The 236,098-nt window shown below is 46.9% G+C and overlaps 2 protein-coding genes across 5 annotated transcripts; one reads left to right on the top strand and one right to left on the bottom strand.

Annotated features, from left to right (window-relative positions):
* The first annotated feature begins 44,396 nt into the window (after nucleotides 1–44,396).
* LOC134983203 (zinc finger protein 850-like) lies at nucleotides 44,397–191,472 on the top strand. Its single transcript, XM_063948944.1, has 4 exons — nucleotides 44,397–46,156; nucleotides 187,778–188,026; nucleotides 188,195–188,362; nucleotides 188,447–191,472. The coding sequence occupies exons 1-4, from the start codon at nucleotides 44,476–44,478 to the stop codon at nucleotides 189,049–189,051; spliced, it is 2,703 nt and encodes a 900-aa protein (XP_063805014.1). The 5' UTR covers nucleotides 44,397–44,475; the 3' UTR covers nucleotides 189,052–191,472.
* LOC134983201 (oocyte zinc finger protein XlCOF7.1-like) lies at nucleotides 83,095–139,081 on the bottom strand. Of its 4 annotated transcripts, none has more exons than XM_063948941.1 (7): nucleotides 139,003–139,081; nucleotides 136,839–136,987; nucleotides 135,047–135,238; nucleotides 130,507–130,585; nucleotides 130,291–130,388; nucleotides 129,881–130,139; nucleotides 83,095–85,420 (listed from the first exon to the last, which is right to left on the bottom strand). In XM_063948941.1, the coding sequence occupies exons 2-7, from the start codon at nucleotides 136,914–136,916 to the stop codon at nucleotides 84,453–84,455; spliced, it is 1,674 nt and encodes a 557-aa protein (XP_063805011.1). In that variant the 5' UTR covers nucleotides 136,917–136,987; nucleotides 139,003–139,081; the 3' UTR covers nucleotides 83,095–84,452. The 4 variants fall into 4 exon arrangements, with proteins under 4 accessions (XP_063805011.1, XP_063805012.1, XP_063805013.1 ...); XM_063948942.1 differs by lacking the exon at nucleotides 139,003–139,081 and adding an exon at nucleotides 138,131–138,994 and having other exon boundaries at nucleotides 136,839–136,978; XM_063948943.1 differs by lacking the exon at nucleotides 139,003–139,081 and adding an exon at nucleotides 138,131–138,994 and having other exon boundaries at nucleotides 83,095–85,417.
* Nucleotides 191,473–236,098: the final 44,626 nt, after the last annotated feature.

Raw genomic sequence — 236,098 nt, forward strand, 5'->3', positions numbered from 1 at the left:
CCTTTGCAAAGTTTTACAAGTTTGATACCCTGGCTGATGAGGACCTCTTGTTGGGCCAATCAGTGCTGCAGAGTCATCCGCACTCTACCGCCCGTTCTAGAGCTTTGGTATAAACCCCATGGTTCTTGAAGCGTCCCCAGCATCCTCTAGGACGTATGAGAAAATAGAATTTAAATACCGACTGGTAAATGTTTTCTCTTAGTCCGTAGAGGATGCTGGGCGCCCGTCCCAGTGCGTACTGTATCTGCAGTTATTGGGTATGGTTACACACATGGTGTGTTGCGTTTAAGTCAGCCTGTTGCTGACGTTATTCATGCTGTGGCATGCGTTATGCTGTAATTGGTTGTGTTTACCCACAGGTTGTGTTATGCTTTATGTCAGCATATTGCTTCATATTCTTCATGCCGTCGGCTGGTGTTCTATTGAATGGAACGTTCTGCGCCATACTGGAGGTGTGAGCTGGTAAGATGCTCACCGTGGTTTAACAATAAATTATTTCCTCGTAATGGCCGTCTTCCTGGGCACAGTTACTTAAACTGGAGTCTGGAGGAGGGGCATAGAGGGAGGAGCCAGTTCACACCCATTCAAAGTCTTAAAGTGCCCATGTCTCCTGCAGATCCTGTCTATACCCCATGGTTCTTGAAGCATCCCCAGCATCCTCTACGGACTAAGAGAAAAGGAATTACCGGTAGGTATTAAAATCCTATCATCTATAATAATAATAAAGGGACATGACTGGGGAGGTGAGGAGATCTGGGAGTATTTACAGTGATATTGATGTCTCCCCCATTTAGCAGGACTGCACCATAGTGAAGAAGACATCCGGTAAGCGTGAGACCCCCAGCAACCATCCTCGTGTTGCAGGTGGACTAAGCCAGACCTAAAGCCCCATCACGGTGCCTCTACCTCACTCACTGACACACTAATACATAAGAGACACAATGACCAGAAGATACTAGAACTCCCCAACAAGATCATTCAGCTGCTGACTGGAGAGGTGACTGCTGGGAATGGGGCATTATACAGTCACATCAGGGGATGTGTCCGGGTGATGACTGGAGAGATGACTGCTGGGAATGGGGCATTATAGAGTAACACCGGGGATGTGTCTGGATGATGACTGGAGAGGTGACTGTTGGGAATGGAACATTGTACAGTAACACCGGGTGACGTGTTGGGCTATGTCTGGAGAGGTGACTGCTGGGAATGGGGTGTTATACAGTAACGCCGGGTGATGTGTCTGGGTGATGACTGGAGAGGTGACTGCTGGGAATTGGACATTATACAGTAACACCATGGTACGTCTCTGGATGATGACTGGAGAGGTGACTGCTGGGAATGGGGCATTATACAGTAACACCAGGGGATGTGCCTGGGTGATGACTGGAGAGGTGACTGCCGAGAATGGGACATTATACAGTAACACCAGGGGATGTGTCTGGGTGATGACTGGAGAGGTGACTGCTGAGAATGGGGCATTATACAGTAACACCAGGGGACATGTCTGGGTGATGACTGGAGAGGTGACTGCTGGGAATGGGACATTATACAGTAACACCAGGGGATGTGTCTGGGTGATGACTGGATAGGTGACTGCTGGGAATGGGGCATTATACAGTAACACCAGGGGATGTGTCTGGGTGATGACTGGAGAGGTGACTGTTGGGAATGGGACATTATACAGTAACACCATGGTACGTCTCTGGGTGATGACTGGAGATGTGACTGCTGGGAATTGGACATTATACAGTAACACCATGGTACGTCTCTGGGTGATGACTGGTGAGGTGACTGCTGGGAATGGGGCATTATACAGTAACACCAGGGGATGTGCCTGGGTGATGACTGGAGAGGTGACTGCCGAGAATGGGACATTATACAGTAACACCAGGGGATGTGTCTGGGTGATGACTGGAGAGGTGACTGCTGAGAATGGGGCATTATACAGTAACACCAGGGGACATGTCTGGGTGATGACTGGAGAGGTGACTGCTGGGAATGGGACATTATACAGTAACACCAGGGGATGTGTCTGGGTGATGACTGGATAGGTGACTGCTGGGAATGGGGCATTATACAGTAACACCAGGGGATGTGTCTGGGTGATGACTGGAGAGGTGACTGTTGGGAATGGGACATTATACAGTAACACCAGGGGATGTGTCTGGGTGATGAATGTATCACTGTGGGTGTTAGGTTCCTATAAGGTGTCAGGATGTCACTGTCTATGTCTCCATGCAGGAGGGGGAGTATATAGAGGAACACAGGGGTCTGTACAAGGACGTGATGATGGAGAATCACCGGCCCCTCACATCACTGGGTAAGAGGAGACTGTCATGTATTGTACAGGGGAGAGCAGGTATGGGGGCCCTATATACACACATCATCTGATAATCAAATATATACACTGTACTCAGTCACTGTGTGTCTCCTACTGTTAGGCGCAGAGGGTCCGCTCGTCAGTGCGGCCCGGCGCCTAGCAACCAGGGACGCCGTATGCGGATAGCCGCCGGCTCCCTAGCAACGCCGGGCGCACGGAGCCGCACGGACCTTAGCAACGGGGACGCCACTTGCGGAATGCGTTCCCCGTTGCTAGGTTCAATTGTAATTATCACTGATCTGTTTCCCTGGCCATGCAGCTTGGCAGCTGCATGGCATTTAATCCAATCAGCCTCCAAACAGCTGATTGGAGGACTCTCTGTTAAGAACACTTCCTGGGCTTCTCACAGACGCTGGTTATAGCTTCCTGTTTGCTGTATCAGTTGCTGAGAGTGTTCCAGTCCTGCTCTATCCGGTCGTTCCTGTCCTCAGTGGTCCAGTACTCGGAAGTTGTCATCTGTTCCTGGAGTCCTTTAAACATCCTGTGGTGTTCGTGAGTCGCGGCGTAGCCGTGTGTTGCGGCTTGACCGCTTACTATTTTATTACTTGTTATATTGTGTTTCGGAGCTTTTGCGGAGGATTCCGCTCCCACAAATCCACTCTGGTATCCAGCGGTGCTGGGTAGGAGTAACGGACTAGTGGGTTTTTGGTTGTCCTTTTCCATGGCGGTTTGTCCGCACATACTTCTGGTTTAAGTTAGTTAGCTTGTAGCCCCTGGCCTGGTTGTTTAGTCAGAGGGCCCCTTGTTATCACCCTGTCTCGGATTTCCCTTTGTCTCCCATTAAGACCTGAGGGGGCATCGGAGTTGGGCAGACATAATCCGCCCTTCAAACGCGGCTGCCATGGGCTCAAGCAACCATAGTCACGCAGGGGATTTCTGATAACACGGGCGAGACAACGGAGTTAGGGCGCATGGGGTTACTAGGCTTTCCTGCTCCCGTTACCAGCATTCCCTTCCAGTACTCCGGCCTTTGTCAAAAGATCTCCCCTGGTCGGAAGTACTGGAATCATAACATTATAACCGGCCACACCAAAACTTAAAATTAAACAGGGTTTGATTTTTTCCCTTATTCAGTTTGGAAGATTTGTCGGCTTCATGAATCCCACTGGTTTAGGGCCAAATCCTGGCCAGCTTCTAGTTAGCCAGATTCAAGAACTTACTCAGATGGTTCAGGATCTTTCCCTTCGGGTGAAGTCGCAGGAAGATCTTTTACGGACTTCCCCGAGGGTCGTCCCTGAACCAAAAATGCATTTGCCTGACCGTTTTTCTGGTGATAGGAAGCAGTTTTTTAATTTTAAAGAGTCTTGTAAACTTTATTTTCGTTTAAGACCAATCTCCTCTGGTACTGAAGCTCAGCGGGTCGGAATTATTATTTCTTTACTTCAGGGGGATCCCCAGACCTGGGCTTTTGGTTTAAGAATAGAGGATCCGGCATTGTTGTCGGTAGACGCCTTTCTGGGGTCGTTAGGGCTTTTGTATGATGACCCTGATAGAGAGGCATCCGCCGAGAGTCAGTTACGTGCTCTCAGACAGGGTAGGAATCCCGCAGAGATTTATTATACGGAGTTTCGCCGTTGGTCGAACGACTGTGGCTGGAATGACCCAGCCCTGCGCAGTCAGTTTCGCCTCGGCTTATCTGAGTCTATAAAAGACAGTCTCCTTCAGTATCCCGCTCCTGAGACTCTCGATAAACTCATGGAGCTTTCTATTAAGATTGATCGTCGCCTCAGAGAGCGGAGGGCTGAAAAAGGAGCACCTGTCGGGTCTACTCCTTGTGTTTTTTCCATTCCTGTGGACATAGAGGAACCCATGCAGATGGGTCTCTCCAAGCTGTCTCCTGAAGAAAGAACCAGAAGGCAAAATTCTGGTCTTTGTTTGTACTGTGGGGGTAAGGGACATATTGCCCGTAACTGTCCGAACAAGTCGGGAAACGCCTCGACCAAGTGAATTGTGAGGGGGTTCACTTTGGTCTGCAGCTTATCTCCTCGAATAATTCCCTGTTAGTCCCAGCTAAAGTTTCCTTTGGCAGCCTCTGTTCTTCGGTGTCGGCGTTTGTTGACAGTGGAGCTGCAGGGAACTTTATGGACTTAACGTGGGCCAAGGCCTTAGGTATTCCTCAGTTAACCTTGGGTAGGCGTATCACCATGCATGGTTTAGATGGGAGTCCCTTGTCCAATGGGGTTATTTCCCTCTGTACACCCCCTGTTCTACTTTCGGTAGGAGCTCTTCACTCCGAAAAGATTTAATTTTTCCTTACCCATTGCCCAGCAGTTCCAGTGGTTCTAGGTCACCCTTGGCTGGCCTTTCATAATCCCATCATTGATTGGCAGTCGGGGGAGATCTCACAATGGGGTACCATCTGTAATAAGGAATGTATTACGTTTCCCATCAGAATAGCAGCTGCCATTCCCGAACCCATTCCCGTGGAATACCAGGATTTTGTTGATGTATTTTCCAAGGGCAATGCGGACATTCTGCCTCCCCATCGGCCTTATGATTGTGCTATTGAGCTAATTCCTGGTGCCACATTGCCAAAGGGAAGGTTATATGCATTGTCCGGACCAGAAACTGTGGCCATGAATGAGTATGTTAAGGAGAGCCTAGGAAAAGGATTTATCAGGCCATCTAAATCCCCTTTAAGTGCAGGCTTCTTCTTTGTGGAGAAGAAAGACGGATCACTTAGACCTTGCATTGACTTTAGAGCCTTGAATAAGATCTCAGTAAAAAATACTTACCCTTTGCCGCTGATTTCTGTCCTCTTTGATCAGCTACGTTCGGCTGTGATTTTTTTCTAAGATTGACTTGAGAGGAGCGTATAACCTCATCCGAATCAAATCAGGAGATGAGTGGAAAACGGCATTCAGTACTCAGTCGGGTCACTACGAGTATCTGGTTATGCCATTCGGCCTGTCTAACGCTCCGGCAGTTTTCCAGGATCTCATTAACGATGTGCTCCGTGATTTTCATGGAAGATTCGTGGTCGTTTACTTAGACGATATCTTGATCTATTCTGACTCTATTGAACAACATGTTACCCAGGTGCGTCAGGTTCTTCAAAAATTACGTGAAAATCACCTATATGCCAAGCTGGAGAAGTGTGAATTTCATGTCACGGAGGTATCCTTTTTAGGGTACATTATTTCCCCTCGGGGATTCTGTATGGAACCAAAGAAGCTCCAAGCCATCCTTACTTGGGCGCAACCCACCAACTTAAAAGCAATTCAGCGCTTTTTAGGGTTTGCGAATTATTATCGAAGATTTATTCATTCTTTTTCCGACCTGGTTGCTCCCAATGTGGCCCTGACTAAGAAGGGAGCGGATCCAACCAACTGGTCACGTGAAGCTGAGTTATCTTTTCAGTCCTTGAAACAAGCCTTCGTCTCAGCCCCAGTCCTCAGACATCCCAACCCAGAATTGCCTTTCATTGTTGAGGTTGATGCTTCGGAGGTTGGAGTAGGGGCTATCCTGTCTCAGAAGGATCCGGACTCTCTAGAATTACATCCTTGTGCCTTTATGTCCAGGAAATTCTCATCTGCTGAATCCAACTACGATGTTGGTAACCGGGAATTACTGGCTATTAAATGGGCTTTCGAGGAGTGGAGGCATTGGCTTGAGGGAGCAACACATACCATTTCAGTTTTGACTGATCACAAAAATCTTCAGTACATCGAATCAGCTAAACGGCTGAATGCCCGGCAGGCTCGTTGGGCTTTATTTTTTACTCGTTTCAAGTTTTTTATCACCTTCAGGCCAGGTTCCAAGAATACCAAGGCGGATGCCCTGTCACGCAGTTTTCTTCCAGTTCATGATAACAGTCCTGTTACTCCCATACTTCCGTCTTCAGTCATTCGGGCAGGCCTCACACAAGATTTATTTACCCAGTTAAAGCAGCTTCAACATCAAGCTCCTGGAAATACTCCTGCTGGTCGTCTTTATGTCCCTGAATTTTTGAGAGCAACTGTTTTGACTGAGTTTCATGATAGCAAAGTTGCCGGGCATCCGGGGATCTCTAAAACTTTGGAATTAGTCTCCCGCTCAGTATGGTGGCCTGGTCTTTCTAAAGACATTAAGGAGTTTGTTTTTTCTTGTCAAGTCTGTGCACAGCATAAAGTTCCCCGTTCCTTGCCTATCGGGCAACTTATGCCCTTAAAAGTTCCTCTCAGGCCATGGTCTCATATTTCCATGGATTTTGTGGTAGACCTCCCTCTGTCAGCCGGATGCCGAGTCATATGGGTAGTAGTGGACCGTTTTAGCAAGATGGCCCATTTCATTGCTCTTCCTCGACTGCCATCTGCCCAGGGATTGGCAGTTTTGTTCCTCCGCCATGTTTTCAGACTCAATGGGTTACCCACTGATATTGTTTCTGATCGGGGTCCACAATTCATTGCACAGTTTTGGAAGTCTTTTTGTGCCTCATTAAAGATGAAATTGTCTTTAACGTCTGGCTACCATCCCCAATCCAACGGGCAGACCGAGCGAGTTAATCAATCATTAAAACAGTATTTGCGTTTGTACTCAGCCAAACTCCAAAATGATTGGTCCGAGTTTCTTCCTTTGGCGGAGTTTGCTTACAACAATTCCTGTCATTCCTCCACCAATGTGTCTCCATTCTTTACAGTTTTTGGTTTTCACCCCAGAGCTAATTCCTTTTTTCAACATTCCTCTGTCTCCTCGCTAACCTTAACCTCTCATCTCAGACTCATTTGGAGAAAAGTGCACCTTGCTCTCAGAAAAGCGGCATTTCGGGAGAAATTTTTTTCTGACAGGCTCCGGCGGCCTTGCACTTTTAAAGTAGGAGATAGGGTATGGTTGTCGACTCGCAACATTAAACTTCGACAAACATCAGCCAGATTGGGCCCCAAATTTATTGGACCATTTCATATTATAAAAAAAATAAATCCAGTTGCTTTCCGGTTACGTTTACCAAGAGCTCTCCGGATCGGAAATACGTTCCATTGCTCCTTGTTGAAACCATACGTTTCTTCCAGTAGATTTCCTCGAAAGATCTCTCAGGGGAAATCACCAGTAGATGTACAGGGTCATCAGGAGTTCTTGGTGGAGAAGGTTCTCGATTCCAAATTGTCCCGGGGTCGGCTTTATTTTCTGGTACACTGGAGAGGTTATGGTCCAGAAGAAAGGTCTTGGGTCCTGGATAAGGATCTCCATGCCCCGAGGCTCAAGAGGGCATTTTTTCGAGAATTTCCTCGGAAACCTGGCTTTAGGGGTTCCTTGACCCCTCCTCAAGGGGGGGGGGGTACTGTTAGGCGCCGAGGGTCCGCTCGTCAGTGCGGCCCGGCGCCTAGCAACCAGGGACGCCGTATGCGGATAGCCGCCGGCTCCCTAGCAACGCTAGACGCCGGGCGCACGGAGCCGCACGGACCTTAGCAACGGGGACGCCACTTGCGGACTGCGTTCCCCGTTGCTAGGTTCAATTGTAATTATCACTGATCTGTTTCCCTGGCCATGCATCTTGGCAGCTGCATGGCATTTAATCCAATCAGCCTCCAAACATCTGATTGGAGGACTCTCTGTTAAGAACACTTCCTGGGCTTCTCACAGACGCCGGTTATAGCTTCCTGTTTGCTGTATCAGTTGCTGAGAGTGTTCCAGTCCTGCTCTATCCGGTCGTTCCTGTCCTCAGTGGTCCAGTACTCGGAAGTTGTCATCTGTTCCTGGAGTCCTGACCGAGCACCCTTAAACATCCTGTGGTGTTCGTGAGTCGCGGCGTAGCCGTGTGTTGCGGCTTGACCGCTTACTATTTTATTATTTGTTATATTGTGTTTCGGAGCTTTTGCGGAGGATTCCGCTCCCACAAATCCACTCTGGTATCCAGCGGTGCTGGGTAGGAGTAACGGACTAGTGGGTTTTTGGTTGTCCTTTTCCATGGCGGTTTGTCCGCACATACTTCTGGTTTAAGTTAGTTAGCTTGTAGCCCCTGGCCTGGTTGTTTAGTCAGAGGGCCCCTTGTTATCACCCTGTCTCGGATTTCCCTTTGTCTCCCATTAAGACCTGAGGGGGCATCGGAGTTGGGCAGACATAATCCGCCCTTCAAACGCGGCTGCCATGGGCTCAAGCAACCATAGTCACGCAGGGGATTTCTGATAACACGGGCGAGACAACGGAGTTAGGGCGCCAGGGGTTACTAGGCTTTCCTGCTCCCGTTACCAGCATTCCCTTCCAGTACTCCGGCCTTTGTCAAAAGATCTCCCCTGGTCGGAAGTACTGGAATCATAACACCTACAGATGGGCCCAGTAACAGAGATACCCCAAAGAGATGTCCCCGTCCTCTGTATTCCCAGGATTGTACAGAGGAGAATCACAGGATCCCACAGGAGGATCAGGTAGGTGGGATTTAGTGTCTCCCCAATATACCAAAGTGACTGTCACTATATAATGTGTAGAGGAGCTGTGTGTCTTATACACTGATATTATACTGCTTCACCTCAGTTTAGTCTGACTGTATGCAAATGTCTTTATAGTTTTTTTTTTATAGGTAGAAAGTCTGTCTGATATTAAAACAGAAGATACAGAGGGAGAAGAAGAGACACATGTGACTGATATAAAGGAAGAAGATATAGGCGGAGAAGAAGAGACGTATGTGACTGATATGAAGGCAGAAGATATAGAGGGAGAAGAAGAGACGTATGTGACTGATATAAAGGCAGAAGATATAGAGGGAGAAGAAGAGACGTATGTGACTGATATAAAGGCAGAAGATATAGAGGGAGAAGAAGAGACGTATGTGACTGATATAAAGGCAGAAGATATAGAGGGAGAAGAAGAGACGTATGTGACTGATATAAAGGTAGAAGATATAGAGGGAGAAGAAGAGACGTATGTGACTGATATAAAGGCAGAAGATATAGAGGGAGAAGAAGAGACGTATGTGACTGATATAAAGGCAGAAGATATAGAGGGAGAAGAAGAGACGTATGTGACTGATATGAAGGCAGAACATATTGCGGGAGAAGAAGAGACGTATGTGACTGATATAAAGGCAGAAGATATAGAGGGAGAAGAAGAGACGTATGTGACTGATATGAAGGCAGAAGATATAGAGGGAGAAGAAAAGACGTATGTGACTGATATAAAGGCAGAAGATGCAGAGGGAGAAGAAGAGACGTATGTGAGGGGTGATCAGCAGTGTAAGGAGGAGGAGATCCCTACAGATATCAGCACGGGTGAGTAATAAACACTTATTACAGAAGTCACATTTTGTCATTGCTCAGTCACTACAGCAATCTCTTATCCTACACCCTCCTCCGCCATCAGCCCTGTTCTCAGTTGGGTGTTTATAACACAAGGCTATCCATGACAAATATCACATGTAGAGAGTTATTACACACAACACTATAATGTTATTAAAAGTAACAAGCAGAAGTTTATTATTAGTGATTATATATAAATGTGTATATATTGTCCAAAAAGTAGGCACTCTCCAGGCTTATACAAGCTTTAACAAGGGATTTTATTTGGTACTCACAACATAGAAGTGCAAGGTATAATCACTTGCATGGCAATAAAGTAGCAGCAGCGACGTTTCGGTCCATCCGGACCATTTTCAAGCTTTACAGCAGAGTATGCCCATTTAGAATCCACAACAGCAGAGTTATTCACAGCGGAAGTCTCATACCCCATTGCTGGCTGTCTTTTATATGCCCGGAATGCCGCCAAAATCATTCACAGACGCGGCGTGCGTTTCAATCACCAAGTGGAACGCATCCGCGTCTAGTTCCGGTTCCGGTCACGTGGTCTATGCGTTTCAGCCATCGGCGTGACACGCATGCCGATACCGGACTTCTGTGTACACATCTCACAGTATCACGTGACCAACTATCCCATATACCATCAGCGAATCATTACAGCACCTCTAGGTGCATATAACACAAACATATTAGAGAAAATTAGTAACAGCGCCGCCAGTATACCAAAGCGATATGGCAGACATTAATTAAACATATATGGGCATTCCAAGGCTAATCAATGACGGCCAGCAAAGCTTAATATTTCATATTTTAAAAAAATCATATAAAGCACAAACATAACAAATAATTAAAAATATATGCACTCCTACGCATATGTATACCCAATATTAGGCGCACACATACATATGTAAGTGCATACATAAAGAATGTGGTGGAGCTGTAACCAAAATTAAATAACAAACAAAAAAAGTATATAGATATCTCACTATAGGGACGCCAGTCTCTCTAACCTAAGAAAATTTTTAAATTCATTTGCTCATTCAAGCCCCTAGGAGCCAGTGTATCAAGACGGAAAATCCATTCAGATTCACGTTTGTGTAATTCCAAGATCCTATTCCCTCCCCTAATCGATAGGGGGATCCAATCAATAATACGACAGCGTAGCATAGGAATCTGATGTCCCATCTCCAGCCAATGTTTTGCCACTGGTTTGTCCGACTGTCCCGTCATGATTGCCTGTCTTATCGAATATCGGTGGTTCGCCATTCGTTCTCTAAAGCACCGTTGTGTCAAGCCAACATATACTAGCCCACATGGGCATATAATCAGGTAGATCACATGATCCATAAGGCAATGTAGCCGATGTTTGATGTATATTGGACGCCCACTATGCGGGTGGGGGAAGGAAGCACCTGGAATCAGGGATCTACATGTCGTGCAGTCGGAGCACTTGAAGCAACCTTTGCGTGCAGATTTCAGCCATGTATCCCTTTTAGCTTTTTCGGGATTTAACAGGGGGCGCATAAGGAGCTGTTTCAGGTTCGCACCACGGCGATATGCCATCATTGGCTGTTGTTGTAGATCCCGCCCCAGCTTGGGGTCCGAGGCCACAATCCTCCAATTTCGTCTAAAGGCTCGTTTCACACAGCTGGCTTTGTCATCGTACTTACTGCAGTATATCATTCGATTATTTATACACTTTTCAGATGAACCAGAATGCTGTGTAATATTTCTACGTGCCTTGTGAAGACAATCTTCAATCATCTTATGGGCATACCCGCGTTCCTTGAAACGTATTTTCATTTCATTAATTTGCTGCTCCGCAAGTGTAACATCAGTATTGATCCGTAGTATTCTCATAAATTGTGAAATAGGTAAGCTTGCCTTCAGGCTCGGTGCATGGTGGCTTGTGGCGTAAAGTATGCTATTCCTATCAGTCTTTTTTCGGAAAAGTGTAGTGCACAACCCACTGACATCCTTATAGACAGTGACATCAAGAAAGTCAATTTTAGCATCCTCTATCCTGGCTGAAAACTTAACGGGCGTCCCTAGACTATTTAGAGTGGTCACCATCTGCCAAAACTCATCTAGTCCACCGGACCAAAGCAAAAATATATCATCAATAAATCTGTAATAACATTTAATATAATCACAGAATGTAGGCAGTATGTATGTGGTTTCGAAATCATGCATATAAATGTTAGCATAGGCAGGTGCCAGGTTAGAACCCATCGCGGTCCCTGACACCTGCCTATAATATGCGCCAGCATATAGGAAATGATTTTCCTTTAATACCAACCCCAAGTACGATGACAAAGCCAGCTGTGTGAAACGAGCCTTTAGACGAAATTGGAGGATTGTGGCCTCGGACCCCAAGCTGGGGCGGGATCTACAACAACAGCCAATGATGGCATATCGCCGTGGTGCGAACCTGAAACAGCTCCTTATGCGCCCCCTGTTAAATCCCGAAAAAGCTAAAAGGGATACATGGCTGAAATCTGCACGCAAAGGTTGCTTCAAGTGCTCCGACTGCACGACATGTAGATCCCTGATTCCAGGTGCTTCCTTCCCCCACCCGCATAGTGGGCGTCCAATATACATCAAACATCGGCTACATTGCCTTATGGATCATGTGATCTACCTGATTATATGCCCATGTGGGCTAGTATATGTTGGCTTGACACAACGGTGCTTTAGAGAACGAATGGCGAACCACCGATATTCGATAAGACAGGCAATCATGACGGGACAGTCGGACAAACCAGTGGCAAAACATTGGCTGGAGATGGGACATCAGATTCCTATGCTACGCTGTCGTATTATTGATTGGATCCCCCTATCGATTAGGGGAGGGAATAGGATCTTGGAATTACACAAACGTGAATCTGAATGGATTTTCCGTCTTGATACACTGGCTCCTAGGGGCTTGAATGAGCAAATTAATTTAAAAATTTTCTTAGGTTAGAGAGACTGGCGTCCCTATAGTGAGATATCTATATACTTTTTTTGTTTGTTATTTAATTTTGGTTACAGCTCCACCACATTCTTTATGTATGCACTTACATATGTATGTGTGCGCCTAATATTGGGTATACATATGCGTAGGAGTGCATATATTTTTAATTATTTGTTATGTTTGTGCTTTATATGATTTTTTTAAAATATGAAATATTAAGCTTTGCTGGCCGTCATTGATTAGCCTTGGAATGCCCATATATGTTTAATTAATGTCTGCCATATCGCTTTGGTATACTGGCGGCGCTGTTACTAATTTTCTCTAATATGTTTGTGTTATATGCACCTAGAGGTGCTGTAATGATTCGCTGATGGTATATGGGATAGTTGGTCACGTGATACTGTGAGATGTGTACACAGAAGTCCGGTATCGGCATGCGTGTCACGCCGATGGCTGAAACGCATAGACCACGTGACCGGAACCGGAACTAGACGCGGATGCGTTCCACTTGGTGATTGAAACGCACGCCGCGTCTGTGAATGATTTTGGCGGCATTCCGGGCATATAAAAGACAGCCAGCAATGGGGTATGAGACTTCCGCTGTGAATAACTCTGCTGTTGTGGATTCTAAATGGGCATACTCTGCTGTAAAGCTTGAAAATGGTCCGGATGGACCGAAACGTCGCTGCTGCTACTTTATTGCCATGCAAGTGATTATACCTTGCACTTCTATGTTGTGAGTACCAAATAAAATCCCTTGTTAAAGCTTGTATAAGCCTGGAGAGTGCCTACTTTTTGGACAATATTTATCGGAATTTCTCGCTGAAAAAAAGTGGCTCTTCTATGTAGTGCACCCCACTGTTGATTTCGTCATGATGAGAGTGCTGGACTTCTTTCCCTAAATGTGTATATATGTATAAAATATAATTAGTAAAGTTTTTTGTGGAGTGCCTAATTTATATGCATTTTGTTAGATGATGCAGGTAAGAAATATTTCCTGCTATACAGTAGACCTGAGCTCACCAAATACAGTTCGTATGAGATTCAGAAATAAAATGAAATTTGAATCTAGAACTACAAGTAAAACAGATTAAAAGCTTATCACAAGTACATATCTGTATAATCATAAGACAAGCATTTTTCAATTGTTGTCACCCTTACATGGGTGGGCTTGTTCTTATCCACTCCAATTCACTCTAAATCCAAATTGTGTGTCACCCAACGTGTTTCGTCAATAGTGACTTCTTCAGGGGTGTTTTCTGTTAAAGGCTTTATCCTCAAATATCAGTTGTGTAGACTTGAAATAATTGTGTAACCTTCAGACGGTAATTGTGGACTTGTTCATGATGAACACATTCCTAATTACTTGTGAATAATAGTTCCTGCTCTGTGCAGTTCTGAGGTTATGACTTTAGGGAATGTAATGGTCAGATCCAATATTGCTCAATCTAAGTAGCCTTACTACATACATAAATGTGTCTTGCATTACTATTTTAACTAACAATAATAAACAGTAGCGTTTTAGTTCATGTATTACTCAATGCATTTAAGCCTGCAGCCCCCGTCAAGGAACCTTACTATACTGCAGGTCCTACTCTATTGCTCAAAATAATTACAATAAAAACAGCTATCACATTAGTGTTAAACTTTAGGTTTGCTCTCAGCGGCAGAACAGTGGCCGAAAGGCTTGGATAGGTTTTCAGAGCACCAGTCTGACGTGCCACCACATCTCACGTGGCCCTCCAATTCACCAGATCTGGGACTGTGGGACTGCTTGGCTGGGTCTGGCATAGCACTGTTTGTGCAGTTCCTGATGCGTTTGGAACGATTGGTGGTTGCTAGGCGCCCTAAATGCCTGTGGTCCCGATTTGTCATGATCTACTTTCGCCCACTGTTCTGCCGCTGATATTCTTGGTGTCCATACTACTCACTGTCTACAAGGGATCACCAACAAACAAATGCCGGTCTCGGACAAAACCAGTGGCTCCCTTTTGCCAGTTGCATCACGTGCACGACCCATGGTTCCATCTGAAAAAGAAACAATATCTCAACAAATTTGCATTTTATCAATACCTCCATAGGTGTGCGCAGGGGTGGGGGGGTCCTTGTTGCGCACAGGCACCCCCTAATATTTGGCATCCCGATCTCACATGCCTGATGCAGCGATCGCCGAACAGGCTGATTACTGTCCCCTCTGCGCTGCACCCTGTCAGGACTGCATTACTGACCGGATGCTTGGGTTAATCAAGGGTGCCACTGCCACGGCTTTCAAACTCCCGGCTCCACCTCCATGTACAAAAACAGCGTGATGTGACGTGATTACATCATGCTGCTCGCACGCCCACCCGCCACATGCCCACCTCTCTCCTTCTATGCTATGCCAACGCCAGCCACTGATGAGGATCAGCATGCAGCCAGCGTTCCTCTTAGGAAGACAAATTCAATACTGGCAGGCGGTCGGCGGCAACATTGACACATCATTAGTTTCTCTAACGTCCTAGTGGATGCTGGGGACTCCGTCAGGACCATGGGGAATAGCGGGCTCCGCAGGAGACAGGGCACATCTAAAAAGCTTTTTAGGTCACATGGTGTGTACTGGCTCCTCCCCCTATGACCCTCCTCCAAGCCTCAGTTAGGTTTTTGTGCCCGTCCGAGAAGGGTGCAAACTGGATGGCTCTCTTAAGGAGCTGTTTAGTAAAGTTTTTTTTAGGTTAAATAATCAGTGATTCCTGCTGGCGACAGGATCACTGCAACGTGGGACTTAGGGGAGAGACTTGCAACTCACCTGCGTGCAGGAGGATTGAAGTCTTAGGCTACTGGACACGGAGCTCCAGAGGGAGTCGGAACACAGGTCAGCCTGGGGTTCGTCCCGGAGCCGCGCCGCCGATCCCCCTTACAGACGCTGAAGACGGCGGAGACGGAGGTCCGGTGAAAGGCGGCAGAAGACTTCAGTCTTCAGAGAGGTAGCGCACAGCACTGCAGCTGTGCGCCATTGCTGTCACACAGATCACTGACACAGTCACGGAGGGTGCAGGGCGCTGCTGGGGGCGCCCTGGGCAGCAATATATATACTTCTTTGGCAAAATAAATACACCACATATAGCCATTAAGGTTATATGTGTGTATTTTAACCCAGGCCAGTATTAAAAAAACGGGAGGAAAAGCCAGCCGAAAAGGGGGCGGAGCTTATTCTCCTCAGCACACAGGCGCCATTTTCCTACAGCTCCGCTGGTGAGGAAGGCTCCCAGGACTCTCCCCTGCACTGCACTACAGAAACAGGGTAAAACAGAGAGAAGGGGGGCATAAATTGGCTTTGTGATATATATAACAGCGCATATGTACTAGACAACACCTTTTAGGGTTGTTTGTATATATTTACAACGCTGTTTGGTGTGTGCTGGCAAACTCTCCCTCTGTCTCCCCAAAGGGCTAGGGGGTCCTGTCTTCAAAAGAGCATTCCCTGTGTGGCTGCTGTGTGTCGGTACGTGTGTGTCGACATGTTTGAGGACGATGTTGGTGTGGAGGCGGAGCAATTGCCGATGATGTCACCCCCTAGGGAGTCGACACCTGAATGGGTGGCTTTAATAATGGAATTACGTGATAATGTCAGCACTTTACAAAAGTCAGTGGACGAGATAAGACAGCCGGCAAACCAGTTAGTACCGGTTCAGGCGTCTCAGACACCGTCAGGGGCTGTAAAACGCCCTTTACCTCAGTCTGTCGACACGGGTACCGACACAGATGATTCTAGTGTCGACGGTGAAGAAATAAACGTATTTTCCAAGAGGGCCACACGTTATATGATTACGGCAATGAAGGAGGCTTTGCAGATCTCTGATGCTGCTGGTACCTCAAAAAGGGGTATTATGTGGGGTGTGAAAAAACTGCCTGTATTTTTCCCAGAATCAGAGGAATTGAATGATGTGTGTGATGAAGCGTGGGTTACGCCCGATAGAAAAATGCCAATTTCAAAGAAGTTATTGGCATTATACCCTTTCCCGCCTGAGGTTAGGGCGCGCTGGGAAACACCCCCTAGGGTGGATAAGGCGCTCACACGTTTATCAAAGCAAGTGGCGTTACCGTCTCCTGATACGGCCGCCCTCAAGGATCCAGCAGATAGGAGGCTGGAAACTACACTGAAAAGTATATACACCCATACTGGTGTTATACTGCGACCGGCAATAGCCTCAGCCTGGATGTGCAGTGCTGGGGTAGTGTGGTTGGATTCTCTGACTGAAAATATTGATACCCTGGATAGGGACAGTATTTTATTGACTCTAGAGCAATTAAAGGATGCTTTTCTTTATATGCGAGATGCTCAGAGAGATATTTGTACTCTAGCATCAAGAGTAAGCGCTATGTCCATTTCTGCTAGAAGAAGTTTATGGACGCGACAGTGGTCAGGTGATGCGGATTCCAAGAGGCATATGGAAGTATTGCCATACAAAGGAGAGGAATTGTTTGGGGTCGGTCTTTCGGACCTGGTGGCCACGGCAACTGCCGGAAAATCCACTTTTTTACCTCAGACCCCCTCCCAACAGAAAAAGACCCCGTCTTTTCAGCCGCAGTCCTTTCGCTCTTATAAAAAGCGACCAAAAGGACAATCTTATCTGCCGCGAGGCAGAGGTAAGGGTAAGAAGGGACAGCAAGCAGCCCCTGCCCAGGAACAGAAGCCCGCCCCGGCTTCTACTAAGCCATCAGCATGACGCTGGGGCTTTACAAGTGGACTTAGGAACGGTGGGGGGTCGGCTCAAGAATTTCAGCAATCAATGGGCTCAATCACAAGTAGACCCGTGGGTCCTGCAGATAATATCTCAGGGGTACATGCTGGAGTTCGAAAGGTCTCCTCCGCGCCGGTTCCTAAAGTCTGCTTTACCAACGTCTCCCTCAGAAAGGACGTTGGTTTTGGAAGCCATTCACAAGCTGTATTCTCAGCAGGTGATAGTCAAGGTACCCCTCCTACAACAGGGAAGGGGGTATTATTCCACACTATTTGTGGTACCGAAACCGGACGGTTCGGTAAGACCGATTCTAAATCTGAAATCCTTGAACCTGTACATACAGAAATTCAAGTTCAAGATGGAGTCACTCAGAGCAGTGATAGCGAATCTGGAAGAAGGGGACTTCATGGTGTCCTTGGACATAAAAGATGCTTATCTACATGTCCCAATTTACCCTTCACACCAAGGGTATCTCAGGTTCGTGATACAAGACTGTCATTATCAGTTTCAAACGCTGCCGTTTGGTTTGTCCACGGCTCCTCGGGTCTTTACCAAGGTAATGACCGAAATGATGGTTCTTCTACGAAGAAAAGGCGTATTAATTATCCCGTACTTGGACGATCTCCTGATAAGGGCAAAGTCCAGAGAACAGCTGGAAGCCAGTGTGGCACTTTCACAGGTAGTGCTTCGGCAACACGGGTGGATTCTAAATCTTCCAAAATCTCAATTGACTCCGACAACACATCTGTTGTTTTTGGGCATGATTCTGGACACGGTTCAGAAAAAGGTATTTCTCCCGGAGGAGAAAGCAAAGGAGTTATCCGAACTTGTCAGGAACCTCCTAAAACCAGGAACTGTGTCAGTACATCAATGCACGAGAGTCCTGGGAAAGATGGTGGCTTCGTACGAAGCGATTCCTTTCGGCAGATTCCATGCACGGACATTCCAGTGGGATCTACTGGACAAATGGTCCGGATCGCATCTGCACATGCATCAGAAGATAACATTGTCACCAAGAACAAGATTGTCTCTCCTGTGGTGGTTACAGACGGCCCATCTGTTAGTGGGCCGCAGGTTCGGCATACAGGACTGGGTCCTGGTGACTACGGATGCCAGCCTACGAGGTTGGGGAGCAGTCACAAAAGGAAGAAACTTCCAGGGCGTGTGGTCAACCCTGGAAAAGTCTCTTCACATAAATATACTGGAGCTAAGAGCGATATACAATGCCCTAAGCCAAGCAAGACCTCTGCTTCAGGATCAGCCGGTGCTGATCCAGTCCGACAACATCACGGCAGTCGCCCACGTCAACCGACAAGGCGGCACGAGAAGCAGAAGTGCAATGACAGAAACTGCACGGATTCTGCGCTGGGCGGAGAATCATGTCGTAGCACTGTCAGCAGTGTTCATCCCGGGAGTGGACAACTGGGAAGCAGACTTCCTCAGCAGACACGACCTTCACCCGGGAGAGTGGGGACTTCATCCAGAAGTCTTCAACATGATGGTGAACCGTTGGGAAAAACCAAAGGTGGACATGATGGCGTCTCGCCTCAACAAAAAGTTGGACAGGTATTGCGCCAGGTCAAGAGACCCACAGGCGATAGCTGTGGACGCTCTGGTAACACCATGGGTGTACCAGTCAGTATATGTGTTCCCTCCTCTGCCTCTCATACCAAAGGTACTGAGAATTATACGGAAAAGAGGAGTAAGAACAATACTGGTAGCTCCGGACTGGCCAAGAAGAACTTGGTACCCGGAACTTCAAGAGATGCTCACGGAGGATCCGTGGCCTCTACCTCTAAGAAGGGACCTGCTTCAACAGGGACCTTGTATGTTCCAAGACTTACCGCGACTGCGTTTGACGGCATGGCGGTTGAACGCCGGATTCTAAAAGAAAAGGGCATTCCTGAGGAAGTTATTCCTACTTTAATTAAAGCCAGGAAAGATGTGACCGCACAACATTATCACCGTATTTGGAGAAAATATGTTGCGTGGTGTGAGGCCAAGAAGGCTCCAACGGAAGAATTTCAATTGGGTCGATTCTTACATTTCCTGCAAGCAGGATTGTCTATGGGCCTAAAATTGGGATCCATTAAAGTTCAAATTTCGGCCTTATCAATTTTCTTCCAGAAAGAATTGGCGTCAGTGCCTGAAGTACAAACTTTTGTCAAAGGTGTACTACATATACAACCCCCAATAGTGCCTCCAGTGGCACCGTGGGATTTGAACGTGGTTCTAAATTTTCTCAAATCTCATTGGTTTGAGCCTTTAAAATCAGTAGATTTAAAATACCTTACATGGAAGGTAACCATGCTATTGGCCCTGGCTTCAGCCAGGAGAGTTTCAGAATTGGCGGCTTTGTCATACAAAAGCCCATATCTGATTTTCCATTCGGACAGGGCAGAATTGCGGACACGTCCGCAATTTCTCCCTAAGGTGGTTTCGGCTTTTCACTTGAACCAGCCTATTGTGGTGCCTGCGGCGACTAGCGACTTGGAGGACTCCAAGTTACTGGACGTTGTCAGAGCATTAAAAATATATATTTCAAGGACAGCTGGAGTCAGAAAATCTGACTCGTTGTTTATATTATATGCACCCAACAAGATGGGTGCTCCTGCGTCTAAACAGACGATTGCACGTTGGATCTGTAGCACAATTCAACTTGCACATTCTGTGGCAGGCCTGCCACAGCCTAAATCTGTAAAGGCCCACTCCACAAGGAAAGTGGGCTCATCTTGGGCGGCTGCCCGAGGGGTCTCGGCATTACAACTTTGCCGAGCAGCTACGTGGTCAGGGGAGAACACGTTTGTAAAATTTTACAAATTTGATACTCTGGCTAAGGAGGACCTGGAGTTCTCTCATTCGGTGTTGCAGAGTCATCCGCACTCTCCCGCCCGTTTGGGAGCTTTGGTATAATCCCCATGGTCCTGACGGAGTCCCCAGCATCCACTAGGACGTTAGAGAAAATAAGAATTTACTTACCGATAATTCTATTTCTCGTAGTCCGTAGTGGATGCTGGGCGCCCATCCCAAGTGCGGATTGTCTGCAATGCTTGTACATAGTTATTGTTACAAAAATCGGGTTATTACTATTGTTGTGAGCCATCTTTTCAGAGGCTACTTCGTTTTGTTATCATACTGTTAACTGGGTTCAGATCACAAGTTGTACGGTGTGATTGGTGTGGCTGGTATGAGTCTTACCCGGGATTCAAGATCCTTCCTTATTGTGTACGCTCGTCCGGGCACAGTACCTAACTGAGGCTTGGAGGAGGGTCATAGGGGGAGGAGCCAGTACGCACCATGTGACCTAAAAGGCTTTTTGGATGTGCCCTGTCTCCTGCGGAGCCCGCTATTCCCCATGGTCCTGACGGAGTCCCCAGCATCCACTACGGACTACGAGAAATAGAATTATCGGTAAGTAAATTCTTATTATATACACTGTACTCAGTCACTGTGTGTCTCCTACAGATGGACCAAGTAACAGAGATTCCCCAGAGAGATGTCCCCGTCCTCTGTATTCCCAGGACTGTACAGAGGAGAATCACAGGATCCCACAGGAGGATCAGGTAGGTGGGATCTAGGGTCTCCCCAATATACTAAAGTGACTGTCACTATATGATCTGTAGAGAAGCTGTGTATTTTATACACTGATATTACACTATCTGAAATCAGATATTATTAATGTATATTGTTTTGTGGGCTATTTAGGATGACTGTCTGACTGATATAAAGGCAGAAGATATAGAGGGAGAAGAAGAGACGTATGTGACTGATATAAAGGCAGAAGATACAGAGGGAGAAGAAGAGATGTATGTGACTGATATAAAGGCAGAAGATATAGAGGGAGAAGAAGAGACGTATGTGACTGATATGAAGGCAGAAGATATAGAGGGAGAAGAAGAGACGTATGTGACTGATATAAAGGCAGAAGATATAGAGGGAGAAGAAGAGACGTATGTGACTGATATGAAGGCAGAAGATATAGAGGGAGAAGAAGAGACGTATGTGACTGATATGAAGGCAGAAGATATAGAGGGAGAAGAAGAGACGTATGTGAGGGGTGATCAGCAGTGTAAGGAGGAGGAGATCCCTACAGATATCAGCACAGGTGAGTAATAAACACTTTTCTCTGACGTCCTAGTGGATGCTGGGACTCCGTAAGGACCATGGGGAATAGCGGCTCCGCAGGAGACAGGGCACAATAATAAAAGCTTTAGGATCAGGTGGTGTGCACTGGCTCCTCCCCCTATGACCCTCCTCCAAGCCTCAGTTAGATTTTTGTGCCCGGCCGAGAAGGGTGCAAGCTAGGTGGCTCTCCTGAGCTGCTTAGAATAAAAGTTTAATTTAGGTTTTTTATTTTCAGTGAGTCCTGCTGGCAACAGGCTCACTGCTACGAGGGACTTAGGGGAGAAGAAGTGAACTCACCTGCGTGCAGGATGGATTTGCTTCTTAGGCTACTGGACACCATTAGCTCCAGAGGGATCGAACACAGGCCAGCCATGGAGTCCGGTCCCGGAGCCGCGCCGCCGGCCCCCTTGCAGATGCCGAAGAAAGAAGGTCCAGAGGTCCAGAAATCGGCGGCAGAAGACTTTTCAGTCTTCATGAGGTAGCGCACAGCACTGCAGCTGTGCACCATTGTTGTCAGCACACTTCACACCAGCGGTCACTGAGGGTGCAGGGCGCTGGGGGGGGGGGCGCCCTGGGCAGCAATGAAAGTACCTTTACTGGCTAAAATACATCACATATAGTCTCTGGGGCTATATGGATGTATTTAACCCCTGCCAGGATGTCAGAAAAACGGGAGAAGAAGCCTGCCGAAAAGGGGGCGGGGCCTATTCTCCTCAGCACACAGCGCCATTTTCCCTCACAGAAATGCTGGTGGGAAGGCTCCCAGGCTCTCCCCTGCACTGCACTACAGAAACAGGGTTAAAACAGAGAGGGGGGGCACTTATTTGGCGATATAATTACATATGTGAAAATGCTATAAGGGAAAACACTTGTATAAGGGGTTGTCCCTGTATAATTATAGCGTTTTTGGTGTGTGCTGGCAAACTCTCCCTCTGTCTCCCCAAAGGGCTAGTGGGGTCCTGTCCTCTATCAGAGCATTCCCTGTGTGTGTGCTGTGTGTCGGTACGTGTGTGTCGGCATGTAGGAGGACGATGTTGGTGAAGAGGCGGAGCAATTGCCTGTATTGGTGATGTCACTCTCTAGGGACTCGACACCGGAATGGATGGCTTATTTAGGAATTACGTGATAATGTCAACACGCTGCAAGGTCGGTTGACGACATGAGACGGCCGGCAAACAGATTAGTACCTGTCCAGGCGTCTCAGACACCGTCAGTGGCTTGTAAAAACGCCCATTTACCTCAGTCGGTCGACACAGACACGGACACTGACTCCAGTGTCGACGGTGAAGAAACAAACGTATTTTCCTTTAGGGCCACACGTTACATGTTAAGGGCAATGAAGGAGGTGTTACATATTTCTGATACTACACGTACCACAAATAAGGGTATTATGTAGGGTGTGAAGAAACTACTTGTAGTTTTTCCTGAATCAGATAAATTAAATGAAGTGTGTGATGATACGTGGGTTTCCTCCGATAGAAAATTATTGGCGGTATACCCTTTCCCGCCAGAAGTTAGGGCGAGTTGGGAAACACACCTTAGGGTGGATAAGGCGCTCACACGCTTATCAAAACAAGTGGCGTTACCGTCTCCAGATACGGCCGCCCAAAAGGAGCCAGCTGATAGGAGGCTGAAAAATATCCTTAAACGTATATATACACATACTGGTGTTATACTGCGACCAGCAATCGCCTCAGCCTGGATGTGCAGCGCTGGGGGGGCTTGGTCGGATTCCCTGACTGAAAATATTGATACCCTTGACAGGGACAGTATTTTATTGACTATAGAGAATTTAAAGGATGCATTTCTATATATGCGAGATGCGCAGAGGGATATTTGCATTCTGGCATCAAGAGTAAGTGTGATGTCCATATCTGCCAGACGATGTTTATAGACACGACAGTGGTCAGGTGATGCAGATTCCAGACGGCACATGGAAGTATTGCCGTATAAAGGGGCGGTCCATCGGACCTGGTGGCCATGGCAACAGCTGAAAAATCCACCTTTGTTACCCCAAGTCACATCTCAGCAGAAAAGGACACAGTCGTTTCAGTCTCAGTCCTTTCGTCCCCATAAGGGCAGGCGGGCAAAAGGCCAGTCATATCTGCCCAGGGGTAGAGGAAAGGGAAGAAGACTGCAGCAGGCAGCCCATTCCCAGGAACAGAAGCCCTCCACAGCTTCTGCCAAGTCCGCAGCATGACGCTGGGGCCGTACAAGCGGACTCAGGTGCGGTGGGGGGTCATCTCAAGAGTTTCAGCACGCAGTGGGCTCACTCGCAAGTGGACTCCTGGATCCTACACGTAGTATCCCAGGTGTACATTGGAAATTCGTGACGTCTCCCCCTCACAAGTTCCTGAGGTCTGCTTTACCAACGTCTCCCTCCGACAGGGAGGCAGTATTGGAAACAATTCACAGGCTGTATTCCCAGCAGGTGATAATCAAAGTACCCCTCCTACAACAAGGGAAGGGGTATTATTCCACACTATATTGTGGTACTGAAGCCAGATGGCTCGGTGAGATCTGAAATATTTGAACACTTACATACAAGGGTTCAAATCAAGATGGAGTCACTCAGAGCAGTGATAGCGAACCAGAATGGTGTCACTGGATATCAGGGAGGCTTACCTACATGTCCAAATTTGCACTTCTCACCAAGGGTACCTCAGGTTCGTGGTACAGAACTGTCACTATCAGTTAAGACGCTGCCGTTTGGATTGTCCACTGCACCCCGGGTCTTTACCAAGGTAATGGCCGAAATGATGATTCTTCTTAAAAGAAATATGGACGATTTCCTGATAAGGGCAAGGTCCAGAGAACAGTTGGAGGTCGGAGTAGCACTATCTCAAGTAGTTCTACGACAGCACGAGTGGATTCTAAATATTCCAAAATCGCAGCTTTTTCCGACGACACGTCTACTGTTCCTAGGGATGACTCTGGACACAGTCCAGAAAAGGATGTTTCTCCCGGAGAAGAAAGCCAGGGAGTTATCCGAGCTAGTCAGGAACCTCCTAAAACCAGGAAAAGTGTCAGTGCATCATTGCACAAGGGTCCTGTGAAAAATGGTGGTTTCTTACAAAGCGATCCCATTCGGTAAATTTCACGCAAAAACCTTTCAGTGGGATCTGCTGGAAAAATGGTCCGGATCGCATCTTCAGATGCATCAGCGGATAACCCTGTCTCCAAGGACAAGGGTGTTTTCTTCTGCGGTGGCTGCAGAGTGCTCATCTATGAAAGGGCCGCAGAGTCGGCATTCAGGACTGGGTCCTGGTGACCACGGATGCCAGCCTGAGTGGCTGGGGAGCAGTCACACAAGGAAAAAATTTCCAGGAAGTGTGATCAAGTCTGGAGACTTCTCTCCACATAAATATACTGGAGCTAAGGGCAATTTACAATGCTCTAAGCTTAGCAAGACCTCTGCTTCAAGGTCAGCCGGTATTGATCCAGTGGGACAACATCACGGCAGTCGCCCACGTAAACAGACAGGGCGGCACAAGAAGCAGGAGGGCAATGGCAGAAACTGCAAGGATTCTTCGCTGGGCGGAAAATCATGTGATAACACTCTCAGCAGTGTTCATTCCGGGAGTGGAAAACTGGGAAGCAGACTTCCTCAGCAGGCATGACCTCCACCCGGGAGAGTGGGGACTTCATCGGGAAGTCTTCCACATGATTGTAAACCGTTGGGAAAAACCAAAGGTGGACATGATGGCGTCCCGCCTGAACAAAAAACTAGACAGATATTGCGCCAGGTCAAGGGACCCTCAGGCAATAGCGGTGGACGCTCTGGTAACACCGTGGGTGTACCAGTCAGGGTATGTGTTCCCTCCTATGCCTCTCATACCAAAAGTACTGAGAATCATAAGAAGGAGAGGAGTAAGAACGATACTCGTGGTTCCGGATTGGCCAAGAAGGACTTGGTACCCGGAACTTCAAGAGATGCTCACGGAAGACCCGTGGCCTCTACCTCTAAGAAAGGACCTGCTCCAGCAGGGGCCTTGTCTGTTCCAAGACTTACCGCGGCTGCGTTTGACGGCATGGCGGTTGAACGCCGGATCCTGAAGGAAAAAGGCATTCCAGATGAAGTCATCCCTACCCTGGTCGAAGCCAGGAAGGATGTAACCGCAAAACATTTTCACCGCATTTGGCGAAAATATGTTGCGTGGTGCGAGGCCAAGAAGGCCCCTACAGAGGAATTCCAACTGGGTCGTTTCCTACATTTCCTGAAAACAGGACTGTCTATGGGCCTAAAATTAGGGTCCATTAAGGTTCAAATTTCGGCCCTGTCGAATTTCTTCCAGAAAGAACTGGCTTTAGTGCCTGAAGTTCAGACGTTTTGTAAAAGGGGTACTGCATATACAGCCTCCTTTTGTGCCTCCAGTGGCACCTTGGGATCTCAATGTTGTTTTGAGTTTCCTAAAGTCACATTGGTTTGAACCAATCACCACTGTGGACTTAAAATATCTCACATGGAAGGTGACGATGCTGTTAGCCCTGGCTTCAGCCAGGCGTGTGTCAGAATTGGCGGCTTTATCATATAAAAGCCCTTACTTAATTTTTTCATTCTGACAGGGCAGAATTGAGGACTCGTCCTCAATTTCTCCTTAAGGTGGTTTCAGCGTTTCACGTGAATCAGCCTATTGTGGTGCCTGCGGCTACTAGGGACTTGGAGGACTCCAAGTTACTTGACGTTGTCAGGGCCCTGAAAATATATGTTTCCAGGACGGCTGGAGTCAGAAAATCTGACTCGCTGTTTAGCCTGTATGCACCCAACAAGATGGGTGCTCCTGCTTCTAAGCAGACGATTGCTCGCTGGATTTGTAATACAATTCAGCTTACACATTCTGTGGCAGGCCTGCCACAGCCAAAATCTGTAAAAGCCCATTCCACAAGGAAGTGGGCTCATCTTGGGCGGCTGCCCGAGGGGTCTCGGCTTTGCAACTTTGCCGAGCAGTTACTTGGTCAGGGGCAAACACGTTTGCTAAATTCTACAAATTTGATACCCTGGCTGAGGAGGACCTGGAATTCTCTCATTCGGTGCTGCAGAGTCATTCGCACTCTCCCGCCCGTTTGGGAGCTTTGGTATAATCCCCATGGTCCTTACGGAGTCCCAGCATCCACTAGGACGTCAGAGAAAATAAGATTTTACTTACCGATAAATCTATTTCTCGTAGTCCGTAGTGGATGCTGGGCGCCCATCCCAAGTGCGGATTGTCTGCAATACTTGTACATAGTTATTGTTACAAAAATCGGGTTATTCTTGTTGTGAGCCATCTTTTCAGAGGCTCCTTCGTTGTTATCATACTGTTAACTGGGTTCAGATCACAGGTTGTACGGTGTGATTGGTGTGGCTGGTATGAGTCTTAACCGGGATTCAATATCCTTCCTTATTATGCACGCTCGTCCGGGCACAGTATCCTAACTGAGGCTTGGAGGAGGGTCATGGGGGGAGGAGCCAGTGCACACCACCTGATCCTAAAGCTTTTATTATTGTGCCCTGTCTCCTGCGGAGCCGCTATTTCCCCATGGTCCTTACGGAGTCCCAGCATCCACTACGGACTACGAGAAATAGATTTATCGGTAAGTAAAATCTTATTTTCGACAAAAAAACGGCCGTTTCAGATTCAACTTTTTGCAATTCGACATTTGTCAAATTCGACATGTCTGCAATGGTTAAAATGCAGCTTTTCGACAAAAGTATATTCAATTGAAGAATGTCGATTCGACAACAGTGCTTTTCGACAGTCATTTCGTCAGTTTCAGTCCGCCTCATTTTGTTGGCGTGATCTAATAAAAAAAAATTAAAACGTGTTTTTTTGGTGGTTTTTTTTTTTTTTTTATTGGTAGTAGCATATCTATTTATATTAGAAGGGATTATCTACTTGGTTTGTCTATTTAGGAGCCACAAGTATTATTTAATATAATTTTTTTATATATATATTTTTTTTTACTGACTAAAATAATAAGGAGAGATCAGAGCATGTTTTTCTGTGGGAATGGGTCTAAAAATCCTGAAAGATAATGCGTGGGGTCCCCCCTCCTAAGCATAACCAGACCCGGGCTCTTTGAGCCGGTCCTGGTTGTAAAAATACGGGCGGGGGGGGGGATGACAGGGGATTCCCCGTATTTTAACAACCAGCATCGGGCTCTGTGTCCAGTCCTGGTGCCAAAAATATGGGGGACAAAAGACGTAGGTCCCCCGTATTTCTCTAACGTCCTAGTGGATGCTGGGGACTCCGTAAGGACCATGGGGAATAGACGGGCTCCGCAGGAGACAGGGCACTTTAAGAAAGAATTTGGATACTAGTGTGCTCTGGCTCCTCCCTCTATGTCCCTCCTCCAGACCTCAGTTTGAATCTGTGCCCAGACGAGCTGGGTGCTGTTTAGTGAGTTCTCCTGAGCTTGCTATAAGAAAGTATTTTGTTAGGTTTTTTTTATTTTCAGGGAGATCTGCTGGCAACAGACTCTCTGCATCGTGGGACTGAGAGGAGAGAAGCAGCCCTACTCTCTGCAGATAGGTCCTGCTTCTTAGGCTACTGGACACCATTAGCTCCAGAGGGATCGTACACAGGATCTCACCCTTTGTCGTCCGATCCCGGAGCCGCGCCGACGTCCCCTTCGCAGAGCCGGAAGACAGAAGCCGGGTGAAAGAAGCAAGAAGACTTCAAAATCGGCAGCAGAAGACTCCAGTCTTCATACTGAGGTAGCGCACAGCACTGCAGCTGTGCGCCATTGCTCCCACACTACACCCACCTACTCCGGTCATTGTAGGGTGAAGGGGAGGGGCGCCCTGGGTAGCAATTAGGACCTCTTGGCAAAAGTTGGGCATATATACAGTTGGGCACTGTGTATATGCATGAGCCCCCGCCATAATTGTATACAGAAACGCGGGACAGAAGCCCGCCACTGAGGGGGCGGGGCTTCTTCCTCAGCACTCACCAGCGCCATTTTCTCTCCACAGCTCCGCTGAGAGGAAGCTCCCCAGGCTCTCCCCTGCAGATTCACGGTAGAAGAGGGTAAAAAGAGAGGGGGGGGGGGCACATAAATTAGGCGCAAAAACATATTTATACAGCAGCTACTGGGTTAACACTAAGTTACTGTGTGATTCCTGGGACATATAGCGCTGGGGTGTGTGCTGGCATACTCTCTCTCTGTCTCTCCAAAGGGCCTTGTGGGGGAACTGTCTTCAAAAAGAGCATCCCCTGTGTATGTGGTGTCGGTACGCTTGTGTCGACATGTTTGACGAGGAAGGCTATGTGGAAGCAGAGCGGGAGCAAATGAATGTGGGGTTGCCGCCGACGGTGCCGACACCTGATTGGATGGATATGTGGAAGGTTTTAAATGATAATGTTAATTCCTTGCATAAAAGGTTGGATAAAGCTGAAACCTTAGGACAGTTGGGGTCTCAGCCCATGCCTGATCCTATGTCGCAGAGGCCGTCAGGGTCTCAGAAGCGCCCACTATCCAAAATTGTTGACACAGATACCGACATGGATTATGACTCCAGTGTTGATTGCGATGATGCAAAGTTACAGCCTAAATTGGCTAAAGTCATCCGTTATATGATTATAGCAATGAAGGAGGTGTTGCACATCACAGAGGAAACCCCAGTCCCTGACAAGAGGGTTCATATGTATGGGGAAAAAAGGCAGGTGGTGACCTTTCCCCCTTCACATGAGCTAAATGAGTTATGTGAAAAGGCTTTGGAATTTCCAGATAAAAAACTGCAGATTTCCAAACGGATGGTTATGGCGTATCCTTTCCCGCCAACGGACAGGTTACGCTGGGAATCCTCCCCTAGGGTGGACAAAGCTCTAACACGCTTATCCAAGAGGGTAGCCCTGCCGTCACAGGATACGGCCACCCTAAAAGATGCTGGGTATAGAAAACAAGAGGATACCCTGAAGTCCATTTATACACATTCAGGTACCTTACTAAGGCCGGCAATTGCGTCGGCCTGTGTGTAGTGCTGTAGCAGCATGGACGGATAACTTATCTGAGTAACTTGATACCTTGGACAAGGATACTATATTAATGACCCTGGGGCATATAAAAGACGCTGTCCTATATACGAGAGATGCTCAAAGAGACATTAGCCTTCTGGGCACTAGAATAAATGCAATGTCGATTTCTGCCAGAAGGGTCCTGTGGACTCGGCAATGGACAGGCGATGCTGACTCAAAAAGGCACATGGAGGTTTTACCTTACAAGGGTGAGGAGTTGTTTGGGGAGGGTCCCTCAGACCTGGTCTCCACAGCTACTGCTGGAAAGTCAAACTTTTTGCCATATGTTCCCTCACAACCTAAGAAAGCACCGTATTACCAAATGCAGTCCTTTCGATCACAAAAACACAAGAAAGTCCGAGGTGCGTCCTTTCTTGCCAGAGGCAAGGGCAGAGGAAAGAAGCTGCACAACACAGCTAGTTCCCAGGAACAGAAGTCCTCCCCGGCTTCCACTAAATCCACCGCATGACGCTGGGTTTACTCCCAGGTGGATCCATGGGCAATAGAGATTGTGTCTCAGGGATACAAGCTGGAATTCGAAGAGATGCCCCCTCACCGATACCTCAAATCGGCCCTGCCAGCTTCCCCCTTAGAGAGGGAAATAGTGTTAGCTGCAATTCACAAATTGTATCTTCAGCAGGTGGTGGTCAAGGTTCCCCTCCTTCAACAAGGGAAGGGTTATTATTCGACCATGTTTGTGGTACCGAAACCGGACGGTTCGGTCAGACCCATATTGAATTTAAAATCCCTGAACATATACCTGAAAAGGTTCAAGTTCAAAATGGAATCGCTCAGAGCGGTCATCGCAAGCCTGGAAGGGGGGGATTTTATGGTGTCTCTGGACATAAAGGATGCATACCTTCATGTCCCCATTTATCCACCTCATCAGGCGTACCTCAGATTTTGGGTACAGGATTGTCATTACCAATTCCAGACGTTGCCGTTTGGTCTCTCCACGGCACCGAGAATATTTACCAAGGTGATGGCGGAAATGGTGGTGCTCCTGCGAAAGCAAGGGGTCACAATTATCCCATACTTGGACGATCTCCTTATAAAGGCGAGGTCCAGAGAGCAGTTGCTGATCAGCGTAGCATGCTCTCGGGAAGTGTTACAACAGCACGGCTGGATTCTAAATATTCCAAAGTCGCAGTTGATTCCTACGACTCGTCTGCCCTTCCTGGGCATGATTCTGGACACAGACCAGAAGAGGGTTTATCTCCCGATGGAGAAGGCTCAGGAGCTCATGACACTGGTCAGAGACCTATTAAAACCAAAACAGGTGTCGGTGCATCACTGCACGCGAGTCCTGGGAAAGGTGGTGGCATCATATGAGGCCATTCCCTTTGGCAGGTTCCATGCGAGGACCTTTCAATGGGATCTGTTGGACAAGTGGTCCGGATCACATCTACAGATGCATCGGCTGATCACCCTATCCCCCAGGGCCAGGGTGTCTCTCCTGTGGTGGCTGCAGAGTGCTCCACCTTCTCGAGGGCCGCAGATTCGGCATTCAGGACTGGGTCCTGGTGACCATCGATGCAAGCCTCCGAGGGTGGGGGCCAGTCACACAGGGAAGAAATTTCCAAGGTCTGTGGTCAAGTCAGGAGACTTGCCTTCACATCAATATCCTGGAACTAAGGGCCATATACAACGCCCTACGTCAAGCGGAGACTCTGCTTCGCGACCAATCGTGCTGATTCAGTCGGACAACATCACCGCAGTGGCTCATGTAAACCGCCACGGTGGCACAAGGCGCAGGGTGGCAATGGCGGAAGCCACCAGAATCCTTCGCTGGGCAGAGAATCACGTAAGAGCACTGTCAGCAGTGTTCATTCCGGGGGTGGACAACTGGGAAGCAGACTTCCTCAGCAGGCACGACCTCCACCCGGGAGAGTGGGGACTTCATCAAGAAGTCTTCACGCAGATTGCAAGTCGGTGGGAACTGCCACAGGTGGACATGATGGCATTCCGCCTCAACAAAAAGCTACAAAGGTATTGCGCCAGGTCAAGAGACCCTCAGGCAATAGCTGTAGACGCACTAGTGACACCGTGGGTGTTCCAGTTTGTTTATGTATTCCCTCCTCTTCCTCTCATACCCAAGGTGCTGAGAATCATAAGAAAAAGAGGAGTGAGAACAATACTCATTGTTCCGGATTGGCCAAGATGGACTTGGTATCCAGACCTGCAAGAAATGCTCTCAGAGGACCCATGGCCTCTGCCTCTAAGACAGGACTTGTTGCAACAGGGGCCCTGTCTGTTCCAAGACTTACCGCGGCTGCGTTTGACGGCATGGCGGTTGAACGCTGGATCCTAGCAGAAAAAGGCATTCCGGATGAGGTCATTCCTACGCTGATAAAGGCTAGGAAGGACGTGACGGCTAAACATTATCACCGTATATGGCGAAAATATGTTGCTTGGTGTGAGGCCAGGAATGCCCCCACGGAGGAATTCCAGCTGGGCCGTTTCCTTCACTTCCTACAGGAGGGAGTGACTTTTAGGACTAAAATTGGGTTCCATTAAGGTCCAGATTTCGGCCCTGTCTATTTTCTTTCAAAAAGAACTGGCTTCTCTGCCTGAAGTTCAGACGTTTGTAAAGGGAGTGCTGCATATTCAGCCCCCTTTTGTGCCTCCATTGGCACCTTGGGATCTTAACGTGGTGTTGAGTTTCCTGAAGTCACACTGGTTTGAGCCACTTAAAACCGTGGAGTAAAAATTTCTCACGTGGAAGGTGGTCATGCTATTAGCCTTAGCTTTAGCTAGGCGTGTGTCAGAATTAGCGGCCTTGTCATAAAAGCCCCTATCTGGTTTTCCATATGGACAAGGCAGAATTGCGGACCCGTCCACAATTTCTGCCTAAAGTGGTGTCATCTTTCCATATAAACCAACCTATTGTGGTGCCTGTGGCTACTCGTGACTTGGAGGATTCCGAGTTACTAGGTGTGGTCAGGGCTTTGAAGATTTGGGCACTGCTTCTAAGGCTACTGGACACCATTAGCTCCAGAGGGAGTCGGAACACAGGTCTCACCTGGGGTTCGTCCCGGAGCCGCGCCGCCGCCGTCCTCACAGATGCCGGAAGACAGAAGACATCAGATCTTCATGAGGTAAGAGCGCAGCGGTAAGCTGCGTGCCATTGCTCCCAGTCACACACACACACAAGAGGCACTGTAGGGTGCAGGGGGGGGGGGGGGGGCGCCCTGGGCAGCAATAAACCTCAATTTGGGCATAAATATGTTGGATTAGGCTGTGGGACAGTAAATCCACAGACCCCCTCCATTTTCTTACAATATCATGAGGGTACCGAAGCCCGCCGCCGGCACTAATCAGCGCCATTTTCTCCGCAGAGGCTGCATGAGAAACCGCTGGCTCCCTGTTCTCTCCCCTGCTGAGCTTCACAGGCTGGAAAAAAGAGGAGGGGGCACATTGGCGACGCAGTGAGTGGAGATTAACATTATAAATATATAAAAGCGCTGTCTGGTCATATATTCCAGTGTTTGGGCGCTGGGTGTGTGCTGGCATTCTCTCTCTCTGTCTCCCCTAAGGGCCTGGTTGGGGTTTTGTCCCCTTATAGGTAACCCCCTGTGTGTGTGGGGTGTCGGTAAGTGTGTCGACATGTCTGAAGCGGTAGGCTTCTCCAAGGAGGAGGTGGAGCAAATGAGTGGTGTGTCCCCATCGCTGGTGCCGACTCAGGATTGGATGAGCATGTGGCATAGGTTAAATGCAAGTGTGACATCTTTACATGAAAGGCTTGATAAGGCTGAATTAAGGGGAACATCAGGGGGTCAATCCTCGGATTTCACATGAATTCTTTATAAAAGCTTGGGAGACTCCAGAGAAGTGGCTGCAGATCCCCAAAAGAATTTATATGGCATACCCCTTCCCTAAACAGGACAGGGAGATTTGGGAATCACCTCCCAATGTGGACAAGGCCCTGACGTGCTTGTCCAAGAAGGTGGCGCTACCATCTCCTGACACAGCTGCCCTTAAGGACCCTGCAGATCGCAGGCAAGAAACTACCTTTAAAGTGTATTTATTCTCATATGGGTGCTGTACTACGACCGACGATTGCGTCGGCATGGGTGTGTAGCGCAATTGCAGCTTGGACAGATGAGCTGACAGATCACTTTGATAATATGGATAAGGATACTATATTCTTAACTCTAGCCCATATAAAAGACGCAGTCTTATTTATGAGGGATGCTCAAAGGGACATTGGATTGCTGTCTTCTAAGGCCAATGCCATGTCGATCTCAGCGAGACGATCCTTATGGACTCGCCAATGGACGGGTGATGCGGATTCCAAAAAGCATATGGAAGTACTACCCTATAAGGGTGATATATTGTTTGGGGGTGGGCTGGCTGACCTGGTTTCCACAGCTACAGCAGGTAAATCAAATTTTTTACCATATATTCCCCAACAGCAAAAGAAAGTAACACCCTATCAGATGCAGTCCTTTCGGTCGCACAAGTCCAGAAGAGGTCGGGGATCCTCCTTCCTTGCCAGAGGTAAGGGCAGAGGCAAAAGAGCACCTGCTTCGGCAGGGGCCCAGGAACAAAAGTCCTCCCCGGCTACTCCAAAACCCACAGCATGACGCCGGGACTCCCCTGAGGGAGTCCGCGCCGGTGGGCGCATGTCTTCAACTTTTCAGCCAGGTCTGGGTCAGCTCAGGCCTGAATACCTGGGTGTTAGAAATAGTTTCCCAGAGTTACAAACTGGAATTCAAAGAGGTGCCCCCGCGCCGATTTTTCAAGTCGGTTCTACCAGTTTCCACGTCGGAACGGGATGTAGTGTTAGCTGCAATTCAAACGCTGTGTATACAGCAAGTGATAATCAGGGTTCCCATGAACCAGCAGGGAAGAGGTTACTACTCAACCCTCTTTGTGGTCTCGAAACCAGAAGGTTCGATCAGACCTATATTGAATCTGAAATCCCTAAACCTGTACATAAAAAGATTAAAATTCAAAATGGAATCGCTCAGAGCGATAATAGCCAATATGGAGGAGGGGGAGTTTATGGTGTCTCTGGACATAAAGGATGCGTACCTTCATGTCCCCATATATGCCCCCCATCAAGAATTCCTGAGATTTGCTGTACAGGATTGTCATTATCAGTTTCAGACGTTGCCGTTTGGACATTTCCACGGCCCCGAGGATTTTCACCAAGATAATGGCGGAAATGATGGTGGTCCTGCGCAAGCATGGAGTCACAATTATCCCATACTTGGACGATCTCCTGATAAAAGCGAGATCAAGGGACAAATTGCTGAGCAGTGTGGCGCTCTCTCTGAGAGTGCTCCCAGCAACACGGTTGGATTCTAAATCTACCGAAGTCACAGTTGATTCCGACAACTCGACTACCGTTCCTAGGTGTGATACTGGATACGGAACAAATGAAGGTCTTCCTTCCAATGGAGAAAGCCCAGGACATCCAGAACATGGTCAGAGACCTGCTGAAACCGAAAAGGGTATCTGTTCACCAGTGCACTCGAGTTCTGGGGAAAATGGTGGCGGCCAACGAGGCCATTCCATTCGGAAGGTTCCATGCAAGGACTTTTCAATGGGACCTTCTGGACAAGTGGTCCGGGTCTCATCTACACTTGCATAGAAAAATTATTCTGTCACCAGGGGCCAGGGTGTCTCTCCTGTGGTGGTTGCAAAGTGCTCACCTACTGGAGGGTCGCAGATTCGGAATTCAGGATTGGATCCTGGTTACCACGGACGCGAGCCTCCGAGGATGGGGAGCAGTCACACAAGGAAGACATTTTCAGGGACTTTGGTCAGACCAGGAGTCATGTCTACACATCAGTGTGTTGGAACTCAGGGCCATACACAACGGCCTTCGACAAGCGGAGAGTCTTCTTCAAAACCTACCAGTTCTGATTCCGTCAGGCAATGCCACAGCAGTGGCTCATGTGAACTGCCAAGGCGGGACAAGAAGCAGAGTCGCGATGGCGGAAGCCACCAGGATTCTTCGCTGGGCGGAAAATCACGTGAGCGCTCTGTCGGCTGTCTTCATTCCGGGAGTGGACAACTGGGAAGCAGACTTCCTCAGCAGACACGATCTCCATCCAGGAGAGTGGGGACTTCATCAAGAAGTCTTTGCAGACATAATACGTCTTTGGGGAACTCCTCAAATAGACATGATGGCGTCACGCCTCAACAAAAAACTTCGGAGGTATTGTGCCAGGTCTCGGGACCCTCAGGCAGTAGCAGTAGACGCTCTGATAACACAGTGGGTGTTCAAATTGGTCTACGTGTTTCCTCCTTTTCCTCTCATCACAAAAGTGTTGAGGATCATAAGACAAAGAAGAGTACAGACGATACTCGTCCCAGACTGGCCACGAAGGGCCTGGTACTCAGATCTACAAGAGATGCTCACAGGAGATCCCTGGCCTCTTCCACTGAGGGAAGACCTGTTGCAACAGGGGCCCTGTCTATTTCAAGACTCACCGCTGTTACGTTTGACGGCATGGCGGTTGAACGCCGAATCCTAGCAAAAAGGGTGATTCCGGAAGAGGTCATCCTTACTTTAATAAAGGCTAGGAAGGAGGTGACGGTAAAACATTATCACCGTATCTGGCGAAAGTATGTGTCTTGGTGTGAGACCAAGAATGCACCTACGGAAGATTTTCATCTGGGTCATTTTCTCCACATTCTACAAACAGGAGTGGATATGGGCCTGAAATTAGGCTCTGTTAAGGTTCAGACGTTTGTAAAGGGAGTGCTGCACATCCAGCCCCCTTTTGTGCCTCCACCATGGGACCTCAACGTAGTGTTGCAGTTCCTAAAATCACACTGGTTTGAACCGCTAAAGAAGGTTGAGTTGAAATTTCTTACTTGGAAGGTGGTCATGTTGTTGGCCTTGGCATCAGCAAGGCGAGTATCAGAATTGGCGGCTTTGTCACACAAAAGCCCCTACTTGATTTTTCATGTGGATCGAGCTGAATTGAGGACACGACCGCAATTTTTGCCTAAGGTGGTTTTTTCATTCCATGTGAATCAACCTATTGTGGTGCCTGTGGCTACAAGTGACCTGGAGGATTCCAGATCCCTGGACGTAGTCAGGGCCTTAAAGATTTATGTAGCCAGGGCGGTTAGTATTAGGAAAACAGAGGCCCTGTTTGTCCTGTATGTAGCCAATAAGATTGGCGCACCTGCTCCGAAGCAGACTATTGCTTGCTGGATCTGTGACACGATTCAGCAGGCTCATTCTACGGCTGGATTGCCGGTACCAAATTCGGTTAAGGCCCATTCCACTAGGAAGGTGGGCTCTTCTTGGGCGGCTGCCCGAGGCGTCTCGGCATTACAACTTTGCCGAGCGGCGACTTGGTCGGGGTCAAACACTTTTGCTAAATTCTACAAGTTTGATACCCTGGCAGATGAGGACCTAGCGTTTGCTCAGTCGGTGCTGCAGAGTCATACGCACTCTCCCGCCCGATTGGATGCTTTGGTATAAACCCCATGGTCCTTACGGAGTCCCTCTAGGATGTAAGAGAAAATAAGATTTTAAATCTACCGGTTAATCTATTTCTTGTCAAAGTCGAAAAATATTTGTGATTCACAATGCCTTGTACTAACCCCAATGCACATGCCCGCTGCTCGTGCACCCACTCCCCCGTGCGTACGCATCCCCTCAGGTTGCGTAGGGGACGCTCCTACGTCTCCTGCGCATTGAGATGTGTATTTACGGCGGAGTTTGTGAGCGTCTAGCGAGCGACTCGATCACTACATATTTAACCAATATAGTGTGTTTTGTAGATAATATTCCCCTTAATAATGTCTGTGAGTATGTATAGTGTAAATGGTTCGTGGACATGGGGATTCCTCTTTGCATGATACGAAGGGTCAGACAAAGGTTGAACGATGGTGTTTAGTATCAATCTGCAGAGTATTTTATTAGAAACATTCCAGTGTTGGTTAGGAAGAGATTGTTCGCTGCTGCGTATAGTTATGTATAAAAGTAGTTTACAGACATTTACTGTATTTGCAGTTCATTATCCATGCGGCGGGAAGCCTGAGGATACCTCCCACCTGAGCAGTTTGAAATAGTCACAGCCCACCTGTTCGAATCCACCTATGACCTTTTGTTATAATGCAGAGACACATTCCTGTGTCCAATGGACAATGAGATTGTAGGGACCATTGTATTGTACTGTAGGGTGTGTATATAAAGGCCACAGTTCCCTGACCGGCCAGTACTCTCTCTCATCAACGATCATCTGCTTGATATCGGAGGTCTGGGTCCGGGTTGCGCATGCGAGTATTCCCACGTATGGTATGTTCTCTGTAGCCACTTTGTTACCTTTTGTGTATGCCATTCATTCTCACTCTGTGTACTTGTGTTTACGATCGTTCGCTATTGTTTATATTTGTTTCATGTTATTCTGTTTAGTTATTAATGTTAGGTCTGTAGTGTATAAGCTGTAACTGTTTTTCTCTGACGTCCTAGTGGATGCTGGGAACTCCGAAAGGACCATGGGGAATAGCAGCTCCGCAGGAGACTGGGCACAACTAAAAGAAAGCTTTTAGACTACCTGGTGTGCACTGGCTCCTCCCACTATGACCCTCCTCCAAGCCTCAGTTAGATTTTTGTGCCCGGCCGAGCTGGATGCACACTAGGGGCTCTCCTGAGCTCCTAGAAAGAAAGTATATTTTAGGTTTTTTATTTTACAGTGAAACCTGCTGGCAACAGGCTCACTGCAACGAGGGACTAAGGGGAGAAGAAGCGAACCTACCTGCTTGCAGCTAGCTTGGGCTTCTTAGGCTACTGGACACCATTAGCTCCAGAGGGATCGACCGCAGGACCCGTCCTTGATGTTCGGTCCAGGAACCGCGCCGCCATCCCCCTTACAGAGCCAGAAGCAAGAAGAGGTCCGGAAAATCGGCGGCAGAAGACTTCAGTCTTCACCAAGGTAGCCAAAGTAGCCATTGCTCCTCATGCACACCTCACACTCCGGTCACTGGTGGGTGCAGGGCGCTGGGGGGGGGCGCCCTGAGCAGCAATAAAAACACCTTGGCTGGCTAAATAATCACAATATATAGCCCCAGAGGCTATATATGTGATAATTACCCCTGCCAGAATCCATAAAAAAGCGGGAGAAAAGTCTGCCGAAAAAGGGGCGGAGCTATCTCCCTCAGCACACTGGCGCCATTTCTCCCTCACAGCTCCGCTGGAAGGAAGCTCCCTGGCTCTCCCCTGCAGTCTGCACTACAGAAGGGTAAAAAAGAGAGGGAGGGCACTAAATTTAGGCGCAGTATAAAGATTATAGCAGCTATAGGGGATATAATTCAGTTAGTCCCTGTATTATATAGCGCTCTGGTGTGTGCTGGCATACTCTCTCTCTGTCTCCCCAAAGGGCTTTGTGGGGTCCTGTCCTCTGTTAGAGCATTCCCTATGTGTGTACGGTGTGTCGGTACGGCTGTGTCGACATGTTTGATGAGGAACATTATGTGGAGGCGGAGCAGTTGCCGATAAATGTGATGTCACCCCCTGCGGGGCAGACACCTGAGTGGATGGACTTATGGAAGGAATTACGTGCAAGTGTAGCCTCCTTACATAAAAAATTTGACGACATGCCAAATGCAGGACAGCCAGCTTCTCAGCTTGTGCCTGCCCAGGCGTCTCAAAGGTCATCAGGGGCTCTAAAACGCCCGCTACCTCAGATGGCAGACGCGGATGTCGACACGGATACTGATACCAGTGTCGACGATGAAGAGTCAAATTTAATGTCCACTATGGCCATTCACTGCATGATTGAGGCAATGAAAGAGGTATTACACATTTCTGATATAAACCCAGGTACCACAAAAAAGGGTATTATGTTTGGGGAGAAAAAACTACCAATAGTTTTTCTCCCATCTGAAGAATTAAATGAAGTGTAAAGAAGCGTGGGCTTCCCCCGATAAAAAATTGGTAATTTCTAAAAAGTTACTAATGGCGTACCCTTTCCCGCCAGAGGATAGGTCACGTTGGGAAACACCCCCTAGGGTGGATAAAGCGCTCACACGTTTGTCAAAAAAGGTGGCACTACCATCTCCGGATACGGCCACCCTGAAGGAGCTTGCTGATAGAAAGCAGGAGGCGATCCTGAAGTCTGTATATACACACTCAGGCATTATACTTAGACCAGCTATTGCTTCGGCATGGATGTGCAGCGCTGCAGCTGCGTGGTCAGATTCCCTGTCGGAAAATATTGACACCCTAGACAGGGACACTATTCTGCTAACCATAGAGCATATAGTCTTATACATGAGAGATGCACAGAGGGAGATCTGCCGGCTGGCATCTAAGATAAGTGCATTGTCCATTTCTTCTAGGAGAGGCTTATGGTCTCGGCAGTGGACAGGGGATGCAGATTCGAAAAGGCACATGGAAGTTTTTCCTTATAAGGGTGAGGAGTTATTCGGGGATGGTCTCTCAGACCTAGTTTCCACAGCAACAGCTGGGAAGTCAGCTTTTTTGCCCCATGTTCCCTCACAGCCTAAGAAAGCGCCGTTTTATCAGGTACAGTCCTTTCGACCCCAGAAAAACTGGCGGGGAAAAGGCGGGTAGGGGAAAAAGGCTGCAACAAACAGCAGGTTCCCAGGAACAAAAGTCCTCCCCCGCTTCTACCAAGTCCGCCGCATGACGGTGGGGCTTCACAGGCGGAGCCAGGTACGGTGGGGGGCCGCCTCAAAAATTTCAGCGATCAGTGGGCTCGCTCACAGGTGGATCCCTGGATCCTCCAAGTAGTATCTCAGGGGTACAAGCTGGAATTCGAGGCGTCTCCCCCCTGCCGTTTCCACAAATCTGCCTTGCCGATTACTCCCTCAGGCAGGGAGGCTGTGCTAGCGGCAATTCACAAGCTGTATTCCCAGCAGGTGATAGTCAAGGTGCCCCTACTTCAACAAGGACGGGGTTACTATTCCACACTGTTTGTGGTACCGAAACTGGACGGTTCAGTGAGACCCATTTTAAATTTAAAATCCTTGAACACATATATAATAAAATTCAAGTTCAAGATGGAATCGCTCAGGGCGGTTATTGCAAGCCTGGACGAGGGGGATCACATGGTATCTCTGGACATCAAGGATGCTTGCCTGCATGTCCCCATTTACCATCCTCCACCAGGAGTACCTCAGATTTGTGGTACAGGATTGCCATTACCAATTCCAGACGCTGCCGTTTGGACTGTCCACGGCACCGAGGGTGTTTACCAAGGTAATGGCAGAAATGATGATACTCCTTCGAAAAAAGGGAGTTTTAATTATCCCGTACTTGGACGATCTCCTTATAAAGGCGAGGTCCAAGGAGCAGTTGTTGGTCAGGGTAGCACTACCTCGGGAAGTGCTATAACAGCACGGCTGGATTCTAAACATTCCAAAGTCACAGCTGGTTCCTACCACACGCCTACTGTTCCTGGGGATGGTTCTGGACACAGAACAGAAAAAAGTGTTTCTCCCGATGGAGAAGGCCAAGGAGCTGTCATCTCTAGTCAAAGACCTCCTGAAACCAAAACAGGTATCGGTGCATTACTGCACACGAGTCCTGGGAAAAATGGTAGCTTCCTACGAAGCAATTCCATTCGGCAGGTTCCATGCAAGAACCTTTCAGTGGGAGCCCTTGGACAAGTGATCAGGATCGCATCTTCAGATGCATCGGCTGATACCCTAGTCCTTGGAGACAGGGTTATCTCTGCTGTGGTGGCTGCAGACGGCTCATCTTATAGAGGGCCGCAGATTCGGCATACAGGACTGGGTCCTGGTGACCACGGATGCCAGCCTACGAGGCTGGGGGCCAGTCACACAGGGAAGAAGTTTCCAAGGACTTTGGTCAAGTCAGGAGTCGTCCCTACACATAAATGTTCTGGAACTGAGGGCCATTTATAATGCCCTAAGTCAGGCAAGGCCCCTGCTTCAAAACCAGCCGGTTCTGTTCCAATCAGACAACATCACGGCAGTCGCCCATGTAAACCGACAGGGCGGCACAAGAAGCAGGATGGCGATGGCAGAAGCCACTAAGATTCTCAGATGGGCGGAAAATCACGTCTTAGCACTGTCAGCAGTGTTCATTCTGGGAGTGGACAACTGGGAAGCAGACTTTCTCAGCAGACACGACCTACACCCGGGAGAGTGGGGACTTCATCCAGAAGTCTACCAACTGATGGTAAACCGTTGGGAAAGGCCACAGGTGGACATGATGGCGTCTCGCCTAAACAAAAAACTAGAGAGATATTGCGCAAGGTCAAGGAACCCTCAGGCGATAGCTGTGGACGCCCTAGTGACACCGTGGGTGTACCAGTCGGTTTATGTGTTCTCTCCTCTGCCTCTCATACCAAAGGTACTGAGAATAATAAGAAGATGAGGAGTAAGAACGATACTCGTGGTTCCGGATTGGCCAAGAAGAGCTTGGTACCCAGAACTTCAAGAAATTATATCAGAGGACCCATGGCCTCTACCGCTCAGACAGGATCTGCTACAGCAGGGACCCTGTCTGTTCCAAGACTTACCGCGGCTGCGTTTGATGGCATGGCGGTTGAACACCGGATCCTAAAAGAAAAGTGCATTCCGGAGGAAGTCATTCCTACGCTGATTAAAGCCAGGAAAGATGTCACTGCAAAACATTATCACCGCATATGGCGGAAATATGTTGCTTGGTGTGAGGCCAGGAAGGCCCCAACAGAGGAATTTCAGCTGGGTCGATTTCTGCACTTTCTACAGTAAGGAGTGACTATGGGCCTAAAATTGGGTTCCATTAAGGTCCAGATCTCGGCTCTGTCGATTTTCTTTCAGAAAGAACTGGCTTCACTGCCTGAAGTTCAGACATTTGTTAAGGGAGTGCTGCGTATTCAGCCCCCTTTTGTGCCTCCAGTGGCACCTTGGGATCTCAACGTGGTGTTGGGTTTCCTAAAGTCACATTGGTTTGAGCCACTAAAAACCGTGGATTTGAAATATCTCACGTGGAAAGTGGTCATGCTGTTGGCCTTGGCTTCGGCCAGGCGTGTGTCAGAATTGGCGGCTTTGTCATGTAAAAGCCCTTATCTGATTTTCCATATGGATAGGGCGGAATTGAGGACTCGTCCTCCGTTTCTCCCTAAGGTGGTATCTGCTTTTCATTTGAACCAACCTATTGTGGTGCCTGCGGCTACTAGGGACTTGGAGGATTCCAAGTTACTGGACGTAATCAGGGCCTTGAAAATCTATGTTTCCAGGACGGCTGGAGTCAGGAAAACTGACTCGCTGTTTATTCTGTATGCACCCAACAAGCTGGGTGCTCCTGCTTCAAAGCAGACTATTGCTCGCTGGATCTGTAGCACAATTCAGCTTGCACATTCTGCGGCTGGACTGCCGCATCCTAAATCTGTAAAAGCCCATTCCACGAGGAAGGTGGGCTCTTCTTGGGCAGCTGCCCGAGGGGTCTCGGCTTTGCAACTTTGCCGAGCTGCTACTTGGTCAGGGGCAAACACGTTTGCTAAATTCTACAAATGTGATACCCTGGCTGAGGAGGACCTTGAGTTCTCTCATTCGGTGCTGCAGAGTCATCCGCACTCTCCCGCCCGTTTGGGAGCTTTGGTATAATCCCCATGGTCCTTACGAAGTCCCAGCATCCACTTAGGACGTCAGAGAAAATAAGATTTTACTCACCGGTAAATCTATTTTTCGTAGTCCGTAGTGGATGCTGGGCGCCCATCCCAAGTGCGGATTGTCTGCAATACTTGTATATAGTTATTGTTAACTAAAGGGTTATTGTTGAGCCATCTGTTACGAGGCTCCGTTAATATTTCATACTGTTAACTGGGTATAATATCACGAGTTATACGGTGTGATTGGTGTGGTTGGTATGAGACTTACCCGGGATTCAAAATCCTTCCTTATTGTGTCAGCTCTTCAGGGCACAGTATCCTAACTGAGGTCTGGAGGAGGGTCATAGTGGGAGGAGTCAGTGCACACCAGGTAGTTCTAAAGCTTTCTTTAGATGTGCCCAGTCTCCTGCGGAGCCGCTATTCCCCACGGTCCTTAAGGAGTCCCAGCATCCACTACGGACTACGAGAAATAGATTTACCGGTGAGTAAAATCTTATTTTTATTACTTTATTCAGCTCTTTATACACTTAACTTTGTGTTTAATATTTCAACGATTTATCTTACATACTTTACTGTACTTAATAAAGGTTATATATTATTTATTAGTGCGCAAACAGGACAGTACTTTCTCTTCTATGGTGTTTTATTATAGCAATGTCCATGTCACCTCTAGTAATCCCACATGAGCGCCTACGTCACCTCTAGTAATCCCACATAAGCATCCATGTCACCTCCTAGTAATCCCAGATGAGCGTCCATGTCACCTCTAGCAATCCCACATGAGCGCCCACGTCACCTCTAGCAATCCCACATGAGCGTCCGTGTCACCTCTAGTAATCCCACATGAGCGCCCGTGTCACCTCTAGTAATCCCAAATCAGCGTCCATGTCACCTCTAATAATCCCCCATGTCACCTCCTAGTAATCCCCCAAAAGCATCCATGTCACCTCTAGTAATCCCACATGAGCGTCCATGTCCCCTCTAGTAATCCCACATGAGCGCCAATGTCCCCTCTAGTAATCCCACATGAGCGTCCATGTCACCTCTAATAATCCCACATGAGCGTCCGTGTCACCTCTAGTAATCCCACATGAGCGCCCACGTCACCTCTAGTAATCCCATATGAGCATCCGTGTCACCTCTAGTAATCCCATATGAGTGTCCGTGTCACCTCTAGTAATCCCATATGAGCGTCCGTGTCACCTCTAGTAATCCCATATGAGCGTCCGTGTCACCTCTAGTAATCCCACTTGAGCGTCCGTGTCACCTCTAGTAATCCCACTTGAGCGTCCATGTCACCTCTAGTAATCCCACTTGAGCCTTCAGTGTTGATCAAGCTCCAGTCTAAGCATCCTAGTTTTTTGTTTTTTAATAAACATAAAAGCACTGATTACAGGTTAAAAAAAAAGTGTCAATTATAGAATTATATATTGTATCCTGTTACATCCTGGGTCTTGTCTGCTCGTTTTATATATTAATGTATTTTATTTCCAGCAGATGGACCCACAAGCAGGAATATCTCAGAAGGACATCTAATGTTATCCCTGGATTGTGAAATAACAGATAACGACAGTAGACAGGATTCTCCAGGAGATAACCCCATTACCCCAATTATTCATCCAGCTCTATCAACTGATCCCCCTGATCCTGGGAAATCTTCTCCTGATCACTCTGATATTGGTGCATCTATTACAGCTCTGAGATTAGATACAGAGTTTCCCTGTTCTACAGATGCCAAATGTTTTACACAGAACACAAACCGTATTACTCATCAGCCAGCTAAGGCAGGTGAGAGGCTATTTCCATGTTCTGAGTGTGGGAAATGTTTTACATATAAATCAGATCTTGTTACACATCAGAGACGTCACACTGGTGAGAAGCCATTTCCATGTTCTGAGTGTGGGAAATTTTTTACAAGTAAATCAAATCTTGTTGCACATCAGAGACGTCACACAGGTGAGAAGCCGTATTCCTGTTCTGAGTGTGGGAAATGTTTTGCACAGAAATCTGATCTTTTTAAACATCAGAGAAGTCACACAGGTGAGAAGCCGTATTCCTGTTCTGAGTGTGGGAAATGTTTTGCATCGAAATCATATCTTGTTACACATCAGAGAAGTCACACAGGTGAGAAGCCGTATTCCTGTTCTGAGTGTATGAAATGTTTTCCACAGAAATCAGATCTTATTACACATCAGAGAAGTCACACTGGTGAGAAGCCATTTCCATGTTCTGAGTGTGGGAAATTTTTTGCATCGAAATCAAATCTTGTTACACATCAGAGAAGTCACACAGGTGAGAAGCCGTATTCCTGTTCTGAGTGCGGGAAATGTTTTACATCGAAATCGGATCTTTTTAAACATCAGAGAAGGCACACAGATGAGAAGCCGTATTCCTGTTCTGAGTGTATGAAATGTTTTACACAGAAATCAGGTCTTGTTACACATCAGAGAAGGCACACAGGTGAGAAGCCGTATTCCTGTTCTGAGTGTATGAAATGTTTTCCACAGAAATCAGGTCTTGTTACACATCAGAGAAGTCACACTGGTGAGGAGCCATTTCCATATTCTGAGTGTGGGAAATTTTTTACAAATAAATCAAATCTTGTTACACAACAGAGAAGTCACACAGGTGAGAAGCCGTATTCCTGTTCTGAGTGTGGGAAATGTTTTGCATCGAAATCAAATCTTGTTACACATCAGAGAAGTCACACAGGTGAGAAGCCGTATTCCTGTTCTGAGTGTGGGAAATGTTTTGCATCAAAATCAAATCTTGCTGCACATCAGAAAAGTCACACAGATGACAAGCCGTATTCCTGTTCTGAGTGTGGGAAATGTTTTGTATCGAAACCAAATCTTGTTACACATCAGAGAAGTCACACAGGTGAGCAGCCATATTCCTGTTCTGAGTGTGGGAAATGTTTTGCACACAAATCATCTTTTGTTAGTCATCAGAGAAGTCACACAGGTGAGAAGCCGTATTCCTGTTCTGTGTGTGGGAAATGTTTTCCACAGAAATCGGCTCTTGTTACACATCAGAGAAGTCACACAGGTGAGAAGCCGTATTCCTGTTCTGAGTGTGGGAAATTTTTTGCAACAAAATCAAATCTTGTTACACATCAGAGAAGTCACACAGGTGAGAAGCCGTATTCCTGTTCTAAGTGTGGGAAATGTTTTAGACAGAAATCACATCTTGTTACACATCAGAGAAGTCACACAGGTGAGAAGCCATTTTCATGCTGTGAGAGAAATATATATGTTGAACATATTAGACATTACCCAAGCACGGAACCATTTAAATCTTCTGGAGTATAATTATCACTGTCATGCAATGTTCCTCAAGGGTCAATCCTATCTCCTATCTTCATGCAATATACAGTCTGGTCCATATATATTGGGACATCGACACAATTCTCATATTTTGAGCTCTATACACCACCACAATGGATTTGAAATTAAACAAACAAGATGTGCTTTAACTGCAGACTTTCCGCTTTAATTTGAGGGTATATACATCAAAATCAGGTGAACGGTGTAGGAATTAAAATGGTTTTTATATGTGCCTCCCACTTTTTAAGGGACCAAAAGTAATGGTACAAACTAAACAATCCTAAATCAAATATTGTAAATCAGATCAGTGCGCTCGTCCAGTTCAACAAAAAGTACTTTACTACTTAATGTGGTCGCAGCCCGGATCAGTGTTTCGTGAATTGAGCTTTCACATATTTTCCAAGGGCGATCTGATTACCATCTCCTAGATGAAGACCTGGATACAATATCCATACTGATATGCAAATATTTATCTGGTACGCATATAAATTTTGTGTGATAACTGAATTTAATCCCACATACGGAAATATACTACGCTATATAGTGATTCTTTGTGTCTCCTAGCAGCATTTAGATCCCAGTAGTAACCTGGACTAAAGAATGGGGGACTGATACGCCATGTGTCAAGCCGTAATCCGTACGCTATAATATTCTTGCGTGTGACAAAACTAGTGATAAGCGGATTCGGTTTTACTCTGTTCTCAAAACGGCATCTTATTGGCTTACAGATGTCATGTGTTTTTTATAGCCAATAAGATTCTGTTTTGAGATCCGAGTAAAACCGAATCCGCTCATCACTAGACAAAACTGATTGAAAAATACTACACCATAGTCGCTCTCTTGTTTCTTCCTTTGATTCCAAAATCCTAAATCAAACTTTTACTTTTTAATATTTTGTTGCAAATCCTTTTGTCAGTTACAGCCTGAAGTCTGGAACGCATAGACATCACCAGACGCTGGGTTTCATCCCTGGTGATGCTATGCCAGGCCTCTACTGCAACTGTCTTCAGTTCTTGCTTGTTCTTGGGGCATTTTCTCTTCCGTTTTGTCTTCATCAAGTGAAATGCATGCTCAATCGGATTCAGGTCAGGTGATTGACTTGGCCATTGCATAACATTCCACTTATTTGCCTTAAACGCTTTGGTTGCTTTCGCAGTATGCGTCGGGTCATTGTCCATCTGCACTGTGAAGCGCCTTCCAGTGAGTTCTGAAGCATTAGACTGAATATGAGCAGATAAAATTGCCCAAAACACTTCAGCATTCATCCTGCTGCTTTTATCAGCAGTCACATTATCAATAAATACAAGGGAACCAGTTCCATTGGCATCCATACATGCCCACGCCATGACACTTCCACCACCATGCTTCACTGATGAGCTGGTAGGTTTTGGATCATGAGCAGTTCCTTTCCTTCTCCATACTCTTCTCTTCCCATCACTCTGATACAAGTTGATATTTGTCTCATCTGTCCATAGGATGTTCCAGAACTGTAAAGGCTTTTTTAGATGTTGTTTGCAAACTCTAATCTGGTCTTCCTGTTTTATTGCTCACCAATGGGTTACATCTTGTGGTGAACCCTCTATATTCACTCTTGTGAAGTCTTCTCTTGATTGTTGACTTTGACACATATACACCTATCTCCTGGAGAGTGTTATTGATCTGGGCAACTGTTGTGATGGGGTTCGTGCTATTTAGTACACTAGTAGTGTACTAAATAGCATGAACAGCTTGTAACGTAGAGTGGCAAGTTTAATCTTTCTATGTATAATGGAGAGAAATAAAAGCTCCTCCCTAAGTTCCTGGATGCCAAATCACTGTCCTTAGTATCTCTGTACAGTTTTTTCTATTAGAGTACTAATTAGCAGGAACAGCTTATAATGTACAACACAGATTCTCTAACGCCGATGATCTACAGTACTGTGTTGCTCGAACAGTTAGTTGCGTCAGAATACACTAATTTATATCTACTGTTATGTCTATACGTGCTCATTACCTGCAGATTTACCCCGATTTGTGTGAAACCTGTGTGCACCCTTCTGTTGAATGTTTTACAATGGATTACACAAAAAAAATAATAAAGTGAATGTCACTGGAACACAAAAAAAATTGACACTTTGGGAATCGAACCCGGTACTCAGCGTGGCAGACCGGAGCCTTCATCGCTAGCCCACAGCACTGCATGGAAGATTGTCCAGTTCATGTGTAAAAGTACTGCAAAAAGCGATTCCTCCCCATTGGTGTTTGTTTATGCCATTAGGGGACTCGGACACTCATTTTGTGCACTGTACATACTGTAAAGTCAATGAGCTACATTATTCCTTTCACACATTAGTTGTGTCTGCATACACAAGTGTTTTAACACGTTCATTTGCGTCTGTATAAACTATACACACAGGGATTTGGCATCCAGAAACTTAGGGAGGAGTTTTTATCTCTCCCCATTATACTTAATATTACGGGATTTGTACACTCGCATATCCCTAACATCAATAGACCATACTGTATCTGTAACACGTTCATTTGCATCTGTATATGCTGTACTATTTGCACCTTTACTGTATATACTGTTATATACTTTATGACATACTGTAGCATAATGTAGCGTAATGAGATGCACCAGTAAAGTAGTTCTTACGCTGTAGTTCAGTATTGTATTTTAATGGAGACCACACGCTTGGGCATTAGTGATTTAAAAAAGCGACATCTGGTGTATGATCTTATGTATTACACTCGAAGGTAACGCCAAATGCTCTGTGTGCCTTCCTACGACTAGGCGCGCCTCCTTGCGCCCAGGTACGCTGTGTATGCCTAATCGCGACTAATGCCTCAGCCAGCCAAGATAACGGAGGACCCGTCTGTATATTTAGTTCCTAAATAATACATCCCAAATGCTTAGGTCTTTTTTCTGCTGTTTATTTTGTATCTTGTGCTTTGTGTAAATGTGAATGTCTAATACCAGTTTGCACAATCTGTATTGCTACACGACAATATGGCGCCCATTGGAACGTGTTTTCACTTCTAGTTTGCCTAACTTGTTGCAGACACTCATCTTGATAAGGAGTGCCGAGTGTTTTCAGATACAAGATCCTATCCATATATACCCTGTACATTATCGTGTGCATTAGAGTCACCCGGGTTCCATCTGCGCTGGTTTGTTATATGTTACATCTATATGGTACGGATACTTCCCTGTATGATTACATAATAAAAGCTTTTGATTGCATCTAATTATTGCATTAAAGCTTTTATTTTTATTCTGTTTTATATTCCCGTCTGAGTAATTACGCCATAATGTCTAATCTCGGAGTGGACCCCAGAAGATGTAAAGAAACCGTGTAAGTGTTCCATCATTCTGTTTCGTGTAAGCATACAGGTAAGTGATGGCACGGTGGTCACTGTCCGTCACATTCAGGTGGTATAATGGAAGTGGGACTGTCTGGGCTTATTCTAGTCTGCTGCAGAAATAAAAAAAATCAGCCTTTATCCTGCTTAAAAAAATGACAAAGCCCATAAATCAAGCTTGGTCGCACAAGACAGTCTCCACATTAATGGTGGCACATCATATAGGCTGAGGACCCATGCTTCTGCTATATATGGCATAACCCTCTTTGTCGACAAAAACCTTCCCTACACCATTCACAATGTCCACCATTGCCCTTTCAGAAGGGACACAACTTTGCTTGTTCCACCTACTTCACAGAGCCCAGGACCATCTCCATGACCATGTCATGTTTATCTGGGAGGTTCATTGCCTGAGATGACCACAGAACCACCAGGTAGCTGCCAAGGAGAGAGAGGGGGAGCGCTATCAATAGCAGGTGGTAAATCCCCTGGTGGATAAATATACAGCAAAAGAAAAGAATTACCAGCGCTGGCTGATCATGTATGATTAATACATCCGAAAGGCTTAGTGAATTAAAAACCACAGTTATTCCACATGTAAAAACACACACAAAAAATAAATAAAAATAAATAACATTGAGAAATAAATTATTAAAAATTAGAATATGCCACAATATGCCTGTGTTGATGATTTAGATGTCCACATGAACTGCTAGTGATGGACATTTCCAGTGACATTGGTCCTCTCTGAGTGTAATTAGCCGTTGATGTGGACATCTAAATCATCAACTCAGGCATATTGTGGCATATTCTAACTTTTAATTTATTTCTCAATTTTTTATTTTTTTTTATGTGTTTTTACGTGTGGAATAAATGTGGTTTTTAATTCACTAATCCTTTCGGATGTATAGTACCTATTAATCATACATGATCAGCCAGCGCTGGTAATTCTTTTCTTTTGCAGTGGCCAAGAAGAACCCAGATTCCCCAGGAACTGGAGAGTCCAAAGATCCACCCCGCATGAGGTAAAGAAGGGACAACCACAGGGTCTGGCTCACCTCTTTCCTTCCTAAAAGCTGCTCTTTACCCAGTTTGGTACCTGTGGGATCCCACTCCAATTTCCCTTGAGAGTCCTTACCCTCATTAATCCCTTCTGAACCTACCAGTTCCTTCCCCTTCCAACCACTCCTCCTTTTTAAGCTTTTCACCACCTGCTGTGTGAGTCCCATCCAACTACTCCATTCCTTGACTCATTGGTGTAGCAACCCCCTCCCCCCCCCACCACCACACTGCTACACTGCAGTTAAGCTGTGAGGCTTGCTGCTAGCAGTACTCACTACCCAGCACACACACTCACATCATGATTACACCGCTGTGCCAGAGACACTGTCTCACTGACAACCAGGACGAGACACTCCCAGAAAGGCATGTATGTATGAGTACGGAGAGAGTGGGTGCAGTGGGGCTGCATCACTGACCAGGACGAGACACTCCCAGAAAGGCATGTATGTATGAGTACGGAGAGAGTGGGTGCAGTGGGGCTGCATGACTGACATCTGAGCCTGTCACATCAGTGAGGTGGATGGGGCATCCCATTCCCAGCCGGTACAGCACAGTATTTGTAAGAGCCGGAGCGGTGCTGGGCTACTGGCTGACAGCCTAGCATCTCGGTGCAGCGGCAGAAGTCTGTAAATGATGGGAAATAACATCTGGCCCATGGCTACTGTGAGGAAATGAGAGGTCTGTTACAATATAGCTATGCCTCATTTCTCTGACGTCCTAGTGGATGCTGGGAACTCCGAAAGGACCATGGGGAATAGCGGCTCCGCAGGAGACTCGGCACAACTAAAGAAAGCTTTTAGACTACCTGGTGTGCACTGGCTCCTCCCACTATGACCCTCCTCCAGACCTCAGTTAGATTTTTGTGCCCGGCCGAGCTGGATGCACACTAGGGGCTCTCCTGAGCTCCTAGAAAAGAAAGTATATTTTAGGTTTTTTATTTTACAGTAAGACCTGCTGGCAGCAGGCTCACTGCACCGAGGGACTAAGGGGAGAAGAAGCGAACCTACCTGCTTGCAGCTAGCTTGGGCTTCTTAGGCTACTGGACACCATTAGCTCCACAGGGATCGACCGCAGGACCCATCCTTGATGTTCGGTCCCGAGGCCGCGCCGCCGCCCCCCTTACAGAACCAGAAGCCAGAAGAGGTCCGGAAAATCGGCGGCAGAAGACTTCAGTCTTCACCAAGGTAGCGCACAGCACTGCAGCTGTGCATCATTGCTCCTCATGCACACCTCACACTCCGGTCACTGGTGGGTGCAGGGCGCTGGGGGGGGCACCCTGAGCAGCAATAAAAACACGCTGTCGTTTGGACTCTCCACGGCACCGAGGGTGTTTACCAAGGTAATGGCAGAAATGATGATACTCCTTCGAAAAAAGGGAGTTTTAACTATCCCGTACTTGGACGATCTCCTTATAAAGGCGAGGTCCAAGGAGCAGTTGTTGGTCGGGGTAGCACTATCTCGGGAAGTGCTACAACAGCACGGATGGATTCTAAACATTCCAAAGTCACAGCTGGTTCCTACCACAAGCCTACTGTTCCTGGGGATGGTTCTGGACACAGAACAGAAAAAAGTGTTTCTCCCGATGGAGAAGGCCGAGGAGCTGTCATCTCTAGTCAGAGACCTCCTGAAACCAAAACAGGTATCGGTGCATCACTGCACACGAGTCCTGGGAAAAATGGTAGCTTCCTACGAAGCAATTCCATTCGGCAGGTTTCATGCAAGAATTTTTCAGTGGGACCTCTTGGACAGGTGGTCAGGATCGCATCTTCAGATGCATCGGCTGATAACCCTGTCTCCAAGGACCAGGGTATCTCTGTTGTGGTGGCTGCAGACGGCTCATCTTCTGGAGGGCTGCAGATTTGGCATACAGGACTGGGTCCTGGTGACCACGGATGCCAGCCTTCGAGGCTGGGGGGCAGTCACACAGGGAAGAAATTTCCAAGGACTTTGGTCAAGTCAGGAGTCGTCCCTACACATCAATATTCTGGAACTGAGGGCCATTTACAATGCCCTAAGTCAGGCAAGGCCCCTGCTTCAAAACCAGCCGGTTCTGATCCAATCAGACAACATCACGGCAGTCGCCCATGTACATAGTTATAGTTATTGCCTAACTAAAGGGTTATTGTTATGAGCCATCTGTTGAGAGGCTCAGTTATGTTTCATACTGTTAACTGGGTATAGTATCACCGGTTATACGGTGTGATTGGTGTGGCTGGTATGAGTCTTACCCGGGATTCAAAATCCTTCCTTATTGTGTACGCTCTTCCGGGCACAGTATCCTAACTGAGGCTTGGAGGAGGGTCATAGTGGGAGGAGCCAGTGCACACCAGGTAGTCTAAAAGCTTTCTTTTAGTTGTGCCCGTTCTCCTGCGGAGCCCCTATTCCCCATGGTCCTTTCGGAGTTCCCAGCATCCACTACGGACTACGAGAAAAAGATTTACCGGTGAGTAAAATCTTATTTTCTTATGTCAAATATGTACTTTTATCCCTATACATTCAATTCATCTATTTCCTCATTCTACATAACATGTCCATTACTGCTCACCCAATATTGTTTAAATCAACCTTAATATTGTTAATATATGCAATTGTGTTACGTTATCTGTTACCCTTTAGATAATGTATTCAAGTTAGACCTAGTTTTCTATTGTTTACTACCACCACAGTGGACACTCAAAGGGTGAGTCATATAAGGTACCATTGTCCCTTTTTGTTTACTCCCTATTGTCCGACAGTGAGCTGACCAGACATGGTTGCTCTCTGGCTGATGTAATCACCTTGATTAGAATATGTATTGTATTCCAATGCTGTAAGATCCTTAGACAAAGAAGTCACACACACTCCATGTAATATGAAGCTTCTGGGGCTATAAGTAGAGCTAACCAGAGAGCTGAAAGAGATTCTATGCTCCTTGACTAAGAAGTGATGTTCTGTCAGGAGTTTGTGGTGGGAATTGTCACGTGGAATTGGATTACAGAGGTGTGCTGAGCTGTTTATAGCCCATACTGTTCAATAAACCACTGTTGGTTTTTCATTTACCACTGTGCCTGAGTGATTTGGAACCCAGTATCTTCACAGCTACTATCGATGGCGGGTAACTACCTGGCTCTCTGCCTTTGATGGTAAAACTAGTTATCATCAGGTATAAACCATCAATGATTCATGATCATCAATAGTTGATGGCCAATCCTAGACCAGACCGAGAGACCACAGCCACCACCAGATCCACAATGTGTACCTAGAAGCTTCCACATCTGGCACTTGGTCACCCACCATCAGATCTACCTTCTCCTAGAGAGCCACCTTCACAGCTTTCCACATCTAAGCTGGAACTCTGCAGGTTTCCTTCACCACCAGCTTGGATCTCCTTTGCATCAGCATCCTGGCCAGCCTCACACAGGTCCATGGAATCAGCATTATGATAACTTTTGACTCTCTATTTGCTGCAGCTGCTGTATAGTTCCTGTGATTTCCTCCAGCTTATTAACCAGCTGCACCAGCTCCTCATTTCATGTAACTCTCCCAGCTGCTGTAACAGTTTTTTCTCTGACGTCCTAGTGGATGCTGGGGACTCCGTAAGGACCATGGGGAATAGACGGGCTCCGCAGGAGACTGGGCACTCTAAAGAAATATTTAGGACTACCTGGTGTGCACTGGCTCCTCCCCCTATGGCCCTCCTCCAAGCCTCAGTTAGATTTCTGTGCCCGGCTGAGCTGGATGCACACTAGGGGCTCTCCTGAGCTCCTAGAAAGAAAGTATATTTTAGGTTTTTTATTTTCAGTGAGACCTGCTGGCAACAGGCTCACTGCACCGAGGGACTAAGGGGAGAAGAAGCAAACCTACCTAAGTGGTGGTAGCTTGGGCTTCTTAGGCTACTAGACACCATTAGCTCCAGAGGGATCACACACAGGACCCGACCTCGTCGTCCGTTCCCGGAGCCGCGCCGCCGTCCCCCTTACAGAGCCAGAAGCAAGAAGGTCCGGAAAAGCGGCGGCTGAAGACTTCTGTCTTCTCCAAGGTAGCGCACAGCACTGCAGCTGTGCGCCATTGCTCCTCATGCACACCACACACTGCGGTCACTGATGGGTGCAGGGCGCTGGGGGGGGGGCGCCCTGAGCAGCAATATTAACACCTTGGCTGGCAAACTGGCACCATATATAGCCCCAGGGGCTATATGGGTGTATATTAACCCCTGCCAGATATATTAAAATAGCGGGAGAAAGCCTGCCGAAAAAGGGGCGGGGCCATCTCCCTCAGCACACTGGCGCCATTTTCCCTCACAGCTCCGCTGGAAGGATCACTCCCTGGCTCTCCCCTGCAGTCCTGCACTACAGAAAAGGGTAAAAAAGAGAGGGGGGGCAGTATAAATATATTATGCGCAGTATAAATATATTATGCAGCTATAAGGGGAAAACACGTTTTATAGGTGATATCCCTGTGATATATAGCGCTCTGGTGTGTGCTGGCATACTCTCCCTCTGTCTCCCCAAAGGGCTTTGTGGGGTCCTGTCCACTGTAAGAGCATTCCCTGTGTGTCTGCTGTGTGTCGGTACTGCTGGGTCGACATGTATGAGGAGGACAATGATGTGGAGGCGGAGCAAATGCCTGTGAATGTGATGTCACCCCCTGCGGGGTCGACACCTGTGTGGTTGGACTTATGGAAGGAATTATGTGAAAGTGTCAACTCCTTACACAAAAGGTTTGACGACATAGAACAGCCGGCTACTCAGCTTGTGCCTGTTCCAGCGTCTCAAATGTCATCAGGGGCTTCAAAATGCCCGCTACCTCAGGTGACAGATACAGACGTCGACACGGATACCAACTCCAGTGTCGACGACGATGAGACTAGTGTACCCTCCAATAGGTCCACCCGTTACATGATTGAGGCAATGAAAAATGTTTTACACATTTCTGATAATACCCCAGGTACCACAAAAAAGGGTATTATGTTTGGTGAGAAAAAGCTACCTGTAGTTTTTCCTGCATCTGAGGAATTAAATGAGGTGTGTGAGGAAGCGTAGACTTCCCCCGATAAGAAATTGATAATTTCTAAATGGTTATTGGCAGCGTACCCTTTCCCGCCAGAGGATAGGTCACGTTGGGAAACACCCCCTAGGGTAGATAAGGTGCTGACACGCATATCAAAGAAGGTGGCACTACCGTCTCCGGATACGGCCGCCCTGAAGGCGCCTGCTGATAGGAAGCAGGAAACTACCCTAAAAGCTATCTACACACACACAGGCATTATATTGCGACCAGCGATTGCATCAGCTTGGATGTGCAGTGCTGCTGCTGCGTGGTCAGATTCCCTGTCGCATAATATTGATACCATGGATAGGGACAATATTATGCTGACGATTGAGCATATAAAAGATGCAGTCTTATACATGCGTGATGCACAGAGGGATATTTGCCGGCTGGCATCAAAAATAAGCGCTATGTCAATTGCCGCCAGAAGGGGGTTATGGACTCGGCAATGGTCTGGTGATGCCGACTCAAAACGGCACATGGAAGTTTTGCCCTATAAGGGGGTGGAACTGTTTGGGGAGGGTCTTTCGGACCTCATGTCCACAGCTACTGCTGAGAAATCGACCTTTTTGCCACAGGCTACCCCACAGCAAAAGAAAGCACCGTATTATCAGGTACAGTCCTTTCGGCCCCAGAAAAGCAAGAGGGCTAGAGGCTCATCCTTTCTGCCGAGAGGCAAAGGTAGAGGAAAAAAGCTGCAACACACAGCTAGTTCCCAAGAGCAGAAGTCCTCCCTCGCGTCCGGTAAGTCCACAGCATGACGCTGGGGCTGCTCAGGCGGACCCGGGTACGGTGGGGGCCCGTCTCAGGAATTTCAGCGCTCAGTGGGATCTCTCACAAGTGGATCCCTGGCTTTTTCAAGTAATATCTCAGGGGTACAGGCTGGAATTCGAGACGTCTCCCCCCCCCCGCCGTTTCCTAAAATCTGCCTTACCGGCAACTCCCTCTGCCAGGGAGGCGGAGTTGGTGGCTGTTTAAAAAGTGTATTCACAGCAAGTGATTGTCAAGGTACCCCTCCTCAAGCAAGGAAAGGGTTACTATTCCACAATGTTTGTGGTACCGAAACCGGATGGTTCGGTGAGACCCATCTTAAATCTAAAATCCTTGAACACTTATATCAAAAGGTTCAAGTTCAAGATGGAATCGCTTAGGGCGGTTATTGCGAGCCTGGTCGAGGGGGATTACATGGTCTCCCTGGACATCAAGGATGCGTACCTGCATGTCCCCATTTACCCTCCTCACCAGGAGTACCTCAGATTTGTGGTACAGGACTGTCACTATCAGTTCCATACGCTGCCATTTGGGTTGTCCACGGCACCGAAAGTCTTTACCAAGGTAATGGCCGAAATGATGATACTCCTTCGCAAGAAAGGAGTTTTAATTATCCCGTACTTGGACGATCTCCTGATAAAGGCGAGGTCCAAGGAACAGTTGGTAGTGGGAGTAGCACTTTCTCGGGAAGTGCTACAACAGCACGGCTGGATTCTCAATATTCCAAAGTCACAGCTGGTCCCGACGACACGTCTTCTGTTCCTGGGAATGATTCTGGACACAGACCAGAAAAGAGTGTTTCTTCCAGTGGAAAAAGCCGAGGAGTTGTCATCTCTAGTCAGAGACCTCCTAAAACTGGGACAGGTGTTAGTACATCAATGCATACGAGTCCTGGGAAAAATGGTGGCTTCGTACGAGGCAATTCCATTCGGAAGGTTCCACGCAAGGACTTTCCAGTGGGACCTGTTGGACAAATGGTCCGGGTCCCATCTCCAGATGCAACAGCGGATAACCCTGTCGGCAAGAACCAGGGTGTCGCTGCTGTGGTGGCTGCAGAGTGCTCATCTACTAGAGGGCCGCAGATTCGGAATACAGGACTGGGTCCTGGTGACCACGGATGCCAGCCTTCAGGGCTGGGGTGCAGTCACACAGGGAAGAAATTTCCAAGGACTGTTGTCAAATCAGGAGATTTCGCTTCACATAAATATTCTGGAGCTAAGGGCCATTTACAATGCCCTAAGCCAAGCAAGACCACTGCTTCAGAACCGGCCGGTGCTGATCCAATCAGACAACATCATGGCGGTCGCCCATGTAAACAGACAGGGCAGCACAAGAAGCAGGAGGGCAATGGCAGAAGCCACAAGGATTCTCCGATGGGCAGAGAATCATGTGTTAGCACTGACAGCAGTGTTCATTCCGGGAGTGGATAACTGAGAAGCAGACTTCCTGAGCAGGCACGACCTCCACCCGGGAGAATGAGGACATCATCCAGAAGTCTTCCAAATGCTGATACACCGCTGGGAAAGACTACAGGTGGACATGATGGCGTCCCGCCTCAACAAAAAGCTAAAAAGATATTGCGCCAGGTCAATGGACCGTCAGGCGATCGCTGTGGACGCTCAAGTGACTCCGTGGGTGTACCAGTCGGTTTATGTGTTTCCTCCTCTGCCTCTCATACCCAAGGTACTGAGAATAATAAGAAGGCGAGGAGTGAAAACTATTCTCGTGGTTCTGGATTGGCCAAGAAGAGCTTGGTACCCGAAACTTCAAGAGATGCTTGCAGAGGACCCTTGGCCTCTGCCGCTCAGACAAGACCTGCTGCAGCAGGGACCCTGTCTGTTCCAAGACTTACCGCGGCTACGTTTGACGGCATGGCTGTTGAACGCCGGATCCTAAAGGAAAAGGGCATTCTGGAGTCATCCCTACCCTGATCAAGGCCAGGAAGGATGTCACCGCAAAACATTATCACCGCATTTGGCGGAAATATGTTGCTTGGTGTGAGGCCAAGAAGGCCCCAACGGAGGAATTTCAACTGGGTCAATTCCTGCATTTCCTGCAAGCAGCTGTGACATTGGGCCTCAGATTGGGGTCCATTAAGGTCCAGATCTCGGCTCTGTCGACTTTCTTCCAGAAAGAACTGGCTTCACTGCCTGAAGTACAGACATTTGTTAAGGGAGTTCTGCATATTCAGCCTCCTTTTGTGCCCCCAGTGGCACCTTGGGATCTCAATGTGGTTTTGGAGTTCCTAAATTCGCATTGGTTTGAGTCACTTAAGACTGTGGATTTGAAATATCTCACGTGGAAAGTGGTTATGCTGTTGGCTCTGGCTTCGGCCAGGCGTGTGTCAGAATTGGCGGCTTTGTCCTGTAAAAGCCCTTATCTGATTTTCCATATGGATAGGGCAGAATTGAGGACTTGTCCTCAGTTCCTCCCGAAGGTGGTATTAGCTTTTCACTTGAACCAACCTATTGTGGTGCCTGCGGCTACTTGGAGTTTCAAGTTACTGGATGTAGTCGGGGCCCTGAAAATGTATGTTTCCAGGACGGCTGGAGTCAGGAAAACTGACTCGCAGTTTATTCTATATGCACCCAACAAGCTGGGTGCACCTGCTTCTAAGCAAACTATCGCGCGCTGGATTTGTAGCACTATTCAGCTGGCGCATTCTGCGGTGGAACTACCGCAGCCTAAATCTGTAAAAGCCCATTCCACAAGGAAGGTGGGCTCTTCTTGGGCGGCTGCCCGAGGGGTCTCGGCTTTACAACTTTGCCGAGCTGCTACTTGGTCAGGGGCAAACACGTTTGCAAAATTCTATAAATTTGATACCCTGGCTGAGGAGGACCTGGAGTTCTCTCATTCGGTGCTGCAGAGTCATCCGCACTCTCCCGCCCGTTTGGGAGCTTTGGTATAATCCCCATGGTCCTTACGGAGTCCCCAGCATCCACTAGGACGTTAGAGAAAATAAGATTTTACTCACCGGTAACTAACATTACATCTGCACTAACATTTTTTGAGACAGGAGCCATTAGAAGAAAACAGACACAGGATGGAAAAAAGAAAATAACAGAGAAAAAGGTGACCGAGCCGAGAATGCAAAGAAGAGAAGGAAAGGATGTGTGAAAAGAACAGATATATTCAAATATGCAAACCCGAGACAAATGACAAATAGATTCTCATCTCATTTTGCAGAAGAAATATGGGTCTTGTACACCTCAGAGGTCTTCTATTCTATCCAAGGCAGCCATATAGCAATAAACTCAGACCGTCTATCCGCAGCACTCAGTAATATATCTTCCATATTCATATAATAATCCAGTCTGGAGAACCAGGTATGCCACGTAGGAGGATTGGAGGACATCCACAGAGTGGGAATTACTGCCCGGGCGGCATTGCCAAGGTGTCGTAGTAGAGATGACTTATAGGTAGAGAGTGGGGTAGTGGAATGGATCAACAACCAAATGGCCGGGTCACATGGGACAGGAGCATGAAGGATAATACTGGAAATGGAAATTACATCACCCCAAAAAGTTTTAATAAGGGGACAGGTCCACCAGATGTGTAACAAAGAGCCTAAATCTTTATGACATCTCCAACAGGCAGGTGAGATAGATGGAGAAATGGCGTGTAGGAGGATAGGGTGTCTGTACCATCTCATCAGAATCTTATATTGCGTTTCTCTGACCTGTATGCATATGGAACTCCCATGGGCTTTAAGAAAAATAGAGTCCCATTCCCTGTCTGAGAGTGAGATGTTCAGATCTCTTTCCCATTTCTGGGTGAAAGGAGGAGGGGCCAAGGAGTCAGATGCATACAGGAGTCTATACAAGGTGGACACCGTGTGTACGGGGTTCTGGGGCGCAACACACATCCTTTCAAATGGAGTCAGCTCCCGGGATGCTTGCCGGTATATATTATCCATATATAGGAAGTGTCGAACCTGTAAGAACTTCCAGAAATCAGCCTGCGGGATCTCCCATTTTGCTGGAATATCTGAAAATTGCTTAACCCCGGATGGTTGAACTAGCTGACCTACTCTGAAAAGTCCCTCCAGCGCCCAGTTTTGGTAATAGACAAGGGAGAGGCCAGGTGGGAAAGCCGGGTTACTCAAAAAGGAAGTTAGGGGGCCAAAGACCGAGGAGAGGGACGGTCGACGTCTTATCCCTCTCCAAAAGGAGAGCGTAGGAGAAATAGTAGGGTGGGGTTGCGGAAGTTTGGGTAAGGTCGGGAGCCAAGGAAAAATTTCAGGGTATAGATTAACATATAGGCCTTCCAAGACCACCCATTGTTTAACCTCCCGACTCCTGGTCCAGTCCAAGACCCTATTCAAGAGGATTGCATTGTAAAAGTTTTTAATATCTGGGAGTTGAAATCCACCTTTTTTAGGCGGGCGAGTCAGGACTGATCTATCAATTCTGGGCCTCTTACGGCGCCAAATAAATTGTTGGATCAAGGATCTTACGGTCTGGAACCAGGAATCTGGGATTCGGATTGGTAAAGTCTGGAGGAGATAGAGCAATTTGGGTAATGTGTTCATCTTTACAACATTAATTCTGGCTAGCCATGAAAGATTATGGTGTTGCCATCTGCAGTAGTCATTTCTAATGGCTTGGAGAATAGGGTAGAAGTTCAGGGACAGCAGATGCAATAAATCGCTGGGAAGCTGGACTCCTAGGTACGTGATGTGGGAATCTCTCCATATAAATGGGAAAGTGGATTTCAAAAAAGTTAAAATCGTATGAGGTGTTGAAATATGAAGGGCATAGGATTTGGATGTGTTGACTTTAAAACCGGAAAGTGAACGAAAGATGTCCAATTCACACATGAGGTGAGGGAGTGAGTGGGTGGGTTGTGTGACGACTGTCAGCAGATCGTCTGCAAACATAGCAAGTTTGTATTCCATGTCACCTACTTGAAGCCCTTTAATGCAATCATTCGCTCTAATAGCCCTAGCCAAGGCTTCGATACAAAGAACGAAAATCAGGGGGGACAAGGGACAGCCCTGTCTCGTTCCATTACTTAAAGTAAAGTTGTCAGAAAGAATCCCATTAACCCGCACTCGAGCCAATGGCCGTGTATAGAGGGATAATATCCTGTGGAGGGCTTGTGGACCCAACCCAATGTGCTCCAGTACCGCCCTCATAAAGTCCCAATTGACTCTGTCAAAGGCCTTTTCGGCGTCTGTAGACAGCAACACAGTAGGTGTCCTACTGTTAGAGGCCTGATGTATAAGGTTGAGGATCTTTGTCGTATTATCTTTTGCTTCACGGCCCGGGACAAAGCCCACCTGATCACTGTGAATAAGTGAGAAACTTGTTCAAGCTTAAGGGCCCTACACACTTAAAGATTATCTGTCCAATCTGGCTGATTGGAAAGAAAATCTGGCAATGGCTGGGAGCAAATGACAATCAACAATTTGCTCCCAAAATCAAGAAAATGAACAAAAACAGTTCAGATAAATTGGTCTAATGAAACAAACTTAACCAATTTGTCTTAAAGTCCATTTTTGTCTGTTTTCCAATGTTTGAGAGCAAATAGTCAATTGCCATTTGCTCCCAGACATTGCCAGATTGTCTTTCCAATCAGACAGATAATCTTTTAGTGTGTAGGGCCCTTAAGAGCCATCAATTTCGCAAAAAGTTTGAGATCCACATTAAGCAAAGAAATGGGCCTGTAACTGGAACACACTGAGGGGTCCGTCCCTTGTTTAGGAATCACAGTAATTTGAGCCTCCAGGGACTGACGTGAGAAATGTGTATCAGCTGAGATGAAGTTAAAGGCCTGTAATTATCTAGGGGCGAGAGTCTCTTTAAACGTCTTATAATAAATGGCGGTAAAACCGCCCAGGCCCGGACTTTTACGTAAGGGCGTGGAGGAGATAACTTGTTCAACCTCAGTTAAGGTAAAGGGTGCTTCCAGGGAGTCACAGTCAGAGAGTGACAACTGAGGGAGCGCCACTTTAGCTAAGTATTTCCTGGATCTCAACATATTAGAAAGGGAATCGTGGGTCGGAGAGGGATCACCTAGATTATATAAGGTGTTATAATAATTTTTAAAGCACGCTGCTATCTCCGGTGTCTTAAAGCATACGGAGCCCGCGCTATTTTTCATAGAGGGGATAAGAGGCCATTCTCTGGGATCTAAGTGCCTGTGCTAACAAGCGTCCTGGCTCATTTCCCCACTTATAGTATTTGCTGTTACATTTATGCAGGGAGGCCTGGGTTTTGTTATTGAGGATTTTCCGGAGGTGCGTCCGGGCTTCGAACAGATCCACCAAATCGGAGGGAGACAGGGAGGATTTATGGCGGGCCTCCAAAGAATGGATTTTATGCAACAATGCGGTGGTTAAGGCCAGTCTATTTTTCTTCACAAAAGAGCCTAATTGGATCAATTTACCCCGTATAACACATATGTGGGCCTCCCAGACCGTAATTTTGGATAATTCCCCTGTATCGTTACAGATAATGCCTTATCTAGTTCAGATTTGCAATACTCATCATATAGGAGGGATTCATTAAAGCGCCAGGTCCAAGGGCCGGGGGATCGGGAGGGGACTGAGAGAGACAAGAATACCGAGGCATGGTCTGACCAAGTAATGGAGCCAATGGAGGCGTCCACTATTAAGGGGAGGAGTTTATGGCTCAGAAACAAGTAGTCTAGATGTGAGTAAACCTGATGTGGGTGCGAGAAGAATGAGAAGTCTCTGTCAGCGGTGTGTGTGACCCTCCAAGAGTCAGCAAGTTGAAATTCGTGGAAGACCTTCCTAACCTGTCTATGTTTTCGTTCAGAGAATTTAGGGGCTGGCGGGGAGGTGTCAATGGAGGGGTCCATGGATCAGTTTAAGTCGCCTCCCAAAACAACAATACCTGTCATGAGGGCTTCAAGCCGGGGAAGTTGGGAACGGAAAAAGGACAGTTGGCCCTGATTTGGAGCATAGAGTGTACGCCTGAGAAAATATATTGCATTGGACAATCTCCCAGGAACTAATTTATGGACTGAGACATCAGTCACTTGTAGGGCTTTAGAAAAAAGTATAGCGACCCCCTTGGATTTACTTTCGGGGTTGTTGGAGTAGTAAACGAGCGGGAATCTATGATTTACTAAAGAGGGCCTGTGGGCAGAGATCTTAAAGTGTGTCTCCTGTATCAGAGCCACATCTACTCCGTCCGACCGCAGTGTCCGAAATAAATGGGACCTCTTCTCAGGGATGTTAAGACCTTTGGCGTTGATAGAGGCAAATTTAAGTGTACCTGGGGCAGACATCAAATCGTATCACAGTACAGGATAGCAGGAGACTCGGACAGGTCACTAAAGAAAGTGAGAGACAATACAGAAGAGAAAGAAAGGAAAAAGAGCAGGTCACGGAGAATAGGAACATCAGGAACAAAGAAACACCTGCAATGGGAGAGCTGGTAAGTATGTATACCAGCAACCCCATAGGGCACAATGGCCGTGTGCGGGACCGGGGCAAGGGAGTCACCCCCTCAGGCACTATATATACTATGAACATTTTAAGAAAAAGAACGAAAAAACAAAAGCAAAACATTAGCATTAACCAGCAATAACAACTAACTGTCTACTAGTATAGTCTCAATACTAAGCTCCAGGTTTGAAGGTGAAGCCGGGGAGAACACGGTGAAACGGGGCAGAAGTGGCACGAGGCCACATAGGATGTGTCTCACCCGGCATGCCACAGCCGGAACATTCAACCCTCCTGCAGAAAACAAGAAGATCCAGTTTGCAGGGCAGTAACAATGTCGTCAGGTAGCAGAGGAGTCCTGGCACACGGGGAGGGTTTTGGAAGCTTTCTTCTGAGAGCTACGTACAACTTGCCATGACGCTCCAGTCCCCGCAGGTTGAGGCGGGTGCAGATCCGGGAGGATGAAGTCCCAATCCGGAATCTTCGGGGGTGGGAGACCGAGACCGGAGCAGAAAGTGGGGAGGTTGGAGGGAGTATGTAGGGTGTGTAACTTTCCCGAAGCGGAGACCTGTAGACTGAAAGGGAAACCCCATCGGTATTTCAGTTGTCGTTTACGGAGTTCCTCCGTAAGGGGATGGAGGGTCTCTCTTTGTTGAAGCGTATGCCAGGAGAGGTCCTGGAAGATGGAAATTGGGTTGCCATTAAAGTCCAGGCCATTCAGGCGGCGCACTCATAATTTCCTCTTTCTGAGAGTAGTAATGCAATCGACATATGACGTCCCGAGGTCGGTCGGAGGAGAGTCCTCTCGGTTTGAGGGCACGGTGAGCTCTGTCAAAGATAATGGCATTAGCTGGGTCCTTACCCAGAACTGTGTTGAATATTTTCGTCAGGGCATCTACTCGGCCTGTCTGGGGACATCTTCGTGAATACCTCTCACCCGGACATTGTTTCTCCTACCTCTATTGTCCAAATCCAACACACGGGTCTGCATCGACCGGATTTCATCTGATTGAGCTTTGATAACATCCGTTAGGGACCCCATAAAGACATCAGTGGAGTCACGATGGTCCTCCAGTGCTGTTACCCTATCCAAGAGCTGCGAGATATCATGTTTGATAGATGCCAACTCTCTACGCATGGTGTCTTGGAGGTCCTGCTTAGTTGGAAGCATTTTCATAAACTTCAAGATGTCTTGAAGAGCAGTATCACTGTGAGCGTGGGGGGCGGGTTGCTCCATCGCTAAAGGGGAGGCAGGAGAGGCGGAATGACAGGAAGAGGGGCTTGAGGGAGAGAGAGCTCCAGAAAGCGTTGTGGGAGTGGGTTGTAGGAATGATCTCATTCCCGGCTGGGTCACGGTCTCCCTAGATTGCATAGTATTACTTTTCTTTTTTCCAGATCTGACCATGCTGAGAGGACAGATGATTAAACGATAGCATGTGATAGCGAGACTATATGCACGGTGCTGCTCAATACGCTGTGAAGTGCCTACAGCATGGTGACTCCCAGTGGAATGGCACTAGCACGCCATTAATCAGATTTCAGCCATTATGGTAATAAGCACACAGTGGGCATCGGTTTCCGCATCCCCGGAAAGGAGAGGACGGGTGCTGCATATCCGTGTCACCGGCTCCCAGTAGGTGACCCGAGGCACTTTGCAAATTCTGTCAGACAGGTATAAGGGCAGTAGAGTCACAGATATAAGTCCAAGTATATGGGAGAGCCACTAGGGGGAGCTCCAACCCAATACATACACCTCATAAGGCAAATCCACTGTGTAATAGGAGCAGGACCAGCAGTAAATATTAAATGCACAGAAACAGTTCCAGATTCACTGGTGCAAAATATGAGAAAGAAAAAAGCCCTCCAATAGCCCTTCCCCAAGCTGTGGAGCAAAAGGGAAAGGGGGCAGCAGCAGCAGTGGGGTCAGTGAAAAAGGCTCACCCAGTCAGCGGCTCGGCTCCAAGCTGCAGCAGGGTCCTCCAACTGCAGAGGAAAGATGGCCATCCAGAGTGGATTCTGAGGAGGGCAGCTGTAGCTGGCCGTGTTTCCCACGTCTTCGCACACCTCAGGAGCAGGCAGGCCACGGGAACAGTCGGGGATGACCCCAGTATCGAGCGCAGGGACCCTTTGCCGGGTGCCATCGCGGCGTCACGTGCCGCGTCCAGAGATCAGAGCTGGGGCCACCGCCGCTGGCCAAGGCCGTCCAGACAGGATGAGGGGGCGGTGGACGGCAGCAGCCACTGCAGAAGACGGTCCCTCAGTGGCTGTGGAAGCGGTAAGCTGCGGAAAGACGTCCGGGGTGGGAGAGGCGCATAAGCCCACCGCGGGCGTCTCCAGCGGGATAGATGGGAAAATTGAGTCCCCGGCCCCCAGGTAGAGAACAGGCCGCAACCTGCAGAGGGGTAGGAGACCCCCCTCCGGCTCCGCGAACCCGGCTCCCGGGGTAGGGGAAGTATGCAGGCACCAAGTGGGGCGGATATGGGTGCAGGATGTTGGGCTGGAGCTACTTTAAAGGGGTCTGCAAGGCTGCTTTGGTGGGAGCTCACCCAAAGCCTGTGTGCTCTCGATGGCAGCCAAGCCACGCCCCCCCACCCCCATTTTTTAATTAGTGGTAACTCCCTGTCACCTTCAGAAAATCAAAAAGAGGGGGACAATCAATATATAAGGAATACATAAGGAACAATAATTAAAATAAAGGAATAAGGGACAATAAAAAAAAATATAAATAAATGGATAGGATAAGGATACATTTAGTACAAAAACAGGGACTCAACAATAAAATGCAGTAATGGACAAAGGAAGACAATCAGTTATACAACACAGTGGGAAAAGCTAATAGGGAGAGTTACTACTTATCTGCTCCCTGCTCCACTGATCTGTGCACAGAAGTTGTTCTCCCCGGCGGCAGGCTCCCTCTATCCGCTGCTTCCTCCTGGCTGCTGGCTCTTCCTGGCTGCTGGCTTCCCCCTTGCTGCCGGCTTCTGGCTCCCTCAGGCCGTTGCTTCCTCCTGGCTGCTGGCTCTCCCCGCCCGTTGTCTGCTGGCTTCCCCCTTGCTGACGGCTTCTGGCTCCCCTGGCTTGTGGCTCTAGCACCTTGCCGCTCCATCCTTGTGTGCGCCCTTGTGTGTGCGTGCCCAATGTCACTTTCAGTTCCAGTCGCTCAATGCTCTTTCTCAGTAATAGAGTTCTCCTACATACTTGAAATGTATTTGTAGTTGATTATGTGCTCATATTGCTTATTATACTAATGTATAAACTGTGACTGCTGAATTTACTATAATTCTGTCAATTTTTTCAGTCTATTCCGATCTTCAATGCTTGTACAAAGCAGGGTAGGGTTGGATTTTATGTCCCTTTAACAAAATTTTAAGTGATTACAGCACAAATTGAGTAGTAGACTGTGCAAGTGTGTGATTATTTATCATGTCTAAGAGCGGCAAGGGTGAGGAAAATACACTCACAGCAGCACCAATATTCATCATGTTTGTCAAAGCAGAGTTAACCAATCAGGATCTGGTTCAGAAAAATTGTTTTAGCTTTCATCAAAGTCTCTTGAAAAATCCAAGGAGGACACAGATGCAAGTTGAACCACCATGGGCTACCTTTGTACAGACATTATCCAGTATAGCTCAGTGGATAATTCCAACTTCTGTACCAGGGATAGGTTACACTATTAACCCTTACATGCAGCATTCCACCTGAGGTTTATCACATCCAGCAGTGGAAGCAGCAGCCTCTCAACAAAAACAGGCTGAAAGAACAGTGGTAAGTAAAGCACATAGACATGAAACAACATCTTCACAGTCTACACATGCTTCAGATGAGGATTCGTTGGAGAATGAAGACTCATTACACTCCATTTCTGCATACGAAGCTGAGGAGGAAGGTCTCAGCTCAGTGGACATACCTGAGTTAATTAAGGTAATGAAAGCCATTCTATCCTTACAAGAATCAACAGTCTGTGTTAAAATCCAAGTCACCTGTGTTTAAATGTCCCAAAACAGTCAGTACTGAGTTTCCTAGGTCATAACAGCTGAAGGAAATTATGGAAGAGGCTTGGGATACTCCCAGTAAGAAATTTAGAATTCCAAGGGAATGGAATTTCAATTATCCTCTACCCCTACAACCACTTTCTGCAACATCACAATGGGATCCCAAAGGGCCTTCAGGCTTTTGGTATGAGATACTTTGAGACGAATATTCGAGGTGGGGGATATAGATGGCAATCTCCTTAGGTTTGAGAGCCAAATTATATTCCTAATGGGATGTCAACATCCAAGAGGTCTGAATGAAAACAACAGTTACTTACCTTTTTTGTAAGATTGAACGTACATCAGGAGAAAACGTGATCCTGTTGTATACCATTATGAGATCCAGTGTGTATCCAGGAGTTTTCCCTTTTGAGTAAATGATTACCTGCTGGATACGTCCACCTACTCACAAGTTCAAGTGATGATCCCCTGGGATTTGAGAGATCAAATCTAAAAGACAGCTACCTATCTTTTTTATAATTGGGGAACTATGATTCTGAATATACCATCATATGACTTATTGTTTTTTTGTCTTTCTAGGATTCTCTCTCTTGAGAAATTGATTACTTACTTGTTGTGTCCATATATATACATGGATTCAGTTGAGGGTATTTTGAGATCACATTCATTATTATATATTAATAGACATATGTCTATTTCATATATATTTAGGGGATGATTTGTACTTATAAATCCATTGTAGGGGCTAGATTCCTGTACGTGTCCCACATTTTATGCATATTATCAATACCTGTATTGCTAACTTCAGATTTGATCCATATAGCAGGAGTATATAGTAACATATTAATTATTAGATGTGGTGTTTTAGGGAAGAGCCCTGGATATACTTTAACATAGAATTTATTCACCTATGCAGGGAATACATGAGTATGTAACCTATTTGAGGCTAGCATTCAAATAAGTCCACACAGACCATTAGGCATTGGGTAGTAGACACTTTGAGATGAACATCTGAGGTGGGGACACAGATGGAGATCTTCTCAGGTTTGAGGGTCAATGGCATCCTTAATGGGATACCAGTATCCAAAAGGGCTAAAGGAAAATAAGTTACTTACCTTATTTTTGAAGATTGAACATACATTAGGTAAAAATGTGATTTTGATGCATACCATCATGTGACCCATTGTGTACCCAGAATTCTCCCTTCTGAGCAATAGACTACTTACCTGTTACACTCATTTATTCACAAATCCAAGTGATGATGCCCTGAGATTTAAGAGATAAAATATAACAATAGCCACTTACCTTTCAATGATGGGGAATTAAGATCTCGATGCACACCATGATACATTTTATTAATCAATAGCTCTCATGGGATTCCCTCATTTGAGAAATTGATCACTTACCCGATGTGCCCAAACATTTATGGATTCAATCATCTACCAGGATTCAACGTTTTAGACACATGACATGTGTGAGACAATCAGTGCTGCAGAAGTAAATAGGAGCCTTGGAGAGGACGATGTGATGCGCGATCACATGCTCACACACCCGTCCGCGATTGGCTTTCCTTTCCTTTATAGTCATTCTAGGTAGAGCAATCGGGTTTGTCCTGACGAAGCTGGTGTGAAACGTGCACGTCGAGTGGCATTTCAAAGCAGCATTGATATGCCTGCTTAATTCACTGTGAAAAATGTTTACATTTAATCTAATGATGTAAAGAATTGTGTAACAATACGACCAGAAATATCCAAATGAATGACAACCAATCTAGTTTATCTATGGTGTCACGATCTGGGTATCTGGACGCCATTACTTACCCTTCAGATGCCTCCTAAGGCTGGCTCAGCGTTCCAGGACCGGATCCCGCTGTTCCTGAGTTTCCACATGCAGAATGTCAGAGTGGTGATTTCATCAGCCGCGGCCTCCGCTGTGCCCGCGTGGTTAAATGTGCGCTTGTCAGTCTGGCGTCTCCCGTCTCCTGTGGCCGGCGTCGCCATTACTGTTTCAATTCTCACATGGATTACAAACCAAACTTCCCTCCAAGTGTCTGCATGGGCGCAGCCATCTTGGATTTTGTCATCTGATCATTTCCACCAATCTGCTGTCTGTATTGTTGATTTGCATAATTGCCTAGCCAACCCCTTCCTTGCTGCAGGTATAAGTAAGCTGTGCCTGAGCAAGGAAGGCGTCAGTGCTTTGGTTGTCTAACCTAGTTCCAGTTTGTCTCTCTCCTGTGGTTGTCTTCCAGGTTCCAGCTCCTGTCTCCAGACTTCTGCTATAGAGACCCGCACCAGCATTCCATCTGCGGTGTAGCCTGACTCTCCGATCCATTCTGGACTCACCTGTTTCCAGCTACAACAATCACCTGCTTCCAGCCCAGCTTCCAGCAGTGTACAGCTTCTCTTAAAGGGCCGGTGTCCTTTTCTGCAGTTTACCACTCTCCACCGGTATTATTATTTCACCGCTCTCAAACAATCACCTGCTTCCAGCCCAGCTTCCAGCAGTGTACAGCTTCTCTTAAAGGGCCGGTGTCCTTTTCTGCAGTTTACCACTCTCCACCGGTATTATTATTTCACCGCTCTCAAACTCCAAACTTCATTATTATTTCATCGCTCTCAAGTTCGTTTATTATTTAACTGGTCCCAGCCAGTATCCACTCCGTATCAACAACAGTCTGGTTCCAGCCAGTATCCACAGCAGCCGTTTTATCTTCAGCAGCCCAGCCTTTCCTGGAACACCGGCTGGTACGATCCTGGGTTCTCTCCATTGCTACAGTCAGGCCTGGTAAGGACTTTCCAACTAGAAGATTATAAGAACTGTCTCACACTACCAGTGCCTGTGGCCCTTGCCACCCTGTAGTACCCAGGAATTGTATTTATCCTCTGTTGACTTTTAGGTTTCCTTTTACTGCTGCTGTATTACGGAGTTTGTCATAATAAACATCATTGACTTTTATCCTGGTTGTCGTGGTCACGCCTTCGGGCAGTTATTCTACATGTTACTTACATGTCTAGGGGTCTGATACAACCTCCCAGGTTCCGTTACATCTCAGCCCCTACAACTGAGGCTGCCTCCCGTCAGCTCAGGCCCTCAGTTGTGACAGTAAGCACTGACCAGATGAATCCAGCCGGAGACCAGGATCAAGCGGCCAGGCCGATGCAAGAACTGGCAGCCCGACTTGAACATCAGGAGGCTGCACAGGGCCACATCATCCGCTGTCTCCAGGATCTCTCTACACGGCTGGATGGGATTCAAACGACCCTCCGTGGACCTGGCACGTCCGGTGCGTCCACTACAGTGACACCAGCTGTAACCCCACCCACCTTACCCATTTCCAGTCCACATCTTCATCTTCCAACGCCAGCAAAATTTGATGGATCTCCAAGGTTCTGCAGGGGATTTCTCAATCAATGTGAAATCCACTTTGAGCTTCTACCTGGCAATTTCTTCAGTGACCGTACCAAAATTGCCTATGTCATCTCCCTTCTCAGTGGCTCAGCCCTTGACTGGGCATCACCTTTATGGGAGAAGTCTGATCCCCTGCTATCCTCCTATACTGACTTTGTAGCTACATTCAGGCGCATCTTCGACGAGCCAGGCCGGATAACATCTGCTTCATCTGAGATTCTTCGTTTACGCCAGGGAACACGTACTGTGGGACAGTATCTTATACAGTTTAAAATCCTGGCATCCGAACTGGCATGGAATGACGAGGCCCTGTATGCTGCATTCTGGCATGGCTTATCAGAACGCATCAAGGATGAGTTAGCTACCAGAGACTTGCCCTCTAAGTTGGATGAGCTAATTTCTCTTTGCACGAAGGTTGATCTACGCTTTAGAGAGAGAGCAACCGAGCGAGGAAGATCATCTACTCCTAAATCTTCTGCTCCTCCTCCTCGTCAATCATCTCCATCCAAGGATGAGCCTATGCAAATTAGTCGTTCCCGTCTATCTCCCGCTGAGCGCCGAAGACGTCTCTCTGAGTCTCTCTGCCTCTACTGTGCAGCTCCGTCGCACACTATCAATGCCTGTCCCAAACGTCCGGGAAACTCCAGATCCTAGCTCGCCAAGGAGAGGGCCGGCTAGGAGTAATGATCTCCTCTCCATCTCCTCATGACTGTAACCTCCCAGTGTCGCTCCAAATTGCTCAACGTTACAGGAACGTCATTGCCCTCCTTGATTCCGGAGCAGCTGGGAATTTCATAACCGAAGCTTTTGTTAAACGGTGTTCCCTACACACCAAGAGGCTGTCCTCGTCCATCTCTTTGACTGCCGTGGATGGCAGCAACATTTTTGACGCAGTCATTTCCTTAAGGACTCTTCCAGTTCATCTGAGAGTGGGAGTTCTTCATTCTGAGTATATTTCTTTTTTAGTGATTCCAAGAGCCACACATCCAGTGGTTTTAGGCCTTCCATGGCTCCGTCTCCACAACCCATCAATTGACTGGACGACTACGCAAATACTGGCATGGGGTCCCTCCTGTGCTGAGACGTGTTTAGCCAAAGTTCTTCCTGTTTGTTCTTCCTTCCCCAGGTCAACTGATGTTCCGCCTCCTCCATATCAAGACTTCACGGATGTGTTCAGTAAAGCCTCTGCTGATATCCTTCCTCCTCATAGAGAATGGGACTGCCCAATCGACCTCATTCCAGGGAAGGTTCCACCGCGAGGCCGAACTTATCCATTGTCTCTGCCCGAGACACACTCCATGGAAGAGTACATCAAAGAGAACCTGGCGAAGGGTTTCATCCGACCATCTTCTTCTCCAGCCGGCGCAGGCTTCTTCTTCGTTAAGAAGAAAGACGGTGGTCTGCGTCCGTGCATCGACTACAGAGGTCTGAACGACATTACCGTCAAGAACCGATACCCTTTACCCCTGATTACCGAGCTCTTTGATAGAGTTAGTGGTGCAACCATTTTCACAAAGCTGGACTTGAGGGGTGCCTACAATCTCATCCGAATCCGTGAGGGTGACGAGTGGAAGACCGCCTTTAACACCCGTGACGGACATTATGAGTACCTCGTCATGCCCTTCGGATTGAGCAACGCTCCAGCAGTCTTCCAGCACTTCGTGAATGAGATCTTCAGGGACATCTTGTACCGCCATGTCGTGGTTTATCTAGACGACATCCTCATCTTTGCTAATAATCTCGAAGATCATCGTTTCTGGGTAAAAGAGGTTCTTTCCCGTCTCCGTGTCAATCACCTCTATTGTAAATTGGAGAAGTGTGTGTTTGAAGTTAAAACCATTCCGTTTCTAGGTTACATTGTGTCCGGTTCCGGACTAGAGATGGATCCTGAGAAACTCCAAGCAATCCAGAATTGGCCTATACCCTTAAGCCTCAAAGGGGTCCAGAGGTTCTTAGGGTTCGCCAATTATTATAGAAAATTTATACGAGACTTTTCCACCATTGTGGCGCCTATCACTGCATTAACCAAGAAAGGTGCTAATTCGTACAAGTGGTCCGAGGAAGCTACACAGGCCTTTCACCTTCTGAAGCAACGGTTCATCTCTGCACCAGTTCTGAAACAGCCTGACACCGACTCTCCTTTTATCTTAGAGGTAGACGCCTCCTCCGTTGGAGTAGGAGCAGTGTTATCCCAGAGGGCCAAAGATGGACATCTACATCCTTGCAGTTTCTTCTCCCGGAAGTTCTCCCCAGCTGAGCGCAACTATGCCATTGGCGATCAGGAGTTGCTAGCCATCAAGCTTGCTCTGGGGGAGTGGAGATACCTGTTGGAGGGAGCTTCCCACTCAATCACCATACTCACCGACCACAAAAATCTTTTATATCTCAAAGGCGCACAATGTCTGAATCCTCGTCAGGCCAGATGGGCACTTTTCTTCTCTAGGTTTGACTTTAAACTCCAGTTCTGTCCGGGTTCTCAGAATCGTAAGGCCGATGCCCTTTCCCGCTCATGGGAGCAAGAAAATGAGTCCGAGTCTGCAGACAAGCATCCTATTATTAATCCGTTGGCATTCTCCACGGTAGGGATGGACTCTACGCCTCCACCAGGGAAAAGTTTTGTTAAGCCAGTTCTAAGGAAGAAGCTCATGCATTGGGTCCATGCTTCCCGTTTTGCTGGACATACAGGCATTCAGAAAACCCTTGAATTTATTTCTAGGTCCTACTGGTGGCCAACTCTGAAGAAGGACGTTATGGAATTTATTGCCTCCTGCCCAAAGTGTGCCCAACACAAAGTCTCCCGCCAGTCGCCTGCGGGGAAACTGGTTCCATTATCTGTTCCCCGTCGACCATGGACCCATTTGTCGATGGACTTTGTTTCCGATCTACCTATCTGCAACAAGTTTAATACCATCTGGGTGGTAGTTGACCGGTTCACCAAGATGGCACATTTCATTCCTCTCACCGGTCTTCCGTCAGCTTCCAAGTTGGTTCAAGTGTTTATATTCCGACTTCACGGTCTTCCTGAAGAGATCATCTCGGATCGTGGAGTACAATTTGTAGCCAAATTTTGGCGAAGTTTGTGTCAAGCCCTCCAAGTCAAGTTAAAGTTTTCCACGGCTTACCATCCTCAGACCAATGGTCAAACCGAGAGGGTGAATCAGGACTTGGAGGCCTTCCTCCGTATATATGTGTCTTCCTCTCAAGATGACTGGGTTCAACTCCTTCCTTGGGCCGAGTTCAGCCACAACAATCAATACCATTCTTCATCTTCTTCTACACCATTCTTCATTAATTATGGATTCCACCCTAAAGTCCCAGAATTCCAACCGCTTCCCGCAACTTCTGTTCCAGCAGTGGATGTCACCTTGCGTCAGTTTTCAAATAACTGGAGGAACGTCCGCGCAGCCCTGCTTAAAGCCTCATTCAGGTATAAGAAGCTTGCCGATAGGAAGCGTAGAGCGGTTCCTGCTCTCAAGGTGGGTGATCGTGTGTGGTTGTCCACGAAGAATTTGAGGTTGAGAGTTCCCAGCATGAAATTTGCACCTCGCTACATCGGACCCTTCAAGATTGAACAAGTCATCAATCCTGTTGCCTACAGGTTACAGTTACCATCCTTCTTGAAAATACCCAGGACTTTTCATGTTTCTTTGTTGAAACCGCTGATCCTGAATCAGTTTCATTCCGCACTTCCTCCAGCTCCCAAAGTTCAGACTCAACGGGGAGTCGAGTACGAGGTGGCCAAGATTTTGGACTCACGTTTCCGTTACGGTCAGTTACAATACCTCATTGACTGGAAGGGCTATGGTCCTGAAGAACGCTCTTGGACCAATGCCTCAGACGTCCATGCTCCTGCCTTGGTCCGAAATTTCCATGCAAAGTTTCCTTTAAAGCCTAAGAAGTGTCCTGGGGCCACTCCTAAAGGGGGGGGTGCTGTCACGATCCGGGTATCTGGACGCCATTACTTACCCTTCAGATGCCCCCTAAGGCTGGCTCAGCGTTCCAGGACCGGATCCCGCTGTTCCTGAGTTTCCACATGCAGAATGTCAGAGTGGTGATTTCATCAGCCGCGGCCTCCGCTGTGCCCGCGTGGTTAAATGTGCGCTTGTCAGTCTGGCGTCTCCTGTCTCCTGTGGCCGGCGTCGCCATTACTGTTTCAATTCTCACATGGATTACAAACCAAACTTCCCTCCAAGTGTCTGCATGGGCGCAGCCATCTTGGATTTTGTCATCTGATCATTTCCACCAATCTGCTGTCTGTATTGTTGATTTGCATAATTGCCTAGCCAACCCCTTCCTTGCTGCAGGTATAAGTAAGCTGTGCCTGAGCAAGGAAGGCGTCAGTGCTTTGGTTGTCTAACCTAGTTGCAGTTTGTCTCTCTCCTGTGGTTGTCTTCCAGGTTCCAGCTCCTGTCTCCAGACTTCTGCTATAGAGACCCGCACCAGCATTCCATCTGCGGTGTAGCCTGACTCTCCGATCCATTCTGGACTCACCTGTTTCCAGCTACAACAATCACCTGCTTCCAGCCCAGCTTCCAGCAGTGTACAGCTTCTCTTAAAGGGCCGGTGTCCTTTTCTGCAGTTTACCACTCTCCACCGGTATTATTATTTCACCGCTCTCAAACAATCACCTGCTTCCAGCCCAGCTTCCAGCAGTGTACAGCTTCTCTTAAAGGGCCGGTGTCCTTTTCTGCAGTTTACCACTCTCCACCGGTATTATTATTTCACTGCTCTCAAACTCCAAACTTCATTATTATTTCATCGCTCTCAAGTCAATCACCTGCTTCCAGCCCAGCTTCCAGCAGTGTACAGCTTCTCTTAAAGGGCCGGTGTCCTTTCTGCAGTTTACCACTCTCCACCGGTATTATTATTTCATCGCTCTCAAAGTTGTTTATTATTTAACTGGTTCCAGCCAGTATCCACTCCGTACCAACAACAGTCTGGTTCCAGCCAGTATCCACAGCAGCCGTTTTATCTTCAGCAGCCCAGCCTTTCCTGGAACACCAGCTGGTACGATCCTGGGTTCTCTCCATTGCTACAGTCAGGCCTGGTAAGGACTTTCCAACTAGAAGATTATAAGAACTGTCTCACACTACCAGTGCCTGTGGCCCTTGCCACCCTGTAGTACCCAGGAATTGTATTTATCCTCTGTTGACTTTTAGGTTTCCTTTTACTGCTGCTGTGTTACGGAGTTTGTCATAATAAACATCATTGACTTTTATCCTGGTTGTCGTGGTCACGCCTTCGGGCAGTTATTCTACATGTTACTTACATGTCTAGGGGTCTGATACAACCTCCCAGGTTCCGTTACATCTCAGCCCCTACAACTGAGGCTGCCTCCCATCAGCTCAGGCCCTCAGTTGTGACATATGGGATGTAAAGTGAGACAATACTTGAAGATTGGTTAGCACATACGCACCTCAGGTTATCCGCGATATATAGTAAACTTCATGTGGTGGAACTAGCACAGCACAGCATATCTGTGATTTAATGGCTCCTTGAGAACATTTCCTATGATAGGCTTTCTCAGAAATACGGAGTCTCACATATGAGTGTAATTGAATCAATGTAATACGTGATATCAGGGCTGTAGCTAGGTGTGTGCGGAGGGGGCACCGCACATAGCGCTGCAGGCTAGGGGGCACTGTTGGTGGCACTTGTCAATTATCTACTTTAATTACTTTCACTTGCAGCTTCCCCTCTTTTTGAAGCCCAGCATCTCCTGACTGCACCTGTCTCCTACCTTGTCGCCTTCTGTCGCTAACACCTAAACAACATTCATAAACTTAACTTGAGATTTCTTTGTTATTCAGTCACACTGTCCTTTATTACATTTCAAAATGCTGACATACCCGGAATTCAAACCCACTGCCTGTGGCACTGCAGTCAGACAGTTTATTCATTGAGCTATCTGCCCTTGCATAGAAAGGTAGATAATTCTAAGCTAGAGAATTCTATTTGAAGCTTACCTTGTACTTTGTGAAAAAATGATCAGCATTGCGGCTGAGCAGATCTATGTAGTGTGTGGCTGCAAGAGATTGCATGTGTGGCTGCACACTACATAGAACTGCTCAATTGCAATGCTGATTATGTTTTTATAATCTTACAGTAGCTTCGTATAGTGTACATAGTTTTTATGCAGGATCAAATAGCTCAATGAGTAGGGTGTTTGATTCAAATTCAACAGGTTATAGGTTTGAATCCTGGGTATGGCAGTATATTGAAATGTGTTAATTAATAAAGGGTATTGTAACTAAATAACAACAAGCTTTCTCTGTCTATTATATATATAATGTGGAAAGGATGTCATAGCATTGTCATGCCCCTTTCCAACGAGTCATGCGCCTTATGTCCCAATTGGAAAAATGTAAGGGGGGGGAGCACCAATTCTCTCTCTGGCACAGAGCACCAAAAAGTCTAGTTACAGCTCTGCGTGATATACAGTAGCGGATCTTGCCACGGGCAAGCAGGACTTTTGCCCGGGGCGCCGCCTTCCGGAGGGCACCGTCACCGTCTTCCGGAGGGCACCGGCGCCGTCCGGAGGGCGCCGCACCATGGCAAGATCCGCTGCTGATGTGCCGTCTGCCCCCCGCTGCCGCTGTCTCCCGCCGTGAAGGGAACTAGTTGCGTAGCGTCTAGTTTCCCTTCGTGGAGAGGACGTTTACTGTGCGGTGCGCGATGACGTCATCGCGCACCGCACAGCAATGGTCCTCTCCACGAAGGGAACTAGACACGAAGCTTCTAGTTTCCCTTCATGGAGAGGACCTTTGCTGTGCGGTGCGCAATGCCATCATCGCGCACCGCACATCATTTCATCGGTGCTACTACTGTACAGGGGGCGTAAGTGACAACGCCCCCTGTATGAAGCCACGCCCCCATCGCCTGCCCACGGCGCACAATACCCTTGTGCCGGCCCTGGTGATATACCTGTGTTAGCTGGTCTATATGCATATTAATTGGCATGAGACCTAACAAATATATGTATTAGTGCCTCCTTCATTAATATTCCATATCACGGAATTTAATGACTATATAGTGTCAGAAATATAAGTAAGATCACATGTGATATAGCATGCCATAAGGACACATATCACATGGGGAAAACCATGCTCTCTCTATTTTAGTCAGTTAAAAAATATATATTCTTTTAAAATATATATAAATAATACTTGTGGCTCCTAATAGACAAACCAGGTACATAATCCCTTCTAATATAAATAGATATGCTATTAGCAATAAAAACAAAACCAAAAAAACATGTTTTTAAATTTTTTATTAGATTCCGCCAGCAAAGTGAGGCGGAATGAAATTGACGAAATGACTGTCGAAAAGCACTGTTGTCGAATCGACATTCTTCAATTGAATATACTTTTGTCGAAAAGCCGCGTTTTTACCACTGCAGACATATCGAATTTAACAACTGTCGAATTTCAAAAAGTCGAATCTGAAATGTCCGTTTTTTTGTCGAAAAGTACTATATTGCATTGTCGAATTTAAAATGCCCCGTTTTTCGACATTTGCGGCAATTCGACCGCAATTACATATACCCAATCATTACAATACTGCCAGCAGGAGAACTGCATAGCAACACTGTAACAAATGTGTTACACCGCAGCCTGATCTCCCTCTGTGAAGGGAAGGATTTAAGACGTATCAGCTACAATCAATGTCAGAGTATGTAGCAATTGGATAAGAAACAATGTATAAATAAATCGGCTACAGTGAGGTTCTTTTCAATCCACCTTTCAATAACAGGCTTTTACATGATACGTGCTTCTACTACTTCATTTATGTTTAAACTATCTCACGATTTGAGTCATCCACAAATGAAATGATATGTTAAGAATTACTTATGAGCTGTTTATTTAAACAGTTCAGACAACCAATTAGGTTGAGAACCCCATAATGAGAAATGGTAATATACCCCAATATTAGGAGACTATAGATACACAGCGATTGTATCCAGAGAACGGGTTTTCCTTATTCTATCTCACATCTCACACTACTACACTCATCACCAGACAAATAATTTACACATGGTGAGTATTTGATTTATTATATGATAGTTGTTTAGAGATTAAACAAAACAGTGGAATGTTGAAGTTATATCAAATATCCTGTATTGTCTCATTAATTGTGCTATGATTCTTGGTATTCTAATGTTCCCTTAAACAGTGTCTTCTTTTAGTATAGAGTTACTATGCACAGAGTAATATTCTCCCTCAACCCTTGAGCATCATTTGATTAGGTGTTTATGTGGCTAGTAGCAAGGCCTGTGTGTAGATAACGAGTGCTCAATGATATTGTATGAGACTTTGTGGCAGAACAAGGACATATCATGGAATATCTGATGGACCTTCACTTTGGATAACAACACGTTATTATGAACAAGAATGACCTTTATGACAACGAAGCCTATTAGAGAACCTAATTGTTATGTATAGGAGATTCAAGATTCATGGACAAGTCTGCCATCTTATGGATAAAACCACTCTCTTTAATTAGCTAATCTGACCATATTTGGCATTTCCCCTAATTGTTCATCAACCAATGTATCTCCATGATTTAATCTATATGTACGCCTTGTGTGTAAATAAGCTCTGAATAATTGTATAATGTTATGGTATAAATAATGTAAAGTCAGTGTTCTAAAGACACAGGCTCATTGATGAATTCTGTCTTGGTCCACGCTCCTCTGCGCAGAATATTGGGTGTGGTTCCCTCTTTGATAATAAATTCTATATGCTGAATATCATCACAACGGAGAACTCTCTATTATTATTATAATTCGGCTTTAACACCAGACTTGTTGTATTGGGACTGTTTACCATCTCCTTTTCTTTTTGTTTTCCCTTGAGACAGAAAGGGCTGAAAAGCCGGAATTTTAGGCTTGAATTTGCATGTGGAAGGAAACTTCACTTTTTTGGAGTCTGCTTCTGACTCCAAGATACTGGTTAATTCTTTACCAAAAAGAATATCTCCAGTAAAAGGTAAACACTCCAAAACCTTTTTGGATTCTGAATCAGCTTTCCATGTACGTAGCCAAACCACTCTGCGAGCGGCTACTGCTGAAGCTGATGCCTGAGAGGCAATAGTACCCATATTCATTGCAACCTGTTTGATATATGCTACATGAAATTTTTGCTCTCTATATGCAATTGAAAGAACCATTTCCAATGCATCAGCCCAGGCAGCCACTGCTTTTGCCAGCCAGGCTGAAGCTTTGATTGATCTTATGATTGCCCCAGACGGGGCAAAATATTTTTTTTTACCAAAAACCATCAACTCTCCTATCCATGACACCATTTAATGATGTTGAAGGCAGAGGTAATGTGGATATTCCCACTAATAGAATTACATGCGTATCTACTTTGGGGGCCACCTCCCTGTTTAAACAGTCCTCAGCCAGAAGAGGATAACTGGAATTCCATTTCCTTGGAATTCTAAATTTCTTACTGGGTGTAACCAAAGCCTCTTCTATAAATTTCCTTCAGCTGTCCTGACCCAGGAAACTCAGTCCTGACTGTTTTGGGACATTTAAACACAGGTGACTTGGATTTTAACACAGGCTCTGCTGATTATTCTAAGGATAGAATGGCTTTCATCGCATTAATTAACTCAGATACGTCCACTGAGCTGAGACCTTCCGCCTCAGCTTCGTATGCAGAACCAGAGTGTAATGAGTCTTCATTCTCCAACGAATCCTCATCTGAAGCATGTGTAGACTGTAAAGATATTGTTTCATGTCTATGTGATTTACTTACCACTGTCCTTTCAGCCTGTTTTTGTTGTGAGGCTGCTGCTTCCCCTGCTGGATGTGATAAACCCCAGGTGGAATGCTGCATGTAAGGGTTAGTAGTGTAACCTAACCCTGGTACAGAAGTTGGAATTATCCGCCTAGCTACACTGGATATTGTCTATAAAAAGGTAGCCCATGTGGGTTCAACTTGCACCTGTGTCCTCCTTGGATTTGTCAAGACTTTGATGAGAGCTAAAACTATGTTTCTGAACCAGATCCTGAGAGGTTAGCCCAGCTTTGACAAACATGATGAGTATTGGTGCTGCTGTGAGTGTATTTTCCTCACCCTTGCCGCTCTTAGACATGATAAATAATCAGACACTTGCACAGTGTACTACACAATTTGTGACTGTAATCACTTAAAATTTTGTTAAAGTGACATAAAATCCGACCCTACCTTGCTTTGCACAAGCATTGAAGATCGGAATAGTCAGAAAAAAACTGACAGAATTTTAGTAAATTCAGCAGTCACAGGTTATACATTAGTATAATCAGCAATATGAGCACATAATCAACTACAAATACATTTCAAGTATGTAGGAGAAACCTATTACTGATAGAGCATCAAGCGACTGGAACCGGAAGTGACATTGGGCGCGCACACACAAGGACGCACACGAGGATGGAGCGACAAGGTGCTAGAACCGCGAGCCGGTGGAGCCAGAAGCCGGCAGCAAGGGGGAAGCCAGCGGCCGGGGAGAGACAATAGTCAGGAGGAAGCAGAGGCCGGAGGGAGCCAGCAGCTGGTGGGGAAGGGAGTCTGCAGCCGGGGAGAACAACTTCACAGATCAATGGAGCAGGGAGCAGATAAGTATTAACATTCCCTATTAGCTTTTCCCACTGTGTTGTATAACTGATTGTCTTCCTTTGTCCATTACTGCATTTTATTGTTGAGTCCCTGTATTTGTACTAAATTTATCCTTATCCTATCCATTTATTTATATATATTTGTTTTTATTTGTTTATTGTCTCTTATTCCTTTATTTTATTTATTTATTATTTGTCAGTGAGACAGTGTCTCTGGCACAGCTGTGTAATCATGATGTGAGTGTGTGTGCTGAGTAGTGAGTACTGCTAGCAGCAAGTCTCACAGTTTAACTGCAGTGTAGCAGTGTGGTGGGGGGGGGGAGAAGGGGGTTGCTACACCAATGAGTCAAGGAATGGAGGAGTTGGATGGGACTCACACAGCAGGTGGTGAAAAGCTTAAAAAGGAGGAGTGGTTGGAAGGTGAAGGAACTAGTAGGTTCAGAGGGGATTAGTGAGGGTAAGGACTCTCAAGGGAAATTGGAGTGGGAGCCCACAGGTACCAAACTGGGTAAAGAGCAGCTTTTAGGAAGGAAATAGGTGAGCCAGTCCCTGTGGTTGACCCTTCTCTGCCTCATGTGGGGTGGATCCTTGGACTCTCCAGTTCCTCAGGCGGCTGTGGATTCTTCTTGCCCACTACCTGGTGGTTCTGTGGTCATCTCAGGCCATGAACCTCCCAGATGCCTGGCTTCCAGATAAACATGAAATGGTCATGGAGGTGGTCCTGGGCTCTGTAGAGGAGGAGGTGAACCAAGCAAAGGAAAGTTGTGTCCCTTCTGAAGGGGCAATGGTGGACATTGTGAATGGTGAAGGGAAGGTTTTTTTCGACAGAGGGTTATGCCATATATAACAGAAGCATGGGTCCTCAGCCTATATGATGTGCCACCATTAATGTGACTTGTCTTGTCCGACCAAGCTTGATTTATGGGCTTTGTAATTTTTTTAAGCAGGATAAAGGCTGATTTTTTTTATTTCTGCAGTAGACTAGAATAAGCCCAGATAGTCCCACTTCCATTATACCACCTGAATGTGACGGTCAGTGACCACCGTGCCATCACTTACCTGTATGCTTACACGTAACAGAATGATGGAACACTTACACGGTTTCTTTACATCTTCTGGGGTCCACTCCGAGATTAGACATTATGGCGTAATTACTCTGACGGGAATATAAAACAGAATAAAAAATAAAAGCTTTAATGTAATAATTAGATGCAAACAAAAGCTTTTATTATGAAATACAGGGGAGTATCCGCACCATATAGATGTAACATACAACAAACCACCGCAGATGGAACCCGGGTGACTCTAATGCACATGATAATGTACAGGGTATATATGGATAGGATCTTGTATCTGAAAACACTCGGCACTCCTTATCAAGATGAGTGACTGCAACAAGTTAGGCAAACTAGAAGTGAAAACACGTTCCAATGGCCGCCATATTGTCGTGCAGCAATACAGATTGTGGAAACTGGTATTAGACATTCACATTTACACAAAGCACAAGATACAAAATAAACAGCAGAAAAAAGACCTAAGCATTTGGGATGTATTATTTAGGAAGTAAACAGAGGTACATTAATGAAAAGTGTGAGTAACAGTCATCAGTCTGCTTGTGAAGGTCTCTAGAGTGGTGGCCTCTTGGACTGTGCAAGGCAGTACGTTCCATGGTCAGGGCTGCAAAGCTAAAAGTTCAACCCTTAAATGAATGACAGGAGATTCTTGGTACTGCTGGTAACAGTCCATCTGTAGAAGCAAGCAAGCAGGGCAGTAAGGAGGCAGGAGCTGCTTCTAGTTCCTTGGACCATGTAATGTTGGGCTGGGAAGGTCAGTTAGCCAATTATGAAATAGATTTGTCATCTTACAGGCAGCCGGTGAAGGGAGTAGAGAATGGATGTTATGCGGCAGGAACGGGCTGGTCAGGTAACAGCTTGGCTGCTGCATTCTGTACTAGCTGCAAGCTCTGTAATTCTTTTGCTGGGTGACCCAGGTAGATGGCATTGCAGTAGTCTATGAACTTCTGAGGGAATCAAGTGCTTGATTCTGGCTATGGTCCACAGATGGAAGAATGAGGATTTGTATGTGGCAGATACCTGATGTCTGTGTCAGCCACATACCAGGACAACACAAAGATTCAGCACATGTTCAGTATTTTGCAATTCTGAACACCAAAGCATAAATCCAGATGGTTGGTAAAGCTGTAGTCTTGTCCTTTGTTGGTGAGCTTCTATTATGTTTCACAAAGACTGAGTCACAGCCAACTGGCATCATCCACCCCTGGCGCTCAGCTAGACAACCATTTATTGGTATTAGGTTCTCAGTACATGGAGCAAAAAGCAGGTAATCTGCATAGCAGTGGTAGACCAGGCCATGACGTCTGATTATATCACCCTGTGGTAGCATGTATATTTTATAAAGCATAGGAGATCGGATTCACCCTTGAGGAACATTGCACGACAGTGATAATTATACTCCAGAAGATTGAAATGGTTCTGTACTTTGGTAATGTCTAATATGTTCAACAAGAGCGGATTTATTTCTCTCACAGCATGAAAATGGCTTCTCATCTGTGAAATCGCTGATGTGTAACAAGTTGTGATTTCCATGCAAAACATTTCCCACACTCAGAACAGGAAAACGGCTTCTCACCTGTGTGACTTCTCTGATGTGTAACAAGATTTGATTTCTGTGCAAAACATTTCCCACACTCAGAACAGGAATACGGCCTCTCACCTGTGTGACTTCTCTGATGTGTAACAAGAACTGATTTCTGTGCAAAACATTTCTTACACGCAGAACAGGAATACGGCTTCTCACCTGTGTGACTTCTCTGATGTCTAACAAGATTTGATTTCTGTGCAAAACATTTCCCACACTCAGAACAGGAATACGACTTCTCACCTGTGTGACTTCTCTGATGTAAAACAAGATGTGATTTTGTTGCAAAACATTTCCCACACTCAGAACAGGAAAATGGCATCTCACCTGTGTGACTTCTCTGATGTATAACAAGATGTGATTTTGTTGCAAAACATCTCCTACACTCAGAACAGGAATATGGCTTCTCACCTGTGTGACTTCTCTCATGTTCAACAAGAGCTGATTTCTGTGCGAAACATTTCCTACACTCAGAACAGGAATATGGCTTCTCACCTGTGTGAGTTCTCTTATGTGTAACAAGATTTGATTTATATGTAAAACATTTCCCACACTCAAAACATGGAAATGGCTTCTTACCTGCCTTAGCTGGCTGATTGGTAATACGCTTTGTGTTCTGTGTAAAATATTTGGCATCTATAGAACAGGGAAACACTGTATCTACTCTCAGAGCTGTAACAGATGCACCAATATCAGAGTGATCAGGAGAACATTTCCCAGGATCAGAGGGATCAGCTGATAGAGCTGGATGTATAATTGGGGTAATGGGGTTAGCTCCTGGAGAATCCTGTCTACTGTCGTTATCGGTTATTTCAGAATCCAGGGATAACATTAGATGTCCTTCTGAGATGTTCCTGCTTGTGTGTCCATCTGCTGGAAATAAAATACATTAATACATAAAATGAGTAGACAAGACCCAGGGTGTTACAGGACACAATATATAATTCTATAACTGACATTTTTTACCTGAAATCATTGCTTTTATGTTTATTAAAAAACAAAAAAGCTAGGATGCTTAGACTGGAGCTTGATCAACACTGAACGCTCATGTGGGATTACTAGAGGTGACATGGACGCTCATGTGGGATTACTAGAGGTGACAAATGCAAAATCATGCACTTGGGTCTCAAAAATCCAAAGGCTAAATATAGTATTAATGGCGCTATACTGAAAACTACTGAGGAGGAAAGGGATCTAGGATTCACTATTTCAGATGACTTAAAGGCAGGTAAGCAATGTAACAAAGCAATGAGGAAGGCTAGTCAGATGCTTGGCTGCATTGGGAGAGGAATCAGCAGCAGAAAGAAAGAAGTAATAATGCCACTGCATAGGTCATTGGTACGGCCTCATCTTGGAGGGGGAGAGCAGGAGTATAATAGGGGCTGATGGCTCCTGATGTATGAGATACACCAGAGTGTGTGGGGAGGAGACTGGTCAGGTCTCTGGGCTGGTAACACACAGTGACATGATGTGAGGGGGAGAGCAGGAGTATAATAGGGGATGATGTCTCCTGATGTATGAGATACACCAGAGAGTGTGGGGAGGAGACTGGTCAGATCTCTGGGATGGTAACACACAGTGACATGATGTGAGGGGGAGAGCAGGAGTATAATAGGGGCTGATGGCTCCTGATATATGAGATACACCAGAGAGTGTGGGGAGAAGACTGGTCAGATCTCTGGGCTGGTAACACACAGTGACATGATGTGAGGGGGAGAGCAGGAGTATAATAGGGGCTGATGGCTGCTGATGTATGAGATACACCAGAGAGAGTGGGGAGGAGACTGGTCAGAACTCTGGGCTGGTAACACACAGTGACATGATGTGAGGGAGGAGCAGGAGTATAATAGGTGCTGATGGATCCTGATGTATGAGATACACCAGAGAGTGTGGGGAGGAGACTGGTCAGATCTCTGGGCTGGTAACACACAGTGACATGATGTGAGGGGGAGAGCAGGAGTATAATAGAGGCTGATGGCTCCTGATGTATGAGATACACCAGAGAGTGTGGGGAGGAGACTTTTCAGATCTCTGGGCTGGTAACACACAGTGACATGATGTGAGGGGAGAGCAGGAGTATAATAGGGGCTGATGGCTCCTGATGTATGAGATACACCAGAGAGTGTGGGGAGGAGACTGGTCAGATCTCAGGGCTGGTAACACACAGTGACATGATGTGAAGGGGAGAGCAGAAGTATAATAGGGGCTGATGTCTCCTGATGTATGAGATACACCAGAGAGTGTGGGGAGGAGACTGGTCAGATCTCTGGGCTGGTAACACACAGTGACATGATGTGAGGGAGGAGCAGGAGTATAATAGGTGCTGATGGCTCCTGATGTATGAGATACACCAGAGAGTGTGGGGAGGAGACTGGTCAGATCTCTGGGCTGGTAACACACAGTGACATGATGTGAGGGGGAGAGCAGGAGTATAATAGGGGCTGATGGCTCCTGATATATGAGATACACCAGAGAGAGTGGGGAGAAGACTGGTCAGATCTCTGGGCTGGTAACACACAGTGACATGATGTGAGGGGGAGAGCAGGAGTATAATAGCGGCTGATGGCTGCTGATGTATGAGATACACCAGAGAGTGTGGGGAGGAGACTGGTCAGATCTCTGGGATGGTGACATACAGTGACATGATGTGAGGGGGAGAGCAGGAGTATAATAGGGGCTGATGGCTCCTGATGTATGAGATACACCAGAGAGTGTGGGGAGGAGACTGGTCAGATCTCTGGGCTGGTAACACACGGTGACATGATGTGAGGGGGAGAGCAGGAGTATAATAGGGGCTGATGGCTGCTGATGTATGAGATACACCAGAGAGAGTGGGGAGGAGACTGGTCAGAACTCTGGGCTGGTAACACACAGTGACATGATGTGAGGGGGAGAGCAGGAGTATAATAGGGGCTGATGGCTCCTGATGTATGAGATACACCAGAGAGTGTGGGGAGGAGACTGGTCAGATCTCTGGGCTGGTAAAACACAGTACATGATGTGAGGGGAGAGCAGAAGTATAATAGGGGCTGATGGCTCCTGATGTATGATATACACCAGAGAGTGTGGGGAGGAGACTGGTCAGATCTCTGGGATGGTAACACACAGTGACATGATGTGAGGGGGAGAGCAGGAGTATAATAGGGGCTGATGGCTCCTGATATATGAGATACACCAGAGAGTGTGGGGAGGAGACTGGTCAGATCTCTGGGATGGTAACACACAGTGACATGATGTGAGGGGGAGAGCAGGAGTATAATAGGGGCTGATGGCTGCTGATGTATGAGATACACCAGAGAGAGTGGGGAGGAGACTGGTCAGATCTCTGGGCTGGTAACACACAGTGACATGATGTGAGGGGAGAGCAGGAGTATAATAGGGGCTGATGGCTCTTGATGTATGAGATACACCAGAGAGTGTGGAGAGGAGATTGGTCAGATCTCTGGGCTGGTAACACACAGTGAAATGATGTGAGGGGAGAGCAGGAGTATAATAGGGGCTGATGGCTCTTGATGTATGAGATACACCAGAGAGTGTGGAGAGGAGACTGGTCAGATCTCTGGGCTGGTAAAACATAGTGACATGATGTGAGGGGAGAGCAGAATAATAGGGGCTGATGGCTCCTGATGTATGATATACACCAGAGAGTGTGGGGAGGAGACTGGTCAGATCTCTGGGATGGTAACACACAGTGACATGATGTGAGGGGGAGAGCAGGAGTATAATAGGGGCCGATGGCTCCTGATATATGAGATACACCAGAGAGAGTGGGGAGAAGACTGGCCAGATCTCTGGGCTGGTAACACACAGTGACATGATGTGAGGGAGGAGCAGGAGTATAATAGGTGCTGATGGCTCCTGATGTATGAGATACACCAGAGAGTGTGGGGAGGAGACTGGTCAGATCTCTGGGCTGGTAACACACAGTGACATGATGTGAGGGGAGAGCAGGAGTATAATAGGAGCTGATGGCTCCTGATGTATGAGATACACCAGAGAGTGTGGGGAGGAGACTGGTCAGATCTCTGGGCTGGTAACACACAGTGACATGATGTGAGGGGGAGAGCAGGAGTATAATAGGGGCTGATGGCTCCTGATGGATGAGATACACCAGAGAGTGTGGGGAGGAGACTGGCCAGATCTCTGGGCTGGTAACACACAGTGACATGATGTGAGGGACGAGCAGGAGTATAATAGGTGCTGATGGCTCCTGATGTATGAGATACACCAGAGAGTGTGGGGAGGAGACTGGTCAGATCTCTGGGCTGGTAACACACAGTGAAATGATGTGAGGGGAGAGCAGGAGTATAATAGGGGCTGATGGCTCCTGATATATGAGATACACCAGAGAGAGTGGGGAGAAGACTGGTCAGATCTCTGGGCTGGTAACACACAGTGACATGATGTGAGGGGGAGAGCAGGAGTATAATAGGGGCTGATGGCTGCTGATGTATGAGATACACCAGAGAGTGTGGGGAGGAGACTGGTCAGATCTCTGGGATGGTGACATACAGTGACATGATGTGAGGGGGAGAGCAGGAGTATAATAGGGGCTGATGGCTCCTGATGTATGAGATACACCAGAGAGTGTGGGGAGGAGACTGGTCAGATCTCTGGGCTGGTAACACACGGTGACATGATGTGAGGGGGAGAGCAGGAGTATAATAGGGGCTGATGGCTCCTGATGTATGAGATACAACAGAGAGAGTGGGGAGGAGACTGGTCAGAACTCTGGGCTGGTAACACACAGTGACATGATGTGAGGGGGAGAGCAGGAGTATAATAGGGGCTGATGGCTCCTGATGTATGAGATACACCAGAGTGTGTGAGGAGGAGACTGGTCAGGTCTCTGGGCTGGTAACACACAGTGACATGATGTGAGGGGGAGAGCAGGAGTATAATAGGGGCTGATGGCTCCTGATGTATGAGATACACCAGAGAGTGTGGGGAGGAGACTGGTCAGATCTCTGGGCTGGTAAAACAGAGTGACATGATGTGAGGGGAGAGCAGAAGTATAATAGGGGCTGATGGCTCCTGATGTATGATATACACCAGAGAGTGTGGGGAGGAGACTGGTCAGATCTCTAGGATGGTAACACACAGTGACATGATGTGAGGGGGAGAGCAGGAGTATAATAGGGGCTGATGGCTCCTGATATATGAGATACACCAGAGAGACTGGAGAGAAGACTGGTCAGATCTCTGGGCTGGTAACACACAGTGACATGATGTGAGGGGGAGAGCAGGAGTATAATAGGGGCTGATGGCTGCTGATGTATGAGATACACCAGAGAGAGTGGGGAGGAGACTGGTCAGATCTCTGGGCTGGTAACACACAGTGACATGATGTGAGGGGAGAGCAGGAGTATAATAAGGGCTGATGGCTCCTGATGTATGAGATACACCAGAGAGTGTGGAGAGGAGATTGGTCAGATCTCTGGGCTGGTAGCACACAGTGAAATGATGTGAGGGGAGAGCAGGAGTATAATAGGGGCTGATGGCTCCTGATGGATGAGATACACCAGAGAGTGTGGGGAGGAGACTGGCCAGATCTCTGGGCTGGTAACACACAGTGACATGATGTGAGGGACGAGCAGGAGTATAATAGGGGCTGATGGCTGCTGATGGATGAGATACACCAGAGAGTGTGGGGAGGAGACTGGTCAGATCTCTGGGCTGGAAAAACAGAGTGACATGATGTGAGGGGAGAGCAGAAGTATAATAGGGGCTGATGGCTCCTGATGTATGATATACACCAGAGAGTGTGGGGAGGAGACTGGTCAGATCTCTGGGCTGGTAACACACAGTGACATGATGTGAGGGGGAGAGCAGGAGTATAATAGGGGCTGATGGCTGCTGATGTATGAGATATACCAGAGAGAGTGGGGAGGAGACTGGTCAGATCTCTGGGCTGGTAACACACAGTGACATGATGTGAGGGGAGAGCAGGAGTATAATAAGGGCTGATGGCTCCTGATGTATGAGATACACCAGAGAGTGTGGAGAGGAGATTGGTCAGAAATCTGGGCTGGTAGCACACAGTGAAATGATGTGAGGGGAGAGCAGGAGTATAATAGGGGCTGATGGCTCCTGATGGATGAGATACACCAGAGAGTGTGGGGTGGAGACTGGCCAGATCTCTGGGCTGGTAACACACAGTGACATGATGTGAGGGACGAGCAGGAGTATAATAGGGGCTGATGGCTGCTGATGGATGAGATACACCAGAGAGTGTGGGTAGGAGACTGGTCAGATCTCTGGGCTGGTAAAACAGAGTGACATGATGTGAGGGGAGAGCAGAAGTATAATAGGGGCTGATGGCTGCTGATGTATGAGATACACCAGAGAGTGTGGGGAGGAGACTGGTCAGATCTCTGGGCTGGTAACACACAGTGACATGATGTGAGGGGGAGAGCAGGAGTATAATAGGGGCTGATGGCTCCTGATGGATGAGATACACCAGAGAGTGTGGGGAGGAGACTGGCCAGATCTCTGGGCTGGTAACACACAGTGACATGATGTGAGGGACGAGCAGGAGTATAATAGGGGCTGATGGCTGCTGATGGATGAGATACACCAGAGAGTGTGGGGAGGAGACTGGTCAGATCTCTGGGCTGGTAAAACAGAGTGACATGATGTGAGGGGAGAGCAGAAGTATAATAGGGGCTGATGGCTCCTGATGTATGATATACACCAGAGAGTGTGGGGAGGAGACTGGTCAGATCTCTGGGATGGTAACACACAGTGACATGATGTGAGGGGGAGAGCAGGAGTATAATAGGGGCTGATGGCTCCTGATATATGAGATACACCAGAGAGACTGGAGAGAAGTCTGGTCAGATCTCTGGGCTGGTAACACACAGTGACATGATGTGAGGGGGAGAGCAGGAGTATAATAGGGGCTGATGGCTGCTGATGTATGAGATACACCAGAGAGAGTGGGGAGGAGACTGGTCAGATCTCTGGGCTGGTAACACACAGTGACATGATGTGAGGGGAGAGCAGGAGTATAATAAGGGCTGATGGCTCCTGATGTATGAGATACACCAGAGAGTGTGGAGAGGAGATTGGTCAGATCTCTGGGCTGGTAGCACACAGTGAAATGATGTGAGGGGAGAGCAGGAGTATAATAGGGGCTGATGGCTCCTGATGGATGAGATACACCAGAGAGTGTGGGGAGGAGACTGGTCAGATCTCTGGGCTGGTAACACACAGTGACATGATGTGAGGGGGAGGCAGGAGTATAATAGGGGCTGATGGCTCCTGATGTATGAGATACACCAGAGTGTGTGGGGAGGAGACTGGTCAGATCTCTGGGCTGGTAACACACAGTGACATGATGTGAGGGAGGAGCAGGAGTATAATAGGTGCTGATGGCTCCTGATGTATGAGATACACTAGAGAGAGTGGGGAGAAGACTGGTCAGATCTCTGGGCTGGTAACACACAGTGACATGATGTGAGGGGGAGAGCAGGAGTATAATAGGGGCTGATGTCTCCTGATGAATGAGATACACCAGAGAGTGTGGGGAGGAGACTGGTCAGAACTCTGGGCTGGTAACACACAGTGACATAATTTGAGGAGGAGAGCAGGAGTATAATAGGGGCTGATGGCTGCTGATGTATGAGATACACCAGAGAGTGTGGGGAGGAGACTGGTCAGATCTCTGGGATGGTGACATACAGTGACATGATGTGAGGGGGAGAGCAGGAGTATAATAGGGGCTGATGGCTCCTGATGTATGAGATACACCAGAGTGTGTGGGGAGGAGACTGGTCAGATCTCTGGGCTGGTAACACACAGTGACATGATGTGAGGGGGAGAGCAGGAGTATAATAGGGGCTGATGGCTCCTGATATATGAGATACACCAGAGAGAGTGGGGAGAAGACTGGTCAGATCTCTGGGCTGGTAACACACAGTGACATGATGTGAGGGGGAGAGCAGGAGTATAATAGGGGCTGATGGCTGCTGATGTATGAGATACACCAGAGAGTGTGGGGAGGAGACTGGTCAGATCTCTGGGATGGTGACATACAGTGACATGATGTGAGGGGGAGAGCAGGAGTATAATAGGGGCTGATGGCTCCTGATGTATGAGATACACCAGAGAGTGTGGGGAGGAGACTGGTCAGATCTCTGGGCTGGTAACACACGGTGACATGATGTGAGGGGGAGAGCAGGAGCATAATAGGGGCTGATGGCTGCTGATGTATGAGATACACCAGAGAGAGTGGGGAGGAGACTGGTCAGAACTCTGGGCTGGTAACACACAGTGACATGATGTGAGGGGGAGAGCAGGAGTATAATAGGGGCTGATGGCTCCTGATGTATGAGATACACCAGAGAGTGTGGGGAGGAGACTGGTCAGATCTCTGGGCTGGTAAAACACAGTACATGATGTGAGGGGAGAGCAGAAGTATAATAGGGGCTGATGGCTCCTGATGTATGATATACACCAGAGAGTGTGGGGAGGAGACTGGTCAGATCTCTGGGATGGTAACACACAGTGACATGATGTGAGGGGGAGAGCAGGAGTATAATAGGGGCTGATGGCTCCTGATATATGAGATACACCAGAGAGTGTGGGGAGGAGACTGGTCAGATCTCTGGGATGGTAACACACAGTGACATGATGTGAGGGGGAGAGCAGGAGTATAATAGGGGCTGATGGCTGCTGATGTATGAGATACACCAGAGAGAGTGGGGAGGAGACTGGTCAGATCTCTGGGCTGGTAACACACAGTGACATGATGTGAGGGGAGAGCAGGAGTATAATAGGGGCTGATGGCTCTTGATGTATGAGATACACCAGAGAGTGTGGAGAGGAGATTGGTCAGATCTCTGGGCTGGTAACACACAGTGAAATGATGTGAGGGGAGAGCAGGAGTATAATAGGGGCTGATGGCTCCTGATGTATGAGATACACCAGAGAGAGTGGGGAGAAGACTGGTCAGGTCTCTGGGCTGGTAACACACAGTGACATGATGTGAGCGGGAGAGCAGGAGTATAATAGGGGCTGATGGCTCCTGATGTACGAGATACACCAGAGAGTGTGGGGAGGAGACTGGTCAGATCTCTGGGCTGGTAAAACACAGTGACATGATGTGAGGGGAGAGCAGAATAATAGGGGCTGATGGCTCCTGATGTATGATATACACCAGAGAGTGTGGGGAGGAGACTGGTCAGATCTCTGGGATGGTAACACACAGGGACATGATGTGAGGGGGAGAGCAGGAGTATAAAAGGGGCCGATGGCTCCTGATATATGAGATACACCAGAGAGAGTGGGGAGAAGACTGGCCAGATCTCTGGGCTGGTAACACACAGTGACATGATGTGAGGGAGGAGCAGGAGTATAATAGGTGCTGATGGCTCCTGATGTATGAGATACACCAGAGAGTGTGGGGAGGAGACTGGTCAGATCTCTGGGCTGGTAACACACAGTGACATGATGTGAGGGGAGAGCAGGAGTATAATAGGAGCTGATGGCTCCTGATGTATGAGATACACCAGAGAGTGTGGGGAGGAGACTGGTCAGATCTCTGGGCTGGTAACACACAGTGACATGATGTGAGGGGGAGAGCAGGAGTATAATAGGGGCTGATGGCTCCTGATGGATGAGATACACCAGAGAGTGTGGGGAGGAGACTGGCCAGATCTCTGGGCTGGTAACACACAGTGACATGATGTGAGGGACGAGCAGGAGTATAATAGGTGCTGATGGCTCCTGATGTATGAGATACACCAGAGAGTGTGGGGAGGAGACTGGTCAGATCTCTGGGCTGGTAACACACAGTGAAATGATGTGAGGGGAGAGCAGGAGTATAATAGGGGCTGATGGCTCCTGATATATGAGATACACCAGAGAGAGTGGGGAGAAGACTGGTCAGATCTCTGGGCTGGTAACACACAGTGACATGATGTGAGGGGGAGAGCAGGAGTATAATAGGGGCTGATGGCTGCTGATGTATGAGATACACCAGAGAGTGTGGGGAGGAGACTGGTCAGATCTCTGGGATGGTGACATACAGTGACATGATGTGAGGGGGAGAGCAGGAGTATAATAGGGGCTGATGGCTCCTGATGTATGAGATACACCAGAGAGTGTGGGGAGGAGACTGGTCAGATCTCTGGGCTGGTAACACACGGTGACATGATGTGAGGGGGAGAGCAGGAGTATAATAGGGGCTGATGGCTGCTGATGTATGAGATACACCAGAGAGTGTGGGGAGGAGACTGGTCAGATCTCTGGGATGGTGACATACAGTGACATGATGTGAGGGGGAGAGCAGGAGTATAATAGGGGCTGATGGCTCCTGATGTATGAGATACACCAGAGTGTGTGGGGAGGAGACTGGTCAGGTCTCTGGGCTGGTAACACACAGTGACATGATGTGAGGGGGAGAGCAGGAGTATAATAGGGGCTGATGGCTCCTGATGTATGAGATACACCAGAGAGAGTGGGGAGGAGACTGGTCAGAACTCTGGGCTGGTAACACACAGTGACATGATGTGAGGGGGAGAGCAGGAGTATAATAGGGGCTGATGGCTCCTGATGTATGAGATACACCAGAGTGTGTGAGGAGGAGACTGGTCAGGTCTCTGGGCTGGTAACACACAGTGACATGATGTGAGGGGGAGAGCAGGAGTATAATAGGGGCTGATGGCTCCTGATGTATGAGATACACCAGAGAGTGTGGGGAGGAGACTGGTCAGATCTCTGGGCTGGTAAAACAGAGTGACATGATGTGAGGGGAGAGCAGAAGTATAATAGGGGCTGATGGCTCCTGATGTATGATATACACCAGAGAGTGTGGGGAGGAGACTGGTCAGATCTCTGGGATGGTAACACACAGTGACATGATGTGAGGGGGAGAGCAGGAGTATAATAGGGGCTGATGGCTCCTGATATATGAGATACACCAGAGAGACTGGAGATAAGACTGGTCAGATCTCTGGGCTGGTAACACACAGTGACATGATGTGAGGGGGAGAGCAGGAGTATAATAGGGGCTGATGGCTGCTGATGTATGAGATACACCAGAGAGAGTGGGGAGGAGACTGGTCAGATCTCTGGGCTGGTAACACACAGTGACATGATGTGAGGGGAGAGCAGGAGTATAATAAGGGCTGATGGCTCCTGATGTATGAGATACACCAGAGAGTGTGGAGAGGAGATTGGTCAGATCTCTGGGCTGGTAGCACACAGTGAAATGATGTGAGGGGAGAGCAGGAGTATAATAGGGGCTGATGGCTCCTGATGGATGAGATACACCAGAGAGTGTGGGGAGGAGACTGGCCAGATCTCTGGGCTGGTAACACACAGTGACATGATGTGAGGGACGAGCAGGAGTATAATAGGGGCTGATGGCTGCTGATGGATGAGATACACCAGAGAGTGTGGGGAGGAGACTGGTCAGATCTCTGGGCTGGAAAAACAGAGTGACATGATGTGAGGGGAGAGCAGAAGTATAATAGGGGCTGATGGCTCCTGATGTATGATATACACCAGAGAGTGTGGGGAGGAGACTGGTCAGATCTCTGGGCTGGTAACACACAGTGACATGATGTGAGGGGGAGAGCAGGAGTATAATAGGGGCTGATGGCTGCTGATGTATGAGATATACCAGAGAGAGTGGGGAGGAGACTGGTCAGATCTCTGGGCTGGTAACACACAGTGACATGATGTGAGGGGAGAGCAGGAGTATAATAAGGGCTGATGGCTCCTGATGTATGAGATACACCAGAGAGTGTGGAGAGGAGATTGGTCAGATCTCTGGGCTGGTAGCACACAGTGAAATGATGTGAGGGGAGAGCAGGAGTATAATAGGGGCTGATGGCTCCTGATGGATGAGATACACCAGAGAGTGTGGGGAGGAGACTGGCCAGATCTCTGGGCTGGTAACACACAGTGACATGATGTGAGGGACGAGCAGGAGTATAATAGGGGCTGATGGCTGCTGATGGATGAGATACACCAGAGAGTGTGGGGAGGAGACTGGTCAGATCTCTGGGCTGGTAAAACAGAGTGACATGATGTGAGGGGAGAGCAGAAGTATAATAGGGGCTGATGGCTGCTGATGTATGAGATACACCAGAGAGTGTGGGGAGGAGACTGGTCAGATCTCTGGGCTGGTAACACACAGTGACATGATGTGAGGGGGAGAGCAGGAGTATAATAGGGGCTGATGGCTCCTGATGGATGAGATACACCAGAGAGTGTGGGGAGGAGACTGGCCAGATCTCTGGGCTGGTAACACACAGTGACATGATGTGAGGGACGAGCAGGAGTATAATAGGGGCTGATGGCTGCTGATGGATGAGATACACCAGAGAGTGTGGGGAGGAGACTGGTCAGATCTCTGGGCTGGTAAAATAGAGTGACATGATGTGAGGGGAGAGCAGAAGTATAATAGGGGCTGATGGCTCCTGATGTATGATATACACCAGAGAGTGTGGGGAGGAGACTGGTCAGATCTCTGGGATGGTAACACACAGTGACATGATGTGAGGGGGAGAGCAGGAGTATAATAGGGGCTGATGGCTCCTGATATATGAGATACACCAGAGAGACTGGAGAGAAGACTGGTCAGATCTCTGGGCTGGTAACACACAGTGACATGATGTGAGGGGGAGAGCAGGAGTATAATAGAGGCTGATGGCTGCTGATGTATGAGATACACCAGAGAGAGTGGGGAGGAGACTGGTCAGATCTCTGGGCTGGTAACACACAGTGACATGATGTGAGGGGAGAGCAGGAGTATAATAAGGGCTGATGGCTCCTGATGTATGAGATACACCAGAGAGTGTGGAGAGGAGATTGGTCAGATCTCTGGGCTGGTAGCACACAGTGAAATGATGTGAGGGGAGAGCAGGAGTATAATAGGGGCTGATGGCTCCTGATGGATGAGATACACCAGAGAGTGTGGGGAGAAGACTGGTCAGATCTCTGGGATGGTGACATACAGTGACATGATGTGAGGGGGAGAGCAGGAGTATAATAGGGGCTGATGGCTCCTGATGTATGAGATACACCAGAGAGTGTGGGGAGGAGACTGGTCAGATCTCTGGGCTGGTAACACACGGTGACATGATGTGAGGGGGAGAGCAGGAGTATAATAGGGGCTGATGGCTGCTGATGTATGAGATACACCAGAGAGAGTGGGGAGGAGACTAGTCAGAACTCTGGGCTGGTAACACACAGTGACATTATGTGAGGGGGAGAGCAGGAGTATAATAGGGGCTGATGGCTCCTGATGTATGAGATACACCAGAGTGTGTGGGGAGGAGACTGGTCAGGTCTCTGGGCTGGTAACACACAGTGACATGATGTGAGGGGGAGAGCAGGAGTATAATAGGGTCTGATGGCTCCTGATGTATGAGATACACCAGAGAGTGTGGGGAGGAGACTGGTCAGATCTCTGGGCTGGTAAAACACAGTGACATGATGTGAGGGGAGAGCAGAAGTATAATAGGGGCTGATGGCTCCTGATGTATGAGATACACCAGAGAGTGTGGGGAGGAGACTGGTCAGATCTCTGGGCTGGTAACACACAGTGACATGATGTGAGGGAGGAGCAGGAGTATAATAGGTGCTGATGGCTCCTGATGTATGAGATACACTAGAGAGTGTGGGGAGGAGACTGGTCAGATCTCTGGGCTGGTAACACACAGTGACATGATGTGAGGGGAGAGCAGGAGTATAATAGGGGCTGATGGCTCCTGATGTATGAGATACACCAGAGAGTGTGGAGAGGAGATTGGTCAGATCTCTGGGCTAGTAACACACAGTGAAATGATGTGAGGGGAGAGCAGGAGTATAATAGGGGCTGATGGCTCCTGATATATGAGATACACCAGAGAGAGTGGGGAGAAGACTGGTCAGATCTCTGGGCTGGTAACACACAGTGACATGATGTGAGGGGGAGAGCAGGAGTATAATAGGGGCTGATGGCTGCTGATGTATGAGATACACCAGAGAGTGTGGGGAGGAGACTGGTCAGATCTCTGGGATGGTGACATACAGTGACATGATGTGAGGGGGAGAGCAGGAGTATAATAGGGGCTGATGGCTCCTGATGTATGAGATACACCAGAGAGTGTGGGGAGGAGACTGGTCAGATCTCTGGGCTGGTAACACACGGTGACATGATGTGAGGGGGAGAGCAGGAGTATAATAGGGGCTTATGGCTGCTGATGTATGAGATACACCAGAGAGAGTGGGGAGGAGACTGGTCAGATCTCTGGGCTGGTAACACACAGTGACATGATGTGAGGGGAGAGCAGGAGTATAATAGGTGCTGATGGCTCCTGATGTATGAGATACACTAGAGAGTGTGGGGAGGAGGCTGGTCAGAACTCTGGGCTGGTAACACACAGTGACATGATGTGAGGGGAGAGCAGAAGTATAATAGGGGCTGATGGCTCCTGATGTATGAGATACACCAGAGAGTGTGGGGAGGAGACTGGTCAGATCTCTGGGCTGGTAACACACAGTGACATGATGTGAGGGGGAGGCAGGAGTATAATAGGGGCTGATGGCTCCTGATGTATGATATACACCAGAGAGTGTGGGGAGGAGACTGGTCAGATCTCTGGGATGGTAACACACAGTGACATGATGTGAGGGGAGAGCAGGAGTATAATAGAGGCTGATGGCTCCTGATATACGAGATACACCAGAGAGAGTGGGGAGAAGACTGGTCAGATCTCTGGGCTGGTAACACACAGTGACATGATGTGAGGGGGAGAGCAGGAGTATAATAGGGGCTGATGGCTGCTGATGTATGAGATACACCAGAGAGTGTGGGGAGGAGACTGGTCAGATCTTTGGGATGGTGACATACAGTGACATGATGTGAGGGGGAGAGCAGGAGTATAATAGGGGCTGATGGCTGCTGATGTATGAGATACACCAGAGAGTGTGGGGAGGAGACTGGTCAGAACTCTGGGCTGGTAACACACAGTGACATGATGTGAGGGGGAGAGCAGGAGTATAATAGGGGCTGATGGCTCCTGATGTATGAGATACACCAGAGTGTGTGGGGAGGAGACTGGTCAGGTCTCTGGGCTGGTAACACACAGTAACATGAAGTGAGGGGGAGAGCAGGAGTATAATAGGGGCTGATGGCTCCTGATGTATGAGATACACCAGAGAGTGTGGGGAGGAGACTGGTCAGATCTCTGGGCTGGTAACACACAGTGACATGATGTGAGGGGAGAGCAGAAGTATAATAGGGGCTGATGGCTCCTGATGTATGAGATACACCAGAGTGTGTGGGGAGGAGACTGGTCAGATCTCTGGGCTGGTAACACACGGTGACATGATGTGAGGGGGAGAGCAGGAGTATAATAGGGGCTGATGGCTGCTGATGTATGAGATACACCAGAGAGAGTGGGGAGGAGACTGGTCAGAACTCTGGGCTGGTAACACACGGTGACATGATGTGAGGGGGAGAGCAGGAGTATAATAGGGGCTGATGGCTGCTGATGTATGAGATACACCAGAGAGTGTGGGGAGGAGACTGGTCAGATCTCTGGGCTGGTAACACACAGTGACATGATGTGTGGGGGAGAGCAGGAGTATAATAGGGGCTGATGGCTCCTGATGTATGAGATACACCAGAGAGTGTGGGGAGGAGACTGGTCAGATCTCTGGGCTGGTAACACACAGTGACATGATGTGAGGGGGAGGCAGGAGTATAATAGGGGCTGATGGCTCCTGATGTATGAGATACACCAGAGAGTGTGGAGAGGAGATTGGTCAGATCTCTGGGCTGGTAGCACACAGTGAAATGATGTGAGGGGAGAGCAGGAGTATAATAGGGGCTGATGGCTCCTGATATATGAGATACACCAGAGAGAGTGGGGAGAAGACTGGTCAGATCTCTAGGCTGGTAACACACAGTGACATGATGTGAGGGGGAGAGCAGGAGTATAATAGGGGCTGATGGCTGCTGATGTATGAGATACACCAGAGAGTGTGGGGAGGAGTCTGGTCAGATCTCTGGGATGGTGATATACAGTGACATGATGTGAGGGGGAGAGCAGGAGTATAATAGGGGCTGATGGCTCCTGATGTATGAGATACACCAGAGAGTGTGGGGAGGAGACTGGTCAGATCTCTGGGCTGGTAACACACGGTGACATGATGTGAGGGGGAGAGCAGGAGTATAATAGGGGCTTATGGCTGCTGATGTATGAGATACACCAGAGAGAGTGGGGAGGAGACTGGTCAGATCTCTGGGCTGGTAACACACAGTGACATGATGTGAGGGGAGAGCAGGAGTATAATAGGGGCTGATGGCTCCTGATGTATGAGATACACCAGAGAGTGTGGAGAGGAGATTGGTCAGATCTCTGGGCTGGTAACACACAGTGAAATGATGTGAGGGGAGAGCAGGAGTATAATAGGGGCTGATGGCTGCTGATGTATGAGATACACCAGAGAGTGTGGGGAGGAGTCTGGTCAGATCTCTGGGATGGTGATATACAGTGACATGATGTGAGGGGGAGAGCAGGAGTATAATAGGGGCTGATGGCTCCTGATGTATGAGATACACCAGAGAGTGTGGGGAGGAGACTGGTCAGATCTCTGGGCTGGTAACACACAGTGACATGATGTGAGGGGGAGGCAGGAGTATAATAGGGGCTGATGGCTCCTGATGTATGATATACACCAGAGAGTGTGGGGAGGAGACTGGTCAGATCTCTGGGATGGTAACACACAGTGACATGATGTGAGGGGAGAGCAGGAGTATAATAGAGGCTGATGGCTCCTGATATACGAGATACACCAGAGAGAGTGGGGAGAAGACTGGTCAGATCTCTGGGCTGGTAACACACAGTGACATGATGTGAGGGGGAGAGCAGGAGTATAATAGGGGCTGATGGCTGCTGATGTATGAGATACACCAGAGAGTGTGGGGAGGAGACTGGTCAGATCTTTGGGATGGTGACATACAGTGACATGATGTGAGGGGGAGAGCAGGAGTATAATAGGGGCTGATGGCTGCTGATGTATGAGATACACCAGAGAGTGTGGGGAGGAGACTGGTCAGAACTCTGGGCTGGTAACACACAGTGACATGATGTGAGGGGGAGAGCAGGAGTATAATAGGGGCTGATGGCTCCTGATGTATGAGATACACCAGAGTGTGTGGGGAGGAGACTGGTCAGGTCTCTGGGCTGGTAACACACAGTGACATGAAGTGAGGGGGAGAGCAGGAGTATAATAGGGGCTGATGGCTCCTGATGTATGAGATACACCAGAGAGTGTGGGGAGGAGACTGGTCAGATCTCTGGGCTGGTAACACACAGTGACATGATGTGAGGGGAGAGCAGAAGTATAATAGGGGCTGATGGCTCCTGATGTATGAGATACACCAGAGTGTGTGGGGAGGAGACTGGTCAGATCTCTGGGCTGGTAACACACGGTGACATGATGTGAGGGGGAGAGCAGGAGTATAATAGGGGCTGATGGCTGCTGATGTATGAGATACACCAGAGAGAGTGGGGAGGAGACTGGTCAGAACTCTGGGCTGGTAACACACGGTGACATGATGTGAGGGGGAGAGCAGGAGTATAATAGGGGCTGATGGCTGCTGATGTATGAGATACACCAGAGAGTGTGGGGAGGAGACTGGTCAGATCTCTGGGCTGGTAACACACAGTGACATGATGTGTGGGGGAGAGCAGGAGTATAATAGGGGCTGATGGCTCCTGATGTATGAGATACACCAGAGAGTGTGGGGAGGAGACTGGTCAGATCTCTGGGCTGGTAACACACAGTGACATGATGTGAGGGGGAGGCAGGAGTATAATAGGGGCTGATGGCTCCTGATGTATGAGATACACCAGAGAGTGTGGAGAGGAGATTGGTCAGATCTCTGGGCTGGTAGCACACAGTGAAATGATGTGAGGGGAGAGCAGGAGTATAATAGGGGCTGATGGCTCCTGATATATGAGATACACCAGAGAGAGTGGGGAGAAGACTGGTCAGATCTCTAGGCTGGTAACACACAGTGACATGATGTGAGGGGGAGAGCAGGAGTATAATAGGGGCTGATGGCTGCTGATGTATGAGATACACCAGAGAGTGTGGGGAGGAGTCTGGTCAGATCTCTGGGATGGTGATATACAGTGACATGATGTGAGGGGGAGAGCAGGAGTATAATAGGGGCTGATGGCTCCTGATGTATGAGATACACCAGAGAGTGTGGGGAGGAGACTGGTCAGATCTCTGGGCTGGTAACACACGGTGACATGATGTGAGGGGGAGAGCAGGAGTATAATAGGGGCTTATGGCTGCTGATGTATGAGATACACCAGAGAGAGTGGGGAGGAGACTGGTCAGATCTCTGGGCTGGTAACACACAGTGACATGATGTGAGGGGAGAGCAGGAGTATAATAGGGGCTGATGGCTCCTGATGTATGAGATACACCAGAGAGTGTGGAGAGGAGATTGGTCAGATCTCTGGGCTGGTAACACACAGTGAAATGATGTGAGGGGAGAGCAGGAGTATAATAGGGGCTGATGGCTCCTGATATATGAGATACACCAGAGAGAGTGGGGAGAAGACTGGTCAGATCTCTGGGCTGGTAACACACAGTGACATGATGTGAGGGGGAGAGCAGGAGTATATTAGGGGCTGATGGCTGCTGATGTATGAGATACACCAGAGAGTGTGGGGAGGAGACTGGTCAGATCTCTGGGATGGTGACATACAGTGACATGATGTGAGGGGGAGAGCAGGAGTATAATAGGGGCTGATGGATCCTGATGTATGAGATACACCAGAGAGTGTGGGGAGGAGACTGGTCAGATCTCTGGGCTGGTAACACACGGTGACATGATGTGAGGGGGAGAGCAGGAGTATAATAGGGGCTGATGGCTGCTGATGTATGAGATACACCAGAGAGAGTGGGGAGGAGACTGGTCAGAACTCTGGGCTGGTAACACACAGTGACATGATGTGAGGGGGAGAGCAGGAGTATAATAGGGGCTGATGGCTCCTGATGTATGAGATACACCAGAGTGTGTGGGGAGGAGACTGGTCAGGTCTCTGGGCTGGTAACACACAGTGACATGATGTGAGGGGGAGAGCAGGAGTATAATAGGGGCTGATGGCTCCTGATGGATGAGATACACCAGAGAGTGTGGGGAGGAGACTGGTCAGATCTCTGGGCTGGTAACACACAGTGACATGATGTGAGGGGGAGAGCAGGAGTATAATAGGGGCTGATGGCTCCGGATGTATGAGATACACCAGAGAGTGTGGGGAGGAGACTGGTCAGATCTCTGGGCTGGTAACACACGGTGACATGATGTGAGGGGGAGAGCAGGAGTATAATAGGGGCTGATGGCTCCTGATGTATGAGATACACCAGAGTGTGTGGGGAGGAGACTGGTCAGGTCTCTGGGCTGGTAACACACAGTGACATGATGTGAGGGGGAGAGCAGGAGTATAATAGGGTCTGATGGCTCCTGATGTATGAGATACACCAGAGAGTGTGGGGAGGAGACTGGTCAGATCTCTGGGCTGGTAAAACACAGTGACATGATGTGAGGGGAGAGCAGAAGTATAATAGGGGCTGATGGCTCCTGATGTATGAGATACACCAGAGAGAGTGGGGAGGAGACTAGTCAGAACTCTGGGCTGGTAACACACAGTGACATGATGTGAGGGGGAGAGCAGGAGTATAATAGGGGCTGATGGCTCCTGATGTATGAGATACACCAGAGTGTGTGGGGAGGAGACTGGTCAGGTCTCTGGGCTGGTAACACACAGTGACATGATGTGAGGGGGAGAGCAGGAGTATAATAGGGTCTGATGGCTCCTGATGTATGAGATACACCAGAGAGTGTGGGGAGGAGACTGGTCAGATCTCTGGGCTGGTAAAACACAGTGACATGATGTGAGGGGAGAGCAGAAGTATAATAGGGGCTGATGGCTCCTGATGTATGAGATACACCAGAGAGTGTGGGGAGGAGACTGGTCAGATCTCTGGGCTGGTAACACACAGTGACATGATGTGAGGGGGAGGCAGGAGTATAATAGGGGCTGATGGCTCCTGATGTATGAGATACACCAAAGTGTGTGGGGAGGAGACTGGTCAGATCTCTGGGCTGGTAACACACAGTGACATGATGTGAGGGAGGAGCAGGAGTATAATAGGTGCTGATGGCTCCTGATGTATGAGATACACTAGAGAGTGTGGGGAGGAGACTGGTCAGATCTCTGGGCTGGTAACACACAGTGACATGATGTGAGGGGAGAGCAGGAGTATAATAGGGGCTGATGGCTCCTGATGTATGAGATACACCAGAGAGTGTGGAGAGGAGATTGGTCAGATCTCTGGGCTGGTAACACACAGTGAAATGATGTGAGGGGAGAGCAGGAGTATAATAGGGGCTGATGGCTCCTGATATATGAGATACACCAGAGAGAGTGGGGAGAAGACTGGTCAGATCTCTGGGCTTGTAACACACAGTGACATGATGTGAGGGGGAGAGCAGGAGTATAATAGGGGCTGATGGCTGCTGATGTATGAGATACACCAGAGAGTGTGGGGAGGAGACTGGTCAGATCTCTGGGATGGTGACATACAGTGACATGATGTGAGGGGGAGAGCAGGAGTATAATAGGGGCTGATGGATCCTGATGTATGAGATACACCAGAGAGTGTGGGGAGGAGACTGGTCAGATCTCTGGGCTGGTAACACACGGTGACATGATGTGAGGGGGAGAGCAGGAGTATAATAGGGGCTGATGGCTGCTGATGTATGAGATACACCAGAGAGAGTGGGGAGGAGACTGGTCAGAACTCTGGGCTGGTAACACACAGTGACATGATGTGAGGGGGAGAGCAGGAGTATAATAGGGGCTGATGGCTCCTGATGTATGAGATACACCAGAGTGTGTGGGGAGGAGACTGGTCAGGTCTCTGGGCTGGTAACACACAGTGACATGATGTGAGGGGGAGAGCAGGAGTATAATAGGGGCTGATGGCTCCTGATGTATGAGATACACCAGAGAGTGTGGGGAGGAGACTGGTCAGATCTCTGGGCTGGTAACACACAGTGACATGATGTGAGGGGAGAGCAGAAGTATAATAGGGGCTGATGGCTCCTGATGTATGAGATACACCAGAGAGTGTGGGGAGGAGACTGGTCAGATCTCTGGGCTGGTAACACACGGTGACATGATGTGAGGGGGAGAGCAGGAGTATAATAGGGGCTGATGGATGCTGATGTATGAGATACACCAGAGAGAGTGGGTAGGAGACTGGTCAGAACTCTGGGCTGGTAACACACAGTGACATGATGTGAGGGGGAGGGCAGGAGTATAATAGGGGCTGATGGCTCCTGATGTATGAGATACACCAGAGAGTGTGGGGAGGAGACTGGTCAGATCTCTGGGCTGGTAACACACAGTGACGTGATGTGAGGGGAGAGCAGAAGTATAATAGGGGCTGATGGCTCCTGATGTATGAGATACACCAGAGAGTGTGGAGAGGAGATTGGTCAGATCTCTGGGCTGGTAGCACACAGTGAAATGATGTGAGGGGAGAGCAGGAGTATAATAGGGGCTGATGGCTCCTGATATATGAGATACACTAGAGAGTGTGGGGAGGAGACTGGTCAGAACTCTGGGCTGGTAACACACAGTGACATGATGTGAGGGGAGAGCAGAAGTATAATAGGGGCTGATGGCTCCTGATGTATGAGATACACCAGAGAGTGTGGGGAGGAGACTGGTCAGATCTCTGGGCTGGTAACACACAGTGACATGATGTGAGGGGAGAGCAGAAGTATAATAGGGGCTGATGTCTCCTGATGAATGAGATACACCAGAGAGTGTGGGGAGGAGACTGGTCAGATCTCTGGGCTGGTAATACACAGTGACATGATGTGAGGGGGAGGCAGGAGTATAATAGGGGCTGATGGCTCCTGATGTATGATATACACCAGAGAGTGTGGGGAGGAGACTGGTCAGATCTCTGGGATGGTAACACACAGTGACATGATGTGAGGGGAGAGCAGGAGTATAATAGAGGCTGATGGCTCCTGATATACGAGATACACCAGAGAGAGTGGGGAGAAGACTGGTCAGATCTCTGGGCTGGTAACACACAGTGACATGATGTGAGGGGGACAGCAGGAGTATAATAGGGGCTGATGGCTGCTGATGTATGAGATACACCAGAGAGTGTGGGGAGGAGACTGGTCAGATCTTTGGGATGGTGACATACAGTGACATGATGTGAGGGGGAGAGCAGGAGTATAATAGGGGCTGATGGCTGCTGATGTATGAGATACACCAGAGAGTGTGGGGAGGAGACTGGTCAGAACTCTGGGCTGGTAACACACAGTGACATGATGTGAGGGGGAGAGCAGGAGTATAATAGGGGCTGATGGCTCCTGATGTATGAGATACACCAGAGTGTGTGGGGAGGAGACTGGTCAGGTCTCTGGGCTGGTAACACACAGTGACATGAAGTGAGGGGGAGAGCAGGAGTATAATAGGGGCTGATGGCTCCTGATGTATGAGATACACCAGAGAGTGTGGGGAGGAGACTGGTCAGATCTCTGGGCTGGTAACACACAGTGACATGATGTGAGGGGAGAGCAGAAGTATAATAGGGGCTGATGGCTCCTGATGTATGAGATACACCAGAGTGTGTGGGGAGGAGACTGGCCAGATCTCTGGGCTGGTAACACACAGTGACATGATGTGAGGGACGAGCAGGAGTATAATAGGGGCTGATGGCTGCTGATGGATGAGATACACCAGAGAGTGTGGGGAGGAGACTGGTCAGATCTCTGGGCTGGAAAAACAGAGTGACATGATGTGAGGGGAGAGCAGAAGTATAATAGGGGCTGATGGCTCCTGATGTATGATATACACCAGAGAGTGTGGGGAGGAGACTGGTCAGATCTCTGGGCTGGTAACACACAGTGACATGATGTGAGGGGGAGAGCAGGAGTATAATAGGGGCTGATGGCTGCTGATGTATGAGATATACCAGAGAGAGTGGGGAGGAGACTGGTCAGATCTCTGGGCTGGTAACACACAGTGACATAATGTGAGGGGAGAGGAGAAGTATAATAGGGGCTGATGGCTGCTGATGTATGAGATACACCAGAGAGTGTGGGGAGGAGACTGGTCAGAACTCTGGGCTGGTAACACACAGTGACATGATGTGAGGGGGAGAGCAGGAGTATAATAGGGGCTGATGGCTCCTGATGGATGAGATACACCAGAGAGTGTGGGGAGGAGACTGGCCAGATCTCTGGGCTGGTAACACACAGTGACATGATGTGAGGGACGAGCAGGAGTATAATAGGGGCTGATGGCTGCTGATGGATGAGATACACCAGAGAGTGTGGGGAGGAGACTGGTCAGATCTCTGGGCTGGTAACACACAGTGACATGATGTGAGGGGGAGAGCAGGAGTATAATAGGGGCTGATGGCTGCTGATGTATGAGATACACCAGACAGTGTGGGGAGGAGACTGGTCAGATCTCTGGGATGGTAACACACAGTGACATGATGTGAGGGGGAGAGCAGGAGTATAATAGGGGCTGATGGCTCCTGATATATGAGATACACCAGAGAGACTGGAGAGAAGACTGGTCAGATCTCTGGGCTGGTAACACATAGTGACATGATGTGAGGGGGAGAGCAGGAGTATAATAGGGGCTGATGGCTGCTGATGTATGAGATACACCAGAGAGAGTGGGGAGGAGACTGGTCAGATCTCTGGGCTGGTAACACACAGTGACATGATGTGAGGGGAGAGCAGGAGTATAATAAGGGCTGATGGCTCCTGATGTATGAGATACACCAGAGAGTGTGGAGAGGAGATTGGTCAGATCTCTGGGCTGGTAGCACACAGTGAAATGATGTGAGGGGAGAGCAGGAGTATAATAGGGGCTGATGGCTCCTGATGGATGAGATACACCAGAGAGTGTGGGGAGGAGATTGGTCAGATCTCTGGGCTGGTAACACACAGTGACATGATGTGAGGGGGAGGCAGGAGTATAATAGGGGCTGATGGCTCCTGATGTATGAGATACACCAGAGTGTGTGGGGAGGAGACTGGTCAGATCTCTGGGCTGGTAACACACGGTGACATGATGTGAGGGGGAGAGCAGGAGTATAATAGGGGCTAATGGCTGCTGATGTATGAGATACACCAGAGAGTGTGGGGAGGAGACTGGTCAGAACTCTGGGCTGGTAACACACAGTGACATGATGTGAGGGGGAGAGCAGGAGTATAATAGGGGCTGATGGCTCCTGATGTATGAGATACACCAGAGAGAGTGGGGAGAAGACTGGTCAGATCTCTGGGCTGGTAACACACAGTGACATGATGTGAGGGGGAGAGCAGGAGTATAATAGGGGCTGATGTCTCCTGATGAATGAGATACACCAGAGAGTGTGGGGAGGAGACTGGTCAGAACTCTGGGCTGGTAACACACAGTGACATAATTTGAGGAGGAGAGCAGGAGTATAATAGGGGCTGATGGCTGCTGATGTATGAGATACACCAGAGAGTGTGGGGAGGAGACTGGTCAGATCTCTGGGATGGTGACATACAGTGACATGATGTGAGGGGGAGAGCAGGAGTATAATAGGGGCTGATGGCTCCTGATGTATGAGATACACCAGAGAGTGTGGGGAGGAGACTGGTAAGATCTCTGGGCTGGTAACACACGGTGACATGATGTGAGGGGGAGAGCAGGAGTATAATAGGGGCTGATGGCTGCTGATGTATGAGATACACCAGAGAGAGTGGGGAGGAGACTAGTCAGAACTCTGGGCTGGTAACACACAGTGACATTATGTGAGGGGGAGAGCAGGAGTATAATAGGGGCTGATGGCTCCTGATGTATGAGATACACCAGAGTGTGTGGGGAGGAGACTGGTCAGGTCTCTGGGCTGGTAACACACAGTGACATGATGTGAGGGAGAGAGCAGGAGTATAATAGGGTCTGATGGCTCCTGATGTATGAGATACACCAGAGAGTGTGGGGAGGAGACTGGTCAGATCTCTGGGCTGGTAAAACACAGTGACATGATGTGAGGGGAGAGCAGAAGTATAATAGGGGCTGATGGCTCCTGATGTATGAGATACACTAGAGAGTGTGGGGAGGAGACTGGTCAGATCTCTGGGCTGGTAACACACAGTGACATGATGTGAGGGGGAGGCAGGAGTATAATAGGGGCTGATGGCTCCTGATGTATGAGATACACCAGAGTGTGTGGGGAGGAGACTGGTCAGATCTCTGGGCTGGTAACACACAGTGACATGATGTGAGGGGAGAGCAGGAGTATAATAGGGGCTGATGGCTCCTGATGTATGAGATACACCAGAGAGTGTGGAGAGGAGATTGGTCAGATCTCTGGGCTAGTAACACACAGTGAAATGATGTGAGGGGAGAGCAGGAGTATAATAGGGGCTGATGGCTCCTGATATATGAGATACACCAGAGAGAGTGGGGAGAAGACTGGTCAGATCTCTGGGCTGGTAACACACAGTGACATGATGTGAGGGGGAGAGCAGGAGTATAATAGGGGCTGATGGCTGCTGATGTATGAGATACACCAGAGAGTGTGGGGAGGAGACTGGTCAGATCTCTGGGATGGTGACATACAGTGACATGATGTGAGGGGGAGAGCAGGAGTATAATAGGGGCTGATGGCTCCTGATGTATGAGATACACCAGAGAGTGTGGGGAGGAGACTGGTCAGATCTCTGGGCTGGTAACACACGGTGACATGATGTGAGGGGGAGAGCAGGAGTATAATAGGGGCTTATGGCTGCTGATGTATGAGATACACCAGAGAGAGTGGGGAGGAGACTGGTCAGATCTCTGGGCTGGTAACACACAGTGACATGATGTGAGGGGAGAGCAGGAGTTTAATAGGTGCTGATGGCTCCTGATGTATGAGATACACTAGAGAGTGTGGGGAGGAGACTGGTCAGAACTCTGGGCTGGTAACACACATGATGTGAGGGGAGAGCAGAAGTATAATAGGGGCTGATGGCTCCTGATGTATGAGATACACCAGAGAGTGTGGGGAGGAGACTGGTCAGATCTCTGGGCTGGTAACACACAGTGACATGATGTGAGGGGTAGGCAGGAGTATAATAGAGGCTGATGGCTCCTGATATACGAGATACACCAGAGAGAGTGGGGAGAAGACTGGTCAGATCTCTGGGCTGGTAACACACAGTGACATGATGTGAGGGGGACAGCAGGAGTATAATAGGGGCTGATGGCTGCTGATGTATGAGATACACCAGAGAGTGTGGGGAGGAGACTGGTCAGATCTTTGGGATGGTGACATACAGTGACATGATGTGAGGGGGAGAGCAGGAGTATAATAGGGGCTAATGGCTGCTGATGTATGAGATACACCAGAGAGTGTGGGGAGGAGACTGGTCAGAACTCTGGGCTGGTAACACACAGTGACATGATGTGAGGGGGAGAGCAGGAGTATAATAGGGGCTGATGGCTCCTGATGTATGAGATACACCAGAGTGTGTGGGGAGGAGACTGGTCAGGTCTCTGGGCTGGTAACACACAGTGACATGAAGTGAGGGGGAGAGCAGGAGTATAATAGGGGCTGATGGCTCCTGATGTATGAGATACACCAGAGAGTGTGGGGAGGAGACTGGTCAGATCTCTGGGCTGGTAACACACAGTGACATGATGTGAGGGGGAGAGCAGGAGTATAATAGGGGCTGATGGCTCCTGATGTATGAGATACACCAGAGAGTGTGGGGAGGAGACTGGTCAGATCTCTGGGCTGGTAACACACAGTGACATGATGTGAGGGGGAGGCAGGAGTATAATAGGGGCTGATGGCTCCTGATGTATGAGATACACCAGAGAGTGTGGAGAGGAGATTGGTCAGATCTCTGGGCTGGTAGCACACAGTGAAATGATGTGAGGGGAGAGCAGGAGTATAATAGGGGCTGATGGCTCCTGATATATGAGATACACCAGAGAGAGTGGGGAGAAGACTGGTCAGATCTCTAGGCTGGTAACACACAGTGACATGATGTGAGGGGGAGAGCAGGAGTATAATAGGGGCTGATGGCTGCTGATGTATGAGATACACCAGAGAGTGTGGGGAGGAGTCTGGTCAGATCTCTGGGATGGTGATATACAGTGACATGATGTGAGGGGGAGAGCAGGAGTATAATAGGGGCTGATGGCTCCTGATGTATGAGATACACCAGAGAGTGTGGGGAGGAGACTGGTCAGATCTCTGGGCTGGTAACACACGGTGACATGATGTGAGGGGGAGAGCAGGAGTATAATAGGGGCTTATGGCTGCTGATGTATGAGATACACCAGAGAGAGTGGGGAGGAGACTGGTCAGATCTCTGGGCTGGTAACACACAGTGACATGATGTGAGGGGAGAGCAGGAGTATAATAAGGGCTGATGGCTCCTGATGTATGAGATACAACAGAGAGTGTGGAGAGGAGATTGGTCAGATCTCTGGGCTGGTAGCACACAGTGAAATGATGTGAGGGGAGAGCAGGAGTATAATAGGGGCTGATGGCTCCTGATATATGAGATACACCAGAGAGAGTGGGAAGAAGACTGGTCAGATCTCTGGGCTGGTAACACACAGTGACATGATGTGAGGGGGAGAGCAGGAGTATAATAGGGGCTGATGGCTCCGGATGTATGAGATACACCAGAGAGTGTGGGGAGGAGACTGGTCAGATCTCTGGGCTGGTAACACACAGTGACATGATGTGAGGGGGAGAGCAGGAGTATAATAGGGGCTGATGGCTGCTGATGTATGAGATACACCAGAGAGAGTGGGGAGGAGACTAGTCAGAACTCTGGGCTGGTAACACACAGTGACATGATGTGAGGGGGAGAGCAGGAGTATAATAGGGGCTGATGGCTCCTGATGTATGAGATACACCAGAGTGTGTGGGGAGGAGATTGGTCAGATCTCTGGGCTGGTAGCACACAGTGACATGATGTTAGGGGGAGAGCAGGAGTATAATAGGGGCTGATGGCTCCTGATGTATGAGATACACCAGAGAGAGTGGGGAGGAGACTGGTCAGATCTCTGGGCTGGTAACACACAGTGACATGATGTGAGGGGGAGAGCAGGAGTATAATAGGGGCTGATGGCTCCGGATGTATGAGATACACCAGAGAGTGTGGGGAGGAGACTGGTCAGATCTCTGGGCTGGTAACACACAGTGACATGATGTGAGGGGGAGAGCAGGAGTATAATAGGGGCTGATGGCAGCTGATGTATGAGATACACCAGAGAGAGTGGGGAGGGGACTAGTCAGAACTCTGGGCTGGTAACACACAGTGACATGATGTGAGGGGAGAGCAGGAGTATAATAAGGGCTGATGGCTCCTGATGTATGAGATACAACAGAGAGTGTGGAGAGGAGATTGGTCAGATCTCTGGGCTGGTAGCACACAGTGACATGATGTGAGGGGGAGAGCAGGAGTATAATAGGGGCTGATGGCTCCTGATGTATGAGATACACCAGAGAGAGTGGGGAGGAGACTGGTCAGATCTCTGGGCTGGTAACACACAGTGACATGATGTGAGGGGGAGAGCAGGAGTATAATAGGGGCTGATGGCTCCGGATGTATGAGATACACCAGAGAGTGTGGGGAGGAGACTGGTCAGATCTCTGGGCTGGTAACACACAGTGACATGATGTGAGGGGGAGAGCAGGAGTATAATAGGGGCTGATGGCTGCTGATGTATGAGATACACCAGAGAGAGTGGGGAGGAGACTAGTCAGAACTCTGGGCTGGTAACACACAGTGACATGATGTGAGGGGGAGAGCAGGAGTATAATAGGGGCTGATGGCTCCTGATGTATGAGATACACCAGAGTGTGTGGGGAGGAGACTGGTCAGGTCTCTGGGCTGGTAACACACAGTGACATGATGTGAGGGGGAGAGCAGGAGTATAATAGGGTCTGATGGCTCCTGATGTATGAGATACACCAGAGAGTGTGGGGAGGAGACTGGTCAGATCTCTGGGCTGGTAAAACACAGTGACATGATGTGAGGGGAGAGCAGAAGTATAATAGGGGCTGATGGCTCCTGATGTATGAGATACACCAGAGTGTGTGGGGAGGAGACTGGTCAGATTTCTGGGCTGGTAACACACAGTGACATGATGTGAGGGAGGAGCAGGAGTATAATAGGTGCTGATGGCTCCTGATGTATGAGATACACTAGAGAGTGTGGGGAGAAGACTGGTCAGATCTCTGGGCTGGTAACACACAGTGACATGATGTGAGGGGAGAGCAGGAGTATAATAGGGGCTGATGGCTCCTGATGTATGAGATACACCAGAGAGTGTGGAGAGGAGATTGGTCAGATCTCTGGGCTGGTAACACACAGTGAAATGATGTGAGGGGAGAGCAGGAGTATAATAGGGGCTGATGGCTCCTGATATATGAGATACACCAGAGAGAGTGGGGAGAAGACTGGTCAGATCTCTGGGCTGGTAACACACAGTGACATGATGTGAGGGGGAGAGCAGGAGTATAATAGGGGCTGATGGCTGCTGATGTATGAGATACACCAGAGAGTGTGGGGAGGAGACTGGTCAGATCTCTGGGATGGTGACATACAGTGACATGATGTGAGGGGGAGAGCAGGAGTATAATAGGGGCTGATGGATCCTGATGTATGAGATACACCAGAGAGTGTGGGGAGGAGACTGGTCAGATCTCTGGGCTGGTAACACACGGTGACATGATGTGAGGGGGAGAGCAGGAGTATAATAGGGGCTGATGGCTGCTGATGTATGAGATACACCAGAGAGAGTGGGGAGGAGACTGGTCAGAACTCTGGGCTGGTAACACACAGTGACATGATGTGAGGGGGAGAGTACGAGTATAATAGGGGCTGATGGCTCCTGATGTATGAGATACACCAGAGTGTGTGGGGAGGAGACTGGTCAGGTCTCTGGGCTGGTAACACACAGTGACATGATGTGAGGGGGAGAGCAGGAGTATAATAGGGGCTGATGGCTCCTGATGTATGAGATACACCAGAGAGTGTGGGGAGGAGACTGGTCAGATCTCTGGGCTGGTAACACACAGTGACATGATGTGAGGGGAGAGCAGAAGTATAATAGGGGCTGATGGCTCCTGATGTATTAGATACACCAGAGAGTGTGGGGAGGAGACTGGTCAGATCTCTGGGCTGGTAACACACGGTGACATGATGTGAGGGGGAGAGCAGGAGTATAATAGGGGCTGATGGCTGCTGATGTATGAGATACACCAGAGAGAGTGGGTAGGAGACTGGTCAGATCTCTGGGCTGGTAACACACAGTGACATGATGTGAGGGGGAGGGCAGGAGTATAATAGGGGCTGATGGATCCTGATGTATGAGATACACCAGAGAGTGTGGGGAGGAGACTGGTCAGATCTCTGGGCTGGTAACACACGGTGACATGATGTGAGGGGGAGAGCAGGAGTATAATAGGGGCTGATGGCTGCTGATGTATGAGATACACCAGAGAGAGTGGGGAGGAGACTGGTCAGAACTCTGGGCTGGTAACACACAGTGACATGATGTGAGGGGGAGAGTACGAGTATAATAGGGGCTGATGGCTCCTGATGTATGAGATACACCAGAGTGTGTGGGGAGGAGACTGGTCAGGTCTCTGGGCTGGTAACACACAGTGACATGATGTGAGGGGGAGAGCAGGAGTATAATAGGGGCTGATGGCTCCTGATGTATGAGATACACCAGAGAGTGTGGGGAGGAGACTGGTCAGATCTCTGGGCTGGTGACATACAGTGACATGATGTGAGGGGAGAGCAGGAGTATAATAGGTGCTGATGGCTCCTGATGTATGAGATACACTAGAGAGTGTGGGGAGGAGACTGGTCAGAACTCTGGGCTGGTAACACACAGTGACATGATGTGAGGGGAGAGCAGAAGTATAATAGGGGCTGATGGCTCCTGATGTATGAGATACACCAGAGAGTGTGGGGAGGAGACTGGTCAGATCTCTGGGCTGGTAACACACAGTGACATGATGTGAGGGGGAGGCAGGAGTATAATAGGGGCTGATGGCTCCTGATGTATGATATACACCAGAGAGTGTGGGGAGGAGACTGGTCAGATCTCTGGGATGGTAACACACAGTGACATGATGTGAGGGGAGAGCAGGAGTATAATAGAGGCTGATGGCTCCTGATATACGAGATACACCAGAGAGAGTGGGGAGAAGACTGGTCAGAGCTCTGGGCTGGTAACACACAGTGACATGATGTGAGGGGGACAGCAGGAGTATAATAGGGGCTGATGGCTGCTGATGTATGAGATAAACCAGAGAGTGTGGGGAGGAGACTGGTCAGATCTTTGGGATGGTGACATACAGTGACATGATGTGAGGGGGAGAGCAGGAGTATAATAGGGGCTGATGGCTGCTGATGTATGAGATACACCAGAGAGTGTGGGGAGGAGACTGGTCAGAACTCTGGGCTGGTAACACACAGTGACATGATGTGAGGGGGAGAGCAGGAGTATAATAGGGGCTGATGGCTCCTGATGTATGAGATACACCAGAGTGTGTGGGGAGGAGACTGGTCAGGTCTCTGGGCTGGTAACACACAGTGACATGAAGTGAGGGGGAGAGCAGGAGTATAATAGGGGCTGATGGCTCCTGATGTATGAGATACACCAGAGAGTGTGGGGAGGAGACTGGTCAGATCTCTGGGCTGGTAACACACAGTGACATAATGTGAGGGGAGAGCAGAAGTATAATAGGGGCTGATGGCTCCTGATGTATGAGATACACCAGAGTGTGTGGGGAGGAGACTGGTCAGATCTCTGGGCTGGTAACACACGGTGACATGATGTGAGGGGGAGAGCAGGAGTATAATAGGGGCTGATGGCTGCTGATGTATGAGATACACCAGAGAGAGTGGGGAGGAGACTGGTCAGAACGCTGGGCTGGTAACACACGGTGACATGATGTGAGGGGGAGAGCAGGAGTATAATAGGGGCTGATGGCTGCTGATGTATGAGATACACCAGAGAGTGTGGGGAGGAGACTGGTCAGATCTCTGGGCTGGTAACACACAGTGACATGATGTGAGGGGAGAGCAGAAGTATAATAGGGGCTGATGGCTCCTGATGTATGAGATACACCAGAGAGTGTGGAGAGGAGATTGGTCAGATCTCTGGGCTAGTAACACACAGTGAAATGATGTGAGGGGAGAGCAGGAGTATAATAGGGGCTGATGGCTCCTGATATATGAGATACACCAGAGAGAGTGGGGAGAAGACTGGTCAGATCTCTGGGCTGGTAACACACAGTGACATGATGTAAGGGGGAGAGCAGGAGTATAATAGGGGCTGATGGCTGCTGATGTATGAGATACACCAGAGAGTGTGGGGAGGAGACTGGTCAGATCTCTGGGATGGTGACATACAGTGACATGATGTGAGGGGGAGAGCAGGAGTATAATAGGGGCTGATGGCTCCTGATGTATGAGATACACCAGAGAGTGTGGGGAGGAGACTGGTCAGATCTCTGGGCTGGTAACACACGGTGACATGATGTGAGGGGGAGAGCAGGAGTATAATAGGGGCTTATGGCTGCTGATGTATGAGATACACCAGAGAGAGTGGGGAGGAGACTGGTCAGATCTCTGGGCTGGTAACACACAGTGACATGATGTGAGGGGAGAGCAGGAGTATAATAGGTGCTGATGGCTCCTGATGTATGAGATACACTAGAGAGTGTGGGGAGGAGATTGGTCAGAACTCTGGGCTGGTAACACACATGATGTGAGGGGAGAGCAGAAGTATAATAGGGGCTGATGGCTCCTGATGTATGAGATACACCAGAGAGTGTGGGGAGGAGACTGGTCAGATCTCTGGGCTGGTAACACACAGTGACATGATGTGAGGGGTAGGCAGGAGTATAATAGAGGCTGATGGCTTCTGATATACGAGATACACCAGAGAGAGTGGGGAGAAGACTGGTCAGATCTCTGGGCTGGTAACACACAGTGACATGATGTGAGGGGGACAGCAGGAGTATAATAGGGGCTGATGGCTGCTGATGTATGAGATACACCAGAGAGTGTGGGGAGGAGACTGGTCAGATCTTTGGGATGGTGACATACAGTGACATGATGTGAGGGGGAGAGCAGGAGTATAATAGGGGCTAATGGCTGCTGATGTATGAGATACACCAGAGAGTGTGGGGAGGAGACTGGTCAGAACTCTGGGCTGGTAACACACAGTGACATGATGTGAGGGGGAGAGCAGGAGTATAATAGGGGCTGATGGCTCCTGATGTATGAGATACACCAGAGTGTGTGGGGAGGAGACTGGTCAGGTCTCTGGGCTGGTAACACACAGTGACATGAAGTGAGGGGGAGAGCAGGAGTATAATAGGGGCTGATGGCTCCTGATGTATGAGATACACCAGAGAGTGTGGGGAGGAGACTGGTCAGATCTCTGGGCTGGTAACACACAGTGACATGATGTGAGGGGGAGAGCAGGAGTATAATAGGGGCTGATGGCTCCTGATGTATGAGATACACCAGAGAGTGTGGGGAGGAGACTGGTCAGATCTCTGGGCTGGTAACACACAGTGACATGATGTGAGGGGGAGGCAGGAGTATAATAGGGGCTGATGGCTCCTGATGTATGAGATACACCAGAGAGTGTGGAGAGGAGATTGGTCAGATCTCTGGGCTGGTAGCACACAGTGAAATGATGTGAGGGGAGAGCAGGAGTATAATAGGGGCTGATGGCTCCTGATATATGAGATACACCAGAGAGAGTGGGGAGAAGACTGGTCAGATCTCTAGGCTGGTAACACACAGTGACATGATGTGAGGGGGAGAGCAGGAGTATAATAGGGGCTGATGGCTGCTGATGTATGAGATACACCAGAGAGTGTGGGGAGGAGTCTGGTCAGATCTCTGGGATGGTGATATACAGTGACATGATGTGAGGGGAGAGCAGGAGTATAATAGGGGCTGATGGCTCCTGATGTATGAGATACACCAGAGAGAGTGGGGAGGAGACTGGTCAGATCTCTGGGCTGGTAACACACAGTGACATGATGTGAGGGGAGAGCAGGAGTATAATAAGGGCTGATGGCTCCTGATGTATGAGATACAACAGAGAGTGTGGAGAGGAGATTGGTCAGATCTCTGGGCTGGTAGCACACAGTGAAATGATGTGAGGGGAGAGCAGGAGTATAATAGGGGCTGATGGCTCCTGATATATGAGATACACCAGAGAGAGTGGGAAGAAGACTGGTCAGATCTCTGGGCTGGTAACACACAGTGACATGATGTGAGGGGGAGAGCAGGAGTATAATAGGGGCTGATGGCTCCGGATGTATGAGATACACCAGAGAGTGTGGGGAGGAGACTGGTCAGATCTCTGGGCTGGTAACACACAGTGACATGATGTGAGGGGGAGAGCAGGAGTATAATAGGGGCTGATGGCTGCTGATGTATGAGATACACCAGAGAGAGTGGGGAGGAGACTAGTCAGAACTCTGGGCTGGTAACACACAGTGACATGATGTGAGGGGGAGAGCAGGAGTATAATAGGGGCTGATGGCTCCTGATGTATGAGATACACCAGAGTGTGTGGGGAGGAGACTGGTCAGGTCTCTGGGCTGGTAACACACAGTGACATGATGTGAGGGGGAGAGCAGGAGTATAATAGGGTCTGATGGCTCCTGATGTATGAGATACACCAGAGAGTGTGGGGAGGAGACTGGTCAGATCTCTGGGCTGGTAAAACACAGTGACATGATGTGAGGGGAGAGCAGAAGTATAATAGGGGCTGATGGCTCCTGATGTATGAGATACACCAGAGAGTGTGGGGAGGAGACTGGTCAGATCTCTGGGCTGGTAACACACAGTGACATGATGTGAGGGGGAGGCAGGAGTATAATAGGGGCTGATGGCTCCTGATGTATGAGATACACCAAAGTGTGTGGGGAGGAGACTGGTCAGATTTCTGGGCTGGTAACACACAGTGACATGATGTGAGGGAGGAGCAGGAGTATAATAGGTGCTGATGGCTCCTGATGTATGAGATACACTAGAGAGTGTGGGGAGAAGACTGGTCAGATCTCTGGGCTGGTAACACACAGTGACATGATGTGAGGGGAGAGCAGGAGTATAATAGGGGCTGATGGCTCCTGATGTATGAGATACACCAGAGAGTGTGGAGAGGAGATTGGTCAGATCTCTGGGCTGGTAACACACAGTGAAATGATGTGAGGGGAGAGCAGGAGTATAATAGGGGCTGATGGCTCCTGATATATGAGATACACCAGAGAGAGTGGGGAGAAGACTGGTCAGATCTCTGGGCTGGAAACACACAGTGACATGATGTGAGGGGGAGAGCAGGAGTATAATAGGGGCTGATGGCTGCTGATGTATGAGATACACCAGAGAGTGTGGGGAGGAGACTGGTCAGATCTCTGGGATGGTGACATACAGTGACATGATGTGAGGGGGAGAGCAGGAGTATAATAGGGGCTGATGGCTCCTGATGTATGAGATACACCAGAGTGTGTGGGGAGGAGACTGGTCAGGTCTCTGGGCTGGTAACACACAGTGACATGATGTGAGGGGGAGAGCAGGAGTATAATAGGGTCTGATGGCTCCTGATGTATGAGATACACCAGAGAGTGTGGGGAGGAGACTGGTCAGATCTCTGGGCTGGTAAAACACAGTGACATGATGTGAGGGGAGAGCAGAAGTATAATAGGGGCTGATGGCTCCTGATGTATGAGATACACCAGAGAGTGTGGGGAGGAGACTGGTCAGATCTCTGGGCTGGTAACACACAGTGACATGATGTGAGGGGGAGGCAGGAGTATAATAGGGGCTGATGGCTCCTGATGTATGAGATACACCAAAGTGTGTGGGGAGGAGACTGGTCAGATTTCTGGGCTGGTAACACACAGTGACATGATGTGAGGGAGGAGCAGGAGTATAATAGGTGCTGATGGCTCCTGATGTATGAGATACACTAGAGAGTGTGGGGAGAAGACTGGTCAGATCTCTGGGCTGGTAACACACAGTGACATGATGTGAGGGGAGAGCAGGAGTATAATAGGGGCTGATGGCTCCTGATGTATGAGATACACCAGAGAGTGTGGAGAGGAGATTGGTCAGATCTCTGGGCTGGTAACACACAGTGAAATGATGTGAGGGGAGAGCAGGAGTATAATAGGGGCTGATGGCTCCTGATATATGAGATACACCAGAGAGAGTGGGGAGAAGACTGGTCAGATCTCTGGGCTGGTAACACACAGTGACATGATGTGAGGGGGAGAGCAGGAGTATAATAGGGGCTGATGGCTGCTGATGTATGAGATACACCAGAGAGTGTGGGGAGGAGACTGGTCAGATCTCTGGGATGGTGACATACAGTGACATGATGTGAGGGGGAGAGCAGGAGTATAATAGGGGCTGATGGATCCTGATGTATGAGATACACCAGAGAGTGTGGGGAGGAGACTGGTCAGATCTCTGGGCTGGTAACACACAGTGACATGATGTGAGGGGAGAGCAGAAGTATAATAGGGGCTGATGGCTCCTGATGTATGAGATACACCAGAGAGTGTGGGGAGGAGACTGGTCAGATCTCTGGGCTGGTAACACACGGTGACATGATGTGAGGGGGAGAGCAGGAGTATAATAGGGGCTGATGGCTGCTGATGTATGAGATACACCAGAGAGAGTGGGTAGGAGACTGGTCAGATCTCTGGGCTGGTAACACACAGTGACATGATGTGAGGGGGAGGGCAGGAGTATAATAGGGGCTGATGGATCCTGATGTATGAGATACACCAGAGAGTGTGGGGAGGAGACTGGTCAGATCTCTGGGCTGGTAACACACGGTGACATGATGTGAGGGGGAGAGCAGGAGTATAATAGGGGCTGATGGCTGCTGATGTATGAGATACACCAGAGAGAGTGGGGAGGAGACTGGTCAGAACTCTGGGCTGGTAACACACAGTGACATGATGTGAGGGGGAGAGTACGAGTATAATAGGGGCTGATGGCTCCTGATGTATGAGATACACCAGAGTGTGTGGGGAGGAGACTGGTCAGGTCTCTGGGCTGGTAACACACAGTGACATGATGTGAGGGGGAGAGCAGGAGTATAATAGGGGCTGATGGCTCCTGATGTATGAGATACACCAGAGAGTGTGGGGAGGAGACTGGTCAGATCTCTGGGCTGGTGACATACAGTGACATGATGTGAGGGGAGAGCAGGAGTATAATAGGTGCTGATGGCTCCTGATGTATGAGATACACTAGAGAGTGTGGGGAGGAGACTGGTCAGAACTCTGGGCTGGTAACACACAGTGACATGATGTGAGGGGAGAGCAGAAGTATAATAGGGGCTGATGGCTCCTGATGTATGAGATACACCAGAGAGTGTGGGGAGGAGACTGGTCAGATCTCTGGGCTGGTAACACACAGTGACATGATGTGAGGGGGAGGCAGGAGTATAATAGGGGCTGATGGCTCCTGATGTATGATATACACCAGAGAGTGTGGGGAGGAGACTGGTCAGATCTCTGGGATGGTAACACACAGTGACATGATGTGAGGGGAGAGCAGGAGTATAATAGAGGCTGATGGCTCCTGATATACGAGATACACCAGAGAGAGTGGGGAGAAGACTGGTCAGAGCTCTGGGCTGGTAACACACAGTGACATGATGTGAGGGGGACAGCAGGAGTATAATAGGGGCTGATGGCTGCTGATGTATGAGATACACCAGAGAGTGTGGGGAGGAGACTGGTCAGATCTTTGGGATGGTGACATACAGTGACATGATGTGAGGGGGAGAGCAGGAGTATAATAGGGGCTGATGGCTGCTGATGTATGAGATACACCAGAGAGTGTGGGGAGGAGACTGGTCAGAACTCTGGGCTGGTAACACACAGTGACATGATGTGAGGGGGAGAGCAGGAGTATAATAGGGGCTGATGGCTCCTGATGTATGAGATACACCAGAGTGTGTGGGGAGGAGACTGGTCAGGTCTCTGGGCTGGTAACACACAGTGACATGAAGTGAGGGGGAGAGCAGGAGTATAATAGGGGCTGATGGCTCCTGATGTATGAGATACACCAGAGAGTGTGGGGAGGAGACTGGTCAGATCTCTGGGCTGGTAACACACAGTGACATGATGTGAGGGGAGAGCAGAAGTATAATAGGGGCTGATGGCTCCTGATGTATGAGATACACCAGAGTGTGTGGGGAGGAGACTGGTCAGATCTCTGGGCTGGTAACACACGGTGACATGATGTGAGGGGGAGAGCAGGAGTATAATAGGGGCTGATGGATGAGATACACCAGAGAGAGTGGGGAGGAGACTGGTCAGAACTCTGGGCTGGTAACACACGGTGACATGATGTGAGGGGGAGAGCAGGAGTATAATAGGGGCTGATGGCTGCTGATGTATGAGATACACCAGAGAGTGTGGGGAGGAGACTGGTCAGATCTCTGGGCTGGTAACACACAGTGACATGATGTGAGGGGGAGAGCAGGAGTATAATAAGGGCTGATGGCTCCTGATGTATGAGATACACCAGAGAGTGTGGAGAGGAGATTGGTCAGATCTCTGGGCTGGTAGCACACAGTGAAATGATGTGAGGGGAGAGCAGGAGTATAATAGGGGCTGATGGCTCCTGATATATGAGATACACCAGAGAGAGTGGGGAGAAGACTGGTCAGATCTCTAGGCTGGTAACACACAGTGACATGATGTGAGGGGGAGAGCAGGAGTATAATAGGGGCTGATGGCTGCTGATGTATGAGATACACCAGGGAGTGTGGGGAGGAGTCTGGTCAGATCTCTGGGATGGTGATATACAGTGACATGATGTGAGGGGGAGAGCAGGAGTATAATAGGGGCTGATGGCTCCTGATGTATGAGATACACCAGAGAGTGTGGGGAGGAGACTGGTCAGATCTCTGGGCTGGTAACACACGGTGACATGATGTGAGGGGGAGAGCAGGAGTATAATAGGGGCTTATGGCTGCTGATGTATGAGATACACCAGAGAGAGTGGGGAGGAGACTGGTCAGATCTCTGGGCTGGTAACACACAGTGACATGATGTGAGGGGAGAGCAGGAGTATAATAAGGGCTGATGGCTCCTGATGTATGAGATACACCAGAGAGTGTGGAGAGGAGATTGGTCAGAACTCTGGGCTGGTAGCACACAGTGAAATGATGTGAGGGGAGAGCAGGAGTATAATAGGGGCTGATGGCTCCTGATATATGAGATACACCAGAGAGAGTGGGGAGAAGACTGGTCAGATCTCTGGGCTGGTAACACACAGTGACATGATGTGAGGGGGAGAGCAGGAGTATAATAGGGGCTGATGGCTGCTGATGTATGAGATACACCAGAGAGTGTGGGGAGGAGTCTGGTCAGATCTCTGGGATGGTGATATACAGTGACATGATGTGAGGGGGAGAGCAGGAGTATAATAAGGGCTGATGGCTCCTGATGTATGAGATACACCAGAGAGTGTGGAGAGGAGATTGGTCAGATCTCTGGGCTGGTAGCACACAGTGAAATGATGTGAGGGGAGAGCAGGAGTATAATAGGGGCTGATGGCTCCTGATATATGAGATACACCAGAGAGAGTGGGGAGAAGACTGGTCAGATCTCTGGGCTGGTAACACACAGTGACATGATGTGAGGGGGAGAGCAGGAGTATAATAGGGGCTGATGGCTCCGGATGTATGAGATACACCAGAGAGTGTGGGGAGGAGACTGGTCAGATCTCTGGGCTGGTAACACACGGTGACATGATGTGAGGGGGAGAGCAGGAGTATAATAGGGGCTGATGGCTGCTGATGTATGAGATACACCAGAGAGAGTGGGGAGGAGACTAGTCAGAACTCTGGGCTGGTAACACACAGTGACATGATGTGAGGGGGAGAGCAGGAGTATATTAGGGGCTGATGGCTCCTGATGTATGAGATACACCAGAGTGTGTGGGGAGGAGACTGGTCAGTTCTCTGGGCTGGTAACACACAGTGACATGATGTGAGGGGGAGAGCAGGAGTATAATAGGGTCTGATGGCTCCTGATGTATGAGATACACCAGAGAGTGTGGGGAGGAGACTGGTCAGATCTCTGGGCTGGTAAAACACAGTGACATGATGTGAGGGGAGAGCAGAAGTATAATAGGGGCTGATGGCTCCTGATGTATGAGATACACCAGAGAGTGTGGGGAGGAGACTGGTCAGATCTCTGGGCTGGTAACACACAGTGACATGATGTGAGGGGGAGGCAGGAGTATAATAGGGGCTGATGGCTCCTGATGTATGAGATACACCAAAGTGTGTGGGGAGGAGACTGGTCAGATCTCTGGGCTGGTAACACACAGTGACATGATGTGAGGGAGGAGCAGGAGTATAATAGGTGCTGATGGCTCCTGATGTATGAGATACACTAGAGAGTGTGGGGAGGAGACTGGTCAGATCTCTGGGCTGGTAACACACAGTGACATGATGTGAGGGGAGAGCAGGAGTATAATAGGGGCTGATGGCTCCTGATGTATGAGATACACCAGAGAGTGTGGAGAGGAGATTGGTCAGATCTCTGGGCTGGTAACACACAGTGAAATGATGTGAGGGGAGAGCAGGAGTATAATAGGGGCTGATGGCTCCTGATATATGAGATACACCAGAGAGAGTGGGGAGAAGACTGGTCAGATCTCTGGGCTGGTAACACACAGTGACATGATGTGAGGGGGAGAGCAGGAGTATAATAGGGGCTGATGGCTGCTGATGTATGAGATACACCAGAGAGTGTGGGGAGGAGACTGGTCAGATCTCTGGGATGGTGACATACAGTGACATGATGTGAGGGGGAGACCAGGAGTATAATAGGGGCTGATGGATCCTGATGTATGAGATACACCAGAGAGTGTGGGGAGGAGACTGGTCAGATCTCTGGGCTGGTAACACACGGTGACATGATGTGAGGGGGAGAGCAGGAGTATAATAGGGGCTGATGGCTGCTGATGTATGAGATACACCAGAGAGAGTGGGGAGGAGACTGGTCAGAACTCTGGGCTGGTAACACACAGTGACATGATGTGAGGGGGAGAGCAGGAGTATAATAGGGGCTGATGGCTCCTGATGTATGAGATACACCAGAGTGTGTGGGGAGGAGACTGGTCAGGTCTCTGGGCTGGTAACACACAGTGACATGATGTGAGGGGGAGAGCAGGAGTATAATAGGGGCTGATGGCTCCTGATGTATGAGATACACCAGAGAGTGTGGGGAGGAGACTGGTCAGATCTCTGGGCTGGTAACACACAGTGACGTGATGTGAGGGGGAGGGCAGGAGTATAATAGGGGCTGATGGCTCCTGATGTATGAGATACACCAGAGAGTGTGGGGAGGAGACTGGTCAGATCTCTGGGCTGGTAACACACAGTGACGTGATGTGAGGGGAGAGCAGAAGTATAATAGGGGCTGATGGCTCCTGATGTATGAGATACACCAGAGAGTGTGGGGAGGAGACTGGTCAGATCTCTGGGCTGGTAACACACAGTGACATGATGTGAGGGGAGAGCAGGAGTATAATAGGGGCTGATGGCTCCTGATGTATGAGATACACCAGAGTGTGTGGGGAGGAGACTGGTCAGGTCTCTGGGCTGGTAACACACAGTGACATGAAGTGAGGGGGAGAGCAGGAGTATAATAGGGGCTGATGGCTCCTGATGTATGAGATACACCAGAGAGTGTGGGGAGGAGACTGGTCAGATCTCTGGGCTGGTAACACACAGTGACATGATGTGAGGGGAGAGCAGAAGTATAATAGGGGCTGATGGCTCCTGATGTATGAGATACACCAGAGTGTGTGGGGAGGAGACTGGTCAGATCTCTGGGCTGGTAACACACGGTGACATGATGTGAGGGGGAGAGCAGGAGTATAATAGGGGCTGATGGATGAGATACACCAGAGAGAGTGGGGAGGAGACTGGTCAGAACTCTGGGCTGGTAACACACGGTGACATGATGTGAGGGGGAGAGCAGGAGTATAATAGGGGCTGATGGCTGCTGATGTATGAGATACACCAGAGAGTGTGGGGAGGAGACTGGTCAGATCTCTGGGCTGGTAACACACAGTGACATGATGTGAGGGGGAGAGCAGGAGTATAATAAGGGCTGATGGCTCCTGATGTATGAGATACACCAGAGAGTGTGGAGAGGAGATTGGTCAGATCTCTGGGCTGGTAGCACACAGTGAAATGATGTGAGGGGAGAGCAGGAGTATAATAGGGGCTGATGGCTCCTGATATATGAGATACACCAGAGAGAGTGGGGAGAAGACTGGTCAGATCTCTAGGCTGGTAACACACAGTGACATGATGTGAGGGGGAGAGCAGGAGTATAATAGGGGCTGATGGCTGCTGATGTATGAGATACACCAGGGAGTGTGGGGAGGAGTCTGGTCAGATCTCTGGGATGGTGATATACAGTGACATGATGTGAGGGGGAGAGCAGGAGTATAATAGGGGCTGATGGCTCCTGATGTATGAGATACACCAGAGAGTGTGGGGAGGAGACTGGTCAGATCTCTGGGCTGGTAACACACGGTGACATGATGTGAGGGGGAGAGCAGGAGTATAATAGGGGCTTATGGCTGCTGATGTATGAGATACACCAGAGAGAGTGGGGAGGAGACTGGTCAGATCTCTGGGCTGGTAACACACAGTGACATGATGTGAGGGGAGAGCAGGAGTATAATAAGGGCTGATGGCTCCTGATGTATGAGATACACCAGAGAGTGTGGAGAGTAGATTGGTCAGAACTCTGGGCTGGTAGCACACAGTGAAATGATGTGAGGGGAGAGCAGGAGTATAATAGGGGCTGATGGCTCCTGATATATGAGATACACCAGAGAGAGTGGGGAGAAGACTGGTCAGATCTCTGGGCTGGTAACACACAGTGACATGATGTGAGGGGGAGAGCAGGAGTATAATAGGGGCTGATGGCTGCTGATGTATGAGATACACCAGAGAGTGTGGGGAGGAGTCTGGTCAGATCTCTGGGATGGTGATATACAGTGACATGATGTGAGGGGGAGAGCAGGAGTATAATAGGGGCTGATGGCTCCTGATGTATGAGATACACCAGAGAGTGTGGGGAGGAGACTGGTCAGATCTCTGGGCTGGTAACACACGGTGACATGATGTGAGGGGGAGAGCAGGAGTATAATAGGGGCTTATGGCTGCTGATGTATGAGATACACCAGAGAGAGTGGGGAGGAGACTGGTCAGATCTCTGGGCTGGTAACACACAGTGACATGATGTGAGGGGAGAGCAGGAGTATAATAAGGGCTGATGGCTCCTGATGTATGAGATACACCAGAGAGTGTGGAGAGGAGATTGGTCAGATCTCTGGGCAGGTAGCACACAGTGAAATGATGTGAGGGGAGAGCAGGAGTATAATAGGGGCTGATGGCTCCTGATATATGAGATACACCAGAGAGAGTGGGGAGAAGACTGGTCAGATCTCTGGGCTGGTAACACACAGTGACATGATGTGAGGGGGAGAGCAAAAGTATAATAGGGGCTGATGGCTCCGGATGTATGAGATACACCAGAGAGTGTGGGGAGGAGACTGGTCAGATCTCTGGGCTGGTAACACACGGTGACATGATGTGAGGGGGAGAGCAGGAGTATAATAGGGGCTGATGGCTGCTGATGTATGAGATACACCAGAGAGAGTGGGGAGGAGACTAGTCAGAACTCTGGGCTGGTAACACACAGTTACATGATGTGAGGGGGAGAGCAGGAGTATATTAGGGGCTGATGGCTCCTGATGTATGAGATACACCAGAGTGTGTGGGGAGGAGACTGGTCAGTTCTCTGGGCTGGTAACACACAGTGACATGATGTGAGGGGGAGAGCAGGAGTATAATAGGGTCTGATGGCTCCTGATGTATGAGATACACCAGAGAGTGTGGGGAGGAGACTGGTCAGATCTCTGGGCTGGTAAAACACAGTGACATGATGTGAGGGGAGAGCAGAAGTATAATAGGGGCTGATGGCTCCTGATGTATGAGATACACCAGAGAGTGTGGGGAGGAGACTGGTCAGATCTCTGGGCTGGTAACACACAGTGACATGATGTGAGGGGGAGGCAGGAGTATAATAGGGGCTGATGGCTCCTGATGTATGAGATACACCAAAGTGTGTGGGGAGGAGACTGGTCAGATCTCTGGGCTGGTAACACACAGTGACATGATGTGAGGGAGGAGCAGGAGTATAATAGGTGCTGATGGCTCCTGATGTATGAGATACACTAGAGAGTGTGGGGAGGAGACTGGTCAGATCTCTGGGCTGGTAACACACAGTGACATGATGTGAGGGGAGAGCAGGAGTATAATAGGGGCTGATGGCTCCTGATGTATGAGATACACCAGAGAGTGTGGAGAGGAGATTGGTCAGATCTCTGGGCTGGTAACACACAGTGAAATGATGTGAGGGGAGAGCAGGAGTATAATAGGGGCTGATGGCTCCTGATATATGAGATACACCAGAGAGAGTGGGGAGAAGACTGGTCAGATCTCTGGGCTGGTAACACACAGTGACATGATGTGAGGGGGAGAGCAGGAGTATAATAGGGGCTGATGGCTGCTGATGTATGAGATACACCAGAGAGTGTGGGGAGGAGACTGGTCAGATCTCTGGGATGGTGACATACAGTGACATGATGTGAGGGGGAGACCAGGAGTATAATAGGGGCTGATGGATCCTGATGTATGAGATACACCAGAGAGTGTGGGGAGGAGACTGGTCAGATCTCTGGGCTGGTAACACACGGTGACATGATGTGAGGGGGAGAGCAGGAGTATAATAGGGGCTGATGGCTGCTGATGTATGAGATACACCAGAGAGTGGGGAGGAGACTAGTCAGAACTCTGGGCTGGTAACACACAGTGACATGATGTGAAGGGAGAGCAGGAGTATAATAGGGGCTGATGTCTCCTGATGTATGAGATACACCAGAGAGTGTGGGGAGGAGACTGGTCAGATCTCTGGGCTGGTAACACACAGTGACATGATGTGAGGGGGAGAGCAGGAGTATTATAGGGGCTGATGGCTCCTGAATCCACACTGGGCAAATAAAGTTCCCTAATTTGTACTGACAGAGGGTGTAGGATAAGAGATTGCTGTAGTGACTGAGCAATGAGAATATGTGACTCTGTTCTGTAATAAGTGTTTATTACTCACCTGTGCTGATATCTGTAGGGATCTCCTCCTCCGTACACTGCTGATCACCCCTCACATACATCTCTTCTTCTCCCTCTGTATCTTCTGCCTTCATATCAGTCACATACGTCTCTTCTTCTCCCTCTATATCTTCTGCCTTTATATCAGTCACATACGTCTCTTCTTCTCCCTCTATATCTTCTGCCTTTATATCAGTCAGATACGTCTCTACTTCTCCCTCTGTATCTTTGACTTTAACATTATTTATTTGGGCTTCACCCTATGTAAACCATCAATAAAAGAAGACTGTAATAATTGTTGATTTCAGTAATAGATTAAACAATACAAATGTATTGACACACACAGCTGCTCTACACATTATATAGTGACAGTCACTTTGGTATATTGGTGAGACCCTAAATCCCACCTACCTGATCCTCCTGTGGGATCCTGTGATTCTCATCTGTACAATCCTGGGAATACAGAGGACGGGGACATCTCTCTGGGGTATCTCTGTTACTGGGCCCATCTGTAGGAGACACACAGTGACTGAGTACAGTGTATATATGTGATTATCAGGTGATGTGTGTATATAGGGGCCCCCATACCTGCTCTCCCCTGTACAATACATGACAGTTTCCTCTTACCCAGTGATGTGAGCGGCCGGTGATTCTCCATCATCACGTCCTTGTACAGACCCCTGTGTTCCTCTATATACTCCCCCTCCTGCATGGAGACATAGACAGTGACATCATGACACCTTATAGGAACCTGACACAGAGTGATACAGTCATCAACCAGACACTTCCCCTGGTGTTACTGTATAATGCCCCATTCCCAGCAGTCACCTCTCCAGTCATCACCCAGACACATCCCCTGGTGTTACTGTATAATGTCCCATTCCCAGCAGTCACCTCTCCAGTCATCACCCAGACACATCCCCCGGTGTTACTGTATAATGTCCCATTCCCAGAAGTCACCACACAGACACATCCCCCGGTGTTACTGTATAATGCCCCATTCCCAGCAGTCACCTCTCCTGTCATCACCCAGACACATCCCCTGGTGTTACTGTATAATGTCCCATTCCCAGCAGTCACCTCTCCAGTCATCACCCAGACACTTTCCCTGGTGTTACTGTACAATGCCCCATTCCCAGCAGTCACCTCTCCAGTCATCACCCAGACACATCCCCTGGTGTTACTGTATAATGTCCCATTCCCAGTAGTCACCTCTCCAGTCATCACCCAGATACGTCCCCTGGTGTTAATGTATAATGTCCCATTCCCAGCAGTCACCTCTCCAGTCATCACCCAGATATGTCCCCTGGTGTTACTGTATAATGTCCCATTACCAGCAGTCACCTCTCCAGTCATCACCCAAACACGTCCCCCAGTGTTACTGTATAATGCCCCATTCCCAGCAGTCACCTCTCCAGTCATCACCCAGACACTTTCCCTGGTGTTACTGTACAATGCCCCATTCCCAGCAGTCACCTCTCCAGTCATCACCCAGACACATACCCTGGTGTAACTGTATAATGTCCCATTTCCAGCAGTCACCTCTCCAGTCATCACCCAGACACATTCCCTGGTGTTACTGTATAATGTCCTATTCCCAGCAGTCACCTCTCCAGTCATCACCCAGATACGTCCCCTGGTGTTACTGTATAATGTCCCATTCCCAGTAGTCACCTCTCCAGTCATCACCCAGATACGTCCCCTGGTGTTAATGTATAATGTCCCATTACCAGCAGTCACCTCTCCAGTCATCACCCAAACACGTCCCCCAGTGTTACTGTATAATGCCCCATTCCCAGCAGTCACCTCTCCAGTCATCACCCAGACACATACCCTGGTGTTACTGTATAATGCCCCATTCCCAGCAGTCACCTCTCCAGTCATCACCCAGACACATCCCCCGGTGTTACTGTATAATGCCCCATTCCCAGCAGTCACCTCTTCAGTCATCACCCAGACACATCCCACGGTGTTACTGTATAATGTCCCATTCCCAGCAGTCACCTCTCCAGTCATCACTCAGATACGTCCCCTGGTGCTACTGTATAATGTCCCATTCCCAGCAGTCACCTCTCCAGTCATCACCCAGACACGTCCCTGGTGTTACTGTATAATGTCCCATTCCCAGCAGTCACCTCTCCAGTCATCACCCAGACACATCCCCTGGTGTTACTGTATAATGTCCCATTCCCAGCAGTCACCTCTCCAGTCATCACCCAGACACATCCTCTGGTGTTACTGTATAATTCCCCATTCCCAGCAGTCACCTCTCCAGTCATCACCCAGACACGTCACCTGGTGTTACTGTATAATGTCCCCTTCCCAGTAGTCACCTCTCCAGTCATCACCCAGACACATACCCTGGTGTTACTGTATAATGCCCCATTCCCAGCAGTCACCTCTTCAGTCATCACCCAGACACATCCCACGGTGTTACTGTATAATGTCCCATTCCCAGCAGTCACCTCTCCAGTCATCACTCAGATACGTCCCCTGGTGCTACTGTATAATGTCCCATTCCCAGCAGTCACCTCTCCAGTCATCACCCAGACACGTCCCTGGTGTTACTGTATAATGTCCCATTCCCAGCAGTCACCTCTCCAGTCATCACCCAGACACATCCCCTGGTGTTACTGTATAATGCCCCATTCCCAGCAGTCACCTCTCCAGTCATCACCCAGACACTTTCCCTGGTGTTACTGTACAATGCCCCATTCCCAGCAGTCACCTCTCCAGTCATCACCCAGACACATACCCTGGTGTAACTGTATAATGTCCCATTTCCAGCAGTCACCTCTCCAGTCATCACCCAGACACATTCCCTGGTGTTACTGTATAATGTCCTATTCCCAGCAGTCACCTCTCCAGTCATCACCCAGATACGTCCCCTGGTGTTACTGTATAATGTCCCATTCCCAGTAGTCACCTCTCCAGTCATCACCCAGATACGTCCCCTGGTGTTAATGTATAATGTCCCATTACCAGCAGTCACCTCTCCAGTCATCACCCAAACACGTCCCCCAGTGTTACTGTATAATGCCCCATTCCCAGCAGTCACCTCTCCAGTCATCACCCAGACACTTTCCCTGGTGTTACTGTACAATGCCCCATTCCCAGCAGTCACCTCTCCAGTCATCACCCAGACACATACCCTGGTGTAACTGTATAATGTCCCATTTCCAGCAGTCACCTCTCCAGTCATCACCCAGACACATTCCCTGGTGTTACTGTATAATGTCCTATTCCCAGCAGTCACCTCTCCAGTCATCACCAAGATACGTCCCCTGGTGTTACTGTATAATGTCCCATTCCCAGTAGTCACCTCTCCAGTCATCACCCAGATACGTCCCCTGGTGTTAATGTATAATGTCCCATTACCAGCAGTCACCTCTCCAGTCATCACCCAAACACGTCCCCCAGTGTTACTGTATAATGCCCCATTCCCAGCAGTCACCTCTCCAGTCATCACCCAGACACATACCCTGGTGTTACTGTATAATGCCCCATTCCCAGCAGTCACCTCTCCAGTCATCACCCAGACACATCCCCCGGTGTTACTGTATAATGCCCCATTCCCAGCAGTCACCTCTTCAGTCATCACCCAGACACATCCCACGGTGTTACTGTATAATGTCCCATTCCCAGCAGTCACCTCTCCAGTCATCACTCAGATACGTCCCCTGGTGCTACTGTATAATGTCCCATTCCCAGCAGTCACCTCTCCAGTCATCACCCAGACACGTCCCTGGTGTTACTGTATAATGTCCCATTCCCAGCAGTCACCTCTCCAGTCATCACCCAGACACATCCCCTGGTGTTACTGTATAATGTCCCATTCCCAGCAGTCACCTCTCCAGTCATCACCCAGACACATCCTCTGGTGTTACTGTATAATTCCCCATTCCCAGCAGTCACCTCTCCAGTCATCACCCAGACACGTCACCTGGTGTTACTGTATAATGTCCCCTTCCCAGTAGTCACCTCTCCAGTCATCACCCAGACACATACCCTGGTGTTACTGTATAATGCCCCATTCCCAGCAGTCACCTCTTCAGTCATCACCCAGACACATCCCACGGTGTTACTGTATAATGTCCCATTCCCAGCAGTCACCTCTCCAGTCATCACTCAGATACGTCCCCTGGTGCTACTGTATAATGTCCCATTCCCAGCAGTCACCTCTCCAGTCATCACCCAGACACGTCCCTGGTGTTACTGTATAATGTCCCATTCCCAGCAGTCACCTCTCCAGTCATCACCCAGACACATCCCCTGGTGTTACTGTATAATGCCCCATTCCCAGCAGTCACCTCTCCAGTCATCACCCAGACACTTTCCCTGGTGTTACTGTACAATGCCCCATTCCCAGCAGTCACCTCTCCAGTCATCACCCAGACACATACCCTGGTGTAACTGTATAATGTCCCATTTCCAGCAGTCACCTCTCCAGTCATCACCCAGACACATTCCCTGGTGTTACTGTATAATGTCCTATTCCCAGCAGTCACCTCTCCAGTCATCACCCAGATACGTCCCCTGGTGTTACTGTATAATGTCCCATTACCAGCAGTCACCTCTCCAGTCATCACCCAAACACGTCCCCCAGTGTTACTGTATAATGCCCCATTCCCAGCAGTCACCTCTCCAGTCATCACCCAGACACATACCCTGGTGTTACTGTATAATGCCCCATTTCCAGCAGTCACCTCTCCAGTCATCACCCAGACACATCCCCCGGTGTTACTGTATAATGCCCCATTCCCAGCAGTCACCTCTTCAGTCATCACCCAGACACATCCCACGGTGTTACTGTATAATGTCCCATTCCCAGCAGTCACCTCTCCAGTCATCACTCAGATACGTCCCCTGGTGCTACTGTATAATGTCCCATTCCCAGCAGTCACCTCTCCAGTCATCACCCAGACACGTCCCTGGTGTTACTGTATAATGTCCCATTCCCAGCAGTCACCTCTCCAGTCATCACCCAGACACATCCCCTGGTGTTACTGTATAATGTCCCATTCCCAGCAGTCACCTCTCCAGTCATCACCCAGACACATCCCCTGGTGTTACTGTATAATGTCCCATTCCCAGCAGTCACCTCTCCAGTCATCACCCAGACACATCCTCTGGTGTTACTGTATAATTCCCCATTCCCAGCAGTCACCTCTCCAGTCAGCAACTGAATGATCTTGTTGGCGAGTTTCAGGATCTTCTGGTCATTGTGTCTTTCATGTGTCAGTGAGTGAGGTGGAGGCACCGTGATGGGGCTCTGGGTTCTACTCAGTCCTCCAGATACACAGGGATGGCTGCTGGTTATCTCACACTCATTGGATGTCTTCTTCACTATTGTGTAATCCTGTGTAATGGTGGAGACATCAAATATCAATATATACACTCCCATATCCCCTCACCTCCCCAGTCATGTCCCTGTATTATTACTATAGAAATAAGTGACGTCACTGTGACACTCCCAGATCCCCTTACCTCCTCAGTCATGTCCCTGTATTATTACTATAGATATAAATGACATAACAGTGACGCTCCAAGATCTCCTCACCTCCACAGTCATGTCCCTGTATTATTACTATAGATATAAGTGACGTCACTGTGACTTTTCCAGACTCCTTCAACTCCCCAGTCACGTCCCTGTATTATTGATATAGATATAATTGACGTCACTGTGCCGCTTCCAGATCTCCTCCCCAGTCATGTCCCTGTATTATTACTATAGATATAAGCGATTTCACGGTGAAGCTCCCAGATCCCATCACCTCCCCAGTCATGTCCCTGTATTATTACTATAGATATAAGTGATGTCACTGTGATGCTCTAAGACCCCCTCACCTCCCCAGTGACAGCCCTGTATTATTACTATAGATATAAGTGATGTCACTGTGACACTCCCAGATCCCCTTACCTCTCCAATCATGTCCCTGTATTATTACTATAGATATAAGTGATGTCACAGTGATGCTCCCAGATCCCCTCACCTCCCCAGTCATGTCCCTGTATTATTACTATAGATATAAGGTCACAGTGATGCTCCCAGATCCCCTCACCTCCCCAGTCATGTCCCTGTATTATTACTATAGATATAAGGTCACTTTGATGCTATCAGATCCACTCACCTCCCCAGTCATATCCCTGTATTATTACTATAGATATAAGGTCACTGTGACGCTCCCAGATCCACTCACCTCCCCAGTCATGTCCCTGTATTATTACTATAGATATAAGGTCACTGTGACGCTCCCAGATCCCCTCACCTCCCCAGTCATGTCCCTGTATTATTACTATAGATATAAGGTCACTTTGATGCTATCAGATCCACTCACCTCCCCAGTCATATCCCTGTATTATTACTATAGATATAAGGTCACTGTGACGCTCCCAGATCCCCTCACCTCCCCAGTCATGTCCCTGTATTATTACTATAGATATAAGGTCACTTTGATGCTCTCAGATCCACTCACCTCCCCAGTCATAACCCTGTATTATTACTATAGATATAAGGTCACTGTGATGCTCTCAGATCCACTCACCTCCCCAGTCATGTCCCTGTATTATTACTATAGATATAAGGTCACTGTGACGCTCCCAGATCCCCTCACCTCCCCAGTCATGTCCCTGTATTATTACTATAGATATAAGGTCACTTTGATGCTATCAGATTCACTCACCTCCCCAGTCATATCCCTGTATTATTACTATAGATATAAGGTCACTGTGACGCTCCCAGATCCCCTCACCTCCCCAGTCATGTCCCTGTATTATTACTATAGATATAAGGTCACTTTGATGCTCTCAGATCCACTCACTTCCCCAGTCATAACCCTGTATTATTACTATAGATATAAGGTCACTGTGATGCTCTCAGATCCACTCACCTCCCCAGTCATGTCCCTGTATTATTACTATAGATATAAGGTCACTGTGACACTCCCTGATCCACTCACCTCCCCAGTCAGCAGGTAGATGATCTCCAGGGTGATATTAATTATCCTCTCAGTCCTGTGACTCCTGTCCTTGTCCATCCTTTGTGAATCAGAGAGAATACAGAACGTGTGATGTGTAATAAAGACTCCGTTCCCCACAGCTGGAGTTCCTTGGAATAAATATAATACATAAAACATATTGCACATGTAACATAGTAAATATAAAATAGAGTGGTCATTAAGTCTCCTATTTGCTCAAAGCCACAGAGTCCTGGTCAGTGTCTCCAAGGTTCCTGTGACCCAGCCCCATAAGGCTGTACTGCATAGTGGGACTGATCTAGAATGTAGCGCTATTGTGGGTGGAGTCACAATGAACTGATGTGCAGTACACCGCTCATGTGCAGGACCCGTACGGAGCATGTGCTCTATGTGTCCTGAGTTGTCAGACGAGTATGGCTGCAGCCATGAAGTGGTGTAAGGGTGAGAATTGGTTGTGAAGGGACAGGGTCTCCTGAGGGAAATTTCATGGCCTCATTCATGGAGCTGCGGCGTACAGTCTCCATGACCTCAGGATTCACAGATCCAGCCGATGGTGTAGCAAAGGTGGCAGAAGACAGGCAAGGAGGTGGCAGAAGACAGGCAGTGGAAAGGCGGCAGGAGACAGGCAGGGAAAAGGTTGCAGGAAACAGGCAGGGGAAAGGTTGCAGGAGACAGGCAAGGAGGTGGCAGGAGACAGGGAGGGGGTGGCAGGAGACAGGGGGAAGGCGGCAGGAGACCGGCCAGAGGGAGCAGGAGACAGGGGAAAGGCGACAGGCAGGGGAAAGGCGGCAGGCGACAGGCAGGGAAAAGGCGGCAGGAGACAGGTAGGTGGGCAGCAGGGTGGGGGTGGCAGGAGACAGGCAGGGGAAAGGCGGCAGGAGACAGACGGGGTAAAGGCAACAGGAGACAGGCAGGGGAAAGGCGGCAGGAGACAGGCAGGGGAAAGGCGGCAGGAGACATTATTTGTTTTCAGGAGATTGAATAATTTCTTAATCATTTGTAATAAAAGTTATGTTTTACTCTTTGAGAATATCTAATTATTTCTTCACAAGAGTGCGCCCACAAAGAAGTCTACTTTCTTTCTCTTGTCACTGTGACACTCCCAGGTCCCCCTCACCTCCCCAGTCATATCCCTGTATTACTATAGATATGTGATGTCACTGTGACGCTCCCAGATCCCCTCACCTCCGCAGTCATGTCCCTGTATTATTACTATAGATATAAGTGACATCACTGTGACACTCCCAGATCCCCTCACCTCCCCAGTCATGTACCTTTATTACTATAGATCTAAATGATGTCACTGTGACACTCCCAGGAGTGTGATATACATTTGCTTCATACTGCTTCAATTATCATCTGTTACACATGCCAGGTATATTATGGTCTCTGCTTTAATATATCCGAGAATTTGAGCAATATTTTCAATCCCCACAATTTCATATAGTAAAATTAATAATAATAATAACAACGACACTAAAGGCTGCACCCCAGCATAAACATAATAACATATGTCTTTATTAACAGGACACCACAGGTTGCTCCTCCAGTATAATAATAATAAAAGGACACCACAGGCTACTCCCCCTGTATAATAATAACAGGACACCACAAGCTGCTCCTCCTGTATAATAATAATAACAGGACACCACAAGCTGCTCCTCCTGTATAATAATAATAATTACAGGACACCACAAGCTGCTCCCTCTGTATAATAATAATAATAGTAATAATAATAATAATAATAATAACAGGACACCACACACTGCTCCTCCTGTATAATAATAATAATAATAACAGGACACCACACACTGCTACTCCTGTATTGTAATAATAACAACAACAAGAGACAACAGGCTGCTCCCCCTGTATTAAAATAATATCAGGACACCACAGGCTCCTCCCCCTGTATAATAATAATAATAATAATAATAAAAATAGGACACCACAGGCTGCTCATCCTGCATAATAATAACAAGACACCACAGGCTGCTCCTGCTGTATAATAATAATAATATCAGGACACCACAGGCTGCTCCCCCTGTATAATAATAATAATATCAGGACACCATAGGCTGCTCCCCCTGTATAATAATAATAACAGGACACCACAGGCTGCTCCCCCTGTATAGTAAGACGCCATTACCTGATCTCCACGGACACTGGGAGGCTGCACAAGTCGATAAAAACTCACTTCCTGCATGTGGAACGCACAGTCCGGAAGTAAGGTGGAACGCACAGGCAGGAAGTAGGGTATGATTGGCAACGTCTGCTACCTGGTTACTGGCCCCTCCCCTCCTCCACCCCGCCCAAAGCCCAGCACTCTGTAATGACTATTAACATACATGTCCTCAGTGCAAGAGGCCGGCGGCCATTTTCGTGTAGACCAGTCCGGCAGCAGCAATAGGTTCCCTGGCCCGTGTAGTGACGTCAGGAGCGGCGGCCATTTTCCCCTGGTCTGAGCTCCGCCTTCCTTCTATCATTCCCACAAGGCAGCAGGAGCAGAGAGCAGCCATTGCTGTGTCTGGCAGCAGGTAATGATATTATTATTATTATTCTATAGGCTGAGCAGCTCTGGTGTCAGGTTCTGTACTACAGGGGGAGCAGCCTCTGGTGCCTTGTTATAGTGCAGCTGGAGCAGCCTCTGGTGCTGCATTATCCCTGTACAGGTGGCTGACACTCTAGTGTCCTATTACTGTAATACAGGTGGCGCAGACCCCGCCATTACCGTAATACAGGTGGAGCAGACCCCGCCGTTACCGTAATACAGGAGGTGCAGACCCCGCCGTTACCGTAATACAGGTGACGCAGACCCCGCCGTTACCGTAATACATGTGGTGCAGACCCCACCGTTACCGTAATTCTATACACGGGACATTACAGGTGTTGTGGCATTGTGCTGTACAGGGGGAGCGGCCTGTGTTGTCATAGTATACAGGGGGAGCAGCCTGTGTTGTCATAATATACAGGGGTAGTATCCTGTGCTGTCATAGTATACAGGAGGAGCAGCCTGTGTTGTCATAATATACAGGGAGAGTGGCCTGTGTTGTCATAATATACAGGGGTAGTATCCTGTGCTGTCATAGTATACAGGAGGAGCAGCCTGTGTTGTCATAATATACAGGGGTAGCATCCTGTGCTGTCATAATATACGGGGTAGCATCTTGTGTTGTCATAGTATACAGGGGGAGTGGCCTGTGTAGTCATAATATACAGGGGTAACAACTTGTGTTGTCATAGTATACAGGAGGAGCAGCCTGTGTTGCAATAATGTACAGGGGCAGCATCCTGTGTTGTCATAATAGACAGGAGGAGCAGCCTGTGGTGTCCTGTTGTTGTTGTTGTTGTTGTTGTTATTATTATAATACGGGAGGATCAGCCTGTGGTGTCCTGTTATTATTATACAGGAGAAGCAGCCTGTGGTGTGCTATTATTAAACAGGGGGAGCAGCCATTGGTGTCCTATTATTATTTTCTCTGACGTCCTAGTGGATGCTGGGACTTCCGTAAGGACCATGGGGATAGCGGCTCCGCAGGAGACTGGGCACAAAGTAAAAGCTTTAGTACTACCTGGTGTGCACTGGCTCCTCCCCCTATGACCCTCCTCCAAGCCTCAGTTAAGATTTTGTGCCCGGCCGAGAAGGGTGCAATCTAGGTGGCTCTCCTGAGCTGCTTGGAAGTAAAAGTATTTTTAGGTTTTTTATGTTCAGTGAGTCCTGCTGGCAACAGGCTCACTGCATCGAGGGACTAAGGGGAGAAGAAGCGAACTCACCTGCGTGCAGAGTGGATTGGGCTTCTTGGCTACTGGACATTAGCTCCAGAGGGACGATCACAGGCCCAGCTTGGATGGGTCCCGGAGCCGCACCGCCGGCCCCCTTACAGAGCCAGAAGAGCGAAGAGGTCCGGAGATAAGCGGCGGCAGAAGACTTTCCTGTCTTCAGATAAGGTAGCGCACAGCACCGCAGCTGTGCGCCATTGCTCTCAGCACACTTCACACTCCGGTCACTGAGGATGCAGGGCGCTGGGGGGGCAGCGCCCTGAGACGCAATACAGATCATTTAAAACCTTATATGGCTAAAATAAAATGCATCACATATAGCTCCTGGGCTATATGGATGCATTTAACCCCTGCCAGTTCCAGAAAAAAGCGGGAGATAAGGCCGCCGTGAAGGGGGCGGAGCCTATCTCCTCAGCACACAAGCGCCATTTTCTTTCACAGCTCCGCTGGAAGGACGGCTCCCTGACTCTCCCCTGCAGACTGCACTACAGAAACAGGGTAAAACAAGAGAGGGGGGGCACTATTGGCAGCTAATATATATATACAGCAGCTATTAAGGGAGTAACACTTATATAAGGTTATCCCTGAACATATATAGCGCTCTGGTGTGTGCTGGCATACTCTCCCTCTGTCTCCCCAAAGGGCTAGTGGGGTCCTGTCCTCTATCAGAGCCATTCCCTGTGTGTGTGCTGGGTGTCAGTACGTTGTGTCGACATGTATGAAGAGGAAAATGATGTGGAAGCAGAGCAGTTGCCTGGGTTAGTGATGTCACCCCCTAGGGAGTCGACACCTGACTGGATGATTGTGTTTAAAGAATTACGTGACAATGTCAGCACTTTGCAGAAAACTGTTGACGACATGAGACAGCCGGCAAATCAGTTAGTGCCTGTCCAGGCGTCTCAGACACCGTCAGGGGCGCTAAAACGCACGTTACCTCAGTTGGTCGACACAGACCCTGACACGGATACTGAATCTAGTGTCGACGGTGAGGAGACGAACGTAATGTCCAGTAGGGCCACACGTTACATGATCACGGCAATGAAGGAGGCATTGAATATTTCTGACACTACAAGTACCACAAAGAAGGGTATTATGTGGGGTGTGAAAAAACTACCAGTAGTTTTTCCTGAATCAGATGAATTGAATGAGGTGTGTGATGAAGCGTGGGTTTCCCCCGATAAAAAACTGCTGATTTCTAACAAATTATTGGCACTGTACCCTTTCCCGCCAGAGGTAAGGGCACGTTGGGAAACACCCCCTAGGGTAGATAAGGCGCTCACACGCTTATCAAAACAGGTGGCGTTACCGTCTCCTGATACGGCCGCCCTCAAGGAACCAGCTGATAGAAGGCTGGAGAATATCCTGAAAAGTATATACACACATACTGGTGTTATACTACGACCAGCAATCGCCTCAGCCTGGATGTGCAGCGCTGGAGTGGCATGGTCGGACTCCCTGACTGAAAATATTGATACCCTGGATAGGGACAGTATTTTATTGACTATAGAGCATTTAAAAGATGCATTACTATATATGCGAGATGCACAGAGGGATATTTGCACCCTGGCATCAAGAGTAAGTGCGATGTCCATCTCTGCCAGAAGAAGTTTGTGGACACGACAGTGGTCAGGTGATGCTGATTCCAAACGGCATATGGAAGTATTGCCGTTTAAAGGGGAGGAGTTATTTGGGGTCAGTCTATCAGACCTGGTGGCCACGGCAACGGCTGGGAAATCTACCTTTTTACCCCAGGTCACCTCTCAGCAGAAAAAGACACCGTCTTTTCAAACTCAGTCCTTTCGTTCCCATAAGAACAAGCGGGCGAAAGGCCACTCCTTTCTGACTCGCGGAAGAGGAAGGGGAAAAAGACTGCACCAGGCTGCTTCTTCCCAGGAGCAGAAGCCCCCCCCGCTTCTGCCAAGTCTTCAGCATGACGCTGGGGCTTTACAAGCGGACTCAGGCACGGTGGGGGCCCGTCTCAAGAATTTCACCGCGCAGTGGGCTCACTCGCAAGTGGACCCCTGGATCCTGCAGGTAGTATCACAGGGGTACAAGTTGGAATTCGAGACGTCTCCTCCTCGAAGATTCCTGAAGTCTGCTCTACCAACGTCTCCCTCCGACAGGGAGGCTGTATTGGAAGCTATTCACAAGCTGTACTCCCAGCAGGTGATAATCAGGGTACCCCTCCTACAACAAGGAAAGGGGTATTATTCCACGCTGTTTGTGGTACTGAAGCCGGACGGCTCGGTGAGACCGATTTTAAATCTAAAATCCTTGAACACTTACATAAAAAGGTTCAAATTCAAGATGGAGTCACTCAGAGCAGTGATAGCGAACCTGGAAGAAGGGGACTATATGGTGTCTCTGGACATAAAAGATGCTTATCTTCACGTCCCAATTTACCCTTCTCACCAAGGGTACCTCAGGTTTGTGGTACAAAACTGTCATTATCAGTTTCAGACGCTGCCGTTTGGATTGTCCACGGCACCCCGGGTCTTTACCAAGGTAATGGCCGAAATGATGAGTCTTCTTCGAAGAAAAGGCGTCTTAATTATCCCTTACTTGGACGATCTCCTGATAAGGGCAAGGTCCAGGGAACAGTTGGAGTTCGGAGTAACACTGTCTCAGGCAGTATTACGTCAGCACGGGTGGATTCTAAATATTCCAAAATCACAGCTGATTCCAACAACACGTCTACTGTTCCTGGGGATGATTCTGGACACAGTTCAGAAAAAGGTGTTTCTCCCGGAGGAGAAGGCCAGGGAGTTATCCGAGCTAGTCAGTGCACAAGAGTCCTGGGAAAAATGGTGGCTTCGTACGAAGCAATTCCATTCGGAAGATTCCATGCAAGAACGTTTCAGTGGGATCTGCTGGACAAATTGTCCGGATCGCATCTTCAGATGCATCAGCGGATTACCCTATCTCCAAGGACAAGGGTGTCTCTCCTGTGGTGGTTACAGAGTGCTCATCTTCTAGAGGGCCGCAGATTCGGCATTCAAGATTGGATGCTGGTGACCACGGATGCCAGCCTGAGAGGCTGGGGAGCAGTCACACAGGGAAAAAATTTTCCAAGGCTTGTGGTCAAGCATGGAAACGTCTCTCCACATAAATATCCTGGAACTGAGGGCCATTTACAATGCCCTAAGTCAAGCAAGGCCTCTGCTTCAGGGACAGTCGGTATTGATCCAATCGGACAACATCACGGCAGTCGCCCACGTCAACAGACAGGGCGGCACAAGAAGCAGGAGGGCAATGGCAGAAGCTGCAAGGATTCTCCGATGGGCGGAAAATCATGTGGTAGCACTGTCAGCAGTGTTCATTCCGGGAGTGGACAACTGGGAAGCAGACTTCCTCAGCAGACACGACCTCCACCCGGGGGAGTGGGGACTTCACCCAGAAGTCTTCCAACTGATCGTAAACCGTTGGGAAAAACCAAAGGTGGACATGATGGCGTCCCGTCTCAACAAAAAACTGGACAGATATTGCGCAAGGTCAAGGGACCCTCAGGCAATAGCGGTGGACGCTCTGGTAACACCGTGGGTGTACCAGTCGGTGTATGTGTTCCCTCCTCTGCCTCTCATTCCAAAAGTACTGAGAATCATGAGAAGGAGAGGAGTAAGAACTATACTCGTGGCTCCGGATTGGCCAAGAAGAACTTGGTACCCGGAAATGCAAGAGATGCTCACGGAGGATCCGTGGCCTCTACCTCTAAGAAAGGACCTGCTTCAGCAGGGACCTTGTCTGTTCCAAGACTTACCGCGGCTGCGTTTGACGGCATGGCGGTTGAACGCCGGATCCTAAAGGAAAAAGGCATTCCAGATGAAGTCATCCCTACCCTGATTAAGGCCAGGAAGGATGTAACTGCTAAACATTATCACCGCATTTGGCGAAAATATGTTGCGTGGTGTGAGGCCAAGAAGGCCCCCACAGAAGAATTTCAACTGGGTCGTTTCTTACATTTCCTGCAAGCAGGACTGTCTATGGGCCTAAAATTAGGATCCATTAAGGTTCAAATTTCGGCCCTGTCGATCTTCTTCCAAAAAGAACTGGCTTCAGTGCCTGAAGTTCAGACATTTGTCAAAGGAGTACTGCATATACAGCCTCCTTTTGTGCCACCAGTGGCACCTTGGGATCTCAATGTGGTCTTGGGGTTCCTAAAATCACATTGGTTTGAACCACTTACCACTGTGGACTTGAAATATCTCACATGGAAGGTGGTAATGCTGTTAGCGCTGGCTTCAGCCAGGCGGGTTTCAGAATTGGCGGCTTTATCGTATAAAAGCCCTTACCTAATTTTTCATTCAGATAGGGCAGAATTGAGGACTCGCCCTCAATTTCTCCCAAAGGTGGTTTCAGGTTTTCACATGAACCAACCTATTGTGGTGCCTGCGGCTACTAGGGACTTGGAGGACTCCAAGTTACTGGACGTAGTCAGGGCCCTGAAAATATATGTTTCCAGGACGGCTGGAGTCAGAAAATCTGACTCGCTGTTTATTCTGTATGCACCCAACAAACTGGGTGCTCCTGCTTCTAAGCAGACGATTGCTCGTTGGATTTGTAGTACAATTCAGCTTGCACATTCTGTGGCAGGCCTGCCACAGCCAAAATCTGTAAATGCCCACTCCACAAGGAAGGTGGGCTCATCCTGGGCGGCTGCCCGAGGAGTCTCGGCTTTACAACTTTGCCGAGCAGCTACTTGGTCAGGGGCAAACACGTTTGCTAAATTCTACAAATTTGATACCCTGGCTGAGGAGGACCTGGAGTTCTCTCATTCGGTGCTGCAGAGTCATCCGCACTCTCCCGCCCGTTTGGGAGCTTTGGTATTATCCCCATGGTCCTTACGGAAGTCCCAGCATCCACTAGGACGTCAGAGAAAATAAGAATTTACTTACCGATAATTCTATTTCTCGTAGTCCGTAGTGGATGCTGGGCGCCCATCCCTAGTGCGGATTGTCTGCAATACTTGTACATAGTTATTGTTACAAAAATCGGGTTATTATTGTTGTGAGCCATCTTTTCAGAGGCTCCTAAGTTTATCATACTGTTAACTGGGTTCAGATCACAAGTTGTACGGTGTGATTGGTGTGGCTGGTATGAGTCTTACCCGGGATTCATTAATCCTTCCTTATTGTGTACGCTCGTCCGGGCACAGTATCCTAACTGAGGCTTGGAGGAGGGTCATAGGGGGAGGAGCCAGTGCACACCAGGTAGTACTAAAGCTTTTACTTTGTGCCCAGTCTCCTGCGGAGCCGCTATCCCCATGGTCCTTACGGAAGTCCCAGCATCCACTACGGACTACGAGAAATAGAATTATCGGTAAGTAAATTCTTCTTATTATTATTATTATTATACAGTAGGAGCAGCCTGTAGTGTCCTGGTATTATACAGGAGGAGCAGCCTGGGGTGTCCTGTTGTTGTTGTTGTTATTATTATAATACGGGAGGATCAGCCTGTGGTGTCCTGTTATTATTATACAGGAGGAGCAGCCTATGGTGTACTATTATTAAACAGGGGGAGCGGCCAGTGGTGTCCTATTATTATTATTATTATTATACAGGGGGAGCAGCCTGTGGTGTCCTGTTATTATACAGTAGGAGCAGCCTGTAGTGTCCTGGTATTATACAGGAGGAGCAGCCTGTGGTGTCCTGTTATTATTATACAGTGGCATTATTATTATTATTTTCTCATACGTCCTAGAGGATGCTGGGGTCACCATTAGTACCATGGGGTATAGACGGGATCCGCAGGAGACATGGGCACTTTAAGACTTTGGGTGTGAACTGGCTCCTCCCTCTATGCCCCTCCTCCAGACTCCAGTTTTAGAATTGTGCCCAGTGAGACTGGACGCACTACAGGGAGCTCTACTGAGTTTCCCGGAAAAACTTATGTTAGGTTTTTTATTTTCAGGGAGGACTGCTGGCAATAGTCTCCCTGCATCGTGGGACTGAGGTGAGAGAAGCAGACCTACTTCTGTGAGTTCAATGGCTCTGCTTCTGGCTGACAGGACGCCATTAGCTCCTGAGGGTCTGATCGCTAGGTACGCCTAGATGCTCGTTCCCAGAGCCGGCCGTCACCCCCTTTACAGAGCCAGAAGTCAGAAGACAGGTGAGTAGAAGAAGATCAAGAAGACCTCAGTGACGGCATTCTGAGGTACAGCACAGCGATCGCACGCTGCGTGCCATGCTCCCACACACACAGCAGCACTACAGGGTGCAGGGGGGGGGGGGGGGGCAGGGAGTGCCCTGGGCAGCAGAAAAGCCTCAAAATAAACTAGCAAAAGGGGACATAAGTGCCTAGGTACTGTCCTAACCCCCGCCAGTATAAATATATATTTAAAAAAAGCGGGACTGAACCGCGCCATTAAGGGGTGGAGCTTCGTCTTCACAGCTCGCTCAGCGCCATTTTCCTCTACACAGGCTGCAGAGACGCTGGTCCTTCCTCACACTCCTGAATAAGTATCAGGGTGCAAAATGGAGGGGGGGCACAGAAATATTGGTGCAATATATGTATATATATCTATTTAATATAAAGCGCTGCAGGTCTGGGGCATTCTTTAGTGTTTCAGAACCGGTGATTTGGCGCTGGGTTGTGAGCTGGCAAATCTCTGTGTCTCTCTGACAGACTCTACTGTGGGTCTGTCCCCTATATGTCCGGTGTGTCTGAGAGTGTTTGGTGCACGTGCGTCGACATGTCTGAGGCTGAAGGCTCTTCCCTGGAGGAGGCTGTATTAGGGACACAAACGGCTGCGTGGGTGACCCTGTCGGCACCGCCAACTCCTGATTGGGTAAATGTGTTCCTCTTATTAGTAAGAGGCTAGATAAGTCTGAGTCTCAGACCCAGGCATGGAAGAAATCTGTGGGGGATATGTTATTCCAAAGTCAGGTCCCCTCAGGGTCACAAAAACGTACGTTGGCCCAGTTGGCAGACACTGATACCGACACAGACACTGATTCCAGTGTTGACTATAGCGATTCCAGGTTAGACCCAAAATTGGCAAAAAGCATTCAGTACATGATTGTGGTGGTTAAAGATGTATTACATATCACGGAGGACCTGGCTGTCCCTGATAAAAGGGTCTGTATGTATAAACAAAGGAAACCTGAGATATCGTTTCATCCCTCTCATGAACTGAACACGCTATTTGAAAAAGTTTGGGACGGTCCTGACAAAAAGTTTCAGATTCCCAAAAGAATTATGGCAGCTTATCCGTTTCCCTCGACGGATAGTGAAAAGTGGGAGTCACCCCCCACTGTGGACAAGGTCTTGTCTCATTTGTCTGAAAAGGTGGCTCTCCCGTCACCTGACACGGCGGCCCATAAGGATCCTGAGGATCGTAAACAAGAAACTACATTGAAGTCCATTTATGTGACCACGGTTACACTACTCCGACCTGTCATTGAGTCTGCGTGGGTAAGTAGTGCTATCGAAAAGTGGGCAGATAATTTGTCATCTGATATAGATACCCTAGATAGGGATAGTATCCTCTTGACACTGGGTTATATCAAGGACGCTGCAGCATACCTTAAGGAAGCTGCGAGAGATATTGGTCTTTTGGTATCAAAGGCCAATGCCATGGCTGTCTCAGCTAGGCGTGCGTTGTGGATTCACCAATGGAATGCTGATGCTGACTCCAAGAAAAATACGGAATCTCTACCATATAAAAGTAAGGCCTTATTTGGAGACGGCCTTGATGATTTGGAGTCTAGGCTACCGCGGGTAATTCATTCTTTTTACCTTATGTTCCTCCACAACAAAAGAAAACGTACCATTATCAGATGCAATCCTTTCGGCCCAATAAATTCAGAAATGGCCGAGGTTCTTCCTTCCTTGCTACTAGAGGAAGGGGAAGAGGTAAACGATCTCCAGCCTTGTCAGGCTCCCAGGAGCAGAAGTCCTCCCAGGCTTCTGCCAATTCCACCGCATGACGTCGTGGCTCCTATGCGGGAGTCCGCACTGGTGGGGGCCCGTCTCAAATTTTTAAGTCAGTATTGGGTTCGTTCGAACCTAGACCCTTGGATTTTACAAATAGTATCCCAAGGGTACTAGCTGGAGTTTTAAGACGTCCCCCCTCGCCGTTTTTTCAAATCGGCCTTACCAGCTTTTCTTCCGGACAGGGAGGTAATTTGTGACGCAATACAAAAATTGTGTCAAAATCAAGTTATCATTAAGGTTCCCCAGTCACAACAGGGAGAAGGTTTTTATTCGAGGATGTTTGTGGTCCCGAAGCCGGACGTCTCGGTCAGACCATCCTATAACATGAAATCTCTGAATTTCTACCTAATGAGATTCAAATTCAAGATGTCTCACCGAGCAGTGATCACCGAGCAGTGATCTCCAGCTTGGAGGAAGGAGATTTTATGGTGTCGGTGGACATAAAAGATGCCTACTTACATGTTCCCATTTATCCTCCACACCAGGCTTACCTGAGATTTGCAATTCAGGAGTGTCATTACCAATTTCAAACGTTGCCGTTTGATCCATCCACGGCTCCGAGGATTTTCACCAAATTAATGGCAGAGATGATTGTTCTCCTTCGCAAGCAAGTGTCACAATTATCCCATACCTGAACGATCTCCTGATAAAGGCGAGATCCAGGGACCAGTTGGTCCGGAACGTTGCACTCTCCATGACAGTTCTTCAACAACATGGTTGGCTCCTAAACTTGCCAAAATCACAGTTGATTCCGACGATGCGGTTGTCATTTTTGGGAATGATATTGGACACAGAACTACAGAGAGTCTTTCTTCCTGTGGAAAAGGCTTTGGAACTTCAGAGTCTGGTCAAACAAATTCTGAAACCACCAAGAGTGTCAATCCATCAATGCATTCGGTTGCTGGGGAAGAGGGTTGTGGCCTACGAGGCCATTCAGTTTGGCAGGTTACATGCTAGAGTGTTCCAGCGCGACCTCTTGAACAAGTGGTCCGGGTCCCATCTACACATGCACCAGAAGATAATCCTGTCGTCCAAGACGAGGGTATCACTTCTGTGGTGGCTGCACAGCTCTCACCTCCTAGAGAGGCACAGGTTCGGGATACAGGACTGGATCCTAGTGACCACGGATGCAAGCCTCCGAGGCTGGGGGGCAGTCACCATGGGAGAAAACTTCCAAGTAAGATGGTTAAGTCAGGAGACTTGTCTCCACATAAATGTTCTGGAGCTAAGGGAAATTTACAACGGCCTCCTACAAGTGGAACATCTTCTTCGAGATCTACCTGTACTGATCCAGTCAGACAATGTAACAGCAGTAGCGTACATAAACCGTCAGGGCGGAACGAAAAGCAGAGCGGCGATGGCAGAAGCCACAAGGATTTTTCGCTGGGCAGAAAAGCATACAAGCACTCTGTCAGCAATCTTCATTCCAGGAGTGGACATCTGGGAAGCAGACTTCCTCAGCAGACACGATCTCCATCCAGGAGAGTGGGGCCTCCACCAAGAAGTCTTCGCAGAGGTGACAGGTCATTGGGGAACTCCTCAAGTAGACATGATGGCTTCTCGTCTCAACAAGAAGCTTCAGAGATATTGTCCCATGTCAAGGGACCCTCAAGCGATTGCAGTGGATGCACTCGTGACACCGTGGGTGTTTCAGTCGGTGTATGTATTGCCTTCACTTCCTCTCATTCCAAAAGTTCTAAAGATCATAAGAAGAACAAAGATCCGAGCGATCCTCATAGTTCCAGACTGGCCAAGGAGGGCTTGGTATCCAGATCTTCAGGACTTACTCATCGGAGATCCCTGGCCTCTGTGCGTGTATTAGGACTTACCGCGGCTACGTTTGACGGCGTGGCAGTTGAACGCAAAATCCTAGCATGTAAGGTTATTCTCAGTGAAGTCATTCCCACACTTATTCAGGCCAGAAAAGGGGTAACGTCTATACATTACCACCATATTTGGAGAAAATATGTGTCTTGGTGTGAATCCAAGAAGGCTCCTACGGAAGAGTTTCAGCTAGGAAGGTTTCCCCATTTTCTACAAGCAGGTGTGGATGCGGGCTGAATCAAGGTTCAGATTTCAGCCTTATCGATTTTCTTTCAGAAACAATTGGCCTCCCTTCCAGAAGTTCAGACTTTCCTGAAGGGCGTATTGCACATCCAACCTCCATTGGCACCATGGGATCTTAATGTGGTGTTGCAGTTCCTTCAATCACATTGGTTTGAACCTTTATGGAAGGTGGTGTTGAAATTCCTCACTTGAAAAGTGGTCATCCTGTTGGCCTTGGCATCTGCAAGGTGGGTGTCTGAGTTGGCGGCCTTGTCTCACAAGAGCCCTTATTTGATCTTCCATGAAGATAGAGCTGAATTGAGGACACGTCAGCAATTTTTCCCAAAGGTGGTTTCCTCTTTCCACATAACCAACCTATCGTGGTACCTGTGGCTACTGATGCCTTTGTTGATTCAAAATCTCTGGATGTGGTCAGAGCTTTAAAGATTTGTCACCAGAACGGCTCACTTCAGAAAAACAGAAGCTCTATTTGTCCTGTATGCTCCCAACAAGGTTGGGTGTCCTGCTTTCAAGCATGCCATTGCGCGCTGTATCTGTAACACGATTCAGCAGGCCCATTCCACTGCTAGATTGCCATTACCGGAATCAGTGAAGGCCCATTCCACTAGGAAGGTGGGCTCATCCTGGGTGGCTGCCCCGGGGGTCTCGGCATTGCAACTTTGCCGAGCAGCTACTTGGTCGGGGCCAAACACTTTTGCACAGTTCTATAAGTTTGACACCTTGGCCGATGGAGACCTTAAGTTTGGTCAATCGGTGCTGCAGAGTCGTCCGCACTCTCCCATCCGTTCTAGAGCTTTGGTATAATCCCATGGTTCTAATGGTGACCCCAGCATCCTCTAGGACGTATGAGAAAATAGGATTTTAATACTTACCGGTAAATCCTTTTCTCTTAGTCCGTGGAGGATGCTTGGCGCCCGTCCCAGTGCGTACTGTATCTGCAGTTAATAATTATGGTTACACATATGCTGTGTTACGTTTCTTAAGGGGGGAACCTGGATTGCACATCCTATTACTAAAGATATCAAGAGGTGCTATCATGCTGAGGCTTCTACTACTATGCTGGGGAAGAGAGATGCAGATGCACACTCTTAGCACTAAGAACACTGATAATAAAAATAATTTAAATAAACCCTCACAATTAACATGGAGTATAATTGAAGTTCTTAGCACACATTTGCGCAAATATGCGGGCCCATGTACCGCGGCCAGGTGACTTCATCACATGGGTCCCTAACATCCCTAATACTATCACATTCTATAAATTTATACAGGACTTACCTCTAAATAGGGCCTTATCAATGTGTGATCTGAGATGCAGGAACCCAGCCAATTAAAACACCTGAGGGTGAATGGGAGGAGTGCCAATACCAGAGGAAGGAAGCCGGCCTTCCAGTGTACAATATATACACAAATATAGTGGAAAAAGGGGGGAACCTGGATTGCACATCCTATTACTAAAGATATCAAGAGGTGCTATCATGCTGAGGCTTCTACTACTATGCTGGGGGAAGAGAGATGCAGATGCACACTCTTAGCACTAAGAACACTGATAATAAAAATAATTTAAATAAACCCTTACAATTAACATGGGTGGTCATTCCGAGTTATTCGCTCACAAGCTGCTTTTAGCAACTTTGCACTAGCTAAGCCGCCGCCTACTGGGAGTGAATCTTAGAATAGTAGAATTGTGAACGAAAGATTCTCAAAATTGCGAATAGACACTTCTCAGCAGTTTCTGAGTAGCTCCAGACTTACTCGGCATCTGCGATCAGTTCAGTGCTTGTCGTTCCTGGTTTGACGTCACAAACACACCCAGCGTTCGCCCAGACACTTCTCCGTTTCTCCAGCCACTCACGCGTTTTTCCCAGAAACGGTAGCGTTTTTCCGCACACACCCATAAAACGGCCTGTTTCCGCCCAGAAACACCCACTTCCTGTCAATCACACTCCAATCACCAGAACGAAGAAAATACCTCGTAATACCGTGAGTAAAATACCAAACTTGTTAGCAAATTTACTTTTCGCAGTCGCAGTGCTGACATTGCGCATGCGCACTAAGCGGAAAATCGCTGCGATGCGAAGAAATTTACAGAGCGAACAACTCGGAATGACCACCATGGAGTATAATTGAAGTTCTTAGCACACATTTGCGCAAATATGCGGGCCCATGTACCGCGGCCAGGTGACTTCATCACATGGGTCCCTAACATCCCTAATATTATCACATTCTATAAATTTATACAGGACTTACCTCTAAATAGGGCCTTATCAATGTGTGATCTGAGATGCAGGAACCCAGCCAATTAAAACACCTGAGGGTGAATGGGAGGAGTGCCAATCCAGAGGAAGGAAGCCGGCCTTCCAGTGTACAATATATACACAAATATAGTGGAAAAAGGGGGGAACCTGGATTGCACATCCTATTAATAAAGTGTGCATCTGCATCTCTCTTCCCCCAGCATAGTGTTACGTTTCTTGTCAGCCTGTTGCTGCAATTGTTCATGCCGTTGGCCTGTGTTCTGTTGAATGCCATGTTCTGCGGTATGGTTGAGGTGTGAGCTGGTATGGATCTCACCTTAGTTTAACAATAAATCCTTTCTTCGAAATGTCCGTCTCCCTGGGCACAGTTCCTATAATGGGAATCTGGAGGAGGGGCATAGAGGGAGGAGCCAGTTCACACCCTTTCAAAGTCTTAAAGTGCCCATATCTCCTGCGGATCCCGTATATACCCCATGGTTCTAATGATGACCCCAGCATCCTCTACGGACTAAGAGAAAAGGATTTACCTGTAGGTATTAAAATCCTATTATACAGGGGGAGTAGCCTGTGGTGTGCAGTTGTTGTTATTATTTTTATACAGGGGATCAGCCTGTGGCATCCTGTTGTTGTTGTTGCTGTTATTGTTATTCTTATTATTATTATACAGGAGGAGCAGCCTATGTTGTCCTATTATTAATATTATAAAGAAGGAGTAGCTAGTGGTGTCCACTTATTATTATTATTATTATTATTATGCAGGAGCAGCAGCCTGTGGTGTCCTGTCATTATTATTATACAGGGGAAGCAGGCTGTGGTGTCCTGTTGTTATTGTTATACAGAAGGTAGTAGCCTGTTGTGTTCTATTATTATTATTTTTTTGCAGAGGGAGCAGCCTGTGGTGTCATTTTATTATAACTATAAATGGAGAGCTGAATGGGGTGTCCTGTTGTTATTATTATAATACGGGGGAGCAGGTTTTTGTGTATGGTTATTATTATACAGGGACAGCAGCTTGTGGTGTCTTAATAATAATAATAATAATAATAATATTATTATACATTTGGAGTGGTGGTGATGTCACAGTGATGTCACTTATATCTATAGTAATAATACAGGGACATGACTGGGGAGGTGAGGGGGATCTGGGAGCGTCTCAGTGACATCACTTATATCTATAGTAATAATACAGGAATATGACTGGGAGGTGAGGGGATCTGAGAATGTCACAGTGACATCAATTACATCTATAGTTATAATACAGGGACATGACTGGGGGTGAGGGTGATCTGGGAGCATCACATTTACATCACTTTTAACTATAGTGATAATACAGGGATGTGACTGGGGAGGTGAGGGGATCTGTGAGCTTCACAGTGACACCACTTATATCTATAGTAATAATACAAGGACACGAATGTGGAGGTGAGGAGGTCTGGGAGAGACACAGTGACATCACTTATATCTATAGTGATAATACAGGGACATGACTGGGGAGGTGAGGGGATGCGGGAATGTCACAGTTACATCACATATTTATTATAATAATAATACAGGGACATGACTGGGAAGGTGAGTACATCTGGGAATGTCACAGTGACATCAATTACATCTATAGTAATAATACAGGGACATGACTGGGGAGGTGAGGGGATTTGAGAATGTCAGTGTGACATCAATTACATCTATAGTAATAATACAGGGACATGACTGGGGAGGTGAGGGGGATCTTGGAGCATCTCAGTGACATCACTTATATCTATAGTAATAATACAGGGACATGACTGGGAGGTGAGGGGATCTGAGAATGTCACAGTAACATCAATTACATCTATAGTAATAATACAGGGACATGACTGGGGGTGAGGGTGATCTGGGAGCATCACATTTACATCACTTTTAACTATAGTGATAATACAGGGATGTGACTGGGGAGGTGAGGGGATCTGGGAGCTTCACAGTGACGCCACTTATATCTATAGTAATAATACAGGGACATGACTGCGGAGGTGAGGGGATATTGGAATGTCACTATGACATTACTTATATCTATAATAATAATACAGGGACATGACTGGGGAGTTGAGGAGATCTGGGAGTATTTACAGTGATATTGATGTCTCCCCCATTTAGCAGGATTACACCATAGTGAAGAAGACATTCGGTGAGCATGAGAACCCCAGCAACCATCCTCGTGTTGCAGGTGGACTAAGCAGGACCTAGAGCCCCATCACGGTGCCTCCACCTCACTTACTGACTCACTGATACATAAGAGACACAATGACCAGAAGATCCTGGAACTCACCAACAAGATCATTCAGCTGCTGACTGTAGAGGTGACTGCTGGGAATGGGGCATTATACAGTAACACCAGGGGACGTGTCTGGGTGATGACTGGAGAGGTGACTGCTGGGAATGGGACATTATACAGTAACACCAGGGAATGTGTCTGGGTGATGACCGGAGAGGTGACTGCTGGGAATGGGACATTATACAGTAACACCAGGGGTACGTGTCTGGGTGATGACTGGAGAGGTGACTGCTGGGAATGGGACATTATACAGTAACACCAGGGGAAGTGTCTGGGTGATGACTGGAGAGGTGACTGCTGGGAATTGGACATTATACAGTAACACCAGGGAATGTGTCTGGGTGATGACCGGAGAGGTGACTGCTGGGAATGGGACATTATACAGTAACACCAGGGGGACGTGTCTGGGTGATGACTGGAGAGGTGACTGCTGGGAATGGGACATTATACAGTAACACCAGGGGACGTGTCTGGGTGATGACTGTAGAGGTGACTGCTGGGAATGGGGCATTATACAGTAACACCAGGGGACGTGTCTGGGTGATGACTGGAGAGGTGACTGCTGGGAATGGGACATTATACAGTAACACCAGGGAATGTGTCTGGGTGATGACCGGAGAGGTGACTGCTGGGAATGGGACATTATACAGTAACAGCAGGGGGACGTGTCTGGGTGATGACTGGAGAGGTGACTGCTGGGAATGGGACATTATACAGTAACACCAGGGGAAGTGTCTGGGTGATGACTGGAGAGGTGACTGCTGGGAATGGGACATTATACAGTAACACCAGGGGGACGTGTCTGGGTGATGACTGGAGAGGTGACTGCTGGGAATGGGACATTATACAGTAACACCAGGGGATGTGTCTAGTTGATGACTGGAGAGGTGACTGCCGTGAATGGGACATTATACAGTAACACCAGGGGATGTGTCTGGGTGATGACTGTATCACTGTGTGTGTCAGGTTCCTATAAGGTGTCAGGATGCCACTGTCTATGTCTCCATGCAGGAGGGGGAGTATATAGAGGAACACAGGGGTCTGTACAAGGACGTGATGATGGAGAATCACCAGCCCCTAACATCACTTGGTAAGAGGAGACTGTCATGTATTGTACAGGGGAGAGCAGGTATGGGGGCCCCTATATACTCACATCACCTGATAATCACATATATACACTGTACTCAGTCACTGTGTGTCTCCTACAGATGGGCCCAGTAACAGAGATACCCCAGAGAGATGTCCCCGTCCTCTGTATTCCCAGGATTGTACAGAGGAGAATCACAGGATCCCACAGGAGGATCAGGTAGGTGGGATTTAGGGTCTCACCAATATACCAAAGTGACTGTCACTATATGATCTGTAGAGGAGCTGTGTGTCTTATACACTGATATTATACTGTTTCACCTCAGTTTAATCTGTTTGCAAATGTCATTATAGTACATGACTGATATGAAGGCAGAAGATATAGAGGGAGAAGAAGAGACGTATGTGACTGATATGAAGACAGAAGAAATAGAGGGAGAAGAAGAGACGTATGTGACTGATATAAAGGCAGAAGATATAAAGGGAGAAGAAGAGACGTATGTGACTGATATGAAGGCAGAAGATACAGAGGGAGAAGAAGAGACGTATGTGACTGATATAAAGGCAGAAGATACAGAGGGAGAAGAAGAGACGTATGTGACTGATATAAAGGCAGAAGATATAGAGGGAGAAGAAGAGACGTATGTGACTGATATGAAGGCAGAAGATACAGAGGGAGAAGAAGAGACGTATGTGACTGATATAAAGGCAGAAGATATAGAGGGAGAAGAAGAGACGTATGTGAGGGGTGATCAGCAGTGTAAGGAGGAGGAGATCCCTACAGATATCAGCACAGGTGAGTAATAAACACTTATTACAGAAAAGAGTCACATATTCTCCTTGCTCAATCACTACAGCAATCTCTTATCCTACAGCCTCTTCTGTCAGTACAAACTAATGAGGAAAATGTATTTTCCCAGTGGTGGAGTCAGGAGCCATCAGCCCATATTATACTCCTGCTCTCCCCCTCACATCATGTCACTGTGTGTTACCAGCCCAGAGATCTGACCAGTCTCCTCCACACACTCTCTGGTGTATCTCATACATCAGGAGCCATCAGCCCCTATTATACTCCTGCTCTCCCCCTCACATCATGTCACTGTGTGTTACCAGCCCAGAGATCTGACCAGTCTCCACCCCACACTCTCTGGTGTATCTCATACATCAGGAGACATCAGCCTCTATTATCCTCCTGCTCTCCCCCTCACATCATGTCACTGTGTGTTACCAGCCCAGAAATCTGACCAGTCTCCTCCCTACACTCTCTGGTGTATCTCATACATCAGGAGACATCAGCCTCTATTATCCTCCTGCTCTCCCCCTCACATCATGTCACTGTGTGTTACCAGCCCAGAAATCTGACCAGTCTCCTCCCTACACTCTCTGGTGTATCTCATACATCAGGAGACATCAGCCTCTATTATCCTCCTGCTCTCCCCCTCACATCATGTCACTGTGTGTTACCAGCCCAGTGATCTGACCAGTCTCCTCCCCACACTCTCTGGTGTATCTCATACATCAGGAGCCATCAACCCCTATTATACTCCTGCTCTCCCCCTCACATCATTTCACTGTGTGTTACCAGCCCAGAGATCTGACCAGTCTCCTCCCCACTCTCTCTGGTGTATCTCATACATCAGGATTCATCAGCCTCTATTATCCTCCTGCTCTCCCCCTCACATCATGTCACTGTGTGTTACCAGCCCAGAGATCTGACTAGTCTCCTCCCCACACTCTCTGGTGTATCTCATACATCAGGAGCCATCAGCCCCTATTATACTGCTGCTCTCCCCCTCACATCATGTCACTGTGTGTTACCAGCCCAGAGATCTGAGCAGTCTCTTCCCCACACTCTCTGGTGTATCTCATACATCAGGATTCATCAGCCCCTATTATACTCCTGCTCCCCCCCTCACATCATGTCACTGTGTGTTACCAGCCCAGAGATCTGACCAGTCTCCTCCCCACGCTCTCAGGTGTATCTCATACATCAGGATCCATCAGCCCCTATTATACTCCTGCTCTCCCCCTCACATCATGTCACTGTGTGTTACCAGCCCAGAGATCTGACCAGTCTCCTCCCCACACTCTCTGGTGTATCTCATACATCAGGAGCCATCAGCCCCTATTATACTCCTGCTGTCACCCTCACATCATGTCACTGTGTGTTACCAGCCCAGAGATTTGAGCAGTCTCCTCCCCACACTCTCTGGTGTATCTCATACATCAGGAGCCATCAGCCCCTATTATACTCCTGCTCTCCCCTCACATCATGCCACTGACCAGCCCAGAGATCTGACCAGTCTCCTCCCCACACTCTCTGGTATATCTCATACATCAGGAGCCATCAGCCCCTATTATACTGCTGCTCTTCCCCTCACATCATGTCACTGTGTTACCAGCCCAGAGATCTGACCAGTCTCCTTCCCACACTCTCTGGTGTATCTCATACATCAGTAGCCATCTGCCCCTATTATACTCCTGCTCTCCCCCTCACGTCATGTCACTGTATGTTACCAGCCCAGAGTTCTGACCAGTCTCCTCCCCACTCTCTCTGGTGTATCTCATACATCAGGAGCCATCAGCCCCTATTATACTCCGGCTCTCCCCCTCACATCATGTCACTGTGTGTTACCAGCGCAGAGATCTGACCAGTCTCCTCCCCACACTTTCTGTTGTATCTCATACATCAGGAGCCATCAGCCCCTATTATACTCCTACTCTCCCCCTCACATCATGTCACTGTGTGTTACCAGTCCAGAGATCTGAGCAGTCTCTTCCCCACACTCACTGGTGTATCTCATACATCAGGAGCCATCAGGCCCTATTATACTTCTGCTCTCCCCCTCACATCATGTCACTGTGTGTTACCAGCCCAGAGATCTGACCAGTCTCCACCCCACACTCTCTGGTGTATCTCATACATCAGGAGCCATCAGCCCCTATTATACTCCTGCTCTCCCCCTCACATCATGTCACTGTGTCACAAGCCGAGAGATCTGACCAGTCTCCTCCCCACACTCTCTGGTGTATCTCATACATCATGAGCCATCAGCCCCTATTATACTCCTGCTCTCCCCCTCACATCATGTCACTGTGTCACAAGCCGAGAGATCTGACCAGTCTCCTCCCCACACTCTCTGGTGTATCTCATACATCAGGAGCCATCAGCCCCTATTATACTCCTGCTCTCCCCCTCACATCATGTCAGTGTGTGTTACCAGCCCAGAGATCTGACCAGTCTCCTCCCCACACTCTCTGGTGTATCTCATACATCAGGAGACATCGGCCTCTATTATACTCCTGCTCTCCCCCTCACATCATGTCACTGTGTGTTACCAGCCCAGAGATTTATTTTTCTCTGACGTCCTAGTGGATGCTGGGACTCCGTAAGGACCATGGGGATATAGCGGCTCCGCAGGAGACAGGGCACAATAATAAAAGCTTTAGGATCAGGTGGTGTGCACTGGCTCCTCCCCCTATGACCCTCCTCCAAGCCTCAGTTAGATTCTTGTGCCCGGCCGAGAAGGGTGCAAGCTAGGTGGCTCTCCTGAGCTGCTTAGAATAAAAGTTAATTTAGTTTTTTTTTATTTTCAGTGAGTCCTGCTGGCAACAGGCTCACTGCTACGAGGGACTTAGGGGAGAGAAGTAAACTCACCTGCGTGCAGGATGGATTTGCTTCTTAGGCTACTGGACACCATTAGCTCCAGAGGGATCGAACACAGGCCCAGCCATGGAGTCCGGTCCCGGAGCCGCGCCGCCGACCCCCCTTGCAGATGCCGAAGTTGAAGAGGTCCAGAGGTCCAGAAACAGGCGGCAGAAGACTTTCAGTCTTCATAAGGTAGCGCACAGCACTGCAGCTGTGCGCCATTGTTGTCAGCACACTTCATACCAGCGGTCACTGAGGGTGCAGGGCGCTGGGGGGGGCGCCCTGGGCAGCAATGTATTATACCTTTTTTTATGGCTAATATACATCACATATAGCCCTTGAGGCTATATGGATGTATTTAACCCCTGCCAGATCTCACAAACTCCGGGAGAAGAGCCCGCCGTTTTAGGGGGCGGGGCCTATTCTCCTCAGCACACGGCGCCATTTTCCTGCTCAGCTCTGCTGTGAGGAAGGCTCCCAGGCTCTCCCCTGCACTGCACTACAGAAACAGGGTTAAAACAGAGAGGGGGGGCACTTATTTGGCGATATGATTACATATGTGAAAATGCTATAAGGGAAAACACTTGTATAAGGGGTTGTCCCTGTATAATTATAGCGTTTTTGGTGTGTGCTGGCAAACTCTCCCTCTGTCTCCCCAAAGGGCTAGTGGGGTCCTGTCCTCTATCAGAGCATTCCCTGTGTGTGTGCTGTGTGTCGGTACGTGTGTGTCGACATGTAGGAGGACGATGTTGGTGAGGAGGCGGAGCAAATTGCCTGTATTGGTGATGTCACTCTCTAGGGAGTCGACACCGGAATGGATGGCTTATTTAGGAATTACGTGATAATGTCAACACGCTGCAAGGTCGGTTGACGACATGAGACGGCCGGCAAACAAATTAGTACCTGTCCAGGCGTCTCAGACACCGTCAGGGGCTTGTAAAAACGCCCATTTACCTCAGTTGGTCGACACAGACACGGACACTGACTCCAGTGTCGACGGTGAAGAAACAAACGTATTTTCCTTTAGGGCCACACGTTACATGTTAAGGGCAATAAAGGAGGTGTTACATATTTCTGATACTACAAGTACCACAAATAAGGGTATTATGTAGGGTGGGAATAAACTACTTGTAGTTTTTCCGGAATCAGATAAATTAAAGTGTGTGATGATACGTGGGTTTCCTCCGATAGAAAATTATTGGCGGTATACCCTTTCCCGCCAGAAGTGAGGGCGAGTTGGGAAACACACCTTAGGGTGGATAAGGCGCTCACACGCTTATAAAAACAAGTGGCGTTACCGTCTCCAGATACGGCCGCCCTCAAGGAGCCAGCTGATAGGAAGCTGAAAAATATCCTAAAAAGTATATACACATACTGGTGTTATACTACGACCAGCAATCGCCTCAGCCTGGATGTGCAGCGCTGGGGGGGCTTGGTCGGATTTCCTGACTGAAAATATTGATACCCTTGACAGGGACAATATATTATTGACTATAGAGCATTTAAAGGATGCATTTCTATATATGCGAGATGCACAGAGGGATATTTGTACTCTGGCATCAAGAGTAAGTGCGCTGTCCATTTCTGCCAGAAGAAGTTTATGGACACGACAGTGGTCAGGTGATGCAGATTCCAGACGGCACATGGAAGTATTGCCGTATAAAGGGGCGGTCCATCGGACCTGGTGGCCATGGCAACAAATCCACTTTTGTTACCCCAAGTCACATCTCAGCAGAAAAGGACACAGTCTTTTCAGTCTCAGTCCTTTCGTCCCCATAAAGGCAGGCGGGCAAAAGGCCAGTCATATCTGCCCAGGGGTAGAGGAAAGGGAAGAAGACTGCAGCAGGCAGCCCATTCCCAGGAACAGAAGCCCTCCACAGCTTCTGCCAAGTCCGCAGCATGACGCTGGGGCCATACAAGCGGACTCAGGTGCGGTGGGGGGTCGTCTCAAGAGTTTCAGCACGCAGTGGGCTCACTCGCAAGTGGACTCCTGGATCCTACACGTAGTATCCCAGGTGTACATTGGAAATTCGAGACGTCTCCCCCTCACAAGTTCCTGAAGTCTGCTTTACCAACGTCTCCCTCCGACAGGGAGGCAGTATTGGAAAAAATTCACAGGCTGTATTCCCAGCAGGTGATAATCAAAGTACCCCTCCTACAACAAGGGAAGGGGTATTATTCCACACTATATTGTGGTACTGAAGCCAGACGGCTCGGTGAGATCTGAAAGATTTGAACACTTACATACAAGGGTTCAAATCAAGATGGAGTCACTCAGAGCAGTGATAGCGAACCAGGACGATATGGTGTCACTGGATATCAGGGACGCTTACCTACATGTCCAAATTTTGCCCTTCTCACCAAGGGTATCTCAGGTTCGTGGTACAGAACTGTCACTATCAGTTCAGACGCTGCCGTTTGGATTGTCCACGGCACCCCGGGTCTTTACCAAGGTAATGGCCGAAATGATGATTCTTCTTAAAAGAAATATGGACGCTTTCCTGATAAGGGCAAGGTCCAGAGAACAGTTGGCGGTCGGAGTAGCACTATCTCAAGTAGTTCTACGACAGCACGAGTGAATTCTAAATATTCCAAAATCGCAGCTTTTTCCGACGACACGTCTAATGTTCCTAGGGATGATTCTGGACACAGTCCAGAAAAGGATGTTTTCTCCCGGAGAAGAAAGCCAGGGAGTTATCCGAGCTAGTCAGGAACCTCCTAAAACCAGGAAAAGTATCAGTGCATCATTGCACAAGGGTCCTGTGAAAAATGGTGGTTTCTTACAAAGCGATCCCATTCGGTAGATTTCACGCAAGAACCTTTCAGCGGGATCTGCTGGGAAAATGGTCTGGATCGCATCTTCAGATGCATCAGTGGATAACCCTGTCTCCAAGGACAAGGGTGTTTCTTCTGCGGTGGCTGCAGAGTGCTCATCTATGAAAGGGCCGCAGATTCGGCATTCAGGACTGGGTCCTGGTGACCACGGATGCCAGCCTGAGTGGCTGGGGAGCAGTCACACAAGGAAAAAATTTCCAGGAAGTGTGATCAAGTCTGGAGACTTCTCTCCACATAAATATACTGGAGCTAAGGGCAATTTACAAGGCTCTAAGCTTAGCAAGACCTCTGCTTCAAGGTCAGCCGGTATTGATCCAGTGGGACAACATCACGGCAGTCGCCCACGTAAACAGACAGGGCGGCACAAGAAGCAGGAGGGAAATGGCAGGAACTGCAAGGATTCTTCGCTGGGCGAAAAATCATGTGATAACACTCTCAGCAGTGTTAATTCCGGGAGTGGAAAACTGGGAAGCAGACTTCCTCAGCAGGCATGACCTCCACCCGGGAGAGTGGGGACTTCAGCGGGAAGTCTTCCACATGATTGTAAACCGTTGGGAAAAACCAAAGGTGGACATGATGGCGTCCCGCCTGAACAAAAAAACTAGACAGATATTGCGCCAGGTCAAGGGACCCTCAGGCAGTAGCGGTGGACGCTCTGGTAACACTGTGGGTGTACCAGTCAGGGTATGTGTTCCCTCCTATGCATCTCATACCAAAAGTACTGAGAATCATAAGAAGGAGATGAGTAAGAACGATACTCGTGGTTCCGGATGGGTCAAGAAGGACTTGGTACCAGGAACTTCAAGAGATGCTCACGGAAGAACCGTGGCCTCTACCTTTAAGAAAGGACCTGCTCCAGCAGGGGCCTTGTCTGTTCCAAGACTTACCGCGGCTGCGTTTGACGGCATGGCAGTTGAACGCCGGATCCTGAAAGGGCATTCCTGATGAAGTCATCCCTACCCTGGTCGAAGCCAGGAAGGATGTAACCGAAAAACATTTTCACCGCATTTGGCGAAAATATGTTGCGTGGTGTGAGGCCAAGAAGGTCCCTACAGAGGAATTCCAACTGGGTCGTTTCCTACATTTCCTGAAAACAGGACTGTCTATGGGCCTAAAATTAGGGTCCATTAAGGTTCAAATTTCGACCCTGTCGAATTTCTTCCAGAAAGAACTGGCTTCAGTGCCTGAAGTTCAGACGTTTGTAAAAGGGGTACTGCATATACAGCCTCTTTTTGTGCCCCCAGTGGCACCTTGGGATCTCAATGTTGTTTTGAGTTTCCTAAAGTCACATTGGTTTGATCCACTCACCATGTGGACTTAAAATATTCACATGGAAGGTGACGATGCTGTTAGCCCTGGCTTCAGCCAGGCGTTTGTCAGAATTGGCGGCTTTATCATATAAAAGCCCTTACTTAATTTTTCATTCTGACAAGGCAGAATTGAGGACTCGTCCTCAATTTCTCCTTAAGGTGTTTTCTGATTTTCACATGAACCAACCTATTGTGGTACCTGCGGCTACTAGGGACTTGGAGGACTCCAAGTTACTTGACGTTGTCAGGGCCCTGAAAATATATGTTTCCAGGACGACTGGAGTCAGAAAATCTGACTCGCTGTTTAGCCTGTATGCACCCAACAAGCTGGGTGCTCCTGCTTCTAAGCAGACGATTGCTCGCTGGATTTGTAATACAATTCAGTTTACACATTCTGTGGCAAGCCTGCCACAGCCAAAATTATGTAAAAGCCCATTCCACAAGGAAGTGGGCTCATCTTGGGCGACTGCCTGAGGGGTCTCGGCTTTACAACTTTGCTGAGCAGTTACTTGGTCAGGGGCAAACACGTTTGCTAAATTCTACAAATTTGATACCCTGGCTGAGGAGGACATGGAGTCTCTCATTCGGTGCTGCAGGGTCATCCGCACTCTCCCGCCCGTTTGGGAGCTTTGGTATAATCCCCATGGTCCTTACGGAGTCCCAGCATCCACTAGGACGTCAGAGAAAATAAGATTTTACTTACCGATAAATCTATTTCTCGTAGTCCGTAGTGGATGCTGGGCGCCCATCCCAAGTGCGGATTGTCTGCAATACTTGTACATAGTTATTGTTACAAAAATCGGGTTATTCTTGTTGTGAGCCATCTTTTCAGAGGCTCCTTTGTTGTTATCATACTGTTAACTGGGTTCAGATCACAGGTTGTACGGTGTGATTGGTGTGGCTGGTATGAGTCTTACCCGGGATTCAAAATCCTTCCTTATTATGCACGCTCGTCCGGGCACAGTATCCTAACTGAGGCTTGGAGGAGGGTCATAGGGGGAGGAGCCAGTGCACACCACCTGATCCTAAAGCTTTTATTATTGTGCCCTGTCTCCTGCGGAGCCGCTATATCCCCATGGTCCTTACGGAGTCCCAGCATCCACTACGGACTACGAGAAATAGATTTATCGGTAAGTAAAATCTTGTTATTAACAGTTTCTAATATTGCGCAGCATATTCCGTTGCGCTTTACAATTAGGACAACAGTAATAGAACAAAACTGGGTAAAAACAGACAGACATAGAGGTAGGAAGGCCCTGGTCGCAAGCTTACAATCTGACCAGTCTCCTCCCCACACTCTCTGGTGTATCTCATACATCAGGAGCCATCATCCCCTATTATACTCCTGCTCTCCCCCTCACATCATGTCACTGTGTCACAAGCCGAGAGATCTGACCAGTCTCCTCCCCACACTCTCTGGTGTATCTCATACATCATGAGCCATCAGCCCCTATTATACTCCTGCTCTCCCCCTCACATCATGTCACTGTGTGTTACCAGCCCAGAGATCTGACCAGTCTCCTCCCCACACTCTCTGGTGTATCTCATACATCAGGAGACATCGGCCTCTATTATACTCCTGCTCTCCCCCTCACATCATGTCACTGTGTGTTACCAGCCCAGAGATCTGACCAGTCTCCCCACACTCTCTGGTGTATCTCATACATCAGGAGCCATCAGCCCCTATTATACTCCTGCTCTCCCCCTCACATCATGTCACTGTGTGTTACCAGCCCAGAGATCTGACCAGTCTCCTCCCCACACTCTCTGGTGTATCTCATACATCAGGAGCCATCAGCCCCTATTATACTCCTGCTCTCCCCCTCACATCATGTCACTGTGTGTTACCAGCCCAGAGATCTGACCAGTCTCCTCCCCACACTCTCTGGTGTATCTCATACATCAGGAGACATCGGCCTCTATTATACTCCTGCTCTCCCCCTCACATCATGTCACTGTGTGTTACCAGCCCAGAGATCTGACCAGTCTCCCCACACTCTCTGGTGTATCTCATACATCAGGAGCCATCAGCCCCTATTATACTCCTGCTCTCCCCCTCACATCATGTCACTGTGTGTTACCAGCCCAGAGATCTGACCAGTCTCCTCCCCACACTCTCTGGTGTATCTCATACATCAGGAGCCATCAGCCCCTATTATACTCCTGCTCTCCCCCTCACATCATGTCACTGTGTGTTACCAGCCCAGAGATCTGACCAGTCTCCTCCCCACACTCTCTGGTGTATCTCATACATCAGGAGACATCAGCCCCTATTATACTCCTGCTCTCCCCCTCACATCATGTCACTGTGTGTTACCTGCCCAGAGATCTGACCAGTCTCCTCCCCACACTCTCTGGTGTATCTCTTACATCAGCAGCTATCAGCCTCTATTTCTCTAACGTCCTAATGGATGCTGGGGACTCCGTAAGGCCATGGGGAATAGACGGGCTCCGCAGGAGACTGGGCACTCTTAAAGAAAGATTAGGTACTATATCTGGTGTGCACTGGCTCCTCCCTCTATGCCCCTCCTCAAGACCTCAGTTAGAATCTGTGCCCGGCCAGAGCTGGGTGCTCCTAGGAGGCTCTCCTGAGCCTGCTAGAAAAAGAAAGTATTTGTTAGGTTTTTTTATTTTCAGTGAGCTTCTGCTGGGAACAGACTCACTGCTACGTGGGACTGAGGTGAATAGAAGCGAACCTACCTAACTGCAGCTAGGTTGCGCTTCTTAGGCTACTGGATACCATTAGCACCAGAGGGATCGTACACAGGTACCATACCACGATCGTCCGTTCCCGGAGCCGCGCCGCCGTCCTCCTCGCAGAGCCAGAAGTTCTGAAGACCAGGAGAAGCAAGAAGACATCGAAATCGGCGGCATGAAGACTCCTGTCTTCACATAAGTTAGCGCACAGCACCGCAGCTGTGCGCCATTGCTCCCACTGCACACCACACACTCCGGTCACTGTAGGGTGCTGGGGGGGGGGGAGGGGGGGCGGGCGCCCTCGGCAGCAATTTCAATACCTTTTGGGCAAAAATTAGCATATATACAGTCCCAGACTGTATATATGTAAAATCCCCGCCATTTTTTTATACAGAACAGCGGGACAGAAGCCCGCCGCCGAGTGGGCGGAGCTTCTTCCTCAGCACTAACCAGCGCCATTTTTCTTCACAGCTCCGCTGGAAGCAGTTCCCCAGGCTCTCCCCTGCAGTATACAGGTACAACAAGGGCAAAAGAGAGGGGGGGCACATAAATTTAGGCGCAAAACAGCATTTTCTCTCACGTCCTAAGTGGATGCTGGGACTCCGTAAGGACCATGGGGAATAGCGGCTCCGCAGGAGACAGGGCACAAAAAGTAAAAGCTTTAGGACTAGCTGGTGTGCACTGGCTCCTCCCCCTATGACCCTCCTCCAAGCCTCAGTTAGATTTTTGTGCCCGGCCGAGAAGGGTGCAATCTAGGTAGCTCTCCTGAGCTGCTTAGAGTAAAAGTTTAGACTTAGGTTTTTTTTATTTTCAGTGAGTCCTGCTGGCAACAGGCTCACTGCATCGAGGGACTAAGGGGAGAAGAAGCGTACTCACCTGCGTGCAGAGTGGATTTGGCTTCTTAGGCTACTGGACATTAGCTCCAGAGGGATCGATCACAGGCCCAGCCATGGATGGGTCCCGGAGCCGCGCCGCCGGCCCCCTTACAGAGCCAGAAAACAGAAGAGGTCCAGAAATCGGCGGCAGAAGACGTCCTGTCTTCAGTAAAGGTAGCGCACAGCACTGCAGCTGTGCGCCATTGCTCTCAGCACACTTCACATTCCGGTCACTGAGGGTGCAGGGCGCTGGGGGGGGGGGGGGCGCCCTGAGACGCAATATAAACACTATTTTTGGCAAAATATACATCACATATAGCTCCGGGGCTATATGGATGTATTTAACTCCTGACAGTTTTTCTGTAAAAAGCGGGAGAAAAGGCCGCCGAGAAGGTGGCGGAGCCTATATCCTCAGCACACAAGCGCCATTTTCCCTCACAGCTCCGCTGGAAGGACGTCTCCCTGACTCTCCCCTGCAGTCCTGCACTACAGAAACAGGGTAAAAAAGAGAGGGGGGGCACTAATTTGGCATATATAAACTACATAGCAGCTATAAGGGAGAAACACTTATATAAGGTTGTCCCTATACATATTATAGCGCTCTGGTGTGTGCTGGCAAACTCTCCCTCTGTCTCCCCAAAGGGCTAGTGGGGTCCTGTCCTCTATCAGAGCATTCCCTGTGTGTGTGCTGTGTGTCGGTACGTGTGTGTCGACATGTATGAGGAGGAAAATGGTGTGGAGGCGGAGCAATTGCCGGCAATAGTGATGTCACCCCTTAGGGAGTCGACACCTGACTGGATGGTCTTATTTAAGGAATTACGTGATAGCGTCAGCACTTTACAAAAGACTGTTGACGACATGAGACAGCCGGCAAATCAATTAGTGCCTGTTCAGGCGTCTCAAACACCGTCAGGGGCTCTAAAGCGCCCTTTACCTCAGTCGGTCGACACAGACATGGACACTGACTCCAGTGTCGACGGTGAAGAAACAAACGTATTTTCCAGTAGGGCCACACGTTACATGATCACGGCAATGAAGGAGGTTTTGCATATTTCTGATACTACAAGTACCACAAAAAGGGGTATTATGTGGGGTGTGAAAAAACTACATGTAGTTTTTCCTGAATCAGATGAATTAAATGAGGTGTGTGATGAAGCGTGGGTTTCCCCCGATAAAAAACTGCTAATTTCAAAAAAATGATTGGCATTATACCCTTTCCCGCCAGAGGTTAGGGCGCGCTGGGAAACACCCCCTAGGGTAGATAAAGCGCTCACATGCTTATCAAAACAAGTGGCGTTACCGTCTCCTGATACGGCCGGCCTCAAGGAACCAGCTGATAGGAAGCTGGAAAATATCCTGAAAAGTATATACACACATACTGGTGTTATACTGCGACCAGCAATCGCCTCAGCCTGGATGTGCAGTGCGGGGGTAGCTTGGTCGGAGTCCCTGACTGAAAATATTGATACCCTGGACAGGGACAATATATTATTGACTATAGAGCATTTAAAAGATGCATTTCTATATATGCGAGATGCACAGAGGGATATTTACAATCTGGCATCAAGAGTAAGTGCGATGTACATTTCTGCCAGAAGAAGTTTATGGACACGACAGTGGTCAGGTGATGCGGATTCCAAACGGCACATGGAAGTATTGCCGTATAAAGGAGAGGAGTTATTTGGGGTCGGTTTATCGGACCTGGTGGCCACGGCAACAGCTGGGAAATCCACCTTTTTACCCCAGGTCACCTCTCAGCAGAAAAAGACACCGTCTTTTCAACCTCAGTCCTTTCGTCCCCATAAGGGCAAGCGGGCAAAAGGCCACTCATATCTGCCCCGGGGTAGAGGAAGGGGGAAAAGACTGCAGCAGGCAGCCTCTTCCCAGGAACAGAAGCCCTCCACCTCTTCTGCCAAGTCCTCAGCATGACGCTGGGGCCTTACAAGCGGACTCGGGTACGGTGGGGGGTCGTCTCAAGAGTTTCAGCGCGCAGTGGGCTCACTCGCAAGTGGACCCCTGGATCCTGCAGGTAGTATCTCAGGGGTACAGATTGGAATTCGAGACATCTCCCCCTCGCCGGTTCCTGAAGTCTGCTTTACCAACGTCTCCCTCCGACAGGGAGGCGGTATTGGAAGCCATTCACAAGCTGTATTCCCAGCAGGTGATAATCAAAGTACCCCTTCTACAACAGGGAAAGGGGTATTATTCCACACTGTTTGTGGTACCGAAGCCGGACGGCTCGGTGAGACCTATTCTAAATCTAAAGTCCTTGAACACTTACATACAAAGGTTCAAATTCAAAATGGAGTCACTCAGAGCAGTGATAGCGAACCTGGAAGAAGGGGACTATATGGTGTCTCTGGACATCAAGGATGCTTACCTTCATGTCCCAATTTGCCCTTCTCAAAAATCATGTGATAGCACTGTCAGCAGTGTTCATTCCGGGAGTGGACAACTAGGAAGCAGACTTCCTCAGCAGGCACGACCTCCACCCGGGAGAGTGGGGACTTCATCCGGAAGTCTTCCACATGATTGTGAACCGTTGGGAAAAACCAAAGGTGGACATGATGGCGTCCCGCCTCAACAAAAAACTAGACAGGTATTGCACCAGGTCAAGGGACCCTTAGGCAATAGCTGTGGACGCTCTGGTAACACCTTGGGTGTTCCAGTCAGTGTATGTGTTCCCTCCTCTGCCTCTCATACCCAAGGTACTGAGAATTATAAGACGGAGAGGAGTAAGAACTATTCTCGTGGCTCCGTATTGGCCAAGAAGGACTTGGTACCCGGAACTTCAAGAGATGCTCACAGAGGACCCATGGCCTCTGCCGCTAAGAAGGGACCTGCTTCAGCAAGGACCCTGTCTGTTCCAAGACTTACCGCGGCTGCGTTTGACGGCATGGCGGTTGAAAATCGGCCTTGCCAGCTTCCCCCTCCGAAAGGGGGGTAGTGCTGGCAGCAATTCACAAGCTACACCTCCAGCAGGTGATTGTAAAGGTTCCCATCCTTCAACAAGGAAAGGGTTACTATTCCACGATGTTTGTGGTTCCAAAACCGGACGGTTCGGTCAGGCCCATTCTGAATTTGAAGTCCCTGAACATTTACCTGAGGAAATTCAAGTTCAAAATGGAATCGCTCAGAGCGGTCATTGCAAGCCTGGAGGAGCGGGATTTTATAGTGTCTCTGGACATCAAGGACGCTTACTTGCATGTCCCCATTTACCCTCCTCATCAGGAGTACCTCAGGTTTGTGGTACAGGACTGTCATTACCAGTTCCAGATGCTACCGTTTGGCCTATCTACGGCACAGAGAATATTTACCAAGTAATGGCGGAGATGATGGTGCTCCTTCGGAAGCATGGAGTTACAGTTATCCCGTACTTGGACGATCTACTGATAAAGGCGAGGTCCAAGGAGCAGTTACTGCTCAACATAGCACACTCTCAAGAAGTGTTGCGTCAGCACTGCTGGATTCTGTATATCCCAAAGTAGCAGCTGAATCCTACAACGCGTCTGCCCTTCCTGGGCATGAGTCTGGACACAGACCAGAAAAAGGTGTTTCTCCCGGAGGAGAAGGCTCAGGAGCTCATGATTCTGGTCAGAGGACTCCTAAAACTAAAACAGGTATCAGTGTATCACTGCATGCAAGTACTGGGAAAAATGGTGGCGTCATACGAAGCCATTCCCTTCGGCAGGTTCCATGCGAGAGTTTTTCAGTGGGATCTGCTGGACAAGTGGTCCGGATCGCATCTTCAGATGCATCGGCTGATCACCCTGTCCCCCAGGGCCAGGGTGTCTCTTCTGTGGTGGCTGCAGAGTGCTCACCTCCTAGAGGGCCGAAGGTTCGGCATATAGGACTGGGTCCTAGTGACCACGGATGCAAGCCTCCGAGGGTGGGGGGCAGTCACTCAGGGAAGAAACTTCCAAGGACTGTGGTCAAGTCAGGAGACTTGTCTGCACATCAATATCCTGGAACTAAGGGCAATATACAACGCCCTGAGTCAAGCGGAGCCTTTGCTCCGAGACCAACCAGTGCTGATCCAGTCAGACAACATCACTGCGGTCACCCATGTAAACCGCCAGGGCGGCTGTTATGCACACCAGTGCCTGCAGGAATGTACTGGTGTCAGAACTGTTATGCACTCCAGTGCCTGCAGGAATGTACTGGTGTTTGAGCTGTTATGCACACCAGTGCCTGCAGGAATGTACTGATGTTTGAACGGATAGGTATGCCAAACAAATGAACTCACAGACATACGGGGGAATATGACATTACGTACACAGAAGGTGATAGGGTAACAAAATACACACAAAGTGAACAGAGAAGCCCAGAGGCTAAGGAACTGGGTGTCTCCCTAGTATTAGTAATGCTCAGATGGGAAAAGCAAAATGTTGTGTTTTAATACATAGAGAACCCGAAATGCTGTTGCTAAGGGCAACAGCAAAACCCTAAAGGGTTACCAACGGGTGTGGCAGTAAACTCCTTGGTCAGAGATGGAATGATAGACACAAGGAGAGTCTCCACAATCCTAATTCTCACTTGCAGTGCACAGGTTCAGCTTACTGCCACTAAGCTGACACCTGAACACCTTGCACAGTGAGACAGGATTTAAGCAGGCAAGTCTTAGAATACAGCCGCAAACTTGCTAAGTTCACAGAGTAGTAAAAGAACCCCAGCAAGCTAAACGACTGACTCCAGTCTTACTGCTAGGTCTGGATTGGCAGAGTGTAGTACCAAATCCCCAGGCCTATTTGCAGTAAGCAACAACAAATACAAAGCTACACAGTACTGGCTAACTTTCAGGAACTGACTAACCAACAAAGATTCAGCAGCATCTGCTTAACCTGAGAAGAGGCCTTATAAAGCAGGTGCTGTCCACGCCCCACTCAGACCTCACAGACTGTGAGCACAAAAACCAGCACCGGATCCCCTGCCGTGCACAGAGCCTGTAACCACTGCACAGCAAAAGACCCGAACCGGAGTATCAGCTGCGCTCAGGTTACTCTGCTAGCACTTGTCTCCCGGTTGCCATGACGACGTGGCAGCACAGGGCAGGAGACCCTAACAGCGGCACAAGAAGCAGGGTGGCAATGGCGGAAGCCACCAGGATTCTTCGTTGGGCGGAGAATCATGTACAAGCACTGTCAGCAGTGTTCATTCCGGGAGTGGACAACTGGGAAGCAGACTTCCTCAGCAAACACGACCTACACCCGGGAGAGTGGGGTCTTCATCAAGAAGTCTTCTCGCAGATTGTAAATCGATGGGAACTGCCACAGGTGGACATGATGGCGTCCGGTCTCAACAAAAAGCTAAAAAGGTATTGCGCCAGCTCAAGGGACCCTCAGGCAATAGCTGTGGACGCTCTGGTAATGCCGTGGGTGTTCCAGTCGGTCTATGTGTTTCCTCCTCTGCTTCTCATACCCAAGGTTTTGAGAATCGTAAGAAAAATAGAAGTGAGAACAATACTCATTGTTCCGGATTGGCCAAGAAGAACTTGTTACCCGGAACTGCAAGAGATGCTCACAGAGGACCCATGGCCTCTACCTCTCAGATAGGACCTGTTGCAACAGGGGCCCTGTCTGTTCCAAGACTTACCGCGGCTGCGTTTGACGGCATGGTGGTTGAACGCCGGATCCCAGCAGAAAAGGGCATTCTGGAAGAAGTTATTCCTACGCTAATAAAGGCTAGGAAGGACGTGACAGCAAAGCATTATCACCGGATATGGCGAAAATATGTTGCTTGGTGTGAGGCCACGAAGGCCCCTACAGAGGAATTCCAGCTTGGGCGATTCCTACACTTCCTGCAGTCAGGTGTGACTATGGGCCTAAAATTAGGGCCCATAAAGGTCCAGATTTTGGCCCTATCCATTTTCTTTCAAAAGGAACTGGCTTCACTGCCTGAGGTTCAGACACTGATTTTGTTAAAGGAGTGCTACATATTCAGCCCCCTTTTGTGCCACCAGTGGCACCTTGGGATCTTAACGTTGTGTTGGATTTTCTGAAATCCCACTGGTTTGATCCACTAGGACGTTAGAAAAAATAATTTACTCACCGGTAATTCTATTTCTCGTAGTCCGTAGTGGATGCTGGGCGCCCGTCCCAAGTGCGGACTTTCTGCAATACGTGTATATAGTTATTGCGTAATAAAGGTTTTTTTGTTATGGGCCATCCGTTGAGTGAGGCTCAGTTTATGTTCATACTGTTAACTGGGTAAGTTTATCACAGGTTATATGGTATGATTGGTGTGGCTGGTATGAGTCTTACCCTGGGTTCCAAATCTTTTCCTTGTAATGTCAGCTCTTCCGGGCACAGTTTCCTTAACTAAGGTCTGGAGGAGGGGCATAGAGGGAGGAGCCAGTGCACACCAGATATAGTACCTAATCTTTCTTTAAGAGTGCCCAGTCTCCTGCGGTGCCCGTCTATTCCCCATGGTCCTTACGGAGTCCCCAGCATCCACTACAGACTACGAGAAATAGAATTACCGGTGAGTAAATTCTTATTTATACTCCTGCTCTCCCCCTCACATCATGTCACTGTGTGTTAACAGCCCAGAGATATGAGCAGTCTACTCCCCACACTCTCTGGTGTTTCTCATACATCAGGAGCCATCAGCCCCTATTATACTCCTGCTCTCCCCTCACATCATGCCACTGTGTCACAAGCCCAGAGATCTGACCAGTCTCCTCCCCACACTATCTGGTGTATCTCATACATCATGAGCCATCAGCCCCTATTATACTCCTGCTCTCCCCCTCACATCATGTCACTGTGTGTTACCAGCCCAGAGATCTGACCAGTCTCCTCCCCACACTCTCTGGTGTATCTCATACATCAGGAGCCATCAGCCCCTATTATACTCCTGCTCTCCCTCTCACATCATGTCACTGTGTGTTACCAGCCCAGATATCTGACCAGACTCCTCCCCACACTCTCTGGTGTGTCTCATACATCAGGAGGCATCAGCCCCTATTATACTCCTGCTCTCCTCCTCACATCATGTCACTGTGTGTTACCAGCCCATAGATCTGACCAGTCTCCTCCCCACACTCTCTGGTGTATCTCATACATCAGGAGCCATCAGCCCCTATTATACTTGTGTTTCCCCTCACATCATGTCACTGTGTGTTACCAGCCCAGAGATCTGACCAGTCTACTCCCCACACTCTCTGGTGTATCTCATACATCAGGAGCCATCAGCCCCTATTATACTCCTGCTCTCCCCCCTCACATCATGTCACTGTGTGCTATCAGCACAGATATCTGACCAGTCTCCTCCCCACACTCTCTGGTGTATCTCATTCATCAGGAGCCATCAGCCCCTATTATACTCCTGCTCTCCCCCCTCACATCATGTCACTGTGTGCTATCAGCACAGATATCTGACCAGTCTCCTCCCCACACTCTCTGATGTATCTCATACATCAGGAGTCATCAGCCCCTATTATACTCCTGCTCTCCCCCTCACATCATGTCACTGTGTGTTACCAGCCCAGAGATCTGACCAGTCTCCCCCCCACACTCTCTGGTGTATCTCATACATCAGGAGCCATCAGCCCCTATTATACTCCTGCTCTCCCCCTCACATCATGTCACTGTGTTACCAGCCCAGAGATCTGACCAGTCTCCTCCCCACACTCTCTGGTGTATCTCATACATCAGGAGCCATCAGCCCCTATTACACTCCTGCTCTCCACCTCTCATCATGTCACTGTGTGTTACCAGCCCAGAGATCTGACCAGTCTCCTCCCCACACTCTCTGGTGTATCTCATACATCAGGGGACCTCAGCCCCTATTATACTCCTGCTCTCCCCCTCACATCATGTCACTGTGTGTTACCAGCCCAGAGATCTGACCAGTCTCCTCCCCACACTCTCTGGTGTATCTCATACATCAGGAGCCATCAGCCCCTATTATACTCCTGCTCTCCCCCTCACATCATGTCACTGTGTGTTTCCAGCTCAGAGATCTGACCAGTCTCCTCCCCACACTCTCTGGTGTATCTCATACATCAGGAGCCATCAGCCCCTATTATACTCCTGCTCTCCTCTCACATCATGTCACTGTGTGTTACCAGCCCAGAGATCTGACCAGTCTCTTCCCCACACTCTCTGGTGTATCTCATACATCAGGAGCCATCAGCCCCTATTATACTCCTGCTCTCCTCTCACATCATGTCACTGTGTGTTACCAGCCCAGAGATCTGACCAGTCTCTTCCCCACACTCTCTGGTGTATCTCATACATCAGGAGCCATCAGCCCCTATTATACTCCTGCTCTCCCCTCACATCATGTCTCTATGTGTTACCAGCCCAGAGATCTGACCAGTCTCTTCCCCACACTCTCTGGTGTATCTCATACATCAGGAGACATCAGCCCCTATTATTCTCCTGCTCTCCTCTCACATCATGTCACTGTGTGTTACCAGCCCAGAGATCGGACCAGTCTCCTCCCCACACTCTCTGGTGTATATCATACATCAGGAGACATCAGCCCCTATTATACTACTGCTCTCCCCTCACATCATGTCACTATGTGTTACCAGCCCAGAGATCTGACCAGTCTCTTCCCCACACTCTGGTGTATCTCATACATCAGGAGCCATCAGCCCCTATTATACTCCTGCTCTCCTCTCACATCATGTCACTGTGTGTTACCAGCCCAGAGATCTGACCAGTCTCCTCCCCACACTCTCTGGTGTATATCATACATCAGGATCCATCAGCCCTTATTATACTCCTGCTCTCCCCCTCACATCATGTCACTGTGTGTTTCCAGCCTAGAGATCTGACCAGTCTCCTCCCCACACTCTCTGGTGTATCTCATACATCAGGAGCCATCAGCCCCTATTATACTCCTGCTCTCCCCCTCACATCATGTCACTGTGTGTTACCAGCCCAGAGATCTGACCAGTCTCCTCCCCACACTCTCTGGTGTATCTCATACATCAGGAGCCATCAGCCCCTATTATACTCCTGCTCTCCCCCTAACATCATGTCACTGTGTGTCTCCAGCAGCCATACTGTGTGCTAGCAGTACATCTGTCTATAGTATAACATGCCAGGTATTCAATGAGAGTGTCTCTATTAGCACATGCCGGTCTATATATAAACCACTCCTTTTTCTCTAACATCCATAAGGGATACTGGGGACTTTGTACGATGGGGTATAGATGGTGTCCAAAGGAGCCGGTGCACTTTACATTTCTTCCACTGGGTGTGCTGGCTCCTCCCTTCTATGCCCCCTCCTTCATCCAGTTTAGTAAAATGTGCCCTTAGGAGAGGATGCCGCTCTGGAGCTCCAGAAGATTTTTCTTCAGTTTATTTTAAACGTTGTTGTTGTCGGTATGCTGTTTGGGCAACAGTATAACAGTATACCTGCGCTGAGGGAGTTGGGGGGGCGGTTACCGGTCTCTTCTGGCGTCAGAGCCGCTTCCCCGCTGCAGGACCACAGTCCTGAGAGGTTGTTGGTACCGCAGGGCATTGTGCCTTACCAAACGCAATCGCAGCACGCCGCACTCCCCTAACAATGCCGGGAGGTGAGAAGAGTGGAGAGTACAAACCGGGGGACCCGCAAGGGTGCGATCGCAGGGGTGGCATACGGACGCTCTACGGAGGGATCCGCTATAACCCCCTGTGTACACTGGCAGCATTGTTGGAAACAGGCATTATGTTACTTTTTACACCTGTTGGAGACATTGCCAGTAAAAATATCTGTAGAGCTTCAGCGCCATTACAGGGGGCGGAGCTTCCTTAGAGCGGCACCAGTGGCGTTTTGGCTCTTTCCTCTGCTTACAGCTGCAGCAGCAAGGACACACAGCTCCTCCAGACACTCAGGATACACAGGAAACTGGTACAGGGGTGTAAATAAGGGGAAAGCCGCTATTATACACACTATAGTGTCCTGAAAAGGACAAGACTCCGGTGTTATACCGTGATACAGACATCCTGCAGTCTCACTGAGTCTGCTGGACCTGGGTGTGCTGTTCCTCTCTCTGTGTCTCCTCACATACCAGTGTGGGCAGGCTTGCTATTTAATATACTTGTCTGTTTGTGTGGTTGATTGTTGTCTACTGTAAACATGGTAAAACACCAATTATGCAGTGTATGTCACGCCAGATTCTCTCCCTCTGCGGCTGGTTCCCTCTCATGTGAACAATGCAGCCAGTCCTCCCAAGTTAGTTAGACTGGAGGGGGAGGGTCAGGAGCCATCCTGGCTCAGTGCCATAAAAACCATGATGACAGACATGTCATCCCAGCTCACTGCTAATAAGCAAAAGACACAACAACTGCAGCAGGCTGTAGCAGACCTAGCTGCAAGGGCAGATGATAAACAGCCCCTTCTCCCTAGTTCAGGGCCACATAAGCGTGGGCTGCCTGATTTACTCTCAGAATCTGAGGCTTTCAGTACACACTGAGGTGTGATCGCGCTGCGGGGCGAGCTGATAGTCACATTACCCAGGACACTGGCAGATACAGCCTTACAGGGTTCTTAGCCATCGTGTAAGCATAAAAAGTACCTCAGGTCAGTATAAAATGCGGGAAGACCGTGCGCCATTAAGGGGGCGGGGCCTTCACCATGAGCGGATCCAGCAGCTCACCAGCGCCATTTTCTCTCTACAGCTCACACAGAAAACGCTGGCAGGAAAGCGCTGCCCCTCCACATCAACTCCAGACTACCTCAGCGGTACCAGGGGGTTATAGAGGGGGGGGGGGGCAGCAGTAGTTATATCCTTACTAATACCCTACTAAGGGTATTTAGTCTGCACCTGGCTAAGTTATTTGTTAGCTACAGGGGCTCTATGTGGCTGGTGTCCTCATTCCTCTGTGTCTCTCTAAAGGGCTCTGTGTGGAATTGTGCTTACTGCATATTCTCGTGTGTGTGTGTGTGTGTGTGTGTGTGTGTGTGTGTGTCTACCTCACATCACAATGTCCAAGGAGAATGTTTTTCCTCCCCAGGGGGATCACTACAGTGTACTCAGGACAGTACACATTCTCAGGCTACTGGGTCTGAACCGCCTTGGTTGGACTCCATAAGGGGGATGATTACTAATATTTCTAATAAACTCTCCCATACTGAGAAGGAGACGCAGTATTTGAGAGAGTCTGTGGAGAACCTGATGAATAAAGATTCAGCCCCCCACACCTGCGCCTCTAACCTCTCCCATTTATCCACAGAAGCGTACACTGGCCCAGATATTGCAGGCTGACACTGATGACGATGCCTCAGATACAGGGGACGGTGAGGTGGATCTGGGGGGAAGGGGGGCGGCTCTTGCTCTAGGGGTGCAGGCTCTGACAGAGGCCATTAGGGAGGTATTGAAGATTTCAGAAAAACTAACAGTAGAAGAGGAAGAATCTTATTTTAATGTAAAACAGATCCTCAGTTACTTTCCCTGCGTCAAAAGAGTTACGTTCTCTTTTTGCAGAAACTTGGGTAAATCCACAGAAAAAGTTTAAAATCCCTAAAAGATTGCTCAGCTCATTTCCTTTCCCTCAGGATGATAGGAAGAAATGGGAAAATCCACCGATAGTGGACGCCTCTGTATCTAGATTGTTACGTAAAATTATTTACCTGTCCCAGGCACAGCCTCCTTAAAGGATACAATAAAACAAAGAAAAAACGGCTGCGCTGTGTGTCAGGAGATGATGTATATGAAGAGAGCCAACATGTAAACAATTATCAATATTTAATACAATTCATATGATTATAAAACCAATAAATAGACTTGTGTGAATCAATCACATAGAATTAAAACACAACTCAAAAACTCAGGGATAAAGTAACTCTGTAAGAGCGTTTATATGCAGACTTAGGACCCGATTTTTTCAAGTGTCCATTATCCATGGGCTAAGTTGCCATATCACAAGTTAGTTGCCAATAAATGGGCACAGAGAGTTCCAGATATACTGTGTGCTTGCAGAAGTTAGGAGTAATCGGTATAAGGTTTTTACCTCTCCAGTGGGCTGGGTGAAAGTCGGGCGTCCCCGACTATCCGTCCTGCAGTGCCCACATCCACACGGCGGCGGGGAGGAATAGAGATCTCTGGAAGGAATAATTGGCTGTAGAGACACGATATCCAGCGGTCGGTCTCAGAGTGTTTTGCAGCCAAAACAAGATGCGTTCCTAGTCCGTGCAAGCAACACCTGTGGGACGCCCGACTTTCACCCATAGCCCATGGATAATGGACACTTGAAAAAATCGGGTCCTAAGTCTGCATATAAACGCTCTTACAGAGTTACTTTATCCCTGAGTCTTTGAGTTGTGTTTTAATTCTATGTGATTGATTCACACAAGTCTATTTATTGGTTTTATAATCATATGAATTGTATTAAATATTGATAATTGTTTACATGTTGGCTCTCTTCATATACATCATCTCCTGACACACAGCGCAGCCGTTTTTTCTTTGTTTTATTGTTCCTCTTGCACACTCCACATAGTGTTCTCGGCGTGCGCAGTTTCTCAGGAGGTGTACCTAATTAGGAATGTTTTAACTATTCATCTGCCATATCCTATAGGCGCTGTTTAGCAGTTAAGTGTGTTGTTTTGTGGTCCTTAAAGGATACGACTGACCGCGGAATTGAGACCATACTCAAATCTCTGTACACAGCTGCTGGGGTGGCCCAAAGACCCACTATTGCTTGTGCGTGGATATCTAGGGCCACTGCAAAATGGTCAGGTAACCTAATTGATGATTTAGATTCTCTGCATAGGAGTGACATTACTCTTGCATCACATTCAGGACTCTGCAAACGTTATGGTGGAGGCCATGAAGGAAATTGGCCTGCTCAACGCACGTGTCAGTGTCCGCACGCAGAGGCTTATGGCTACGCTAATAGACTGCGGATTCCAGGAGAAGCGTGGAGAGCCTGCCCTTCACAGGTGAGGCCTTGTTCGGAGATGAACTGGATACCTGGATATTCAAGGCGACTGCGGGTAGGTCGACACATCTTCTTTCCGCAGCAACCCCAGCTAGAAAATCATATTCTGCCTCTACGTTGCAGTCCTTTCGGGCAGCAAAATTTAAAAACATATCCAAAGGTTCCCCCACTGCCTTTAGAGGTGGTCGAGGAAATCCAGAAAACCTGCAACTACAGGTTCTCAAGAACAGAGCTCAGGTTCTGCTTCCTGAAAGTCTTCAGCATGACGGTGGACCACACTGCCTGAAGAACAGGCAGGTGGGAGAAAGTTTAAAGGATTTCAGTCATATCTGGGCAACATCATGCTTAAGTCTCTGGGTCAAAGATCTTATTGCCCATGATTACAGACTGAAGTTTCAAGAACTCCCACCTCACAGAATTTTTCAAATCAGGATTACCAGCTTCTCGGGAAGCAAGTACAATCCTGCAACAGGCAATTCAAAAGTTGGTTCAGACACAGGTCATTGTCCCAGTTCCACCTCAGCTATAGAACAAGGGTTATTTCTCTTACGTCCTAGAGGATGCTGGGGACTCCGTAAGGACCATAGGGTTTAGACGGGCTCCGCAGGCGATAGGGCACCTAAAAGAACTTTGACTATGGGTGTGCACTGGCTCCTCCCTCTATGCCCCTCCTCCAGACCTCAGTTAGATTCTGTGCCCAGAGGAGAAAGGGTACAATGCAGAGAGCTCTCCTGAGTTTTCTGTTTTGAAGAATTTTGTTAGGTTTTTTATTTTCAGGGAGTCCTGTTGGCAACAGGCTCCCTGCATCGTGGGACTGAGGGGAGAGAAGCAGAGCTGGCTTTACGGTTGGGCTCTGTTTCTAGGCTACTGGACACCATAAGCTCCAGAGGGAGTCGGAACACAGGTCTCACCTGGGATTCGTCCCGGAGCCGCGCCGCCGTCCTCCTCACAGATGCCGAAGATAGAAGCCGGGTGAGTATGAGAAGGCAGAAGACATCGGGCGGCAGAAGACATCAGATCTTCATGAGGTAAGGCGCGCCATTGCTCCCAGTACACACACACAAGCAGGCACTGAAGGGTGCAGAGCGCAGGGGGGGGGGGCGCCCTGGGCAGCAAGTTTCCTCATTTTTTGGCAATATAAAGCAGGATTAGGCTGTGGGACAGTAAATTCTAAAATCCCCCGACATTTTTTATATAGAATTACTGGGACCGAAGCCCGCTGTCGGGTGGGCGGGGCTTGATCCTCAGCACTAACCAGCGCCATTTTCTCCACAGAAACTGCATGAGATACGCTGGCTCCCTGATCTCTCCCCTGCTGAACTTCACAGGCTGGAAAAAAGAGGAGGGGGCACATTGGCAACGCAGTGAGTGGGAATTAAGGTTATATATATAAAAAGCGCTATCTGGTCATATATATTCCAGTGTTTTTTAGCGCTGGGTGTGTGCTGGCATACTCTCTCTCTGTCTCTCCTAAGGGCCTGGTTGGGGTTTTGTCCCCTTATAGGTTAATCCCTGTGTGTGTGGGGTGTCGGTACGTGTGTGTCGACATGTCTGAGGCGGAAGGCTTCTCCAAGGAGGAGGTGGAGTAAATGAGTGGTGTCCCCCCGTCGGTTGTGCTGACTCAGGAATGGATGGACATGTGGCATATGTTGAATGCAAGTGTGGCATCTTTACATAAAAGGCTTGATAAGGCTGAATTAGGGCGGACAATCCTCGGATTGGACCGACTCACAAGGCCCGTCGGGGTCTCAAAAGCGTCCCTTAACACAAGACACTACTACCGACACGGATTCTGATTCCAGTGTTGACTATGACGAAGTAAAATTGCACCCTAGGGTGACTAAAACCATTCAGTGTATGATTGTGGCAATAACGGATGTGTTGCATATTGAGGATGAACCTTCGGTCCCCGACACAAGGGTGCACATGTTTAAGGAAAAGAAACAGATTATAAATTTTCCCACATCTCATGAATTAAATGATTTATTTGGGAAAGCTTGGGAGACTCCGGAAAAGAGACCGCAGATCCCCAAAAGAATTTATATGGCATACCCCTTCCTAAACAGGACAGGGAGATTTGGGACGCGCTTGTCCAAGAAAGTGGCGCTATCGTCTCCTGACACAGCGGCCCTTAAGGACCCTGCAGATCGCAGGCAAGAAACTACCTTAAAGTGTATTTATTCTCATACGGGTGCTGTGCCAAGACCGACAATTGCGTCGGCTTGGGTATGTAGCGCAATTGCAGCTTGGACAGATGAGCTGACAGATCACTTTGATAATATGGATAAGGATACTATATTCTTAACTCTAGCCCATATAAAAGACGCAGTCTTATTTATGAGGGATGCTCAAAGGGACATTGGATTGCTAGCTTCTAGGGCCAATGCCATGTCTATCTCTGCGAGAAGATCCTTATGGACTCGCCAATGGACGGGTGATGCAGATTCCAAAAAACATATGGAAGTACTACCCTATAAGGGAGATGTATTGTTTGGGGATGGGCTGACGGACCTGGTTTCCACAGCTACAGCAGATAAATCAAATTTTTTACCATATATTCCCCAACAGCAAAAGAAAGTACAACCCTATCAGATGAAGTCCTTTCGGTCGCACAAGTCCAGAAGAGGTCGGGGATCCTCTTTCCTTGCCAGAGGTAAGGGTAGAGGCAAAAGAGCACCTGCTTCGGCAGGTGCCCAGGAACAAAAGTCCTTCCCGGCTGCTCCAAAACCCACAGCATGACGCTGGGGCTCTCCTGAGGGAGTCCGCACTGGTGGGGGCACGTCTTCGACTTTTCAGTCAGGCCTGGGTCAGATCAGACCAGAATCCCTGGGTGTTGGAAATAGTTTCCCAGGGTTACAAACTGGAATTCGAGGAGGTGCCCCCGCGCCGATTTTTCAAATCGACCCTACCAGCTTCCACATCGGAAAGGTATGTAGTGTTAGCTGCAATTCAAACGCTGTGTATACAGCAAGTGATAATCAAGGTTCCCCTGCACCTGCAGGGAAGAGGTTACTACTCAACCCTATTTGTGGTCCCGAAACCGGACGGTTCAGTCAGACCTATTTTGAATCTGAAATCCCTAAACCTGTACCTAAAAAGATTCAAATTCAAAATGGAATCGCTCAGGGCGATAATAGCCAACATGGAGGAGGGGGAGTTTATGGTGTCTCTGGACATAAAGGATGCGTACCTTCATGTCCCCATATATGCCCCCCATCAGGAATACCTGAGATTCGCTGTACAGGATTGTCATTACCAATTTCAGACGTTGCCGTTTGGACTTTCCACGGCCCCGAGGATTTTCACCAAGATAATGGAGGAAATGATGGTGGTCCTGCGCAAGCATGGAGTCACAATTATCCCATACTTGGACGATCTCCTGATAAAAGCGAGATCAAGAGAGAAATTGCTGAGCAGTGTGGCGCGCTCTCTGAGAGTGCTCCAGCAGATTATAAATCTACCGAAGTCGCAGTTGATTCCGACAACTCGACTACCGTTCCTAAGTATGATACTGGATACGGAACAAATGAAAGTCTTCCTTCCAATAGAGAAAGCCCAGGACATCCAGAACATGGTCAGAGAGCTGCTAAAACCAAAAAGGGTGTCAGTTCACCAATGCACTCGAGTTCTGGGAAAAATGGTGGCGGCCTACGAGGCCATTCCCTTCGGAAGGTTCCATGCAAGGACTTTTCAATGGGACCTTCTGGACAAGTGGTCCGGGTCCCATCTGCACTTACATCGGAAAATAACTCTGTCCCCAGGAGCCAGAGTGTCTCTCCTGTGGTGGTTGCAAAGTGCTCACCTGCTGGAGGGTCGCAGGTTCGGAATTCAGGATTGGATCCTGGTTACCACGGACGCGAGCCTCCGAGGATGGGGAGCGGTCACACAAGGAAAACATTTTCAGGGACTTTGGTCAGACCAGGAGTCCTGTCTACACATCAATGTGTTGGAACTCAGGGCCCTTTACAACGGCCGTCGACAAGCGGAGAGTCTTCTTCAAAACCTACCGGTTCTGATTCAATCAGACAATGTCACAGCAGTGGCTCATGTGAACTGCCAAGGCGGGACAAGAAGCAGAGTAGCGATGGTGGAAACCACCAGGATTCTTCGCTGGGCGGAAAATCATTTAAGCGCTCTGTCGGCTGTCTTCATTCCGGAAGTGGACAACAGGGAAGCAGACTTCCTCAGCAGACACGATCTCCAGCCAGGAGAGTGGGGACTTCATCAAGAAGTCTTTGCAGATATAACACGTCTTTGGGGAACTCCTCAAATAGACATGATGGCGTCACGCCTCAACAAAAAACTTCGGAGGTATTGTGCCAGGTCTTGGGACCGTCAGGCATTGGCTGTAGGCGCTCTAATAACACCGTGGGTGTTCAAATCGGTCTACGTGTTTCCTCTTCCTCTCATCACAAAAGTGTTGAGGATCATAAGGCAAAGAAGAGTACAGACGATACTCGTTGTCCCGGACTGGCCTCGAATTTGACGGCGGTGTCGTACATAAACCGGCAGGGTGGAACAAAGAGCAGAGCTGCAATGTTAGAGGTAACAAGAATTCTCCTCTGGGCAGAAAAACACGCTGTGGCATTGTCGGCAATCTTCATTCTGGGAGTAGATAACTGGAAAGCAGACTTCCTCAGATCGACATGATGGCCTCCACCCAGAGGTGTTCGGTGACGTGACAAGTCGGTGGGGAATTCCTCAGATCGACATGATGGCCTCTCATCTCAGCAAGAAGCTTAGGTGGTATTGTTCCAGGTCGAGAGACCCACAAGCAGTGTCGGTGGACGCGCTGGTGACTCCGTGGGTTTACCAGACAGTGTATGTGTTCCCTCCACTTCTGCTCTTCCCAAAAATTCTCAAAATAATCAAAAAGACATGGATTCAGGAGTTGCTCCTAGAGGATCCGTGGCCTCTTTGCGAGGACCTTCTGCAACAGGGGCCGTTCATCTACCAAGACTTACCACGCACTTTTTTTACCTTACTTCCGGGGAGGGATATCCCCGTTTTTTAACAATTGTTCAATAAAGTTTTTTATAAATAACAAGATAGGCTAAACCAGTGATATCCTCGATAAAGGGCGTGCAGCCCGAAACGCGTTGGAAGCATTCACACGGTCCGTGCACTCTCAGCCACACAGAGCGCACATAAGAAGACATCCTCCATCCGTCCCTACAAGCCGGGATCCCGAGCGTCTGCAGCCGCACAGCTCGGCACACAGGAGACGCGGCTAAAACAAACACCTGTTTGCGGAGAAATAACAGCCAGCCGCCAGGAGTGAAGATCCCGTTCCACCTCCGCCAAGTACAAGGTGGGTAGTATAGGGACAGATAGGGTTTTTCTTGCCATCCTACACAGAGACATTAACGGAGCTACGAGCCGGTAATACAGAAATCCGTCAGGACCAATAAAAAATACAAAAGGGGCTGTAAACATTTACTAATCCTTTTTTTATTACAGGTATTGCACTGCAGTATTGCAACAATTATTTGTTGCAATACACTTTATACACTGTTACAAGCGCCTTGTTCTTAAACACATTACCATTTTCACTCTGCTGTAAACATCTTGCTCTATTGGTGTTGCCACTAGCAATAGGGAACAGTCTTTTTTTAAGACTGGGTGAATAAACATCTGCCTCAAGATGACAGCTTCATGTTGTGATCTGCAGAGCTATGCCAAACATAGTTCCGTTTTCCGGCTGTCCAGGGTGCACTCAGTGTCTACAAGCTTCGCCTCCTGCCAGCTACTGTGCAGAGGCCTAGTCCAGCGACTAGTGGTGGTTCGTCGACACCACACAGGTGTGGTAAGATAGCGTGTAGACACATACAGAGCAGTACCATGATTACAGACTCCATAGCGACAAGGAGTCTGGTGGTGGCAGTGTAGTACCCGCCCACTATGCAGTGGGTGGAGTCAGTAATAGGCGTTTACTGATGGTAATTGGGAATCCCCTGATTGACCAGATCCCGTGTGACATAAACATCCATTTTGTGACTGGGGCGGGACGCAAGGCAGGGTGAGGGCTTTCGTGCAGAACCGTCCGGTTCAGCGGCGGCTGAGAGCTATCAGGTAGGGTAGATAAGAAGCCACTTAGTGAGGAGAGCTCCAGAAAGCACGTCTGGATGGACCACTCCCCGCTTATTTATTATTTTATATGCTAGCAGGGGTGACAGGTGTGATACATCCCTGCAAAGGCAGATCCAATCTCTTTCTCATCAGACTCTGCTGTCTTCCCTGCACTCTCACTCAGATGTTCACTGCTGCCAGTAGCACACGTATGAGAAGCAGAAGTATGGCGGCAGCTGTATAGATTCTGATATGTAATTCTCTATATCATACTTACCGTACACACATCATCCTTATTACTATTGAGAATATAGAGGTAAGACACTGATGATGGGGGGTGTAACAGTGCATTATAAACTAGCAGATGATGATGATGATTGCAGTGTATTATATGGTGTATTGCATGTAAAGTACCTTGTTCCACACCTACTCTGCTGTAGCAATATACCTTATATAAGGGTGATTAACACATGTACAGGCTTACCAGCGTATGAGCACACACATAAAGGAATGCTACCTTACCAATGCTTCCAGGAGTAACGTTAGGAGACATTTCTCTGATCCATCAGCTCATATGACTGATGTTATTGTTCATCTAGAATCTCCAATTCATACGATATGTTCCCCCATCCATTGTTTTACATTGGTGCTGACATAGGACTTAGTGAGTGACTACATCTCCATTTATACTTCATGGTTAGTTACCAGTACAAGAGAGAGAGATATCTAAGTCTTATTATAATATTACATTTGTTAATGTGTGTTCTCATTTTTGTATTTCTATAATGTATTTTATTTCCAGCAGGTGGACACACAAGCATGAATATCTCAGCAGGACATCTAATGTTATCCCCAGATTGTGACATAAAAGATAATGACAGTAGACAGGATTCCCCAGGAGATAACCCCATTACCCCAATTATACATCCAGCTCTATCAGCTGGTCCCTCTGATCCTGGGAAATGTTCTCCTGATCACTCTGATATTGGAGCATCTGTTACAGCTCTGAGAGTAGATACAGTGTTTCCATGTTCTATTGATGCCAAATGTATTACACAGAACACAAAGCCTATTACCCATCAGACAGGTAAGGCAGGTGAGAGGCCATTTCCATGTTCTGAGTGTAGAAAATGTTTTACATACAAATCAGCTCTTGTTACACATCAGGGAAGACACACAGGTGAGAGGCCATTTTCTTGCTCTGCGTGTGGGAAATGTTTTACCCGGAACTCACAACTTGTTACACATCAGCGAAGTCACACAGGTGAGAATCCATTTCCATGTTCTGAGTGCGGGAACTATTTTACATACAAATCACTTCTAATATATAAGAGATTGCATACATGTGAGAAACCATATTCCTGTTCTGAGTGTGGGAAAAGTTTTACATACAAATCAACTCTTGATGCACATAAGAGTAGTCACACAGGTACATCACCATTTCCATGTTCTGAGTGTGGGAAACATTTTGCACATAAATCACAACTTGCTAGACATCAGAGAAGTCACACAGGTGAGAGGCCATTTCCATGTTCTGAGTGTGGGAAATGTTTTATCTGGAAATCACAACTTGTTAGACATCAGCTAAGTCACACAGGTGAGAAGCCATTTCCATGTTCTGAGTGTGGGAAATGTTTTGCCCGGAAATCACAACTTGTTAGACATCAGCTAAGTCACACAGGTGAGAAGCCATTTCCATGTTCTGAGTGTGGGAAATGTTTTGCAGACAAAATAGAGCTTGTTAGACATCAGAGAAGTCACACAGGTGAGAAGCCATTTTCTTGCTCTGAGTGTGAGAAATGTTTTTCACGGAAATCACAACTTGTTAGACATCAGCTAAGTCACACAGGTGAGAGGCCATTTCCATGTTCTGAATGTGGGAAATGTTTTGACCGGAAATCAGATCTTGTTAAACATCAGAGAAGTCACACAGGTGAGAAGCCATTTTCTTGCTCTGAGTGTGGGAAATGTTTTACACAGAAATCATATCTTGTTATACATCACAGAAGTCACACAGGTGAGAAGCCATTTCCATGTTCTGAGTGTGGGAAATGTTTTGCAGACAAACCAGATCTTGTTAGACATCAGAGAAGTCACACAGGTGAGAAGCCATTTTCTTGCTCTGAGTGTGGGAAATGTTTTGCCCGGAAATCACAACTTGTTAGACATCAGCTCAGTCACACAGGTGAGAAGCCATTTCCATGTTCTGAGTGTGGGAAATGTTTTGCCCGGAAATCAGATCTTGTTAAACATCAGAGAAGTCACACAGGTGAGAAGCCATATTCTTGCTCTGAGTGTGGGAAATGGTTTACACAGAAATCATATCTTGTTATACATCACAGAAGTCACACAGGTGAGAAGCCATTTCCATGTTCTGAATGTGGGAAATGTTTTACACGGAAATCATATCTTGTTACACACCAGAGAAGTCACACAGGTGAGAAGCCATTTTAATCTTCTGGAGTATACTTATCATTGCCATGCGTTCTTCAAGGTTCTTATTCTTATCCTATGTCCTGTGCTTTTTGCAATATACATGCTACCACTGGGTGAAATAATCAGATGTCATGCCCTCATCTACCACTGCTATGCAGATGATCTGTCTTTTGCTCTGGGTACTGAGAACCCAGTACCAATGCTAAATGTCTCACTGAGCTCCAGGTGTGGGTGATGCCAGTTGGCTGTGAACAATCCTGGTGAAACAGGTCCTTATGCTAGTTCGCCAACAAAGGACAGGGCTACAGCTCAGCTTTGTTACCAACCAGACTTACACTTGGGGGTTCAGGTTTACAAAATGCTGGTCATGTGCAGAATCTTAGTGTCCTGGATGGTGGAGGTATCTGCCACAATCAGATCCTCATCTGGGGAACATAGCCAGACTCCAGCACTTTATGCCCTCAGGATATCTACCTACAGTCATACATGCACTTGTACCATCACACATAGACTACTGCAATGTCCTCTACCTGGGTCTCCCAGCAATAGAATTGCACCGCTTGTAGCTTGTACAGAATTCAGCAGCCAGGCTGTTACCTAACCAGCCCGTTCCTGCCACATAACACCCATTCTCTACCTCCTCCGGCTGCCTGTAAGATGGTGACTCTGGGCCTAATTCAGGTTGGACTACAGTGTGTGATCCAAATGGAATTATTGAGAAAAAGTTGCGGACGCATGTGCAGCGCCCGTCCTGCGTATGCACCTTCATTCTCTACGGGGGGCTGTAGGAAATGTGATTGCTTCTTGTTAATCAGGCAGAGGCGGTCACGGGGTGGGGGGTAAAGCTCCGTTTCCAGTGAGAAGATGGAGCATTGCAAGTGCTGTGTTGCGAGAAAGGGAGGCGGACAAACGGCATGTTCACTGTGGCTGCATGACATCACACGCAGCCATCGCAATCTAGAAGAACATGGTGGGGATCCTGCGGGTGCAGCTAAGCTGGCAGGGTGCTTCACTAGTTTCTAAGATGTAGCAGAAATTGTGGAGCAATCGCAATTTCTGCTTCATCAAGGGGGAGGCGCTGGTGAGCATACTGGGCTGCCTCGCCCTGCGATGGGCGGCCCCCAGCACGCTAGAAAAAGGATTGCTAATTAGCAGCATCTGCCTCCTTACGGACTTACTGTAGGCCCCTATTACACAATCTTACTGACTCTCCCAGCCCTACATGACCAGGGTCCATGTACCAGAAGCAGCTTCTGCCTCCTTACTGACTTACTGTAGGCCCCTATTACATAATCTTACTGACTCTCCCAGCCCTACATGACCAGGGTCCATGTACCAGAAGCAGCTTCTGCCTCCTTACTGACTTACTGTAGGCCCCTATTACATAATCTTACTGACTCTCCCAGCCCTACATGACCAGGGTCCATGTACCAGAAGCATCGTCTGCCTCCTTACTGACTTACTGTAGGCCCCTATTACACAATCTTACTGACTCTCCCAGCCCTACATGACCAGGGTCCATGTACCAGAAGCAGCTTCTGCCTCCTTACTGACTTAATGTAGGCCCCTATTACACAATCTTACTGACTCTCCCGGCCCTACATGACCAGGGTCCATGTACCAGAAGCAGCTTCTGCCTCCTTACTGACTTAATGTAGGCCCCTATTACACAATCTTACTGACTCTCCCAGCCCTACATGACCAGGGTCCATGTACCAGAAGCAGCTTCTGCCTCCTTACTGACTTACTGTAGGCCCCTATTACATAATCTTACTGACTCTCCCAGCCCTACATGACCAGGGTCCATGTACCAGAAGCAGCTTCTGCCTCCTTACTGACTTACTGTGGGCCCCTATTACAGAATCTTACTGACTCTCCCAGCCCTACATGACCAGGGTCCATGTACCAGAAGCAGCTTCTGCCTCCTTACTGACTTACTGTAGGCACCTATTACATAATCTTACTGACTCTCCCAGCCCTACATGACCAGGGTCCATGTACCAGAAGCAGCTTCTGCCTCCTTACTGACTTACTGTAGGCATCCTATTACAGAATCTTACTGACTCTCCCAGCCCTACATGACCAGGGTCCATGTACCAGAAGCAGCTTCTGCCTCCTTACTGACTTACTGTAGTCACCTATTACACAATCTTACTGACTCTCCCAGCCCTACATGACCAGGGTACATGTACCAGAAGCAGCTTCTGCCTCCTTACTGACTTACTGTAGGCATCCTATTACATAATCTTACTGACTCTCCCAGCCCTACATGACCAGGGTCCATGTACCAGAAGCAGCTTCTGCCTCCTTACTGACTTACTGTAGGCCCCTATTACAGAATCTTACTGACTCTCCCAGCCCTACATGACCAGGGTCCATGTACCAGAAGCAGCTTCTGCCTCCTTACTGACTTACTGTAGGCCCCTATTACACAATCTTACTGACTCTCCCAGCCCTACATGACCAGGGTCCATGTACCAGAAGCAGCTTCTGCCTCCTTACTGACTTACTGTAGGCCCCTATTACATAATCTTACTGACTCCCAGCCCTACATGACCAGGGTCCATGTACCAGAAGCAGCTTCTGCCTCCTTACTGACTTACTGTAGGCCCCTATTACAGAATCTTACTGACTCTCCCAGCCCTACATGACCAGGGTCCATGTACCAGAAGCAGCTTCTGCCTCCTTACTGACTTACTGTAGGCCCCTATTACACAATCTTACTGACTCTCCCAGCCCTACATGACCAGGGTCCATGTACCAGAAGCAGCTTCTGCCTCCTTACTGACTTACTGTAGGCCCCTATTACATAATCTTACTGACTCTCCCAGCCCTACATGACCAGGGTCCATGTACCAGAAGCAGCTTCTGCCTCCTTACTGACTTACTGTAGGCCCCTATTACATAATCTTACTGACTCTCCCAGCCCTACATGACCAGGGTCCATGTACCAGAAGCAGCTTCTGCCTCCTTACTGACTTACTGTAGTTCCCTATTACAGAATCTTACTGACTCTCCCAGCCCTACATGACCAGGGTCCATGTACCAGAAGCAGCTTCTGCCTCCTTACTGACTTACTGTAGGCCCCTATTACATAATCTTACTGACTCCCAGCCCTACATGACCAGGGTCCATGTACCAGAAGCAGCTTCTGCCTCCTTACTGACTTACTGTAGGCCCCTATTACATAATCTTACTGACTCCCAGCCCTACATGACCAGGGTCCATGTACCAGAAGCAGCTTCTGCCTCCTTACTGACTTACTGTAGGCCCCTATTACAGAATCTTACTGACTCCCAGCCCTACATGACCAGGGTCCATGTACCAGAAGCAGCTTCTGCCTCCTTACTGACTTACTGTAGGCCCCTATTACATAATCTTACTGACTCTCCCAGCCCTACATGACCAGGGTCCATGTAACAGAAGCAGCTTCTGCCTCCTTACTGACTTACTGTGGGCCCCTATTACAGAATCTTACTGACTCTCCCAGCCCTACATGACCAGGGTCCATGTACCAGAAGCAGCTTCTGCCTCCTTACTGACTTACTGTGGGCCCCTATTACAGAATCTTACTGACTCTCCCAGCCCTACATGACCAGGGTCCATGTACCAGAAGCAGCTTCTGCCTCCTTACTGACTTACTGTAGGCACCTATTACATAATCTTACTGACTCTCCCAGCCCTACATGACCAGGGTACATGTACCAGAAGCAGCTTCTGCCTCCTTACTGACTTACTGTAGGCATCCTATTACATAATCTTACTGACTCTCCCAGCCCTACATGACCAGGGTCCATGTACCAGAAGCAGCTTCTGCCTCCTTACTGACTTACTGTAGGCCCCTATTACAGAATCTTACTGACTCTCCCAGCCCTACATGACCAGGGTCCATGTACCAGAAGCAGCTTCTGCCTCCTTATTGACTTACTGTAGGCCCCTATTACACAATCTTACTGACTCTCCCAGCCCTACATGACCAGGGCCCATGTACCAGAAGCAGCTTCTGTCTCCTTACTGACTTACTGTAGGCCCCTATTACATAATCTTACTGACTCTCCCAGCCCTACATGACCAGGGTCCATGTACCAGAAGCAGCTTCTGCCTCCTTACTGACTTACTGTAGGCCCTTATTACAGAATCTTACTGACTCTCCCAGCCCTACATGACCAGGGTCCATGTACCAGAAGCAGCTTCTGCCTCCTTACTAACTTACTGTAGGCCCCTATTACACAATCTTACTGACTCTCCCAGCCCTACATGACCAGGGTCCATGTACCAGAAGCAGCTTCTGCCTCCTTACTGACTTACTGTAGGCCCCTATTACACAATCTTACTGACTCTCCCAGCCCTACATGACCAGGGTCCATGTACCAGAAGCAGCTTCTGCCTCCTTACTGACTTACTATAGGCCCCTATTACATAATCTTACTGACTCTCCCAGCCCTACATGACCAGGGTCCATGTACCAGAAGCAGCTTCTTTCTCCTTACTGACTTACTGTAGGCCCCTATAACACAATCTTACTGACACTCCCAGCCCTACATGACCAGAGTACATGTACCAGAAGCAGCTTCTGCCTCCTTACTGACTTACTGTAGGCCCCTATTACATAATCTTACTGACTCTCCCAGCCCTACATGACCAGGGTCCATGTACCAGAAGCAGCTTCTGCCTCCTTACTAACTTACTGTAGGCACCTATTACAGAATCTTACTGACTCTCCCAGCCCTACATGACCAGTGTCCATGTACCAGAAGCAGCTTCTGCCTCCTTACTGACTTACTGTAGGCCCCTATTACAGAATCTTACTGACTCTCCCAGCCCTACATGACCAGGGTCCATGTACCAGAAGCCGCTTCTGCCTCCTTACTGACTTACTGTAGGCCCCTATTACATAATCTTACTGACTCTCCCAGCCCTACATGACCAGGGTCCATGTACCAGAAGCAGCTTCTGCCTCCTTACTGACTTACTGTAGGCCCCTATTACATAATCTTACTGACTCTCCCAGCCCTACATGACCAGGGTCCATGTACCAGAAGCAGCTTCTGCCTCCTTACTGACTTACTGTAGGCCCCTATTACACAATCTTACTGACTCTCCCAGCCCTACATGACCAGGGTCCATGTACCAGAAGCAGCTTCTGCCTCCTTACTGACTTACTGTAGGCCCCTATTACATAATCTTACTGACTCTCCCAGCCCTACATGACCAGGGTCCATGTACCAGAAGCAGCTTCTGCCTCCTTACTGACTTACTGTAGGCCCCTATTACACAATCTTACTGACTCTCCCAGCCCTACATGACCAGGGTCCATGTACCAGAAGCAGCTTCTGCCTCCTTACTGACTTACTGTAGGCCCCTATTACATAATCTTACTGACTCTCCCAGCCCTACATAACCAGGGTCCATGTACCAGAAGCAGCTTCTGCCTCCTTACTGACTTACTGTAGGCCCCTATTACATAATCTTACTGACTCCCCCAGCCCTACATGACCAGGGTCCATGTACCAGAAGCAGCTTCTGCCTCCTTACTGACTTACTGTAGGCACCTATTACACAATCTTACTGACTCTCCCAGCCCTACATAACCAGGATCCATGTACCAGAAGCAGTTTCTGCCTCCTTACTGAGTTACTGTAGTCCCCTATTACACAATCTTACTGACTCTCCCAGCCCTACATGACCAGGGTCCATGTACCAGAAGCAGCTTCTGCCTCCTTACTGACTTACTGTAGGCCCCTATTACACAATCTTACTGACTCTCCCAGCCCTACATGACCAGGGCCCATGTACCAGAAGCAGCTTCTGCCTCCTTACTGACTTACTGTAGGCCCCTATTACAGAATCTTACTGACTCTCCCAGCCCTACATGACCAGGGTCCATGTACCAGAAGCAGCATCTGCTATCCTTACTGACTTACTGTAGGCCCCTATTACATAATCTTACTAACTCTCCCAGCCCTACATGACCAGGGTCCATGTAGCAGAAGCAGCTTCTGCCTCCTTACTGATTTACTGTAGGCCCCTATTACATAATCTTACTGACTCTCCCAGCCCTACATGACCAGGGTCCATGTACCAGAAGCAGTTTCTTCCTCCTTACTGACTTACTGTAGGGCCCTATTACACAATCTTACTGACTCTCCCAGCCCTACATGACCAGGGTACATGTACCAGAATCAGATTCTGCTTCCTTACTGACTTAATGTAGGCCCCTATTACACAACCTTACTGACTCTCCCAGCCCTACATGACCAGAGTCCATGTACCAGAAGCAGCTTCTGCCTCCTTACTGACTTACTGTAGGCCCCTATTACACAATCTTACTGACTCCCAGCCCTACATGACCAGGGTCCATGTACCAGATGCAGCTTCTGCTTCCTTACTGCCCTGGTTACTTCCTTCTGTTGATGAAGGACTGTTAGTACCATAAATCCCCAACTAGTGCTTGGATGTCAGGGAGACAGGTGGGTGGTAGTGGGGAGAGTCAGGGCGGTGGCAGTAGTGGGGGAGAGATAGTGGGTGGCAGTAGTGGAATGAGACAGGGTGGTGGCAGTAGTGCGAAGAGACAGGGCGGGTGGCAGTAGTGGAAGGAGATGGTGGGTGGCAGCAGGGGGGGACAGGTATGTGGCAGTTGTGGAAGGAGACAGGATGGGTGGCAGTAGTGGGGGGGTGACAGTAGTGGGGGGAGACAGGCCGAGTTGCAGTAGTGGAAGGAGACAGGGTGGGTGTCAGCAGTGGGGGGGAGACAAAGCAGGTGACAGTAGTGGGGGAGACAGGGTGGGTGGCAACAATGAAGGGAGATGGGGCAGGTGGCAGTAGTGGAGGGAGACAGGGTGGGTGGCAGTAGTGGTGGGGAGATGGTGGATGTCAGTAGGGGGGGCAGGGTGGGTGGCAGTAATGGGGGAGATGGTGGTGGGTGGCAGTTGTGTGGGGAGACAGGTCATTGGCCGTAGGGGGGGAGACAGGGATGATGGTCACAGTGCAGTACCAGGGGCTGATGGAGGCAGTAAAAAGATGAATGGGTCCTGCACAGAATCAGTTGATAATTTAGACTCAATGATTATTATGCTTCCTTATTTCTAATTAATCCCTTGTATGTGTTACTGTTATTTGCTGTGTCAGCCTTTATGTGTGTTCTGTGTAATAATCCTGAAAGTAGTGCTGCTACCGATCTCATATCATTTGTAGTAACTTGGAAAAGATGAGATATGAGGTGCACTCTGGAAGCTTATAGGGGGTTAATCAGAGATGATCGCAGATGTGACATCACGCAGCCCCTGGAAAATGGTCCCGGCCCGCCCGCGTTCGCCCCTCAGGGATGCCGCCACAATGTGTGTCCACGCGGCCGCTGCGCATGTGCATTCTGCCACCACCAGCAAACTGCTGAGTAAAGTATTTTTTACGTTTAAAATATAGATAGACAAAAATATGTGTATTAAAGATATGAAATAAAGTAGTTTAAAATCAAAAGATTTCCGGTGTGATTTTGGCTATGTCCAATTTTGACAAATTTGAATAGTGGGATGATATTACGGGAGGGAAGGGGGGGTCTCTTTCTGTGTAAAGAAATAGTTTTATTTGTTGGTTTTAAATAAATTATGTCTGTTCAAATGTTGTTTTTTTTATTTGTAAGTGAATTAGGGTTGTTGTATTTGGAAAAATAAACTTACCTGACCCTTGCCTGGAGATGTCCATGTATGAAGGTATGGGAGATACCTGCTGCAGTCCCTTCTACTTACATTTGGGAGGTCCGGTTGTTTTTGGGGAATTAGCAGCAAATATTAAATGATACATTGGCTCCATCCATAATGTCTCGCTGACCCTCTGATTTTTACAAAAATATGTTACACAAAATGACATTTGCATTAACAACCATTAATTAAACAAGAAAAACACTTTTTTCAAAAAACTTTATATATATATAAAAAATAGAAGAAAATCGCCAATTCTGGTCTGGACTCATTGGGGTAAATTTACTAAGGTGGGAGATTTTTAGAACTGGTGATGTTGCCCATAGCAACCAATCAGATTATATCTATTATCTGCTAGAAGCAGCTAGATAAATGGTAAGTAGAATCTGATTGGTTGCCATAGGCAACATCACCAGTTCTAAAAATCTCCTACCTTAGTAAATTTACCCCATTGACTCTATCATGAGAACAAGTGTCTTTTTAGCAAGGACTATGCCAACAGTAACCAGTAGAGGAATCAGACTTATCCCACAGAATATCAGCGCTACCACCATACATTGGGGAGAGAAGATAAAGGGCAGATTTCTGAACAGTCCTTTTAGAAGGAACTTAAGTGCATAGATCACAATGATCAGAAGTCCAGGACAATGAGGTCAAGAAACCAACGCTGTGGTACTAATGACATATTTACATATTCATCACAGATAACGAAATACACACTAACACGTTCAACAAACCAGTGGACGTCCGTAGCTTCATGCTAACCTCCAGCTGCCACCACCCAAACTGGTTGAACAGTATCCCAGTAGGACAATTCAAAAGACTCAGGAGGAACTGCTCCCGAGTCAGCGATTATGAGACACAAGGACAAGAACTAAGTTTAAAATTTAGAGAGAAACAGTACGATACAGAAAAGGTACAGATGGCATATACCATGGTTAAGGGAAATGATAGGCCTCCCCTCCTACAATACAAAAAGAGACCAGAACATAAAACAAAGAAGAGATCCCTTTCATAACACAATACACAAAACAAGCAAATCAGATTAAAAAGGTCATAAACATTGGCCGATACTTCAAGATGACACACTAGCAGATATCATACCTCCAAAACTAAAAGTAGTGTTCCTGAAAGCACCAGACATTAAGAAGAAGCCGGTACACAGCCACATACCACCAAAAAACAACACAAACTACTATAGATGGAACACCTAAAAAGTGGGCTTCTACCACTAAGGGACCTGCATGGGCTGCAAGACAACAAAAGCTAGAAGCACCACACCTACCCAAACAGTAATGTCTGTTTCACATTCCACAACATGTAACACACAGGATAACTTACCATGCCGCAGCAAGGTCACCATATATATGTTAGAATGTCCCTGCCCGCAACAATACATAGGAAGGACTATACGACCACTCAAAATGAGAATAAATGAACACATACGGAATATAAAAAAAAGGTTCAGAAGAACATCCACTTTCCTTACATTACAAAGAACATCATGAATCAGATCCCATACTACTCAAGGTCACAGGGCTGAAGAAGGTTAAGAAAAACTGGAGAGGGGGTGACTACATACACACCATCAACAGTGAGGAACTGCTTATGATAATCCACATGGTGACCCGAACACCCAAAGGCTTCAACCAGGACAATGAAGTATGATCCATAATTTGTATATGAAGATAATATCTTTACATCCTGGGATCAAACTCTCTCTCTAAGCCCACTAGAATGCAAGTAAGTATATATATAACACCCAGGTAACATCTTTCTGATAGGAATAATACATTTATACAGAATACAGGCACAAGATGAGACTATTTTATTCCATTCACACTTATTGGAGGAACATAATATAGTCTTCTGTTACGTAGTCAATGCAATATTCAACCCAGACTGCAAGAACAACGGGAATTTATGTATAAAATGTGACATCTAGTAGTTTAAGTCATTTACTTATATCAAGAAATGTTACTTTTATCAATAAATCTACAACATTATACACCGAGGGGCGATAGCGCAGGGAGGATAATAAACCAACCTTATCCCAAGTGTTATCTCATACGCCTCAACAAGAGATTTGTCATTTGTGAATGAGGTAGCATCAAGAACCAGACGCTTGTAGATCTTTTGATCCTCCTTCATCAGTCACATTTCCACCACGATGTAACTGCCAAACGATTGCTCCAAGTCCGGGGGCCTATTAAGAACCTCCTCGGCGAGAGTAAAAAACTGTTGTGAGCTGGGCGGGGCAGAAGTGGGTTTCCGGATGACCTCTGCTGTGTCGGGGGTCGTGGCTGTGGGGTTGGGTCGTCCACTTCAGTTGCCTCGCTCATGGAAGGCTCCACTTCCAGCTCCGGTGTAATATCCCGCAATATAAAACAAAAATAAACTCCATGTATAAATGTGTGGATACAATACAATACAAATGTGTGTGTACTTACCAGATCCAGATTCTCCGATGCCTCCTCTTCCACAAGAGTGGGAGAATCCGGATTCAGATTACACTGTGACCTTATCCTTGTCTCTTGCTCTAAAGTGAATTTCATGAGGTCATAATACCACAGTGTTGGCTTGTAGACCTGATCCATCCCGTCTCCTGAACGTTGTGAATACATGTACTTCTTGTAATCCTACAAAAACACTGTTCGCTGTTCCTGGCTCTACTGTATCTGATCAGCTGGTCATAGTGTTTGCCCCGAATTTACATCAGACACCCACCCTGCAAATGCATAGACACGCCTGTGTTTTTCCAAACACTCCCAGAAAACGGTCAGTTGACATCCACATATGTTTTCTTCCAGTCCATCTCCTTGCGATTGTCTGTGCGAATGGATTCTTCATTAAATCCATTGCTCAGCAACGATCTGCTTTGTACCTGTGCGACGCGCCTGCGTATTGCGGGGCACACACATGCGCAGTTATGTCTTGATCGCAGCGCAGCGAAAAAACCTAGCGTGCAATCAGGCCTGCATGACCCCCATGGTTTTGCCCATCTGCTAACAAAATTGCAGCTTTGGGGGGTCATTCCGAGTTGATCGTAGCCCTGCAAAATTTTGCAGGGCTACGATCAGGAACAGAGACATGCGGGGGATGCCCAGCACAGGGCCAGTCCGCCCCACAGGTCAGATCCGCCCCCCCCTTCCCCCGCACAAGTAGAAAAGTATTGCACAGCGGCGATGCTTTTGTACTTCAGAGTAGCTCCCGGCCAGCGCAGCTTTAGCGTGCTGGCCGGGAGCCACTCATTACTACACGGCCCGCAGCGGCTGGTCAGCAGCAGCGATCCGGTCAGAATGACCCCCATGAGCCGTATGTGCAGGGCAATTTATCCATCATGCACACGGGAATATCAGCTGCAGCAGCTAATTGTGAAGTATTCATGTATCTCCAATACATCTCTCATACTAACTTCCAACATGTACCTGGCTCAATGTTGCCTATATGTTTATAAAAATCTTTTTCCTTGTGATTGATAATGTGCTGATGAAGAGTTCATACAAACTCCACACAGAGATTCAATATAGAAATTATGATACTAACTAAAAGGCACTATTGATACTTGTCATTTTTTGCAATTGTTTGGTGGTTAAGGTGTGAGTAGAGAGAATTTTTGGTATTTCAATACCACATATATTTCACTGGGATCCGGTCTGAAGATTGACAGTGTCTGCCATACAAGTGGGTGCTGCGTCTGTCTGCCACAAATCAGTCCAGCGCTGAGGCTGTGTTGCCATAATAAGTCACTGGGTACTCTGTCTGCCATACAAGTGGGTGCTGCGTCTGTCTGCCACAAATCAGTCCAGTGCTTGGGCTGTGCTGCCATAATAAGTCACTGGGTGCTCTGTCTGCCATACAAGTGGGTGCTGCGTCTGTCTGCCACAAATCAGTCCAGTGCTTGGGCTGTGCTGCCATAATAAGTCACTGGGTGCTCTGTCTGCCATACAAGTGGGTGCTGCGTCTGTCTGCCACAAATCAGTCCAGTGCTTGGGCTGTGCTGCCATAATAAGTCACTGGGTGCTCTGTCTGCCATACAAGTGGGTGCTGCGTCTGTCTGCCACAAATCAGTCCAGTGCTTGGGCTGTGCTGCCATAATAAGTCACTGGGTGCTCTGTCTGCCATACACGTGGGTGCTGCACCTGTCTGCCACAAATCAGTCCAGTGCTTGGGCTGTGCTGCCATAATAAGTCACTGGGTGCTCTGTCTGCCATACAAGTGGGTGCTGTGTCTGTCTGCCACAAATCAGTCCAGTGCTTGGGCTGTGCTGCCATAATAAGTCACTGGGTGCTCTGTCTGCCATACAAGTGGGTGCTGCGTCTGTCTGCCACAAATCAGTCCAGTGCTTGGGCTGTGCTGCCATAATAAGTCACTGGGTGCTCTGTCTGCCATACAAGTGGGTGCTGTGCCTGTCTGCCACAAATCAGTCCAGTGCTTGGGCTGTGCTGCCATAATAAGTCACTGGGTGCTCTGTCTGCCATACAAGTGGGTGCTGTGCCTGTCTGCCACAAATCAGTCCAGTGCTTGGGCTGTGCTGCCATAATAAGTCACTGGGTGCTCTGCCTGCCATACAAGTGGGTGCTGTGTCTGTCTGCCACAAATCAGTCCAGTGCTTGGGCTGTGCTGCCATAATAAGTCACTGGGTGCTCTGCCTGCCATACAAGTGGGTGCTGTGTCTGTCTGCCACAAATCAGTCCAGTGCTTGGGCTGTGCTGCCATAATAAGTCACTGGGTGCTCTGTCTGCCATACAATTGGGTGCTGTGCCTGTCTGCCACAAATCAGTCCAGTGCTTGGGCTGTGCTGCCATAATAAGTCACTGGGTGCTCTGTCTGCCATACAAGTGGGTGCTGTGTCTGTCTGCCACAAATCGGTCCAGTGCTGAGGCTGTGTTGCCATAATAAGTCATTGGGTGCTCTGTCTGCCATACAAGTGGGTGCTGTGCCTGTCTGCCACAAATCAGTCCTGTGCTTGGGCTGTGCTCCATAATAAGTCACTGGGTGCTCTGCCTGCCATACAAGTGGGTGCTGTGTCTGTCTGCCACAAATCAGTCCAGTGCTTGGGCTGTGCTGCCATAATAAGTCACTGGGTGCTCTGCCTGCCATACAAGTGGGTGCTGTGTCTGTCTGCCACAAATCAGTCCAGTGCTTGGGCTGTGCTGCCATAATAAGTCACTGGGTGCTCTGTCTGCCATACAAGTGGGTGCTGTGTCTGTCTGCCACAAATCAGTCCAGTGCTTGGGCTGTGCTGCCATAATAAGTCACTGGGTGCTCTGTCTGCCATACAATTGGGTGCTGTGCCTGTCTGCCACAAATCAGTCTAGTGCTTGGGCTGTGCTGCCATAATAAGTCACTGGGTGCTCTGTCTGCCATACAAGTGGGTGCTGTGTCTGTCTGCCACAAATCGGTCCAGTGCTGAGGCTGTGTTGCCATAATAAGTCATTGGGTGCTCTGTCTGCCATACAAGTGGGTGCTGTGCCTGTCTGCCACAAATCAGTCCTGTGCTTGGGCTGTGCTCCATAATAAGTCACTGGGTGCTCTGCCTGCCATACAAGTGGGTGCTGTGTCTGTCTGCCACAAATCAGGCCAGTGCTTGGGCTGTGCTCCATAATAAGTCACTGGGTGCTCTGTCTGCCATACAAGTGGGTGAAGAAACATTAGACCCAGGGCCTGATCAGCCTGCAGCCGGAATGGCTGAGTCCTGGGGGGGCACAGCACCGGCACAATAGATGCTTAGGCTCTACCTACTACTGGAAGCTGCAGATTCCATGCAGACAGCATGGAACACGGCCCTTATAGGAGACAGATGCCAGGGGTATTACTAGACCATTACCCAGCGCTACCCAGAATGAGCATGTAACCCCCTGGCTCTAAGCATATAACCCCTATGGCAAAAACCATATGTAACCCCTGGCAACGAGCATGTAACCCCTGGCAACGAGCATGTGACCGGGTCAGACTTCCGGTCAGCAGAATCAAGGATGCCGGTGGCTTCTCCCACCTCTAGCCACCAACAGCACCGTGGGCAGCAACATGGACATCCATATGTGCAGGGCAATTTATCCATCAGGCACACGGGAATATCAGCAGCGGCAGCTAATTGTGAAGTATTAATATATCTCCAATACATGTGGGAGTGCCAGTAGTGTCCTCGGTGCAGAGGTGTAGGTGGTGTAATCAGTGCAGGAGGGCTGGCAGTATCCCCAGTGCAGGAGTGTCAGTAGTGCGGGAGATGTCCTCCTTGCACTTGGTTAATGGTACCGTGGACACTTCTGGCACTCCCGCACTGCCAGCACCCCATAACTACTGCAAGGAGGACACCTCCCACACTGCCGACAATGCTGACACCCCTGAACTCCTTCACCAAGGACACTTCTGGCACTCCCACACTGCCGACACTCCTGAACTCCTGCACTAAGGACACCTCCAGTACTCCCGAACTGCCCACACTGCCAGCACCCCTGCACTGAGGTCACTGCCCGCACTGCCGGCGCCCCTAAACTCCTGCACTGAGGACACCTCCCACACTGCCAACACTGCTGGCATCCCTGCACCGAGGACACATCTGGCACTCCCAAACTGCCGACACCTCTGAACTCCTGCACTAAGGACACCTCCAGTACTCCCGCACTGCCGACACTGCCAGCACCCCTGAACTCCTGCAAGGAGAACACCTCCTGCACTGCTGACACTGCCGGCACCCCTGAACTTCTGCAAGGAGGACACCTGCTGCACTCCCACACAGCCGACACCTCTGAACTCCTGCACTAAGCTAGCCATACATCAGACCAACTTTTCTCCAACACTCCAAACTTCCAACCATCCAACTTGTCTGTTCAACTAAAACAGTGCCCCACACATCTCACCAACTTTTTACCAGTGCTCCACACATCTAACCAACTTTTCATCAGACCAACCAACCTTCCAACTTCTGTCCAACTTGTGATGTCACCGAAGTAGGCGGACAGTGCCTGCCTACAGTTCTTCAGTTTTGTTTTGTTTTTTAATTTCAAAACATGCAGAATTGTCTTTTTTTCAGTGAAACTGGGCTTTTCTTTCACCACCATACATTTATTAGATTTACTTATTTTTATACTGAACTATGGATACCAGCATGGTTGGGCTGCCAAGGCAAATATATATATATAATATATATGATGTAGATATTCGGCACTCCCAATGTAGTAAAATGTACAGCTTGCCTGGTGCCCTCTTTTTTGGAGGCACAAGTATTATCTATATATTTTTAAAAAGATTATTATTATTATATATACTGTATATATATATTTTTTTAATGGAATGGGAAAACCCCCCCAAAAAATTGCATGGGGTCCCCCCTCCAAAGCATAACCAGCCTCGGGCTCTTCGAGCCGGTCCTGGTTCTAAAAATCCGGGGGGGAAACGGACAGGGGATCCCCCGTATTTTTAAAACCAGCACCGGGCTCTGCGCCTGGTGCTGGTGCAAAAAATACGGGGGACAAAAAGAGTAGGGGTCCCCCGTATTTTTTACACCAGCATCGGGCTCCACTAGCTGGACAGATAACCCCACAGCCGGGGGTCACTTTTATACAGTGCCCTGCAGCCGTGGCATTAACTATCCAACTAGTCACCCCTGGCCGGGGTACCCTGGGGGAGTGGGGACCCCTTCAATCAAGGGGTCCACCCCCCAGCCACCCAAGGGCCAGGGGTGAAGCCCGAGGCTGTCCCACCCATCCAAAGGCTGCGGATGGGGGGCTGATAGCCTTGAGAAAATTGAAAGAATATTGTTTTTTCCAGTAGTACTACAAGTACCAGCAAGCCTCCCCCGCAAGCTGGTACTTGGAGAACCACAAGTACCAGCATGCGGGAGAAAAACGTGCCCGCTGGTACCCAGGCACGGATACAGAGGGGGGCGGTGGGGGCGGTCGCCCCCCCTAGCACACTTCTGCCTACAGACAATCTGTCTGTGAAGTCCTGCTCCTTAACCCCTTCCTATCTCAGCTGGCCGTCAGCTATAGTCAGTGGTGTGAGTCGCAGCAGCTCACAGCGGGTGCCCCTTCCTCCTCACTCACCCTTTTGGCCTGCACGGCAGTTAATCAATCAACATAGTTTGTTGATTGAGACTGCTTTCATCTCCCCAGCGCGTCTCCGTGCTGATAACAGATCCAGGAAGTGGCTGTGTGTTGGGGGCGTGGCTTCACTTATAAGACAGGCTAGTGGGCTAATAGAAACAGTATAGTGTGTTTACTTTTCTGCACACTGAGAGCATGCTGCATTCCTGCACCCAGAGACCAGCCAGAGGGACTTTCCTGCCAATCTGTACCATTGACCAGCCTGTGGAAAAGGGACCATCTTACCAGCCAGTAAGAGATCTTCTTGCCATATTCCCTAGGCAGGGTATTACAGATTGAGTCTCACATATGTGCAATACAGTAGAACAGAGGATGTCTGTAGTAGATGCACTTATAGGTTTTAAAATATTCCTTGTATTTCATAATATTAAACATTACATATCACGCCCTGTCAGTGAAATACTAAAATAATAGAGAGATGCGTGTAAAAGTACAGAAAATGTGCATAAAAATGCTATACAAGAAATATGGTGTATGCTAATCTGTCCTCTATTTGGTTACTTTCTCATAAATAACACCATACTCCTTCTACAAGGTATCAACTTGGAATTGTCCTCACCGTATAATTCCCCTACAAGGTGGCCTCACTATAGCCTCACAAATGAGTATTAACGTCTTCAAGTTCCTGTATAGCATTGGTCCTATAATGTGCATCAGTTTATATATCAGTGGGAGAGATCCCTTGATTATAAATGTCACCCTAATAGCTGGTAGGGATATATTGCAAGATAAGCAGGTAAAGGATTTGTTAGTGGGTGTTAGGTATAATAATCACTTCTACAACACATCAAATCAAGGTCCCCCAATATAACATCTATCCAAATCCCTAAAAATATTTCAATTGCTTGATATGGTGCGTCCTCAGGAGCCTCACCCTCTTATAACTGATGTCATTACAGACAAGGGGCCTAATTCAGACCTGATCCCTGCTGTGCATTTTCTCACAGCAGCCGTTCAGGTTTGTACTGCACATATACGCTGGTGCATGCCAGACAGCCGACGGCCATCTCAGCCCTGCCAGGCAGAGGCGGACGCTGGGCAGGAGGGTGCGGGCCGGTGGCGTTTTGCTGCCTTTTTAAGGGTGCGGTCCAGGCAACGCAGGTGTGCCCGGACCGTGCGGGGGGCAGGCTGCGGCTGCTGCGTGACGTCACACGCAGCCGCTGTGACCCGGTCAGTGACTAGTAGCTCCCTGCCTGTGCACAGGAGCTGCGCTGGTATGGAGCTACTCATCAAGTACAAAAGCATTGCCGCTGTGCGATGGTTTTAAACTTGTACGGTGGGGAGTCAGACATGCGGGCGGACTAGCCTTGTGCTGGGTCCCCCCCCCCCTGCATGTCTGAGTAACTGATCATAGCTGCACGGCTACGATCAAGTCTGAATTATGCCCAATGTCTTGTCACTGTTGTTGCCACAAATGCCATATTTTGATGGCCCTCTATTATACCATCCATATGTTCATCATAATTTATGACACGTCCTGTACAGTTGTGATACCTACAGTATACAAAGTTGTAATTCCCTAATATTGTGGTATAACAAAAAAATATTAAATTAAAGCAGAATGCCTGGATTAATTATGATTGACTTATTCTATATCAGCACCTCATATTAACATGAGAAACAGTAACAATCTGATAATAGATATATAAAATAGACAATCCTAGCAGTGCGCACAAGCAGAAAAAAAGCAGCTCGGTGAGCTCAATATGTTACTTACAGGTATCCTCACATCTTCACCAAATATGTGCCAAAAAAGGTTGAATAGAACTTAATCCAGCGCTACTGCATACAGTATGTAGGTCATTCATAAATCTACCACTTCAGATACAGAAGATGTCATATCTCACAGTATACTTCTTATTAGGCTCATTCAGATATACCCAAAATGTAAGAGATAAGCAATTATAGTGAAACACTGTTTAATAATTGTAAGATTTAATATGAGAAAAACAAAAACATATAAACTCCACACAGATCACATGTATTTCCAAGTGGCCAAATTTTGACAATTCCAGCTAGACATGAACTGTTATTTCAGCAGTTCAGAATGCACTTGAAACAGTGCAAGTCCTGGGTTCTCCCACTGGTGCAGGCTGAAATTTACAATTATTAAACAGTACTTCACTATATTTGCTTATCCCTTTCATTGGGGATAGCTGAATGAGCCTAATAAGAAGTATGACATCTGCTGTATCTGAAGTGGTATATTTATGAACAACCTACATATGCAGTAGAACTGGCTAAATTCTATACAACAATGTGATAATACCTATAATTCCTTAAATTAATTGTATCAATCAGATATCTATGGTATACTTGCAACATTTTTCTGGAAAAAAAAGGGTGGTGGGGGGATTTCCCAAACCTATGTGGCACATAGATGCAAAAGGGATTTTAATCTACAGGTGAACTCCTGCGAGTATTACGTACTCTCACTTAATCCTGGTTAGTCTCAAACTCCATTATTGGACAATTACAAATGTGGAATTCATCTGTTAGGGTTGGCAACTGTTGAGTACTGTGTGGGATTATCAAATAATTGGTCTAACCCCCCCCCAAGACTCTGTGCCTAAAATCCCCTTGGTACTATTCAGCAGTTCCCCTTTTTATAATAATATAACAGGGTATTATAATGTGTCTACCCTTCCTGGTTCAGTAACACATATGCCAGTTGTTACCATTTGTATCCATAAAAGTTGCTAGTATCCCAAAGAAAGGAATTATAGGTATTATCACATTGTTACTGTTTCTCATTTTAATATAATGCGCTTATATAGATTCAGTCAATCATCAAGGTTTATGATAATACTGTATTTCATAACGACGTTGACATATAAACCTTGATGATTGACTGTCTCTATATCAGTACCTCATATTAAGATGAGAAATAGCTGCAAATAATTACTCCAGACATTTTGTTTATATTTAATTTTCTTTTGCTATACCCCAATATTAGGGGATTACAACTTTTTATACTGTAGGTATCACAATTGTACGTGACGTGTCATACATTATGATGAACATAAGGAGGGATTTGGATAGATGTCATATTGGGCAACTTTGCTTTGATGTGTTGTAGAAGTGATTATTATACCTAACATCCACTAACAAATCCTTTACCTGCAATTATACCCATTTGTGTGATGGAGGAATTTGGACGGGAGAGGGGAGGAGTCAAGATGGGAGGGGTCAAGATGAGAGGGGAGGAGTCAAGACGAGAGAGGGGAGGAGCCTGGACTGGAGAGGGGAGGGGTCAAGATTAAACCGTAAACCGCCCCCCCTAAAAGAAAAGTCTAGATCCGACCCTGCTGGTACCTGTAGTTCTAATGGAAAAAAATACCCAAATAAAAACAGGAGACACACACCGTGACAGTAAAACTTTATTTCACACATGTCGACACACACATACTTACCTGTGTTGACTGTTTTCTGCCCAGCGATATCGGTGATCACACGGGCTCAGCAAGATCACTCAGCACACAGAGCTGCACCAGCGATGTGTGCTGAGCGATCTGTCACTGCCCGTGTTTGCAATAGAGAAAACATGGGTGATGACTAGATCTTTCAAGCATGCAGGGACGCACATCACTATCGCTATAGTCCATACACACATAGCGATTTGTGCTGTATTTCTAAGTGACTCAGCAAATCAATTAGAAAACAGCCCAAATCGCTATGTGTGTGTGATCGTATTCAGGTCGTTCTGATGTACAGTATTGCCAGCTTTAGAGTCCAGTTCTTAATTGTGTAAGTGTGAAAATCTCAGTGTGAGAGGCCTTTGAAGTAGATTCCTTGGGGAATTACAGCACAGTAACGTGTATTCTGGGTGGGGGAAGGGCTGCTGTCCTGGACTTTGAAATAAACAGTGAACTTTTAGCAATTCAGAAGCCTCAGTTTATTAATGCAAAAATTGGGGTTATTTGTTACTCAGAACACAGAGGTGAATGAAGTCTAAAGTGACATTAAAGAATAAGTTAATTAAAACCTAATAGTGCTACAAGGTAACGGAACATATTATAAGACTTTGCAATGATAAAATAATTCCAACTAAATAGTATAAATATACTGTAAGTTAGACAAAACTGAATGCAATCACTTGGATGCGTTGTACAATCCATACACAATTACAGTATACAGTGTTGCAGAGGTGACTACTTTTTTTTTTAAACAATTTTCAAGATTGCATAACAAATGTAATACTAGGGTGAAGTACATGTTACAGATAAAATATAACAAATTAATTAATTTAAGCAGGTAGTCTAATTTTGATATTTCAAGCATTTGCAGAAAGGATGAGTACGATAGGTAAAGGGCCCTTTATGCAAATTCTGTGCATTATTCGTTTGCGTACTGTCTTTTTTAATTCTATGCATTATTCGTTTGCGTACTGTCTTTTTTAATTCTATGCATTATTCGTTTGCGTACTGTCTTTTTTAATTCTATGCATTATTCGTTTGCGTACTGTCTTTTTTAATTCTATGCATTATTCGTTTGCGTACTGTCTTTTTTAATTCTATGCATTATTCGTTTGCGTACTGTCTTTTTTAATTCTATGCATTATTCGTTTGCGTACTGTCTTTTTTGATGTGTCGACATATGGCCTGTCGACCAATATTGGTCGACCTAATGACTGTTGACCTTCTTTTTGTCGACAATATGATCCATTCCAATTACATGCAGCTGGCTTGTCCATTTCTTTCTATAATCGCTGGCAGCACAGAAAATAAATGGTCTACATAATTATTACAGGTCTCCAATGTAAGTACGTTTTTCCAAAATGTATTGATGCCATCAATCAGTTGCTCTTTTGTCCTTGGCTTACATTGAGAACGAATATAACTTTTCATTTGAGACCACACTAGCTCGATAGGTATTACCAGCAAATGAATGGTGGGGTGGACGGCTTTCCATAGCGTCCTGCTATGGAAAGCCATTCACCCCCGCTGACATCGCTGGGCAGGGGGGAAATCACTCAGTGTGTATGCACTGAGCAATTTTCAGCCCAGTGATGTCAGCGATCACACGCGCCTCCTGCTCTCTTAAAGAGACCCTGCTTTCATCTATTGTTTGCCTCAACACAAAGGGGGAATGAGAAATGAATTTGGAGACAATTGGTAAGATGTACTAAGCCTTAAAAAGTGATAAAGTGGAGAGTGATAAACCACCAACCAATCAGCTCCTAACTGTCATATTTCAAACACAGCCTGTGACCGGGTAGTAAGGAGCTGATTGGCTGGTACTTTATCACTAAGCATTTTATCACTTTTTAAGCTTCATACATGAGGCCCAGTGCACTGTCCCCAGACAGACAACTAATTAGGTCTCCATTTGCCCTCCCCCCTGCCTTTTGTTAATGCTAATTGATGTTGTATTGAGACTTTTGTACAGTCTCATTCTCATAAAGTAGCACATGCACTGTCTCCAAATTTCTTGTTCCTTCTTTCTGTGTTTTGAGGCAAACAGTGGATGAAAGTCACACAATCACTGTCAGTAATTTAATTACATTATACTGCATCAGTGTATGAAATACTATTTGGTACCATATTTTTAAGCACTAATATGTACTGTATGTCTACATTAAAGTGCAGTCATTTAACTAGAATGTGATTTCCTGGCTTCATAATATTAAATATAGTGATATATTTTGAAACTGTAAAGTAAACAATTGAAACAACATATATTGAAAATGACTATACGTACCATGTGCATTTTGTAGGTGTGTTGATTCTTAGTAAAGTCCTCTCAAAGGCATGATAACGAACCGTGGGTAAACTGACCTCAATACCACTGTATTGCAGCCACTGTTTTATCTCACTTATTTTCTTATTCTCCTTCTTCATATTAGCAATGATTTGGCTCACACTCTTTGAAATTGTGCGTGTCATCTTGTAGTGTGTACAAACATACTGTTTACAGTAGGTATAATTTTATGTACTGCAGAAAAGTGGAGGAGGTCATAATGACCCCCTAAGTGCAGAACTACTTAGAAACTGCACAACATTTTTTACCATAACAGGCCTGCACAAGTGATCAAAGCCTTGGTATGGGAAAAAAAACAACCCCCATAGGCGGAGGTTAGTTTGTCGCACGGGCTGAAAAAAGCATCTTCGTCTGATCAACTCGTAATGAGGCCCTTTATTTGGAAATATTTTATCATTGCAAAATCTTATAATTTGTTCTTTTACTCTATAGCACTAAGGTTTTTATTAACTTATTATTTAATTTCACTTTAGATTTCATTCACCTCTGTGCTTTGAGCAACATACTGTATAGTAAGCAGGGACATGCCCACCGCACTACACTGATAGTAACATCCCCCAGCCAGGATAAAATCTGTACCCCCCAAGGAGTCTACTTCAAAGGCCTCTCACACTGAGATTTTCACACCTACACAATTAGCAATTAGACTTTAAAGCTGGCCATACTGATTACAGTGTCTATTTAACATCAATGGTAGTGCAAAGCTATGTTACGTGATGCACTGGCCACCCAGTGGTGAAACTATGAATTGTCACGAATTGTCACGGCACAATATGACGGCACAAATGTACAAGGAATACATGTCATGCCAAATTTACTACCATAGCTCTGTTTTCAGAAAGGTAATAGTGGACACATACGTTACATATACAGAAGGGGAAATGTATAAGTAACATTAATATTGGTGAGAATGACAGAAGTCAGATCTAGTTACACCATACGTTACATATACAGAAGGGGAAATGTATAAGTGACATTATTACTGGTGAGAAGGACAGGAGTCAGATCTAGTTACACCATACGTTACATATACAGAAGGGGAAATATATAAGTAACATTATCACTGGTGAGAATGACAGGAGTCAGATCTAGTTACACCATACGTTACATATACAGAAGGGGAAATGTATAAGTAACATTATTACTGGTGAGAGTGACAGGAGTCAGATCTAGTTACACCATACGTTACATATACAGAAGGGGAAATGTATAAGTAACATTATTACTGGTGAGAATGACAGGAGTCAGATCTAGTTACACCATACGTTACATATACAGAAGGGGAAATGTATAAGTAACATTATCACTGGTGAGAAAGACAGGAGTCAGATCTAGTTACACCATACGTTACATATACAGAAGGGGAAATGTATAAGTAACATTATTACTGGTGAGAATGACAGGAGTCAGATCTAGTTACACCATACGTTACATATACAGAAGGGGAAATGTATAAGTAACATTATTACTGGTGAGAAAGACAGGAGTCAGATCTAGTTACACCATACGTTACATATACAGAAGGGGAAATGTATAAGTAACATTATTACCGGTGAGAGTGACAGGAGTCAGATCTAGTTACACCATACGTTACATATACAGAAGGGGAAATGTATAAGTAACATTATTACTGGTGATAAGGACAGGAGTCAGATCTAGTTACACCATACGTTACATATACAGAAGGGGAAATGTATAAGTAACATTATTACTGGTGAGAATGACAGGAGTCAGATCTAGTTACACCATATATTCCATATACAGAAGGGGAATTATATAAGTAACATTATTACTGATGAGAGTGACAGGATTCAGATCTAGTTACACCATACGTTACATATACAGAAGGGGAAATGTATAAGTATCATTATTACTGGTGAGAATGACAGGAGTCAGATCTAGTTACACCATACGTTCTATATACAGAAGGGGAAATGTATAAGTAACATTATTACTGGTGAGAATGACAGGAGTCAGATCTAGTTACACCATACGTTCCATATACAGAAGGGGAAATGTATAAGTAACATTATTATTGGTGAGAATGACAGGAGTAAGATCTAGTTACACCATACGTTACATATACAGAAGGGGAAATGTATAAGTAACATTATTACTGGTGAGAATGACAGGAGTCAGATCTAGTTACACCATACGTTACATATACAGAAGGGGAAATGTATAAGTAACATTATTACTGGTGATAATGACAGGAGTCAGATCTAGTTACACCATACGTTACATATACAGAAGGGGAAATGTATAAGTAACATTATTACCATAGAGAATGACAGGAGTCAGATCTAGTTACACCATACGTTACATATACAGAAGGGGAGATGTATAAGTAACATTATTACTGGTGAGAATGACAGGAGTCAGATCTAGTTACACCATACGTTCCATGGCCCTCATTCCGAGTTGATCGCTCGCAAGGCGAATTTAGCAGAGTTGCTCACGCTAAGCCGCCGCCTACTGGGAGTGTATCTTAGCTTCTTAAAATTGCGAACGAAGTATTCGCAATATTGCTATTACAAACTTCTTAGCAGTTTCAGAGTAGCTTCACACTTACTCGGCATCTGCGATCAGTTCAGTGCTTGTCGTTCCTGGTTTGACGTCATAAACACACCCAGCGTTCGCCCAGACACTCCCCCGTTTCTCCAGCCACTCCTGCGTTTTTTCCGGAAACGGTAGCGTTTTTTTCCCACACGCCCATAAAACGGCCTGTTTCCGCCCAGAAACACCCATTTCCTGTCAATCACACTATGATCGCCGGAGCGAAGAAAAAGCCGTGAGTAAAATACCAAACTTCATAGCAAAATTACTTGGCGAAGTCGCAGTGCGAACATTGCGCATGCGTACTAAGCTGAAAAACGCTGCGATGCGAAGAAATTTACCGAGCGAACGACTCGGAATGAGGGCCCATATACAGAAGGGGAAATGTATAAGTAACATTATTACTGGTGAGAATGACAGGAGTCAGATCTAGTTACACCATACGTCACATATACAGAAGGGGAAATGTATAAGTAACATTATTACTGGTGAGAGTGACAGGAGTCAGATCTAGTTACACCATACGTTATATATACAGAAGGGGAAATGTATAAGTAACATTATTACTGGTGAGAATGACAGGAGTCAGATCTAGTTACACCATACGTTACACATACAGAAGAGGAAATGTATAAGTAACATTATTACTGGTGAGAATGACAGGAGTCAGATCTAGTTACACCATACGTTCCATATACAGAAGGAAATGTATAAGTAACATTATTACTGGTGAGAATGACAGGAGTCAGATCTAGTTACACCTTATGTTACATATACAGAAGGGGAAATGTATAAGTAACATTATTACTGGTGAGAGTGACAGGAGTCAGATCTAGTTACACCATACATTACATATACAGAAGGGGAAATGTATAAGTAACATTATTACTGGTGAGAATACCAGGAGTCAGATCTAGTTACACCATACGTTACATATACAGAAGGGGAAATGTATAAGTAACATTATTACTGGTGAGAATACCAGGAGTCAGATCTAGTTACACCATACGTTACATATACAGAAGGGGAAATGTATAAGTAACATTATTACTGGTGAGAGTGACAGGAGTCAGATCTAGTTACACCATACGTTCCATATACAGAAGGGGAAATGTATAAGTAACATTATTACTGGTGAGAATGACAGGAGTCAGATGTAGTTACACCATATGTTACATATACAGAAGGGGAAATGTATAAGTAACATTATTACTGGTGAGAAAGATAGGAGTCAGATCTAGTTACACCATACGTTCCATATACAGAAGGGGAAATGTATAAGTAACATTATTACTGGTGAGAATGACAGGAGTCAGATCTAGTTACACCATACGTTACATATACAGAAGGGGAAATGTATAAGTAACATTATTACCGGTGACAATGACAGAAGTCAGATCTAGTTACACCATACGTTCCATATACAGAAGGGGAAATGTATAAGTAACATTATTACCGGTGACAATGACAGAAGTCAGATCTAGTTACACCATACGTTCCTTATACAGAAGGGGAAATGTATAAGTAACATTATTACTGGTGAGAATGACAGGAGTCAGATCTAGTTACACCATACGTTACATATACAGAAGGGGAAATGTATAAGTAACATTATTACTGGTGAGAATGACAGGAGTCAGATCTAGTTACACCATACGTTACATATACAGAAGGGGAAATGTATAAGTAACATTATTACTGGTGAGAATGACAGTAGTCAGATCTAGTTACACCATACGTTACATATACAGAAGGGGAAATGTATAAGTAACATTATTACTGGTGAGAATGACAGGAGTCAGATCTAGTTACACCATACGTTATATATAGAGAAGGGGAAATGTATAAGTAACATTATTACTGGTGAGAATGACAGGAGTCAGATCTAGTTACACCATACGTTCCATATACAGAAGGGGAAATGTATAAGTAACATTATTACTGGTGAGAATGACAGGAGTCAGATCTAGTTACACAATACGTTACATATACAGAAGGGGAAATGTATAAGTAACATTATTACTGGTGAGAGTGACAGAAGTCAGATCTAGTTTCACCATACGTTATATATACAGAAGGGGAAATGTATAAGTAACATTATTACTGGTGAGAGTGACAGGAGTCAGATCTAGTTACACCATACGTTCCATATACAGAAGGGGAAATGTATAAGTAACATTATTACTGGTGAGAGTGACAGAAGTCAGATCTAGTTTCACCATACGTTACATATACAGAAGGGGAAATGTATAAGTAACATTATTACTGGTGAGAAAGATAGGAGTCAGATCTAGTTACACCATACGTTCCATATGCAGAAGGGGAAATGTATAAGTAACATTATTACTGGTGAGAATGACGAGTCAGATCTAGTTACACCATATGTTACATATACAGAAGGGGAAATGTATAAGTAACATTATTACCGGTGACAATGACAGAAGTCAGATCTAGTTACACCATACGTTCCATATACAGAAGGGGAAATGTATAAGTAACATTATTACCGGTGACAATGACAGAAGTCAGATCTAGTTACACCATACGTTCCATATACAGAAGGGGAAATGTATAAGTAACATTATTATCGGTGACAATGACAGAAGTCAGATCTAGTTACACCATACGTTATATATACAGAAGGGGAAATGTATAAGTAACATTATTACTGGTGAGAATGACAGGAGTCAGATCTAGTTACACCATACGTTCCATATACAGAAGGGGAAATGTATAAGTAACATTATTACTGGTGAGAGTGACAGAAGTCAGATCTAGTTACACCATACGTTACATATACAGAAGGGGAAATGTATAAGTAACATTATTACTGGTGAGAATGACAGGAGTCAGATCTAGTTACACCTTATGTTACATATACAGAAGGAGAAATGTATAAGTAACATTATTACTGGTGAGAGTTACAGGAGTCAGATCTAGTTACACCATACGTTACATATACAGAAGGGGAAATGTATAAGTAACATTATTACTGGTGAGAATGACAGGAGTCAGATCTAGTTACACCATACGTTACATATACAGAAGGGGAAATGTATAAGTAACATTATTACTGGTGAGAGTGACAGGAGTCAGATCTAGTTACACCATACGTTCCATATACAGAAGGGGAAATGTATAAGTAACATTATTACCGGTGACAATGACAGAAGTCAGATCTAGTTACACCATACGTTACATATACAGAAGGGGAAATGTATAAGTAACATTATTACTGGTGAGAGTGACAGGAGTCAGATCTAGTTACACCATACGTTCCATATACAGAAGGGGAAATGTATAAGTAACATTATTACTGGTGAGAGTGACAGAAGTCAGATCTAGTTACACCATACGTTATATATACAGAAGGGGAAATGTATAAGTAACATTATTACTGGTGAGAGTTACAGGAGTCAGATCTAGTTACACCATACGTTACATATACAGAAGGGGAAATGTATAAGTAACATTATTACCGGTGACAATGACAGAAGTCAGATCTAGTTACACCATACGTTACATATACAGAAGGGGAAATGTATAAGTAACATTATTACTGGTGAGAGTGACAGGAGTCAGATCTAGTTACACCATACGTTCCATATACAGAAGGGGAAATGTATAAGTAACATTATTACCGGTGACAATGACAGAAGTCAGATCTAGTTACACCATACGTTACATATACAGAAGGGGAAATGTATAAGTAACATTATTACTGGTGAGAGTGACAGGAGTCAGATCTAGTTACACCATACGTTCCATATACAGAAGGGGAAATGTATAAGTAACATTATTACTGGTGAGAGTGACAGAAGTCAGATCTAGTTACACCATACGTTATATATACAGAAGGGGAAATGTATAAGTAACATTATTACTGGTGAGAGTTACAGGAGTCAGATCTAGTTACACCATACGTTACATATACAGAAGGGAAATGTATAAGTAACATTATTACTGGTGAGAATGACAGGAGTCAGATCTAGTTACACCATACGTTACATATACAGAAGGGGAAATGTATAAGTAACATTATTACTGGTGAGAATGACAGGAGTCAGATCTAGTTACACCATACGTTACATATACAGAAGGAGAAATGTATAAGTAACATTATTACTGGTGAGAATGACAGGAGTCAGATCTAGATACACCATACGTTACATATACAGAAGGGGAAATGTATAAGTAACATTATTACTGGTGAGAATGACAGGAGTCAGATCTAGATACACCATACGTTACATATACAGAAGGGGAAATGTATAAGTAACATTATTACTGGTGAGAATGACAGGAGTCAGATCTAGTTACACCATACGTTACATATACAGAAGGGGAAATGTATAAGTAACATTATTACTGGTGAGAATGACAGGAGTCAGATCTAATTACACCATACGTTACATATACAGAAGGGGAAATGTATAAGTAACATTATTACTGGTGAGAATGACAGGTGTCAGATCTAGTTACACCATACATTACATATACAGAAGGGGAAATGTATAAGTAACATTATTACTGGTGAGAATGACAGGAGTCAGATCTAGTTACACCATATATTCCATATACAGAAGGGGAATTATATAAGTAACATTATTACTGATGAGAGTGACAGGATTCAGATCTAGTTACACCATACGTTACATATACAGAAGGGGAAATGTATAAGTATCATTATTACTGGTGAGAATGACAGGAGTCAGATCTAGTTACACTATACGTTCCATATACAGAAGGGGAAATGTATAAGTAACATTATTATCGGTGACAATGACAGAAGTCAGATCTAGTTACACCATACGTTATATATACAGAAGGGGAAATGTATAAGTAACATTATTACTGGTGAGAATGACAGGAGTCAGATCTAGTTACACCATACGTTCCATATACAGAAGGGGAAATGTATAAGTAACATTATTATCGGTGACAATGACAGAAGTCAGATCTAGTTACACCATACGTTATATATACAGAAGGGGAAATGTATAAGTAACATTATTACTGGTGAGAATGATAGGAGTCAGATATAGTTACACCATACGTTACATATACAGAAGGGGAAATGTATAAGTAACATTATTACTGGTGAGAATGACAGGAGTCAGATCTAGTTACACCATATATTCCATATACAGAAGGGGAATTATATAAGTAACATTATTACTGATGAGAGTGACAGGATTCAGATCTAGTTACACCATACGTTACATATACAGAAGGGGAAATGTATAAGTAACATTATTATCGGTGACAATGACAGAAGTCAGATCTAGTTACACCATACGTTATATATACAGAAGGGGAAATGTATAAGTAACATTATTACTGGTGAGAATGATAGGAGTCAGATATAGTTACACCATATGTTACATATACAGAAGGGGAAATGTATAAGTAACATTATTACTGGTGAGAGTGACAGAAGTCAGATCTAGTTACACCATACGTTACATATACAGAAGGGGAAATGTATAAGTAACATTATTACTGGTGAGAATGATAGGAGTCAGATCTAGTTACACCATACATTACATATACAGAAGGGGAAATGTATAAGTAACATTATCACTGATGAGAATGACAGAAGTAAGATCTAGTTACACCATACGTTACATATACAGAAGGGGAAATGTATAAGTAACATTATTACTGGTGAGAATGACAGGAGTCAGATCTAGTTACACCATACGTTACATATACAGAAGGGGAAATGTATAAGTAACATTATTATCGGTGACAATGACAGAAGTCAGATCTAGTTACACCATACGTTCCATATACAGAAGGGGAAATGTATAAGTAACATTATTATCAGTGACAATGACAGAAGTCAGATCTAGTTACACCATACGTTATATATACAGAAGGGGAAATGTATAAGTAACATTATTACTGGTGAGAATGACAGGAGTCAGATATAGTTACACCATATGTTACATATACAGAAGGGGAAATGTATAAGTAACATTATTACTGGTGAGAGTGACAGAAGTCAGATCTAGTTACACCATACGTTACATATACAGAAGGGGAAATGTATAAGGAACATTATTACTGGTGAGAGTGACAGGAGTCAGATCTAGTTACACCATACGTTCCATATACAGAAGGGGAAATGTATAAGGAACATTATTACTGGTGAGAGTGACAGGAGTCAGATCTAATTACACCATACGTACCATATACAGAAGGGGAAATGTATAAGTAACATTATTACTGGTGAGAATGACAGGAGTCAGATCTAATTACACCATACGTACCATATACAGAAGGGGAAATGTATAAGTAACATTATTACTGGTGAGAATGACAGGAGTCAGATCTAGTTACACCATACGTTCCATATACAGAAGGGGAAATGTATAAGTAACATTATTACTGGTGAGAATGACAGGAGTCAGATCTAGTTACACCATACGTTCCATATACAGAAGGGGAAATGTATAAGTAACATTATTATCGGTGACAATGACAGAAGTCAGATCTAGTTACACCATACGTTATATATACAGAAGGGGAAATGTATAAGTAACATTATTACTGGTGAGAATGACAGGAGTCAGATCTAGTTACACCATACGTTCCATATACAGAAGGGGAAATGTATAAGGAACATTATTACTGGTGAGAGTGACAGGAGTCAGATCTAATTACACCATACGTACCATATACAGAAGGGGAAATGTATAAGTAACATTATTACTGGTGAGAATGACAGGAGTCAGATCTAATTACACCATACGTACCATATACAGAAGGGGAAATGTATAAGTAACATTATTACTGGTGAGAATGACAGGAGTCAGATCTAGTTACACCATACGTTCCATATACAGAAGGGGAAATGTATAAGTAACATTATTACTGGTGAGAATGACAGGAGTCAGATCTAGTTACACCATACGTTCCATATACAGAAGGGGAAATGTATAAGTAACATTATTATCGGTGACAATGACAGAAGTCAGATCTAGTTACACCATACGTTATATATACAGAAGGGGAAATGTATAAGTAACATTATTACTGGTGAGAATGATAGGAGTCAGATATAGTTACACCATATGTTACATATACAGAAGGGGAAATGTATAAGTAACATTATTACTGGTGAGAATGACAGGAGTCAGATCTAGTTACACCATATATTCCATATACAGAAGGGGAAATGTATAAGTAACATTATTACTGGTGAGAGTTACAGGAGTCAGATCTAGTTACACCATACGTTACATATACAGAAGGGGAAATGTATAAGTAACATTATTACTGGTGAGAATGACAGGAGTCAGATCTAGTTACACCATACGTTACATATACAGAAGGGGAAATGTATAAGTAACATTATTACTGGTGAGAGTGACAGGAGTCAGATCTAGTTACACCATACGTTCCATATACAGAAGGGGAAATGTATAAGTAACATTATTACCGGTGACAATGACAGAAGTCAGATCTAGTTACACCATACGTTACATATACAGAAGGGGAAATGTATAAGTAACATTATTACTGGTGAGAGTGACAGGAGTCAGATCTAGTTACAACATACGTTTCATATACAGAAGGGGAAATGTATAAGTAACATTATTACTGGTGAGAGTGACAGAAGTCAGATCTAGTTACACCATACGTTATATATACAGAAGGGGAAATGTATAAGTAACATTATTACTGGTGAGAATGACAGGAGTCAGATCTAGTTACACCATATATTCCATATACAGAAGGGGAAATGTATAAGTAACATTATTACTGGTGAGAGTTACAGGAGTCTGATCTAGTTACACCATACGTTACATATACAGAAGGGGAAATGTATAAGTAACATTATTACTGGTGAGAATGACAGGAGTCAGATCTAGTTACACCATACGTTACATATACAGAAGGGGAAATGTATAAGTAACATTATTACTGGTGAGAGTGACAGGAGTCAGATCTAGTTACACCATACGTTCCATATACAGAAGGGGAAATGTATAAGTAACATTATTACCGGTGACAATGACAGAAGTCAGATCTAGTTACACCATACGTTACATATACAGAAGGGGAAATGTATAAGTAACATTATTACTGGTGAGAGTGACAGGAGTCAGATCTAGTTACACCATACGTTCCATATACAGAAGGGGAAATGTATAAGTAACATTATTACTGGTGAGAGTGACAGAAGTCAGATCTAGTTACACCATACGTTATATATACAGAAGGGGAAATGTATAAGTAACATTATTACTGGTGAGAGTTACAGGAGTCAGATCTAGTTACACCATACGTTACATATACAGAAGGGGAAATGTATAAGTAACATTATTACTGGTGAGAATGACGAGTCAGATCTAGTTACACCATATGTTACATATACAGAAGGGGAAATGTATAAGTAACATTATTACCGGTGACAATGACAGAAGTCAGATCTAGTTACACCATACGTTCCATATACAGAAGGGGAAATGTATAAGTAACATTATTACCGGTGACAATGACAGAAGTCAGATCTAGTTACACCATACGTTCCATATACAGAAGGGGAAATGTATAAGTAACATTATTATCGGTGACAATGACAGAAGTCAGATCTAGTTACACCATACGTTACATATACAGAAGGGGAAATGTATAAGTAACATTATTACTGGTGAGAGTGACAGGAGTCAGATCTAGTTACACCATACGTTCCATATACAGAAGGGGAAATGTATAAGTAACATTATTACCGGTGACAATGACAGAAGTCAGATCTAGTTACACCATACGTTACATATACAGAAGGGGAAATGTATAAGTAACATTATTACTGGTGAGAGTGACAGGAGTCAGATCTAGTTACACCATACGTTCCATATACAGAAGGGGAAATGTATAAGTAACATTATTACTGGTGAGAGTGACAGAAGTCAGATCTAGTTACACCATACGTTATATATACAGAAGGGGAAATGTATAAGTAACATTATTACTGGTGAGAGTTACAGGAGTCAGATCTAGTTACACCATACGTTCCATATACAGAAGGGGAAATGTATAAGTAACATTATTACTGGTGAGAATGACGAGTCAGATCTAGTTACACCATATGTTACATATACAGAAGGGGAAATGTATAAGTAACATTATTACCGGTGACAATGACAGAAGTCAGATCTAGTTACACCATACGTTCCATATACAGAAGGGGAAATGTATAAGTAACATTATTACCGGTGACAATGACAGAAGTCAGATCTAGTTACACCATACGTTCCATATACAGAAGGGGAAATGTATAAGTAACATTATTATCGGTGACAATGACAGAAGTCAGATCTAGTTACACCATACGTTATATATACAGAAGGGGAAATGTATAAGTAACATTATTACTGGTGAGAATGACAGGAGTCAGATCTAGTTACACCATACGTTCCATATACAGAAGGGGAAATGTATAAGTAACATTATTACTGGTGAGAGTGACAGAAGTCAGATCTAGTTACACCATACGTTACATATACAGAAGGGGAAATGTATAAGTAACATTATTACTGGTGAGAATGACAGGAGTCAGATCTAGTTACACCTTATGTTACATATACAGAAGGAGAAATGTATAAGTAACATTATTACTGGTGAGAGTTACAGGAGTCAGATCTAGTTACACCATACGTTACATATACAGAAGGGGAAATGTATAAGTAACATTATTACTGGTGAGAATGACAGGAGTCAGATCTAGTTACACCATACGTTACATATACAGAAGGGGAAATGTACAAGTAACATTATTACTGGTGAGAGTGACAGGAGTCAGATCTAGTTACACCATACGTTCCATATACAGAAGGGGAAATGTATAAGTAACATTATTACCGGTGACAATGACAGAAGTCAGATCTAGTTACACCATACGTTACATATACAGAAGGGGAAATGTATAAGTAACATTATTACTGGTGAGAGTGACAGGAGTCAGATCTAGTTACACCATACGTTACATATACAGAAAGGGAAATGTATAAGTAACGTTATTACTGGTGAGAATGACAGGAGTCAGATCTAGTTACACAATACGTTACATATACAGAAGGGGAAATGTATAAGTAACATTATTACTGGTGAGAGTGACAGGAGTCAGATCTAGTTACACCATACGTTCCATATACAGAAGGGGAAATGTATAAGTAACATTATTACTGGTGAGAGTGACAGAAGTCAGATCTAGTTACACCATACGTTATATATACAGAAGGGGAAATGTATAAGTAACATTATTACTGGTGAGAGTTACAGGAGTCAGATCTAGTTACACCATACGTTACATATACAGAAGGGGAAATGTATAAGTAACATTATTACTGGTGAGAATGACAGGAGTCAGATCTAGTTACACCATACGTTACATATACAGAAGGGGAAATGTATAAGTAACATTATTACTGGTGAGAGTGACAGGAGTCAGATCTAGTTACACCATACGTTCCATATACAGAAGGGGAAATGTATAAGTAACATTATTACTGGTGAGAGTGACAGAAGTCAGATCTAGTTACACCATACGTTATATATACAGAAGGGGAAATGTATAAGTAACATTATTACTGGTGAGAGTTACAGGAGTCAGATCTAGTTACACCATACGTTACATATACAGAAGGGAAATGTATAAGTAACATTATTACTGGTGAGAATGACAGGAGTCAGATCTAATTACACCATACGTTACATATACAGAAGGGGAAATGTATAAGTAACATTATTACTGGTGAGAATGACAGGTGTCAGATCTAGTTACACCATACATTACATATACAGAAGGGGAAATGTATAAGTAACATTATTACTGGTGAGAATGACAGGAGTCAGATCTAGTTACACCATATATTCCATATACAGAAGGGGAATTATATAAGTAACATTATTACTGATGAGAGTGACAGGATTCAGATCTAGTTACACCATACGTTACATATACAGAAGGGGAAATGTATAAGTATCATTATTACTGGTGAGAATGACAGGAGTCAGATCTAGTTACACCATATATTCCATATACAGAAGGGGAATTATATAAGTAACATTATTACTGATGAGAGTGACAGGATTCAGATCTAGTTACACTATACGTTCCATATACAGAAGGGGAAATGTATAAGTAACATTATTATCGGTGACAATGACAGAAGTCAGATCTAGTTACACCATACGTTATATATACAGAAGGGGAAATGTATAAGTAACATTATTACTGGTGAGAATGACAGGAGTCAGATCTAGTTACACCATACGTTCCATATACAGAAGGGGAAATGTATAAGTAACATTATTATCGGTGACAATGACAGAAGTCAGATCTAGTTACACCATACGTTATATATACAGAAGGGGAAATGTATAAGTAACATTATTACTGGTGAGAATGATAGGAGTCAGATATAGTTACACCATACGTTACATATACAGAAGGGGAAATGTATAAGTAACATTATTACTGGTGAGAATGGCAGGAGTCAGATCTAGTTACACCATACGTTACATATACAGAAGGGGAATTATATAAGTAACATTATTACTGATGAGAGTGACAGGATTCAGATCTAGTTACACCATACGTTACATATACAGAAGGGGAAATGTATAAGTAACATTATTATCGGTGACAATGACAGAAGTCAGATCTAGTTACACCATACGTTATATATACAGAAGGGGAAATGTATAAGTAACATTATTACTGGTGAGAATGATAGGAGTCAGATATAGTTACACCATATGTTACATATACAGAAGGGGAAATGTATAAGTAACATTATTACTGGTGAGAATGATAGGAGTCAGATATAGTTACACCATATGTTACATATACAGAAGGGAAAATGTATAAGTAACATTATTACTGGTGAGAGTGACAGGAGTCAGATCTAGTTACACCATATGTTACATATACAGAAGGGGAAATGTATAAGTAACATTATTACTGGTGAGAATGATAGGAGTCAGATATAGTTACACCATATGTTACATATACAGAAGGGGAAATGTATAAGTAACATTATTACTGGTGAGAGTGACAGAAGTCAGATCTAGTTACACCATACGTTACATATACAGAAGGGGAAATGTATAAGTAACATTATTACTGGTGAGAATGATAGGAGTCAGATCTAGTTACACCATACATTACATATACAGAAGGGGAAATGTATAAGTAACATTATCACTGATGAGAATGACAGAAGTCAGATCTAGTTACACCATACGTTACATATACAGAAGGGGAAATGTATAAGTAACATTATTACTGGTGAGAATGACAGGAGTCAGATCTAGTTACACCATACGTTACATATACAGAAGGGGAAATGTATAAGTAACATTATTACTGGTGAGAATGACAGGAGTCAGATCTAGTTACACCATACGTTACATATACAGAAGGGGAAATGTATAAGTAACATTATTATCGGTGACAATGACAGAAGTCAGATCTAGTTACACCATACGTTACATATACAGAAGGGGAAATGTATAAGTAACATTATTACTGGTGAGAATGACAGGAGTCAGATCTAGTTACACCATACATTACATATATAGAAGGGGAAATGTATAAGTAACATTATCACTGATGAGAATGACAGAAGTCAGATCTAGTTACACCATACGTTACATATACAGAAGAGGAAATGTAGAAGTATCATTATTACTGGTGAGAGTGACAGGAGTCAGATCTAGTTACACCATACGTTACATATACAGAAGGGGAAATGTATAAGTAACATTATCACTGATGAGAATGACAGAAGTCAGATCTAGTTACACCATACGTTACATATACAGAAGGGGAAATGTATAAGTAACATTAGTACTGGTGAGAGTGACAGGAGTCAGATCTAGTTACACCATACATTACATATACAGAAGGGGAAATGTATAAGTAACATTATCACTGATGAGAATGACAGAAGTCAGATCTAGTTACACCATACGTTACATATACAGAAGGGGAAATGTATAAGTAACATTATTACTGGTGAGAATGACAGGAGTCAGATCTAGTTACACCATACGTTACATATACAGAAGGGGAAATGTATAAGTAACATTATTATCGGTGACAATGACAGAAGTCAGATCTAGTTACACCATACGTTACATATACAGAAGGGGAAATGTATAAGTAACATTATTACTGGTGAGAATGACAGGAGTCAGATCTAGTTACACCATACATTACATATATAGAAGGGGAAATGTATAAGTAACATTATCACTGATGAGAATGACAGGAGTCAGATCTAGTTACACCATACGTTACATATACAGAAGAGGAAATGTAGAAGTATCATTATTACTGGTGAGAGTGACAGGAGTCAGATCTAGTTACACCATACGTTACATATACAGAAGGGGAAATGTATAAGTAACATTATTACTGGTGAGAATGACAGGAGTCAGATCTAGTTACACCATACGTTACATATACAGAAGGGGAAATGTATAAGTAACATTATCACTGATGAGAATGACAGAAGTCAGATCTAGTTACACCATACGTTACATATACAGAAGGGGAAATGTATAAGTAACATTAGTACTGGTGAGAGTGACAGGAGTCAGATCTAGTTACACCATACATTACATATACAGAAGGGGAAATGTATAAGTAACATTATCACTGATGAGAATGACAGAAGTCAGATCTAGTTACACCATACGTTACATATACAGAAGGGGAAATGTATAAGTAACATTATTACTGGTGAGAATGACAGGAGTCAGATCTAGTTACACCATACGTTACATATACAGAAGGGGAAATGTATAAGTAACATTATTACCGGTGACAATGACAGAAGTCAGATCTAGTTACACCATACGTTACATATACAGAAGGGGAAATGTATAAGTAACATTAGTACTGGTGAGAGTGACAGGAGTCAGATCTAGTTACACCATACGTTACATATACAGAAGGGGAAATGTATAAGTAACATTATTACTGATGAGAGTGACAGGAGTCAGATCTAGTTACACCATACGTTACATATACAGAAGGGGAAATGTATAAGTAACATTATTACTGGTGAGAATGACAGGAGTCAGATCAAGTTACACCATACGTTCCATATACAGAAGGGGAAATGTATAAGTAACATTATTATCGGTGACAATGACAGAAGTCAGATCTAGTTACACCATACGTTATATATACAGAAGGGGAAATGTATAAGTAACATTATTACTGGTGAGAATGACAGGAGTCAGATATAGTTACACCATATGTTACATATACAGAAGGGGAAATGTATAAGTAACATTATTACTGGTGAGAGTGACAGAAGTCAGATCTAGTTACACCATACGTTACATATACAGAAGGGGAAATGTATAAGTAACATTATTACCGGTGACAATGACAGAAGTCAGATCTAGTTACACCATACATTACATATACAGAAGGGGAAATGTATAAGTAACATTATTATCGGTGACAATGACAGAAGTCAGATCTAGTTACACCATACGTTATATATACAGAAGGGGAAATGTATAAGTAACATTATTACTGGTGAGAATGACAGGAGTCAGATCTAGTTACACCATACGTTCCATATACAGAAGGGGAAATGTATAAGTAACATTATTACTGGTGAGAGTGACAGAAGTCAGATCTAGTTACACCATACGTTACATATACAGAAGGGGAAATGTATAAGTAACATTATTACTGGTGAGAATGACAGGAGTCAGATCTAGTTACACCATACGTTCCATATACAGAAGGGGAAATGTATAAGTAACATTATTACTGGTGAGAGTGACAGAAGTCAGATCTAGTTACACCATACGTTACATATACAGAAGGGGAAATGTATAAGTAACATTATTACTGGTGAGAATGACAGGAGTCAGATCTAATTACACCATACGTACCATATACAGAAGGGGAAATGTATAAGTAACATTATTACTGGTGAGAATGACAGGAGTCAGATCTAGTTACACCATACGTTCCATATACAGAAGGGGAAATGTATAAGTAACATTATTACTGGTGAGAATGACAGGAGTCAGATCTAGTTACACCATACGTTCCATATACAGAAGGGGAAATGTATAAGTAACATTATTATCGGTGACAATGACAGAAGTCAGATCTAGTTACACCATACGTTATATATACAGAAGGGGAAATGTATAAGTAACATTATTACTGGTGAGAATGATAGGAGTCAGATATAGTTACACCATATGTTACATATACAGAAGGGGAAATGTATAAGTAACATTATTACTGGTGAGAATGACAGGAGTCAGATCTAGTTACACCATACGTTACATATACAGAAGGGGAAATGTATAAGTAACATTATTACTGGTGATAATGACAGGAGTCAGATCTAGTTACACCATACGTTACATATACAGAAGGGGAAATGTATAAGTAACATTATTACTGGTGAGAATGACAGGAGTCAGATCTAGTTACACCATATATTCCATATACAGAAGGGGAAATGTATAAGTAACATTATTACTGGTGAGAGTTACAGGAGTCAGATCTAGTTACACCATACGTTACATATACAGAAGGGGAAATGTATAAGTAACATTATTACTGGTGAGAATGACAGGAGTCAGATCTAGTTACACCATACGTTACATATACAGAAGGGGAAATGTATAAGTAACATTATTACTGGTGAGAGTGACAGGAGTCAGATCTAGTTACACCATACGTTCCATATACAGAAGGGGAAATGTATAAGTAACATTATTACCGGTGACAATGACAGAAGTCAGATCTAGTTACACCATACGTTACATATACAGAAGGGGAAATGTATAAGTAACATTATTACTGGTGAGAGTGACAGGAGTCAGATCTAGTTACACCATACGTTCCATATACAGAAGGGGAAATGTATAAGTAACATTATTACTGGTGAGAGTGACAGAAGTCAGATCTAGTTACACCATACGTTATATATACAGAAGGGGAAATGTATAAGTAACATTATTACTGGTGAGAATGACAGGAGTCAGATCTAGTTACACCATATATTCCATATACAGAAGGGGAAATGTATAAGTAACATTATTACTGGTGAGAGTTACAGGAGTCAGATCTAGTTACACCATACGTTACATATACAGAAGGGGAAATGTATAAGTAACCTTATTACTGGTGAGAATGACAGGAGTCAGATCTAGTTACACCATACGTTACATATACAGAAGGGGAAATGTATAAGTAACATTATTACTGGTGAGAGTGACAGGAGTCAGATCTAGTTACACCATACGTTACATATACAGAAAGGGAAATGTATAAGTAACATTATTACTGGTGAGAGTGACAGAAGTCAGATCTAGTTACACCATACGTTACATATACAGAAGGGGAAATGTATAAGTAACATTATTACTGGTGAGGATGACAGGAGTCAGATCTAGTTACACCATACGTTACATATACAGAATGGGAAATGTATAAGTAACATTATTACTGGTGAGGATGACAGGAGTCAGATCTAGTTACACCATACGTTATATATACAGAAGGGGAAATGTATAAGTAACATTATTACTGGTGAGAATGACAGGAGTCAGATCTAGTTACACCATATATTCCATATACAGAAGGGGAAATGTATAAGTAACATTATTACTGGTGAGAGTTACAGGAGTCAGATCTAGTTACACCATACGTTACATATACAGAAGGGGAAATGTATAAGTAACATTATTACTGGTGAGAATGACAGGAGTCAGATCTAGTTACACCATACGTTCCATATACAGAAGGGGAAATGTATAAGTAACATTATTACTGGTGAGAGTGACAGGAGTCAGATCTAGTTACACCATACGTTACATATACAGAAAGGGAAATGTATAAGTAACATTATTACTGGTGAGAGTGACAGGAGTCAGATCTAGTTACACCATACGTTACATATACAGAAGGGGAAATGTATAAGTAACATTATTACTGGTGAGAATGACAGGAGTCAGATCTAGTTACACCAGACGTTACATATACAGAAGGGGAAATGTATAAGTAACATTATTACTGGTGAGAATGACAGAAGTCAGATCTAGTTACACCATACGTTACATATACAGAAGGGGAAATGTATAAGTAACATTATTACTGGTGAGAGTGACAGGAGTCAGATCTAGTTACACCATACGTTCCATATACAGAAGGGGAAATGTATAAGTAACATTATTACCGGTGACAATGACAGAAGTCAGATCTAGTTACACCATACGTTACATATACAGAAGGGGAAATGTATAAGTAACATTATTACTGGTGAGAGTGACAGGAGTCAGATCTAGTTACACCATACGTTCCATATACAGAAGGGGAAATGTATAAGTAACATTATTACTGGTGAGAGTTACAGGAGTCAGATCTAGTTACACCATACGTTACATATACAGAAGGGGAAATGTATAAGTAACATTATTATTGGTGAGAGTGACAGGAGTCAGATCTAATTACACCATACGTTACATATACAGAAGGGGAAATGTATAAGTAACATTATTACTGGTGAGAATGACAGGTGTCAGATCTAGTTACACCATACATTACATATACAGAAGGGGAAATGTATAAGTAACATTATTACTGGTGAGAATGACAGGAGTCAGATCTAGTTACACCATATATTCCATATACAGAAGGGGAAATGTATAAGTATCATTATTACTGGTGAGAATGACAGGAGTCAGATCTAGTTACACTATACGTTCTATATACAGAAGGGGAAATGTATAAGTAACATTATTACTGGTGAGAATGACAGGAGTCAGATCTAGTTACACCATACGTTCCATATACAGAAGGGGAAATGTATAAGTAACATTATTACTGCTGAGAATGACAGGAGTCAGATCTAGTTACACCATACGTTACATATACAGAAGGGGAAATGTATAAGTAACATTATTACTGGTGAGAATGACAGGAGTCAGATCTAGTTACACCATACGTTACATATACAGAAGGGAAAATGTATAAGTAACATTATTACTGGTGAGAATGACAGGAGTCAGATCTAGTTACACCATACGTTCCATATACAGAAGGGGAAATGTATAAGTAACATTATTACTGGTGAGAATGACAGGTGTCAGATCTAGTTACACCATATGTTACATATACAGAAGGGGAAATGTATAAGTAACGTTATTACTGGTGAGAATTACAGGAGTCAGATCTAGTTACACCATACGTTACATATACAGAAGGGGAAATGTATAAGTAACATTATTACTGGTGAGAATGACAGGAGTCAGATCTAGTTACACCATACGTTCCATATACAGAAGGGGAAATGTATAAGTAACATTATTACTGGTGAGAATGACAGGAGTCAGATCTAGTTACACCATATATTACATATACAGAAGGGGAAATATATAAGTAACATTATTACTGGTGGGAATGACAGGAGTCAGATGTAGTTACACCATACGTTCCATATAGAGAAGGGGAAATGTATAAGTAACATTATTACTGGTGGGAATGACAGGAGTCAGATGTAGTTACACCATACGTTCCATATAGAGAAGGGGAAATGTATAAGTAACATTATTACTGGTGAGAATGACAGGAGTCAGATCTAGTTACACCATACGTTACATATACAGAAGGGGAAATGTATAAGTAACATTATTACTGGTGGGAATGACAGGAGTCAGATCTAGTTACACCATATATTCCATATACAGAAGGGGAAATGTATAAGTAACATTATTACTGGTGAGAATGACAGGAGTCAGATGTAGTTACACCATACGTTCCATATACAGAAGGGGAATTATATAAGTAACATTATTACTATTGAGAATGACAGGAGTCAGATCTAGTTACACCATACGTTCCATATACAGAAGGGGAAATGTATAAATAACATTATTACTGGTGAGAATGACAGGAGTCAGATCTAGTTACACCGTACGTTACATATACAGAAGGGGAAATGTATAAGTAACATTATTACTGGTGAGAATGACAGGAGTCAGATCTAGTTACACCATACATTACATATACAGAAGGGGAAATGTATAAGTATCATTATTACTGGTGAGAATGACAGGAGTCAGATGTAGTTACACCATACGTTCCATATAGAGAAGGGGAAATGTATAAGTAATATTATTACTGGTAGAAAAATAATCAAATATACATCTGTATTGCCTCAGAAATTGTGCTTTTATACATATAGCATTTTAGCATTGGTAATTAATATCTCAATTCTCATATAGAGGTAATTCTCCTGACAGTAATGTTTTCTTCTCGACCTTTGTGTTCTATCACCTGACAGAGTTCGTATCTATCAGTAGAGATCCTTGTATTTAGATATCCAGAACTTAATGACATTTTATGAGGCTTTTATGTCAGGAGAAAGAGGACATGATAATGAATATCTGATGGACCTTTGCTTTGGACAAAGAACATGCCATTATGAACAAGAATGACCTTTATGCTGACAAGGCCTATTGAGAAGCCCAATTGATGTGAATGGGAGATCCAAGATTCATGGAGCCAGTCTGCCATCTTCAGGAGAAGATCGGCCGTGCAATTAGCTCAGCTGACCATATTTGGCACTTCCGGTTATTCACCATCAATCAATCCATGTTCCCCATGATATCTAGATGTACGCCCAATTGATTAATCAGTTAGGAATTATTGTATAATCATGTACTATATATATGTAAGCCTGAAATGCCCTGAGGGCACAGGTATCATTGATGAAGTCTGTCTTGGGTCACGTTTCTCTTTGCAGAATTATAGGCGTGGCCTCTTATTTGATAAATTCTATATGCTGAATATCATTGCAACGGAGACTTCCCAATTCTTTTTATGATAAATCGACATCATTTGGGGGCAACGTCCGATTAACTTCGACCTGCTTCTACGGCAGACCACCTTTCCCAGGTGTAACAGACAAAGGGGACATCAGCCGGCTGCTCTCAGAGGTAACTATACCTTTTATATATATAATACCTGTACCCTTGCTCTGCTGCCTCTGGTCAAAGTATTCTGTGGCTGCTGGGACGCTGGTTATACTGAACTCGGAACAGTTGGTGAGTTCTTGCGATCCATATTCATGCATAAGTAACACATTACGGTACTGTTATGTCTTAAATGATTTTTTTCTCTCATCTCTCTCTGCACTGTTTATCAAGGCACTGATAGTACTGCATAGTATGCGTATACCATTGAGATAAAGGGAAATTGCCTCATCCTAACTGATGTCGCTGTATTATTATGTTATTTGATAGTCTAAAGTACATAGATAAGATATTGTAGGATTTATGCCGGCTTGAATAGAAAAGTGAGTTTAGTTTTGGATTTTGATGTTGTTTTAGTTCCGGAATAGTATTTCCTGTGAAGGAATAAGGGAATAGAGAAGTGAGTCACTTGTTGATATAACGTATAGTTTGGCATCACAAATTTCTGAAAGACGCTCACGCGCTGTCTATTTGAGACTCTTTGTGGCCACAGAGAGCAGTCCAGGCGACAAATTGGGAGAAATAATATACTGTGTTGTTGAAAAATGGGAAGTGACTCTTCAGAGAGTAATGACAGTACTGCTGCTAATTGTATGTTCAGCCTTTATGGACAACCGTGTGTCCAGTATGTTTCTAAGTGGAATGACATCACACAGGATGAGACTGTACCATTTCCTAACACGGGCAGTTTTGACCCGGTAGTACTTCAATGCCTTGAGAAACGGGTAAAGTCAGTTATAAAACCTAATGAGCGCATTAAACATTTGCAAGTTTTAGATTTATGGCAAAAGGAAATGTGTAACTGGACTGCAGATAACGTTAAGATTAACCTCTGTATTGGCATATGTACTGACACACCAAACCCTCACAGTAATCCTCCACCATACAACAATATCACAGCATCACCAGCATCTCTATATCCAGTAAGAGAATTAGTCACTACAGAATACACCTAATGACATATCCAGCCTAGAGGATGACACAGCATTCATCCAGTTTCCAGCTTATCACAGTGCAGTTCCTCCTGCTGTACAGCCTTTTTACATACCTCCACCAGCACAGGACGCCCAGGGCTCTGCCCCTCCTGTAATATCCACAAGTACACAACACATAGTCCACCTACGGCACATGGCTCTGACCAAAGAAGCCCACACCAAGAACAAGATGGTGACACAGAACATGACATTGACATATTATAGGAAAATCTGAAACACATTGTCTATAATTTCTGATGACTCTTCTGCTTCTTCTGTCTCCCATCCATCTGCTAACTCCCCTGATTTCTATCAGCTTCTGCTACCTAAGCTTTCCTTTGCTACTCCACCAGTGACCTCTCCTGTATATATAATTGAATACTATGCACACAATGAAATTACCGGGTAGGGCAGAAGTGAAAGGTGAAGGAGATACTGCTGTAATCCTGGCTGTTCCAGCTTCCTCAGTTGAGGTCAGTTACCCACTATCAAAAACTGACCTGTTAAGTGTAAAAACTGGATTCCCAGACCCGAGGAAAAACTCTAATGCCACTTGTAGGTACCTCTCACAGGAATATTATGTACATAAGTTTACTTGCAGAGATCTAAAACAGATATTATATACTTTACCTGCGGATTTAGCAGAATCCCTCACAACCAGTATTGATCTCTCTGCAAATGATTATGGTGACCCAACTATAGGAAAGATAGATGCACTTAATGCTAAGCTGCGTGACCTATACCCACCAGTCCCATAATGGGACATTTTGTTCACAATCAAACTGTTATGTCCCACGGCAGTGGTTATGTATTTTATGTTGTACTCCTGTTTCTGTTCCCCTTGGCTTATATGGAGAGTCCGGAGTCCACCCTTCAGGAGAGGGTACTGTTATGACCCACAGCAGTGGTTATGTATTTTATGTTGTACTCCTGTTTCTATTCCCCTTGGCTTATATGGAGTGTCCGTAGTCCACCCTTCAGGAGAGGGTACTGTTATGACCCACGGCAGTGGTTATGTATTTTATGTTGTACTCCTGTTTCTGTTCCCCTTGGCTTATATGGAGAGTCCGGAGTCCACCCTTCAGGAGAGGGTACTGTTATGACCCATGGCAGTGGTTATGTATTTTATGTTGTACTCCTGTTTCTGTTCCCCTTGGCTTATATGGAGAGTCCGGAGTCCACCCTTCAGGAGAGGGTACTGTTATGACCCACAGCAGTGGTTATGTATTTTATGTTGTAATCCTGTTTCTGTTCCCCTTGGCTTATATGGAGAGTCCGGAGTCCACCCTTCAGGAGAGGGTACTGTTATGACCCACGGCAGTGGTTATGTATTTTATGTTGTACTCCTGTTTCTGTTCCCCTTGGCTTATATGGAGAGTCCGGAGTCCACCCTTCAGGAGAGGGTACTGTTATGACCCACGGCAGTGGTTATGTATTTTATGTTGTACTCCTGTTTCTGTTCCCCTTGGCTTATATGGAGTGTCCGGAGTCCACCCTTCAGGAGACGGTACTGTTATGACCCACGGCATTTGTTATGTATTTTATGTTGTACTCCTGTTTCTGTTCCCCTTGGCTTATATGGAGTGTCCGGAGTCCACCCTTCAGGAGAGGGTACTGTTATGACCCACAGCAGTGGTTATGTATTTTATGTTGTACTCCTGTTTCTGTTCCCCTTGGCTTATATGGAGTGTCCGGAGTCCACCCTTCAGGAGAGGGTACTGTTATGACCCACAGCAGTGGTTATGTATTTTATGTTGTACTCCTGTTTCTGTTCCCCTTGGCTTATATGGAGTGTCCAGAGTCCACCCTTCAGGAGAGGGTACTGTTATGACCCACGTCAGTGGTTATGTATTTTATGTTGTACTCCTGTTTCTGTTCCCCTTGGCTTATATGGAGTGTCCGGAGTCCACCCTTCAGGAGAGGGTACTGT

Source organism: Pseudophryne corroboree (assembly GCF_028390025.1).
Source record: "Pseudophryne corroboree isolate aPseCor3 chromosome 3 unlocalized genomic scaffold, aPseCor3.hap2 SUPER_3_unloc_10, whole genome shotgun sequence".
Lineage (NCBI taxonomy): Eukaryota > Metazoa > Chordata > Amphibia > Anura > Myobatrachidae > Pseudophryne > Pseudophryne corroboree.

Excerpts from the sequence above, each read along its gene's own strand:
- LOC134983203 (XM_063948944.1), top strand. The coding sequence starts at position 44,476 with ATGTTATCCCTGGATTGTGAAATAACAGATAACGACAGTAGACAGGAT. Across the intron at positions 46,157-187,777 it reads ACATCAGAGAAGTCACACAG|GTGAGAGGCCATTTTCTTGC; the intron begins GTGAGAAGCCAT and ends GAAGACACACAG. Across the intron at positions 188,027-188,194 it reads ACATAAGAGTAGTCACACAG|GTGAGAAGCCATTTCCATGT; the intron begins GTACATCACCAT and ends TAAGTCACACAG.
- LOC134983201 (XM_063948941.1), bottom strand. The coding sequence starts at position 136,916 with ATGGACAAGGACAGGAGTCACAGGACTGAGAGGATAATTAATATCACC. Across the intron at positions 130,586-135,046 it reads TTCAGTTGCTGACTGGAGAG|GAGGGGGAGTATATAGAGGA; the intron begins GTGACTGCTGGG and ends GTCTCCATGCAG. Across the intron at positions 130,140-130,290 it reads GGATCCCACAGGAGGATCAG|GGTGAAGCCCAAATAAATAA; the intron begins GTAGGTGGGATT and ends TGGTTTACATAG.